This window comes from Mobula hypostoma, chromosome 3, assembly GCF_963921235.1.
Source record: "Mobula hypostoma chromosome 3, sMobHyp1.1, whole genome shotgun sequence".
Lineage (NCBI taxonomy): Eukaryota > Metazoa > Chordata > Chondrichthyes > Myliobatiformes > Myliobatidae > Mobula > Mobula hypostoma.
Window position 1 is genome coordinate 68,959,140 of NC_086099.1, and position 214,848 is coordinate 69,173,987.

A 214,848-nucleotide genomic window follows, 5' to 3' on the forward strand; every position below is an offset into this window, starting at 1 on the left:
TCACGAGAATTCCAGCAGAACATCTGTGGCTCAGCCATGCAACAACGTGAGATGTAACATCCTCAAAACTAAGACCCCGCCATTACTGCTAATCGGGCGTCCGCTTAAATAATACAAGTAACACAGATTTCCCTAGTCTTTCAAAATAAACTTAGCAAGTTTTAACAGAAAGCACCAGGAGACCATTAAAAAGAGCTAGTTACTTCAGAAAAAAAAACACAAGGAACTCCAAATGATTAAGGATTCTAAATGATTAACTTTTTCTGAGCAATAAAGTAGTTTAAGATATAGGGAAGGCTAAGTGTTCAGTGTGTATAGTAAGATGTATGTAGTGATCTGCAGCAGTTTGATTGTGAAACTTTACTGTGATTGATTTTTAAACAACATTATTTCTGAGCCTTATACTGCTAGGAATAACTGGTTCTTCTTTGAGTGAACGATGTCTATTTTTATTTCAGATCAACATGATTAAGAGCCTCACTAATGAATAATTTTAATCTTTAAACCAATGAGTTTGACGCTAAAAAATAATGTTTGTAGAAAAGAATATTTTACCAAAATGAGCAAATGATATTAGCAATTGGTTTTAGGATTTACTCAAAATTGTATCAAGCTGTATTGAAGTAATCCTTAATTTAGCAATCACATACAAGAGAAAACCTATAAATGCTGGAAATCCGAGTAATACACACAAAATGCTGGAGGAACTCAGCAGGCCACGCAGCATCTATGGAAAAAAGTACAGTCAACATTTTGGGCCGAAACCCTTTGGCAGGACTGGAGAAAAAAATGCTGAGGAGTAGATTTAACAGGTGGGGGGAAGAGTGAGGGAAACTCCTTTGATAGGTGAAACCTGAAGAGGAAGGAATGAAGTAAAGAGCTGGTAAATTGATTGGTGAAACAGACAGAAGGCCATGGAAGGAAGGAAAAAAAAAGGGGGAGGAGCATCAGTGGAAGGTGATGGGCGGAAATAAGGTTAGGGAGGAAAAAGGGAATGGGAAATAGGGAAGGGGGTGCGGGGGGCATTACTGGAAGTTTGAGAAATTAACATTCATGCTACCAGGTTGGAGGCTACCCAAACGGGGTGTAAGGTGTTGCTCCTCCAACCTGAATGTGGCCTCATCACGATAGTGGAGGAGGCCATGGATAGATATATTGGAATGGGAATGCGAAGTGGAATTAAAATGGGTGGCCAGTGAGGAAGTTTTGGAGAATTATGTACCGGATGTGGAGGCTGGTGGGGTGGTAGGTGTGGACAAAAGGTCCTCACAAAAGGCCAAGAGGTGAGGAGACCTTATATCCCATTTGGGTAGCCTCCAACCTGATGGCACGAACATTGATTTCTCAAACTTCTGGTAATGCCCCCACCCACCCACGCCTTCGCCATTTCCCATCCCTGTTTCCCTCTCTCACCTTAACTCTTTGCCCAACCATCACCTTCCTCTGGTGCTCCTCCCGCCTTTTTCTTTCTTCCATGGCCTTCTGTCTCTTTCTCCAATCAACTTCCCAGCTCTTTACTTCATCCCTCCCCCTCCAGGTTTCACCTATCACCTGGGGTTTCTCTCTCCCCTCCCCCCCCCCACCTTTTAAATCTACTTTCAGCTTTTTTTCTCCAGTCCTGCCAAAGGGTTTCGGCCCGGAGCATTGTCTGTACTCTTTTCCATAGATGCTGCCTGGCCCGCAGAGTTCCTCCAGCATTTTGTGTGTGTTGCTTAATTTAGCAATACTTTTGTTGTATTGTTCAATTTCGTCTTTACTTGTTGCTTGTCTTTGCATGTATTAAGTAACTAACTTTAATCTCTTACTCATGTCTAAATGGTGGTTTAACAACAATTATCTGCACCAATTAGCATTCCATTCACTTTGCAAGATATTAAAATAAACATCTCTGAAATTATTGTGGAATGAAATTTACCCAACACCATTTATGCAAACTACTAGCATATACAGTATATGTGGAGAGTCTGCAGGGAGATGGATTAAGCATCTGGCAGATGGTAATGTGAGGTTACCCACTTTCTAAGGAAAGTAGAAGCTTAGGTTATCATTTAAATGATGAAAGATTGTAGCATGCTGTGAAGCAGAGGGGCATAGGAGCCCTTGTGCATAAATTGCAAAAGTTTGGTTTATGGGTGAACAGATTATCAAGAAGGCAAATGGAATGGTGGACTTGTTAATCAACCATGATCTTATTGAATGGTGAAACAGATTCCATGGGTCAGATGGCCTACTCCTGCATCTTGTGGTTTTATTTTCTTATACAGTATATAATTATTATATAATGTATGGACTGCAGTTGATATCATCAACGTGGATTTTCACGTATTTGATGAAGCCCCACTTGAAGGACTTGTTAGCAAAATTGAAACCTATGGAATGATTGAGTGATAGAGCTGTACAGTACAGAAATGGATCTTCAGACCAAACAGTCCATGCTGGCCTAGCCCTCCACACTAATCCCATTTACCTGCATCAGGTTTGTATCCTTATGTGCTTTGTCTATCCAAGTGCCTACAGTATACAAATGTCTCTTAAACAATTGACTGTATTTGACTTCACTACCTTCTCTGTCAATGTGTTAAACATGCTTTCTCTCAAACCTCTTTAAAATCTCCTTATTCACAACTTAAGTACATGCTGTCTTGGATTTGATACTCCTAGCATGAAATTTTAAAAAAAGTAACAGCAATTAAAAATGCAAACAACAGGAATTCTGCAGATGCTGGAAATTCAAGCAACACACATAAAAGTTGCTGGTGAACGCAGCAGGCCAGGCAGCATCTCTAGGAAGAGGTGCAGTCGACGTTTCAGGCCAAGACCCTTCGTCAGGACTAACTGAAGGAAGAGTGAGTAAGGGATTTGAAAGTTGGAGGGGCAGGGGGAGATCCAAAATGATAGGAGAAGATAGGAGGGGGAGGGATGGAGCCAAGAGCTGGACAGGTGATAGGCAAAAGGGATACGAGAGGATCATGGGACAGGAGGTCCGGGAAGAAAGACAGGGGGGGGGGGACCCAGAGTATGGGCAAGGGGTATATTCAGAGGGACAGAGGGAGAAAAAGGAGAGTAAGAGAAAGAATGTATAAAAATAAGAAACGTCGACTGCACCTCTTCCTAGAGATGCTGCCTGGCCTGCTGCGTTCACCAGCAACTTTTCTGTGTGTAGCCATTAAAAATGGCTTATGGCAGAAAACAAAGTAAGTTGATATTTTTCAGTCTGTAGTTTGATGAACACTGGAGTTCCCCAGGGATTGGTGTTTAGGATCTCTGAATTTTATGTAACTAGGTTATTCTGTATGCAAGGTAAAAGTTCAAAATTTCCAAACGACACCCAACTTGGAAGCTTGGTAAACAGCAAAGCAGAGGACAAAGAGAATGAGAAGACAGGTGGAAGATGGAACTTAATACAATAGAATGGGAAGTGTGGCTGCAAATTGTATTTATAACTTGCAAAGATGTTGCTACACAATAGGAAAGTTTTAAGATGTACAATATGACACAGAACATTCATTTTTTATATCTCTTCATTAACATACTCTTTATTTTTGTGACCCTGATTACTATTTCTCATTCTAAATTAAAATAAAATGCTTGGAATCCTATTAATCTAAAATAATTGCAGAAAATGCCAGGTAAAATGAGCAGTTTGATCCACATCTGTGGAACGAACAGCAAAATTTAGTATTTCAGAACTAAGAAAGGACGCCAAGACCTCAGTTTTGCTTCTGCCTCCACAGATGCTGACTGACCAAAGCATTTTAGCACTTGTCCTGTTACATCCCAGTCACAATGTAGCTTTCAAAGCACATGGGTGTGTAGAGGTTGCGACCCATTCAAAGCAGCCTCAGATTGTTGATAAAATTGAAAATGAAAATATAATGAAAAGGTCAAAAGCTTTAAGTTCCTTGGGGTCAATATCACAAATGACCGGACTTGGTCCAACCAAGCAGAGTCCACTGCCAAGAAGGCCCACCAATGCCATTACTTCCTGAGAAAACTAAAGAAATTTGGCCTGCCCCCTAAAACCCTCACTAATTTTTATAGATGCACCGTAGAAAGCATTCTTCTAGGGTGCATCACAACCTGGTGTGGAAGTTGTCCTGTCCAAGACCGAAAGAAGCTGCAGAAGATCGTGAACACGGCACAGCACATTACACAAACCAATCTTCCGTCCGTGTACTCACTTTACACCGCACGGTGTCGGAGCAGTGCTGCCAGGATAATCAAAGACACGACCCACCTAGCCAACAGACTTTTCGTCCCCTTCCCTCCAGGAGAAGGTTCAGGAGCTTGAAGACTTGTACGGCCAGATTTGGGAACAACTTCTTTCCCACTGTGATAAGACTGCTGAACGGATCCTGACCCGGATCTGGGCCGTACCTTCCAAATATCCAGACCTGCCTCTCGGTTTTCTTTGCACTACCTTACTTCCCATTTCTCTATTTTCTATTTATGATTTATAATTTAAATTTGTAATATTTACTAATTTTAACTATTTTTAATGTTTAATATTTGTAATCCAGGGAGCGGGAAGCACAGAATCAAATATTGCTGTGATGATTGTATGTTCTCGTACCAATTGCTTGGCGACAATAAAGTATAAAAGTAAATTGTGTTACAATAATATTGTAGAAATACAGTATGAAGGTTAATATCAACAGGAAAATAATCCCAAACATTTTATTTGGCAAGTCTATTTAAAAACAAGATGCTCATAGTGCTGGTCATCCCCACCTTGTAAGCTGTCAAGGAACCCGTCATCCTTACAGAATTCTCCAACCCTGGCCCCAAATTAGAGATACATAATGAAAGTTGGTCATAGGGATTTTACTTGGGGGAAAATTTAAACACAAAATGCAAAAAAAAAACAACTGACAGCATTTTATTTTCTTTTTGGTCTCTCAATATGATTGAGCATTAACATTTGGATGTCAATACACACAAAATGCCGGAGGAAGTCGGCAGGTCTGGGAGTATTTATTGAGGTAAATAAATAGCCAACATTCAGACTGAACCCCTTCATCAGGAAGGGGACAGACGCCAGAATAAGAAGGTGGGGGAGGTGGGGGGGGATGAGTGCGAGCTATCAGGAGATAGGTGAAGGGGATTCTGGGTTCTGCCCTCTTCTTCTCCAGTCCTGAAGGTCTCGGTTGGAAAAGTCGATTGTTTATTTCCCTCCATCGATGCTGTGAGTCCCTCCAGCATTTTGTGTGTGTTGCTCAAGATTTCATTACACTGGCTCGAGGTCACCGTGCGCTAACCCCTTGAACTCCTTCTGTTACTACCTTTTTGCCATGAACCCCGATCCTCCAATCCTATCCCCTTCCTTGATAACAGCTCCCCACAGAACGACTCACAGACGAAAACCTCCGCTACGCGGCGCCCTGAAATGTCTGTGCGCACGTCCTCGGACTGAAGAGGGCCTGAAGAAGGAGGAACTCGCCTGTGATTGCCAACGCAAACACAATGACAGCGCACCGACTGCGAACTGAATTTCTTTATAATTTTAGTTACGGCGGACCAATAATTAAAATAATAAATAAAAATTGACAAAATCTGTTGCTTCCATGCACGAGTCTAGTCTCCAAGTTTAAAGTTGGCCTTAGCTGTTAAGTAATGGCAGCGGCTCACTTTAATGTAAAAGGTTAACGTGAAAGATAAACATCTCGTAGGAACGCGCCTCAATTTGGGACTATTTTTAAATTTCATTGACATGGAGCACGGAATAGGCCCTTCCGGCCCAGTAAACCCAATTCTAATCCTAGCCTAATCACGGACAATCTACAATCATCAGTTAACCTACCACAATGGGGGTTGCGTTGCAGAATATCCCGATACGCACGAGTGTTTTAAGAACACACACCGTAAAGTGAGAGTCGCAGTTTATAACTTCACCATGGCTATTTCCGTAAAACGTTTAATTACAGCGATTAATTGTCAGTTTTTATAAGGATCCTATAATCTTGCCTTTTCAATGAAGGCACCGATGTAGAATGCATTTTAAACCACGGAACCTTGTCCTTCCAGTTTAAAAAATGCGCACGTATATGATGACAGCCAGAATCGAAACACTCAGATCGTGTGGGCGGGACTGCTGTGCTTAGCAACCCGAGAATTTGCGAGCGATTTATTTCCTGATAAGAGTCTGTGCTGCATCGTTGTTGGAGATTTCCAAGCGGCAGGGGCTTGTCTCATCTTGTCCGAGCTGTTTAAATAACGTGATCAGCTTCTCTTCTCAGCTGCCGAGACTTTGTTTATAAATTGCAATCTTTAAATGTTACCTTCTTTTGGCGTATAACGTTCTTGACAAATAGGAGAAGGTTGTTCAACTTCAAAAAAGCCGCACTTTTAGAGAAGTGCTGTATTTTATCCTGCACATTCCTGGAGCCCGTGGCTAACAGCGCGTTTTAAATTAAAAATAAAAACTACTGAAATGTGCATCGTTCTCAATGATTTTCCTTACACTAACTTAATAATTCACATTCATTTAGTTGCTCGAATGACCCGCTTTAATATCCAAATTCAAAACTTATCTATAGTTTCTTAGAATAGAGGTGGGGTGAACAGTTTTTACACAAATAGGAATAGTGATTTGAACTTTAAAACAACGCTAATGTTAATTCATTTCAAGGCCGCATTAATATCACTGGCGCTTCCTGATTCACTGAGATTCCGAATCACTTCCTCCTTCCCGGGATAGGTTTTCGGTTTTAGTTCTTTTACATAATATAGATGTAAATTGGTGACAAATTAGTGATTTGTCTCTGGAGAAACACTGTCATCGAGGCAGCGGCGGGTATCTACCACCAGTGAGTTCGGTCGCAGGTACAGATCTTAAACCTTATTTTAAACCACTTATGTTAAAATAGTTCCAGTACCAAACTCGAGAATTAAACTTGTTTGTTAAGTTTAGAACTAATATTGATCACATCGAGAGATTTTTCTCAGAACTAAATTTGGATTTCGTTTGGAGAGTGATGAAATACGTGTAAATATTAGTGTCGGAGTCGAACATCATTTCGCAATCAGTTTGTACTCCATAGCAAACAGAAACTTGTGAACTTGTTTGTCACAAGTGATTTTCTTTTTTATATAACAGTCACTATTATCGAGTACGTAATGAAGGTGTCAAGCGAATCATAAGATTGCTGAAGATTTTCCGCTTTTTGTATTGCCGTCCAAATAAATTAAAAATGAAGGTTGGTAATTGATGGGTATTGATGACACATTTATCTTTATAGCATAGTTAATAGGTCGTAAACTTCTCATGAGTACAGTGTTTTTTAAGTATTATTACTTTTACCTGGAATAAAGCGAAGACGCTAGAAGTAGCCCGGAGGCGTTATAAGACATTGGTCAGACCGCACTTGGAATATGGTTAGCAGTTGTGGGCCCTTATCTAGGAAAGGATTTCATCCATCGAGATACACCGTGGAACAGTCCTTCAACTTATTCCGCCCAGCAACCCCCGATTTAACCCTGGCCCAATCACTGGACGATTTACAATGACGAATTATTTGACTAACTGGTATATCTTTGGACTGTGGGAGGAAACCGGAGCACCCAGAGGAAACCCACGCTGTCACGGACAGAAGGTCCAAACTCCTTACGGGCTGCGGCATGAAATGAACCCAGGTCACTGGCACTGTAAAGCATATGCTAACCACTACGTTACCGTGCTGCTAATGTGCTGGCATTGGAGAGGGTGCAGAGGAGGTTTACGAGAATGATCCCAGGAATGGAAGGATTAGTGTAGAAGAAGCATTTGATGCTTCTGAGCCTGCACTCGCTGGAGTTTAGAAGAATGATAAGGGATCTTATTGAAACATTACTTATATTGCAAGGGCTGGGTAGAGCACACATGGAGAGGATGTTTCCTGTAGTCGGAGAGACGAGGACTAGAGGGCACACCCTCAGAATACAAGGAATTTCTTTAGTCGTTGGATGGTGAATCTGTGGAATTCATTGCCACTGAGTGCTGACAGCCAAATCATTGGGTATATTTAAAGCGGAAGTTAATAGGTTCTTGATTAGTAAGGATGTCAAAGATTACGGAGAGAATGGGGTTGGGAGGGATAATAAATCAGCCATGAATGAATGGCGGAGCAGTGTCAATTGGCCAAGTGGCCTAATTCTGCTCCTATGTCTTATGGTCTAATACATAATGCAAATTGTTCAAGGGTGAGATCATAGGTTTGTGCAAGAGAATGGAAAATAGCTAGGGGAATGGGATTGAAAATCATTGGAAGTGCAGGTCAGACAGCATTTTTGGAAAGAGACAGAATTAACTTTTCAGGTTAGAGACCTATTGTGAGAGGGGGTGGAAATGGTGTATAATTAAATTGGGAGTCCAAAGACCCCAAGGACTGAATGGCAAATGCTTTTGATCAATTAATTGCATAATGTTACTGATAATATGATACTGGACAGAGTACAATATAAAGTAGGATGGAAGCTGGATTAATGTGCCATGATTTTAAAACGCAAATCATACGTGGAGGAAGTTTCACTCAGGGTGGAGTCTGTTTTGGTGATTGTTTTTGAGTGATATTATGACTACTGAGACATGATCTGAGCACATAAAAAACAAGAGTAGTCGATCATCAGACCATGTTCCACCATTCCTTTAAGATAATGGCTTATCCAGTCTTGATCTCAACACCACTTTACTGCTCTATTCTCCTTGCCCTTTGACTCATTTGTAATTCAAATTGTTATTATCCTCTGTCTAGAATTTATTCAATAACTTCCACCTCACACAAATAGAGAATTCTAAAGATTCTTGAGAGAGAAAAAAAACCCCTCATCTCCATTTTGAAACAATGCCCCTGGTTCTACGTTAGTGGGTGGCACAGTGTTGGGCTGTCGCCAGTGACCAAGGTTTCATCTTGACCTTGTGTGTTGTCTTTGTAGAGTTCACATGTTCTTCTGTGACCACGTGTGTTTTTAACCACTTTCCTCCCACATCTCATATAGATGTTGGTAGGTTAATTGGCTACTGTAAACAACCCCTGAATACAAGTTATTAGCAGGAGAATTTAATGGGTGTCTGAGACAGAATTTTTAAAAATTACAGTACAACAGGGAAATAAGTAGAGGGGGGGATAGGCATATGATAAGTAGGAGAGGAGCAGTCCAGGGTAGCATGGCAACGTAGCAGTTAGTATAGCACTGTTACCATGCCAGTGACAGTTTCAATTCAATCTGCCAAATATAGATTCTCTTTCATAAAATTACGTTGACCCTTCTGTGTATGATTTTTCTAAGAATGGTTGATAATCCATCAGCAGTCAGTCATGCACCTAATGACGTTGCAGATGACCAGCATACACATCTACCCTGACTGGTGTAATTTGGTGCTTTTGAGTGCAATCTCTGACTTTTGATGAACATTGCACAGAACAATTTGAAGCACATCACTGAGGAATTTATAATAAAGCATCAATGGAAGGGTGTGTTGTATTGATGCCCTGCATACCGCATCTGGCGGTGTCAGTTTTCAATGAATAGAATACAGGAGACTTCATCAGCAGAACTTTACATCACTTTGGTTACCTTTCTGTACTAACCACAACTGAGCTGCAACTTGGTGATTATACATCTCTTCATCACCCTATATTATGCCTTGACATTACACCACTAATGCATCTAATTCAATTGGGTATCGAGACAGACGATCATCGTGTGCTTCACAGTATTTTCTTTGTCCATCATTGTAGCCTTTTATACAATTAATCCGTGGCTGTTATAAGAAATGTTGCTCAATATCTGATGCATTTCTGGATGATCATGTGGTGATGGTACAGCAGTTGTGAGGTCCAAATACAATGGAAACTGCATGATTTGGTGTGCAAACTGCCATTGCAATATTTTTGTTGTGTTTGTAATCAATTTCACAATTTTTGCAGGGAAATCCATTGGGCATCAATCACATGCAACACCTACTTAGCACATTAAGAAAATGACAAGTTTCTAGACTTTGAATTTTAAATTACACCACAGAATGGTGGGATGATGATGAGCTCTGTTCACTAGTATCTAATAATCAAAGGTTTGGGATGATTTCAAACTGTGGAACTGGAGCTTGAAACAATTAACTGTAAAATGATTATTGTATATTGAATATCATCTATGTTGAATGCTAAGAATTTTCAAACTGAAATGTAAAATGTTGCAATCATAAGAAAAAAGTTACTCCGGGACATGGTCCATGAAGGCACTGGAGTGGCTTCATCGCTTCATGAGTCCATTTTGTTAAGTGGATGAGAATTTACCTCCATATACTGCAAGCAAATAAAACAACAAAATGTAGACTGTTAACGCTTCTAACCATGAAGCTGAAATGTACAGCCTTGCTTTGACTGGGATGAAATGAGGGTACTTAACAATAAAAGTAGCACTAGTGATAATTGCAGTGCCCCACCTGGGTGGTCAGACACCAGGTATGGTGTATGATTAATGAATACTGTAGATAAGGTGAGTTTTTCCATTTGCAGAGATTTATTTATTTTACTTAGAGATTCAGCGCAGCCTGTGCTGCCCAATCACACCTATGTGTCCAATTAATATATGAACCCATATCTCTTTGGAATGGAACTGGAGCACCTGGAAGAAACCCATGCAGTCACAAGGAGAACATACAAGATCCTGACTGACAGCAGTTAAATGAACCTGTGTCACTGGCATTGTAATAGCTTTACACTAACCACTGCACTACTGTGTTGCCATTAAGGCCTGAACAGATTTACCACAGCCTATTGTGTTGACAATGACTTTAAGTAATTTCTGAGAAAAGGATTAATTTTAAAATTGGCATGACTTTTTTTTAGATATTTATAAACAAAGCAATCTGAAACTATGAACACTTTAGATTTGTCACCTAAATACTACTAAGCAAGTCTAGAAGAAAGCCATTTTAGATTAATAATGGAAAAGGAAATGGGATGATGCATGATTGTGACATTTATTTCTACAGTTCATTCAGTAAATATTTAAAACAGTTGTGCAATCCTTTATCCAATTGCAACATGACAGACTTGGTAAAACATTTCACAACTGCCTCATTATTGCTGATACTTTCTCTTCAACATCCTTGAATTTTCTGAACTATGACTGCTGCAAATGGAGAAAGAACATTCAGAATGATATTTATAATCTCCACTCTATGCATTGGATGTATGCATACGGACTGAGAAAAACAACAGATGTGTACTAGCTCATTTGTACCATATGCTTGACCTGTCTGACGCATCCTGCATCATCTGTGAAAGAGTCTGTGGCTCCTATATTGGCCTTATCAGTCACCAAGGAACCCATAACGTTGGAAATGAGCCAAGTCATTCGCATTTCCAAGGAATTGTCTAGAAAAAAAAGATGGTTTCTCTGCTATTTCCCTGAGGAAAAGGTTAGTGACAGTCTTCAGCCAGCTAAGATCACAAAAAATCTACTGTACAAGAGGTAATTAGGAATGGAAAACTGAAGTACAGATGGCAATTTCTGCAAGCTCTTAGCAGGTTAGGGGGTTTTAATGGAGAGAGAATAAAATTTTCATTTAATTTCAGGTGAATGCTTTTTCAACAGTACTGTGAACAGTTGGAAAAGGTGATAAGGGTAAGAGAGAGGAAAAGGGAAAGTCTGTGATAGAGGGGACAGATGATGATTTAAATGGACTGAGAATACAAAGAGATAGAGGGTGGCAATTGAGAAAAGTAAAGAAATATAACTCTAAAGGAGAGATAAGTTGAAGAAGCAGAATCATTGTTTGAATTTGCCAAAAGAAGATATTGAAAATCTGAAATAAAAGCAAAAAGGCTCAAGCTCATATATTTCAGTTTCTGAAATCATTGAAATGAATTGTCTGAAAGGCTATAACGTGGCCAGTTGGAAGATGAGATGCTGTTCCAACAGATTATATTCAGCTCATTAGCACTGTGTTAGAGGCTAAAGACAGAGAGGTTAGAGTGAGAGTGGGATGTAAAATAAAAGTGACGGAATAGGGAAAGGTTATCCTAAACCGAACTACTTCACCAGACATCTACCCTGTCTAGATAATTATCATTAATGAATCCAGTATATTTCAAGAAAAACAAGTAAATTGCTGTTTCATTTGAGAGGAATATTTGGAATCCTGAATAGTTACAAGGGATGAGATAGAAGTATAAGGTTGCATTTTCGCAACTCTGTTGGAGTGATAGAACACTTCAGCATAGAAACAGGCCCTTTGGCCCATCTAGCCTGTGCCAAACCATTAACCTGTTAGTACCATCAACAGGAGTGAATATTGGTGGAGATGGAGAAGTAAACCAATGTGTCCCAGAAGGAACAATTTCATTGGAATGTTACAAGGGAAGGAGAAATTTGATGGGTGGCAAATGAACATTCCAAATAATGGTTTTCAAATTGATTAGTTTCACTTTCCACAGAATATTTCAGTTCATTATTGGTTAGTATCACACAACCTACCGAGTATGACTTTGGACTGTGGGTGGAAGCCAGAACACCCGAGCATTCCACAGGGAGGACGCATAGACTCCTTACAGATTGCGCTGGAATTGAACCCCGAACTCCGATGCCCCCAGCTGTATAAGTGTCACGCTAACCACTCTGCTACTGTGGAACCCTTGGAGATACTTCATATTTCTTCATCAACAGGTATACTTTGTTAAAAGAAGTAGATTTGATATAATTTTTTAAATGGTGCAGGCAATTTTGCTGTCAGTTATAACATATCTAATTTGTGACCTGTTCACAACAATTCTTAAAAAAAAAGCAAGTGTTCAAAAGGATGTAGAATTACAATAAGAATAAATCAAAAGTTCGGATTTGCATGCCTTCTCATTAGCTCTGATACTTTGTTTTTAAGTCACAAGCTACTTCAATATTTACAAAGTGAACTATTTTGTTAAAGAACATTGTGTCCTGGACAGTGAGTAAAGATATGGTATTTGAATGGCTAACTGGCTTCTAAACATAATTGTGGCTGGTTTCATGATAGTGCTCGGATAAAAAAGTATGTGTGTGTGAAAAAATTTATATATGTGTGTGTGTATATATATGTATGTATATAAAATTCTATATGAAGGTAACAGAGGAAACAAAGGAGAACAATGTGGCATAATTTCAGAAATTAATCACCTTGTACATTTTTGAGTATTCTTTATTTATGAAACATTAAGCATTTTGAGTCAGAGGAATACAGAAAGTGTTAACTAATTTGGAAAGCCATTATCACTTTCAGTGGTATTTATTGACATTTAGATAGCACTCTGAGGAAGTGGTGACAACAGGTGTCAATAGAAAAGAAAACCTCTGACTGGGGTTTGGGGGGGTGGGGTGCAGGGTTATATAACTAATTCACACATAGGTCACTACTTTCAGCATTATATATTTTCATTGTATTGTTAATTACTGCCAAATTCGTAAGCTGCAACCTTTGATCCACTTTCTGTCATTAAATAATTATCACATTCTGAGAAGACAACAGGGAAATGAAACCTATATTCAGGTAAATCAAGATCAAACAACGCACATAAAAGTTGCTGGTGAACGCAGCAGGCCAGGCAGCATCTCTAGGAAGAGGTACAGTCGACGTTTCGGGCCAAGACCCTTCGTCAGGACTAACGAGATCAAAAATGCCCAGTCTACTTTTCTGGTGGGCGGGACTGGGACTGGGACTGAGACTAGAAATGTGCACAAAACTAGTTAAAATGGGTACGTTTCTGAGGAATGCACGCTAAAAAGACAGGGTACATGGCGTCTAACTGCGACGAAGGTACTCTCAAGACCATAAAGAATGATACCATTAAGAAAGTCTTTGACTACAAGTACCTCGGGTCAAGAATGATGAGTTTGGAGAAGGACATAAAGATACGGAAGGCGCTGGCCTGGAGGGCTATGAATGACATGAAGGAAATCTGGGAGTCAAACCTGACCAGAGGGCTTAAAAAGAGGATCTTCATAGCAGTCATAGGGTCCATTCTCACATACGGATGTGAGACGTGGACACTCACCAAGACTATGCGAAAGTCTCTAGATGGTTGCTATACACAAATGCTCCAGATGGCTCTTGACATGAGTTGGCAACAGCACATGACGAACATCGAGCTCTATGATGACCTACCGAAGCTCACCAGTAAAATCGAGGTGAGAAGACTGCAACTAGCGGGCACTGTCTACGCCACTCTGAGCTACCTGCCAGCCTAGTCATCATATGGGAGCCCAAACATGGGAGGATGAACCCTGGGCACCCTCCCAAGACTGTGGTCAACACGCTCCTAGAAGACAGCGGTGCGGCTAATGTAGATGAACTGAACACACTGATGAGGGAGAGGGAGAAGTGGAGAGTCCATCATCGTGCCGGACGACGGCCCCCTAGGCCTGAGTCGACGTAGTAGTAGTAGTAGCAGTAGCATGCTAATTTTGGAAGTTTATACATAAAACAAATCGAATACCCATCTCACATAAACACTTGGCAGCTACTTGTGTCCTTATTGCTGTATCATTTGTTGGGGAGCAGCATGGAACACTGAATACAGACGAGCATATCTTTCAGAGGCCTGAAGTAGATCCAGACCTTGAGGAAGGATTTTATTAATTGAGGATATTGTAAGTCCAAGTTGTTCCATGTAATGTGACTCCATATTAGCATTTTCACTGATCTATGATCCTTCATTTCTTTTAGACACATAACAAGCAGCAACAGACCCAATCAGATGCAACATTATAAGATCAATAATGTTATTTTCAACAGTTATAAAATTAAAAAGTCAATTGCTAAGCAGCGGTTTTGAATGTAGTCAGTAGCATAATTTTTAAAAATGTGATCAGAAATCTTTTGCCTGGTCCTTGTGGGTTAATGTGAAAAATATAATGTTTCTTAATTTCAAAACATTGCAAAAGATTTCACAGCCAACTGTGGAGCCTTTGAAAAGTGATCAATTTCTACCCAATAACAACAAATGAGATCATGACAAATAACACACATCAAAGTTGCTGGTGAACGCAGCAGGCCAGGCATTGCTTGAATTTCCAGCATCTGCAGAATTCCTCGTGTTTGTAATGACAAATAATATCATTTCGTAATATTGTTTCAGCGATATTTCAGATGTTCAGATCTTCCTTGATCTTTCTTGCTCGTGTAAAAGACAATAAGTACATAAAGGCAATCTAATTTGTCCGCATTTATCCCATCAACTGTCCTATTAGGTCATATTAAAACACAAACAACAGGAATTCTGCAGATGCTGGAAATTCAAGCAACACACATCAAAGTTGCTGGTGAACGCAGCAGGCCAAGCAGCATCTATAGGAAGAGGCGCAGTTGACGTTTCAGGCCGAGACCCTTCGTCAGGACTAACTGAAGGAAGAGTGAGTAAGGGATTTGAAAGCTGGAGGGGGAGGGGGAGATGCAAAATGATAGGAGAAGACAGGAGGGGGAGGGATAGAGCCGAGAGCTGGTCAGGTGATAGGCAAAAGGGGATACGAGAGGATCATGGGACAGGAGGTCCGGGAAGAAAGACGGGGGGGGGGTGACCCAGAGGATGGGCAAGAGGTATATTCAGAGGGACAGAGGGAGAAAAAGGAGAGTGAGAGAAAGAATGTGTGCATAAAAATGAGTAATCCCTCCCCCCCCTCTGCATTCCGCAGCGATCGCTCCCTACACAACTCCCTTGTCCATTCGTCCCCCCCATCCCTCCCCACTGATCTCCCTCCTGGCACTTATCCGTGTAAGCGGAACAAGTGCTACACATGCCCTTACACTTCCTCCCTCACCACCATTCAGGGCCCCAAACAGTCCTTCCAGGTGAGGCATCACTTCACCTGTGAGTCGACTGGGGTGATATACTGCGTCCGGTGCTCCCGATGTGGCCTTTTATATATTGGTGAGACCCGACGCAGACTGGGAGACCGCTTTGCTGAACGTCTACGCTCTGTCCGCCAGAGAAAGCAGGATCTCCCAGTGGCCACACATTTTAATTCCATGTCCCATTCCCATTCTGACATGTCTATCCACGGCCTCATCTACTGTAAAGATGAAGCCACACTCAGGTTGGAGGAACAACACCTTATATTCCGTCTGGGTAGCCTCCAACCTGATGGCATGAACATCGACTTCTCTAACTTCCGCTAAGGCCCCACCTCCCCCTCGTACCCCATCTGTTACTCATTTTTATGCACACATTCTTTCTCTCACTCTCCTTTTTCTCCCTCTGTCCCTCTGAATATACCTCTTGCCCATCCTCTGGGTCACCCCCTCCCCCCTTGTCTTTCTTCCCGGACCTCGTATCCCCTCTTGCCAATCACCTGTCCAGCTCTCGGCTCTATCCCTCCCCCTCCTGTCTTCTCCTATCATTTTGCATCTCCCCCTCCCCCTCCAGCTTTCAAATCCCTTACTCACTCTTCCTTCAGTTAGTCCTGACGAAGGGTCTCGGCCTGAAACGTCGACTGCGCCTCTTCCTATATATGCTGCTTGGCCTGCTGCGTTCACCAGCAACTTTGATGTGTATATTAAAACACAATTGTGTTTAAAGTTACTGATCATTGATCTGCCATGTTCTGCATTGTCCTAAATGCTCATTTTGTTCATTAATAAACCCCAGTTTCTCAATATAATAGAGGTGCTGCTTAAATATTATTATTATATTGAAGTCACTCTCCTAAGTTATTTTGTTCTTTTAACGAAAAAATTCTTAATGAATATAGAAACCTGGCATAACATTCACTAAGACTGAAGTTTAGTTATTTGCTTACTGCCTATTACCCCGCTGGTATTTAGGGCAGCAATGAAGGTCCTCTATCTCTCTCTGTCCTTGTCCATCTTCTCTATGTGCCCCAGGTGTGGTGCAGGGTCCTCATTTCTGCCACCAGGGTACAGTGCCAGGCTGTCTTTGATCTCCCACATTTTCTCTGCCCTCGGGGGTCCAATGAAGTGCTGCCTTGATGTCGGACTCTCTTCTCATTATGTGCCCAATCCATCTCCATTGTTTCCTCATGATAATTGTGGCCATGGCCTCTTGATGACGCTGAAGGAGTAGAGTGTGTTTGGAGATCTTTCTTGGCCAGAAAATATGGAGGATCTTCCGGAGGCTTATGGTGTGGAATGACAACAGCATGGCAAGGTCGCTCACTGTCACGTATCAGCATTCTGACAGAGTGTGGACACAACACAGCTCTGGTACAGCTTCACCTTGGTGTGGATGCTGTAAGTGGTTAAGCCCCATATGTTGCTCATTGACCTGAAGACTTTTCCCACTTTGTTGCGTCTGGACTGGGTGTCAAATGATGTTTTCCAGGTAGGTGAATCTGCCGGTGCTGGGTAGGTCGACGCTGGAGGAAAGCACTACATGAGGGTCATGGTTTCAGTCTTTATCTGGCTGACTCTGAGTCCAACCTGTCCACCAAAGGACATAGGTGCTAAGTTTTCTCTTGCATGCGCTGGTATATATGTTACTGTAATACAAGGTCATCCACAAAGTCATCGAAAGTAGAGAATAGAGTCTACCTAATGCTCATCTGCTTATCTTTCATTGTTTGCCTGTAAACGGAGTCAATCACAGGTTAAACAATGTCACTGACATCAAGCAGCCTTGCCTGATTGCTGTCTTGACTTCAAAGCTCAAATTGGAGCTCACTTTGGATAAACTGGACAATTTTGGAAGGAATCATGTATGACCTGAGAATTTGTCAGATGCTCTCCCTGGGGATGCTATCAAGAGTCAAGTTTATATGTGATTTAACATGACACAGTCAAAGTTGAGTTTATTGTCCTATGCACAAGTACGTGCAAGTACAGGTGAAATAAAAAATACATAGCTGCAGCAGCATCACAGATGCATTACATCAGATACACAATATTCACACAATAAACACAAATTAAAGATAAAGCAGAGACAATTTTTTCAAGAAAGAACACGATGGAACAGAATAAAAACTCCCACTAGAATGCAGTGCAAAATGGTTATAGTGCTAATAAGCTGATAATTTGTGCAAATAATCATTTAATACAAAAAGATTGTGGAGATCTATTGTTGCACGTCACATTTTATCATTCACTGAGAGACTGTATATTGTTCTTGTGTATTTAATATATCAATAATGTTTGAGTAATATTGTAAATATATTGTTTGATTGAGTATTCTTGTTCATTTAAATAATTCATTATGGTTATATGTATGACGCTCCTGACTGGCATACATCATTGCTCCACCGCATCATATGTGCGTGCCTCGCTTAAAGTAAAAATGAAGTGAAAGACTTACTGTGTTTTATATTTTGGACTTACAAAGCATAACAGTGATGATCAGGAAGTTTTAAACAAGTGCAAGATGACCTACCTGTTGAAGTGCAGCAAAATGTTTGAGTTAAAATTGCAGTGAGAAACTGTCGAGTAAAAAAGAACAGCACAGCACATGCTTCTTGGGGAAGAGAAGATGATTGAGTTTAATAAAAGGCAGGAAACAGTCAAATTCATGGGTTCATAAACAGAGAACCAGGTGATAATAATCATAAATTAAAAAAGCAGAAATAGCTAGCTACATTGAGAAGATAGGTGCATTTGATCGCACAAGAAATAACTAATTTTGTATATTGAATGTATTGAGCAGTATTTTAAAGCAAATGAAATAGTCAATGAGAAATAAATACTAATTTTGCATTGGATTTAAAGCCATAAAGTTTGCTTAGACTGCTCCAACCAAACCAGCAAGAATGAGTTTTGCTGATATCATGAAAGTAATGCAGAAACATTTAGAACCAAAATCATTGTTGATTCCAGAATGATTTAGGTTTCATAAGTGAAATCAAAAGGAAGGGGATTCCATTTCAGCGTATGTGGCTGAATTGAAGAGATTGTCTGAGCATTGTCAGTTCGGTAATGGACTTAATGATGCACTGAGAGATCGTTTAGTTGTGGAATCTTATAAGAAAACATTCAAAAACAGCTGCCAACTGAGGCACAACTTAAATTTAAAAGATCATTTGAAGTAGCTGTTTCAATAGAAACCTCAGACAGAGATGCAATTGTGTTGCAGTCGGGAATGAAAGTTAGCGTGAACAAAATTGCAACATCTAAACTGAAACCGGCCTGGCCGAACAAATTGTGTTACCATTGTGGCAGGGCTCACCTACACCAGACCAAAAAAGAAAGGAGTCAATAGAGATACGAAAACAGAGGATTCATCAGATGATATTGTCAATACTCTCGTGAACTAAATGGCCCTTCTCATGATCAAGATGTACATCCTAGAAAGAAGAAAAAGGAATAGAAAGAGGAAGATGACATAAGTGGTAGGAAATGGAAGAGGATAAAAGAGATCCAATTTCTTGAGAAAGTAACGAATTCAGGGATATTCACAAGAGACTAGAAGAAGAAAAATGAAGGAGAGAAAAAGAAAGACAAGTTGAAAAGGAGTGAAGAGATAGAAAGAACATAAACGAGAAAGAGAAAAGCATGAAAGAGAGAAGGAACATGAGAAAGAAAAAGTCTAGGAACAGAATGTGAGCAGGATCGGGTCTGTGAGCGAGACCATGATAGGGACCATGAAAGAACCAAGGGTAAGGAAAGGGATCAAGTGTGGGACAAAGAGAGAAAGAAGCTAGGACTGGGAAAGAAGCAAGGATCCAAGTAGATCCAGAGAAAAACCGATAAAAGAAGAAAGGAGTCTAGAGCTGTCAGAACCACTTCCTGCAGTCTCAGAGTTCTGAGACTCTGAGAACCCCACTCCTACAATCACCATGGAGGAGGCCCCCAAACCTGAGAGTGTTTTCACAACCACAAGTCTCACCTACCAAGCAGGATGACCACTCTTATCAGGAAAGATGTTATCCCACAAGATTAAGAAATCATCCACCGGAATTAAATCCTTAACACCCAATGGGACAATTTAAAATTTACTATGCTGTGGATGTCTATGTAGTAGTTGCATTATATAGTGTACTGTATATATAGTTTACGTATGTACTATATATACTCTAGTTGAGATGAGATGCATTCTCTATTGAGTTAGTCTATAGCTAAGCAGGGAGGAGTGATGTATATTTAATATATCAGTAATATTTGAGTAATATTGTAAATCTATTGTTTGATCAAGGATTCTTGTTCAATTAAATAATTAATTATGGTTTTATACATATATGGTGCATGAATGTCAAATGTGTGTGTCATATGTGTGCGCCATGTAAAAGTGAAATTTTTCCTTGCTTAGCTTACACATTATGGACTCCTTTTAATTAATTTTACGTTTTGGAGTTCCAAAACACAACATTTCTGTCTGTGAATCAGTGTACTCTTTTGCGGAAAATACATTTCAGGTTCAGTTCGATTTATTTATTATTTCTCCACTTACCTGCACTCAAAGGAAGCTAGTGTTAAACATTGAAGGGTTACTTTAGTCTTACACCTGCCCGTATTAAAAAAGAACCTCCTTTTATTTAGCACTTTCCACATCTTCAATACGTGTTGTTATGCAGGTACATCAGATAGATTATACACAGTGTTATTACCTCCTCCCCTGCAGATTGTAATGAGGTAAGTATGCAGGTAATATTTTACTACAAAAAAGATTGGTGCTGCTGTGCAAGTGATATAAGGTGGTCAAGCTATGGTGAGATATCCCTAATTCTTCCTAGAATAGTACCAGGAGATCTCCCTCAGTACTCTATAGCTTAGCTAACATCGATTTTTTTGTCTTGAATAAAACTGCATCACCAAATTTTATAGAAAGTCCATGGTTTTGTTCACATGCCAATGATGTTACATTATTTGCATCCATAATAATGGATCTTTCACTCAACACATTTAAACTAATGAAAAGTAGGGGATAGGATAGAGTTCTAAAATTAACACAACAGAAGTTCATTATGAGCTACTTTAAAATGATTTAGAAGTGTAGTCTCTCTACACTTTTAAGGAATTGTTCAGTATATCTTGGGTTACTGAAGATCAGTAATTTCCATAGTTCTTTGAATGCAGTTTTAAAAAGCAAGTTTCTTATATAATAGTCTGCTTTTCAGTTTGTAATTACCTTTTTGTAACACATCCCTAGCATATATAGCTCGAATGCCTCCCTCAGATAGTACTGGATGTTGTTTTACATACTCTACTGTGATGCATGATGTTAGAGTTTGACATTTTTCCAGTTAAGTAGTTTCTCTGAGTTGGTTTCTTCTGATTACTATTATTCAGCTAAATTTATCAATGTGTGACAAATGCATACTTATCTTTTCCATCAACACCTTCAAATTATTCAACTAATTTCCGTTGTAATATGATGGGTATTTTTAAGCTGAGATCCTTCCTTGCTTAGCTTACAATGACAAATTAGAAATCTTTGAACACACTAATTGTGATTTTTGATCTGTCTTTGCAATGGGCTCCAGCAAGAGATAATATTGTTGTAACATTATTGACATTATTTCCCAGCAAAGCTTCCACCTGTTTGTGTTGATGAAGTTTACCCAAATTCACTTCAACCTGCTTCATGTTTACCAGCTGTCAAGAAGGAAAATAGTTAACAGTGATGAAATATACGACACCCAGTGTCCAAAGGCTGACACAGTATATCTCTGAACTGTTGATTTAATCAAAATAGTATGGTCCCTTCATTCCTCAATAATAATTCAAGAAATCCAAAACAAAGGCAATTTATCACCAAAATTAGCTGTCAATAGAGGGGGTACATTTCTGGTTTGCGTAATTTCTGGCCCAGGATCCGCAAAAAGTGCAACCTTTATTATTGGTGTAAATCTATATCACTAAACTGACATGGAGAGGTCTGTTGCTTTGAATAGAGACCTTGATATGACCCAGATGTGGTAAGAGTAAATAATTCATGAGTCATTGTTGAGTTTCTTTGAATAGGAATCAGTGGCCAATAGCATCATGACATTTACAGTAATCTGGCAAGAAGTTTCTGTTGGGAGTGTCCCACGGGGAAAGGCAAGAAGCTAAGTGAAAAGAAGAAATGAGAAAGGAATTTGAAAAGATATTCTAGGTGTGGGTTTCCAGTTCTTAGGCTGGAGATCATTGATTACACACTACCCCTTTGAGTTTTTTCCCCACTCTTTCCTCTGCATCCATTTCTCTCAACTTGTCAACTGGCTTACATGAAGTTGATAACTTCATAGATGTTTTCTTGATTTTGGCAGATTAGTGATGTTATTAATAAAAGGATATTATGGGGAAGGAGACCATTCTGTAAAATTTCAAAGTTCAATGTAAATTTATTACCGAAATATGTTACCATATACTACCTTGAGAGTCATTTTCTTGCAGGCATTTACAAGAAAAAAGAAATACAATGGAATTTTACAAAAAAGCACTATACATAAAGATTGATAAGCAACCAATGTATGAAAGAAGACAAACCGTTCAAATAAAAATAAAACTGAAAACATGATCTGTAAAGAGTGCTTGAAAGTGAGTCTGTAGGAATTAGTTCAGAATAGTGGTGAATGAAGTTATCCATGTGGGTTCAGAAGCCCAATGTTTGCAGGGTAATAACTCCTCCTGAAATCAGGGTGTGGGCCTAAGACTTCGGTTCCCCCTACCCAGTGGTTGTAGTGAGAAGAGGGTGGTGGGGGCCTTTGATGATGGATGCTGCTTTCTGTTGCAGCACTTGTATGAAATGGACTCAGTGTGGGATGGGCTTTGCTTGTGATGGACTGGCCTGTATCCACCACTTTCTGTAGCTCTTTCCATTCCTGAGAATTGGTAATTCCTTACCAAGCTGTTGTGCAAACAGTTCGGATACTCTCTACTGTGCAGCTACATGAGATCTACATAAACTACTTTGTGATGACACTGCATGTACTGGTCCTATGTCCGATCCTCTGAGATGTTAATGCAACTCCATTCCCCTAACGATGATTGGCACCCAAGGAACAACCTTTGGGTACAATTGGATATGTTTTAAAAAGCACCTGAGGAACAACCTATTTTTATGCAGTAAGTGGTGGATTATGGAATCAGCTGCCAGAGGAAGCCGTAGAGGTGGATAAAATTACAATGGTTCAAAGACATTTGGACAGGTACATGGACAAGAAAGGTTTAGAGGGACATGGCCAAATGCAGGCAAATGTAACTTGGGTGGCATGGATGAGTTAGACCAAGGGTCTTGTTTTCATGCTGTATAACTCATGACTCTATGATTACTTTCTAGTGTTCAACTATTTTCTCACTCTCAGCCCATACCACGGACTTTGAATATCTGTCAGTTCTACTTTGCTCTGCCTCCACAGCAATTTAGTTGAGATTCATGATAGTCTTAGTGAAAAATTTCCTTCTTATGTCTGTCTTAAATGAGCATCCTTTTATTTGGAGTCTGCATTCCCCAGTTCTAGATACTCTCAGGACACAACCTGTCAATGTTCCTCAAAGTCTTATGGTTCTCATGAGTATAGGGTCAAGCGAACATGTTAGCAGTTTGTTGCAGGTTGCTAGGTTGAGGGTGGGGCAAGAGCTTGTCAAAGTTGTCAAGGCTTCATAATAGTTTACAAATGTTCCTGGTGGTCAAGCACCTACTTTTTTGGGAGGGACAATATGTCATCAGTCACCTTTGGAGTTACGAACCACAGCCACTTGACCAATTAACATAATAGTCTTAATTAAGTGTTTTTTTAAAAGAAAAAGCACAGTTGAACCATGTTGTGAATGTTGTTTAAATGCACGAGATCATGATAGGCTGGTTCACCATGTTAAGAACATTAGAACAGATGGATATGGTTTTATGTCGAAAGGATATTTATGGAAAAATACATGTATTTATTGAGAACACTCTATTAATTGGAGCTAGGGCTTGTGGCAAACAGTCTATTGTTTTATAGTCAAGTTACTCAGAAAATAATTAACTGCATTAGGTGGGAACACAAAAAATAGGAAGCCACCATCGAACTGGGAAAACAGATGCCCATTGTACGGACTGGGCAAGGTGTGAGTTAGTGCCTCAAGATTGAAAAGGTTGGGGAGAAGGCTAGAGACTGAGTCTAGGGAAAACCGATAGACTTGGGGGAAAGGGGCATGACTAAGATCAGGGCTCAGTGAGACAGGCTAGAGTCAGGGGCTGGCAAATATCTAGATGTTATATGTAAGAAAGACTACTATGCCCCACCCACTCATGCTCAATGGCTTAGTGATATTATGTCCTGCTTAGACCTTGAAAAGATTCATTATTCACTTCTTAATTTGGACATAAAGTTTCATAAGGTGTGGGGACCTTTTCTTGAATACTTTCATAACTCCTCTTTAGATTAAGTTTATCCTTTTTTTTGTACCACAATCCCTTACTTTCAGCTTTTTTTCCTGTAAGTTTTACGGTTTTTTGTTGTGAATTACATTATAGTTTTGGTAGGCAGCATTATATTTTCTTTTTTCATATATATTTACAGCTCTGTGGGGTTGAATGCTCCGATTAATTTCTCTTTTATATATAGAAAAGGTTGGCCTGGGGTTTTATAGTGGGAGGGTGGTGAGGTCATTAATCTTATATCATTTTATTTTGGGTGTTTTTTCCGTATTGTTATGAATTATATATTGGACATCCGCCCCGTGACAGGTCTTGTTTTTCATCCTGCAGGGTGCCTAGCCATCCTTCTCACCAGGCAAGCCTGGTGGGGGAGCCAGTTTAGTCGCCGACCACCCAACCATGCGACAGGTAGTACTGGGTTACATGATACCAGTAGCACTCAGACGAGTGACCTGATGAATGGGTGGATCAAAGGGCGGATGAACCTTCTCGTAGAGTCACCGACCATCTAGCGAACACATGCCCTGAAGCGCGGAGAGGGCATCCCTTGCGTTGAAGCTTGGTCTGGCCATTTACTGCAACAGAACTTCCCCCAGCCGGCTTGGACCCCACAATGCTGCTGGATCCTGGAGGGGATGTCGAGAGAGTGGGTCTGGACCTGTGCAACGCCCTACACACCTAAAATCCATTCACGCACGCACTGTTCCTTGAAAGGAACTATCATCATCCTATGGGATGGATAGCCAATGAGATATATTGGACATGTTTGTTTTGCACTGTATAAATCTCCATTTTGTTGATGGGGTTTTTCTGTCACTATATTGTAGAAACGCATTAAAAAAATTTTTTTAACGACTACATATCATGTTTGGGGAAGGAGGATATTGATGACTGCAAGGGGGAAGCTGGTAGTCTAAACCAGAAATTGGTGCTTAGGTAGTTTGGGGAGGTGAGCTGGATTTCTGATGGCTCGCAAAAGATTAACTTGAAGTTCTATATGACAAGCCAAATATTCCTTCTTCATTATGAGCGATCAATTGGTCATTGCAGTTTGTCAAGGGGAGTTTCTGAATGTACTTGAGAACGTTCTCTGTCCATTTGGTAACTTCTTCCAATGATAGAGCTCCATATAGTTCGTTTTGAGAGCCTTGGTTTAGATGTGTGAGTGATGCAACCTGCCCATTGGAACTGACTGATCCTGAATACTGGAGATGTCAGCCTGAAATTGAACAGTGATTCATTTAGTGGATTTGGGATAGGTGACTCCTGTGGATAGTCCATGTTTCCAAAGCATATAGAAGACCAGGAGACATTCTATCAGTAGACCATAAATTTTATGATAGTTTAAGGTTTTGATCGTAATACTCTTGTCATCAGCCAAGTAAAGGCTGTGCTAGCGCACTGAAGGATTTCATCATCAGTATGCGCCTTTGTTGAGATATGAATCCCAGCATATGGAAGTGGTTCACGTTTTCCTGCACTTTTATTGTCAAAGTTCAATGTTGTACGGCCACAACGTTGGTAAAGGACCTGTGTTTAGTGGATATAAGAATATGGCCCATTTTCCCTTATGCTTCAATGAATATGTCAAAGGAGATTTGGCATCTCAAGCATTTTGGTTGAGAAGTTGCAGAACCTGGCCCTCTGTACCTCCCTCTGCAATTGGATCCTCGACTTCCTAGCCGGAAGATCACAGTCTGTGTGGATTGGTGATAATATCTCCTCCTCGCTGACGATCAACACTAGCGCACTCAAGAGTGTGTGCTTAGCCCACTGCTCTACTCTCTTTATACACATGACTGTGTGGCTAGGCATAGCTCAAATACCATCTATAAATTTGCTGACGATACAACCATTGTTGGTAGAATCTCAGATGGTGATGAGAGGGCGTACAGGAGTGAGATATGCCAACTGGTAGAATGGTGCCACAGCAACAACCTGGCACTCAACGCCTGTAAGACGAAAGAGCTGATTGTGGACTTCAGGAAGGTTAAGACAAAGGAACACATACCAATCCACATAGAGGGATCAGAAGTGGAGAGAGTGAGCAGCTTTAAGTTCCTGGGTGTCAAGATCTCTGAGAATCTAACCGGTCCCAACATATCAATGTAGTTATAAAGAGGCAAGACGGCGGCTATACTTTATTAGGAGTTTGAAGAGATTTGGCAGCATGTGCCAGCTCACAAGATCATGTTCAAAGTGGATCAGAGTCAGGCTTCATATTTTGTTAATATTAAATTTCCCTGCTTCATCTCCAGCCTGCCCTGACTGTTGAAGTTACATTCATGCTTCTCAAAGTTCCTTTGAATTGTTTTTTTTTGTGTATTACTGGATCTGAGAAACAGCTAATTGATAAGGATAACCCAAAAAAAGTTACTCTCAGCAAGTTCTGCCACCTTCAAAGAGATTCCACCACCAGACACATCTTCCCTCTTTTCCCCTTTCAGCATTTCACAGGTTCTATTCTCTTTGTGATCCCCCGGTCCACTCTTCCATTCCCACCGACTACTCTTCTTTACAGCACTTTCCTTTGCAAAGAAAAGCAAAGCAACATCTATCCTTCCACATCCTACCTTCCCACCATTCTGGATCTTTCCAGCTGAAACCGCGATTCACTCAAACCTCTTCCAGTGTTCGCAGCATGGGGTCCACTACCCTGCAGAAGCCAAGTACAGATTAGGTAACTGCTCTGTGAAGCACCCATGTTCAGTCTGCAGAGTCAACCCTGATTTCTTGTTTGCTTACTACTTTAATTCTCTGCTCCAGTCCCAGTCTGGCCTATCCGCCTGTAGTCTCCTGCAGTGTCACACTGAAGTTCAATGGGAACTTGAAGAAGAGTACCTCATCTTCCACCTAAGCACCTTGTAGATTTCAGGATTCAGTACAGAATTCTACCACTTCAAGTAACTTAATTTCTTTGTCTGCATCTGTCATTGGCTCAGTTTGTTTTTTTTTCTCTGTTTTTTCTGTGGAAGAAAGGATATGCCCTGTTTGACCTGCTAGGCATTTCATTCCTTTAGTTATGTCCTCACCCCCAGCTGATGCCACTTAGTCATAGACCAGATGACCTTTTTTTACAGTTTATTCCCATGGAGTCATCTCACCCTTCCTGACTACCCCCCCATCTCCGCCCAGTAGCCCAAGAACTTCGTTTCTCTCCATCCCAGATCTGAAGAGAGATCTTTGGCCTGAAATGTTAACTCTGTTCCTGTTCCCACAGATGCAGCCTGAACTGCAGCATGTTTTTCTGTACTTATAAAATGAATTCATTGTTATGTTAAATGTCATTGTTGTTACTATGAGACTACTGGATAATTTTCTTGTTTTATTTTGTCGATATTAGATAGGGCATTCATCCTTGGTGGCATTTTTCAATGTGCGGAGCTAAAACTGATTTTTGTTCACTTCTTTAGGCTTAAATTGTTTGTCTGCAAACTAAGCTGAATCAAAACAAGGAGGAGCAATAAAGGGTGATTGCACTTCACTCATAATGTTAAGCACACCCTTAGAGAAGGAAACAGTTTTAATGAAGGAAGTAGTTTTTAAGCATGTTTTTTGCTATGTGCCTACTCTCACTTCCTCCCATAGTCATTCCATAAATTTCTAAATATCACATGTTGAGGAACTAAGCTAATGGTACGTGCAATGACAAGCTGAGATCGGTGACCTGGAATTAGCACTGAGAGCTCTCTGTTATATTCATATGAAAATTGGATCTTTTCACTCCGCTTTGAGTTTGTGTATTCAAGGTATGTGTGATTTTGTTTCAAAGCAAATCATTATCACCCCATTTGGAACAACACACAAAGTACTGGAGGAACTGCATTGCGTACTTCTGCCTAATGCTGCCTGACCCTCTGAGTTCCTCCAGTGCTTTGTGTGTTGCTCCAGATCCCAGCACCTGCAGTCTCTCATTTCTTCACTACATTTCGATATTGCATGATCTACTGAGAGTTGTTTAAAAGAACAATGCCTTGGTCTCTCTATATGTTTCTGCTTGTTACTGTGTACACTCACATATGCAGGGTAATAAAGGGTTTGCATTTGCACTGATTGAAAGCCCAACTTTGGAATGCAAATAATCAATCATTGTTTTATATAATGGAGCAATTTTAGCCAGATTAACATCCTGTTTCTAGACAATCCCTTGGACTTGCTTCCAGTAAGGTTTTGCAAGCTCTTGGGAGTCTGACCAAGTCAATGAACGTCCCACGAACGAGACAGCTGTGGGTAGTTTGGGAGGCTCTGGACATCTTCTGCTGTTTTTTTAAATTTGCTGGGCTTCCTTATACTCAGAAGTGGAGACTTGTGGTTCACAGTGCTATCCCACATGCTTTGTCATCATTTCAAGTAGGCACAGTCAGCAGAGATGCTACATTATTTTTAAGAAGCTTTATGATTATCTTTGTTTATGTTTTTCTGGAAATCTTTTGCTGTGTTCGAGCTTCAGATTCAGATTTATTCATCACATGCACGCCATAACATACAGTGAAATGTGTCATTTGCATTAACAACCAACACACTCAAGGATGTGCTGGGGGCAGCCCACAAATATTGCCATACATTCCAGCCCCAACATAGATGCCCACATTTGTTCAGAGTCTAAAGAACGCACTGCAAGCAATGTCAGCAGAAGATATTACACTGGGATTGAATCAGAAGCTCACCAATTTCCAGCAGAACACAATAAATCAGACCCGTACAAGCAGCAAAGCAACAACGGCACAAGAAGTCCCATTTTCCTCTTTCCTACTAACTAGCCCTCCCATGCACAAACACAGTCTCTAACCCCAGTGGACTTCAGCTTCCAGTGGGCCTGCTGATTCACAGACATTGGGCCTTCAACTTCCTCAGCGGACTCACAACTATTTGTAGACTCAAGGCCATTGGGCCTCGACTTCTGGACTTCCGATTGCCCTATGGGCTTCAATCTTTGATGTCAATTCCAAGGATGACAATGGGTGAGGACCCTGAACTCTAGGCAAACTCAGGGCATGCTGATGACAGGACCCTGAAGACTAGGCCTTGAACTTTGGTCTTGCCAATTCGCATACTGGCTCTTGTACCTCCTGGCACATGAGATCCCAGAAGCAACTGATGACTTGCTGACCTGGGTGGTGCACTAGCCTTCATCCTCCCTGGTTGGCCAGCTGACATTCAATCATGAATGTCCTTCATCTCACACCCACTTTGATGGTGCTTGATGGTCTAGATTCTGGCCTGATTTCTAACTTCTTCACATCCCTAATCCATAACCTCATCCAAAACAGATTGCCTTTTCTGGAATCAGAAATCTGGTTTCCAGACATCCCACCCTACAAAAACTCGTTTCAGGGAGGTAGCACCATCAATTTGCGGGAGACTCCTGGAACTTCCGGGAGAGGTGGGATGTCTGTTATTTGAAGCAAAGGAGAGGAGGCGTGACTTTGTAAAACTTCTTTGAAGACTTCATTCCTTGAAATGTTGGAGACTGGGGGTGGGGACCATCATAGAGTAGCTCCTTAGCAGCTAACCAGCTAGTTTAAATAATGTTAACTATGCTAATGAACAAATGACACCTGTTAAACTCACCTAAACATGTTTTTTACAGTCTTAACTCAGAAAAGTCACTGTTGCAAACAGTGCAGCGAGCAACACTGTCATTATTTTTGACCCCTATTAGGCAGGGGTACACTTTAGTGTAGTCTGGGGTGACGTACGTTTTATATTTTCTTTGTTTGGAACACTGCCATGGCATGCGCTCTCACTCTCTCACTCTCTCTCCTCTCGTCATCACTCTCGCTCTCGCTTTCTTGCTCTCAAAAAAATTGATTTCCGGGATATTGTATATAATTTGCGGGCATCAGGGAGTCACTATTAATAATTGGGAGACTCCCAGAACTTCCAGGACAGGTGGGATGTCTGGGTTTCGAGCTTGAGAATGATATGGCCCTCACATTAGAGCATTTCTGAGTAAAGCAACTTCTCCTTTTTTCAGTTTTAAATGACCTGCCTCTCGGACACTTCAATTCAGATTGAGACTCCTTAGCTAAGAAAAGCATTCTATCTTTGTCTATCTCGTGAAGTCCTCTAAGATTTTTGTATTTTGAAATGAAATTATCTCAATTCCTTCATCTCTAGAGAAGAGAGACCTGGTCAACATAATATCCCATAAATAGGCAAGAACTTCCCCTGCAGAACTAGAATATCTAGGAATTCTACACCAGCTTCTCTCTAAAGCAAATATATCCTTTTAAACACAAGAAGACTAGAGTTGTACACAATACTCTGGGTATGCTCTAAGGTAGTGTTTCCCAGCCTTTATAGTTCAATACCCCCCTAAAGCACTTTCATACTTGCCAACACCCCCCTAAAGTACCTTCATACTTGCCAACACCCCGCTAAAACTCCTTCATAATTGCCAACACCCCTCTTAGGCACAATATACTTTCTGGCACCCCCACAGTGTAAAAACATGTCTACCATATGCTAACATGAGAAAAATGATTCAGCTTTAAATTTTTATTTGTCTTTAAATCTAGCTTACACAGTACCTGTGCACTGTACAGCAGCTTATGTGGTCCTTGAGTTTGATGGTTTTTAGCAAGAGTTGAAATATCTGGTTCAAGTTGTGACAGCAAAAGCCTTAAGTCCCTATGCGTAACATGTCTAAGTGCATTCTGATTTTTCTGAGTATGTGTTTCATTGTACTGAAGCCTCTTTCAGAAAGGTAAGGGGATGGAATTGCAATGAAGAGCAGTTTGGCTCTTCTCCAAAGGTCAGGAAACTTTGTATGGCACTGTAGCAACATACCACAAAAGCTGACATTTTTGAAGAGCACTTTTTCCTTCTTCCTCATTCTGAATCTTGATCATTTCTTCTTGAAAGTTCTTGTCATATTCCTCCACCTGGCAAAGAAATGGTTTAATTACCCAGAGTGGAATTTCCAGATCATTCAAGTCCTTGAATTGATTCTGAAAAACTTTCTTCAGTGACTGCAGGTGTAAGCAGTACTCTTGTAAATTACCATTTGTGAAACAGAGTGCCATATTTTCCATGCAAGGCAACTGTGAGAACATTCTTTTCCCAATGTTTTGCTTATATATTTCCAATTTTCTGATAAAAGTGGACACTGCCCTTTTTGCCTGGATTAATTTGAAATTCTAACCCTGCAGTTTCATATTTAAAATGTTCATTTTATCATCTTGATCAGCTAGGTATGCCACATCTCCATGTAGATGTTTAATCTTGTTTCCCAAGTTCTTGTTGACTTTGAACAAAAATTCAACCACAGTGTCAAAAAAAAATCAAAGAGATGTTTTAAGCAGCAGCCTTTTGACAGCCAATGCACTTCAGTGTGAGGAGCAAGTGTTTGAACTCTTCATCGTTATCTTGGCATAACTGGCAAAATATTCTGCCATTTAATGGACGAGCTTTAATTTTGTTGATAGCAGATATTACAAGAGTCATGCTTGAAAAAAGTTGCTGGCTGAGGTTTTTGGCTGTGAGATGTTGATGATGGATTGCAAACAGACTTGGAATTTCTTTTTTCATAAATGCCACTAATCCAGCGTGGCGGCCTATGGTGGTCGGTCTATTGCATAAGAAATCATGTTCCTAACTGGAATACTTTTATCCTCAATATACATTTTGAGCTCATCGTAGATTGATTCTCCGTTGATATTTGTTTTTAACTTTTTACAAAAGAGAATCCCTTCATAAACTTGCAGGAAGGCAAATGCAATGTTAGCATTCATTTCAAGAGGTCTAGAATACAAGAGCAAGGATGTGATACTGAGGCTTTATAAGGCGCTGGTGAGGTCTCACCTTGAGTATTGCGTTTTGGGACCCTCATCTTAGAAAAAAATGTGCTGGCATTGTAGAGGGTCCACAGGAAGTTCACAAGGATGATTCCAGGAATGAAAGGGTTATCGTATGAGGAACGTTTGATGGCTCTGGGTCTGTACTCGCTGGAATTCAGAAGGATGAGGGGGGATCTCTTTGAAACCTTTTGAATGTTGAAAGGCCTAGACAGAGTAGATGTGGAAAGGATGTTTTCCTTGGTGGGAGAGTCTAGGACAAGAGGGCGTAGCCTCAGGACAGAGGGGTGCCATTTCAAAACAGAGATGCAGAGAAATTCTTTAGCCAAAGGGTGGTGAATTTGTGGAATTTTATTACCACATGAAGTTGTGGAGGCCAAGTCCTTGGGTGTATTTAAGGCTAAGATTGCTAGGTTCTTGATTGGACATGGCATCAAAGGTTATCGGGAGAAAGTCACGAACTGGAGTTGAGGAGGAGACAGAAAAAAAGGATCAGCCATGATTGAATGGCAGAGCAGACTCAATGGGCCTAATTCTGCTCCTATGTCTTATGGTCTCATGGTCTTCATAAATTTTTCTGTTTCTGATAAACCATACATATGCCATTAGCAACACCTTGCTGTCTTGCACAGTTGATTCATCCAGTTGTATCCCAAATTTTTTATTTTTGAATATCGACTATGCATAGAGCTACAATGTCTTCATTCCTTTCATCAATACAATGAGCTACAGAGTTATCACTCAGAAGAATTGATTTCAAGACACTGGTATCCATTTTAAGACAATGGTGAGCACTTCTGACACAGCAGGCATTATTAATCTTTCACCAGTTGTATGAGATTTTCCATACTTTGCTGCCATTTTGGAAATGTTGTAAGAAGTAATGGGACCACTATCAAGGTCATGTTTAGCTTTATTGGCAAATGACTCGAGTGTGCAATGCTTCTCAAATGCTTCTTTCAACTTCTGGAAATGAGTAATACCATAAGAAGCCTTTTCAGGGTGTCTTTTATGGAAGTGTTCCTGCAATCTTGATGGTTACGTGGCTTCATTAGATAGTATAGAATTACAAATAAGATATATGGGGCATTGCTGATCTGACAGGAATGGAATAAAACCACATTCCAGGTATGTAACATTGTATTAATGCTCTTTCTGTAGTTTCTGTTTCTTAGCAGGATTAGAATTCAAGGCTTCACTGCCTTCAAACTCAGAGATCATGCTGTATGAATTTATCCAATTAATGGGTATGAATTAAAATAAAAGATTAGCACCAAGTGGGAATACCTATTGTACGGTGATGATAGCAGTGAATTGACAGGGATGCAAAGATGGTAGTGGCATGCAAAAGAATGACAAGGCGAAGATGAAGATGATCACAACGGTGAAAATTACGTTGACAAGGATTCAGATTGAAATCTGAATGTTAGTCGGGATAGAGCTGGTGCTCGGCAAGCTACCTTTATATTAATGATGAATCGCATAAGGTCTCTCAATGGCCAAAGTTGGTTCTTGATCACACATAGGAAGCCATGGTCACTTTGAACACCTCGAGAGGTATCCTTGGGGTTGGCAGGTTCACTGATTGGCGCTATTTCATCGTTTGGTGCTGGCCAGCGCTGTATCGTTGTGCAACCTTTTTTCCATAGATCTGTAGAGAAAGTTGAGAGGGTGTACTTGACTTTGCAACTGTTAAACCTTGTGCCGCAAATCAAGGGGAACTGTTGGGCACCCTGGTTGCTAATTTATGCATCCCCAGTAATGTCTATTTGGTTGTTAAGGTTGGATGAGATTGCTGAGTTTCAGATGCGTTGTGACGACGGGTGCTTACTGTCTGCAGAGCTATGGTTCTTCCTGAGTTCCAGTGCCTTATCCTTATTTTTTGGAAGTGCTTGCTCTACTACTAGTCGGTCAGGTCTTGTCCCTCAAGTTAGGGTGTTGCTCAGCTTCCACCCCCCCAAGAAACTTGAACCCTCCCCCCCTCCCGATGCCTTCTATTTTGGACACGTAACCTCCGCCTAAGGCATCTATATTGCAGTAAGGCTGTTTTACTCTTGTAAAGACCCCCAAACATCCTGATTACCATCTGCATCTTTGTTAGCTTTCAGGACACTTTGTGTATTAACATTTACCAGGCTCTCAACATTTCTGGTGTTTCAGTCAGTAGACAACCTTGTATTTTGCACATTGTACTTCACCTGTTATTTTGTTGCTCACTTACTTTGTCTGTATACTGTTGAATGTGTCATTATTCAGATTTTCATGTTCATGTCAACAGTAAATTTGAAAATGTTATATTTGGTGCCCTTAGCTAAATTGTAAACACGGTGGGAGAGTGTAAACTTCATTGGATGAGGACTAACCAATCAGGAAGGACAGACTACAGGGGCATAAATACAACTGGTCTAGATATGCCCGGGCATCTTTCCTGAAGCAGATGGCAGAAGTAGTCAACAAAATGTCAGTTATAAGCAATATCTGTGCCCGGCTGAAAGCCCGAGAAGAGTTTATTTGTCATAAATCCAAATGTCCAATATTCTTGCTTGCTCTTCATTCATTCTACGTGATACATCCTGAAAGAACTTCAATAGGCTAGTCAAACATACCTTCCCTTTTATGAATCTATATTGACTCTGCCCAATCATGTTATTATTTTCTGAGTACCTTGATGTAATGTTCTTTATTATAGGTTCCAGCATTTTCCCAACTATGTAAATTATATAGTTGATTATCAGATTAGATAGTTCCCTATTTTCTCTCTCCTTTCGTTAAATAGTTGGATTACATTTGCTACCCTCCAATCTATATTTCAGAATCTGTAACATTTTGGAAAATGATACCTAGGGCTTCTACCATCTTCATAGCCACCTCTTTCAAAACACTGAGATATGACTAATTAAGTCTTGTGGATTTATCAGTTTTCAGGCTCGTTAATTTCTGTGGTAGTCTTTTTTTAGATTATACTAATTTATGTAACTTCCTCATTTTCATTGAACCCTTGGTTCTCCAGTATTTCTGGGATTTTTTTTGTCTTATTTAAAGACAGGCACAGAACATGTGTTAATTCCTCTTCCATTTCCTTATTTCCCATAAAATCTATCCTACATTTTTATCTACTAGGGACCTATATTAAGTCCCACTTCTCCTTTTCAGAGCATCTCTCTAGCTTATTCTCCTACACTATTTTCCATTTCTTATTCAGTTCTTTGAATTCCCTTTTTTAATGGGTCCTTTTGAGGTTTCTTTGTTTTGTGACTGTCTGTAAGGAAGCAAAGCTCAAGAATGTATAATGTATACATTGATAGTAAATGTATGTTGCACTTTGAACTTCGAAATCCTTTGCTGAATAATAAACCATTCCCAACCTGCAGGTTTTTTTTGCTTTTTTTCAAGCAATTATTTTTTAGATATTTGCTTTAATTTCTCTTGTCATCTATGTTTGGACCACTCTTGTATGCTTGTGCCTTGAAGAAATGCATGGTTGTTGTCAGTCTTGTTTTGTTTGTTTAAAAGCTAGCCATTGCCTGTTGCTTCAGAAGCACACAGGAGGAAAGCCTCAGAAACTTAGCATACCATGAGCTTTGTGCTACATATTAGTTCCTCAAACGCCCTTTTCCCCAAAGAGGAAGATTCTTGCTTGTTAGACTGCAGCAGGAAATATAAGTACAGTGAAACTCCATTAATCCAGACGGCTCATGACGTTGGTGGTATAGAGTAGCAGATTTTCCATGCTACCAGATGTTCGCAATTTTTTGATGTCACACAGTGGAATAATTATTTTTCAGGTGAACTTTACTATTGTTTATTGGTGTATCATTACCACATGTACCAAGATGCAGTTGAAAGCTTGTTTTCCATACTGTTCATACAGATAAAGTCATTACACAGTGCATTGAGGTAGGGCAGGTAAAATGAGTAACTATGCAGAATGAAGTGTAAAAGCTACAGAGGAAGTGCAGTACAGGTAAACAATAATGTGCAAGATCATAATGAGGTAGACTGTGAGGTTAAAAGTCATCTTATCATGCAAGCGACCCATTTCAGAGTCTAATAACAGCTGGATAGAAGCTGTCCTTGAGCCTGGTGGTATAAGCTTTCCTGCTTTTGTATCTTCTGCCTGTTGGATGGAGTTTCTGTCCTGTTCTGACCTGTGTCTGTAACTCTCTGTGGTCACATGTGGAGCAGTTGTGATACTAAACCATAATGCATCCACATAGAATACTTCCCGTGGTGCATTGATAAAAATTGGTAAGGGATTCAGCAGAAATTCTGCAGAATCTCTCATATTTATGATTGGTAAGGGTTGATGGGGACATGTCAAATTTCTTCATCCTTCTGAAGAAATAGAGGCATAGGTGAGATTTCTTGGCCTTGTCATTAATGTGGTTAGACCAGAACAGGCCGTTGATGATGTTCACACCGAGGAAGTTGAAGCTATCTACCCTCTCAACGTCAACACTGTTGAAGTAGACAGGAACATATGCACCCCTCTCCTTCTTGAAGTCAATGACCAACTCTTTCGTTTGCTGACATTGTGAGGGAAAGGATGTTATCATGACACAATGTCACAAACTTGGCAAGTTTAAAAGGTCAAATGAGGCCCTGGAAAGTTTACACCTAGATTAAGTTTTAAGGCAGTGCAGTGAACAAATCCAGGTTAGTAGAAAGAGAGTGTGGGTATTAGGGCCCCAGTGACCAAAGCTGAAACACAGGAACCAGGTGAGTGAAATGGAGTCCCATTGAGTCAGATGGGTTCTAGTTAATAGTGAATTATCAGAGTTTCACTGCATGCAGGTTTGTGATGACTGCAGGCTTGTCATTGGCTGCATATGCCTGGATTTCTGGATGCCGCATGTCTAAGATATACCAGAATTAAACAAATTCCAATCCATTAATGTCCAGTGGTTGTGTACTGTGAAATGGAGAATTCTGCAGAATGGCTTGGTCATAGTAATTTTATAGCACCCTGTTGTGCCATTTTATATTTGAGGGTGTCTACTAGATGACAAAAAACTACCTGCTGCTAGCAGGGCTATAACTCTGATATGGAATCTATGCACATATGAGCAGCATATATTTACAAAAACCCATACAGTCCCACATAATGTGTTGTGTGCTGGAGAATCTTACCTTTGTTAGAGCACGCACCTTGTCATTGACTGCTTGGAGGAGGAGGGAGAATACCCCTCTATGGCAAGTTGCTGATCAACAATCCGTTTGTCAGTAGAAATAAACTCAATTTCCCATTCAGCAACTGTACCACAGCTTTGACTGGCTTAATTGGGAAGGAGGTACCCTTAGGTCCCGTGCCTCAGGGTGCAGGAACAGTTATTAGCCTTCAACTATCCTGAACCACAGTGGATAACTTCACTCACTCCAACCCTGAACTGATTCCACAGCCTAGGGACTTACTTTCAAGATCTCTATAACTCATGTTCGCAATATTATTTGTTCATCAGGCGGCACAGTAGGTGGTGGTTAGCATAATGCTTTACAGTTCTAACAAACCTGGTTCAATTCCCGCAGCTGCCTATAATGAGATTGTATGTTCTCCCCATGACTGTGTGGGTTTCCAGGTTCTCTGGTTTCCTCCCACAGTCCAAAGAGGTACTAGTTGCTACGTTAATTGGTCATTATCAATGGTCCCATAATTAGGCTAGGGTTAAGTCAGGGATTACTGGCTGTCGTGGCTCGAAGGGCTGGAAGAGCCTATTCCATGCTGTATATCAATAAAAATAAAATAATTATTATCATTTGTTTTTCTTTTTATAGTTGCAACATTTGTCGGCTTTTGCACTTTGGTTGTTTGTCCATCTTTCTGTGTAGTTTCTCATTGATTCTATTGTGTTTCTTTGTGATTCTATTGTTACTGTGAATGCCCACAAGAAAATTAATCGCATGGTAGTATGTGGTCACATGTACGTACATTGATAATAAATTTACTTTGAAATTTGAACTTTGATATCCTTCCAAAATATACAACACAAAATTTGTAAATGGCAAATTACATAAAACTGAGAAGATCACTGGGGTCTCTCTTCCTGTCATTACAGACATTTACACCACACGTTGCATCCGCAAAGCAAACAGCATTATGAAGGACCCCATGCACCCCTCATACAAACTCTTCTCCCTCCTGCCATCTGGCAAAAGGCACCGAAGCATTCGGGCTCTCACAACCGGACTACGTAACAGTTTCTTCCCCCAGGCCATCAGACTCCTCAATACCCAGAGCCTGGACTGACACCAACCTACTGCCCTCTACTGTGCCTATTGTCTTGTTTATTATTTATTGTAATGCCTGCACTGTTTTGTGCACTTTATGCAGTCCTGGGTAGGTCTGTAGTCTAGTGTAGTTTTTGTGTTGTTTTACATAGTTCAGTGTAGTTTTTGTACTGTTCATGTAGCACCACGGTCCTGAAAAACATTGTCTCGCTTTTACTGTGTACTGTACCAGCAGTTATGGTCGAAATGACAGTAAAAAGTGATTCGACTCGAAAATGCCAGTCAATCACAACACTTCCGTAGTACCTTAGTGTCAATTTTCCATGTTTTTGCTCATCTGAGTGTTGCTATAAAAATGGCAGCAGCCTGACTAATGAAGATGTATTCTGCAGATAAACCTGGATGATATCCTTGTGCAAGTTTGGGCCTAGGGCCAGTGGTTTTGAATGACACATCTTAGTTAAGGCTGCAGCACTCTTTGCGGGATAGGTAATATGAAAGACCAAATAGCTGTGGTGTTCTTCTGTCAATACAAACGTCGTCATTCTGACAGAGAGATCAACAGATTTTGAGAAGCCAAAGCCACACTGTGGGATAATGCCTCAACACTGTTAGCAATCTACTGGATAAAGGTTATTGGGTGACTGAGACACCTGGAATCAGATTTTCTAAAGGTGCCATTCTGCAAACCCCTTTGAATGCATGTGTTCCTAATTTCTTGGCAGCAGTTTGCAGTTACATGGCATGTTTCAATAGACTGTCTTCTGCTTGTGTTGCAAAGGCAACTGAAGCATCAGCCATCAGATACTGCATTACGGTTGGTCCACAAGTGTGTCCATTATATTCGGCAAGAGGGGGGAATTGTGTAATGGATCTGCATGATCTGGTTTTTAGGATCGATTAAATTGCTACATGCACATTCTGAGATGTTGTTATGAGACTTGTGTTGGTGAGGAACATAGATGAATGTCAGGTTTGAGACCTAATTGATTGAAACTGTGGCAAGTGAGAGATGGATATATCATGTAAAATGCAGTTGTGTAGACTAGCAATGATAGGCACTTAAAGGTATATTCATTCCCCTTGTATTGCCTATCACTCTGCTTCCAATGGAGCATTTAAAGCTCTCGCAGTCTGATGTTAAATGATTATTATGTCTTTCTTCACACCAGAATAAATGTCATAATGATGCCAAGCATCTGTTGAAGCCAAATTGCACATCCCTTTAAGAGATGCAGTGCGACCTAGCTTTAAATTGGAGCCACTTGCATTACTGGCCCTCTGATGAATTCTGCATCACCCAACCTCATAACAATGGCATTGGCTGTAGATGGCACAATACTGGCATTCTGCCTGCGTCAGAAATAATGTGTGCTCATGAATCATCTGTTTCTGGAAGCTAGAAAATTACGTTTTGAAAATTTAACCAAGTTCTGAATACTGATTCATTTGGTTATGCCAATACAAGCAAGTGGCACAGGCTGGATGGCCTCCTATAATTCTTTTGTTCCTTGATTCTATGTGTGATTTTACTTGCTCACCATATACAGTTTCATATTGATTACTATTTTTTTTTAATTTTATTTTTATTTGGATAAGGAATTCACAATTATCATGTACTTTTCTCACACATATAACCTTTTCCATTTTTTTATATGTATAAAACTACAATTATTTATACATTCTTAAGTACGCATTGAGATGATATAAAAGGAAAATAAACATTTAAATAGATAATTATGTACTGTGGTAAATCTAACCTATTAGGCTAAGTAATGAAATTAGTTGTTAAGAAAAATGGTAATAATAGTTTCCATACAACCCTTCTGGACCATTTCCACTGGTCCAAAATGTTGCATACAAGCCTGTATACCAACCATTGTAGGTGTTTATATCCCAATTTGTTCGTGCTTGTTCCTGCCCGCAGACATAATTATCCAATTGGTTACTATTTCATGACAGAAAGAAGAATGCTGTAAATGTATGCCCATAGGATGATTTCTTCATCAATTCTAGGTTTTAAGTTTATCTCATCTTTTGTGATTTCATTTTCTTATTGAAGAATAATTCTGCTGGATGTCTTAAAGTACAGATTTCTGGTAAAAGTTGCATCTAACTTGAGCTTACAGCACACTCAATGCCTCCTGGGTTCTTGTACTGCACATTAAATGGAAATTGAAGCACAGTAGTGCTTAATGATCACTCATTGATAGCCTTGTATTTTTTTCTTAAAGATAAAACTTCCTTTCACTTTTTCTTTCTGGATTCTTAGCTTGGTTGAGTTTGATGATGAAACATATCAACTGCTGGCTGAGAAGTAACTTGGATACACTCCAATTTGCCTACTGGCACAACAGGTCAACAGCAGATGCCATTGCATTGGCTCTTCACTCAACCCTGGAACATCACGACAGCAAAGGTGCATACATCAGGATGCTCTTTATTGAATACAGCTTGGTATTCAATACTATCGTCCCTTCAAAACTAATCAGTAAGCTTCAGCACCTTAACCTCAATACTTCCTTGTGTAATTGGATCCTCGATTTCCTCACTTCAGACACCATTCAGGTCAGATTGGCAACAACATCTCCTTCACAATCTCCATCAGCAAGGCTGTGTGCTTGGCCACTGCTCCACTCGCTTTACGCTTATGACTGTGCGGCTAAGCACAGCTCCAATGCCATATTTAAGTTTGCTGATGTCACCACTGTCGTAGGCTGAATCGAAGGTGGTGATGAGTCAGCATATAGGAAGGAGATTGAAAACCTGGCTGAGTGGTGCCACAACAACAACCTCTTACTGAATGTCAGCAAGACCAGGGAGTTGATTATTGACTTCAGGAGGAGGAAACTGGAGGACTATGAGCCGGTCCTTATCAGGGAATCAGAGGTGGAGAGGGTTAGCAATTTTAAATTCAATAGTTCCATTTAATATCAGAAAATGTATACAATATCCAACCTAAAATTCTTGTTCTTTGCAGACATCCACAAAAACAGAAGAGTGCCCAAAATAATGAGTGACAGTGAAAACGTTAGAAACCCAAAGCCCCCCCTACTCCCCCCACAAGCAGTAGCAAAGCAATGACCAACCCCCTCCCCCCACTTATTTTGGCAAAAAAAGAATCAGCAATCTCCACCCTCCAAGCAAAAAATAGTAAAGCTCCCAAGGCCATGATCAGCAGTACAGAAAATCTAATCCACCCAACCAATTCGACATACCACAGGCTTTCTCTCTCCCTAATAAAGGGACACTCAGCAAGATGGGAGACATAAACAAAATGACTTGCTGTTTTACTGTGTTAGAACCTGCTGCATCGCTTCTTTTTTCCAAGTTCTGCAACTCGAGAATCAGCAACAATCTCACCCCCACCAATGTGAGAGAGAGAGAGAGAGAGATGACATTCCATTTTCTCCTACGTTTCAAATGCTTCAGTCGGCAGCACCGACATAGAATCTCCAGGACTGCCAAGCTTTGCAACCCTGAAGGTGCGCCTGACTTCTAGGTTGCGTTTTGGGATGTCAGGAAACGACTGCTCGGTAAGCCCTGGGAATCGGCCCCATCACTGCAAAGAACCAAAGTTTGAGTGTAGCTTTAGGTCAGGGTCTTCGACAGAACTCCATCCACCTTGAAAAGGAAAAAGAGAGGCATTAAAAGTAGAAATTAAACAGATAAGCTCAAAAAAGTAGCTGTCTGGTGCCATCATAACTCTGTCATTTCCTCAGGGTTATCATTTCAGAGGACTGTCCTAAGCCCAGCTCAGAAGTGTAAACATGAAGAAAGCATGGCAGCGCCTCTACTTCCCAAGGAGTTTGTGCAAATTTTTTATGACATCTAAAATTTTAACCAACTTCTATAGATGTGTGGTGGAGAGTATATTGACTGGCTGCATTACAGCCTGACATGGAAACACCAATGCTCATGAATGGAAAATCCTACAAGACATAGTGGATACGGACCAATCCATCACGGGTAAAGCCCTTCCCACCATTCAGCACACCCACGTGGAGCATTGTCACAGGAAAGCAGCATCCATCATCAGGGATCCCCACCATCCTAGTCACGCTCTCTTCCCATTGCTGCGATCGGGAAGAGGGTACAGGAGCCTCAGGACTCAAACCACCAGGTTCAGGAACAGTTATTAGCCCCTAACCATCAGGCTGTTGAACTAGAGGCGATAACTTCACTCAATTTCACTTGCCCCAAAACTGAACTGTTTCTACAATCTATGAACTCACTTTCAAGAATTCTTCATCTCACGTTCTCAATATTTATTGCCTGCTTATTTATTTATCTATCTATTTATTTATTTATTTATCTATCTATCTACCTACCTATTCATTTGTCCATTTATTTATTTGCTTATTATTTCTTTTTTTTTGTGTTTGCACAGTTTGTTGTCTTTTGCACACTGGTTGTCCACCCTGTTGGTACGGTCTTTCATTGATTCTATTATGAATTCTATTATGATTCTATTATGGTATTTGGATTTATTGAGTATGCCCGCAAGAAGATGAATCTCAGGGTTGTATGGGGTGACATGTATGTACTTTGATAATAAATTTACTTTGAACTTTGAACTTTGCTCAAGGTACCATTAGTAAAACATTAACATGGATCATGAGCTCAATCAAGTTATCTGACCTCTGGAAACATCAAGGAAAAGCATATACTGTAAAATTCACGTGCACGCACTCCCAGCAGAGTTTACTCCAGAATGATCAGGAACAGGAATTCTGGTTCAAATTACAAACCCAAATGTGATTGCCAGAGCGAAATCATTACCCAGCTGAGATGTAGCTCATCGGCTTTAGCCATCCATCAATGTAACTAAACACTGAGTGCAGCCCAGAATCCTGTCCTCCTGTGCATATTGAGATGCTATGTCTAAAGGCTAATTTATACTTGTGCATATGGGCTACGCTGCAGGCCTGATTTATACCTTTGCATAGCCCTACGCCGTAGCGAGCATGCATAGTTGTGTCTGCGTCGCTCTGCAATTCACCGCCAAAACACTAGTTGGCAATGAGGTTTCTATGCCACTGTGTTGAGTTTCTTCGTGAGAGACATGGACGAGGAAATGCATTTCAAATATTTTCGGGTGTCGGCAGGTAGATTTGACGATTTGGTTCATCGTCTCCAACTGTTTATTTCGCATCAGTGTACAGACATGGCGGAGAAAAGCAACTGGAAATGTGTAAGAGGAAATGCGATGCTACCAAACGGACCAATCACAGTTGTTGCAGTCTGCGTCGCTGCGACACGTGACTTACATTTTTGGGGAGGTGCACGTCACCCTACGATGTATGGTATGGCATAGGGTACGCAGTACCTACAGCGTACATTTGACACAGAAGTATAAATTGGGCTTAAGAGTGGCAGTGGCTGCTGGAAGCAGCAACCTATTGACAATGACTCTAATTGTAATCCCACTAATACTATGTCATTTGTGCCCTACCATTGCCAGCTAATTAAGTCTACTTCACCTACATGGAGGCACCAGAGACTGCAGATGCTGAAATGTGGAACAAAAAGTTAATTACTTGAGGATCTCAGCAGGTCTGGCAGCATCTGCAGAGGGAAGTAGATAGTTGATATTTCAGGTCTAGACTTTCTATCTGGACTCTACCGGCACCAAGATATGCAAGTCAAAGCTATATCCTTTAGGCCCAAGCCTGTAATGTTAACCTCCTCCTCTGCAAAATGTCCTTGACCATTTTGCCTCCATGCCTATCAATGGCAAGAATTTGTGAGGTTTCTTTATCATAGAATCACTTTCTATTCCATACTTTGGACTCTGAAAGAGCTGTTTCCAGTCCTGTCATGCCATCTTTCTCCAGAAAGGGAGGTCTTACAATCAAAGACATCCTTGGTTCTACTTTCTTATTCTTTCTCCTTATCATAGAAAATAGACAATAGACAATAGGCAATAGGTGCAGAAGTAGACCATTCGGCCCTTCGAGCCTGCACCACCATTCTGAGATCATGGCTGATCATCTACTATCAATACCCAGTTCCTGCCTTGTCCCCATAACCCTTGATTCCCCTATCCATAAGATACCTATCTAGCTCCTTCTCCTCTTTCCTTCTTGAAAGTATCCAGAGAATTGGTCTCCACTGCCTTCTGAGGCAGCACGTTCCACACCTCCACAACTCTCTGGGAGAAGAAGTTCCTCCTCAACTCTGTCCTAAATGACCTACCCCTTATTCTTAAACCATGCCCTCTGGTACTGGACTCTCCCAGCATCTGGAACATATTTCCTGCCTCTATCTTGTCCAATCCCTTAATAATCTTATATGTCTCAATCAGATCCCCCCTCGATCTCCTTAATTCCAGCGTGACTTCATAGACAAATCAAAAGTTCTCTCTGACCAAGTGATTATGGAGGTGAAATCAATGTGCTCTTGCCTGCACTCTTCTCTTAAAGTTCATATCGCCACCGGATTGCATTTCTTTGCTATCCCAAAGAAGAAAGCATAAGAGTGCAGTTTTGTTGAGGAGGGTGGAGGGAATGGAAGAAGTGGATGCTTACAACATCTGCAGCCTAAGTTAGAAGAGGATCAAAGCTCAGGGAGAAGTAGGATGTGAGACTGAATATTATACAAGAATATTATCATTTTCCATTGTTCTAACTCAAACACTAGTCACTCCCACTTCAATAATAGTAAGAACCAGCGCCTAACGAAAGCGGGATGTTGCATCTTCACCTCACTTTATTGTTTGTGCCCACAATTATTTGCCATCAGAGAAAGAGAAATATATGTAATCATGAATGCCATCAACATGTTTTTGTTAGCTGTCATATTTACTAGCTGGTGGTGTGTGCAAGTTTTGAATTGTCAATTTGATGTCTACCGCATTGTTAAGTGTATGAGGTTTCACTGGAGTTTTAGTATTTCCCTCATTGCCCTCATTGACCACCTGAAAATCTGCAAAATCATCCACAACCCAAGTGAGTGCTTAAGAAGAAGGATGTTTTGTATAAGTCCAGATGAAACTGTAGGTCACTGAATTCATTCAGCAATGCTTGAGAGTTGGGGTTCAATTGGTGGGAAGTTATGCTTAATAACTGAAATCACTAATTTTGATTGTATGTCAGATCACTATTCTTTGTGTGGAACTGCAATCAGGTCTTCAGTATTTGAACCCTAGCATTTGCTTCTATGACCATCTTCTTCTGCTACCTTTGAGAAATGTATCTGCAGTGTCTCCTGGCTTTTGGAAGATCTTTGTGTCTTAACTTCTCCACTTTTTAAACCAAGATCTTTTAGTGAAATATTGGAAAACCAAGGAGCCAGCTCTCTCATGTTTGTTGTATCAGTAAATTCCTGTCAGGTCACCTTCAGATGTACATAGAATACCTGTCAGCACTGGCTCTAGCCATAGCAGGCCTGACTTTTAAGAGGGGCAGGTTAGCTTTAATTTGTGCAAGGTGGTTTAAACTGGTGCAGGTCATCTATGAAATCCATCCCTTGAAGAGAAGATAAGCAAATCAACAGCATGCCTATTGCCTACTGGAGAAAGCAACAGCCTAAACTAGCAGATGACTTTGGTGCTCTGCCTCAGTCAGAATTAATTCAGGAAAAGTAATTGCATATTGTAATCTCTGTCAGTTTTTGAGATAACCTGTTCGTCGGACCCTAGTACCTTGTTTTTCTGCTGAGCCTTTCGGACGTAAATGCTGATGTTATTTAATTTCAGACCTCAACTATTCCTTCTGTTTTCTTCAGATTAGTTGTGATTTAACCGAGAACAGCTTGTGAATGAGTCACAGGCTCTTTATCAGTGCAGAGAGTCGACGATCTGATTTGAGCACTTGGTATGAATCTGTCGTAATTTTTTTTATCATAATTGATGGAACTTGAATTTTCAAATTTATTTCATATTTGGTGCAGTTACAGCCCAGTATTTTCTTTTCTTTCTCCCCTTCCATACTGCAATTTGAGAGGGAGAAGTATAAGTCACATGTACCTGTATCACAATGGAATAAAGGGAATTACAGAGGCCTGAGAGAGGAGCTTGCCCAAGTGGATTGGAGGAAAATATGGGCAGGGATGACCGCAGAGCAGAGATGGCTGAAGTTTCTAGCAATAGTTCACAAGGTGCAGGACATATACACCCCACAGAGGAAGAAGTTCTCAAATGGCAGGTCTAAGCAACCATGGCTGACAAGGGAAGGTAAGGACTGCATAAAAGCTAAGGAAAGGGCATATAAGGTAACGAAAGTGAGTGGGAAGTTGGATGATTGGGAAGCTTTTAAAATCCAACAAAAGGCAACTAAAAAAGCTATAAGAAGGGAAAAGATTAAATATGAGTGCAAACTATCCAATAATATAAAGCAGGATACCAAAAGTTTTTTCAGTTATATAAATAGTAAAAGGGAAGTAAGAGTTGATATTGGACCACTGGAAAATGATTCTGGTGAGGTAGTAATGAAGGACAAAGAAATGGCAGATGAATTTAATGGGTACTTTGTATCAGTCTTCACTTTGGAAGACACCAGCAGTGTGCCAGAGGTCCGTGAGTGTCGGGGAGCAGGAGTGAGTGCCACTGCTATTACAAAGGAAAAAGTGTTGGCAAACTAAAACGTCTTAAGGTGGATAAGTTAACTGGCCCAGATGAACTACATCCCAGAATCCTGAGGGAGGTTGCTGAAGAGATAACAGATGCATTGATCATGATCTTTCAAGAATCACTTGATTCTGGCATGGTCTCGGAGGACTGGAAGATTGCAAATGTCACACCACTCTTTAAGAAGGAAGGAAGGCAAAAGAAAGGAAATTATAGGCCAGTTAGCCTAACCTTAGTGGTTTGGGAAAGTGTTGGAGTCTGTTATTAAGGATGAGGTTTTGGGGTCCTTGGGGGTCTAATGTTAAAATAAGTCAAAGTCAACATAGTTTCTGTAAAGGGGAATTTTGCCCGAAAAATTTGTTAGAGTTCTTCGAGGATGTAACAAGCAGGGTGGACAAAAGAGAGGCAGTAGATGTCATTTAATTGGATTTTCAGAAGGCATTTGATAAAGTGCCCCACATGAGACTGCTTAGCAAGATAAAATCCTATGGTGTTACAGGAAAGATGCTGGCATGGCTAGAGGAATGGTTGACAGGCAGGAGGCAGCAAGTGAGAATAAAAGGAGCCTTTTCTGGCTGGCTGCCATTGACTAGTGGTGTTCCTCAGGGGTCAGTATTGGGACTGTTACTTTTCACGTTGTCAGAGACCTGGATAATGGAATTGATGGCTTTGTGGCAAAGTTTGTAGATGATAAGAAGATAGTTGGAGGGATAGATAGTGTTGAGGAAGCAATGTGATTGCAGTAGGACTTAGACAAATTGGAAGAATGGGCTAAAAAGTGGCAGATGGAATATAGTGTTGCGAAATGTATGATAATGCATTTTGTTAAAAGGAACAATAGTGCGGACCATTATCTAAATGGGGAGAAGGTTCAAACATTAGAGGTGCAGATAGACTTAGGCGTCCTCATGCAAGACTCCCAGAAGGTTAATTTACAGGTTGTGTCTGTGGTAAAGAAGGCAAATGCAATGTTGGCATTTATTTCAAAAGGAATAGAATATAAAAGCAAGAAGATAATGCTATGGCTTTATAAAACACTCATCAGGCCGCACTTGGAGTATTATCAACAGTTTTTGGCCCCATATTTCAGAAAGAATGTGTTGTTATTGGAGAGAGTCCAGAGGATTTAATGTGGAAGTGGGCAAATTCATGGCAGATGCAATTTAATGTGGATAAATGTGAGGTTATCCACTTTGGTGGCAAAAACAGGAAAACAGATTATTATCTGAATGGTGACCGATTAGAAAAAGGGGAGGTGCAACGAGACCTGGGTGTTATTATACACTAGTCATTGAAAGTGGGCATGCAGGTACAGCAGGCGGTGAAAAAGGCGAATGGTATGCTGGCATTCCTAGCAAGAGGATTCGAGTACAGGAGCAGGGAAGTACTACTGCAGTTGTATAAGGCCTTGGTGACACCACACCTGGAGTATTGTGTGCAGTTTTGGTCCCCTAATCCGAGGAAAGACATTCTTGCCATAGAGGGAGTACAAAGAAAGTTCACCAGATTGATTCCTGGGATGGCAGGACTTTCATATGATGAAAGACTGGATCGACTAGGCTTATACTCTCTGGAATTTAGAAGATTGAGGGGGGATCTTATTGAAACGTATAAAATCCTAAAGGGATTGGACAGACTAGATGCAGGGGAAGTCCAAAACGAGGGGTCACAGATTAAGGATAAAGGGGAGATGAGGAAAAACTTCTTCACAAGGAAAGTGCTGAATCTGTGGAATTCTCTGCCTCAGGAAACAGTTGAGGCCAGTTCATTGGCTATATTTAAGAGGGAGTTAGATATGGCCCTTGTGACTAAAGGGATCAGGGGGTATGGAGAGAAGGCAGGTACAGGGTTCTGAGTTGGATGATTAGCCATGATCATACTGAATGGCGGTGCAGGCTCGAAGGGCCGAATGCCCTACTCCTGCACCTATTTTCTATGTTTCTAGGAGGTTCACAAGGATGATTCTGGGAATGAAGGGGTTAACATATGAGGTCCGCTTGCAGCTTTGGACCTGTCCTCACTAGAACTTAGAAGAATGTGTGGGCATCTCATTGATAACTACCAAATGATGAAGGGACTAGATAGAGTGGATGTGGAGAGGATGTTTCCGCTGGTGGTAGTAACCAAAACCAGTGTGCACAGCCTCAAAACTGAAGGGTGACCTTTTAGAACAGAGGTAAGGAGGAATTTTTAGCCAGAGAATAGTGAATCTGTGGAATGCTCTGCCACAGACTGCGGTGGAGTCCAAGTCCGTGGGTATATTTAAGGTAGAAGTTGATATGTTCCTGATCGGTCAAGGCATTAGAAGATATGACGAGAAGGCAGGTGTATGAGGTTGAGTGGGATCCAGGATTGGCCATGATGGAATGGCAGAGCAGACTCGATGGGCTGAATGGGCTAATTCTGCTCTTACTTCTTATGGTCTTATAGTGTTTTTCATGGCATCCTTATGATTTTTCCATGTTCCCAAGGTTTATAATTTGTTATTAAGTATATATATTTTTAACCTAGATTTGCATAAAATATGGAGATTGCCCTTTAAAAGAAGAAATAGTAAAGGCCTAATTATATCTGGGCCAGCTGGTGGTATAGAGGCATCAGCAATGGACTTCAAGGGGAATGGTCATGTGTTTGAATCCGGCTGGGTCCCAACCTGGGCAGCAACAGTATCTGTGCAGAAAAAGGCCTGGCAACCTACTTCTGTACCTTGCCACAAAAACCTATGGAGAATTATGCTATCTATAGGGTCGCCATGAGTTGACAATGACTCAATGGCACTCAACAACAACAATTATATATGACTGCCACAAACACAAATAGCTTCCCTCTGTTCTATACAAGAGCGTGATTACAAAGTTATCTTATTAAACCCAATAAACAGATGACCAGCCTCTAGCATTATTTGTATTCTTCAATTTACAAATTTTCACCATAACACCAATGACACTTTGAGAAACATCTGTTTATTTTAGGTCCCTCTTTTCCCACTATAAAGAGTAGTAGTCAACTCTACTCATTGCAGTACATTATAAGATACCATAGCAACACACACAAAATGTTGGAGGAACTGAGCAGGTCAGGCAGCATTTATGGAAATGAATAAACAGTTGACCTTTCGGGCCGAGACCCTTCTTCAGGACTGAAAAGGAAGGGGCAAGACACCAGAATACAAAGGTGGGGGGAGTGGAAGGAACGAGCTAGAAGGTGATAGATGAAACCAGGTGGGTGGGAAAGGTAAAGGGCTGGTGAAGAAGGAATCTGGTAGTAGAGGAGAGTGGACCATAGAAGAAAGTGAAGGAAGACGGCACCTGGGGAAAGATGATAGGCAGGTAGGAGAGATAAAAGGCCAGAGTGGGGAATAGAAGAGGGGAGGGGGAGAGGGCAAAACTTACCAGAAGCAGCATTCAATATTCATGCCAGCAGGTTGGAAACTACCCAGACGGAATATAGGTGTTGCTTTCACACCCTGATGGTTGCCTCATCTTGGCGTAAGAGAAGGGCATGGACCAACATGTTGGAATGGGAATGGGAACTAAAATATCTTGCCACCAGGAAATTCCACTTTTGACGGATGGAGCAGAGGTACTTAACAAAGCAGTCACCTAATTTATGATGGATCTCACCAATGTAGAGGAGGCTGCATTGGGAGCACTGGACACAATAGACACCCCAGCAGATCCGCAGGTGAAGTGTTGCCTTATCTGGAAGGACTGTTTGATGCCTTGAATGGAGGTGAGGGAGGTGAATGGACAGGTGTGGCACTTGGGTGGCTTGCAGGGAGAAGAGCCAGGAGGGAGTTTGGTGGGGTGGGATGAATGGACAAGTGAACAATGGAGGGAACGATCCCTGCGGAAGACACTTCCACTTTCAAACTTTTGCTGACTGAAATGCTTCAGTTATGCAATCCTTTTGTAAATTGGGTTATATAATTTCACAATAGAATAACATCCAGAAATTAGTTCATATTTTCACATTAAAATCTTCATGGGTATAAACAGACTGAGCAATGTAAACATTTGTTGTGTTTTGTGGATGAAACAATTATAATTTTAAAGATTTTAATATATTTTGTTTACTTAGTTTAATCTGTACTGGTTGTGGTCATAGATGTTTCCGAAGAGTACAATACAGTTAAGGTTCAGCATTTCTGTGGAAAGAAGGACATGAAACTGACATATTCCCATTCAAAAAGGCCTAATACATGTCTCCATTTTCTTTTAAATAACCCACACCTGCAGACCAAGTGTTTCTTTAATGGCTGACCTATATTGCAAAAGTTGCTGTGTAGTTCCTGGCAATGTCATCTAACTTCAAAAGCACGAAGCCCTCTTCAGAACATAACTTCCACAATGAAAGTGATAGACATTTATCTGAAAAGGCTTTTGAGGACTTGCAAGATTAAATTCCATGCAGCTCATAAGGCTGTTCTGTGAAAAAAAATCTTTTGTAAGAAGTACAAGGACACTTTCTATAGAGAAGGCATAGGAATGAATCTCATTTGCATACATACAGGGGTGCTCACTCTTGAGAGGCTGGTAATCAATATAGGTTTCCCCTGCCCATGTTTGACCTGATATCCTGAGACCTCAACATTATCAACATTGCTCATTCCCTAGACTTCTCCATCCTGACACAGTACCACTGTTCCACAAACTTTGATGGGTGCATCATGCCAGTGCATGGGACATCTCTCCATGGTATGACTTTGCAAGCAACAATGTTGGTGACACTATTATCCTAACTTGCTGTGATATGATTTACATTGGGACTACAGCATGCTAGCTGCAAGAAACAAAAAGGCAGACTCAATTTCCACACACTTGGTGTTTGCAATGAATATCATCCAGGAAACAGAACATTGATTAATATTTCAACTCCGTCCTGTGGCACTGAAGCCATTTGTAACCTTTCCACTATTGGCCCATCAAAGATCAGCCATTTTGCTGTGCATCAGTTATTGTGCCTGTGATATTTGAGATTTATATAGTTTTAGATTTATATCTATTACCTACTGCAGGAATCTTAAGTTTTTAACGTAAGAAATATTATGTATTTATTATACTATTCTTATACCATGGGCACTATAGCTTTATAAAACTATTTTCATTAATTTTCTCACTTTGATAATTTGTAATAGCACCAAGTATCATCATGTGCTGACACATTGTGGGGTTTTAGAAAGTCTTGGCAGTAGACTCAACAACAAGCATTTATGTACTAAACACAAGAAATTCTGCAGATGATGGAAATCCAAAGCAACATACCCAAGATGCTGGAGGAATTCAGCAGGTCAGGCAGCATCTATGGAAATGAACAAACAGTCAACATTTCATGTCGAGACCCTCCTTCAGGACTGGAAAGGAAGGGGTGAGACACCAGAATAGAGGTGGAGAAGGTGCAGAAGGATAGCAACAAGGTGATAGGTGAAGGCAGGTGAGTAGAAGAGTTAAAGGGACTGGAGATGAAGGAATCTGACAGGAGAGGAGAGTGGAGCATAGGAGAAAGGGAAGAAGCAGGGCAAGGTGACAGGCAGGTGAGAGGAGGTAACAGGCCAAAGTGGTGAATAGAAGAAGAGGGGAGGGGGAGGGGAAAATTTTAGTGGAAGAAGAAATCGATATTCATGCAATCAGGTTGGAGGTTACACAGATGGAATACAACAGGATACTCAGGTGTTGCTCCTCCACCCTGAGGGTGGCCTCATCTTGGCACAAGAGGAGGCCCTGGACCAATGTGTCAGAATGGGAATTAAAATGTTGGCCACCAGGAAGTTCCACTTTTCGCAGGTGGAGCGGGGGTGCTTGATGAAGCGGTCTCCCAATTTGCAATGGGTTTCATCAGTGCAGAGGAAGGCACATTGGGAGCACCAGCTACAATAGGTGACTCCAGCAGATTTGCAGGTGAAGTGTTGCCTCACCTGTTTGGGACCCTGGGTGGAGGTGAGAGAGGAGGTGAATGAATAGGTGTAGCACTTTGTGTGCTTGCAGGGATAAGTGTCAGGAGGGAGATTAGTGAGGAGGGACAAATGGACAAGGGAATCGCAGAGGGAGCGATCCCTGCAGAAAGAGGAGATGTGGGAGGGATGTAGGTAAAGATGTGTTTTGTGATAGGATTCCTATTGCGGTAGTTCTAGAGAATGATATGCTGGCTGCAGAGGCTCATGGGCTGCTAGGTACGTAATGTTTTCAACATTGTAAATTATCTCAAGGCACACCATGTGCATTTTGAAGCAAAATTAGCCAATGGTGAAAAGATAGGTCAAAGATATAGACTATTTTGTAGGAAAAAGAGGTATGAGGAAGGAGCTCAAGAGCTTATGATGTTGGCAGCTGAAAACATGACTGCTATAACCAGAGGTATTAAATACTTGGAGATGATGAAGAACCCAGAATAGGAGAACTGCAGAAATCTGAATCTTTGTAAAGCTCGGAGAGATTGTAGCTGTTTGGAGGGACTAGACTATGGAGAGATTTGAAAGCAAATATTTTTCAAATGAATTGTTCCATAATCAGAAACCAATACAGCACTGGAGTCATAGTGTCATAGAATACTAGAGCACAGAAAGAGGCCCTTCACCTCATCTAGTCCATGCCAAGTTGTTTTTCTGCCTAGCGCCATCAACCTGAACCTGGACTATAACCCTCTAATCCTCCCATCCATGTACTTATCCAAACTTCTCTTAAAAGTTGCAATCAAACCCAACTCCACCACTTCTACTGGATGCATGTCCCACACTCGCACCACCTCAGATTCCCCTTATATATTTCACATTTCACTCTTAACCCATGGTACCTACTTCTAGCTTCACCCAATTTCAGTGGAAAAAAGCTTGCTTGCATTTACTCTATCTATATCCCTCCTCATATAATATATCTCTATCAAATCACCCCTCCTCTCCTGCACACCAGGGGAAAAAAGTCCTGGTCCTCAAATCCCAATAATGTAAATTTTCTTTGTTCTGTTTCAATCTTTTTGATATCGTTCCTGTAGGTAGGTGACCGGATCTGCACACAGTACTCCAAATTTGGACACATCAACATCTTATACAAATTCAACATAACATCTCAACTCTTGTACTCAGTAATTTGATTTATGAATGCCATTGTGTCACGACCCTATCCACCTCTGACACTACTGTCAAGGAATTAGAGGATCTGTATTCCCAAAACCCTTTATTCTACCACACAACTCATTGCCCTAGCAGTCACATATGTATCCTATTCTGGTCTGTCCTCCCAAAGTGCAATACCTCGCACTTGTTTGCATTAAATTCCATCTTCCAATTTTCAGTCCATTTTCCAACTGGTCCAGGTCCCACTGCAAACTTTGATAGCCTTTCTGGCTGTCTATTATGCCCCACACCTTGGTGTCATCCACGTATTTACTAATCCTGTTTATCACATCATCATCCAAATCATGAATATAGATGGCAAACAACAATGGACCCAGCACCGACCCCCGTGGCACATCACTCTAGTCCTATAGTCAAAGAGACAACCATCTACTGTCACTTTCTGGCTCCTCCCACTGAGTCAATGTTGAATCCACTTTACATCTTCATCCTGAATGCCAAGCAACTGGACCATCTGGACCTGCTTCCTATGTGGGACTTTGTCAAAGGCCTTGCTAAAGTCCATGTAAATGTCATTTACTGCCTTCATTCATCAACTTTCTTGGCAACCTCCTTGAAAAACTCTATACAATTGATTAAGCATAACCTACCACGCACAAAACCATGCTAACTATTTCTAATCAGGCCCTGTCCATCCATATACTTACTATATATCCTGTCTGTTAAAATACCTTCCAATAATTTATACATTGCTGATGTCAAGTTCACTGGCCTAAAATTTCCCAGCTTATTCTTAGAGTCATTCCTGAACAAGGAAGCAACATTAGTTATACTCCAGTCCTCTAGCACCTCGACCATGGTTAAGGACGTTCTAAATACCTCTGCCAGCGCCACTGCAATTTTTTCGCTGGCCTCTCACAAGGTCTGAGGGGACACCTTGTCAGGTCCTAGGGACTTACCCAACCTAACTTGCCTCAAGGCAGCAAGTACCTCCTCTTGAGACTACTAGACAGGTATATGGAGGAATTTAAGGTGGGGGGTTATATGGGAAGCAGGGTTTAAGGGCCAGTACAACATTGTGGGCCGAAGGGCCTGTACTGTGCTGTACTATTCTACGTTCTATGTTCTGAAATCCAGACAAGGTCCATATTCTCACTACTGTTTTGCTCTAGTCTTATAGACTCTGTGCCCATCTGCTGAATAAATACAGATGCAAAACATCCATTTAAAATGTCCTCACCCTCTTTCAGCTCCATGCATAGAGAACCTTGCTGATCTTCAAGTGGACCAATTTCGTCCCTTGCTATTGTTTTACTCTTATTATATCAGTGAAACCACTTGTGATTCTCCTTCACCTTGTCTACCAGAGCAATCTCTTGCCTTCTTTTAGCCCTCCTGATTTCCTTCTTAAGTGTTTTTTTGCATTTCTCATACTCCTCAAGCGCCTCATTTGCTCCTTGCTGCCTGTTGCTTTGCACTTCCTTCCTCATCTTAACCAAGGCCTTAATACTCCTAAAAATAAAGATTCCCTAGACTTGTTATCATTGCCTTTTATTCTAACGGCAACATACAAAGTCTTTAATCTCAATACTTAATTTTGAAAGACCTCCCACCTACCAAGCATGCCTTTGCTAGAAAACAACCTGTCCCAATCCCCACAAAGTGCTGGAGGAACTCAGCAGGCCAGGCAGCATCTATGGAAAAAGGTACAGTCAACCCAATTTAATTCACCTATGCTCCATCTGCCCGTGGCCACCCATTTTAATTCCACTTACCACCCCCATTCCGATATGTCTATCCATTGCCTTCTCTACTGTCATGATGAGACCATACTCACGTTGGAGAAAAACACCTTATATTCTGTCTGGGTAGCCTCCAACCTGATGGCTTGAACATCGATTTCTCAAACTTCCGGTAATGCCCCCCACCCCACCCCCAACTTCTTCACCATTCCCTCCCCTTTTCCCTCTCTCACCTTATCTCCTTCCCTGCCCATCGCCTCCCTCTGGCGCTCCTCCCCCCTCTTCTTTCTTCCACGGCCTTCTGTCCTCTCCTATCAAATTCCCCCTTCTCCAGCCCTGTATCTCTTTCACTAATCAACTTCCCAGCTCTTTACTTCATCCATCCCCCTTTCGGTTTCACTTATCCCTTTGTGTTTCCCTCTCCCCTTCCCCCACCTTTTAAGTCCACTCCTCATCTTCTTTTCTCCAGTCCCGCTGAAGGGTCTCGGCCTGAAGTGTTGACTTGTACTTTTTTCCATAGACGCTGCCTGGCCTGCTGAGTTCTTCCAGCATTTTGTGTGTGTTGCCTGGATTTCCAGCATCTGCAGATTTTCTCTTGCCTGCCCATTCCACAACTGGCAGAACCTTTCTGATGCCATCAAGATTTTCCTTTTTCCAATTTAGAATCTCGACCTGCGGATCAGTCCTATACTTCTCCATAATTATCTTGAAACTAATGGAATTATGATCACTAGATACAGTATTAGAGTGTACCGTTACCCACACTTTTGTCACCTGCTCTGTCTTGTTTCGTAATAGGAATAGAGTTGTGGATGAATTTGGAAGTGCGAGTTAGGACATAGGCAGCTGTGTTTTAAACTGCTTTGTCAAGCATCTCTGCTCCATCCATATCAAGTGGAATTTCCCGATGGACAACCATTTAAATTCCTATCCCCATTTCCGTTCTGACATGTCAGTCCACGACCTCCTCTTCTGCCACTCTCAGGGTGGAGGAGCAACATCTCATATTCTGCCTCCAACTTCCAACTTGATGGCATGAACATAAATTTCTCCTTCCGGTATTGTTTTCCTCCCCGCTGCCTTCTTCTATTTCCCACTCTGGCCTCTTACCTCTTCTCAATTGCTTACCACCTCCCTGTGATGCCCCTCCTCCTTCTCTTTCTCCCATGGTCCACTCTCCTCTCTTATTAATAGAGTATATCTGGCGCTTTCTGTTTCTCTTTCGTAATTATAACATCAGTTTTTTTTTCCTTATGTAGAATGAGGTGTTGTTGAAGTACCTATGTCCAGAGGCAACAAAGACATGAATAAGAGTTTTTAGTAATCAGGTGAGTTGAGGGAGCAGCATAGTGATATTATGGAATTGTGTTCTGGTCTTATTCATGACATTGTTTCAGACATTTATAAGACAGAGAGATAGAATCTTGGCTTGGAGCAGAATTTGTAAGTGTGACCAAAGAAAAATGATACTTCAATACTTGAGTAAATTTCTTCTCCTCAATTATTGCATATTGGGCACATTAAGTGGCTATAAGGCATAGTGGAGGGGTTAAAAGAGGCTATGATAATTCACAGGAAATTTTTCTCAATATACATTTGGAATCTGACTCTGCTTTTCAAGGATGTCCTTAAAGGACAACAGAGTCAAAGGAATGCCCAGGAATAATAATGAACAGATCTTGGTAAAGTGGCAGTTGTACATCCAGGTCGCCTCGGACTACATGGGACTTGTGAAGCAGAAGTGTTTCCCTCACATCTGCAATGGATTGTGAGGACTGCTGAGATAATCATCAGGGTCTCTGTCTCTCCCCCTTATACAGGACATACACCAGGAGCCCTACATTCGCAGAGCCCTCAGCTTTGTCAACGACTCCTCCCATCGATCCCACAACCTCTTTGACCTCCTACCATCAGGTAGAAGGTATAAGAACAAGGACTGTTAGGCGGGGTAACAGCTTCTTCTCCCAGGCTGTGAGACTTCTGAAAAGCCTGCTACCATTATTTATGATTCCAGTAACAGTAATACTATAGTACTTTGTATGCACTTTATGTCAACTTGTACACCTGCAGAATACTTTTTTAACTATTAATATTATTGTGTTAATATCATTTTATGTTCTGTAAGTGATTTATATACCGTGTATTGCACCTTGGATCCCAAGGAATGTTGTTTCATTTAGCCGTATGTATACTTATGACTGAATGGTAATAAACGTGAACTTGAACTTTAACGTGAAGAATGAATACTTGTGGTGGGTGAAGTCACAGGTGGCATTTGTGTGGTGTGCATCAGTAGTTACATAGCATACTGTCCTGACCATCTGGCAGAATGCCTCATCACCAGATCTTACCAGAAGGCTCCATGAACTTGCTGGGCTGGCATGGAATGTCACTCCCACTGTGCACTGCTCCCCCCTCGAGAAGTTGGTAGTGACGATGAGATGGTCTCTCACCTCTTTGTGGACTGTCGCTTTGAGATGAGGGTGTGGAGAAGGATGTAAGGGACTGTGTCATGGTTCATCCCGAGCAGCTGCGTGACAGAGAGCTCCCCGGGCAGAAAGCTGTTCCCAGGGAAAGACGTCAAGTGCTGCTGCAAGATAATCATCTCAGTGAAAGAGACGCTTTGGCCTACCAGCACTTCAAAACATCTGTAGAGGAATACTGCTGACTGGCACATTCCATGCACTGAAGCAAGGTGAAGCTTCCGCAAGGGTTCTCTGGGGAAAGACCACAGAATAGGCTTCTTCTACTACCAGAGAGAAGGGTCCGTGTTGGGTGAGGAAGCCCCTCAGTTATTGAAGTGGTGTACCACCGCAGGGAGCCACAATGCTATCGATTTTAAGAAATGTAATTGAACACTACTTAACACCTTGTCCATGAATGTAATTATGAAAAGGCATTATGATTTATTCTTGTAAATATTTTTTATTTTGACTACAGCTTATTTTCATATAGAGAATCAATAGTTATATGGTTTTATATTATAGGAAACATACAGTAAATTGAAACCTAACCTTGTAGCAACAATCCCTTTATGGGCATTTAGACAAGGTTCCGCCTTTGAGCAAACCATTCTTGCTGTGTGTTTGCTCCCTTAACTGCATATGCTGAGAGTAATAAGATTTTCAGGCATAGTCCTAGATCCAATTACTTTTTGCCAGTATGGCAGTGATGCTTTTGCAGCTTAGAATGAGCATGGGCTTCCTGCTTGGTAAACTGGAAGGTTCACGTTCAAAAAGTTAGCAGAGAATTGACATTGCTCATTAATGAATTTTAATAGAGTGGGATGAGATCTCTTGGAAATGTGCAGACCTATTACCAGCAATACATTATAGATGTAGAGCTGATGTTTCCCTTGTCTGTGATGCTTAGAACCTGGGCTCACTGTACAAGACTGAAATGAATTTTCTTCACTGAGAAAGTAATATTCTTCAGAATTCTCTACCCTAGAGGGCTTTAGAATCTCAGTCACTGAGTACATTCAATCCATGTTTCTATATAATTGGGGGAATCAGACTGTATTTGATTGGTGCGATAAAGTGGCATGAAGTATGTAAAATAATCTCTCGTAATAATACAGAATCCTGCGACACAATTGATGGGCCAAGTACCTCATTCCTGCTTCAATTTTTTGTGACAAATCTCTAATCCACCATTTGTCAGTTTACCCCAAAGACGTTTGTAGGATCATATTGAGTATAAATGATGACAGCACTTTGCCCTGTGGCAAGAGGGCCTACATTTCCCATGTACTTCTTTGACTGTAAAGTGCTTTGGGCAGTGCAGTGGTTTTGAAAAGCAATTTGTAATGAAAATTGATTTTTGTTCAATTGCTGAAAGCTTTGTTACTATTGATCCAGGTAATCAGAAGAATAGAAAGTGTAAGCCCACAAAAAAACCCAGAGCGATGATACAAGGGACAAAGGAAGAAACTTTGGGGATCAAAAAATTCTAAATCAGAATGTTATGGAGATACAGAAGCAATGTTAAGTTGGATACAGAGCTGAATTCTGGGCAAGCCCTGTATGAGATTTATTTGGTGGCGTGACTGGTACTGAACTTATATAACCAATAAGAATATTCTATTCAGAAGCATTGTTTCCTTCCTCTCCTATTTGTTGTGGTCCCAAAACTACTTGAAATCTAAGCCTGCTTATGTATCACAAAGTAAATAGGGATTTTAAAATATGCCTCTTTTTTTATTGGATTATCAAATTTCTGTTCCAAACGGTTTGATCGGAAGCAACAAAGTAGATTCTGATTGGATAGTGCAGTTTACTATAAACTTCAATTCAATTTGACATAATGCTTAGCCCTTCCTGAGGTAGGTTCTGTGAAACAGAAGGCGGGAACAATCTGTTCCTAGGTTTTTTAATTTGCTTACGTAGACAGGTCAAAACAAGAAAGATACTGGGAACACATTACTTTTCCTTTTGCTAGTTCAATTTTCTCATCTCAGTAATTTCTCGGCACTTGACTGAAAAAAGGGGTAAGAATTCTTGTCACCTGTTTTTGCCACCTGTTCACAACCGGTGTGTTGTTATGAATACATCAGAAAGGTCATGGGTCTCTCCTAGCGATGTACCTTGCTACTTTCAGCATTTTGCCCCAGGTAAGTGAGCTCAGCAATTTTCTGCTGAAAATTCTTGTCAGTCAAGTTAACATAACACGTCACCTTTCTCTTTTAAAAATTCAGCTAAGCTGAGTTCCGACAGTATTCAAGGTAAGATGTCCCTACGTTTTTTATATATAGTTAAGTTAGTTAGTTATTAAATTATTGGCTGGAACTAAACGATTTCTTCAAGAATTTTCAGTATGTTAGTGCTAACAGGTGCATTCTTAAATCTGCATTTTTTTTCTTTGCATTGTGGTTAAGTCTGTGTGTATTCTCCGCCTACAGCACACCATTGTAACTCCGGAGTTTTCTCAGAGTAACAGGTTGCCTTTGTCATTCTGGCCTACCATGATTAATAAACACTTAATGCCCAGAGTTTCTTGTACAATTGATCTTTTTTAAGTCTTTATAAGCATGAGAAAAGGTAGATATCTGTGCTCCTACCTCAAATGGAATGTTAGGCTGGCTTTAAGCCAATAAGGGCTTAGTGAACAGGATAAAATTTCATTTTAGGTTTACGGGAAGTTGCCAGTGTTGCAGCAAAATTCTGGTTTGGTGACTTTAGGGGAAGGGCATTACGAGACAAAAACTTGTTTGAGAAGAAAGGAAACCAGAAGAGCAAAAGGATGAAACTAAACAAATTGCGAGTTTAAACTCACAATCTTAGTTTGGGCTACCAAAAAAAAGCTGTCAGCTTTTTGCTGAACAGCCATAAGTGGGCTGAAAACAAGCTTTAAGGGAATAATGCCTCATACTCTAAGACTAGCTAGGATTTTTTCCTCAGAGTGCTGGAGTTTCTGAGCTCTATTTAGCTCCTATGGAATGTGCAGCTTAGGTCAGTGAGAGTCAGGTATTTTAGATTAACTGAGTCTAATTGTGAGTTTCCCAAAGCTTGGTTACATTTTTGATGGTCTCAGTGTCGTTTTGAAAAAGTTTACACACACGAAGAAGGAAGATAGAAAAAATTAACTGTAATAAATAGCAATAGAAGGAGTTTCTGGCCACTCCTTGCTGAGATAGATTATGAAAATGTGAGTATGCTGCCAGACCCTTTGCACTTCCCACTAAGCACGATGAAGAAACAAGCAATTACCATCTGAGGCCTTAAATCTAAAAGGAGGTAGGTCAAGATTCTTGCTTATTATTTCTCTTCTTTATGTTTTGTTTTCAGTAATCAATGCCATGGTCATTTTTTTACACAAATACATTTGTAGAGGTTTAAAACTCACTCTAAATTAAAGCACCACATCCTACACCAGAGGCTTTGTAGAAATGGAAAACTATTTCAAAAATAACTTTTTGACTTAAAAATATTAGTTTTGTTGTCTACATGGGAATTAATGAGCAACTGCTGTGTTTCACAGTTTTTATATACAGTATCGGTAAACAAGCCCATATGGTGCAGTTACTGAGCAAGCAAGGTAAAGATTAGATCACATCAAGGCTGATGGGAGGAAAAAGTGAACAGCTCTACAGTTGGGAATCTTAGAGGTTTTAGTGATAGTAATCATGATCCTGTATTTAACCATAGATAACAGTGTACAATCCAGAAATCAAATACCTAGGTATAAATAATCTAATGATAACAAAGCTTTTAAAAAAAGGAATTAACAAATAAATAAGAAAGATTACTTTAAAAGGCCTTAAAGGATAACCTTAGTATTATGAGGTTTGTTTGAAGAACTTATAAGGTATTTCAGGACCAGAGGCTGTTTGCCACAGCAATCTGGATAGACCATGCTAGAGCACCAGATTTCTTTGCACCTTATTACAACAAAGTAACAGTGTACACTGAGTAAGTAATAGTGCAAATAGTCTATTTGACAAACAATTGTCTCAGCCTGAACCCCTCAATTCATTCTTACTTTACCTGAATAGCATCATTTAGTGAGAGATCAAATAATGTCAGAAAATTTAATCTGAACAGAAAAGGCTGAAAATAAGATCCATTTACACTGGGGTCTCATCAAGAATGTTAACATTTCAGATGGGACAATTCTCAGAACTGTCATAAAATAATTATTTTCTACAGAAACTAAAACTGAACTTCCATCATGTTTCTTGGCCCTTTTGCTGTAAAGATGCAGTCTAATTTTTAGATATCGTTTTAAATTACCTTTCGCCACCTTCACTAAAGATGGGAATAAGGCATTTCATCAAAGCTCAGCTGGGACATTGGAGTGCAACTTAAATGTGGACAGCTTTGGCAAAACTTTACTCCGGTGATTCCCTGGGGCATGTTCTGAAAAATTGGATAGATGCTTACAATGTTGCTGAAAATAATCGGTGTTAATGGGACTGAAGGAACCCATTAACTAAAACCATTCAATTCTCTAGAATAACATTTTGTTTTTGATTATAATTAGATTTTACATCAGAGCACAATAAAGTAGTGATGCAAGTTTGGAAGAAGGGAGGCCAAATACTTCCTTAAAGGCCATTTCCTGGCCCACGAGGACACTGTTGAATATTGTGGAGCTGGCACCTCTTTTCACCACCAGATTTCACAATTGCTAGGAAACTCCTGTCGTAGCATTGAATTGAAGTTGAACTCCCAGTTGTATTTAAATTTCTGAGTTCAGTGTCCTGGCTCACCCAATGTGACAACACAGGAGCCTCAACATGCACAGCTATAAAAAGACGGATTGCTTGTGAGCATATTGGGAGAGTATTCCACGTATTTAATACTTTAACTTCCCTTAATATCTTTTGAAATCTCTCTTCGGGGGAAGAGTGAGGCTAATTATTCTTTAATTTCCTTATGCCATGAATAACCTGTTTTGTCAACGATATAAAACTCAAATATCTGCCGCAATTAAAAAGTGGAATGATGTTGAAAAGCAAAACGGAAGCCAGTAGCAACGAAAATTCTAAAACACCCACAGGACACTAAGGGTATACTTTCTGACTCATTAATCTGTGACTTCAACAAATTTATTCTGAGCATTGTAAAGCAACAGTGGTGGTTAGCTAAAATACATCAATTTGTATTTAGGCCCTAAATCGGGTGACTTCACCTGCCACCTCAAGAATACTTCAAAATAAACACAGAGAAATTAATTTGATGTACTAAATATTCATCAGTACCTTCTTATATTCATCATCATGTTTACTTTTACAGATACAAATGCATAATTTAAAACCAAAATATATTCCTAAGAAATATTGACAATGGGGAACTAAAGTGGCATGTTGAAAGAAGTGATTTTCCAAAATTCCTATTTGGAAATATTCCCTTTTACTTCTTAAAAGAAAGGTGTATACTGTTGCCTCTCTCATCCACAGCAAGCTTCCACTATCTAATACATATGACACTAAAATGTGGAAGGAGTTATCAAAAAAGTAGAAATTAACATATAGAAATGACCATTTAAGAATATCTTTTTTTGGAAATTGTTTCCTTATTATGAATGAAAAGGAAAAGAAATTCATCCACCTTTCAGCAGAATCTTTGCAGTTATATGAGGTAATAGTACCAAGTTATTAGCAAATTCTAACTACTATTGATCGCAAGCTGCTACCTGGGGAGAAGAACGGGAAGGAAATGTCTGTTTAATGGGACGCATTAATGGGACACATGGAGCATACAGTGCATGGTAGATCTTGTCCAGAAATGAATAATCTGTTGATGCTATTGAGTTTGATTGCTGAGATACTGGAGAGCAAAAGCAAGCAATGAAATCAAACCATGAGGTGTGGGAAGGGAGATCATTTCCAGTTCTAATTTATGCCATTGGCCAGGTTGTACAGATTGGAACAACGATTAATTTATTTGGAGCTTTGTTGCAAGACCAGCCAATGCGAGCCCAGTGAACTAATAGGGTAATTGCATGTGTTTTTGTATAGTGTGCCACCCAGAATCAGTCAATCATAATGAGCGGATGCAAGTTAGATTTCTTTTATGTTTCAGGCCAGTCTTAGGTGAGCAACTTGCATGACGGCTTGCCTGCATTTATTCAAGAACTGCCATTTCATACAATTCTGGTAGGGGCAATTTGACTATTTTGCATAAATAAGACAATAGGATGCTGGTATGAAAATAGCACTTTAACTGGGGATCAATGTGAATGAGGTTTTTAATAAAAGAGACTAATTAGTTTTTTCATTCTGGCTGGCATTGTGGGAGAGCCGAAGTAATGGAATAGAATCTTGACATTCTGTCAGGGAGATAGTAGCATTCGTGCTTAAGTTTTGATTTTCTTCTCAAGAGGTCTAATTTTGACAGAGCAAATTACAGCAAATTCTTTGTTGCAATTTTCCTCTCAGCAATGATTGCTTTGTGATTGGTCAGTGAGACAAACATTGAAATTTTAGTAGGCTTTTGGTAATTTACACTGTTTCATGTCCTCCTATGGTCTTAGTAATAATGGATCGTTCAGAGGCTTTATTGTCCTTCCATGCCTCGCTTCTGTGAGTGAGCCGATATTTAAACAATACCATGTTGAATTGCACACTCAAACTTCTATCTGGCGACAGTCGTGTTATAGCCATTTATGAGTTCATATTCTACTGCAAAATAGTAGAAATGTTACTATGATTACAAAATATCTCTTCAGACAGATGGTGCCTTTTTAACAAATCTGAAGTGCAACTCCTTCCACATAGTAATTCCTTCCCACTCAGTTAAGTCAGTATTCATATTTCATTTTGTCAGTTGAATAACTAATTCATAGAAGAGAAGGGAGAGACAAGGAAGTAAAATTATAATTAACTTCTCAAGTTTCTATGCGACTGTAAATTTTTTTATGAACAAAAACATTACTTGGTGTACCTGAACCCTGCCAAAATGAGGCACGTCTTCTCTTGGGCTCAAGAAAATAACATGGCTTTTGTAAGTCCGACAAATGAGAGATTTAGAAAGCACAAGGAAGTTGAAGGTGCAAAATCTTCTCCTAACAGGTGCTCACAAGACACCCTAAAGCTTTGGCATTTTATCTGTTGAAAACAGTCTTGACCTCTTAGTTTTCGTTTGTCAGTGACCTCAATACTTTAGATTATCACTTTCACGAAGACTGTGCTGTGTTATTTTCATATTTGAAAAGTTCAAACGGTAGAACAACAATAACCTACCACTTCAAAAAGGGACAAATCCTATTGTTTATTTAGTGAAATGTATTTGGCTTTGGGAACCTGATCTTGGTTAAAATTAAAATGTTGGTTAATTTTTTGGGTTAGATGAATTTGCTTCAAAATAAGTATGTGATCCAACTAAAATATCCTCCACTGTCATTCATTCCTCTTTTCATCCTGTATATTTTCTGTCGCATTCTGAAGTGTAGCTTCAAAGGACAACCTCTGACATCTTTAACAACTGGCCATTTTTCACATAAGGAAACCAGTAATCACCAACACTTTCTGATTTGGATATTTTAAATGACTAAACCTCAACTGTCACCAGATAGGTCCATTCCAAAGGGAGGTCACTATATGACTCCAGGCACAATAAGCTTACTGCTACTTTCTCTGTTCTGTGGGCACAGTTTCAAATGAGAAGGGCCTTATCTTTGGGACTAAGAAAGGAGAAACAAGCTTCTGATCACTATCCGTGGACCCAGACGGTGTATATGTGAATCTGAAATAAAATTACAAAATGAGAGAAATACTCAGTAGATAGATAGAAAGAGGGACTGTTTCAGGACAATAATCTCTTAATGCTTCAAGGCATGATCTTTCATCAAAACTTATTAAAGATCATGGACTTGAAATGTTAACTCTGTTTCTCTTTTTGTGGGTTCTACTTGACCAAATGAATATTTCACCAGTTTTCAGCTTGCAGAGGTAATAAATCCACATCATCACACTGTTTTAAATGCAGCAGAAGTTAGTTATCATTAGTGGAATAAAATTCATTCAAGGGCATTGACTGATGTTAGGCAAGGAGACTTTTCATTGTTATGGTACAGAGTCACAGCAAAGGTGTTCAATAGAAGCAGGATTCAGTTAAAGTTAAGAATTTCACTTTAAAAGGCTGTTTACCAATTTTCTTTGGTCCCGTATTTGAATCAAGCTAATAGAGCAAAAATACTTCATGTTAAAATTGAATACCAGTGGTGAACAATTGCTCAGTTATTTGACAAAGGTAGAACAGTCACATGTATAATTAAAGGCAGAGGAATGCCTACAGAAATCCAGTACCAACATGTTTCATGAACAACTGAACATCAGATGACTTAATAAAACTGAATCGTTTATTACGTTCAGAAACATTCCATTTATCCCATTCAGTCTATTTCCAGCATTAATGGAGCATTTGAACCTTTTCCAATCTATCAATATAAACTTTAGTTCAAGGCTTCCCTTAAATGTTTTGACACTATTTGCTTCAACCACAGTATGGGCAATCAAGTTCTCATATCCATGATCTCTAGTACAGTAATGATATTCTCCACAAGTAGAAAATATCATTACTAAATGATCTGTTCATATTCTCTATCAAAGCTTTTCATTATTTAAAAATCTATATTAGTCAATCTTCTTTTGTCATAGGTAAAGTTGTCCAGTGTGTTTATATTTTTTTTCCTGATTGTATCATCATTATTAATTTTCCGTGTCTCCATCCACTGCTTCTATATCCATGTTATAATATGGTGAACAGAAATGTATGCTGTACTTTTAGTGTAATGCAACCAAATTCTGATTCGGGTTCAACATCACTGCACCACTTTTCAATAATGTCCTTTTGGAAATAAGCTCTAGACTTTGGTTTTCTTGTTTTATGTTTTACAAATCTATATCAAAAACTTGCAGTGATTGGTGCTCCTGAGTCCCTTTGTTCCTCTCCCCCCCACCTACGTAATTCAATGTGGAGGCAGCAAACCAGTGGTAGAGTGACTGAATCTCAATCTTAACAATTTGCTGGGCAAGTTTATCAGCCTAGAAACTGGATCCTGTAGTGCTGATTATTTCAATGTGAAAGCACTTTATCCAAAGTGAAACTTGATAACAAAAATTTTTGAAATGTTCAAGGTTCAAAGTAAATTTATGATCAAAACACATTTATGTCACCATATACCACCCTGAGATTCATTTTCTAGTAGGCATATTCAGTAAATCTAAGAACCATATTGAATCAATGAGAGATCACACCCAATAGGGCAGAAAAACAACCAATGTGCAAAAAGCAACAAACTGTGCAAATATGAAAGAAAAAGGAAATAATATTAATAAATAAATAAACAATAAATAGCGAGAACATGAGGTGAAGAGTCCTTGACAGTAAGTCCATTGTTTGTGAGAACAGTCCAATTACAGGACAAGTGAAGTTGAGTGAAGTTATCTCCAATGATTCAAAGAGCCTGATGGTTGACAGGTAAAAACTGTTCGTCAGCCTGGTGGTATGAGTCTTGACACTCTTGTACCTTGTTCCAAATGGCAACAGTGAGAAGAGATCATGATCCGGGTGGTGGGGGGTCCCTGATAATGGATGCTACTTTCCTGCAACAGCGCTCCATGTAGATATGCTCAATGGTAGGGAGGGCTTTACCCATAATGGATAGGGCCGTATCCAGTACTTTTTGTAGGATTTTCCATTCAAGGACATTGATGTTTCTACACCAGGCTATGATGCAACAAATCAATATACTCTCCACCACACACCTCTAAAGTTTGTCAAAGTTATTAACCCTCAACCATCAGGCTCTTGAATTAGTGCAGATTACTTCATTGAACTTCACTTGCCCCATTACTGAACTGTTCCCATAACCAATGGGCTCACTTTCAAGGACTTTTCATCTCATGTTCTTGATATTTATTGCTTATTTATTTATTTTCTTCACACTTCATTTTTTTTTTGTACATTGGTTGGTTGTCCATCCTGTTAGGTATCGTCTTTCATTGATTCTGTTATTGTTCCTGGATTTACTGAGTATGCCTGCAAGAAAATGAATCTCAGGGTTGTATATGGTGATACATATGTACTTTCATAATTAAATTACTTTGAACTTTGAAGTTTTAGATGTCATGCTGAATGTCCACAAACTTCTAAGGAAGTAGAGGTGCTGCGGTGCTTTCTTTGTAATTGCAATTATGTGCTGGGCCCAGGACTGATCCTCTGAGGAATTTAAAGTTGCTTCTCCTCTCCACTTCTGATCCCTTGGTGAGGGCTGGCTGATGGACCTCTGGTTTGCTCCTCCTGAAGTTAATAAGCAGTTCCTCGTTCACTCCAGAAATTTGATCTGCTCTTCGCAGTAAGTTTCACTTACATGTCTCCATGATTTTAGAACCTGGCCCAAATCAGATGATGTTATTACAGGTTCAGTAAGCATTGTCAGGGAAATTGGTCCACATTATTTTAGACAGTGACTGTTGTTTGTCATGTTCAGAACAGCTATGCCAATGCATCAGGTGATTGGGATCATTTCTAACCCACAAATAATCAATCACCCCCACCCCTCCTACCCTGTATCACCCTCTGACTCCACCCTCTAGCTGTAGCTCATCATTACCAAATGCCCAACTCCTCAACCACTGATCCCTAAAATTCACACAATGCTCTAAACTCCTAATCACTGATTTCCTGAACGCCCTGAGTTTATAGGCACTGCTATTCTCTGATCATTGACCCTGCCAATACTCCTTCCTGATACCCTGAACTCCGCAGTGGATGTCCACATTTGTAACTTCACCAGAACAGGGCACCAATCACTGGTCAGCCAAACAAAACACCCTCCCTGGTCCTGATTTGGCATCAATTCTAACAGCTTCATGCTACCCTAACAGACCCCAAAATGTGATCTATTGCAGTGCCAACACCAACCCTCACCAACTCCAGCCTTGATCTTTGAATTGGTTACCATCAGTTTAATCAGGAGTCTGGAGGTGAATAGTGCTGGTACCTTATAGTCCTGCAAGCCTTGAAGCTAGGAACCAAAGATGGCTTTAATTTCCTTCCTCTACAACCCCACCTCTGCAAATCTTTTCCATGTCAAAATCTGAAGAGCTGTTAAGTAATGAGATCCAGTGGAATCCGCTATATCGATCTTCAGAAAGTGTTTATTTTTTACTTTAAGTAAATTAAATTGCCACATTAGTAACCTAAATCACATTGTATGACTTCATACTTATTCTGTAATCCAAAAATATTTCCCATAGTATGCTTACTGGAAATGAAGAAAATACTTTTTTTGAATTACAGAATAGTAGGAGTATTATTTTCAGTCCCAGCAGGGCTATATTATCAGATCTTTAGCATCTAATCTAGCAGTTTGATTTGTAAAGAGTGAGAGTTGTGAATGGGAGTGGTCCGTGGTGCTGAACGAAAGATAAATATTAGGTTACAACTGTAAAGCATTCCTAAGTTACAAACGTTTGTAGTTGGTGGTTTTAACAGCATAACAGCATTATAGGATAATTGTGGTGTTTAAATAAACAACATACAGGTCTACTTCAATAGGAAAGTAACCAAGGATTATTTAAGGCCAAATCCTTTACAGTGATACCTATCCACCCATCACAAATAATTATTCTCATTCATCTTCAGTGATATTGGTGTCAACCTGTTTGATACCAGGAAAATGTGTATCTACTACGTTTTACAGGATATAGTCATCCCTAATTTGGATTTGTGAAGATGGTGGGCTAAGGACAATTAGTGTATCTTTAGTGTCAATGGGTTTTGGAAACTGTTACCTACAAGATAGAAATATCCTTTGTGTCAGCTACATCTAAATCCTGGAATTCTGTAGTGTCTTTACCAGATGGACTGTAGTGATTCAGGAAGACAATTCATCACCAAATTCTCAATGGTAGTTGGGGATGAGCAACAAATGCTGACCTTGCCAGTGAAAGATCTTCTCGCTTGTAAAAAAAAACTTCCCATTCAATAAGCTATCACTATCCAATATTCTTTCCAACTATTGTTTTATCCACTTTTTCTTTGAATTATGAGGACCAATGTCTACTGTTCCATCCATTTTCTGAGATTTCAATGCTGAAGATAATAATGGCATCTTGCACTACAAATGCCTTTATCATTTTTTTCTGCTTTCCCTCCCGTTAGATACTTCATTCCCTTCAACTGTACTCCATTTCATTTCTTTGATGCTGCTCTCTTCTGGTCCTGATGCTGCATCAACCTCTTGTAAAGACTGCTTAAATTGCTTGAGATGACTTGATCTCTAATTGTAAGATGAATTCAGGATTAGGGTTAGGGTCAGTCACCTGAACTGTCAATGTGCTACCTTCTGAAAGTAACAAGCAGAAACATGGAACAATCATACCAAGTACAGTACCACTACCATTCTGTTTCTTTCATTATTCGCAAGCCATTGTCACATTCTCCAATTATCTGCCTGATACAAAAGAGCAGGAATAACAAGATCAAATCCACCGTCTCCCACCCACATGTCTATTTTCATAACCTTCTCTCTGCTGTCTTCCTTTAACGTTGCCTCAAGTTGTGGGCTGTGGAGTCAATGGTTACCAAACTGATTTCAATTAGTCCATTTCATGTCAAAGGTATACAAACACCCACAAAAACAGAGGAGTGCCCCAAAGAATGAATGACAGTTAAATGTTAGAACCCCAAACCCCTCCCAACTCCCCCCTCCCATGCATAAGCAGCCACAAAGCAACGACCACCCCTCCCCCACCAGCAAAAAACATCGGCACCCCCCCTCCCACTGAGCACTCAAGCGTGCAGCAAGGGATTAATAAAGACACAGACTTGCAGTACCCCGACGACTACTCGTTCACCCGGTAATTCGACATACCACAGATGCTCTATCTCCCTAATAAGGGAAAAAGAGGTGTCTCCGTTTCACAGTGAGAGGGGAAACATACAAAACAACTCGCTGATTTACGGTGTTAAAGGTCTGTTGCGTCACTTTTTCCGAGCTCTGTGCCCCAAGAACTCAGGTCTCTGGCACACAGCCAGCAGCCAGCTCACTGCTTTCAATCTTCCATCTCCCACAACACATCAGGCAGTGGCACTGACCTCAAGTCCGCCCGCCTCCAGAGCCACGAAAATCCGGCACCCTGAGGGTGCGCTAGTCTTCCAGGCTGCGTCTCTGGCATATTGAAAAGCAACTGGTCATGAGCCCCTGAGAGCAGGTCCCATTTCTGTAAAGAACCGAAATCAGCGTGTAACTCCAGGTCAGGGTCTTCCAAAGAACCCTGAAAAGGAAATAAAAGAGATATCAAAGATGGAAATAGAGCTGTTTCTGAAGATGCAAGCAAAGGAGCTGCTGTTAGACTCCATTGTCCTAAGCTCCAAATATCTACCAATTATTTTGAAGTCAAAACTATTTATGTTTGTTTGCCTTGTGTTTAGGCAACAAAATTATTTTTAATCGAATCACACTTTCACATGGGGCTATGATATATATGTATATATGATCCAAAAACAAGTGTCTAGAAGTTCCAAAGAATCTAGAATTGTATAGTCTCATAAAAACGTTGCACTCAAACCCAGTCCATTGACTTCGAAAGAATAGTTTTCAAAGTCAAAATCAAACTTATTGCCATTGCTTTGGTACCTATATGCACAGGTGAAATGAAAAACTTAGTTGCAGCAGCATCACAGATGTATAGCATCACAAGAAAAATGTAAATTAAACACATTATTCACATTTACAGTATATCTATACAGCATGATCCACTTAGCACCCCTGACCAAGGATAACATGCTAGGTGAACATTTTTTAAGGCTTTTATCCATTTTTTTAAAACATTAAAATTTTTGAATAATTTTTAAAATTGAACCACTCTCAGTTATCAGTCAGAATTTTTAAAAACATGTTTTGACAGTGCTAATGAAAGGTTCATTTAAAGAGCAAGTTAGTGTCCTTTTGAGTTGGCAGCTTTTGTTAATTTATTGAAGTTGTTTTTGTTGTTTTGGGAGTGGGAGCATTTCAGTGAGTCCAGCAGGTTGTATTCTGATGATGTCACCAGTATCCTGTTTAGCAGGAAATGTGCTATTCAGCTTATAACCGTGAACACAATACCTAGATAAAAAGGTCTGCATCGCTGATCACCATTAATTCATTTTCAAAACCGTTGGCATACAGTATGTAAAAGCCAAAATTGTACAAAGATCTCACAAACATGTATTGTTCATGTAATTTTATGAGGCAGAAAGCAAGTAAGAATATAAATATGAATACTTTAAAATCCTGATAGTTAATTTGAAAATGTACTGATCAATATAGTACTACTCCACAGGAATCAAAAGTATTTTTGGTCATCAGAGTTTGATCATCTCAGGTGAATTGGCTCGAAGATTTTACAATTATTTTACCACTTTTGGGTAGGAGATAAAGAATAGTAATTTCAACTCCAAATGACTGTCAGTTTTGATCAGGAGCATCACTCCTACTTCTATTGGTTTTAGTCCAACTCCATAGATTGGAGAGATTCTGCAGAGTCATTTGAGCAGAATTATGTGCTGTTGGTGGAGTCTATGATAATATGTTAAACTCAAAGTCCTACCTAATGCTATGGCAGAATGTTGTAAAATGGTCAGAGATTTGTCCTCAGTACTCTGGTTAGTTCTTCCACCACCATCACTGAAACAGATATTTTGCTTGCCTAATTCATTGCTGATTCGAGTCAAATAGAATACAACGCATCATCCCGCTGAGTTCACGCTGACCAACGAGCAACCTCTTCCACTAATTCTGTCCTAACTCATTTTATTCTCCCCACATTTTCATCAATTTCCCCACAGATTCTACCACTCCTCTATACACTAGGAGCAATTTACATTGACCAATTAACATACCAACCCACGCATTTTTGGGATATAGAAGGATACTAGAGTACTTGGAGAAAACCCATGAGGTTTAAGAGAGAATATGCAAACTCCAAATAGACAGCACCAGAAGTCAGGATTGAATCTAAAGTGAAATAGTAACCATACCATTGTGCCACTCTACCACCTCAATTATGCAACTTTGTAGGCAAATTGGCAACCACATTTACACCTTGCAACAGTGACTTTACTTCAAAAGTGCTCTTTTAACTTTAAAGCTTATCTGGAAATCTGAGTTGTCGAAAGCTTTTTATAATTACTAGTTCTTTTTGTTACAGAGCTTTGTTGTAAATAAACATGTAGGAATATCGAGTGAGGGCTCAACTAATCTAAGAGTATAAAGACCTCACATACAAAATGGTCAGGTATGCAAAATAACTAGACCCACACAGGGATATGGGAAGTGGAGGAAGTGAAGTGGGGATATTTAATTGTTGTGTTATTCAAACCTGTGTAAGTAAGCATGTTTAGGAATCAGAATCAGGGTTTATTATCACTGACATATGTTGTGAATTTTTTTGTTTTACAGCAGCAGTACAGTGCAATACACAAAAATTATTAAAAGTTACAGTAAGAAATAGATAGTGAAAAAGAAAGCAAAACAGTGAGGTAGTGTTCATGTGTTCATGGACCGTTTAAAATCGGATGGTAGAAGGGAAGAAGCTGTTCCTAAAACTTTAAGCGCGAGTTTTCAGGTTCCTGATGGTAGCAATGAGAGGAGGGCGTGTCCTAGGTGGCAGGGGTCCTTAATAATAAATGCTGCCTTTTTGAGGCACCATCTTTCGAATATTTCCTTGATGATGGGGCTGGCTGGGTTTACAACAGTCTGCAGTTTTTTTTCGATCCTGCATTGGCGCCTCCAGAACAGGCAATGATGTAACCAGTCAGAATGCTGCCAGAGATCTGTAGAAACTTTGTAGAGTATCTAACGACATGTCAAATCTCCTCAGACTCCTTATGAAATATAGCTGCTGCCATGCCTTTTTTGTAATTGCACCAATATATTGGACCCGGGATAGATCTTCAGAGATGTGGGTACCCACAAGCTTGAAATTGGTTACCCTTTCTACTGCTGACTCTTTAATAAAGACTGCTGGGTGTTTTCCCAACTTCCCCGTGCTGAAGGCCACAATCAATTCCTTTGTTCAACTGACATTGAGTGCAAGCTTGTTGTTGCGACACAACTCAACCAGCCCATCTATCTTACTCCTGTACACCACCTTAATAACGTTTGAGATTCTGCCGACAACAGTTCATTTATTGTTTATTTATTTAGGGATACAATGTGGAACAAGCCATTCAAGCCCTTTGAGCCATGCCTCTGCAGTCACATAAAATCCTCAATTAACCCTAACCTAATCACAGGCAATTTACAATGACCAATTAACCTCCCTGGTTTGTCTTTGGACGGTGTGGAAGGAAAATGGAGCGGAGAAAATCCACGCTTTCCATGGGGAGGACGTACAGAAACTCCTTACAGAGGATGCTGGGATTGCAGTTGTGTCACTGGCAAATTTATTGGTGACATTTGAGCTTTGCGCAGCCACACAGTCATGGTGTCGAGAGAGAAGAGCAGTGAGCTAAACATGCATCCTTGAGGTGCACTGGTGTTGATTGTCAGCGAGAAGGAGATGTTATTTCTAATCCGCACAGACTGTGGTCTCCCACCAAGGAGGTAATCATCCAGATGCAGAGACCCAGATTTTGAATCTTGTTGATCACTACTGAGGGATGGTGGTGCTGAATGTTGAACAGGAGCCTGACAAAGATATTGCTGTTGTTCAAGGCTGAGTGGAGAGCCTGTGAGACTGCATCCACTGTAGACCTATTGTAGCAGGAGGCAAATAGCAGTGGGTCCAGGTTTTGCTTAGGCAGGAGTTAATTCTATCCACGACTAACCATTTCAAAGCACCTCATCACAGTATATGCGAGAGCTACTGGACAATAGTCATTGAGACAACTTACCCTGGTCTTCTTGGGCACCGGTATGACTGATACCGCTTTGAAGCAGGTGACTGCAGCAGTGAGAGATTGAAGGTTGCCTTGAGCACTCCAGCCAGTCGGATGTTGGTTGGCACAGTTTTTCAGTACCCTGCCATTTACACCATTGGGCCTTGACGCCTTGCAGGAGTTCACCCTTTTAAAACGTGTTGTGATGTCAGCCTCTGAGTCGCATATTACTGGGTCAGAAGATGCTTCAGGGATTCACGCAGCTATAGCTACATTCTCTCTTTCAAAGTGTGCATAAAAGACATTCATAAAAGGTCTAGAAAGATAATAAGATAATTTTATAGTATTTCTCAGTCGTTTAAAACAACAGTCTGCATGAAGAGTGTAAGTCTGACAATTTCTAGGTATGACGGAGAAGAAATAAAAAGATGAGCGACAGAGAAGGGCGAACTGTGAACAGAATGACACCAATATCCATGCAACAAGGGAGACAGAATCACAATGTATACTTCTACTTAGTTGGGAATAATGACTTTCTCAGCTTTGGTAATCTTGTAATGGTGGAATGATCCTGTTTTACTGTCAGCAACCAGTATCTGTGCCAACACTAAGGTGTATCCAGATATCACCTCCAATTTGTTCTGTTTCAAGCTATAGGTGACATGAAATGCATATTACAAGCATCGCTACATTTAAATTGTTCATAAATCACTTTGTGATAAACTCAGGGTATGGTAGATCCCATAGAAAAGCGTGCCTTTTTGATCAACCCATTAGTGAATTTTGTCAAGCAGATTGGATGCTCTCTTTGGAAAGGTGAGCCATGAAAAGTGAACAGAGTCAGAGTCAGAATTATACAGCACAGAACACAGTCCCTTCAGTCCAACAATTCCATGCTGACTAAGTTGCCAAACTGAGCTGGTCCCATTTGTCTGCATTTGGCCTATTATCCTATCCATGTACTTGTCACTTAAATCTTTGCAGATAGTCATAGTCATAGTCATAGTCATACTTTATTGATCCTGGGGGAAATTGGTTTTCATTACAGTTGCACCATAAATAATAAATAGTAATAGAACCATAAATAGTTAAATAGTAATATGTAAATTACGCCAGTAAATTATGAAATAAGTCCAGGACCAGCCTATTGGCTCAGGGTGTCTGACCCTCCAAGGGAGGAGTTGTAAAGTTTGATGGCCACAGGCAGGAATGACTTCCTATGACGCTCTATGCTGCATCTCGGAGGAATGAGTCTCTGGCTGAATGTACTCCTGTGCCCACCCAGTACATTATGTAGTGGATGGGAGACATTGACCAAGATGGCATGCAACTTAGACAGCATCCTCTTTTCAGACACCACCGTGAGAGAGTCCAGTTCCATCCCCACAACATCACTGGCCTTACGAATGAGTTTGTTGATTCTGTTGGTGTCTGCTACCCTCAGCCTGCTCCCCCAGCACACAACAGCAAACATGATAGCACTGGCCACCACAGACTTGTAGAACATCCTCAACATCGTCTGGCAGATGGTAAAGGACCTCAGTCTCCTCAGGAAATAGAGACGGCTCTGACCCTTCTTGTAGACAGCCTCAGTGTTCTTTGACCAGTCCAGTTTATTGTCAATTCGTATCCCCAGGTATTTGTAATCCTTCACCATGTCCACACTGACCCCCTGGGTGGAAACAGGGGTCACCGGTGCCTTAGCCCTCCTCAGATCTACGACCAGCTCCTTAGTCTTTTCCACATTAAGCTGCAGATAACTCTGCTCACACCATGTGACAAAGTTTCCTACCGTAGCCCTGTACTCAGCCTCATCTCCCTTGCTGATGCATCCAACTATGGCAGAGTCATCCGAAAACTTCTGAAGATGACAAGACTCTGTGCAGTAGTTGAAGTCCGAGGTGTAAACTGCGTGTTTCCCCTCCAGGCAAGGAATAATTAACAGCACATACCTTCAACAGGGCACATTCCTATGATATCCTGCAGCCTTCCTCAATGGGAAGGTCATCCTTGTAATAAATGCCCAGGCCATACTCTGAAAACCATGCATGTGCAAATGTTACCTGGGAGGATGGAAAGATGTCGCCACCCTGCGACAGACCACAGTGTAGACCCCGATAACTGTTTGACATCAAGGACTGCAGGCTACCCACAAAGCTCTCTCTTTGGTATCCACACCCCTCTACAGTTGCAAAGGCTACCTGTTCAACTGTGCTGCAACTGTGGTCATGAAACAATCATGCTGGACCATCCATCAAAGAGTAGCGGAAGAAGAATATTAAATTTTATTTCATTTAGTTGCATTGATCAGGCCACACTCTGAAATGCCTACTGCTCTCATGGTTATGTGTCGAGATGCCTGAATTATACCGTTTTAATTCACTGTTGAGCGTGTACAGATCCTAGACAAAGAGCAGTGGAAAGACATTCCAATGAGGAGAAGATGGAAGGAGAGGAACACGAAGTGAGTGTGTAGTGTGAGGGACCTGAGAGAAGGCAGTCATTAAGCTATTTCAATGAAATTGAAACACCAAAATAACACTCTCCCCTTATCTATATATTCTTAAAGTCAACCAATTTCATGAGATCTACAGCTGTATATTTTAAAAGAACAGCCATCTTTGATGAATCCTGTACAAAATGCTTGTTATAAATAGTCATAGTCATAGTCAAGCAACACACATCAAAGTTGCTGGTGAACGCAGCAGGCCAAGCAGCATCTATAGGAAGAGGCGCAGTCGACGTTTCAGGCCGAGACCCTTCGTCAGGACTAACTGAAGGAAGAGTGAGTAAGGGATAATAGTCATACTTTGTTGATCCCGGGGGAAATTGGTTTTTGTTACAGTTGCACCATAAATAATTAAATAGTAATAAAACCATAAATAGTTAAATAGTAATATGTAAATTATGCCAGGAAATAAGTCCAGGACCAGCCTATTGGCTCAGGGTGTCTGACCCTCCAAGGGAGGAGTTGTAAAGTTTGATGGCCACAGGCAGGAATGACTTCCTATGACGCTCTGTGTTGCATCTCGGTGGAATGAGTCTCTGGCTGAATGTACTCCTGTGCCCAACCAGTACATTATGTAGTGGATGGGAGACATTGTCCAAGATGGCATGCAACTTGGACAACATCCTCTTTTCAGAAACCACCGTCAGACAGTCCAGTTCCATCCCCACAACATCACTGGCCTTACGAATGAGTTTGTTGATTCTGTTGGTGTCTGCTACCCTCAGCCTGCTCCCCCAGCACACAACAGCAAACATGATAGCACTGGCCACCACAGACTCGTAGAACATCCTCAGCATCGTCCGGCAGATGTTAAAGGACCTCAGTCTCTTCAGGAAATAGAGACGGCTCTGACCCTTCTTGTAGACAGCCTTAGTGTTCTTTGACCAGTCCAGTTTATTGTCAATTTGTATCCCCAGGTATTTGTAATCCTCCACCATGTCCACACTGACCCCCTGGATGGAAACAGGGGTCACCGGTACCTTAGCTCTCCTCAGGTCTACCACCAGCTCCTTAGTCTTTTTCACATTAAGCTGCAGATAATTCTGCTCACACCATGTGACAAAGTCTCCTACCGTAGCCCTGTACTCAGCCTCATCTCCCTTGCTGATGCATCCAACTATGGCAGAGTCATCCGAAAACTTCTGAAGATGACAAGACTCTGTGCAGTAATTGAAGGATTGATTTTTATTAAGTTAGTATGTTACTGAAATAGATAATACTCCAAGCTTCAGTGCTGTTTTGTTATTGTGCTGCTGTGTTTTGAGCATTGCTGGTGTCCAGTTAAGAAGAGACCACTAGAGATATGTGAGGTTCGGTTCCTCAAGCAACGCAGTCAATATTTCTGTAGTTTGGTAGTGAAACAATTCCCTCAGAGTAAAGCTGACACTGAATTCAGAATTTGTAATGATTTTCCACAGAACTTTTCTGATGTTGAAAATGATCTCATGGTGCAAAAACTCCAGCCTGCTTTCTTTCACTTTAAGAGATTACCTGTTTGATGTTCCATCTTCCCCTTATTGGTATGCTATCCATTAACGTGACGAAACGTCACAGCTTCTCATTGTGTGATAATGATGTTCAGCCACCAAAATGGTTCATACTTCTCAAATAGTGTCAATTCAGAGCCCAAAACAAAACTCAAACCCTAAAGGCATAATCAACACTTTATAATGAAAGATAATCCCCTTTGATATCTCTTGGTCAAAAATCTATACTCATCATTTCACTTATTGAGTCTTTAGTGTGATTTTTGAAACTACCAAAGCTCTCCTATTTTCCCAGTTTTGTTACTTCAAGCTCCTCCTTGCTACTACTGCTAAATGGCACAAGTACAAGCAAATCTTCATGCCAGCCAGTTTTTCTGGAATTTTGCAAGCCCTAGCAAACAACAGTGTTAAGAATATAGAGGTACTGCCGTACATAGCTCAAGGTGTGAGGACTCCGGCCACTTATAGTTTGTCTTAGAACAGCCATCCGCTTCATATTCAAATTAGTTAAACATTATAGCAAACATTATGTTGCCACGCAACAATATGTTTAACAAGGTAACCTTTCTGCATTTATAATCAGTAAAATAGTTAGTTTTGACAATTGACAGGAAGTAGATGTTTATAGATTCGTATTTTTAAGGTCCATTCTATACTTTAGTGTCTTTCAATAAAATAAATTGAGTTTCTAAGCAGAGGTTAAAGTGCAAGTCAATGTTGGAATTTGAAATAATCATGAAAAGATAACACTTTATATTTTATAATTGCAGCAAAAGCAAATTGTGCTCCACTTTAATTCAGCGGGAATGGCATTTTCAGTAAGGGTATTAACTTTTAATTGCTGCCAAAACTGAACAAGTAAATGTTGTCCCACTTATAATGCATTGCAAAGGTGGAATTTAGTGAAATTTTAGCTAATCTTTTGATCCCTGTCACACCATAGAACTATGCAGTAATACAGCGTGGAATTTCTTTCAGACTGAGAACTTGTACTCTGGTTGGATTGTGAACTGTGGTTACATAAATCTCTATGTAAGGCTGATTTAAGTAATGTTAACAGAGATTCCTGTCATTGCACAGCACCTGCTATTTGCCCATCTGTGTATCTAAACATGTGGTTTGAGCTGACTTTCGTGCTCTTTGGTGTTCTTGCTAAGTCGGCTCTTCTTTAGGTGGTAATTCCAAAACATTATTGTTCGTCATATTTGAAAGACTTGTCATCTTTATCAACAGGCAATATAGTGAGTTTAAGATAAAATACCATTCTATTGTCCTCCCAGCAATTTGTTTAGGAGTATAACTATTTTTAAGGCAAATAAAAGACTTAAGATGGCAGCACACTTGGATGCAGCAGCATCTACAGAGGCCATTATAGGTCATAAAGAGGATTATTCGAGAAGGAGTAAGGTAGGGGTCCTAGGATAGGGTAGGGGAAGAGTATTGAGTTCAGAGCAGAGAGGCATTGATAAACTATGCTTGATTTTCTTAACATTTTTATTATTCATTTAAACAAGTTATGGCAGGAAAATAGAATGAAATTTAATCGATCTTGTTAAATATATTTGAAATATAGACATTAGGCATTAAAAGTATTATATCTCTGCAGAGACGGTAGTTATTCACTTACTGTGGAGTTCATGAAATGAATTATAATAGATTATTCCTTAAACCTGTTGAATGTGAAAGAACTTGGAAATCAACATAAACAAAGCTTTAATTTCAGATCACCATTACCTCCTGTGTTTCCTCCCCTTTATCTCCTTTTATTGACTTTGGGTCCTCCTATCTTCATTCTCTTTCCATAGACCCCAATCCCCATTGCCATTTATGTCTCCATTCCCATCTCGGTTTCATCTTCTTATTACCCATGTCCTGTGGACCCCCCCCCCCACTTTGCTCTTTGGGTTCCATCTGCTCTTTATCTGTTGCCTAATGGTTCCCTTTATCTCTTTCCTTATTCATTTGATTCTATTACTGGAAACTTACGAGTTCCTGCTTATCATTCTCTAGCCTTTGTCTCCACCTACACCCTCCCTTTCATCCACAATGCTCTATCTGAGTTTTCTTTTTTGTCCTGTCTGATTTCAGTTCCACTTATCAACCCATACCCCCCACCTCTATCTCCCGACTCAATCCCTCCCCTTCATCCAACCCCTCCACATCTGATTCCATCTGCCTGTCATCTTTCACCACTCCTCAACAAACCTGTCACCCACTGGCACCTGTCTCATCCTTCTCCTCTCCCCTTTATACTGGCTATCTTCCATCTCCTGGTGCAAAGTCTCAATCTGAAATGTTAGCAATCCTATCTCACCCCACCCCCAATGCTACTCAATCTTGCAATGTTTTTCTTTTAATTGTGTTCTTTTTTGTATAATGTTGCATTATCTATGTTTAATTAATTTTTTTTCTTGCAAATGTTGTGTTTCTGAAGCTATGCATCAATGCAGCTGCTGCAAGTGTGTTTTTCATTACACCTGTGCATACATGGCAATAAACTGAGCTTTGATTTTGACCCACGTGAGATACTCCAGTCATTTCTTTCTCCTGCTTTAAATTATAGGATACTGAATGGGTAAAATTGCAGACTTATCTTAACAAAAAAAAAATCGCCTTAAAAACGGAACAGAGTCAGTTTGAAAAATATCAACCAATCTTTAGTTTAAAGCAACTGCCCTGGGAATTCAATTGAATTGAATGGGACTATACTGTAATAGTAATTAATGAAACAGTGCTCCATGACACTGATGTATAAATTCTCCTTTTTTCTATTTTTCCATTTGTCTTATGTTTTCAGAAATTCTGGCAGATTTATTTAGTAAAAGCATATCTTGATTTATTTTGTTCTCCTCTTATGATCTGAGAGCATTGCATGTCATTGAATTAACTTTATTACTTACATCCTTTAAATACATGAGGAGTAAAAATCTTTACGTTATGTCTCCGTTCAAATGTGCAATGTGCAATTATAGTAATTTATAATGAATAGTACGTACAACAGGATAGTCAATATAACATAGAAATACAGTAGCGTCGGCATGAATTAAACAGTCTGATGGCCTGGTGGAAGAAGCTGTCCCGGAGCTTGTTGGTCCTGGCTTTTATGCTGCGGTAAAGTTTCCTGGATGGTAGCAGCTGGAACAGTTTGTGGTTGGGGTTACTCGCGTCCCCAATGATCCTTTGGGCCACTTTTACACACCTGTCTCTGTAAATGTCCTGAATAGTGGGATGTTCACATCTACAGATGCATTGGGCTGTCCGCACCACTCTCCGCAGAGTCCTGTGATTGAGGGAGGTACAGTTTCCATACCAGGCAGTGATGCAGCCAGTCAGGATGCTCTCAATCATGCCCCCATAGAAAGTTCTTAGAATTTGGGGTGCCATACCAAACTTCTTCAACCGTCTGAGGTGAAAGAGGCACTGTTGTGCCTTTTTCACCACCCCAGATCCATTGATGTCAATAGGGGTTAGCCTGTCTCCATTTCTCCTGTAGTCTGCAACCAGCTCCTTTGTTTCTTTGTTTTTGTGACATTGAGGGAAAGGTTGGTTTCTTGACACACTGAAACAATACACACACAAACACACACACACACACACAATATACATATATATGTGTGTGTGTGTGTGTTTGTGTGTGTGTGTGTGTATATGTGTGTGTGTGTGTGTGTGCTAGCATAGTGAAAATGGACCAACTGGTCTCTTTCTGAGCTATGTCATTCTGATTTTAGGATAATGCCTACAGTCTGAAAGAAAAGCCTCAGTTAATGTCCTATCTTGTAAACCAGTCTGGAACAGCGTTTCTTCAAAAATTACAGACGCTACTCATTTTTTAAAAATCAGAATATCATGGAGTTTTCCAGTCACTTAATAATGTTCAAAAAGCTAAAAGTGCTCTAAGAACTGACCACGGCAGGAATGACCACTTCTACACACACACACACACACACACAATATGTGGAAAAAGATTACAAAAGTTTGTGGGAGTTACTACTCATCATGTTGTTTTCTGCATTATGCCATATGTTGCAAATTTAACAAGTCACATCCTTAATATTGTATATTGAACAGCTCATGGATAAATCTTTCTCAGAATTTACAACATCAGACAGAATGGGAGGATGAATAGTTATGGTAGGCTCCTCCTGCCATTGACACAGGGCTTCTGTGACGTCAGTGAGTTTCTCAATGCCATTATGAAAGATTCTTTACTTTCAGCTGTTCTGAGCGGATGTTCTCAGGATTCATAAGACCATAAGATATAGGAGCAGGATTAGGCCATTTGGTCAATTTCATCCTGGCTAATCCATTTCCCTCTCAGCCATTGCATTCTCCCCATATCCCTTCATGCCCTGACTATCCAACAATCTATCAACCTCTGGCTTAAATATACTCAGTGGCTTGGCCTCCACAGCTGCCTGTGGCAATGAATTCCACAGATTCACCACTCTCTGTTTAAAGAAATTCCTTCTCAGTTCTGTTCTGAATGGTCTTCCCTCTATTCTGAGGCTGTGTCCTCTGGTCTTAGGCTGCCCTACCTTAGGCAACATCCTCTCCATATCTACTCTATCGAGATCTTTCAACATTTGATAGCTTTCAATAAGGTTCCTCCCACCCCCCCCCACCACCACCACACACACACAATCTTCTGAATTCCCATGAGTAGAGGCCCAGAGTCATCAAACACTCTTCATATGACAAGGCTTTCAATCCCAGGATTATTTTCATGAACCTCCTTTGAACTCTGTCTAATGTCAGCTCAGCCTTGCTTAGATAAGAGGCACAAAACTGCTCACAATACTCCAAGTGAGGCTTCAGCGGTACATTATAAAGCCTTGATATTACATCCTTGCTTTTATATTCTAGTCCTCTCAAAATTAATGCCAACATCAAATTTTCCTTCCTCAGCATCAATTCAACCTGCAAATTAACCTTTAGGGAATCCTGTATGAGGACTTCCAAGTCCCTTTGCACCTCTGTTCTTTGAATTTTTCTCCCCATTTAGAAAATAGTCTATGATTGAATTTCTTCTACCAAAGTACGTGACCATACACTATATTCCATCTGGCACTTCTTTACCCATTCCCCTAACCTATCTAAGTCCCTCTGTAGCCTCTCTGCTTCCTCAAAACTACTGACCCCCTCCACATATTTTCATATAATCCGCAAACTTAGCAACAAAGCCATCAATTCTGTCATCAAAATCATTGACATATAAATGTAAACAGAAGCACTCCCAACAGAGACTCCCATGGAACACCATTTGTCAATGGCAGCCAACCATAAAAGGCTCCCTTTATTCCCACGCTTTTCCTCCAGCCTATCAGCCAATGCTCTATCCATGCAGGTATCTTTACTGTAATACCATGAGCACAACATGATGAGCATCCTTATGTGTGGCACCTAGTCAAAGGCCTTCTGTAAATCCAAGTACACAACATCCAATGATTCTCCTTTATCTGTCCTGCTTGCTATTTCTTCAAAGAATTCCAACAAATTTGTCAGGCAAGATTTTCCCTTGAGGAAACCATGCTGATTATAGCCTATTTTATCATGTGCCTTCAACTACCCCCAAACCACATCCTTACCAATTGACTCCAACATCTTCCCAACCACTGAGGTCAGACTAACCGGCCTGTAATTTCCTTTCTTCTGCCTCTCTCCCTTCTTGAAGAGTGGAGTGTCATTTGCAATTTTCCAGTCCTCCAGAATCAAGTGATTCTTGAAAGATCATTACTAATGCCTCCACAATTTCTTCACCCACCTCTTTCAGAATCCTGGGGTGTAGACCATCTGGTCCAGGTGACTTATTTATCTTCAGACCTTCCAGTTTCCCAAAACCTTTCCTTAGGAATGGCAACTTCATTCACTTCTGCCCCTTGACACTTTTGAACTTCCAGCATACTGCTAGTGTCTTGCACAGCAAAACTGATGCAAAATGCATCCACTGTTTCCTTGTCCCCCATTAATCCCTCTCCAGTATCATTTTCTAATGATCCTATATCTACTCTCTCCTCTCTTTTACATCTTGTATATCTTAAGAAACTTTGGTGCCTTCTTTAATATTATTATATTAATAATATTATTTGCCAGCTTATCCTTGTATTCCATCTTTACCTTCTTTATGACATTTTTAGTTGCCTTCTGTTGGTTTTGAAAAACTTCCCAATCTTCTATCTTCCCATTAATTTTTGTTGTATTACATGCTCTCCCTTTGGCTTTTATGTTGGCTTTGACTTCTCTTGTCAGCCACGGTTGTGTCATCCTGTCTTTAGAATACTCATTAGGGATATATCTATCCTGAGCCTTCTGAATTGCTCCCAGGAATTCCAGCCCTTTCTGTTCTGCCATCATCCTTGCTAGTATTCCCTTCCATTCAATTTTGGTCAGCTCCTCACTCTTCTGTAATTCCCTTTCCTCCTCTGTAATACTGATACATTTGACTTCTCGTTCCCAAATTGCAGGACAAATTCTATCATATTATGGTCACTGACCCCTGAGGATTCCTTTTCCTTAAGCTCACTAATCAATTCTAGTTCATTGCACAACACACAATCCAGAATAGATGATCCCCTTGTGAGTTCAACCATGAACTGCTCTAAAAAGCCATCTCATAGCCATTCAAAAAATTTCCCATATTGGGATCCAGCACCAACCTAATTTTCCCAATCTACCTACATGTTGAAGTCACCCATGCTATTGCCCTTTTGCCATCTATCTCTCATTGTAATTTGTAGACCACATATTTTCTTCTGTTTTGGGGCCTGTATATAACTCCCATGTGTCTTTTTACCCTTGTAGTTCCTTAGCTCTACCCACAATGACGCTACACATTCTGATCCTATGTCACCTCTTTCTAATGATTTGATTTAATTTTTTACCAACAGAGCCATCCAACCTTTCGGCCTACCTGCCTGTCCTTGGATGTTAAGCTCCTCAGTAAAATCGGGGGATGTTGCATTTATTGAAAGTTTGAGCACACTCTTGCATCTTCTTCCCTGAATGCTTGGTACTCTCTTCTCATGAGAGCTTGAAACAGGGTGTCTGTTTCGGGAGTCTGTTGTTGGGTATGTGAACAAAGTGGCCTGCTAACACAGCTGACTGAGTGCAAGTAGGGCCTCTGTGGTGGGGATATTGGCCTGCAAGAGGATACCGTTTCACTTGTTCTTCCTGTGAATCTAATGATTTTATGGAGTCAGTGTTGATATATTTCCTGTATCTTGTGTTGTACAGGTCCCAGTAGCTCAGAGCACTGGTTACACTGTGGCTTGGTAGACCAAGAACTTTTTAATTCTACATCTGAGATCCTGATTTGTAAATATATTTTTTTCTCAATTGACCAAGGCACATTGGTGAGAATTCAAAGGTTCAGAAGTTAATTTATTAACAAAATATGTATACAATATACAACTCTGAGATTCTTCTTCCCCAGGCAGCCATGAAACGAAAAAAATCATGGAAGCCAGTTCAAAGAGAAATAGCAAACCCACTCCTCTGCACAAAAAGAGAATGGCAACACAAACATCAATCTCTCAAAGCCCCCTCCCCCTGTTCAAAACACATCAGCACCTAAACCCCCCAACCCCGCAACCCTGCACAAACAACTAACATAAAGACAACAAGAACATTGACCCCAAATCCCCTCACAAAATGCAACATGAACATCAGCCCCCAGATCCCCTCCCCCCGCACAATAAAGCAACAAGAAAGTACGACAAACAATGAGAAAGTGTAGATTTTGTCATCATTAAGAAGTAGTTGCCAAGGTAATGAAAGTTGTACTGTTTTCCAAGGTGTCAATCAGAATTGATAATATAAATTTGGCCAGCTCCATATATCATAATTTATCTTGCGCATACAATGCAGCAGGGGACTGGACATGCACATGTGATATGCAGTTAGCTCCTTTGCATCTCAGAAGTTAGACTTTGGAGAATATGTATGAACCTTCAATTAATCTCTTCAGCAAGAAGTGTGACAATCAATTTCAAAACTGACATGAACTCTTTTAACTGGCATTTCCTGTCAAGCTAGTTAACTAATTCCTTGAGATGGGAAACTGCACCTCATCAGTCCTGTGATGAGCACTTCTGCAAGGTATGCTATTGTGAGCACAATTCTAGATTAATGCAAGCATATAAGCTACTCAATTCAACAAAGCAGCTTAGAACTGCAACTTAATGTTTTTTTTGTTTTAGTCCTTAGCAGCTTTATGTTAAAAGGGAACCTAGCTCAATTTCTTCTTGTTTTGCATAGGATTGCAGTTCACTGAAGGTCCTGCAGATGGTTACTTCATGGAAACAGTGATATGGTATTGTAATGTGAGATCATGAGCTTTAAGTCATCTCTTTCTGTACTTGGTAGGATGTGGAAACCAGTCTCACTATTGTGCAACTTTATTGGTGAAATGCAAAGTGAAAACTGCTTTCATTGTGCTTTCAGACCTCCTGCTGCACTCATGTATTTTAATTTGGATTCAACCCTAACTATATTTAGAACAAACATTTGCTTACTTTGACGTCCATTCAGTGATGCTGAAGGTCCTGGTGGGTAGAAGAGAGAATTGACAGCAGGAACTCATTTATACTAAGTAGTTTATTTAATCATTCAATTACTGTTAGTATTCTGTTTGTTAAGAATTATGCCGGGTCAATCCTTGTGTACCATACTGGCTTTCTTCACTTAGCTCTCAGTAGGTAGTGAGACTTCACCCGAGTGGGCATTCATTGTCCTGGACAGTAAGTGGCATTAAACTATTCAGCTTAGTGAGTGTCACACACTGATTTTGCACTGTTTTAATATCTATATGCATGCTTTTAATAATTTGGCTCCTAATTCAAGGTTGCTAAATCTAAAGTAGGAAGCCCCTTTCTTCCATTGGACTACTGAGAATGGCCAATTTGTGGATTACACAAAGGTCCACAATGCTCTTTATACATTGATAACAATGATCTCTCCAAAATATTCTGCTTACATTTAATTCAACACTCAGTAACTTCTTTGGAACATTAATCCTTAAAGGTCAACTCTTCTTTAGCCTAACTTCTTTTAGAAATTAATGGCATGAATGGAGAAAATTTGGTCCTTTGTATCCATGCTGCCATTTAGGTTGTTTCTTGCTCCCAGTATTTGGTCCATTGCAATGTGGGTTATGGTTCTTCAAGTGCCCATTCAAGTACATTGAAAAATGTTGAGAATTTCAGCTTCCAGTATCTTACGGGCACAGTTTTTATACTGAACTGAAATAGCAACATATGGATTAATCAAGATCAATAAAATGAACGACATAGTCCAGATACTTATTAATGAAGATCTGTTTATTTGGCAATGTCGATTTGTTGGCATTGTTTGTTATTTTCCAACAGTAGCTAAAAATAATACTTTAGTCAAAGTTTTCAATCTGGGGACCTACAATTAAATTGCAGCAATGCAAAAAAAGTGGTTTTTAGGTTGCTGACTTTTACTGATATGGCTTGGCTTACATCTGTTTAATAGAATTATCAAACATCAGCAGAGTTTCCTCCAACGCACAATAACTAATTGTAAATTCGAACCACCACATCAGACCTTGAAATATGGTTGCATTCTCTGATTAATCTGGGTAAACTTGCTCAACATCATAACATGGTGGTAATTTAGCATCCAAGGCTTGAAAGTGACACACACTCACAGGAAACTGTTCCAAAATATTGTATGCCCACAAATAAAAGAAAGCACCGTGAAAGCATGTTAGATATAAACAAGTTTAAGTAATATTGTGACTCTTCACGATGACATATTCCTGATTGTTTATGGAAATTATTTAGCTTAGAAATGAAGACAGTATACTGGAGGGCAAAGGAGTAAAGAATGGTTTCCCCTTCTGAAAAATTCATGCTTTGCTCTCGTTTTAAACAAGTACATTGCCAGTGTTAACATTATGAATACAGATACTTCTTCTGACAGTGCAACTCCTCTTTGTACCAAATTCTACTCTTGCCATCCATGAAGTTACTCTTAAAAAATCTTTCTAAAAGGGCACTACCTACATGAAAAAAATATTTGGCAAACCATTTTTTGTTTGTTGGCAAACACACACTGTGATGACATAAATATGTTGAAATGTGCCATCATGTGATTTGCACGGGACACCACTGTGAACAAATTGCTGTACTCTCTCCAGAATTAAACTTACCATGGCAATTTTCATGAAGATGCAACACCAAAACATTACAGGTTTTTTTTTAGCATTTATACCAATAAATTCAATTTTGCATCCATACTAGCCAAAGGAGGAACTTAAAAATTTCAGTTAATCTTATAAAATTCTAAAATGAGGATATCTTTATACCAAACAGAAAACTCCAGGTCTGAATACTGTTGTTAATATTTCTGCTCATTAACACAGTTCACTTTTATACTTACTGCACTGAGTTTGCGACAAGATTATAATTAAATCTTCAGTTGTATTCCTAAGTAGTTTGAAACTGTATGTCCTATGGTTGATTGTACATTTGTAGTGCTGGAAGATTTAATGCATTCAGCAGCAGAGGGAGTTACATACAGTACATGTATTTGTGATAACTAATGCAGATAATGTTTGATCCATCTCAGGACTACCAAGTGCAGAAATTTTGTAAATTCCTATTGACCATCCACTGCCCTCATTCTCACACTCGTGAGGCAGTTAATAAGCAATCTTGCAGATAACATTTGCAAATTACAAACCTATTACAATTTTTTGAGGAAATTACAAGTAGGCTAGACAAGGGAGATGCAGTGGATGTTGTATATTTGGATTTTCAGAAGGCCTTTGACAAGGTGCCACACATGAGGCTACTTAACAAGATAAGAGCCCATGGAATTACAGGAAAGTTACATACATGGATAGAGCATTGGCTGATTGGCAGGAAACAGAGAGCGGGAATAAAGGGATCCTATTCTGGTTGGCTGCCGGTTACCAGTGGTGTTCCACAGGGATCAGAGTTGGGGCCGCTTCTTTTTACATTGTACATCAAAGATTTGAATTATGAAATAGATGGCTTTGTGGCTAAGGTTGCTGACGATACGAAGATAGGTGGAGGGGCCGGTAGTGCTGAGGAAACGGAGAGTCTGCAGAGAGACTTGGATAGATTGGAAGAATGGGCAGAGAAGTGGCAAATGAAGTACAATGTTAGAAAGTGTATGGTTATGCACTTTGGCAGAAAAAATAAAAGGGCAGACTATTATTTAAATGGGGAAAGAATTCAAAGTTCTGAGATGCAACGGGACTTGGGAGTCCTCGTACAGGATTCCCTTAAAGTTAACCTCCAGGTTGAGTCAGTAGTGAAGAAGGCAAATGCAATGTTGGCATTCATTTCTAGAGGAATAGAGTATAGGAGCAGGGATGTGATGTTGAGGCTCTATAAGGCGCTGGGTGAGACCTCACTTGGAGTACTGTGGGCAGTTTTGGTCTCCTTATTTAAGAAAGGATGTGCTGACTTTGGAGAGGGTACAGAGAAGATTCACTAGTATGATTCCGGGAATGAGAGCTTAACATATGAGGAACGTTTGTCCGCTCTTGGACTATATTCCTTGGAGTTTAGAAGAATGAGGGGAGACCTCATAGAAACATTTCGAATGTTAAAAGGCATGGACAGAGTGGATGTGGCAAAGTTGTTTCCCATGATGGGGGAGTCTAGTACGAGAAGGCATGACTTATGGATTGAAGGGCGCCCTTTCAGAACAGAAATGCGAAGAAATTTTTTTAGTCAGAGGGTGGTGAATCTATGGAATTTGTTGCCACGGGCAGCAGTGGAGGCCAAGTCATTGGGTGTATTTAAGGCAGAGATTGATAGGTATCTGAGTAGCCAGGGCATCAAAGGTTATGGTGAGAAGGCGGGGCAGTGGGACTAAATAGGACAAAATGGATCAGCTCATGATAAAATGGCGGAGCAGACTAGATGGGCCGAATGGCCTACTTCTGCTCCTTTGTCTTATGGTCTTATAATTTTGTAGTATCTTTCAGATACAGCATCGATACGAATTGGCACTGACATTTTAACAGAAGCAAAGTAATGTGTGAAATGTTCAGCTAAACTTTTACACTACCTCTTAGTCTGGGCAGGTTAGATATGATGTACTATATTTTATAGGACTAAATAAAAACAAAGTGATTCCATCAGATATCTCAAACAGTCCTACTGATATAAAATAATCAACATTAGTTTTGCTATATTAAATGCTGTTTACCATTGATGCTATGTTGATTGTATTACAACTTTAGCCTAGGATGTAAGATTTTCTGGTAATAACATTTCTTCATCTCTAGTTTCTCTCTCTGTTAATAATCTGACATTAAAGACTAAATTAGCTCAGATAAATCTCCCGTTTTATTGATCAGAGAGCAAAACAGGAAAGGGTAGCCGGGGGATGTTGCTTACAGGTAAAAGAACATGGAGATGATATGAGGCAGAGAAGCAACTGAGAAATGAAAACAAGCAGTTGTAGTGATAAAAACTATCTTCAGACAAGTATAGAAAGTGAATAAGTCAATAGATGTGGAGCAGAATTTGCTGCAAGAATAAAAGATTGTGGTTTTAAAGTGATGTGCATCCTGCTGAGGGCCTCACTGCTCAGTGGTGTTCAGGTCTGGAAATGAGAGGTCTAGGTATGACCTTCAGAAAGCCACCTCACGTGCAAAGTGGCAATTCTGGACCAAACTGGAATCACAGAAGGGTGCTTGACAGCTGCGGCACAGCCTGATGCTATCACCTTCTGCAAAGTAAAACCGACATATGTGAAAGAAGAACGCAAACACGAGGAAATCTGCAGATGCTGGAATTTCAAGGCACACACATCAAAGTTGCTGGTGAACGCAGCAGGCCAGCCAGCAGCTCCGGGAAGAGGTACAGTCAACGTTTCAGGCCAAGACCCTTCGTCAGGACTCTTTTTTCAGTTAGTCCTAACGAAGGGTCTCGGCCCGAAATGTCGACTGTACCTCTTCCTAGAGATGCTGCCTGGCCTGCTACGTTCACCAGCAACTTTTAGATATGTGAAACAAGGTTTTGTTCCCAGATGAGCTCAATGCCTTTGACCAACAGAATGTGGAGACACCTTCACAAACTCCCACAGCCCGTGTTGACCCTGCAAAATCAGTATCTGAGGCTGACATGAGAAAATCCTTCAAGAGGGTGAACCTTTGGAAAGCATCTGGCCCAGACAGGGAACTTGGCTGACTACTGAAGACCCGGGCTGGTCAACTGGCTAGAGTGTTCACTGAGATCTTTAACCACTCACTTCGGCAGTCTGAGGTACCCACCCGCTTCGAGCAGGCTTCAGTTATACTGGTGCCCAAGAAGAAAAGGTAACCTACCTCAATGACTATTTTCCAATCACACCTACATCCACTGTGAGTAACTGCTTTGAGAGGTTGATGATGAAACACATCAACTCCTGTTCCAATTTGCCTAATGTCACAACAGCAGATGCCATTTCACTGGCTCTTCACTCAACCCTGAAACATCTGGACAGTGAAGATGCATACATGACGATGTTCTTCATTCACTACAGCTCGGCTTTCAGTACTATCATCCGTTCAAAGCTAATCAATAAGCTCCCAGAACTTGGTCTCAATACCTCCTTGTGCAATTGGTTCCTTGATATCCTTACTTGTGGACCCCAGTCAGTTCGGATTTACCACAACATCTCCTTCACAATCAGTATCAGCACAGGTACACAAGGCAGTGTGCTTAGCTCCCTGCTCTGCTTGCTTTATACCTATGCCCGTGAGGCTAAGCACAGCTCCATTGTCACACTTAAGTTTTCTGTTGTTGGCCAAATCAAAGGTAATGACAAGTCAGCATATAGGAGGCAGATTGAAAATCCAGCAGAGTAGTGCCACAACAACCTCTCACGCAATGTCAGCAAGGCGAAAGAGTTGACTATTAACTTCAGGAGAAGTAAACCAGATGTCAATGAGCCAGTCCTCATCAGGAAATCAGAGTTCGAGAGGGTCAGCAACATTAAATTCCCCAGCGTTATCATTTAAGAGGATCTGTTCTGGGTTGGCATGTAACTGCCATTACAAAGCACAGCAATTACATGCCAACCCAGAACAGATCCTCTTAAATGATAACACTACTTTCTTAGAAGTTTGCAAAAATTTGGCGTGTCATTTAACGCTTTGACAAACTTCTATAATGCGCAGTGGAGAGTATACTGACTGGTTGCAACACGACCTGGTATGGAAACTCCAATGCCCTTGAATGGAAAAGCCTGTGGTCGACATCTTGTGAATAGGCCACAAAACTATTTACTTCACTTCTTTTACTTTTTTTTCATCCTGAATGTGCTTCTGGAACTGTCAGAGCCTGTGATTTGCAGTTTGGAGAGCGTTTGGATGATCCAGAGTTTTGCTGTCTCTGCGAGGATTCTGGGAGGAGGCATACATGAGCCTCAAGGCAAGGAGATTGCGGGACAGGGCGTGAGCCAATGTTTGACTCCTTTTCGCAGATTAAAGCTTCCATTGTTTGCCGATTAAAGCGACAAGGGAGATTGAAACAGCGAGGCAAATGTGGAGGGTGAGCACTGACTGCTGGTGGGATCACTCTGCTACTGAGGAGGGCCTGTTGCTGTGCTTGAAGGATGTTACCAAGATTATCTGCGTTTATGGATATGGATTTGGTCTATGGACTTTTTTCAATCATATAGTTTTTTATATTCTGTGTTTTCGCAACGTCTTTCTAGTTTTTTTTTGGCGAGGGTGAATAGGAGGCCAATATTCTTGTGGTTTTTTGTGCAGGGGAGGGGGTTTGGGTGTCGATGTTCTTGTGGCATTTTGTGCAGGAAAATGGGGATTTGGAGGCCGATTTTTCTCGTTGCATTCCATGCGAGGGATGGTGGGGGGGAGTTGGGGTTTGATTACCAGGTTGTGTTCTTTTTTTCTTGGTTTCATGGTTACCTGGAGAATAATCTTAGTTGTATACTTTGATAATAAATGAACCTTTGAAAAGCTTACAAAAAGTAGTGGATACAGCTTATTCCATCACGGGTAAAGTCCTTCCCACCATTGAGCACATCTATAAGGATTGTTGTCGCAGGAAAGCAGCATCTATTATCAAGGACCCCACCATCCAGGCCATACTCTCTTCTCACTGCTGCCATCAGGAAGGAAGCACAGGAGCCTTAGGCTGAGGAACAGTTATTACCCCTTAATCATCAGGCTATTGAAACAAACTTCACTCACCCCAATACTGAACTGTTTCCAGACCCATGGAATCATTTTCAAAGATGTTTCATTTCATGTTCTCAATTATTTATATTTATTATCATATTTGTTTTTGTTCTTTTTGTATTTGCACAGTTTGTTGTCTTTAGCAAATTGGCCATTTACTGTGTGTGGCTTTCCACTGATTCTACTGAGTTTCTTTCTATTTACTGTGAATGCCTGCAAGGAAATGAATCTCAAGGTTGTTATGGTGATCTATATGTATGTACTTTGACAATAAATTTACTTTGAACTTTGAAAGAGTTGGGTATCATCATTTTTGTAGTTAAACTGTCAGTATGTTTGGAAAGTTTTGCTAAGGGACGGCGTGTAGATGGGAAACAGTAGGAGTCCAAGGAGAGATCCTTGGGGAATCCTGGAAGTATCCATAATAGCACAAAAGAGAATCTGCTGTAGCAAGCAAATGTAACATTTGGAAAAGTAGTATTTCATTAAAAGTGGATTTACTATGGACCTTAGACTATCATTGCAAAGTTAATCAAGTTGACTTCAGTGAGACTTATCTCATGTTCCCCCTTGTGTGACTTCGTACTTACGCTAAATAAGCAAGTGAAAGTCAACAGAAGAAAAGCTGAATTGTGTCACAGAATCGAGCTGAAAGGTAGCAGAGTTTGGTGTCGTGTGAGAACTTGTTTTGAGAATGAAACAGCACATTTTAAACCTCTAAACATATCCTTCCCTTTACACTGGGCATCCCATCTAAAATGCAAACATGAGAAAACCTGCAGATGTTGGAAATCCAAAGCAAAACACACACAAGGCTGGAGGAACTCAGCAGGTCAGGTAGCATCTATCGAAATAAACAAACCATTGACGTTTTGGGCTGAAATCCTTCATCAGAACTGGGGGGAAAAAAGATGAGAAATCAGAGCAAGAAGATGAGGGTGTGGGTGGAGATGAGAAAGAAGCACAAGGTGACAGATGAAAGTGGGGGCAGGGAGGGGGTGAAGTAAAGAGCTGGGAAGTTCATTGGTGAAAGAGATACAGGGCTGGAGGACAAGATAGAAGAACATGGAAGAAAGGGAAAGGAACAGAGCTTTAGAGGGAGGTGATGGGTGGGTAAGAAGATAAGAAAGAGAGGGAAACAGGAATAGGGAGTGGTGAAGGGGGGGGGGGCAATTACCAGAAGCTTGAGAAATCAATGTTCATGCCATCGGGTTGGAGGCTACCCAGACAGAATGTAAGGTGTTGCTCCTCCAACCTGAGTGTGGCCTCATTGCGGCAGTAGAGGAGGCCATGGACTGACATGTCAGAATGGGAATGGGAAGTGGAAGTGGAATTGAAATTGAAATGGGTGGCTAGCAGGAGATCCCGCTTTTTCTGGCAGACGGACCATAAGGTGCTCGATGAAGGGGTTTCGCAATCTATGTTGGGTCTCATTAATATACTAGGACACATCTTAAGCACCAGACATTGTATATGACCCCAACAGACTCACAGGTGAAGTGTCACCTCACCCAGGAGGACTGTCTGGGGCTCTGAATGGTAGTGAGGAAGGTATAGGGGCAGGGGTGGTACTTGTTCCACTTGCAAGGATAAGTACCAGGAGGGAGATCAGTGGGGAGGGTTGAATGGACAAGGGAGTTGCGTAGGGAGGGACCCCTGCAGAAAGTGGAAAAAGGAGGGAGGGAAAGATGTGCTTGGTGGTGGGACCCCATTGGAGATGGTGAAAGTTATGGAGAATTATGTGCATTTAAAATGCAACCTTTGCTGTCATTAAATCCAAATTTGGAATGATTAGATTATGTATTTATTAATTGACTTTGTCCACTTTTAAATGTTATGGAACTTAGAAGGAACAAAGTCTTAACAAATTACTGGGAGTGGTTCCCAGACCTTTTTCCATTCCCAGTTTCAGCATTAGATCTCAAGATTTTATTACTTTGGAACCTTGAACATAGGTACAGTGGATAAAGGTCAAACTAAGCCTTATTTTGCACATTACATAGTTATTTGCATTTTTTTAAATCAGGAGGCAATAATTACTGTTAGAAGGAAATTGAAATTTGAGATTTAAATCATAGACAGTATTATGTTAAAATAATTATTTTAAATCCTGTAATGATTTTGTGTCTTTTATTTTAATTTACTGGATGTAAGTAAAGTTCTTGATTCATCATTGATGTTGTATTTACTGATTTCAAATAGTCCTACGTTCCACAGATTAGTTCTTAAAGTGTGGCAATCACAACCCAATGGTATTATCATTTTAGAAAATGAAATTACAAACTGAAATTAGTAGACAATTTGGAACTCTGTTGCAAAGTCAAAAAAAAGTAGGGAGCAACAATGATATTCTGAAGGCTGAAGCCTGCCTGTTTCATAAGATTCATTTTTTAGGCCAATTGGTGTTCAGCTGGACACAGGCAGAATGTGAATCACAATTGAAATGCACTTAGGGCTGGAGAGAATTTTGATTTCATAGAAGTCCTGGTCAGTACCCTAGAAGGCAGAATCGGAATAGTCCACATAATCATCACGTCTGTAATACCTGACTTCTCTCCACAAGCCCTCCCAGTCTCTCTCACATCATTCTCTCTGCCTGTTACCCTCAGGGTTTGTTTATCATTGGTACCCTTTGGAATTTGTTTAAGTGAACCTCACTAATCAAAATTGATAAGACTTTCTCCTGGGCAGTAAGACTTACTACTGGGCAGTAGTCTGCCTACCCACCAGACACAACCTCAAATGAACAAAATCTCCTTTGTGCATAGATTTTAAAAGCATATTAGGAATGCTGATACACTGGTGCATGTTTAGACTCCAAATGAGCAATGTTTTTCTAAATGTCACTAATTGTGTGTTAAGGGAATGACATTCTGCTCCTTGCAGAATATTGTTAAAGTGAGAAAATGTGAAGTTGCTTTACAACAGATCTGTAACAGAGTTTGACCAGACCTCCTTCATTGATTAAGTCTCTAATGCTGCCATGTATGTGGCAGCAAATAATACATGGACTATTAAACTACAATTTACACTCCATTATGTATTGAATTTTACTAGAATAGCTTTAATTCTAAAGTTTGAAAGATCTGACATTGTTGCTTTCTCTCACTCAGCCATTAAGGGAGCAACTAAATGATTTGAAATTTTAATACTATTTTGGAATTTCTGACAATAATTTGAGATTTACACACCCACCAACAATAGTCTGTGATTTTGTAGAGCACTTGAAAGACTTAAAGCATCAAAGTGTTTTGTAAGAACATTATTTCAGAAAGTCTGACCCAGTCTATGATAGAGAGAACTGCAGTGCTGAATGATATTAGAGATAAGGGCCATAGTCTTTGGAGAGAAAGAACTGAAGGCAAGAACTTTAAAATCAAAGTGTCAATTCATTGGGAAAGAGTAGACAGTCAATGTTTTGGACCAAGACCCTTTTAAGAATCTCAACCCAAAACATCAACTGTTTACTTTTTTTCCCCCCCATAGCAACTGCCTGGCCTGCTGATTTGTATGTTGATTTGGATTTCCAGCATCTGCAGATTTCCTCATGTTTGCTAATTTATTGGGAGCTAATGTGGATCAGCAAGCACAGGAATGATAGATGGATTGAAATAAGAAGCAGAGTATTAGATAACTTAGTTTATATGACTGATGGAATGAAAGGTTGGCAAGAGTCAAATCCTGAAAAAAATGGATGAGGGTGTGGCTACATGATAAGGATGGTGAAGAGTTAAGTGATGTTATGGAGTAGAAATTGGCAATCTTAATGGATAATGTGCTCTGAAGTTTACCCAATGGTCAAAAGTAGAAGTAAGATTGCCAATCAGGCTGAAATATTGTCAGGGAAGGGAATGGAATCAATGGCTGGAAATGGAGTTTGTTAATGGGACCAAGACAATGAGTCCTCAGTCTTTCAGATATTTAGTTGGGAGAAATTTTTGGTCATCCTGATAGGGAGTGTGGCAGTGCCAAGGAAGCTGGTTACAAGATGTTTGGTGTTGTCAGTGAGCATTCAAAAACTGGTGCTGCATTTCAGTAGTATATAGATAATAATATAATAATAAACTGAATCACTAATTGATCCATTTGTAATCACCTTGCAGATCAAAAAATTAAGAATCCCAGCAGATGCAAGGTTCCCCCCCCCCCAAAATCCTTTATTCCCCAAAGACCATTGAGTTTGCTCCCCATTCCATCATGGCTAATTTATTATCCCTCTCAACCCCAGCCTCCTGCCTTCTCCCAGTAACCTTTGACACTGACTAATCAAGAGCCTATCAACCTCCACTTTAAATATACTCAATGATTTAGCCTTCACAGCCATCCATGGCAATGAGTGCCACAGATTCACCACACTGTGGCTAAAGAAATTCCTCCTCATTCTATTCTAAATGGACAACCCACTACTGAGGCTGTCCTCTGGTACCAGACTCACCTACTATAGGAAACAGCATCTTCATATCACTATCTCAGCCTTTCAATATTCAATAGGTTTCAATGAAATCCCCCATCATTCCTCTAAAGTCCAGTGAGTATAGGCCCAGAGCCATCAAATGCTCCTCATTAACACTTTTATTCCCAGGATCATTCTTGGGAACCTCCTCTGGACCCTTCCCAATGCCAGTACTTTTCTTAGATAAAGGAGCCCAAAACTGCTCAACTTTACCAATGCCTTATAAAGCCTCAGAATTACATCCATGCTTTTAGTATTCTAGTCCTCCCAAAAGGGATCTTAACATTGTATTTGTCTTCCTTATCACAGACTCAACCTGCAAGTTAACCTTCATGGAATGCTGCATGAGAACTCCCAAGTCCCTTTGGACCTTTGCTCTTTGAATTGTTCTCCCCATTTAAAAAAGTCTACCCCTTTATTCCTTCTACCAAAAGTGCTTGACCATACACCTCCCAACACTGCCATTTCTTTCCCCATTCTCCCAACTTGTTTAAATTCTTCTGCAGACTCCTTGCTTCCTCAACACTACCTGCCCCTCCACTTATCTTCATCTGCAAGTTTGGGCACAAGGTCATCAATTCTATCATCCATATTGCTGGTATACAACTTAAAGTGCTCCAAATACAGGCACTTGTGGAACACCAGAAGCCAACCAGAAAAGGCTCCTTTTATTCCCACTGTCTCCTGCCAATCAGCCAATATTCTCTCTATGCTAGTATCTTTCCTGTAATGTCATGGTCTCTTAACTTGTTAAGCAGTCTCATGTGCAGCACCTTGTCAATGGACTTCTGAAAATCCAAGTAAATAATATCCACTAACTGTCTATCCTACCTGTTGTTTCTTCAGGGAAATGTCCACTTAAGTAAATCATGCTGATTTTGGCCTATTTTATTATGTGCCTCCAAGTACCCTGAAACCTCACTTTGAATAAAGTAACAAGGTTTAATTCTGAAGAAACAACAGCTATAAATTACAAACTTATTTTGATGTAATCTATCTTCACTACCACCAAAAATGTTGTTAGTGAAGCAGGATTATTTTAAAAAGCAATTTTAATGCAAAGAACATCAGCAAATTTATGTAACATTGGTCTGCCACAACTTAGTATTTCATTCATATGCACTGAGTGACATCATTTCAGCTCAGCATGTGGAACTACTATGAAGCCAACATGCATTTATTTAGATGCAAGTATTTTTATAGAACACAGGTATTACTCTCTACAGATGGACATCAAGACCCATACTATGAACACCTGAGCATCTATTCAATTCACCACCATCAGGGTGGAGGAGAAAGTGGGAGAAAAATATTCATCTAATACTTTATCTTTCTGGTCATTCTTTATGTCAATTATACTTTAGACCTTATCACCTGAAAGTATCAACTCCTGATAACTAGAAGGAATGCAAGTACCAAATACCTTTACATGTTTGTACAATTCCTCATTTGCAATCCTAGCCACTGAACATCAGTTAGACTTGAAACCTGAATACAGTCACATCTGACCATGTCTTTATCTAAGATGGAATAGTTTCAGAGTCAGAAAGAGAACAGGGCCCTCTGGCCACTGAGTCCATTGTTGTTGTTCCTTTCCATGCTCTGGGGCACATCAGACAACAACCTTGCTGTTTCTTTAGAATCTTTGTCAGTTTACAAGGCTGAGTTACTAGCTCAACCGTCAACCCAGTACAGAGGGAAAGCATACAAGCCACCAGCCAGATTTGAACCTACAACCACTCACCTCAAAGCCCAGTGCAGATGTCACTACACCACCAGCCAGCTGAGTCTATGCCAACCATCCAGTTACATTAATCATTCATACATTACCATACATTCCAGACTCACATCCCAACCCAGGAGTGGAGTCTGAAAGTGATGACAGACTCACTATGAAGTAACAGAGATTAGACATGAGAATACCAACAGAGCCTCAGAGGAACAACTACACAGAGTGCTAAAGCAACACTACAAAACAAATCATTCTCTCTACCATAATCACACCTTTAAATAATCATTGAATGTGGGAAACACATGCCAGTCACAATTAACTTGACCAGATTAAACCGAAAGCACAAGGACTTAACGGCTCTAGTTAAGATAACTATTAGTAAAAACAGGTGCTCAAGAACCCTGGCAGCTCAACACTCTACGGCAGGCCACAAAGGTCATGACAGTACCTCTCCCCCTCGGGCTGACACCTGACAGCCCAGGGAGCTCTCGAAGCAGGTCTGAAAAACACAAGGTAGACCTGGAGCTCAAGGCAACACAGGAAAATCCAGAACACTCGCAATGCTCCCAAGGCAGATCTGAACAACACTAGGCAGACCTGGACTGGGGGCAAGGCTGAAAAATATGGAACAAATCTGGTGCTCTCAAGGGCGGGTCTGAAAAATGCGTAACAGACCTGATACTCAAGGTAGCACCTGGACTCAGGAGCATAGCAAGTAACTCAGAAACAAAGCATAAAATGAGAGACCTTATGAACCTTGTTGACCCAGAGGTCCTTGGAAAAAATCTTGAAAATAGACTGGAGAAACTCGGAACCTCCACAGGGTCCATAGTTAGCGGAGTTATTCTGTCACATTATGCTCTTGGAGGACCAGACCCAGCTGTGGAGGAATGGCAGGCTTTCTCTGTCACAGAGGTCGCCGGCACCAGGAACTGCGGACAGCAGACTCGTGGCTCGACCCAGGATTGACCTGATTAAACTGAAAGCACGAGGGCTTAACGACTCTAGTTAAGATGGCGATTAAACAGAGGTGCTCAAGGAGCCTAGAAGCTCAATGTTCTATGACAGGCCGCAGAGGCTGCAGGGCTCATGACACAGGGAGTGTGCACATGAGCTCACTGATGCCTTCACAGACATCTTCAACACTGCACTCATCCAGGCTCAAAAGGTTCAAAGGTTCATATTATTATCAAAGTATGTATGCAGAATGCAACTCTGAGATTTGTCTTCTCCAGATGGCCATAAAATAGAGAAAAATCTTAGAAGTAGTTAAAAGAAAAGACATCATTTCCAATCCCACCCCCCACACACACATAAAAAGAAAAAAGAAACAAAAACTCACTAACCCAAAACCCCCCAAACCCTCCTTCATAACAGATTGCTCACACGGAGAAACAGCAACAAGAACATCAAATCCCAAACTCCCTGCCCACCAACTGGCAACAAGAAAGAACGGGTGAAAACACAAAACAAAACATAGAATGGAAAGGGGCTAATATGAACTATAGTTAGTTTGAACTACAGTCTCAGAATTTTGATAATATCTCTGAGAGCAGCAGGAATAGCAATGTTCGAACCCAACAGCCTTACTGAGGGGAGCGACTGGGATCCAATAACCCTCCGAGGGAAGTGACTCAAACTCAGTAGCCCTTCTGAGGAAAGCGACTCGAATCCGAAGTCACTCCAGCATCTGCAGATTTTCTCTTGTTTGTGATTAGTCCACTACATTTTTAGGCTTTTCCAATTAAGGGCACTAATATTTCCATATCAGGTCATGATGTAGCCAGTAAATATACCCTCCACCATACATCTATAAAAATTTGTCAACGTTTTAGATGACGTGCTGAATCTTCACAAATTTCTAAGAAAGTAGAGGCAATGCTATACTTTCTTCAAAATGGCACTTATGTTAAGGTCTTAGGACAGATCCTCTGAAATGATAACATCATGGAATTTAAATTTGCTGACTCTCTCCACCTCTGATGCCTCAATGAGTACTGGCTCATGGACCTCCAGTTTCCACCTCCTGAGATCAATAATCATCTCCTTAGTCTTGCTGACCTTGAGTGGGAGGTTGTTGTTGTGGCACCTCTCAGCCAGATTTTCAATCTCCCTCCTATGTGCTGATTTGCCACCACCTTTGATATGGTCAATGACAGTGGTGTCATCAACGAACTTAAATATGGCATTGGAGCTGTGCTTAGCCTCACAGTCATAAGTATAAAGCGAGTAGATCAAGGGGCTAAGCACACTGCCTTGTGGTGCACCTGTGCTGATGGAGATTGTGGAGGAGATGTTGCCATTCTGAACTGACTGGGGTCTACAAGGAAATTGAGGATCCAATTGCACGAGGTGGTATTGAGGCAAGATCTTCAAACTTATTGATTAGTTTTGAGTGGATGATAGTATTGAATGCTGAGCTGTAGTCAGTGAAGAACATCTTGATGTATGCATCTTCACTGTTCAGATATTCCAGGGTTGAGTGAAGACCCAATGTAATGGCATCTGCTGTAGGAATGGATCCAAATCACTTCTCAGGTAGGAGATGATATGCTTCATCTCCTACCTGAGAAGTGAAGCATATAACAAAATTCCAGACGGAAATAGGTTAAGATAGCTTGGGTGACAAGGAACATGTATACTGACCATTTAGTGGGGCACTTTTAAAGAAAAAGGATGAAATTGGAATATTGGCACAATAGTGGGATACAACGAGAGGCACTTCTGTTTATTGTCAATGTTTATAAATGCCACTCGTTTACTCTGTGCTCTTGTTAATAAAAGCAACTTTCCCACATGCCATCGTCATCATTTTAATTTTCCTATGCCACTACCTTTAAAGATTCTTGCATTTGTACAAGAAGTCACTCTGTTCTTCAATAATGAAATCTCAGTAAGCCCCGTCATTCCTTTCTTATGTGGTTCCACTTAACACCTTCCTTACTTAGCAGATTCCAGCATCTGCATCCTCTTGTTTTCACGTCACCTGCTAGCCTCTATCTCTACCTCTGCCCTTCTTTCCCCCACCTGGCTCCATCTACCTCACTTTGTTCGCTCTTTCCTTATCGATCTCTATCTATCAACTACTGTCTCCTGACTCTACCCTCTCCATTTCCCACATAGCTCCATCAGCCCATCATCTCCCTCCTGGTATAGTTCTATCAATTGCCTGGCAGACTCTGCCTTGCCACTCCCTTTCACCTCTTTTTACTAACTATCTCTCCTGTTTTGTACGATCTTGACCCAATACATCAGCTGTCACCTTTGCTTCCATAATCTTTGTTTTGGCCCATTGAGTTCCTCCAACAATTTGTTGGTTTTTGCTCCAGACTGCAGCAACCACCTTCACTTCTGCCAAAATTCCATCTGTTGTTGCTCTGTCTTACCATCTGATCCAACATCAGCATGTAGCCTATGAAAGGTTGATGTTCATCCAGTTTTATATGTTGTAGCTACACCTACAATGTTCATGTTATCTGCAAAGTTATTAAATGTCCCTGCTACATTGATGTCCAGATCATCAATGTGTTTAACCAATATTGACCTCTATGTTACATCAATGGTCACAGACTTCTAATCATGAAAACAACCCTCCACCATCTCCAATCACAAACGAGAAAATCTGTAGATGCTGGAAATCCGAGCAACACACACGAAATGCTGGAGGAACTCAGCAAGCCAGGCAGCATCCATGGAAAAGAGTACAGTTGACATTTCAGGCTGAGATCCTTCAGCAGTACTGGACAAAAAAGATGAATAGATTTAAAAGGTGTTGGGAAGGGAGAAAGAAACACAAGATGGTAGGTCAAACTAGGAGGGTGAGGGATGAAGTAAAGAGCTAGGAAGCTGATTCTACCATGGCCTTCTGTCCTGTCCTATCAGACTCCCCCTTCTCCAGCACTGTATCTCTTTCACCAATCAACATCAACTGTACTTTGTTCCAGAGATGTTGCCTGGCCAGTTGAGTTCCTCCAGCATTTTGTGTGTGTGGCCTCCACCATCTCGCACAGCCTCCCATTATCATCTCAGTTTTTGGTTTTAATTTTTCAACTTGCTGTAGATTTTGTGGGCCCTAACCTTTTGAATCAGCCTTCTAGATGCAATTTTGTTAAAACTCTTACTAAAATCCAAACACCCACATAAAATCCACATCAACCATAGCATTCTTATCAAATGATTGTTTCTTCTGAAATTTCTATCAAGTCGTTCAGACCGGGTCTTCCCTTATCAAAATTGTGCTATCTTTGATAAACCTGCTTGCCCAAATGCAAGTTAATCCTGTTCTTCAGATTTTTTCCAATAACTTCTATTCACTTACATTAGAACCACAGGCCTCTAATTACCTGGCTTGTCCTTGCTGCCCCCACATTTGCTGTCCTTTTGTCATCTGAAACCTTAATCTGCAGCTGTAAAAATTTTTTAAAAATCTCTGTCAAAGTTATAGCAAGCTTTGCACATTCTTAATTCTGATCATGGCAAGAAAACACAAAATTTCAATGATTTTTTTTATATATATATCAGTATCACAAATGATGTTCGCCTTTAGAATTTGAGAATTTTTTCCTGAGAATTGGCAAAGATGATCTGTTGTAAGATGTTGAACAATGACTGATTAAAAAAATTATTAACATGTTCAAATCATGCTGGAGTTTATTCACTTTAGAATGATTTTGGGTACAAAACGTGTCATGCTGAAGTATTCTACTGTTCCTGACCAACTATTTTTGGAAGTAAGGTAAGAAGAGGCAAATATTAATGTAAATTTACCAGTTAAATCAAACTTCCAATCAATTACTAGGTAAAGTTTCCCTTACTCTATGCAATAGTTTAAATATTTTAATACAAAATCCATTTAAAATTATTTATTTATATACAGCACAGAATAGGCCCTTCCGGCCCTTTCTAAGCTGTGCTGCTCAGCAACCTCCAACTTAACGTTAAGCTAATTGCAATGACCAATTAACCTACCAACCTGTACGTCTTTGGGCTGTTGGAGGAAACTGGAACACCCAGAGGAAACCCACACAGAGAACGTACAAACTCCTGATAGACGGTGGCGGGAATGAATTTGATAGAGTTTAAATTAGGTACAGAGCAACGGAAGAAAGACATTCAGTTGTTGCTTGAACGTAATGCGTAATAGATTTAAGTTCAGTTAGTCTTTGTTTCTCAAAAGTACTTTTCTTTAAGAGAAGTTATAAGCAAAATACATTCCACCAATTATTTTGCTTTCATTTGACTCCAGGAAGATGATGTCTGCATTTCTGCTGTGACATTGATAAGAAAGTGAATATCTTGGTGTCTGTGCTGGCAGGACTCTTGAAGTGGAATGGTTTATGATAAAAAAAAAACCATCAATTTTAATATGGTTGACTGGCTCAGACCTTCATCTTACTGAATGCTATGGCAGGTGCACAGTGCGTACATTTTGTACTGGAAATCTCTAGCTTACAAAGATATTTGCATACTTTTGTTCTGCCTGCATCATGTTTCAACTGCATTTAGACTAATTGCCTCAGCCATTTCAAATCATGTTCTTTCTACTTGGGCAAGGGACTAAATCTACAATTCACTTCCTTAATTATCATCTACTTAACATACCTTCCTCAATGTAGTTTTAACCAAATAACATCTACAGTGTATTATTTATGTTTTAAAAACATGTTTTCATTATTGGTTTTGTTATAAAGTCATGACAATTCAAATATTAAAACCATTACAACTTTTGAAATGGTTAGCTCATGTTGAGTGGCATTAAAAGAGTTCTGGGTTCAAACTATGCTATTCCGGGCACAGTACATTATGTTCTGTGAATCTTCTTGTATTTAACTATATGTTATTAACTTCCAGCATTTGTGGACCCAGTGCATATACATCTGTCAAAAATGGATATAATGGTGAATTTAGAAGTTTTAGAATCAGTGCACATTTCACATCTATCATTAAAATATAGCAAGAGGGAATTTCTTTGGATTAATCATCTGAAAGTTTTCTGGAGAACATGGCTTTAAGCCACAACAGCAATGAGCACAGCAGGAAATTGAATACATTTGTTACTGTACAGTATAAGTTTCTAAGGCAATCTTGAAAGATATAGCCTTCACCATTAACAATAACCACCTCAGCAATTGTACTTATGTGCATGTTATGCTGCTAAGATGTCCCAAACAGTTAGCAGGAACATAATCAGGCAAAATTAGGCACTGACCTATTAGGGTAAACCTTACACCAAGATTCACCCAGATCTGCTGGCAGGGAGCTGAATTATTCCTAAATCAGCAGAGTGCCAGTCCCATGATTCCACATGGAATCTAATAGAGCAATGACAACTTTGGCAGATTTTCTGCTCTCAGTTGAGATATTGATCAACTAAGCTTCCAAGTGGGTAGGCTTGATACAAGTGTGATGATCCCATTAAGATGATTATGAGCAATTGGTGCTAAATGAAATATAAACAGTTTTAATCATATTAGAAGTTCTAAATATTTATATGTATTTAATATATTGTTTTAAATAATTTACATCTTTTTCATCAACATTCACTGGGGATAGGTTTGATGTCTGGTGATTCTAGATACTGAATCCTGTGAGTGATACTGGCTACCTTCAATGAGACAGCTCCTATGATTCAATCTGCCATGCAAAGACTACCAAACTGCACAGCACGAGAACAAGCAGTAATCTCAAGGCACTGGAAGGTCTGACTCACCAAGACGGATGGCCAAATATGCCACAAAGTCACAAGCCCAGAATTTCTTTTGTATAGTGCAACATTTTGGAGTGAAATGCAGTATGTCCTCTGATTTCCCCCCCCCTGTAATTCATCATCCTCTCTTTTGGGATCTGTTGCTGTGATTAACCTATAACTCTTTGCTTTCTGTTTCATAGCCTATATGCTATCCATCCTACCACCACAAGTTTTCTCCTTAGTCATCATGTGATAACTTATTAACATCCTTAGGATAATCCAAATACATCACATTGACCATGTTAACCTTGCCCATTCATTTTGTTACCTTTTCAATGTTTTTCTCCTCTGTATCTAACTGTTGGTCTTTAATATTATTGTTACTTTGACATTTATGTTTTACATTCGGTCGCAGATATTCCCCTTTTCACTCCAACCTAAATCACATGCATTTTTCTCCAATATTCATGAGGAGCTCTTGACCTGAAACATTGATTTTGCTTCTGTCTCATTGGAAGTTGCCTGACCAGATGAGTACTTCCATCATTTTTCATTTTTCTTACAGATTTCCAGTAGCTGTACATTTCTCTCCAATTAGTTGAAAACAAATTACTTAGCACAAAACATGAATGTATTTTATAATCATAATCATCTTATAATCTTGAAGAAATAAGGAAGAACCTTGTCATATGCTGCACAATAAAAAATTACATCTTTTACCTGATATGAATTTAGATACTGGGTCAAACAAATATTTCAAGACTATGATTAAAGGATTTTTCTTGGCAATATTAAGAAGGGATTTGGGGTACCAAGGCAAGTTAAACAGAACTGTTGGAACAGGTTAGGCATGAATGTGTAGTAGAGCAATTGCAAGGGATAAATGGATTACCCCTGTTTGAGCCTTACCTTCAGCAACACACAAAAAATGCTGGAGAAACTCAGCAGGCCAGGCTGAGCTTCTACAGAAAAGAGTAAAAAGTCAATATTTCAGGCTGAGACCCTTCATCAGGACTGGAAAGGAAGAGGAGAAGTCAGGTCTTTGCAAAGTCTCCTCGAGGGAAGACTACCCTGAAGAAGTTTAAATTTTCATTGACTCTTACATAGATGCTGCCTGGCCTGTTGAGTTCCTCCAACATTTTGCGCACGTTGCTTTAGATTTCCAGCATCTGCAGATTCTCTCGTGTTTGTAAATCTTTTTCTCTTCATATTAAAAGTGCGTAAACCAGGAGCTTTGAAACATTTGACTTTAGGGGATGATTCACTGAGCTGGTATGAGGACTGAAACCCTTTAGTTCTAAGAAAAACAGAAAGGAATAAGAGGTCTGCTAAAACTCTCCAAATTAGGGAGGAGTTTTGATAAGGCTAGTTGGGGAAAATTGATATCACTGCGGGCAAATTGATAACCAAATGGCATGAATTTAAGCTGAAAATTATTAGAACAAAAAGGATCATTCAGAGACTATCCTTACTGGCAGTATCTTTCAAATAATACACACAGTTTAATGTAGCAAAACATCTGAAGCTACTGTACTTTACCAAGGTAACAGTAAACAAAATTAATGTTGAGCTATGCGGAGAGATTTTTTTTAAAGAGTATCTGTCCACAAACTCACTCCTCCCAATCTCTGCGGATATTCTCACCTAGACAGCCGAACCTCTTTCAATAGTGTTTCATTCGGCTGGCAAGATTCTAAACGATGGAGTTCGGTCGCTTGGTTTCTCATTCCTCAAAACCTACTTGTTTCATCAAGTGCTTGTAATTGTCCCTAATATATTTTTATTTTGCTCAGCATTAATGTTTGTTTTCCTGTCATTAACCCATTGATGGGCATATACATACTTTATTGAGGGTGCTTCCCCTCGTAGTGGAAGCCAATGTGTTTTACTCGACAGCCAGATGAATGTGAAGTTTAGCAGTCTTCCCTTTGCCGAAATGTACACTCTGTGGAAGACACAATCAACAGTTACATTGTCACAAACCATGACCTTAAAACAACTGGGCATGTGAAAACTTACTGTTTCAAAACAGAACGGACTGCAGAAATCTCCCTGCGATATAAGCAGTGCAGTTGCTACAAAACAAAAATGGAATTTGTGGTTGTTATTGTGGAACTGCTTCCTGAATTGGTCAGACAGCAAACTGATCACCAGACATGTTTAGAAAGGGAAATATCAAAAGCTGAGAGATGGAAAAGGAAGCAAAGCAAACAGGAGAATGGTTGAAGCCGAGCAAAGCAGGGCAGGAGGCACATCTGTAAGAAAGAGAGCTGACAGGAAGACTAGCTGGAATTCTGCACTGCCAGCAATTGCTTGATTTACCAGCACTTCCTTGATTTACCAACTGCTGGATTTAATGGTGGAACTGCTGCTTAACAAGTGACTGTGAAAAGATTAAACTTCATGCCTTAAATGTCATTTCTCATATTTTACCTACATCCGCAAAGGGCCATGTGCAGAGGTAATCATTTTCTTTGCTATACACAGTGGCAGCATTAACAGAATAAAGGAGGCTGTAAGCAAAGTAATACTTTTAAGAGATTTTAGGCTGTTTGGGAATAGAGGTGACCATTCAAACTACATTCAGGTCAAAAAGAAATGAGGGAAGATAAAATTTGTCAATAATTTTACCCAAAACATTGAAGTGACATCTTGTTATGTAATTGCAAGGACTTGAATGTAAAGGTTGTCAAACAGGTGAATTTCATTATCAAAGAAAAATTCATGCAAGGTAACATTTGGATATTCCTGTGTTTGATGTGTTCACTAAAAAACTGAGCAAATTTTATACAGGTGAGACTTAAGCTGATTTGTTTGTTCCAACCAGTTAAGTACACCAAGTACAATTACTCGTTTATTTGGAGCTATACTGATGTATCAGACAAAGCCAGGGTTAAACATACTTAGTAAAAAGGGACAACGATGTTCAAAACTGGACTTCTTTTCTCCATTGGAATTGTCTTTAATCAATTTTCTGTATTTCACAGTGTCCTGCGCTGAGGTACAGTTCCATAGAAGCTAGTTGTCTTTGGTAACATCTCAAATATCATCATGGTAGAACCAGTTGTCTAGTAGATATGTCAGATAGCTCAATGCAAAGGAGTTTTATCATTGTAAATCTTCCATAGTTGGTGATCTGCACCTTGGTCCTCTGTGTGCGTGACATGGAAGTTTCTGAACATGTGCAGTGATGTCCAAAGATGTAAATGACAGATGTAGATGCAAGTAGCATGGGTCACTCACACAGAAGCAGGACTTCACTAAAATAATTATGAAAACTGCTCTGGCAACCCGCCAAGGATGCGTGCTCCGCCCACAGCCGTTCCCGCTGCTGACAAATGACTATACAGCTAGATCCAGCTCAAACCAAATCAAGTTTGATGATGAATGAACAGTGGCTGGTATCATCAACAATGATGAGGTAGAGCGGATAGTGTGAGCATAACAACTTGGTTATCAACATGGCCAAATCTAGAGATGATTGTCGGCTTTTTGGAGGTGCAGGCTGACCACTGCTTACTGCACCGAAACTGCTCCTCCACAGAGAGTTAGAAGCACCTAGCTTCTGTGAGAGCTTCTGTGAGGATCTCAACGGGACCCTCAACACCAACTCTTTAGCCAAGAAAGCAGAGTGGTATCTCCATTTCTGAGGAGATTTGGGTGAGTGAGGCTCACAACTGCACATACTCCTCACCCCCCACACACTCTAATCAATTTTTACAGGAACACCATTGAGAGTAGCCTGACAAGATGAATCACTGTATGGTATGGAGATTGCAAGGCATCAGATCACAAGACCCTACAGAAGATTCTGTGGACTGCTGAGGGTATCATTGGGGTCCCTGTTGCACCCATCAGGAGCACTGCATATGCAGGGCGTTTAGCATTATCAAGGATTCCTCCCATTTGTCCCACATTCTCTTTGACCCCCCTACCATGGCAGGAGGTACTGTACCATTAGAACAAGGACTGTTAGGAGGGGAAACAGCTTCATCCCCCAAGCGGTGAAACTACTGAACTCCCTGCCACCACCCAGGTATGAAGTGCCGGTAGTGTTATACTTCTTAACTTGAGTCGAAAATGAATCTTATGCTAAATGTCAGTCTTCTGGAATACATGTTATTATTTGTGGTAGTGTTACTTTTGTGTTGTGTGTGAGTTGTATTTACTGTGTTGTGCACCTTGGTCCAGAGGAATGCTGTTTCTCTTGAACTTGATGTTAGAGACCTGAAGCAAAAACAAAGAAACATAGAGTAAGTCAAAGCTGAGGAGGGAAAAGGTTATGTTAATACTTAAGTTACAAAATCTTCAATAGAACCAGCATGGTCTGGACATGAAAACTTATAATGTATTTGTTTCCTCCATAGATTGTGCTTTATCTGCTGAGTACTTAAAAGTGTTGTATGTTTTTGTTTAATATTTTGATGTGTTATGTTAAACTGTTTCCATATCACACAGTCACGGAATGATACCGTAGAGAAGGAGGTCATTTGGCCCATTGTGCCTGCCCTGGTTCATAAAAGGAACTTTTAATAGTTGCACTCCATGTCCCTAATTCCATTAAATGTTCATCAATTAACATTTTAATGTATAATTGAATCAGTTTCATTTACCCTTTTAGACTTGCGCCACAAAATGCATTATTAGCTTTTCCTCGGGTTGTTCCTGTCTCCTTTGCCAATAACCTGTAGAAAAAACACTCCACGGCATTTTGTACTTGTTCCATAAGCGAATTTCCCAGGCTCATTTTCTTTCAGCTGCTCTACTGCAGCCCTGCCTCCATCATAAGGTCAGAAGGCAGTTGTTTACTGATGACTGCACAGTGTTCAATTCCACTTGTAGCCATTCCCTAGATAATAAAACAGTTCATATCAGGAAACAAAGTCAACATTCAAGCACAAGTTAATAAATAGCAAGTAAAATGTATTTCATACAAATGCAAGGCAATCCATCCACAACAAGAGTCTGCTCATATCCCTTTTGACCAGAAATATGACTAAAGTTGCCACACGTATAATGCTGTGCATGAAAGAAGCCCAGAGACTGAGTGTCTGAGGCAAATTACCTTTCACTCGAAACCCTGAAGCTTACTCACCATCTACGAGCCACAGGTTAGGGGTACTTTGCAACACTCTCCATTGGCTTGAATGGGTGCTCTTCCAGTGCTACTCAGAGTTCTGCCACCTGCTAAAACAAGAGCTATGTCCAGAAGGGAGCACCACAGTCTCCAAATTCACTCTCAAGGTGCAGTCACTGAAGGACCTATGGCAGGTATATCACCACTCCTTCATGTCACTGGGACCAAACCTGGAAGTTCCATGTGCAACACCTTCATAATAAGGAAGGGAGCAGCTTAAGAAGGTAGGTTAGGGCCATCTTCTCAAACTAAGCGAGTTTGGCTATGTGTCCTGGATAAGGGATGGGGCAGGAAAATAATGGTGTTGTAGAGAATCACCCATAAACCTGGTCAAAGGGAGAGCTTACTCACTGTGCTCAATGGTTCACTCTACTAATAGTTCTTTAAGTTTTTTTAAAATACCAAACGTCCTGCTGTAATGAGAAAAAAAGTTTCTACACCAGAATTTCTCAAAATGTTTTGTCCCCTTTTTCCTCCGCCAACGATTCCCTTGACCTTTAACAGCCTGTGTTTTCTGTTTTTGAAATGTCAAGTTGTTATTTTGTTTAACCAGAATGGCTGGAAATGTTCTCAGCAAAGGTGATAAACGTTAAGCTGAAGTCGTTAGGGAGTAAGTTTACCCAGCACGAGAAGCAGGTGGGGAATGATCTTTGCCCCAATCCTGCCACCACTATTTCAATTAACCTCAAAAAGAATGCTAAGGAGCCACCCATTCTTGTTGAAGATCAGCTGATTAGAAATAATGCAGAACCACACGTAACAGAGAGACAGAAATCCCCAGCAGTTACACACCCTAAAGATACTGAATCTTCATCTCCTGATATTATGCGAATTCTGTAACTTTCAAAGTGGAGCAGACTTCCTCCCAGCTTTAGTCAAAAATTAGCAGAGAATTTTCTCTGGAAAAATGCCCCATTTATAATCTACTCCAACACTGGTAATAAGTACTTTCCTATACTTTAATCTTCTACCAATGATTATTTCATACAAATAGTGGAGGATCTCAGCAGGTCAAGCCACACCCATGAAAAGGAATAAAGACGATGGTTTGGGCCAAGACCCTCGGCCTGAAGCACCTTTTATTCCTTTTAATAGATATTTCCTGAACTGCAGAGTTTCTGCAGCATTTTGTGTGTCTTACTCGAGATTCCAGTATCTTGTGTTGTGACTATTTCATTCCATGTCACAATGTTTTCTCTTCCCCTTTTCCTGTTATGAAGGCAACCCTAAAATTATGCCACAGAAGACAAGTATTTAACCCTTCCTGTGAATACTAGTGAAAGAGGATCATTTTAGGTTACTCCCAACACCGAGCACACAGTCCATTTGCCTGCAAGTAATAGCACTTCCAGCTACTTCTTAAATGTGATGAATGTTCTGCCTATCACACCCGCAGCCCCCGTTTCAGACTAGTCTTTATGTGAAGAAACAGTTGTCAGCTCTCTCCTGTATAAGTAATCATGCTAGCAATTAACTTATGTCTCTGCCTTCTGGTTATTAACCACTTTGCCAGGAAACTGTGTCCTTTCTATTTGCCCTCTTTCAACATTTCATTATTTTACTCACCTCAGTTAAATCTCCCTGCCATTTTCAATGTGCCAAGAGAAAAGTCTCAGCTTAGCGAGGGTCCCTAATCGCTGTAAATATCCTGAACTGCACGTTTTTGTGTTACCTCCTGTGTACCTTTTCTAATACTATCACATCCCTTCTGCGGTGAATGACTAGAACAGTACTCCAGTAATTTTATACAGATCTTACAAGAATTCCCTTCTTTTATATTCAGCTTCAGCTGATGGAGGTAAGTATCCCACATGCCTTCTTAACCCCCTTATCCATCTGTGCCATTTCAAATAAGAATCTTGGGGTATGCACCCCAAAGTCAAGAACAATTTAAGCAAAATGTAGAAAAAATGCTGGGAATTTGAAAGGAAACCAAAATTGGCAAACCAGAGAGGATTGAAGAGGAGAACACATGTCATACTTTTTTTGCTGCTCCCCAACCTGCACATGGCAAAATTCAGATTGCAAATTGAAAGAGAAGAATGGTAAAGGACAATTTTTTTTCTTGTTTCTCAGTTGTTGGTGGGTTTGCAAAGGTGAGGAAGATTAAACCTTGTCAGGCCTGCACAGACAGGCACCTCCCAGTCGCCACCCATCCAACAGGAATCACCCACCACTTGTCTCCGGTGCATCGCCTTCAGTCTACTTAAACCCAGCTCTCATCCACAGACCATGTTCACCCATCGAACCAACCAGTCTCAACCAGTTGCTCCTAGACTTAATTTACCTTGTCGGGTTAAGTGTCTATTCTCTCTTGTTTTGTGACTCATCCTGGCTTGTAATTTTGTAGTTTATTATTAAAGTTACCCCTCACTGCTAAATCGTATCTGCTGCTCTGCATTTGGGTGAAGCCTCCTCTACATTTCTTGACAAACTTCCCAACATCTGCGTTAACCGGGGCCGTCCAGCAAGCACAGGAACGAGACAGTCACCTCTGATAGATTTGGACCAAACTTTCAGAAGTGACCAGTTCATTCATGTATATCCTTCTGTTCTGAAGCCTGATCCTATCATTGTTATTTCATTAGTATGTGGTTTTGCTAACAGGTGTTTCTCTTGTGAGTCAGAGGTTGATCATAAGGGATTCGATACTTCCCCTCACCGGGATATTTGCAGTGTTGGGTTGGTCCTAAATGCTGACTTCTGAGATGCAAAATTATTAAGCCCTGCCTTCAAACTGAGGTGGGAACTAACAGCTATTGAAAATGTCAGCAATTTGGAAACACTGTGAATGCCTGGCATTCACAAACACTCAAAAATGTAAAAATCTGTTGAAAACTAGTACGATCAATTAATTAAGACATTGCTAAAACATTTTTAAACAACATTTTAAAATGCTATTAAAATATGAGGAAATACTTGAAATCTATTAAGTACTTTTAAGTTAGCTCAATTAAGTTGAGGAATGTAGATCATCTAGGCCTCTTAAATCTCGCTCAGAGCTGTTTCACATCCATTGTAATGTCAAGTTCTGCAGATAACTGCCATGAAAACTGCAGGAAGATGGTGCTTCAGCGCTGGTCTCCATGACGAGTCCCATGAGGCCTTGCTTGGCTAGCAGTGAGAGGGGCTCTTCCTGACAGATCTTCCCTGCAGCATCAGGTTCTCACTTCTAATGCATGCTGTCTTCAGGACAGCGGTGATGAGGACGAGACGATCACCTGCCTATTTGTGGAAAGTGAATTTGCAAAGAAGATCTAGACCAGGATGCAAAGGTCCTTTATATGGTTCAACCAAGGCAGGTGCATAACAGAAAACTCTCTGCGCCAAAACAAACATCAAATGATGCTGGAATATTGGTGAAAGATACTCTTTGTTCTGCCAGAAACTTGTTGGTCTTCCAATACAATCGGATGTTGGGAAGGAGAATGCTACCAACCTGCACACCTGGGCCACAGGAATACATGCAGTGAAGCTTGGTGAAACCAGTGTGGGAGGGACTGAATTTAAGGTCCTCTGTGACTAGATAATGAGGGGTTCAGTCCTGTGTAGAAGTCTTTCAAATGTTTGTCTGGTATCCACATAAAATGCTGGAGAAACTCCACAGGTTAGGCAGCATCTGTGGAAAGAAATGAACAATTGATATTTCGCGTGCAGCCCTTCATCAGTTTCGATCCTGACCCCCTTCTCTCCATAGATGCTGCCTGACCTGCTCAGCTCCTCTGTTTTGTGTGTTACTCCAGATACCAGCATCTGCAGTCTCTTGTGTCTCCCGAGAAGGGCACATTAGCAGCAATGGTGCTCTGTACTCACCAATGTGCTAACACTGCAAACGTATAGAACTGATAACACTACAAATGTGTAGTCTGAATGACACTGTGAATATAAAAAATGCTATGGACTGTTTTTGTATTTATGAATGTCAGGCTTAATTTAAAAATTAAACAAAAAATCCAGTTTCGGAGCACAATGTATATGACAGTAACCATGGTTACTCAGAAAGTTTGGGGCTTTAGTGTTCATGTGAGTGATCGTATACAATGCTTCAGATTATCATTTTGACCTTCCTGACTTTTAAAAAACAATACACTCTGTGCACCATTGGAATAGAATGACCCATGATGTCCTCAAGTTGAAAATAGTGGATAGTTAATTGTAGATGTGATAATAGCATCAGTAATTAGACAGATCCATCATTCTGTACTGGAGGTGAATCCCAGAGGAAGAAGGAAAAGAACATTTCAGAAGCATTCAGCATTATCAAAGCAGATGTAATGGAGACAGATGAAATGGCAGCAATTCTTGCAGGAAGCAAGGTGGAAAAAATAATAATCTAGGTGTTCCTGAGCTGGGGGGTGCGGGGGGGCTTATAGGAGCTATAATTGAAAGTCTATGTCCAGAGGTAAAGAAAGTAAAACATAAAAACTTGGAATTTGATTGCATAAAGGTAAAGAAAGGGTAGGAATCTGAAGCAAGATTAATCACATCTCCACGATCAAAGTAAATGATGCTTTGAAAAAATAGGTCAGGGAAGAAACCCGAGTATGCCCAGAGGAAGCACTGAAGCACATGAGGCTACAGAGTCTGGAATCGGGAGCAAAAGAAAGCTGCAGAAGGAAATCAGCAGGTCGGGCAACATCTGTAGAGGGAAATGAGTGTTGACATTTTGGATTGAAACCCTTCATCTGGATTGAAATATAAACAGGAGGTAGCCGGCATAAAGAGGTGAGAGGGAGGGGTGGGGCATGAGCTGGCAAGTGTGGGTGGGTCCAGGTGAGGAGCAGATGGAGACAGATGGCAGGAGGAAGTGCGGAGATGGTGACAGAGCCTGAGAGGTGATAGGTAAAGGCAACAACGTCCTGCAGATGATGGAACCTCATGAGAAAGGAAGGTGAAGAGGAAGCAAATGAAGAAGGTTTGGGGAGCAGATGGGAACAGTGTAGAGGAGCTGTGTGTGGCTGATGGACAGATAGAGTACATGGGTGGAGGGAAAAGAAACTGGGAGAGAGAGGGCTGGAGGTGGCAGCAGCTTGGAAAGAAGGGTGTGTAAGAGAGGGCCTGGGTAAACCAGATGGAAAGAGAAGGGGACAGAGGGGGAGTGGGTTGCTTGGAACTGGAGAATTCGTTGTTCATGCTGTCAGTTTGCAGACTACCAGGTGCTTTTCTTCGAGTTTGAGTTTGGCCACATCTTGGAAGTGGAGGAGACTGTGGTCAGATGGGTTGGTGTGGAAGGGGAATTAAAATAGTTCACTGTCGAGAGCTCCAGATGGTCATGGCAGACCGAGTGCAGGTGCTTGGCAAATCATTTAGCTAGATAAAACTTGCTCTCAGCAATATACAAGAGGCCATATCAAGTGCATCACATGTAATATACACTAGGGGAGGTGCATGTGAATCTCTCACTTGCAAGGTCTATTTAGGTCCCTGGACGGACATGAGAGAGGAAGTCTAGGGAGAGGTGCTATACTTCTACGGATGCCTGGCGAAGGGGAGAGATGGGTGGGGAGGGGTGAGTGAACCAGGAAGTCCTATAGAGAGTATTTCCTGCAGAAAATGATGAGAAGGGGAACATGTGGCCGGTGCTGTGATCACATTGTAGCTGGCAGAAAGAACGATGTGCCACGTACATAAGCTAGTTGGGTGAGAGGTAATGACCAAGGGAATTTTGTTCTGTAAGTGGAAGGTGGCGGGGGTAGGGGGGCAGGTGGATAGAGGCAGGGTGAAAGCTGAAGTGAAGGAAATGGGCAAGTGTAGGTGAGGGCTCCATCAAGCGCAGAGGTGGTGGGGGGGCATTGGTAGGGAAGTCACATTTTCTGAGAAAGTCGGGCATCTTGGTGCAAATGAGGAACAGACAAAGAAACCAAAAGAAAGGGGTGGCGTCCTTACAAGAGAACAAGTGGCAAGAAGGTGTAGTTCTAGGTGGCTATAATAAGAATCAATGTACCCACCAAAAGATGAAGCAACACACATAAAGTGCTGGAGGAACTCAGCAAGTCAGGCAGCAGCGATGGAGAGGAGTACAACCATCAGTCAAGACCGTTTAGCAGGACTGGAAAGGTGGGGGGGGGGAGCCAGAATAAGAAGGTGGGGAGAAGGGAAGCAGTACAAGTTGACAAGCAATAGATGAAACCAAGTGAGGGGCAAGGTGGAAAAGATAAAGGGCTGAAGCAGCAGCTTAACTAGAACCAATATGGATTCCACAATGAAATCTTTCAGCTGGAAGAAGTCTGTGGATGGAGTTAGAGAAAAAGTTGTTTCAAGTGAGAGATAAATGGATGAAGGCAGAATGAGATTCTGACAAACGTGGACTGGTTGAGCTGCTATTGCAGGAATGAAGCAGAGTCCTCAAGCAAACAATTTCATAGACTGACCACACTGTTCAACCAGGCTTCCATCTTCATATGACATCTGTCACAGAAACCTCCTTATTTAACATTGCCTGCCTTAATTCCCACCTCAGCTCACTTTCATTACTTTCATTTAAAACCTTCTTAAATACTATTAAAGCTCCAGACAGGAGCAGAGAATCTATGGCATAATGCTCAAGAGTGCAGCACAAAAATTTTGTTGCTGCCCCTCGACTCTCTAACCCCCATCCATAATAATAAAAAAAAATTATGATTATCTTTACTGCCAAATGAAGCAGCAAATGACTTTTTACAACCCAAGAGCAAGAAATATCTTACACCAGCTAGAAGGTTGCGAGAACACATGATTTTGAATGATACGTTTTGATGTCCTTCCTCATAGACCTGGTGTGCACATCAGTTATTTGGATAGTAACAGGTACAATTACAACACTATTTGGAACTGATATTCATTTTCAATTGTCTTTTTAAAAGATTAATATTAATAACTTTTGAACAGGTTTGCTAAAATACTTCATTTATTTCAATCTATCTCTATTATACTTTTACTAATAGTAAAACAGTGCATACAGGTGAGTACACAAGACTTATCCTATTTCCTTAAATAAAAGGTCATAATTGTTGTTACTAATTCAATAATCGGTGATAATCTGGGCTCCAAGTTACATGAGAGATTTTTTTTGAAAGATTATCTTCAGTTCATACACATGCTCTCAAAAAGGTTCACCATTCCTGCCCTAGGGACTTGTTTTCTAATTGACTGGTCTCCCTATTCCGCTATTCATAACCAAAAAAGCTGCAACCTAATTTACATTATCCATTCACCTCTCCCTGTGTATGTTTTATTCTCTAGTCCCTAAACTCACTTGCCGTCTTAACATTACTGAGATAACCTCTGGAATTCCTTGTCCTCCTTAGAAGGACTCCTTAAAATTTATTACTTTGACAAAATTTTTGGTGATTACTGTCAATTTTGGCCAATTACTCTCCTTTGAAAAGCCTTGAAATCTTTTCCTATGTTTTGAGGCTATATTCAAGACCGTTATGGATAGCGATGAAAAGGAAACTTTTTTTCCCTTTCCGATCTGTTACTTTCTTGTTACAGAGAGAACATAATCATATCACAAATTTTCCAGTTTAGGATTTCTGCTTTGTCTTTACCCAAAACAAGATGTTCTGCCATTGACAAAGAAAATGAACCATACAGTTGTCAGTCTTACCTTTGCCCTTCTGATGCAGAAGATATCTTGTCAGCAGCCATAAGGGTATAGAAAAGTTTAGCCAGGTTGTACTCTTAGCTGCCACTCGTTCAAGATGAGAACTTAAAATCTTGTATAAATTCAGTTAAACAAGATTGACAGCGAATGGGTATTCATGAAGTTCTGATTATTGGTACTGTATGTCTGCTATGTTCTATATTAGAAGCTTAAAGAAATTACAAAAGTGGCTGCAATGTATTTCTTGCCAAATTATTCATAGTTATAAAGTAACTCCTCTGATATCTTTAAGCTCTGTATACTTTTTCAGACTCTTGTCAACAGAGCAATTCAGCTACTAGGGCATATCTCAAGGACATCTGATCATAAATCAAAAAATTATAAACCAGATGATTTTAACCCTACCTGAACTTGTTTGCAAGACCATAATATTAGTGCATGTATATCTTGAGAAATGCACCTTAAAATTGAGATTGAACAATCGGAAGTGGGCAGGAGAAGATCAAAACACTAATTCTGGAATTTCAGACTATATTAGGAAGAATTATTGACAAATCTGGGTTTGTTTTCTTTGAGGAAACAATATTTTTAAGTATTATTGATTCAGTTACTTTAAGTTATGAAAAGGAGAGATAATGTAAGAGCAAAAATTGTTCTATTGTGCTGATAAAACCATAAGGCACCAGGGCAACACTAGACCAGAGATGGGTTCATTTCATTTCACATTGAGAAGTAAGTATCCATGTTAAATTCCCACTGGAAATATATAATGCAGAGTTGATTAACTGTTTTGAAAATGAGTGGATATGCACTCATTAATTAGTGACGACTGAAACATGAAGACAAGACAAGTTCTGAAGAAGAGAAATTTCCTAGTCTTCAGAACCATTATTTCAGTTTCTCTTTTCTTAGATGCTGCCTGACCAGTATTTTCTCTTTTTATTTCAGATTTCCTGCACTTGTAGGTTGTTTTGATATTTAGACAAGGGAAGTTGTAGATTCTATCCCTGGTTAGTGATCTTAGACCAAACTGCAATAGCGTGCTTAACATTGCCTCAGCAGCCCAGGGTGTTCTGCTTCCTTATCTTTAACCAGGCGTCAAACCACATGATGAGAGCATCATGTGAAGACCAGATTAGTCCTATCTGTGCAAGCTCAGTAACTAGCCATCATTGCTCAAACTTGTTCATATCTGACGCTGCAAAAAAAAATCAAGTGAGGAGATGAGGAAGACAAAAATATTGATTGAAAAATTGAACTAATAATTAGAAGGGGGCTAATGTGAACAAGTTTGAGAAATACCAGGTATTAATGGACCAAGGACTCCATCCAAAATTACCACTCATGGTTTTCCATGTTTATATCTACTCAATCTAGTTGCAAAGAGCAGATCTTGCTGGGCTGAGGTACCCCGAAGTGTCCAGCAACAAGGCAAAAGGATCCGTCTCTAAAACATACCGACCACATCCTCCCTTCAGGTTTCCTGCTTGTCTTTGCTTCTTAATTTTTAATAACTTCAAATGTATCAGACTTCAGAGGCATTCTCAAATGATTAAAGTGAAGTAAAATGAATGTATTTTTAAATAAGTAGTAATATTAACTAAAAGCACTTTAAATTTGTAATTAAAACATTAAACTAAGGCAAAATAAATTTAAAATAACTTATCCTCCAGGTTGCCTCCTAATCTAAAGCCTAACAATTTTAATTGGTATCAATGGGACCTCAGATCCTGAGAATTCTGAGCTGGTGCGGGAGCTGGGAATCAATCACCAATATCATGATTGGGATTCCCAGCAAGAGTGGGCTGTGCCGTTGAATTACATGTCAGGTAAGTAGTAGAGCATTCCAAATTCAGCAAGTCCTTGACTCCTACATTTGACACAAGTGTTGGACTTCCAGAACCTATTACTGTGAAAGCAGGTGAACACTGATGGTTCTCTTAGGAATTGCCAGCAAAGGCCACCAAGATCCAGGTTGTTGTAAAAAAAATGGATATCATAAAATATTAATATATTTCAACTTTTAGTATACATTCTGAAGCTTTCATCTGGACTTTGTAATATATGAATTAGGAGCAAGAGTATTCATGCTTATTCTGCCAATTAATAAAATCATAGCTGATCTACCCGTAGCTTCGAGAAGACTGATGACTGCAGTCTTTACAGATAACTTTGCAATCAGGTAGAATTTTGAGTAGCAATGTGGAAGTGGCTTATCATACTAAAATTTCAATCTGGCCTCTTCCTGTACCATGTTTTGTTCATCTCATCAAACTACTTTATCAGTTCTTATCTGTCTTAATGTGTGTATCTTCATGATCTATAGCCTCACAGCAGAAGCATTTATGATTTCTCAGGGAATTATTGATGCAGGATTTGTTTGCATACAACAAAATGGTGCTGCTTATGGTTGTTCTTTAGAGTTACAGAGTGGAATGTAAATGCATGTTCAGCCTATCACAAATGCACCCAAAGGACCATGCCTGAGATGTATGAGCAAATCCTATGTGTTAGCTCTTGCAATTGCAAGTCACCCACTGCAGTTAACTGAAACTCCTCAAGTCAAATACGGGAACATATATTGTATTGGAGCTGTGTGTGTTAAATGAACAAACAGGGTACCCAAATGTCATATAACTCATATAGCTATTATGAATCCTGGATTTTCTTAAGTTCATTCTAGAGGAATTATAAATCCACAAGATATAGGAGCAGAATTCAGCCATTTGGCCCATCGAGTCTGCTCCACCACTTCATCATGGCTGATTCATTTTCTTTCTCAACCCCATTCTTCTGCCTTCTCCCTGTAACCTTTCATGTCCTGACTGATCGAGAACCTACCTACCTCAACCTGAAATACACCCAATGACCTGACCTCCACAGCCATCTGTGGCAAAGAATTCCACAGATTTACCACCCACTGGCTAAAGAAATACTTCCTCATCTCTGTTCTAAATGGACATCGCTCTATTATGAGGCTGTGCCCTCTGATCCTAGACTCCCCTACTATAGGAAACATCCTCTCCACATCCACTCTATCTAGGCCTTTCAGCATTCTTCTAAATTCCAGCAAGTACCGGCCCAGGGCCATCAAACACTCCTCGTACAATAACACTTTCAATCTCAGGATTATTATCACGAACCTCCTTTGAACTCTCTCTAACGTCAGCATATCCTTTCTTAGAAAAGGAGCCCAAAACTGCTCACAATACTCTGACTGAGGCCTTACCAAATCTTAAGCATTACATCTTTGCTTTTATATTCTAGTCCTGATGGAATGAAAGCTAACGCCTTCCCCACCACTGCCTCAACTTGCAAGTTAACCTGTAGGGAATCGTGCACAAGAACCCCTAAGTCCCTTTGCACCCTTTTTGAACTTTCTGCCCGTTTAGAAAATAGACTATGCTTTTATTTCCTCTACCAAACTACATAACTACACACTTCCCTACACCATATTCCATCTGCCACTTCTTTGCCCGTTCTCCCAATCTGTCTAAGTCCTTCTATAGCCTCCCTGCTTACACAATACAACCTGCCATTCTTCTTATTGTCTGCAAACTGGGCCACAAATCCTTCAACTTTGTCATCCAAATCATTGCCATATAACGTAAAAAGAAGTGGTCCCAACACCAACTCCTGTGGAACACCACTAGTCATTGGCAGCTAACCAAAAAAGGCTTCCCAGTCTTTGCCTCCTGCCAATCAGCCAATCCTCTATCCATGCTAGTATCTTAAGAACCCATGGTATTGCAGGAAAGATACTAGCATGGACGGAGGATTGGCTGATTGGCAGCCTCGTGTATGGCTCCTTGTCAAAGGCCTTCTGAAAATCTAAATATCCAACATCCACTGATTCTCCTTTTCTATCCTGCTTATTATTTCCTCAACAAATTCCAACAGATTTGTCAGGCAAAATTTTTCCTTAAGGAAACTATGCCGACTTTTCTCATTTTGTCATGTGTCTCCAAGTCCTCTGAGACCTCATCCTTTGCAATCAACTGCAACGCCTTCCCAATCACTAGAGTCAGGCTATAATTTCCTTTCTTTGGCCTCCCTCTCTTCTTGAAGAGTGGAGTGATGTTTGTAGTTCTCCAGTCCTCCAGAATCATGCCAGAATCTAATGTTTCTTGAAAATAATTATGTCATTTGGTAACTGCAGCAATATGCCTATTCAAAATTAGAAAGGAGACGTGGGCCTGGATTTGAATTCAAAGCATAAATGTGGTTTATGGAGTCTCAGACATCCCACCTCTCCCGGAAGTTCCGGGAGTCTCCCGCAAATTAATAGTGGCTCCCTGATGCCCGCAAATTATATACAATGTCCCGGAAATTGATTTTTTTGAGAGCGAGCGTGAGAGAACGCGCGAGAGAGAGTGAGAGAGCGAGCGCAACAGCAAGAAAGCAAGCGCAAGAGAGCGAGAGAGTGCAAGAGAGACAGCGAGAAAGCAAGCGCGAGTGAGAGAGCGCAAGAGCGAGCGAGAGCAAGAGCAAGAAAGCAAGCGCGCGAGAGCGAGCGCGAGTAAGAGTGACCACGAGAGAGAAAGTGCGAGAACGCGCAAGAGAGAGCGAGAGCAAAAGCAAGAAAGCAAGCGCAAGAGAGCGACCACGAGAGAGCGCAAGAGCGAGCAAGAAAGCAAACGCGAGTGAGAGTGACCACGAGCGAGAGAGCGCGCGCGATAGAGAGAGAGCAAGAGCAAAAGCGAGAGAGTTCCAAAAAAAGTCAGAGTGGCAGAGTGTTCCAAAAAAAATATAAAACATATGTCACCCCAGGCTACACTAAAGTGTACCCCTGCCTAATAGGGGTCAAAAATAACGACAGTGTTGCTCACCGCACTGTTTGCAACAGTGACTGTTCTATTGCCCATGGTGGGTTAAGACTGTAAAAGACGTATTGAAGTGAGTTTAACAGGTGTCATTCATTCATTAGCATAGCTAACGTTATTTAAACTAGCTGGCTGGCTGCTAAGGGCTACTCTATTGCAGACATCCCACCTCTCCCGGAAGTCTCCTGCAAATTGATGATGCTACCTCCCTGAAATGAGTTTTTGCAGGGTGGGATGCCTGGAGTCTGCAGCAGACTGTAAATGGATATGACGCCACTTGGATCTACTTACCATTATCTTGATTTTGGTACATAGAACATAGAAAATCTACAGCACATTACAGGCCCTTCGGCCCACAATGTTGTGCCGACCAAGTAACCTACTCTAGAAGCTGCCTAGAATTTACCTACCGCATAGCTCTCTATTTTTCTATGCTCCATGTACCTATCTAAGAGTCTCTTAAAAGACCCTATTGTATCCGTATGTTTGCCATAGTAAAGATGCACTGCCAACCATGTTAGAATTTGGAATCCATTCTCACTTTGAAAAGGCTGGGCATTTGCTGAAATGTTTTGCTATGTCTCTGCTAAGCATTATATTTTTATGAAATTAAAGTTATCTCTGGGTATTTAGTGCTGTAGTGTTCAGCTAATAATTCGAGAAATCATCCACTGCAGATGTTGGAAATCCAAAATAAAGCAGGCACTGCTGGATAAATCTACAAGGCCAGGCAGTGTTTTGTGGACAGGACTGGCAAGCTAAAGTTTTTGTTATGGACACTTTGAGAGCTGTAATGTATTCATTTACACTTTGTAAAAGAGAACAAAGGAAAAAGGGATAAAACATGTGCACACTATTCTAGTTTACTTCCAAAAGATGCTGGAGGAACTCTAGGAAGCATCTATGGAGAGGAATAAGGAGGCAAGGTTTTGGGCTGAGGCCCTTCATCAGTCCTGCTGCCTGATCTGCTGTGTTCCTCCGGCAGTTTGTGTGTGTTACTCCTGATTTCTAACATTGGCAAAATCTCTTGTATTTCTAATTTAATTCCTACGTTTTCTTTCTTAACCTTGTGCACTCCCTTACACCACTTTTTTCAATCTTTTTCATTTTACTTTTATCTTCTACATTCCCTAGTCTTTCATCTTCTTTTACTTTCTGTTCCCTTGCAAGAGAATTTTTCACAGCCTGGCTGACTGCCAGTGTGGGGTGCCACAGTTGAGTCATCTTTTTGCATTGCCTTGTGCAGTAAGAAAAATTGACAATGGGTTGCTAACTCTTGGGCCTCAAGGACTCTTGTGAACGTTTGGGGCAAGTCTGGCACTGAACTTAACAAGGCTCTTTTGGGATGAGATCTAATCATGAGTTTTTATCAGCTTCCATTGTAAACTGGAAGATGCTCAAGAGTTTGGGTTGGTGTGTTTATTAGATTTGTTTGAAATGTAAATAAAGGTTCACCATGTGATAATCGATGTATAATATCATGGAACTTTGTTGATTGCAGTAAAAGTAATTGGCCAATGAATTGTACATGGGGTTGACGGAGTTAGGGAGTTAGTGGTTGATAGGGTATATCATATTACAGAAATAATATAGGTCAGAGCTCCCAAATTTGATTAGCATTAGAGGTAAGTGTTTCAGTCCATGTCAGGAGTAAGATATCTTATTGACTGTAAACCTGTTTCAGATAAAGTAATTGCTGCAGTGGTACTGCAAATGTAGCTGTCTCAGAGCTACCAAGTCAGTGTGATTCTGATATCTGGTGCTGCCGATGTGAAGTTTACTTGTTCTCTCGGTGTTCACTTGGGTTTCCTCTGGGTGCTTTGTTTTCCTCCTACGTTTGAAAGGCTTCTGTATATTAACCCTAGTGCAAATGGCTAATGGGGGAAGTGAAGGCCAGAGGGTTAACAGGAATGTGAAGGAGAATAGATTACAAGGAAATACGTGGGGAATTGGCAGTCAAGAGAAAATCTGCAGAGGCTGGAAATCCGAGCAACACGCACAAAACGCTGGAGGAACTCAGCAGGCCAGACAGCATCTGTGGAAAAAAGTACAGTCGACATTTCAGGCTGAGACCCTTTGGCAGGACTGTTGGGGAATAGGCAGAGATCGGATTGCACTGTAAATCTCCATAAACTGAACCTGCAGTATGGCCTCCTGTATGATTAAGAAATACAAAATAAAAATGGCCAGTAACATGCAATGATTCTATAAAATGCACTGAAATAGGGGCAATACCTCATAATCAATGTACAATTGGAACATTTGGGCTCAGCTCTCAACTCAAAAAAAAACGCCAGGCAATTTTTGGGAAGAGGTGGAATACAATAGAAACAGTTCGATCCATTTTATTCACAAACTACACTCTGAAACACCAAGACCTAGACATTCACTCCACACCATGCAACGTTTTTATGCACAAAACAACTGAATGCAAGTACAAATATTGATCACAAAATGTAATCAATAAGTCCAGAAAGTGCCAAATATGAAGCTGACATACATCATGCTCTGTGTGAATGACGTGACTTTGCATAGAGAACAGTGCAGAAATGGCAGTGACACCAACCTGAATAGAATGGAAGGCTGAAGGCAGTCCAGTCCACTCAGCCTGAAACGTTGATTGTACTCTTTTCTGTAGATACTACCTGGCCTGTTGATCTCTCCCAGCTTGTTGTGTGTGCCGGCTGATATTGTTGTCATAGCAATAGATCACAGTGTGGTACTCAGCAATGCCAGGAGGCTTGAACAGAAGGAATCAGGCCTGCTCAAGTGTTATTAAAAGTCTAGTCTTTACCTGAGCTGTTGCTGGGAAGGATGACTATAAAGCTTCTCCAGTGGACAAGATGATTTCAGGTCAGGCATCTTCCATTTAATGATTTTTTACCAAAATATACTTTATTCAAAAATAAAATTATGTACAATAAACCATTCAATGTCTGTCAATCCTTCACAGATGTTTCCATTATGGTCTACACATGTCCACACTTTTGGCCACCCACGTGGCACTCCGTTGGTTCACCTTTCCACACCGATGTTGAGGGGTATATTCCGCGCCACCCGACCCCTCCCACTCCCGCGGGAGAAGAAACCTAAACTGTGGCCCTTCCCCACCGGGCCCTTGTGGTGGCTGTACCAAGTTTCAGCGCGTCCCTCCTGAGGAGTGAGGAGGAGTCTGTGACCCACCTCTTTGCACACTGCAAGTTCGCAGAGGAGGTGTGGAGGAGGATGGACGGGCTAGTGTCACGTTTCATCCCCAGCAGCTGCGTAACAGAAGACTCTCTGATCTATGGGCTGTTCCCGGGGACACACATGGAGACCAACATCTGGTGCTGCTGGCAGATTACCAACTCGGTGAAGGATGCTCTTTGTCGACCCGAAACTTGATGATCTACCAGCACATGGAGATGTCTGTGGGAGAATGCTGCCGACCGTTCCATGTAATGAAGTCTTCTTACTTTGAGGGAAGTGCCCTAATGGTCAGCACTGGTGCAGCATGTCCACTTCCACCAACATGATTCCTGGTGTTCCATCAGAAACAGAGGGAGCTCACTCCATTCTCTGTCCTCCCAATCCTTGCTTAGCCCACTGCTCAAGGCCCATTACTTTGAGTAACTGTCTTCCATTGAAACACCCTGTTTTAAGAGATCTTACAACGGTAGGAACTCATGGATGTAAATTTGTGCTTCTTGCACTTCACTGAAGATCCTAATTCATACTTTAGAATGCAATAAATCCCTCCCTATAGCTACCCGGTAAATGGTCCACTGTGTACGCCATTTTTCTGTCGGGCTGTACTATTTCTAGCCTCTACTGGCCTTCTCATTTTCATTTTACCTAACAGATTATTGCAAACACTGTTATAAATGTAGGATCCTTCTCCCAAATAGTTTAAGATGTAATCCCAGTTCAGTAAGTGAACTCTGACAGTCGAGAATTTTTCTATTTACATTTTCTATTTCTATCTCAATTGCATGCTTGTTTGGTTCCAGTTCTGCAGCGCCTGCTTCTGAATGGCTTTCATAATATTGTGCAATGGCCCACTTATTTCCTCCTGATGTTTCTTGGGAAACAAGGATATGGTGATTTACTGGTTATGCTCTACAAGCAAGTTTTGTAAGAATATAAGAACATAAGAAATAGAAGCAGGAGTAGGCCATCTGGCCCGTCGAGTCTGTTCTGCTATTCAATAAGATCATGGACTCATCTCCACCTACCTGCTTTTTCTCCATAATGCTTAATTCCCCTGCTATGCAAAATTCTATCCAACCTTGTCTTAAATATATTTACTGATGTAGTCTCCACTGGGCAGAGAATTCCACAGATTCACCATTCTCTGGGAAAAGCAGTTCCTCCTCATCTCCATCCTAAATCTACTCCCCCGAATCTTGAGGCTAGGCTCACCTACCGATCGAATCGACTTTCCTGCCTCTATCTTATCTACCCCTTTCATAATTTTATATGTTTCTATAAGATCTCCTCTCACTCTTCTGAATTCCAGCGAATACAGTCCCAGGTGACTCAATTTCTTCTCGTAGTCTAACCCCCTCATCTCTGGATCAACCTGGAAAACCTCCTTTGCACCGCCTCCAAAGCCTGTTTTGGTCTGCATCTTTAGGGCTTTAGTTTTAGCATCAGTAACAGCTCTGCTGATAGTTATTGAATTCCTCCCTTCTTTTGCCCTGCAGGGCTGTATATTTGCTTTTCTTTCCTATTTCCATTTTAATTGTCTTCAGGATCCAACTCTGCTTTGAATCTTTTGTTTCTGCCATCCTATCCGGAAGTTTATTTAAAATTTTTACCATTCTGCAAAAAAATTCTTCCCAGTAATCTATTGTAGCTGTATCTTTCTTTGTTGATTGAGATGGATTCTGCTTTCCTTATTTACTTTGATGTAGTTTACTGAGTTTTATGTAATTTGCTTCATTATTACCGTTTGTACATTTAGATGCTGTTAAGAAACTCCTTCCTCTCTTAACCATTTTCCCTATTTGCTGTATTGTGTTAAACTTTATTTAATGTTTCCTTTGACTCATTCCCAATTTGTGTGAATTGGTGCTAGTTTAGACAACTCCCACCCCAGGGCCTGGTTTAATCATGATGATTCAGATGTATGCTAATATAACCTGATAGTGGATTTCTGACTTAATTCTTGTTGTATTCTCTCCCTCCTCCCTTCCCCTGGGCTGCCCAGCCTCCATAATTTAAATAGTGAGCCTATGCCTGATTTAGTTAAACCATGACAACTGATTCAGGCTTCTTTGGGATTTTTTTATATAAATACACAATGAACTTCTAAATGTGATCATTTTCCACATCTCAATCATAAAGTCTCTTCATATGGCTGTAATCAGTGATTGATGGCCGAAGGCTAATAAGAGAGCACCTCCCCTTTTTTACATTTAGGTAAACAGACTAGTACCAATGAAATTTAGTTGCCAGTGCTGACTGATTAAGGTTTCACTGTGTAGTCTTGAAGAGAGTGATCCAGCTTGCACAGATTTCCAAGAGTGTATGTTTTCCCTACCCAGGTATGACCTTTCCATTTACTGCATTTTGAGGTGGTACTTTCATGGTCATCATCAGTATCTGATTAATTCAACGCAGAGTTTCACGTACCTAATGTAATCTTATTGTTGGGGTGCACTGCATTGCAGGCCACGGATATGAGAAAAGGTACTTTGACTTTCTTCTTATTTCCTCCTTACAATAAAAAGATCTAAAAAGAGTGTAAAGGATTCGTATCTTATGGAGATGATATTTAAATTCTGCTTTAATGCTGAGGAAGGAGATTCAACTGATTTGGAATGAATGAACATCACTTTTTAATTATCTATATAAAAAAAAGCTTTCTGCAATAGATGGTAACTCTACTTTTTTGTGGTACAAGGTTTAAAACATTCAACTTGTTGACAAGTTTTGGAGAACTAAAAAAAATCACAATCTGCAAGAAAATCACTTTATTTTTACCTCCATTTTAACTGCACCACCTAATAAACACCTCTTATTTTACTCCTTTCCATGTCTTTGTTAAACCTGTCAAATAATCATGATTCATTTACTCTGGTTAATTTGCAAACAACAGTTGCTTTAGCCAAGTAAAATTTTAATGATGAAAGACATTTGTTGCTTTTATACCTTACCCGCTGAGGAGTAAATAATTTTCAGAAACAAATTCTTAGTATGTTATGCAGTAAGTTGGAAAGATCTAGTTAATAAAGTAAAAATCTCCAATGTTTGTCCTGGTTATGAAATACTTAGCAAACATTTCACTGTAAAGACTAAAGTATACTTGTTTGAGCTAAATCATGGCACCATATGCTTGACTAACTGTATATATTAGCCATGGTCTTCAATTTTCTGTTTTTCTAAGCTTGTACGTTCCTTAATCTTGTAAAGGAGATTTAGTGATAAAATCTTACCTATATCAATGTCAGTTAGCATATTTACGCAGGTATTTTTAGACTGATGTTTTGGTTTTTAATTTCCCATAAAAATTTGACAAAGTGCTCTTCAACAGTGCTGTGCTTGGCAGTGCACTGTCAGCATACGCCATGATGATTTTTTTTCCCTTTCCCCTCTTTGTGCACCTTGCACTCTGTGAAGCTGTTTGCTCTGAGGGTGGGACATGAGAGTTGTTTTGTGTCTGGTGAAATATTAACTAAAGGCAATCAACCATGAGTCTGAAGGGCATTCCATTGCCGTGCTGGGTTGTGAGAGGAAGATACACCTTGCTGAAGGTAAAGATTCTACTTTATTGCCAATATATAAATGCTTTCTTTATATACATTTACTTATGGTTGTCAATTTTTAAAATTAGCTTTTTAGAAAGTGAGGTAGTAAGATCACAAAAAGGAACTTAATCATGTTTAAACATTTGTAATTGAATGTATTATATTCTATGATGTGATCATTGGCAATGTAACTCTTCCCCATGTAACTTATTCTGGATTTTCCAATTGAATACTTAGCGGTCCAGTTTGATACAGTAAAGTATTGTTTGGCCATTTATATTTTGTTGATAATTCTGGTGACTATGAAAATTATATTACAATTAATCCTCTTGTGTTGTACGGACTGTCTTGGTAGTGAGGCTCCTTCCAGCTCAAGCAGCTTATTTTCCTAATTTTCATTATTTTTGCTGCTCTCAGTTGAAGGCGCAGATTCATGGTCAACTGACGTTCCACAATTCGCAGTGGCACAGTTGTGCCTCAGTCATGCAGTAGTTCTCAGGCTCTGCAGAGTGTTGGCAGGCCATTTAGCTGTGAGGTACTGCAGCTGATAGCAGGGAGAAATAATTACACACCAGCAAAAGGCAGAATTTGTTATTTTTCTTTCCTCCTGTTTCAACAGTACTTACTAAAAACAACCTGATTCACTGGCTGATCAGACAGCTACATTGCACTGAGAAGTTCCTGGTCTACAGGATTTCTTGGTTAAATAATTCTTAAACTGTAGAGTGACAGACACTACAAATAAGATGTAATATTATGAGAAAGATTGTCTACAGAAGCAAAGACTAATGCCAGGAAGAGGAAACCAGAAAATTACTTGTAGTGAATACATGTTCATTGCTGCCTTGTGCATATTAGACATCATCAAATACCAGTGAGCCTTGCTCTCTCCCACACCGCCGGTCAGTAGCCAGTGAGCCTTGTTCCCACACCACCGGTCAATAGCCAGTGAGCCTTGCTCTCTCCCACACCACCGGTCAATAGCCAGTGAGCCTTGCTCTTTCCCACACCAGCAGTCAATAGCCAGTGAGCCTTGTTCCCTCCCACACCGCCGGTCAATAGCCGGTGAGCCTTGTTCCCTCCCACACCGCCGGTCAATAGCCAGTGAGCCTTGCTCTCTCCCACACCACCGGTCAATAGCCAGTGAGCCTTGCTCTCTCCCACACCAGCAGTCAATAGCCAGTGAGCCTTGTTCCCTCCCACACCGCCGGTCAATAGCCGGTGAGCCTTGTTCCCTCCCACACCGCCGGTCAATAGCCAGTGAGCCTTGTTCCCTCCCACACCACCGGTCAATAGCCAGTGAGTCTTGTTCCCTCCCACACCGCCGGTCAATAGCCAGTGAGCCTTGTTCCCTCCCACACCGCCGGTCAATAGCCAGTGAGCCTTGTTCCCTTCCACACCGCCGGTCAATAGCCAGTGAGCCTTGTTCCCTCCCACACCGCCGGTCAATAGCCAGTGAGCCTTGTTCCCTCCCACACCACCGGTCAATAGCCAGTGAGCCTTGTTCCCTCCCACACCAGCAGTCAATAGCCAGTGAGCCTTGTTCCCTCCCACACCGCCAGTCAATAGCCAGTGAGCCTTGCTCTCTCCCACACCAGCAGTCAATAGCCAGTGAGCCTTGTTCCCTCCCACACCGCCGGTCAATAGCCAGTGAGCCTTGCTCTCTCCCACACCGCCAGTCAATAGCCAGTGAGCCTTGTTCCCTCCCACACTGCCGGTGAATAGCCAGTGAACCTTGTTCCCTCCCACACCGCCAGTCAATAGCCAGTGAGCCTTGTTCCCTCCCACACCGCCGGTCAATAGCCAGTGAGCCTTGTTCTCTCCCACACCACCGGTCAATAGCCAGTGAGCCTTGTTCCCACACCGCCACCAGCAAATATAAGGAGATGAAAATGACTGAAATTAGGATATTTAATGCCAGAACAGAAAAACAGAACTGTTACAGCACAGCAGGAGCCATCAGTTTTTGTAGAAAAATTCAGTCCGTTCCATTCTCCACTGTGCCATGGAAATTTTTGCCTTCAAATATCATAATAACCCCAAACATGCACACTGAATAGTTTTTAAGAAATACAAAGGGGAATATAATGGTATCTATAATCAAACCATGTTGGTCAAAGTTCAGATAATAATTGTAAACCACCTGAACTTTGTTCCCAAAATTATCTAAAATTGCCAGTGAGATTACTGCCAAATAATCACCCCCGATAAACAGAGAATTTTACTTTTACGTTGACCTGACATTTTGACTCTGGTCACCTCTTAAGTCCACGTTTTGGTCTACTAAAATTTGCAAAGGGTTAATTCACACAAATATAGCTGAGGTGAATATTTTGCATTTTAGAGTGAGGAGGTAAGAACATTTTAAAAATCCTAAATCTTGTGAGTACCACTATGATTGTAACTAAACCTCATCAAGTAAGGTGGCTGGATGCTTGTGCAAAGATGACTATTAATACTATTATGGATGCTTTTAAGGATTTTTTTAGGTTTGGTAGTAAACCTATGATATACGTATATAGAGGACACACTTAGAACAGAGATGAGGAGGAATTTCTTAAGCCAGTGAGTGGTGTATCTGTGTAATTCGTTGCCACAGACAGCTGTGGAGACCAAGTCAATGGGTATATTTAAAGCAAAGATAGGTTCTTGGTTTGTGCAGGTGTCAAAGGTCACAGGGAGAAGGCAGGAGAAAGAGATTGAGAGGTATAATAAATCAACCATGGTGGAATGGTGGGATAGACTTGTTGGTCTGAATGGCCTAATTCTGCTCCAACGCAACTAAAATTTCAGTTTCTCTTATGGCAGACTGGACACTTAAATTGCTTATAAATTCCTTCTATTTTAAGGCTTTTCTGAACATGGTATCACAGGCCTTTTGGTACCAATGAAACCACACGACAGCAGATTCTCCATCTTACTAAAGGAGGGAATGAAGGTGGAAAAAGGAAATACTTTCAATTTCACTTTATAATGTGTCCTGTATACTATAAGGACTTCACTTAGATATTCATCTTCGTGTGTGAGACTGGACAATGCACACCAGTGTCCACAATGCAACTTTCCATGATCCAAATTTTTGGCTTTTGCTGCAAATGTGTAGTGACTGCAGCAGAAGAGCATGCTTTAGAAATTCATTTACAATTACAATGAAACACAGCTATGCTGTTGAAAATCAAATTATAGTCGTAATTTTTGCGCACATTTCTTGATGTTGTTTACTTCCCAGCAATTGGGTGGATTTTCGTTATTCCTAGCACTCTTTCAGGTGTAAAACTCCTCCAAATGATGTCAGAGAGATTTCCCACCTCATTTGGCTAAATATCACAGAACAGGCAGATTTTCACTATTATTGCCTTATTTTTGTTGAAAATGTGCTATTTAAGTGCCAGATATCAAACTGCATACATTGTCCTCGTTGTGATTTCTTGAGACCTCGAATATAGGCTCATATGCATGCCTTGGAAATTAGTATCATACTCAGCTTCCTAGGCTTAAGATCATTCCAGGCTACTGCTGATGCCACTGTCTTGGAATCCTAGAGTAATGGAGCCCTCAAAACAGGCCATTCAGCCCAAAATGCCCCTGCTGACCTCTGGACCTGCATTAGTCCCCATCTTCCTGCATTTTGCCTATCGCCTCCAATGTCTAGGTGACTAAAGTGCTCTAAAATGCATGGACTCCAATACTGCACTTGCCCATACAGAGACTTCCTCACAATTTCCTGCCAGGAGCATCTGTCTATACCCCTAACAGGTTGCCTCAGCCTCCTGGACAGGAACCATGCTTCCCGAGCACAGTGCACTTCAACATCTTTAGAGACTCTGGGATCACCCTCCTGTCCCCTACCATCATTACAGCATCCAGTCATTCAGGCATAACAAACTCCATTAGATACAAAGGTATTGCATGTATTGTGACTTGTCCCTTTGGGAGTCTGCTATAAAAATCCCATCAGCCATGCTACATACTAAAACTGTAAGAACTTTCAACACCTCTATGGGAAGTGCCATGCTGAAACCAGCAATGTCAGTTTCAATGCAATGTTACACAGTGGAACCCAACCAATACATTCTTTGAACTTTGCTAGTGAAGATTTTGCTCTGTGACCTTCACACACAGCAATAGGATTACCTACAAACCTGTTCTAGTATCAACAAAATTGCATGGACCATGATGCTTGTCTCACCGTCATGCAAATAGTCTACCAGGAACTCCATCCATTTAATTTAATTTTTCAATTTAAAGTTTTACAAACATTTTCCTAGCCTTTCAAGGATTTAGCTAGCAAACCTACAGCCAATCAATAATTTGTCCTTGACCAGTTCTTTGCTTTGGCTTGTTAATTTTATGCTTCCTGCTAAAAGTTGAACCAAAATGTTTCATAAGATTACCTGAAGTTCCTGTTTTTGAAGTTGTGTCAAATGGAATGTTTTTTAGTTATTTTTGATGTGAACTGCACTACCATCAAGAAATTTGTTGTTTGATTCTCAAACAAGAACAGGGAAGAATTATTCTACTTGCAAAGAATTCAGTGCTTGAGACATAAAACCTTTATACGAAGTGACTTTTAAGTTAGCAAAATTTGCGTCACACTGATAGCATATGAATGCGTTTGGAGTATATTCAAGGCTTTCACCTTTCACCTGATAAACTGTTTCTATAACTAACAGTTCTGCAGTCATTATTCCAATTTTAAGCAAAAATGTTAAGATGATTCAGCTATTAAATGAACCACAACATTAATTTGTAAAGTTGGTTTAGCAAAAAAGAAATACCCCAAAATTTCTTCCAGCATGAACTGTACAATGAGAATTTTTGTTTTCTACTGATATGGTTCCCATATGTAAATTTCTAATGAAGTTCATGGATTTCAAGTCAAAGAAGTTTCATTTGTAAGTAATTTTGAACTTGGTAGTTTCTCTTTCCAACAAGTACAAAGGGTGTGAAATGTAACATTGGTATATTTTATGCAGAGTCCAAATTTAATTATTACTTGAACATGGGTTGATTAATATATGGGAAATTATCTTACTTACATTTGCATGTAGATGTCCTGGGTTTCATAGGCATGGTATCAATTTTGCCAGAGAAAGGTATGAAAGCACCATTTCACTGAGACATCTACCACCCCCACAGCTGCTGGTAGATCTAATGCTTTATTCTGATCCTTTATGCCAATGCCAGACCTTCAATCCTAGATAAGAATCTGGGTTAAATGGAAAGTTCATGGGCACTCTTGGAACCTTAACAAAAAGATATGTAGTCAAAGCGGTCGTAAAACTATTAGTGATCTTGGTGAAAATTACCATTTTATACATCCGATTGTCTCCTGGTGATTATGTTACAAGTTTATCATAGTAGTAAAAAGACTTCAATTTATTGGAACGTTATTAGTTAGCAAAATCTGTTTTTAAGACTTATGAATAACTTATTATATATTCAAAAGTGGTGCATAATGTTTCTGCTGTATTTTGAATATGTGGCACATCTACTGTATACTTCCGATGCCATTATTTCCTCATCACTGTTTACCTTCCTGTGTAGTTTTTTAGATCTCTAATGCTAGCAATCCCCAGCCAGCAATATACCTTGTTTTTGAAATCTACAAACTCCATATCAAAATGGGAATCTGTAAATACACAAGAGTTTGCATTTAGTGAAATGCAAAACCTCCTCTCTGTATATTCTTTGTAGAATGTAATATTCAAGTACCCCTTGAAAGTCAAAAAGCCTATAGATGCTGAAATTAATTTAAAAACAGAAGGTGCTGGAAATAATCAGCAGGTTCAGCTGCATCTACAGGAAGAGAAACTTTTCAGGCCTTTTCAAGTCTCTTTTTCACAAACATAGCCTATCCTGCTGAGATGTTTCCAACATTTTTGGTTTTTATTCAAGTACCTTTGTTTCTGCATTTTTTTTCTTAGTTTTTTTTCATACTTTATAACCTCTCTCCAATTTCAGGAGTTTGTTGTACTCCTTTGCTCTCTGCATTCAATTGTCATATTCCACCTGGCATCTTTTTTTTAAACATGCACTCTTTTTTTTCAAACATGCACTCCATCTTGAGTCATTGTCATTCTCCAGCCAAGGAAAATCCTCAAAATGACCAACCAGCCATAGTCAAATTGGAGTTGCACCCACCTATCCTGTAATGCAAAGGAGCCAATTGCATTACAGGAGAGGTGGAACAAAGAGTATCCTCTCTGACTCTACAACAGTTTTTCCTTTTGAGCCTTAGTATACGGAGACAGTTTCTGTATTTTAATTCCTCCTTTCTGACATGATGGTTTACCTGATTTAGATTTGTGGGGGTGAAATCAAACTATAGTGCATTGGCAAATGAATGGAAAGAAAATGTTAGTTGCGGTATCTTCCAATCACTCCTTTGCTTAAAGCTAAAATTCCCTGACTTTCACTATAAAATGCCCATCTTACCCATATATATAATCATATTAGAGCAGCTTAATCCTGGGCACCTCGACCATAGAGTGCATCAATGGCCCTGAGAACAAAGACTGAGAGCAAATTAAAGGTCTAGGTGTAATTTAAATTGTGACAGCCAAATACGTGCCTTGATAATGTATGCCAATTGAATTGCGTATATTTCGGCTATCATAAAATCGGACAGCCCAGTAGTTGCCTGACCACTCACCCTGGCAGTTATGAATCATGTGAGCTGGACTGTTTCTGTGGAAAGATTTGCACTGCTTTTACGCTTGATCCCACAAAACTATTGACAGTATGCCTTCTCATTCTCGTCAGCGTAATACATACAGTGTAAATATATTTTCTGTATTCTGCAGGATAAAACTGTGAGCTTTTTATCCTGGTCGGATACTAGTTCAAATAAAGTAGGTAAGGCTCTGTGGAGCAACTTAACATGGAAAGCACCCCATTTAAAGGGTATAAGTTATTCAACCCCTTGGCCAGACGATGGTCAGACTGCTGAGTTCAGTGTTCCAAGCCAGCAATACACTTTTACCATTGCTGGTAGGAATAAACCACAGCCCAACAAGGAAGTAGCTCCCTGAACTTTGTACTGACTTTGCAGTCACATGCACTGTGACAGCTCCATTACAACTTGGGAGTAACTCCTGATGCCTGACAGTAAGAAAGATTGGGGAAAGTTCACTGGAAGAGTTAGTCTTTGTGTTTTTAGGGACTGATAATGGTGTATTACTTTGGAAGGTTTCATCTGCTGCCCATCTCCTTCCTCATGGTTCAGCCATCACCCTTTATTCTCACTGAACTAGTGTGGCTCTCCTCTGACAACATCTTGCTTTTAATATTTTCATCATTCTTTTGAAACTTGTTACTTATCTTTGCCCCTCCCTGTTTCTCGGCAGCCGCACCTTCAGTTGCTTAGCTCTAAAGTGTGCAGTTCCCTTCCTAAATCTCCCTTTTTTTCCTCAAAATCTACATAATTGACAGTACTTTTTAACCTAATATCTTCAATCCCATATGCATTGTTTGATTATTGTACCTTGGAATATTCTATTTTATCTAAGGAGCAATAAAATGCTAATGTTGTAGTACACTGGTAAACAAGTGTTTTTTCATTTCACCGTGCCTTGCACACAAGAGAAAATCTCTGCTATTTATATGGCAGTGTACTTTGACATGAATTATGGAACAGTTCTTGTGATGCAACCTGGTTAGTGATAAGTCATTTTTATCTTCATTGCAGTTAGTCATTATCAGCCTGAGCACTGAAAAGTTCACTCGTTCCAATTCAAACTGGTGTGTGTACACACACGCAATTGTACATGCTTTTGTGCACATATGAAGTACACATGCTTGATCCCATGTACACATACGAATCCTTACATTTAATCAAATTGAAAGTCTTGCCAAAAGTTTGTTGATACTTGTAATAGGAGTGAGGGCAGGGCAATAAAGTATTGAGAACTCTTTTGTCCAAAGTCCCATATAGCTACCCTGAATGCATTCTACACCTCCTTCGTTTAAGCACCTAGGCCATTTGCAATGCCACTCTAAATATTAATCTTAATATTAGGTTCAGTGCTCAAAATCAACAATCAAAACTCAATTAACTATCATATTACCCTTCATAGCACATTGTACATTGTGCATCCCCCACTTTATAAAAGAGTCTCCTTTAGGGAAGTTTTTTAAAATCTGTAAGTTATTGCATTTTTTTTTCAAAACATAAGATGCCTCCATCAAGTCAAGTCACTTTTTATTGTCATTTCAACCATAACTGCTGGTACAGTACACAGTAAAAATGAGACAACATTTTTCAGGACCATGGTGCGACATGAAGCAATACAAAAACTACACTGAACTACATAAAACAACACAAAAACGACACCAGACTACAGACCTATCTGGGACTGCATAAAGTGCACAAAACAGTGCAGACATTACAATAAATAATAAACAAGACAATAGGCACAGTAGAGGGTAGTAGGTTGGTGTCAGTCCAGGTTCTGGGAATTGAGGAGTCTGATGGCTTGGGGGAAGAAACTGTTACATAGTCTGGTCGCGAGAGCCCAAATGCTTCGGTGCCTTTTGCCAGATGGCAGGAGGGAGAAGAGTTTGTATGAGGGGTGTGTGGGGTCCTTCATAATGCTGTTTGCTTTGTGGGTGCAGCGTGTAGTGTAAATGTCTCTAATGGCGGGAAGAGAGACCCCGATGATCTTCTCAGCTGACCTCACTATCCGCTGCAAGGTCTTGCGATCCGAGACGGTGCAATTTCCGAACCAGTCAGTGATGCAGCTGCTCAGGATGCTCTCGATACAACCTCTGTAGAATGTGGTGAGGATGGGGGGGGGGTGGGAGATGGACTTTTCTCAGCCTTCGCAGAAAGTAGAGACGCTGCTGGGCTTTCTTTGCTATGGAGCTGGTGTTGAGGGACCAGGTGAGATTCTCTGCCAGGTGAACACTAAGAAATTTGGTGCTCTTAACGATCTCTATGGAGGAGTCGTCGATGTTCAGCGGAGAGTGGTCGCTCTGTGTCCATGAGGGGAACATCCCCTCAGCACCCACCCTGTCAATTCCCCTTGCATGTTTTAATAAGACCACCTCTTGTACATCTAAACTGCAAGGATCGTGACCCTAACTGACTCAAGCTTTCTTCATATATCAACTCATTTGTTCCAGAAGTCAACGGTGAACCTTCTCTGCACTGCCTCCAGTGCACGTGTACCTGTCTTTAAATAGGGAAAGCAAAACTGTACCCGATACTGCAGGAGCAGACTGACCAGCACACTGTAGAACAGCATCTAAACTCCTCTACTTTTATACTCCAAACCAGGCAATAAAGGCCAACATCCTATTTGCCATCCTGATTCCATCTGTACCTGCAAACTAACATGGTGTGCTACAACCCACAGATCCCTTTATATCACCACGTTTTCCTCACCCCGAAGTGGCTTGCATTTTATAGCCTCTTTTTTAAAAAAAAAATGATTAGAACTGTTTCAGGTATGGAATCTTCTCTAGAACTCAGAACTATATAACGTACATATTATAGGCAGAATATATGTATTTGGTGAGAACATTATGGCTCAGCCACACTCCAGCAGTCGGTTACACCTAAGTGACGAGCTAGCTGCAGTCAGTGTTAAGCCTCAAAACATGTGTTAGAACAAACCAGGTGAAGAGCACATAACAAAATTCCGGGAAGGAAATTGAGAACAATTTGCTTAATTTGTTTCAAATAAAAGAATTAATTCCACGTTCAACTGGTTGCAAGCAATAAATAGGTTAACGAACTGAAACTCCCGGAGTTGATATTCATTGACAGCCCCACCCAACCACTGACGTGTTTCACTTAGTCACGTATTCTTTCAAAAACTACCGTAAGTACATCAGTTTCTTGGCATTAATCCACTTTCTGGAAGTTTCTCAGCAAACTTATGCCAGTGGAGCTTCTGTTGACAATTTTAACTGAAAGATAGACAAGTAGATGATCAATATCAGCCAGAGTGCATTTCCACTAAAGTCACATTTGACCTTCTGTCCTACACGGATTGAACTTTGGTTCTTGTTGTTTGGGCTTAGCTGTCATTTTAACTGTGGGGCCCAAGGAAGAAAGCTGTTGAAAGTTGTTGTTTTCCTGTCGTTAATGCAGTGGAAAGAGAAATCTAAAGACAAAAGTCTTAGAGATACTTCTATCAATCCTTGAATATAGAACAGTACAGCACAGGCCCTTCAGCCCACAATGTTGTGCTGACCTAATACAACAATCAATCTAACCCTTCCCTCCTACAAAGCCTATAATCCTCCATTTTTCTTAAATCCCTAAGTTAAATGTCCCAGTTGTATTAGCCTCCACCACTAATCCTGGCAATGGATTCCAGGCATCCACCACTTTTTGTGTAAAAATACCTTCCTCTGACATTGGTATTGGTCACTACTGCCCTGAAGGAAAGGTGCTGGCAGTCCACTCAGTCTGTGCCTCCCATTATCAAAGAGCCTCTCACCCTCTGTCATTCCAAAGTGCTGGAAAGAGTAGATGTTTCCCTCCTGAACTGCAAAAGGAAAGTTAGCCCTCTATTTCCCTGGGGTCTCCCTACCTTATTGAGCAAAACTCACCTCCAGATGGGCATTATTCCTTCTCTCACCCCAAACTGCACTGTATTCCAGCATCAGAGTTTTCCTCTCAATGGCTTCAACAGGATTCTGGCAAGAGTTATGCCAATGACGGCCAGAAGTATAGATTTAACAGGCTTGGCAATGTTGAAATGAGCAATATTTATGGCACACTTTGGCTGCTTCTTGCCTTTTCCTGTTCTGAACTAAATTCATGGCTGCTTTGTGTTAATCAAAATATTTCTTCTTAAGCACCAACAGTTTAATCAAGGACAGATGGCATGCAGCTTCCTGTGTAGCTAGGTCATAAAGACCAGGTACGCCTCTATTTGATCTCTGGTCTGTGTTGACTCAGTATGAACAGCAGAGATGTTCCAGGGCTTCAAAGTGTATTAACAAAAATCAGAGCTAGTGCAATGCCTGATCAATTCTGCAGAAATATCCAGATGTTGTCCAAGAATGTGATCAAGTTTGTTCTTGATATTTCCACTTTTATTGAGCGAAACCACAGACGAGCACACAAATAAAGGATAGTTAGCAATCATGCAACTGAGCTATGGAACAGAGGAGGCATCTTAAGAGGAAAATGGCAGCATGTGGGAGGAGCAAACAATATTTATAAATGAAACATGTCAGGTGTTTTAGTAACAATAAGAACCTGTAACACACATCATTAAGATATCTCCGAGCATCTGAACTACAAAGAAAATACAATGACTACCCACATAGATGTAGAGAAAGGTGCTAGTTCAAGGAGCCAGGAGTGCTTGTTGCACTGAGCAGGTTTTAAAATTTTATTCATGGAATGAAAGTAGAATGATTTGAGTAAGATGGAGCTCCAAAGGTTAGGAGTGTGTTGGTCAAATGAGAAACCACTACTGACAGAATTAGGGTCGAATAGTTAAGATTGGAAGCATAAGGCAGGATAACACAGACTGAAGGGTTAGTCCAGATTGTAGAACAATGACGATATGGACCAAATAAGAGAACAGTCAAGAAGACCGCACGTTTCCATTTGCTGACTTAACCTAAGATGGAATCTGGAACAATGAGGACAGTTGTGTAGAGACGTTGTTATAAACCAACAAACATAGAAGTCACAACAACATACATCAAAGTTGCTGGTGAACGCAGCAGGCCAAGCAGCATCTATAGGAAGAGGTGCAGTCGACGTTTCAGGACGAAGGGTCTCGGCCTGAAACGTCGACTGCACCTCTTCCTATAGATGCTGCTTGGCCTGCTGCGTTCACCAGCAACTTTGATGTATGTTGCTTGAATTTCCAGCATCTGCAGAATTCCTGTTGTTTGCGTTTAAAAACATAGAAGTCAGTTTGTTAGGGTGAGCTGCTTCAACGACCATCACCCTGTGACACTCATATCTACTGTGATGAAGTGCTTTGGGAGGTTGGTCATTACTAGAATCAGCTCCTGTCTAAGGAAGGACCTGGATCTGCTGCGATTTGCCTATCGTCACAATAGGTCTACAGCAGATGCAATCTCACTGGCTCTCCACTCGGCCTTGGATCACCTGGGCGATAGTAATGCCTGTGTCAAGCTGCTATTTACTTCCAACACAACCATACCGTCAGTCCTAATCAACAAGCTCCAAACCCTAGGCCTCTGTACATCCCTCTGCAACTGGATCCTTGACTTTCACCGGGAGACCACAGTCTGTGTGGATCAGAAATAACATCTTCTCTTCACTGACAATCAACACTGGCACACCTCAGAGATGCGTACTTTGCCTACTGCTCTACTCTTTCTACGCCCACAATTGTGTGGCTAGGCACAATTCAACTGCCATCTATAAATTTGCTGATGACACACCTGTGGTTGGCAAAACTTCAGATGGTAACGAGGAGGTGGACAGGAGCAAGACAGGTTGGCTGGTCACGTAGTGCCACAGCAACAAGCTTGCACTCTAGGTTGGTAAAGTCAAGGAATAGATTGCGGACTTTAGGAAGGGAACATCCTCATCGAGGGATCAGAAGTGGACATGGTGAAAGTGTCACATTTCTGGGTGCCAGCTCTGAGGATCTATCCTGGGCCTAACATATTGATGCAATTACAAAGAAGGCATGACAGTGGCTATAGAGTTTGAGGAGATTTGGTATGTCACCAAAGACGCTCACAAATTTCTACAGATATACCATAGACAGCATTCAAACTGGTTTCCTCACCTTTTGATATGGAGAGGCTACTGAACAGGATTGGAAAAAGCTTCAGAAAGCTCAAGAAAGCTTGCACCATTCACATCCCTCTTTACATCGATGGCAGAGCAGTGAAAACTGCGAGTGGTTTCAGACTCCTGGGAGTGCACATCGCACACAACCTCTCATGGTCCCAGAACACATCCTACACAGTCATGAAAGCTCACCAATGCCTCTACTTTCTGAAGAGGCTGAAAAGAGCTGGGCTATGGACATCTATATTCCTGACCTTCCACGGATGTGCTGTAGACAGCATCATAACATGCTGCACCAGTGCTTGGTACGGAAACTGCACTGTGGTGGATAGAAAGGCTCTACGATAGGTAGTGAAAACTGCCCAGTGTATCACCAGCCCTTTCCCATCCAACATCAAGGTCATATATACAGAAAGGTGCTGGATAATCATGAAGGATCCCACCCACCATGCGCATGGACTGTTTGTCTCACTCTAATCATGGCGGAAATTACGTAGCATCCACACCAGGACCACCAGACTCAAAAATAAGCAACACACATCAAAGTTGCTGGTGAATGCAGCAGGCCAGGCAGCATCTGTAGGAAGAAGTGCAGTCACAGATGCTGCCTGGCCTGCTGCGTTCACCAGCAACTTTGATGTGTGTTGCTTGAATTTCCAGCATCTGCAGTATTCCTGTTGTTTGAGACTCAAAAATAGTTTATTTCCCCAATCAATAGGCTGCTCAACACCTCCACCTACTAATTTACCCCTCGACATCCCCACCACCACTATTTCATCATTTCCTTCAGTGACCTTATGTACAAGACACTCAATCTATTTGTATAAGATATCTTATGTATTTATATTTATTGTGTTTATGTTCTTTATCTTTTTGTGTTTATGTTCTTTATCTTATTGTGTTTTTTGAGCTGCATTGGATCTGAAATAACAATTATTTTATTCTCCTTTACACTTGTGTACTGGAAATGACATTAAACAATCTTGAATCTTAAATATTGAACCTTGAACTAACCATTCTGCAGCTTCCAGTCTGTTCAGCTATTGCTCTGGAACCTAGAAAACTAAGAGACTCCCTCATCTAGGCTGTTGCCCAGCAACATTCCCATTTTACTTCCAAGGTATGCTTGACTTTTATTCTCCACTCCTAACTATCTCCCTATCTCTTCCAACCTCATCAGCAGCAAAGGCAAGAAACTCAAAATACCTTTGTCACAAAGATTGAAGTCTTTCAGTCAGCTGGCTTTTCCTTCTTTCTCAATTCCACTAGGCCAGATTATTGAAGTATTTTACAACTCTATATCCAAACCTAAATGTTCTTTAATTCTTATCCTGTCTCTTTTCATCCTATCTCTCAACTCACATTTCCAGGCAAATATTGTCCTAAGTTCACAAACAGAAGAAAATCTGCACATGCTGGAAATCCAAGCAACACACAGGTCCTGATGAAGTGTCTTGGCCTAAAAAGTTAACCGTTTAATCATTCTATAGGTGCTGCTTGACCTACTGAGTTCCTCCAGGATTTTGTGTGTTGCTTTAATGTCCTAAGCTATCAACCCTATTTCCACTAAATAGTTGCAGCTCTCTCAACCCTTGTATTTTAATGAACTAGTCAGAACATAATTTCCTATGCTGTGGAGTAGAAATCTCTTCCAACTCAAACTGAGATTACTAAAGCCAATAACTTGCCAACCCATAGCCATTGGCCCCGTTCTCTTCATACTTCTCCTGCAACACTTTATTAAAATTCTCACTCTCATTATGAAATCTCTTCATCATTCAGCTATCCCATCATTCTAAACCCTGGCAGCTCAAGAACCCTTCAGAAACTTGTGCATGTTTAGCTCAGTCCTCCTGATTGTCACAACTGTTACTTATGCTCCCATTGGTGGCTCTGTCACTTTCAGACAAAGCTGAAATTCTTTTCCTAACGTCTCAGTCTCTCTTTCCTCCATCAAGTTTCCCTCTTCAGCTTGACTTAGTCATCTGCCTGAATGGGTTTGTGTAAATTTCCTTTTTGATAATAGTCCTGAGATGCACCAAAACAACAAGTTGTGGTTGTATTAGTCCTTTTTCAGTGATATTTTATCAGGGAGGTGAAACAGAAAAGTGTGTGCAAATTATATTTAAAGGAAGTAATAATAATAAGTTGATGTTGCAATAGAATATTGAGAATTCTGGAAGCCTTTTCAATGCCTAAGACATCAACTCTTTGTATTCTCAGGTTTTACCAGGTCTGAGAGTAAGTAGCCATGAGAATAGCAGGAAAAACATAGTCAGGAGTTAGCAGCAGGTGACAGTGCAATTGATTACCTGACTCCATATTAATAGTGATTTGAACTGGTTCTGCAAGTGGTGGTTTCTATCTCAATGGTACCTACTGCAAATCTCAGCGGTATAATGTTTGAGCCAGGAGATGGAGCCATGTTTAAAACCACAGATAAAAGTTATCTTCCCCCTGCCTCAGAGCTCGAGGTTTTCTGGTATCAAAAGCCACAAAATTGCATATGGTTCACTATGTTGCCTCAAACAGTATGGTATCTATGTTTCAGGGTCTGCAAATATCTGTCCAGTGATTGTTGTTGGTATGTATTACTTCCCTGTTCAACTCCACCATTGTCAAAATGCCTTCAGCTACAAGACTTTTGAACTTCCACCCAAAGCTTCTCTGCTCTCAGTCCACTTTTAATACTCACTTACTCATTTTTCTCCTTTAAACTGTCACCTGCTTATCATATTTCATGCTTCTGTAAAGTGCTTTAAAGACTCTGCACCAAATATAAATTGCTATAATCGGAATGCTTCTGAGGAAACTTCCAAAATTAAGATTAATCGGCCATTCACAGGTCCAAGAGGTGCTCAGCTGCTTCATAGAAGAGAAATTTCTTTCTCCACTATCTAAGCGCTGTTCATTTCCATTGGTAGATGCGAGTCTAAACCAACTAGGTGATGAGAACTAAGTACTCATTGTAAAGTCTGGCATCTCAGAACATGACTTCCTCCTTTTCCAAGCATATTATACTATGTGTGAAGGATTCCCAAAGGAACATTAATGGATGTCCATAGGACTGCCATGGGCAAGATAACTCGCAGGATATAATGAAAATATTTTGAGCAATTATAAGTCAGCAGAAAAAGTTTAAAAGGGATGCAGTGCTCTCTCTCCCCATATTAGTTTTGTATTCCTTCCGTTATCTCCAGAGTATGTATTACAGCCTAAAAACTTTGATATCTGTGCCATATAATTGTAATTAATGTTGAAAGTTCCAAGATGGCAGGAAAGTAAGTGTGTGTGTGTGTGTGTCTGTGTGTCTGTGTGTATTTCAAGGGGAATAGGATATAGGATATAAAAGCAAGGAGATAATGCTGAGCAGTAGTTAAGCTGCACTTGGAGTATCATCAACAGTTTTGGGCCCCATATCTCAGAAAGGATGTGTTGTCATTGGAGAGAGTTCAGAGGAGGTTCATGAGGGTTGACATATGAGGAGCGTTTGGCAACTGTACTCACTGGAATTTAGAAGAATGTGGGGGGTGGGGAATCTCATTGAAACCTACCGAATGTTGAATGGACTAGATAGGGTGAATGTGGAGAGGATGTTTCCTGTGGTGAGGGGTATCCAGAACTAGAGGGCACATAGCCTCAAATTGAGGGATGACAGAGGTAAGGAGGAATTTTAGCCAGAGAGCAGAAAATCTGTGGAATGCTCCGCCACAGGCTGTGGTGGAGGCCAAGAACATGTGTATATTTAAGGTGGAAGTTAATCATTTCCTGATCAGTCAGGGCATCAAAGGATATGGGGAGAAGGCAGGTGTATCGGGTTGAGTGGGATATGCAATCAGCCATGATCGAGTGGCAGAGCAGACTCGATGGGCTGAATGGCCTATTTCTGCTCCTATGTCTTATGGTCTTATGGTACTCTCCTCAGCAAACGTCCCTGGTACTGAGGTGCTGATTATTGGTTTGCAATAGTGAATAATGTCTAATTTGCATATGAACTTCCTATTTTATTTCTACCAAAGAGTACTATGTGCAGATGAAAGGTGCTGTCTTTTGATCTGCCCATTGCACAGCAGGGAGATTTCAGTCTATTTTGTTAGATCTGTTCTTTACACGTTTCATCAAATTACTTGTCAAAAATATTTGGATTATATAAACATTACATGCTCAATATAGTCTAGATTCGGTTTACAAATTAGCCATTTGAATCTTCTGCACTATCGAGCATAGTATGTCTACAGAATGAATATCACCTTCTTTGTTACCAGCCCTCACGCACACACTTTCCCCTGCACCCTGTCACTCGACCACTGCCTAGAAACAGATCTCCAAATTCAGTCAACACTATACAGTACGACCGAGTTGTACTGTGTGCCTATTATTCTACCTGATCCATATTAGGAAGCAGTTCCAATATGATTTTACCTATTCCATAACATCATTAATTGCATTTCTACTTCATGATTAAATTTATTCCCTCCTATCTTCCTCCTGGTATCATTCCTAAACATTAAAATTACCTCTCCTCCTTCCCTAATTACATTGATGTTTATAAAACAAATCTGCACAGACATAGACGTAGAGTAATACCGCACAGACTGGTCCAACTGATCCACGCCAAGCACAGCATCCTCCCTGCTGCTCCCATTTGGCCCATAAACCTCCAGGCCCCTCCCCTCCATGTACCCGTTCAGCTACCTCTTAAATGCTGCATTGTACCAGCCTCAGCCACTTGCTCTGGCAGGTTATACCAGGTACTCTATTCTCTCTGATGTTACCTCTCAGAAGTCTTTTAATTACATGCCCTCTTATTAGTGCCTTTTAATTTTGATACTGCCCAATACTGGGGGAAAGACTTTAACTATGCACCTTATCCATACCCCTCATGATTTTATAAGCTCCTATGAGGTCACCCCGTATCCTATTTGATTTCCAGAAGTAAAGATCCAGTGTGGCCAACCACTTTATACAATTGAGTCCCTATAGTCCAGGCAGCATCCTGATAAATCTCTTCAGCTTGCCAATGCCTTTCCTGTAACAGGGTGACCAAAACTGTACACAATGCACCAGGTACAATTTCAACAACAACTTGTATAACTGCAATGTAACCCCCATACTCCTAAACTCAGTGCCCTAAATGATAAACACGAGCATGCTTAACACCTTCTTCACCACCTGTCTCCTTGCGTGGCTGCTTTCATCCAATCTGTGCATTTATACTCTCAGATCCCTCTGTTCCACAACACTTGACACTTGTCTACCATGGTTTACTGTTCAAAATGCATCACCTCAATCTTATCTAACTAGTAATCCATTGGTCATTCCTCAGCCCTTCTCCAAAACAGATCAATTCATTGTAACCTGCTTCACTATCAACAAAACCCCCTAGTCTAGTATAATTTCACCATGTACATTCATATCCAAGGCATTAAATTATTTATGTTATTTATTATAAATAGAGGTCCCAGCACTGACCCTTAGGGCTTCCAATTAGTCACAGGCCTTCAGTCAAAGAAGTGAACTTCAACCATAACCCTCAACCAATTCTGAATCGACTTCTAGCTCCCCCTGAATCCCATGTGATCTAATCTTCCAGATCAGTGAGACCTTGTCAATGGCCTTACTAGAGTCCATATAAATAGCATCCACTGCCCTACTCTCATCAATCCCCTTAGTTATTTCTTTGAAAAACTCCAAAATATTCATCAGATATGGCCTCCCACATATAAATCCATGCTGCTTAGACTCGATTATCCAAGTGATGGTAGATCTTGTCTCTTAGAATTCCCTCCAGTAACTTCCCTACAAATGAAGTTGGACTCACCACCCTGGCTTCTCCTTACTGTCCTTCTTGAACAATGGAATAACATTAGCCATCCTCCAGTCTTCTTGAACGTCACCAGTAGATAACGATGAAGGAGATATCTCCATGATTTATTCCCTAATGTCCAGGGATGCACTTGGTCAGGCCTTGGGGATTTCCCTACCTTAATGTACTCCAAGGCTGCAAACGCCTTCTTCCTCATAGTATGCATACGTTCAAGACCTTACTACTTATTAACCTTATCTAAATAAACACCAAGGAGAAAAAGACATTAAAAATCTCGCCCTTCTCCTGCAGCTGCACACGTAGGTGGCCCTGATGGCTTCTAAGAGGACTTGGTCTCTTCCTAGTCACACGTTTACCCTTAAAGTAAAGAACCTCTTGATATTATCTTTAATCCTGCCTACCAAATCCCTCTCCCTTCAAAACATTATAGTTATTTGTTGTTCAAGTTCAAGTTTATTGTCAAACAACCGTGCACATGTATATAGCTAAATGTACCAATGTTCTTCAGAAGCCAAGGTACATAACGCAGTACATGTATCACATACAGCACATAAAGTAATATTGACAGATAAAGTAATCTGTAGATGTACAAGGTGACATAAAGTGCATGTATGTTGCATAGTTAAATATACAATGGCAATACTCTTACTGGCTTTGTCATAAATAATGTGTGGTGGGTGGTAGCAGGGTGTTCAGAAGTCTCACAGCATTTGGGGGGATGGTATAAACTATCCGTCCTTGTTCTTATACTGCGGGACCTTCTGCCTGGCAGTTAGAAGGTGAAAGGGCTTGTGGGATAGATGAGAGGGGCCCTTGACAATGCTGAGGGCTCTGCGAACACAGAGCTTCTGGTGTATGCCCTGGATGGGTGGAGGGGGGGGTGGTTGGTAGAGAAAGACCCCAATGATTCTTTCAGCTGTCCTCACAATCCATTCCAGGGTCTTGTGGTCAGATGCTTTTCAGTTCCTGTACCAGACGGTGATACAGCTGGTCAGGAAACTCTCAATGTGGTGAGAATGGGGATGTGGAACCTCGTTTGCCTCTGTCTTCTCAGGTAGTAGAGGCACTGCTGTGCTTTCTTGACTAAAGACATGGTGTTGAGGGACCAGGTGAGATCATCTGTGATGTGCATCCTGACACTCTCCACAGAGGAACCATTGATGTTCAGTAGGGGTGGTCAGCTTGTACCTTCTTGAGTTCAAAATCATCTCTTCAGTCTTATTCATGTTGAGATTCAAGTTGTTTTTGTTCACACCAGCCCATAAGCTACTCCACCTCCTCCCTGTATGCTGACTTATCATTGTTGCTGACGAGGACAATCACTGTTGTGTCATCAGCAAATGTAATGATGTGATTGTAGTTGGATCTAGCAGTACAGTTGTGTGTCAGCAGAGCGAACAGCCGTGAGCTAAGCACGCAACTCTGGGGGCTGCTGCTGCTCAGCGTGATGGAGCTGGAGATGTTGCTGCCAGCAAGGATTTTCTGAGGTCTCTCTGTCAAGAAGTGTTACAAAGCCTCCAAGGGAGGGAATTTGTTGAATGCCTATGAGATGGCTTTTTAGAGCAGCTTGTGGTGACCTTACTCAGGGAAAGGCTAATAGATTGGGTGTAGTGTAATAACCCAGATTTTATCCAGGAGCTTAAGCTAAAAGGGCCCTTACGAGGCTGTGATCATAATATGATTGGAATTCGTACTGCAATTTGAGAGGGAGAAGCACAAGTCAAATGTATTAGTTTCGCAATAGAATACAGGGAATTACAGAGGGATGAGAGAGGAGCTTGCCTAGGGGGATTGGAGGAGGATACTGGCAGGTATGACGGCAGAGCAGAGGTGGCTGAAGTTTCAGGGAATAGTTTACAAAGCACAGGACAGGTATGTCCCACATAAAAAGAAGTTCTAAAATGATGGGGTATGCAACCATGGCTGACAAGAGAAGTTAAGGACTGCATAAAAGCCAAGGAAAGGATATATAATGTAACAAAAGTGAGTAGGAAGTTGGATGAACAGGAAGTTTTTAAAATCCAACAAAAGGCAACTTTAAAAAAAACCCATAAGAAGGGAAAAGATGAAATACGAGGACAAACTAGCCAATAATATTCAGCAGGATACTAAAAATATTTTCAGTTATGTAAAGAATAAAGGGGAGGTGAGAGTTGACATTGGACCACTGGAAAATGATGCTCCTGCCGTAATAATGGGGAACAAAGAAATGATGGATGAACTTAATAAGTACTTTGTGTCAGTCTTCACTGTGGAAGACACTAGCAGTGTGCCAGAGGTCTGTGAGTGTCAGGGAGCAGGAGTGAGTGCCATTGCTATTACAAAGGAAACAGTGCTAGGCAAACTCAAAGGCCTTCATGTGGATAAGTCACCTGGACCAGATGGACTACATCCCAAAGTTCTGAAGAAGGTTGCTGAAGAGATAGCAGATGCATTGGTTATGATCTTTCAAGAATCACTTAATTCTGGCATGGTCCCAGAGGACTGGAAAATTGCAAATGTTACTCCACCCTTTAAGAAGGGAGGAAGACAAAAGAAAGGAAATTATAGACCATTTAGCCTAACCTCTGTGGTTGGAAAAGTGTTGGACATTATTAAGGGTGAGGTTTCAGGGTACTAGGAGACTAATGATAAAACAAGCCAAAATTAGCATTGTTCCTATAAAGGGAAATTCTGCCAGACAAATCTATTAGATTTCTTTGAAGAAGTAACAAGCAGGGTGGACAAAGGAAAGTCAGTGGATGTCATTTACTTGGTTTTTCAGAAGACATTGATAAGGTGCCACACATGAGGCTGCTTAACAAGATAAAATCCCATGACATTGCAGAAACAATACTGGCATGGATAGAGAAATGGCTGTCAGGCAGGAGGCAATGAGGGGGAATAAAAGAGGGCCCTTTCTACTTGGCTGCCAGTGACTAGTGATGTTCCTCAGGGGTCAGTATTGGGACCACTACTTTTCACATTGTTTGTCAATGATTTGGATAATGGAATTGATAGATTTGTGGCAAAGTTTGCAGATGATACAAAGATAGGTGGAGGGGTAGGTAGTGCTGAGAAAGCAATGCGATTGCAGAAGGACTTAGAGAAATTGGAAGAATGGACAAAAAAGTGGCAGATGGAATACATTATGATAATGCATTTTGGTAAAAGGAACAAAAGTTCAGACTATTACCTTAATGGGGAGAAAATTCAAACATCAGAGGTGCAAAGTGACTTGGAAGTCCTCATGCAAGAATCCTACAGGTTGAGTCTATAGTAAAGAAGGCAAATGCAATGTTGGCATTCATGTCAAGAGGAAAAGAATATAAAAATAAGGAGATAATACAGAGGCTTTATAAGACGCCATTCAGGCTGTACTTGGACTATTGTCAACAGTTTTGGGCCCTATATCTCAGAAAGGATGTGTTGGCATTGGAGAGAGTCCAGAGGAGGTTCTCAAGAATGATTCAGAGAATGAAGGGGTTAACATATAATGAGCGCTGGCAGTTTTGGGCCAGTACTCACTGAATTTAGAAGAATGCGGTGGGATTTCACTGAAACCTACCAAATGTTGAAAAGACTAGATAGGTGATTGTGGAGAGGATGTTTCCTATGGTGAGGGTATCCTTAACTAGAGGGGGCACAGCCTCAGAATTGAGGGGTGACTCTTTAAAACAGAGGTAAGGAGGAATTTTTTTAGGCAGAGAGTAGTGAATCTGTGGAATGCTCTGCCACATAGTGTGGTGGAGGCCAAGACTGTGGTATATTTAAAGCAAAAATTTATAGTTTATGTGCTTGGTCAGGGTATCAAGGGTTATGACGAGAGGTCAGGTGTATGGAGTTGAGTGGATCCAGGATCAGCCATGATGGAATGGGACAGCAGACTCAATGGGCTGAATGGCCTAATTCTGCTCCTGTGTCTTATGGTCTAAGTCCAATATCCTGTTACAGAGAGAGGTGTTAAGACCCAACAAGGACAGTTTACTAACCATTTTCCAAGGAATGATCATATTCAATGCCAAAATGAAGTCAATGAACAGCATTCTGACTTGGGAGGCACCATTCTCCACGTGAGACAGAGCTGAGTAGAGGGCAGAGGCTATTGCGTCATCGGTGGACCGATTCAGGAGATATGCAAACTGGTAGGTGCCCAAAATAGTGGGAAGGCAGGATTTAATGTAGTTCACGACCAGCTGCTCAAAGCATTTCATTATTATTGATGTCAGTGCCAGTGGACAGTAGTCACTAAGGCAGGTTACCATTTTGGACACTGGTATTGTAGTTAAATGACTTGGACTAACAGTTCAAAGCATTGGAGAAGTAGCATCAGTGCTCTCTCTGCTAAATTATCTAAATCTATGCATTCCTGACACCATACTTCTGAAGCATACACTATAGAGCTCATGGCATTGGATTACTTGGAGGACAGAGAAAACAATTCAATGATGTTTTGCAAACCTCTTTTTAAAATAGTGCAACAGCCTTATTAGTTCATGGGAATTTCTGGAAACAGAGGAGAATCCAGGAAAGCACTAAATACCTGAAGTCACTTCAGCAAACCAAGTGACTATGGTGAAAAGAGCACGCCAGATCACTAAGAATCCATCCACCCTATCGCATAGCACCTGCTCTATTAGAGTCTGCAGATACCACACCGGCCCCATCAGCCAACTAAGAACCATGAAACTAGAGGAGGAATATACCATCCTCGGTCCCGGGATTGCATAAGAACAAATAGTTAAGTATTTTTGATAATATGGCTTTACGGATGCTTGAGGTGTATAGAAGTCTTTAATGACCAGCTTAGATGTGATGCATAATTTGGTATTCCAAACAATTGGTATATAATGTTTGGGCTGAACAAAGTTTAGCAAAATGGGTAGAACAAAAAGCCAGGTGTTATCTATACACATACCCACTAAACCAGAAAGACAAACAAACTGACAGGTCCAGCAAGATTCCAGAATGTTCTGAATTTTTTGAATGTTGTTCCTACAATCCTTTCCTTTATTTAAGCAAATGTTGCTCTTCCAAAGTGGGATGGCCTTTATTATTTTATTAAAGGATAGGTTACTTAAAGCATCTTCTTCAAATAAGGATCCCATTTTAATAACATGATCTGCAGTGCCCGCATAGTTCATTTTTAAATATTGCTTTCAAACGAAGTGCAACAGTGTGCCTTACTCCATTGTATCTGTGTCGTCAACTCGAATGACTGTCAAACAAAAATGCATAACTTTTACATGCAAAGAAGAACTGCAATGGAACAAGTTTCTTTGTGGGATTGAGTACATTGAAGGAACATTAGAAAGAGCTGACTGAACATGAAGTATCACATGATTTACATAATTCAACAATTTTAAAAATTTGTCAGTGCGTTACCAACAAAGTTCTAAAAGCAATTCCCTCTAAAGTCTTCCCAAGTATTTTTCACTGTAAGTCTCTATTCTTCTATTAGCTTAAAGGTACTGAGACTCTTTTCCACTGTGGTTCTTATTGGCATCTGAGATTGCTTCTTTCAATTCTAACTTGCAATTACTTTTCACAAAGCACTCCAGCGTGAGGTGAAAACTGCCCAGCAGATTATCGGCACCCAATTGCCCACCATTGAGAACATCTACCATAAATGCTGCCTGGGCAGGGCGAAAAGCATTATCAAGGATGCATCTCACCCTAACCATGGACTTTTTACTCTCCTCCCGTCCGGTAGGCGCTATAGGAGCCTCCACTCCTGCACCAGCAGGCATAGGAAGAGCTTCTTCCCTGAGACTGTGACCCTGCTGAACCTCACATCACAGCGCTAAGCAGTATTGCATCCGTATTGTACTGTCTCAGCACTTTTATATTTGTGTGCTGTAGCACTTTTTATTCACAGTTATTTTGTAAATAACACTATTCTTTGTATTTCTGGTCAGACGCTAACTGCATTTCATTGGCTTTGTATCTGTACTCGGCACAATGACAATAAAGTTGAATCTAATCTAATCTAATCTATAAATTTCAAAGTACATTTATTATCAAAGTATGTATGCAGTATACAACCCTGAGATTTTACTTCCCGCAGGCAGCCTCAAAACAAAGGAACACCACCATTTCTGAGCCTCACTGTGCCTGGTGGAAAGAACGTGACTTGGAGCACACTTAATGTTTTCATACAAACTTCTTCAGTGTTAGTGGTAAACACAATCATTTGTTATAGATCGGAGATCCAGGTCAATATCTCTATTTTTCTCTCTCTGCATTTTATTCCCTTTGCAATGTCCAAGCTTAAGATTGTAGTTTGACTCGTACATTTTCACATTCAATGCACTGGCATATGGACCGAGGCACCGTCTGATTCAACGGTAAAGGCTGATTTATACTTGTGCGTCAAATGTACGCTGCAGGTACGGCGTAGGCCACGTACCCTACGCTGTACTCTACACCAACCCTATGCCATAGTGTAATGCGCACCTCTCCCAAAATGTAACTGTGTCGCAGCAACGCAGACCGAACAACTGTGATTGGTCCGCTTGGTAGCATCGTATTTCCTCCTATGCTGCAATGGCTTCCCATTGGGCAACTGAAGGGCAGGGAAGGAACTCTGGCTGCAATGCTTTACATGAAGCTTTGCAGACCTCCGAAATTATGGAGGACCCTGTGCTTGACGTCAGTTCGTAGTTAGCTGCTACAGCCTGTTGACTTCCACCTGAAGCTAAAGCTCGAATGGTGATTGCCAGTCTCTGAGTATACTGTGCGTACACTGATGCAAAATAAATGGTTGGAGACGATGAACTAAATCATCAAATCTACCTGCTAACATCCAAAAATATTTGAAATGCATTTCCCCATCCATGTCTCTCAGTGGCCAGACAAGCACAGAAAATTCACCCTCCTTCAGTTTCAGTCGCCATTGTTTGAAGTTTGAGTTTCTTCGTGTTGAGTTTCAACGCGAAGCATAGAAACACCATCACCAACTAGCGTTTTGGTGGTGAATTGCACAGCGATGCAGACACACCAACGCACAAGTATAAATGCTCACAACAGCGTAGCCCACTTGCGTAGGCTGCGGCGCAAGCTAGCATGCACAAGTATAAATCAGCCTTAAGAAAAACACAAAATGAATGGAACATACAAGTACATGGTGTCAGATTGTTCAAAGAGAATGGCAACCTATTCACCTATGAGGGCACATTAGCTACCGTCTATTTCAATACCTGCTTCTCAGCTGAGAATGCCACCATTTGTGAAGCCTTTCTCATGTAGTTCTCTCATCCACAGGGCTTCTTAAGTTTAGCTCCCTTGCTTTTTTTTAAACTACTTTCTTATTCTATCAAGACACCTTCGATGAATTATGCACATGTAATCCTAGAGTTCTCTTTCGTAATTAGGCCTTCTAGATTACATTGCCTCTTATTCATGTAAAGTCTGAAACTATGTATTTCTCAATGTGAAATTTACTTGCCATGTGCCTGCCTATTCCATTACCACGTCTATAACTCCTTTAAGTCATTACTTTCCCCGTGGTTTTCCATGTCTCCAATTTTAATAAGATCCAAAGATTATGAAGTGGTATATAAATGAATGTAAAGGTCCTAATACTGGAATTTGGGAAACATCACTCTATGGTCCTTTCCAGGATAAGAAGCAGCCTCTCACTACAACATACATCAAAGTTGCTGGTGAACGCAGCAGGCCAAGCAGCATCTATAGGAAGAGGTGCAGTCGATGTTTCAGGCCGAGACCCTTCGTCAGGACTAACTGAAGGAAGAGTGAGTAAGGGATTTGAAAGCTGGAGGGGGAGGGGGAGATGCAAAATGATAGGAGAAGACAGGAGGGGGAGGGATAGAGCCGAGAGCTGGACAGGTGATAGGCAAAAGGGGATACGAGAGGATCATGGGACAGGAGGTCCGGGAAGAAAGACAAGGGGGGGGGTGACCCAGAGGATGGGCAAGAGGTATATTCAGAGGGACAGAGGGAGAAAAAGGAGAGTGAGAGAAAGAATGTGTGCATAAAAATGAGTAACAGATGGGCTACGAGGGGGAGGTGGGGCCTTAGCGGAAGTTAGAGAAGTCAATGTTCATGCCATCAGGTTGGAGGCTACCCAGACGGAATATAAGGTGTTGTTCCTCCAACCTGAGTGTGGCTTCATCTTTACAGTAGATGAGGCCGTGGATAGACATGTCAGAATGGGAATGGGACGTGGAATTAAAATGTGTAGCCACTGGGAGATCCTGCTTTCTCTGGCGGACAGAGCGTAGATGTTCAGCAAAGTGGTCTCCCAGTCTGCGTCGGGTCTCACCAATATATAAAAGGCCACATCGGGAGCACCGGACGCAGTATATCACCCCAGTCGACTCACAGGTGAAGTGATGCCTCACCTGGAAGGACTGTTTGGGGCCCTGAATGGTGGTAAGGGAGGAAGTGTAAGGGCATGTGTAGCACTTGTTCCGCTTACACGGATAAGTGCCAGGAGGGAGATCAGTGGGGAGGGATGGGGGGGACAAATGGACAAGGGAGTTGTGTAGGGAGCGATCCCTGCAGAATGCTCTGTCTACGCTCTGTCCGCCAGAGAAAGCAGGATCTCCTAGTGGCCACACATTTTAATTCCACGTCCCATTCCCATTCTGATATGTCTATCCACGGCCTCCTCTACTGTAAAGATGAAGCCACACTCAGGTTGGAGGAACAACACCTTATATTCCGTCTGGGTAGCCTCCAACCTGATGGCATGAACATTGACTTCTCTAACTTCCGCTAAGGCCCCACCTCCCCCTCGTACCCCATCTGTTACTCATTTTTATGCACACATTCTTTCTCTCACTCTCCTTTTTCTCCCTCTGTCCCTCTGAATATACCTCTTGCCCATCCTCTGGGTCACCCCCCCCCCTTGTCTTTCTTCCCGGACCTCCTGTCCCATGATCCTCTCGTATCCCCTTTTGCCTATCACCTGTCCAGCTCTCGGCTCTATCCCTCCCCCTCCTGTCTTCTCCTATCATTTTGCATCTCCCCCTCCCCCTCCAGCTTTCAAATCCCTTACTCACTCTTCCTTCAGTTCGTCCTGACGAAGGGTCTCGGCCTGAAACGTCGACTGCACCTCTTCCTATAGATGCTGCTTGGCCTGCTGCGTTCACCAGCAACTTTGATGTATGTTGCTTGAATTTCCAGCATCTGCAGAATTCCTGTTGTTAGCCTCTCACTACCATTGTTTCCTGAATATTTCCACAATTTTTTTCTCTTATTGAGATGCTGTTTAGATACTCTTGATGGAGACAATTGCTCTTAATATTTTTCTTCAGATCTTAGCCGAGAGATTTAATGTGCTTCCACAATTCAAGCAGGCAGCAACACCCATTGGAAGGGCAACAGTGAGGGTCTGGGCTGCACAGCCAGTGAATGTTCCTACCATTGAAGGAATAGGTAGGAAATGTTGCCCAAGGTTCCCCACAATTCATCCATTTCACATGACACAACCCAGTGGAGAACAGAATTGTCGAATCAGCAGTCATGGTTATACATTACTTCAAAGTTCAGCATATTGAGTCAGATCTGATCACGTTGTCCACAACATAGTAGCCAGGCCTTCTGTGGGAGTCTAAACATGTGACAATGTTATTGAATAAGTAAAAAAGAAGCATCTTCTGCTATTTTGTCATGTTGATTTACAAATACAATGTATCAATATTTAAAAAGTCTGCAGACTGGAGCAAAGTTGATGAAGTTGCTTTGTACTCGTTTCAAGGAATGGTAACACTATTTTCTATAATGTGTTGTCTTTAAAGCTGCAAGCAGTTCATTTCAGTTACATTAGTTGTGGGCATATAAGCATCGAAAGAGAAGCTTTAAGGGGTTCGACTAATACTTGAAGTGCCAAATGACAGCAGAGAGCAAATTAACTTGGAACTTTGTCATTTTTATGTTTATCATTGATTTACAGTCCTCTAATATTTTGTGGTATGTTTTCTAGTTTCACATTCTGAGCGAGCTGTATTTTGCTTTGACTACTGTATTCTCCAAATTGCATACTGAAAATTTTACCATTCAGATTTCAGAAATCCTTTGTGCAAGTGTCTTCTACTACTCAGGCAGGGAGAGAAATATGCACCAGTATTCACTTTGGAAAGGATCAATGGATGAATATATTAGGAGTTATTTATATTATTGTAATTCTTGAAGGGTGTTAATCTATAATAAATCAGTAGTGATAACTTGCTACTTCTCTGAAACTGTGCTATAATATGCTGGGTTTCCCAGAGCAACAATGTCACTCAGAAAAGTTGCTATATCCAATGGAGTTATTGCTTTCCAAGAGAGAGAAGGGAAATTGGCTCATGCCACATTGCCATAACAATCTGCTAATGGAAAGAGAAGGAAGGGAAAGCATCTTCAAAAATAATAGAAAAACTCATCACAAAATGAATAATATTTTGCATCTGGATAAAAATGTTCACCAATCTGCCTAAACTTACATATTTCATTAGAAGAGAAAATGGGATACATAATCAAATCCATTATCACATGAGCAAATCTGAGTGATTTCTCTTTTTTCACCAGGAAATGCTTATTGGCGTTCTGTAAACTACTGGAGCTCCTGACTAAGGCTTGATGTAATAATGTGTATTAGAGAAAAATGAACATTTCTTTTCTGGCTAACGTCGGGCTGTAAATGTATGATTTTAAACTTATGAACTGATGAGGAAAGCACCCGATTATCTTATTAGGCCAATTGCTAATGTTGGAGATTGGTGAAGGCAATTATGTCACATGGTTATTCCAGGATGCGACTAGTAATATTGATGGTGTTTCATAGTTAGTGGTTCACCAATACTGAAAAAGGACCAACATTCTCTCTATCCTAAACATGGAGCATTGGAGAGACCTTAGGCTTCCTTTGTACTTGATTTTTTCCCCCAGTTTACAAAGTGGTCATGCTGCCAGATAATTCACCATTGGCCAACTAAATCGTCAAATTATTAAATTACTTCATTATTGTCACATGTGCCAAGGTATAATGAAAAACTTTTGTTTTGCCATGCACACAGATCATTTCACCTCATCAGTATATCAGTACAAGGGGAAAGCAATTACAGAATGCAGAATATAGCGTTACAGTTACAGAGAAAGTGCAGTGCAAGAAAAGAAAATTATTAGTAATTAGCGTGTCAGAATTTAAAAGTGTGGAATGAATATAACAAAAGAAATGAATAAATTTGCAGCGAGCAGCTTGCAATGAGTTGCTGCAGTCTGGTACCATCTTGCATCTCTAGAATAATTGTTCCACTTTCTGGACTTTTTCAAATGAGCTCTGCAATTCACTGTCTCGAATGCCTACACATTTGTTATTTTGCATTACACGCTGCAAGTTTTTTTATGCAAAGGACAAGCTTCTTGCCATTTGAGGCGGATGTTGTGGAAGAAGGGAGCATAAAGAAGAAGAGCAAAAGGGGAATTGATCACTAGTCCACCTTAGGGCCATAGCTTTCAGAAAACAACTTTAATGTAAATGGATTCCATATAAGCAACTCCTTCTCTTCCTTCCCAAAAAAGTTGTCCTGACATCTTTGTATCTGTTGACATGGATAGAAAACTGGTTGGCAGATAGAAAGCAAAGGGTAGCAATGAATGGGTGTTTCTCGGAATGGCAGGTGGTGACTAGTGGGGTGCCACAGGGCTCGGTATTGGGACAACAACTGTTTACGATTTACGTCAATGATTTAGAGGAAGGCATTGTGAATAACATCAGCAAGTTTGCTGATGATACTAAGCTGGGTGGCAGTGTGAGATGTGATGAGGATGTTAGGAGAATTCAAGGTGACTTGGATAGGCTGGGTGAGTGGGCAGAAACTTGGCAGATGGCGTTTAATGTGAATAAGTGTGAGGTTATTCACTTTGGGAGCAAGAACAGGAAGGCAGATTATTATCTGAACGGTGTGGGGTTAAGTAAGGGAGAAATACAAAGAGATCTAGGAGCACTTGTTCATCAGTCTCTGAAGGTGAATGAGCAAGTGCAGCAGGCAGTGAAGAAGGCTAATGGAATGTTGGCCTTTATTACAAAGGGAATTGAGTACAAGAGCAAGGAAATCCTTTTGCATTTGTACGGGGCCCTGGTGAGACCACACCTGGAGTATTGCGTGCAGTTTTGGTCTCCAGGGTTAAGGAAGGACATTCTGGCTGTGGAGGAGGTGCAGCATAGGTTCACTAGGTTCATTCCTGGGATGTCCGGACTGTCTTATGCAGAGAGGTTAGAGAGACTGGGCTTGTACACGCTGGAATTAAGGAGATTGAGGGGGGATCTGATTGAGACATATAAAATTATTAAGGGATTGGACAAGATAGAGGCAGGAAATATGTTCCAGATGCTGGGAGAGTGCAGTACCGGAGGGCATGGTTTAAGAATAAGGGGTAGGTCATTTAGGACAGAGTTGAGGAGGAACAACTTCTCCCAGAGAGTTGTGGATCTGTGGAACGCTCTACCTCAGAAGGCAGTGGAGGCCAATTCTCTGGATGCTTTCAAGAAGGAGCTAGATAGGTATCTTATGGATAGGGGAATCAAGGGTTATGGGGACAAGGCAGGAACCGGGTATTGATAGTAGATGATCAGCCATGATCTCAGAATGGCGGTGCAGGCTCGAAGGGCCGAATGGTCTACTTCTGCACCTATTGTCTATTGTCTTTACCACCAACATCTGAAGACTCATGTAACAATGTAAGTTTGACTACAGTTACAAAGACTAAAGACAGTCAAGAACTTTATTTGAATAATTCCATTCATATTTGCACACCATTTTGCTATAGAAGAAATATTCTTGAGCAAACCATTTGGTGGCTGCTGTTCAATCTGCTCAATTGCTCATGCTGGTGCTGCTGTGAAATTGCTTCCTATGGAAGATGGAAAACTGAGAGATTGTCTACTGACAGTAGAATCTCAGCCGGGCCCAGCCAGTCTGACCCTGCCAGCAGTATGGCGCTGAAAATTACTTTGCTAAAGGAGTGTCTCAGCACACTTTATGAAGGCTGAGTACTAAAGCAATGCAATGCTCTGAGGATCTATTTTTACTACAGGTTCACAGAGTCAAGTTGACAACTGCCAAAGATTCAATGGTAGCATACAAGCTGACATGGAAACTAAAAGAGCTTTATGCCAGAGAAGGCATTGTCACAGGCCTTACTGCTGTGTCTGTGGTGGCTATCAATGCTCCATTTTGAAGAATAGTCTTTGATATGAGTTAAATCTGAATGTCTCCATGCTCTAAGCCCATGACGCTTGCTGACCAGATCATTTGTGTGATTAGTATTTCATGGTGTTTTATCTAATCTCTTTGTAGCAGGATTAAGATTCAATCTCAAATTCTCTGACCTGGTACTAGTGCATTTCTATCCTCCTGTCCTGGTTCCTACTGTTATTCACCACATGATAATCTCTCCTCTAATTCTGTACAGTTTTACTATTAAACCAATTTGAGTGTAGAGTTTAAGATATAGTCATAAAGGTTACAACGATTGCTTAATTAGTATACAGCAGAGTAGTGGTTAGGTTCAAAGTTCAAAGTAACTAGATACAAAGATATGAGTTCAAATTTCACCATTGCAACTAAAATGCAAGCAATTAAATAAATCTGAAATCAAATATAAAGCAATAACAGTAACCAGGAAAATAATGTTGCAAAAACCTGTCTGGTTCACTAATTTCCTTCAATGGTGGAAGTCTTCTGCCCATGTTTTATCTGACGCTGGGGCCCTTTTTAATGGCCTTCACTGTTCAGGCATATTTAGGGATTGGCGTTAAATTCTGGCATTACCTGCGATGCCCACATACTGTGAACAAATAAAAATATGAAAATGAACAGAATGTTTAGCAGTTTAGAGATGTTTGTCCTTTGTAACTCTTTCTGGAGACTAAATTCAGAAAGACAAAGTTTTATGCACAAAGGTAATAAGGCTAGGTCATGTAATTTACAGTGTATTATACTCCTACAGAAGTTTATAATCTAACAGTGCAGCAGCTCAGCTATTTTGCAATGGACTATTTGCATTGTAAATTTTATAAGGTTTAGTCAGTAGAGCAATTGACACTTGTTTCTCTGATAAGAATCAAACATAAGCCCAAACATTGAAATGGTCAGTGTACATCAAAGTGAGAAATTCTATTTGTTGTTAAATAAATATGGGCTCAGATTAGTTGCCGTTACCATTTGAAATGCGCTTCTTGGTTTTTTTAATATATTGTCAATGAATCTAACCATATAAAATTATTTTGCACCTTCAGTTAAAGGTGACATGCGGAATGCGGCTCTGTGCATTCTGGAGATCTAAGTGGTAAATTTCCCTAAAAGATATTGTTAAAGAGTAGTTTGGAATTATGGAATGACTTGCTCCCATTTTTCAGGATAATGACATTTACCTGGATCCACTGGGTGTCCTCACTTCTAATAGTAGAACTGATGTATCTATTATTAGAAATCACACAGTGGGGGTCTGGACATGATGTACTGCTGACCAAAATCACAGGAATGAAAAGTATCACTTTTAATTGGTACCCTTGAGGAAGAGAGAAACTAACAAATATGAGAGACACAGGCAACTCTCCCTCTATTTCCCTTATAACTCTCCCAGCAATTTCCCTTGTATTTTACATTCTAAATGTTGTGTGTGTGCTAGACCTTTTTTACAATGATTTTCCATCATCACCCATCCTTGGAGAAATTCATTGCAATAATATACAAAATGATAAATGCTACAAATGGCTTATCTTTTTAACAGGGAATATTAAATAAAATTGAATCTAAACTTGAAATAATGAAGGAGGAGTTTGTTATAAGGTTTGAGCAACTGCTGAAAAGGAAGAGCCACTAAATATAGACTTAATCCATGTTTAAAATCAATAGAATAAACAGATATCTATCTTTATCATTTATGCTTCAATGTACTATAGGAGTGCAATAAAGATTATTTCTCACAACATATTTTCATGAAGCCATTGTCATTTTGATAGGAATAAATTAAAATGCGTGTCTGAATGCTTGACAATAATTGCACAATCCATTGAACCAAATTGACACTGAAGGCTACACTTGGGTTGTGTGGTGATCTTCACAAGAGTAGGATTTATTCACAAAGAAGGCCTCAGCTCTCTAACACTTAAAATAGTTGAGCTGTAACATTCTTGGTCTCTAGACTTGAATTTCATTTGTGTATGCATACATTTATATTCACTCCTAATAGTGTGATATCATTTGTTTGCTGAAGTCTTCTTAAAAGCTGAATTTTAGTTCCTGGAATAGTGTTGTGGCCAGTGGTACATGCATTGCAATAGTTTCAGCCAACATGCAGCAAGAGTTGATCTCTAGACTTCCCTTCAAGAAGCACACTCTCAGACTTCTGCTTGCAAATGTAATAGCCCTCTAACTTTAGCACAACAGCAACAAGCTCCATTCATATGATAGGCTCAGCTAGCATCAGATTATACCTTTAAGGCTTCTGTTAACGACGAATGTTGTGAATCACTACCATTGACAAAGAACAAGCAGGTTGGAAAAGGTTAAGTTGTTTATCATATTTTGTGTATAATTTACCTTTCTAAATAATTTCTATTAACAGTTATCACTGGGTATGTTATTCTCATCGTCTCAGATGCTTTTAACAATTGTTCTTGTTTGATTCATCCTCCTCAAGCCACAGTGCTTTACAGCTTTAGTTTAGACAAATAAGAAAATGTTAGAATTATGAGCACAAGGGGTTCTGTAGATGCTGGAAATCCAGAGCAATGCACACAAAATGCTGCAGGAATTCAGCAGGTCAGGCAGCATCTATGGAAATAAATCAACAGTTGACATTTCGGGCTGAGACCCTTAATTAGGACTGGAAAGAAATAAATATATCCTACCACCAACCATATCTTTACCTCCTCTCCTCTCTCTGCTTTCAGCAGGGATCGCTCTCTCCATGATTCCTTTGTCCATTTGTTCCTCCCCACTAATCTTCCTCCTAGCATTTATCCCTTCAAGAGATAGAAATTCTACACCTGCCCATTCACCTCCTCCCCTCACCTCCACTTAGGGCCCCAAACAGTCCCTCCAGGTGAAGCAGCACTTCACCAATGAATCTCTTGGCATCATCTACTGTATCCAGTGTTTGCAATTCGGCCTCCTCTACATCGGTAAAACCCAATGTAAATTGGGTGACCTTCGCTCCATCCAAAATATGTAGCATTTCCCAATGGCCAAACATCTTACTTTCCATCCCCATTCCTGTTCCAACATGCTGGTCCATGGCCTCCCCTTCTGCCACAATGAGACCACTCTCAAGTTGGAGGAGCAACACCTCATATTCCAGCTAGGTAACCTCTAGCCTGATGGCATAAAAATAAATTTCTGATATTTTTTTCCCTTCTCTCTTCCTTCTTACTCTAGTCCCCACCCTGGCCTCTGCCCTCTTGCCTCTTTTTCTCACCTGCCTATCACCTCCCCAGTGTCCCTCCTCCTTCCCTTTCTCCCATGGTCCATTCTCCTGTCCAATCAGATTCCTTCTCCAGCCCTTTGTATTTTCCACCTATCACCTCCCAGCTTCTTCCTCATTCTCCCTCCCATCCAGCTGGCTTCACCTATCACCTTCTAGCTTATCCCCCTTACCCCCTTGTCCCCCAACCTTCTAACTCTGACATCTTCCCCCTTCCTTTGCAGTCCTGATTAAGGGTCTCGGCCCGAAACATTGACTGTCGATTCATTTCCATAGATGCTGCCTGAACTGCTGAGTTCTTCCAGCTTTTTGTGTGTGATGTTAGAATTTTGAATGGTTTTGACTGACTTTTTTTACATGTAGAAAATCATAATGAGAAGGTGACAGTGTAAACAGGCACACAAAATCCAAAGTGAAATTCAGGATGAGTTTTTTTTCCTCTCACCAAAGAGAGTGTTGAAAATGTGGAACACATTACTACAGGGGGAGGTTGAACTGAATACTTCACAGGTGTATATAAGAATGCTAAACAAGAGTATGTGAGAGAAAGGAATAAACAGTTACTCATGCCTGTAACACACATAAAAGTTGCTGGTGAACGCAGCAGGCCAGGCAACATCTCTAGAAAGAGGTACAGTCGATGTTTTGGGCCCAGACCCTTCGTCAGGACTAACGGAAAGAAGAGCTAGTAAGAGACTTGAAAGCGGGAGGGGGAGGGGGAGATCCAAAATGATATGAGAAGTCAGGAGGGGGAGGGATGGAGCCAAGAGCTGGACAGGTGATAGGCAAAAGGGATATGAGAGGATCATGGGACAGGAGGTCCGGGAAGAAAGACAAGGGGGGGGGTGACCCAGAGGATGGGCAAGAGGTATATTCAGAGGGACAGAGGGCGAAAAAGGAGAGAGAGAGAAAAAGAATGTGTGTATATAAATAAATAATGGATGGAGTACGAGGGGGAGGTGGGGCATTAGCGGAAGTTGGAGAAGTCGATGTTCATGCCATCAGGTTGGAGGCTACCCAGACGGAATATAAGGTGTTGTTCCTCCAACCTGAGTGTGGCTTCATCTTTACAGTAGAGGAGGCCGTGGATAGACATATCAGAATGGGAATGGGACGTGGAATTAAAATGTGTGGCCACTGGGAGATCCTGCTTTCTCTGGCAGACAGAGTGTAGGTGTTCAGCGAAATGATCTCCCAGTCTGCATCGGATCTCGCCAATATATAGAAGGCCGCATCGGGAGCACCGGACACAGTATATCACCCCAGCTGACTCACAGGTGAAGTGTCGCCTCATGCCTGTCCTGAGGTTGGAGGACTGTCAGTGTAGTGGGTGGGCGGGAGGAAAGGGCTTGTTCTGCTGTCATGGTTTCTGTGTTTTTCTGCCGAGCATTGTGGGCATGCTATGTTGGTACTGGAATGTGTGGCAACACTTGTGTGCTGCTCCCAGCACATACTTGGGTTGTGCTGGTTGTTGACACAATCCACACATTTTGCTGTGTGTTTCAATGTCCCTGTAATAAATGATTGAATCTGAATCAGTCCACTGAAATACAAAAGAATTAAGTGGAACATAAATGCTGACAGAGGCTAACTGGTCTGAATAGCCTGATTTTCCTCAATTTTCTTCAGTAATTTCCTTACCATTGACCTAAGGCATTTGAGGGTTAGGCCAAGACTGTGTGTACCACCAGTGTACTAAACTATAATTAAATATTTGCTAAGAGATGGCAATGGTAAAATAATAGGACTGACTTTCCTTCCTTGGACAACACTTTTTCTCTCAACATGGTCCCAGGGAGCAGATTTCAGTTGGGAGGCTGGACTCCAGCTTGACACGTGGTCCAGAGCTACTTAAGACTGTGTTTCTCGAAAGGTCTTGGCAGATTGTGAGGCTCCAGACTCACTGGTTGCCATGGCTACCAATGAAATAAAATATTTGTGAATGCCAACGTTTGGAAATACCATGGTAGCATCAAAAATTCTAAAACCTTTAAAATTACTTTTCAAAAATTGTTAAAAAATAAAACACAATTAAATGCATTTAGCTGACTGATTTAAACCAGATGTGTCAATACAAAAAGTGTCAGAGTTCAAGTTAATTTCAAGTTAACTTCTTCAAGTTAATTTCATTTGGGCCATTGTCCATGAACTAGGTTAACCCAACATAGTAGATGAATTTACTAGTTTTCTAAGCAGAGAATCTGTCCCTTTGATGTTAAGTAAAAAATGCATTGAGAATATGATCATTCTGAAAGAGATTACAGAACACTGCCTCGCTCGGTTAAATTTAATCAGTATTGCTAAAGGAGACACTGGTGTGACCTTCAAGAACATGCGAAATAAGCTTGCTAGAGAAATAACCAGCAGCTTCCAGAAATAATCAGTCTGTTGATCAGTCACCTGACCAAGGTTTTGCGTTCCGCATTTGATGTGATGTTCTCAGTGACCACAGAAATAATTCATGATTACAATGCTCTAAACTTGTTTTCGGTATTCTCTCAAACACCAGTGTCATGTAGGCTCCAAAGTGAAAAATCTGGATCATAGATTCCAACTCTTTTTTTCTACCATCTCACTGTATAAATAATTCTGAAAGGAATTCTTAATCTAAGGGGCTCCACCTCATGAAAAGATCACTTGGATCTAGCTGAATACAATGAACCACATTTACTCATTCAAGGAGGAGCAAATTCCATGCACGTGTTGTTAAACATAGGATCCTGAATTTATTGAACACTGAATTTGTCAGTTTGCTCATAGCTCAAAAGTCTTTAACATTTAAACTGACACAGATTTTGAGGCTGGTTAGACCTCAATCAGGATTGTGGTCCCATTGTCTTCAATAGGCAACTTAGGATAATGGTTAAGAAAGTAAAGGGGACCTTGTAAATTCAGTATTTATAATTAATTTTAATTGCTAACTTAATTTTTAATAGTCTTAAATGTCTTGGAATATCAGAGAAAACCTGAAAAGTTCACTGGGTTTCTCAGCTAGTTGTCAAAGCTTTCAGGAATCTTTGGGGATTGGCTATTAGAAACTCCATAAGGGATAGGGTGTGCAGGTGGGATTTGGGATAGAGCGATTTATGAGCTGGGTTTCTGGCTGCAGCTTATTGTGGGCAGGGCCATAATGAGTTCCACTGTATAACAGATTACCCTGAGAGCAGCAGAGGCTCAGCAGGCTGTGCTGACTCCTGTACCATGGACGCTAAATGAAATAAGTTGGAGGGGAAAACAGAAAATATAAAATGATTTACCAGTGACTCATCTCTGAAATTTAGTATTTTTTGTGAAATCACTGCAATCTCCAGGGTGTGTGTAATTAGAAACACTTTCTCCCTCACTCACTCACCTACATCTCTCACTGACTCAGCTCAATCTAGGAACCTCTCAAGTTCACAGTTGTGTACCTGTGTCCAACAGCAATGAGAGGAGGACCCAAGGGTGAGATCGCAAAGAATCTTACAGCCCAATGTGTCTGTAACAACACTTTATGGAGTTCTGAAATTGCATTTTGGGCAGGCAAGAGACTTGAAGCCATCAGGGCTACTCCAGTGTGACAGACCCTTGCTCAGTAGTAACAGTCCCCAGAGTATACAGCTGAATGTGGACCTGAATATAAACTTGGGCCTAGAATAAAGGATCTGGCTTGACTCTTTCCCCGGTGCTAGACCCTGTGTGTTTCCTCTTCTGGGCATAGCAACCTGGTTGTTGAACCTAATGTTGAATAGGCTCCAGAATGTGAGCCCAATGCTGGCAAGACCTTGAGCACCTGGATCTACATCAGCCGTGTTCAAGCATCGAAGCTCAATATTGGGTTTGTTGCAGAGCATCTGGCAGACTGCAGGGAGATTTGTTTTACCTCTGCTCTCCAGCTGCAGCTTTCAAGGCCATCCTCCCAGTTACTGTGTATAGAGAGGGTTTACATCTCAGCTTAAACTGGTTGCTACTTTTAAAGAATTGTGGCTATCTCAAGGATTCATTGTCCAGACTCCTAAAATGTATTGCTTTCATGGGAAGGTTGTTGTCCTATACCAATGGCATATGGGCAGACAGCTTTTCTTTCATTAACTGTAGATTCAAGATATTTGGCAGTTACTACTCAGACCATTCTGCAGGAATCCAGAATGATCAGAGCCAGCAAGACTGACCCCTTCAGCATCCAGACCAGATAAGGCACATACCACTTCGGCCAACCATTCAAAACAATCTACCAAGTAGTCTCAGCTCTCTTACTCTGTCTCCCTTTTATTCCCAGTTAGAGCTATTAATCTATTATTAGATTAATAGTTACAACATGATTATAAATAAAAGCTTGGTTCAGCATGATAATTAATTATTGTTCCATATGACAGTGCAGAGTTCCCCAAACGAGTCTAAATTGTAACCAACTAGGTTTTTAAGTACCGTATTTGTTTAAGCCTGGAAGCAATAACAGTGAATGGTTTTCCAGCTTATTTAGTTCTTTGCGACCCATTGAACTGTAGGGGCATTGTGAACTGTATCTCAATCAATACGTAGGGACATCTTGGACCTGATTCAGCTCTTGGTTCCCTAAAAAGGTGTGTTATTTGCTTTACCTAAGTGCTCCTGCAATCTGGTTTACTGTCACTATGTACAAACTGCTTTGACTCATAAATCATTCTTTTGCCATTCCTACCCACCACTGCATTCAGTTTACAAATGGGAACAATTTGTTTTCTCTCTAACTTTTGTTCGTGGAGCTACACAGAAATGAACCCATTGATTCTGCAAAAGAGGTTTTTGCCACAGCATTGTAGCTTCTCAATTTGGGACGACACAGGAAGATGTATTCATTTCACAACAGGGTGCACTGATACAGAAATGAAGGTAGGAAAGCAAGGTTTAAGTAGATGAGGATACCAATAATATTTATTAATGATAAGAATCACATCTTTTAAAATTCCTTCCTACTGGATTCTTCCAAACTGTTGGCTTGCTTTGTGTATATTAGGGAGAGTTTGTTTGCATATGATTAAGTTTCTCCCTGGTCAATTCCTTTGTTAAATTGATTCTAAAAAAATTATATAGTTGTGAAAACGTCAAAATTTCATTTCTCTTTCTCATTCCTCAAGGTTTGATTTGATGTGTTCTGATATCCATTAGTTAAAAATTTGGGCTACCACCAACTTTCAAATAAATTTAGGCAGCAGGTAGTTCACTGTAGTTTGAAACCTGCCCCACCCACTAACTTTTTTTTTTCAGTTGTCCTCAGCGAATGACTTCCCAGGAATTTAAGTAACTGGGGACAATAAATAGGCACAAGAACAGTACAATAGAGTTGAACAGTTCTCGTAATCTCGACGAAGAGCTGTTCTTTGGCTGAGACATTAGTGGTAACCCAGTTAACCCCGCGAAAAGTAAAGGTACAGCAGCCTTTCTCTTTACTAATGTAACCTTTTAAGGTAAATGAAGTGAAAGCTTTGCTGTTAGTTTATTTACAGTAATCATTTTCCTTCAATGTCATATTCTCCCAAGGTTAATAATGATTCAGTCTTTTAGGTAAAGAACACTTTGAGCAAGTTGAAGTTTGTTGCTGTTCTCTGACTTTCAGTGAAAATAAGCAGGAAAATTTGTCCACTTATTTATTTTGTTTGTTTTTCCTTGGATTTTTAATGTGTTTGAACAAAAGGTCTGGTGTCCATAATCTAAACAAATCTGCTGATTCATTAATTTTATGTGGGTGAGATTGAATTGTACAGATCTAGACTTTTGGAGATAACTGAAACTACGTTAGTATTACTAATTACAACTCGCACAAAATGCTGGAGCAACTCAGCAAGTCAAGCAGCAACTAAGCACTGTTCTTTTTGAGTTAACTTTTAATGCTGAGCAAATGTCAGCCTTCTTAATGTTCAGTATATTATAACTTGTAATTTTTCAAAACATAGTTTGAGAATATTCAAGGTCAAGTTCAAGTTCCAGTTCAAGTTTAATTGTTATTTGACCATACACATGAATACAGCCAAATGAAACTGTGTTTCTCTGGGACCAAGGCACAAAACACAGAACCAATAGTGACACACACCACATAGACCACACATACAGTATAGGTACAGTGTAAGAAAATGTTTCGATAGTGTTTACAGTGAGTTTTATTTATAATATCCTTTATATTTTCTGTAATCAAGTAGTTTCTTTATTCAAAATCTCCAGTTCAAGGTGAATACTAAATTCATGTAAAAATGTGAAGCTATCTTGTCACTCTTACTATTTTATGGATGAAGAAAACAACAGGGTTAATGTGGCATTATTATTTAATAAAGTTAGGTCCTTGAGACCATTCTGTTCATTTTATCCTTTAAATTATTAACTTCACCAAGACATCATGAGCATTTTTACCCAGTAGTAAATCTGATTGCCTAATTTTTCATTTATTTCCAGAGTTCCAAAGGGCTAGAGCTGCTCCAAAGATCAGGGGTTAGGTACAAGTTGTTTCATTTGTATCTCTACTGTGCAGATACAACAGTATTTATAGATATAACTGTTGCATCATTTTCTCCAGATTAGGGCTTTCAGCAATAGAAGACTTTGATTAGTGCAAGTCAGTCAGTGGTACCACTGGTTAATCAGTAACCTGATGTTGCCTCAGGTTTCCTTGGTGCTAGGCACTTATTAGATTGAGGTCAACTGTCACTGAAAAGAGTTACTAGCTCTTTTAGGTGTGTGACATCTAACTAAAAGTTTAATAATTGTTCAACATTGCCAAAACATAATTGTGACTGTATCCCAAACACATCCAAAAAATGTTGATCATATGCAAGAATTAGATATATGGCCTCTACAAGAAATGCATAACTGCTGATATTTAGTCTGGCAATGTAGTGGTTAATACAACATTTAACAGCACCAGTAATCGCCAGTAATTTGGGGTTCAACTCCCATCACTGTCTTTAAGGAGTTTGTATGTTCTCCCCATGACAGCATGGGTTTCCTCTCATATAAGATGTACGGGTTAGGGTTATAGTTATGCAAGTGGCAATCTCCATGTCATTGCAATTTCCTTGTATTCCACCTTGCTCTTTTTGACATTTATATTAAATTTGAGTTCATTATTTACTGTCATTCCTTCCATTGGAAACTGTTTCTCTGGGCCTGGTTCTAATCTCTGCTGCTTTTCATTTAAATACTTTTATTAAATTGCACCTTAAACTTGTCTGTTGTAAGGGGAATAATTCTAGCTTGTCTAGACTCTCCACAATTTTAAGGTACGTTTTTCTTATATCTGGTACCACCCTGGTAAATGTGTTCTCCCCGTGGAACGCGTGGGGTTTCTACAGGTGCTCCAGTTTCCTTTCACAGTTCAAAGACATAGCAGTAGGTTAATTGATCATTGCAACTTGTCCTGTGATTAGGTTAGGGTTAATTGGGTTCACTGCGGGGGGGGGGGGGTGTTGCAAAGAGTGTGTACAGGAAGACCCAGGTAGGTCAGAAGGAGAGAGAAAGAGACAGAAAGGGAGTACATTAGCCGAAAATAGAGAACTCAGTATTAATGCAGTATCCTACCCAGGCAGAAAATGAGGTGCTGTTCTTCGCTTCTGGTCCTGATCATTTCTTCCACTGCATGCCATTCCTTAGTGAAATTTTCAAAATTTATTTCATTGGGTTCTATAGTGTATCACTAATATCCCTCTTGAGCACCTGGCTCAACTCTTCATTGTCTCCATGTTATCAGATGGCTTGCCCAACCTGACTCTCACAACGTACAATTTCCATTTGTTAAGCCCTGTCTAACTAATCTAACCAATACCATCTGCCTGCACTTTGTCATTATCCCTATATCTCCCTGTCTATTCATATGTCAGTCCAAACTCTGATATCCTATCTGCTTCCATCTCCTCCCCTTGGTCATGCATTTCAGGCAAGTACCATTCTCCATGTTAAAAAAAAGACTTGCCTCACATATCTCACCTCATTTAAAATTTTCCTGTCTCACACTAAACCGATGCTCTCCAGTTCTCCCACCCTGGGACAAGGCACAAGATTCTGCAGATGCTGGAAATCTTGAGAAGCACACACAAAATTCTGGAGGGACTCTGCAAGTCAGGTAGCACCTATGGAGGGGAATAAACATTTGATGTTTTGGGCCAAAACCTTTCATTAGCACTGGTATGAAAGTGGGAAGAAGACAGATTAAGAAAGTGGGGGTGGGGAAGGAGTACAATTAGGTAAGATAGGTGATGGCATGAACATCAATTTCTCTAACTTTTGTTAATTACCTGTCCTCCTTCTCTCTCTTTCCATCCCCATTTCTGGTTACCCGCACCCTTTCTCTTCTCACCTGCCCATTATCTCCCTCTGGTTACTCTCCTCCATCCTTTTATTTCATAGTCCACTATCCTCTCTTATGAGGTTCTTCTTCAATCCTTTACCTCTTCCAATTATCATTGCCCAGCTTCTTACTTCATCCCTCCTCCCTCACCCACCTACCATTTCCCCCTCACCTGGTCTTACCTATCACCTGCCAGCTTGTACTCTTTCCCTCATCCCCCTCATCTTTTTAGTTTAGCTTCTACCCGCTTCCTGTCCAGTCTCATTCAGTCAACTGTTTATTCTCCTGCACAGATGCTGCCTGACTTGCTGGGAGAAACACAGTATATACCTTATCTGTGACATACATGATTGTAAATAGTTCTATCAGGTTGCCCCTCAGCTTTGATACTCCAGAGAAAATAATTTAAATTTGTACATCCTCTCTCTATAGCTAATACACTCCATTCCAGGCAACATTGCAGTGAACCTCTCCTGCACCTTCTCCAAAGCCTCCACATCTCTTCTCTCATATGGTGACAATAACCCAAATGTGACCTAACCAAATGTGACTTCCCAACTTTTATACTGAATGGCCCAACCAAGGAAGGCAATCAAAGACAATAAGCCTTTCTTTAAAATGACCCTACCCACTTACGTGGCCCTTTCAAGGAGCTGTGGGCTTGTACCTCAAGATCACTAGAGCAATATACCAGCGGGTCTTGCCAATTGCTGTATGCTTCCCTCATCTATATGACTTCTCAAATTGCAACACCTCGTGCTTCTTTTGAAACTTTATCTGCAATGACTCCACCAAATTTCCAGTTATATCCTTTAACAAACTTCTTCACTATCCACAACTCCAGTTTTGATGTCATCTGCACACCTACTAATCAGACCAGATATACATACATCAGACCATTTATGTACATGACAAACAACACACTTCAGCACAGATCCTTGCAAAACAACACTGAGAAGCACCCCTGCACCACTACCATATGTCATTTATGACCAAGCCAATTTTGTATCCAGTTTACCAACTCACAATGGATCCCATTTGACTTAATCTTGTGGACCAGTCCTGTTGCCTGCTCAATTTCATAATTCTCATGTTCACTTCCTTTTATGTCCTAGCCTGTAGCCGCATAACCTTTCAATAACCTAACAATGTTTAAAGGACTTCTGTATCCCCAAGTGGTACAATCCCTGGTAAGGCAGGAATGACCTATTCTGAGAGTTCAGTTTAAAGACAACTATTTTAGAATTTTGAATAATTATGGAATATCTATTTTCCTTTGAGGTACAGCTGACAGTATTGCAAAGACTCTTTGGATACTACCTCAGCCATATCTAACATTCAGCATTTCCCCTCACTAAGCTTTTTACTTTAGAGACCTATGTTTAGGGGCTCTAAGATATAATGTCGTTCAAGACAATACCAAATTAATGTTTTTCTTTAATTTTAGTTCTGTACCAAATTTATTATTTCCCTTTTCATACTGGCTTTCTGTAACACACACTAAGGAAATTGGAGTAATTAATCTCTTCTAATTTATTAAAACTTTTAATTGAATGAAATTACAAACAGGTGTTAGTAAATCACTTTGGCAAAGGGACTGGAAACTCAGATTTCGGTAAAGAATATAATATTCTCCTCATGAACATCAACATATAACAGATAAAAGACAAACTGAAATATCCCAGCAGGATATTGAAATATATATTCTTTCCAACATTGGTAGTAGTTGTAAATCAAGCTTTTTAGAAGGTGGTTGATGACTAAACTTGCAGAAGTTTAACTATCAACCATGAATTGTGTGCTTTTCAATTTTCTAATGCAGCAAATACCATTTACTCAAGTAATCCATCATCACTTCTAATTCAGCAGTTCTGTCAAAGTGTTACATCTACAACATTTCCTGTACTTTGAACTGTAACATTAAGGGCACTTAATAATGTTCCTGCAGAAATAGGAACAGTGCAGTTTATATGTGGATGTAAGGGATACCATTCATCACTTAAAACTTAATGAAAACATTATTTGAATTTTCCTGTAAATAAGAAAGACTAATGTGATGGCGAATTCTGCTCACTGTAGATGGAAAATTTGTGTCCCAGGGCACTTGCATGCAGTGTTTTCCCCTTAAAATGAACTCCTACAGAACCTAAATACATTTTTTTTAAAAAACTACATTTGTCTTATCAAAGCTTGCTATCATTCTACTTGTTTTGCTTCACCTGAAGATGCACTTTCTCTGGTGTGACCCTCCACTATCTCCTCGTTAAACAAAAACAGTCATTATTCACACATGAGCCTTGATGATGGCCAGATTTTATTCTTAAATTGTGCTATTGGACACAAATTTCCGTAATGTATTTCCGTGAGCAACCAAGAAAGAGATTATTTAACTCTGCTATTGAGTCACGCAGGATAATTGGAGCAGATATAGGACATTTGGCCCAAATAGTCCATGGTACACCTGAACCCTTTCTGCTCTTTCCTCCAGCTCTGAACACTTGGTTATCCCTGATTTTAATCTCTCCACCATTGGAGGCTGTGCCTTCAGTTGTCAGGGTCCTCAGCTATAGAATTCCCTCCTTCAACCTCAATACTTCTCGACTTCACCTCGGGATGCTCCTTCAAACCTAACTTTTTAGTCACCTGCCTACTATCTCCAATGGGCTCAGGATGAAATTATGTTTGTAACAAATGCTGTGAAGCGCCTTTGGATATTTTACTGTTGTAGAAACACAGGGTGTTGTTGGTACTATATTGCTGTTGTTAATTCCGCATGGATCAGAGTTTTGGATCTTCCTAATCTTTGTTCCTTAAGAGTTCACTGGATTATCGAGATAAATGAACCAATTATAATAAATAATACACAGATCATTCAAAATCCATGCCACAGATTTTTATTAAAGCAAATTACTAAGGGTAGAAATGTGCAGGGAATAGATGTGTTGCACAATCATTCTGGTAATTGGGCTGCTGTATGGAAAACACTCTTTCCTATTAACTCAAGTGCACCCAATTTGGAGGGCATGTGTCCTTTAATATTCAAGGGTGCAAGTGAAAGTGCCAGGAAACTTCACTATATGCACAGATTTTATGATTTATTTCCTGACCAAATTGTTCTTGTCAATATCCTTTCTTACACAATTCTGCAAGCAGAAAATGGTAAGGTTGTGAGGTGTTTTATACTGTACCCCCTTAATAAGCTGATTATGTATTTGACCCTTGGAGTCATGTGCATTGCCTGAGTTACAATTTAAAATATTTTTTTTTCCCTTTTATTGGAAACAAAACCAATAGTGACTGGTACACACTGACTGTTGTTTGAACTTCCTTTGTTTTAATGTGAAGTTGATAAAGCTTCACTTCCAAAGGAGACCTTTATAATAATGCTTAATTCCTGTTTTACGGATAAAAGAGTGATCCCAAATTCCCAGATGATTTATCACAACTTTGTGTTGTGATTTTGGTGTGAGTCAGTAGAACTGCATACACGTGATATTATCCCAGAGCCTCCACTAATCTCCCACTAACTTAACAGCAGGAAACTGAAAATCTCAATGGGATTTTGAGATTTATTTGTTTCATAACCAATATTCATTTTAATAGTGAAATAATTAAGCAGGTTAAAAGGTAATGGTAATATCTTGCAAAAAAAATTGCAAGATTTTTTTTGCATCTTCTAGTTGATCTCCACGGTGATGCTTACAGGTAGTCTGGGTTAAGGAGCACTACTCCAATAACTGCTAATCAGTGCCTTTCAATTATAGAACATAGAACATAGAACAGTACAGCACAAAAACAGGCCTTTTGGTCCACCATGTTGTACCAAACCAAATAAAATATTATTAATCAAATGGCCAACTAAACTAATCTCTTTTGCCTACATAATGTCCACATCATTTCATTTCCCTCATGTTCATGTGCCTATCTAAATGTCTTTTAAAAATCCCCAATGTATCTGCCTCTACCAGGCAGCACATTTCAGGTACCCAGTACTCTCTGTGTAAAGAAAAAAAATTGCCCCTCGCATCTCCTTTGAAATTACCCCCCGTCACTGTAAATACATGCACTCTGGTATTAGGGAAAAAGATGCTGTCTGTCCACCCTATTTATGCCTCTCATAATCTTATAAACATCAACCCAATCTCCCCTCAGCCTCTGCTGCTCCAAAGAAAGGAACCCAAGGTATCGCTGTCAGGTAAAATGAAGTGACAGGACTAATGTTAAGTCAATTAAGGGGCATTCATTGTGGAACTGTAAATGTAAATAAACCTCCACTCCCTGATTAAGGAGAGATTGAGTGAATCAAACATACTAAAACAGTGGGGAATGTTGGTATACTTTATCATGAGAGTTTTAGTCCTTTGAATTGTGAAAGCTTACATGATTTTTATGTGCTAAATGCAAGACAGTGATGTGAGTTTGCTGAGAGTCTGATGTTATGGACAAGTAACCCACTTTTAACACAGGCCTATTTTTCACTCTTTTAACTGATAAGAAGGGGGCATGAGAAGGCCTTGGTGAGTAGGGTAAAGGAAAACCCCAACGTATTCTTCAATTATGTGAAGAACAAAAGGATGACAGGGATGAAGATAGGACCGATTAGAGATAAAGGTGGGAAGATGTGTCTGGAGGCTGTGGAAGTGAGCGAGGTCCTCAATGAATACTTCTCTTCGGTATTCACCAATGAGAGGGAACTTGATGACGGTGAGGACAATATGAGTGAAGTTGATGTTCTGGAGCATGTTGATATTAAGGGAGAGGAGGTGTTGGAGTTGTTAAAATACGTTAGGACAGATAAGTCCCCGGGGCCTTACGGAATATTCCCCAGGCTGCTTCACGAGGTGAGGGAAGAGATTGCCGAGCCTCTGGCTAGGATCTTTCTGTCCTCGGGAATGGTACCTGAGGATTGGAGGGAGGTGAATGTTGTCCCCTTGTTCAAAAAAGGTAGTAGGGATAGTTCAGGTAATTATAGACCAGTAAGCCTTATGTCTGTGGTAGGAAAGCTATTGCAAAAGATTCTTAGAGATAGGAGCTATGGGCATTTAGAGAATCATGGTCTGATCAGGGACAGTCAGCATGGCTTTGTGAAGGGCAGATCGTGTCTAACAAGCCTGATAGAGTTCTTTGAGGAGGTGACCAGGCATATAGATGAGGGTAATGCAGTGAATGTGATCTACATGGATTTTAGTAAGGCATTTGACAAGGTTCCACACAGTAGGCTTATTCAGAAATTCAGAAGGTATGGGATCCAGGGAAGCTTGGCCAGGTAGATACAGAATTGGCTTGCCTGCAGAAGGCAGAGGGTCGTGGTGGAGGGAGTACATTCGGATTGGAGGGTTGTGACTAGTGGTGTCCCACAAGGAGCGGTTCTGGGACCTCTACTTTTCGTGATTTTTATTAGTGACCTGGATGTGGGGGGTAGAAGGGTGGGTTCGCAAGTTTGCAGACAACACACAGGTTGGTGGTGTTGTGGATAGTGTAGAGGATTGTTGAAGATTGCAGAGCCACATTGATAGGATGCAGAAGTGGGCTGAGAAGTGGCAGATGGAATTCAACCTGGAGAAATGTGAGGTGGTACACTTTGGAAGGACGAACTCCAAGGCAGGGTACAAAATAAATGGCAGGATACTTGGAAGTGTGGAGGAGCAGAGGGATCTGGGGGTACATGTTCACAGATCCTTGAAAGTTGCCTCACAGGTAGATAGGGTAGTTAAGAAAGCTTATGGCGTGTTAGCTTTCATAAGTCGAGGGATAGAGTTTAAGAGTCGCGAGGTAATGATGCAGCTCTATAAAACTCTGGTTAGGCCACACTTGGAGTACCGTGTCCAGTTCTGGTCGCCTCAGTATAGGAAGGATGTGGAAGCATTGGAAAGGGTACAGAGGAGATTTACCAGGATGCTGCCTGGTTTAGAGAGTATGCATTATGATCAGAGATTAAGGGAGCTAGGGCTTTACTCTCTGGAGAGAAGGAGAATGAGAGGAGACATGATAGAGGTATACAAGATATTAAGAAGAATAGATAGAGTGGACAGCCAGCACCTCTTCCCCAGGGCACCACTGCTCAATACAAGAGGATATGGCTTTAAGGTAAGTGGTGGGAAGTTCAAGGCGGATATTAGAGGAAGGTTCTTTGACTCAGAGTGGTTGTTGCGTGGAATGCACTGCCTGAGTCAGTGGTGGAGTCAGATACACTAGTGTATTTAAGAGACTACTAGACAGGTATATGGAGGAATTTAAGGTGGGGGGTTATATGGGAGGCAGGGGTTAAGGGTCAGCACAACATTGTGGGCCGAAGGGCCTGTACTGTGCTGTACTGTTCTATGTTCTAAAGTATCAGAAAAAGACTAGGAATTTTGACAAGGCTTTTTACCCCCAGTTACCACAAATGTTGATTTTTTTTTATGCACACTGATTTGTGAATCAATGTCCAATTAAGAAAACTTGACTATCATCTGTGTGCTCAATAAATGGTTCATTTGCAAGTAGACTAGGATTTGAAGTTTGAAGTAAAAGCTGGGCTGCTCTCACCCCAATGACATAAAGTCAGAAAGAAACTTCTGAAGTCTGCACATGAGCATTAGAAACAGAAATCCAAAATATGCAGAGATGTACTGTCTTCTTCTCCAGGCTAATCGGACAAAATCAGTGATCTGTTAAGAATTTTAGATGTTGATCAAAAAAAAAAGTGAAACATGAGTTTTTAATTTTGGCCTAAACCATGGGTCAACAACATTTGCTCAACAACTTTTCCAGTTTTAATTATTTAATTTCATATTTCAAAATTCCATACATTTTAACTTTCTATCTTGTATTTTAATCCTATTTGTGTATTCCTATCATTTTATGTTTGAAAAATATTTTTTTTAAATTACATAAGTTTTTTTTATTTGTTCACTGTCTTGATATTTCGACATTGTTTCTCAGCTTGCTTTATAGCCATACTGCTGCTACTGATCTCTTAAAACTAGGTGTGACAACAGACTGCATCAGAAACTTGAAACCCATACCACAGAGAGCATTCCATGCTTGAGCATACATTTTTTAATGTCAGCCACAAGTGCCGTTATTTAGCTTCTGACAGGAAAATCGCCGTGGTAAGTTGTAAAAGTGTATGTTGTAATAGTGAGTACTCTTCCAAAGTATTGTAAAGTGTTGTAGGATGCCCTTGGGTCAACAGTAGATGGTAATTAAACCCATTTTTCAATCTTTGTCTCTGTTAGAATTTTTTCGTCCAAAGACTTTGCACATCAGCTGTTTTGTGAATTTAATAACTGTGCTACCTTAGTAGATGTTTATCTAAACTATTCAAAATCCCAGAATTCAGCAGGAGCTTGCATTGGGTTATCTGCTATTAGGCCTCTCAGAACACGACAAATTGAGTAGAGCAGAATTGAGCTGAAGAGTTTCAACCCACAAATCTGATCACTAATCAGAGATTTCGGATGTGGGAACACAGACGTTGTCATTTCATAAGATTTCAGTGATTAAAGTAACCACCAACGTTCACTGATTGGCCTTGTGTAAATAGAGGATTCCATAACTTGATCAATGTACCTCTTGTACAAGAAAAAAATTCAGATTTAGAAGTCAATCCACTAGGTCAGAATCTTAAATGCTTTAAGATCTACAGGATTTCAAAACTGTGTGAAGTACATCACCTGAGTTATTTCAGACTTTGAACAAATAAGGGAAAGAACTTTATTCACGCCCATCCGGTGTATTGACAGATGTTTCATTGGGTGACTTGTACTTTGAAGAAATGTACAATGTAGAGGAGACTATTTTACCATTATGTCAATCCCAATCAAATGATCACTCAATCCTAACCTTCATTTGGCTGCCAATTACCTATTATGGGGGTTTAAAACATTCCCCTTGTCTGCACAAGTTTTTGTAAAAATGGAAATAGGATGCAATTGACAAATAGTATGTTTTCCAACTTTGAGGGTAATATTTAAGAAAAATTTATTTGATACACCTTGTGCTATTTATTCATAAACAGAAGGATAGAGTACAGTGATGTATGAAAGGTGCCCTTTATATAATGCAAACAAAATTGAACCTACAGATATATAGTCATTTAGTCGTTGCCAGCTTAAGTTGGAGATATTCTTGAAGGCTTAATCATGTGATGTTCCCATCACATGACATTTAATCACATGGTATCCAACCACATGATATCAGTGAATGAGATTCTAATTGCCAAATAGAGGTTAAGTCCTCTGAGGTTAAATTTTGATGCAGCTTTATGCTAGGAGTTACTGTGTGAAAAGTTATGAGAACTGGGAGACCAACTTTGAGCAGGTGAACAATGAATGGCTGGAAGGATTTAGAAAGGGCAATTGGCAGAGTGTGGAGCTAGGTTTGTGAGAGGAAATTTTTGATTGCATTGAAATTGCACATGTGTTAACACTTGTGACTTAATATAATTAATAGTGTTGCAATAACTCATTGTTAATACATTGGTATGTGTATATAAAGAACCAGGTGTTAGATGATAATATCCTATATGTATTAGTTGTATCTATAGTATGTCACCTTTTTAATGTGTTTTAAAACTATAAGAAACCCCTTTCCAGCATAAAGGGCATTCAGGCTCCCCAGCACGTAACATGTTTTGATGGGTTCCATCTACCTCTATGTAATGGTGCCAGTTCTAAACTGGCAGGCTGCGTCGCATAAGGAGATGGTGATGTATGCTCATCTATTAATAGGTATTTGATTTTTATGAACCACCTCTCATAAATCTAAGCAACTGATCTTGGCTGCTGATGGTATTTGTTTTCTTTCATTCTATTCATATTTTCAAGATTTTCTCCACTGTAATTAATATAGCTGAGATAGCTTAACTATCTCTATTGTGAAAACTTAGGCTTGTGTGTTACTTATAAAATTGGAACTACTTATTATTGAGATTCATTTGCTGGAATGCTTGTCAGCCACATGACTTGAAAATTCCCAAATACCGTGAAGTCCAGCAAACAGCTGGGCAATCAGCAATCATTTATATTGAGCAGTGGAAGATGCAGTCATGTGCTTATATTATCTGAAAACCTTCAAGTTTTTTAAATCAGAAGATTCTCTCACTTGTCCCATCATTGTCACTCTTAAATCAATACTGTCTTCACCAATGCAGAGTTTCTAGGATAAACATTAATAGCTGCCCAAGTATAGTTAAGTACAGAGTGGATTTCCTGACGGCAATATTATGTGTTACAGTTCATCTATTTTTCTATATGAACTGCAGTATGCATTTGTTTTACAGAGCTGTATTACTGATCTCTGGTTAGCTATAAGCATGTGACTGAAAAGCTCACGTACTGCACAGAAAAGTTATTAAAACTGTTCTTCTCCATAATTTCTTTTGTGAGCTATTGTGTATGCTTCAAGAACACAGTATTACTCCATCCCAACAACACATCTCGCTTCCGCCCCTCCTTCCCGCGACCCCCCCGCAAACTCTGTAGGACAAGATATGTGCTTTATATTAAGTAAAGTAGAAAACATACAGATCTGAAAAATGTACTGTATATGCAACTCAGTGCCCATAGAGCCTTTAATTTGCCTGTATGATAAAGTTTGCTTTTAATCTTTTGACACTGCATTAAACATCAGTGTAGTAAGTGGTTGACATATCGAATTTGGTGTTATTCAGCCTCCTGAGTTTCAAGCCAGATTGCTCAGCATACGAAACAAACTATCAAGATTTACTGTTGGTTTCCAGTGTTGCTAATGCAATATGGATTGTGTGGCTTTCAGCTATAGTTTCATTCATAAAGGTTTTAAAACCACCAGTGCATTGAACTAATTATAGGGAACTATATTGGCTGTATATGCATAGAGAATAAAGTATTTGCTTTAAACGAATAATTTGATTTGGGTAACTGAGAACACAAGTGTTTACTTCTGAACTACATAATACTCAGAATAATCACTTTAACACATTTTCTGTGTTTTGTTTGACCTTCCATCCAAAATATCACAAGGATTTTATTTCTTTAGAAGGGCACACCTCTCCTTAGCATTGGTACTTCCCACTTTTAAAACCAAGTTTGCGTCATATTACAGACAAGGTTTAAAATGGCCAAGCTCCTCAGATGACATTGGCGCTGTAATGGTGACAAATCCATCAGCAGTTGCTATCTAATTAAAGCTGGCCTCAGCTTCACATACCCACATTTGCAATTAAATACAGTAATCGAGAAGTTGTAGTTAATGCCCTGCATCTATGCACAGTTAGTGATTTGATGTGTTTTAAGAACTTGTTATAAAACCATCAAAAGGTGTAGTTGAGGTTTTGACAGTGTCATTAATCATAATTCTTGCTGAGCAACTTTGTGTCAGTTTCTTTACACTTAAAAATCCACGATTATTAAAAAACTGACATTTTGCTGAGAACTGGTGGTAGTTCCACACCAAATTGCTGGCATTTCTCAGTGTGGGCACCATTATGTTTTGGCGCTCCAATGAACAAGCAAGTCACTTTCTGTGTATGTTAGAGAGTGTGTTCATAGATCCTGTGGCTTATTAGACCTGCCATTAAACATGGGAGCCCACTGATTTCAATGAAGATTGTAAGATTGCTATAAAGAAAGACAAAGCAAATTCCTTTTAATTAACTTGAGCCCTGTTTAATAATAATGTATGTATTTTAGTTGATTATAGTTTTCTGTTTTCAATTTATGCTTTTTACTATTTCACTTTTAAGTCTTTAAGTGTTTTGTAATGTCAGAGACAGATGTATTTAAAAATGTTGACGGGTGGAAATAGTAATTTTGCTTTCTGTCAAAGACCTTGAGTATTACACACTGCGTGTTCCAGCCCAGCCACATTTTCCCATTGTATTGTTTGAGGCCCTTCCTACCTCCCAGTCCCTTGCTGCTTGATTTTAAAACCCCCTGAACTGGCAAGGTTGACCTATTGGATTTGGCTGAGGCAAATTCAGTGAAGATGTAGCTGAGGGTAACAGGTCCATGTCAGTAAATAGCTCAGCCAGTGTTTGATATTTGATATTTCAGCTTCCACATTAATTCTTTGTCTTCATCTCTTTTCCATTTTTTTAAAGTAACATTAAAATTATAATATGTGCTTTGAGATCTGTGAGAATTAGTCTGCTGGGCCGGTCAGCATCATTTTATTTACTGCTTGATGCTGCTGATCTCACAGATTCCACCAGATTCAAAGTCATATTAGGATAGAGGGAAGTGATGCGCAGGATGTACTAATTCTTTTGGGTTACCTTTTACTTGCACTGATCAATAAAGTCCATACCTTCATTGCTAATTGCATAATCCCTTATTGATAAAGTAATGCCAATAATTTCTTGTATTTTCAATGAAATAACTATTCGGTCAGAATATCAGCATGCTCATCGGACTAGCACAAAGCTCAATTTGAAAGTGTTGAAGTATGTTTTCATGTTTTATTGCCATATAGATAAAGTGTAACATAGATCAATACTGCCTCTTATTTTCATCCACAGAAGTTAGTGAATATGTAAATCAGACACTGCAAAATGAGAAGCCGATCTCCTCTGCCTAATTGATACATCAAAATCAAAATTTCTTCTCTGTCCAGATTTAATCAGAAGTTATGCCACATTATGTTCCACAGACATTTTGCATCACTGCACTTGTTCCCTTAACAGAGCACAGCACAAAGCATTTATGTCCTCTTCCTGTTATGGTTGCTCATTGGCTGAGGGCCAGTGTTGTATTAGGCCACTTAAAATTTCAGAAAGGTGAAATGCAAACACAGCATTCGCCTCCTTTAGCTAAGAATGTTTCTCTTCACTTTATTTTGATACAGAGACATGCACGTGCTATTTTAAAAATATCATTGTGCTGACAGTGCCTGAAAGAAAAACAGAGGTAGAGTGTGGTAATTTCTAAAATCAATAAAGCAAGTTACCATGTAGGAAGAGCTAAGCAACTAGTCCAATTCCACTACGTATTTGCTCTCACCATTCAGTTGCTGTATATATCACTTTAATTCTGACTAATTGGTTGCTACATTCCTCTGCATTTCAGCAGTGACCTCATTGAGACCTTGAGGTTGCTGGAGCTGCTTTACAAGGGCAGGTTTTTTATTCAATGTCACAAAGCCAACTGAAGTTTCCTCTCTTCCCTTTTCAGGTCTGAGCACAATTTGAATGGTTTAGACAGAATGACAGCTGAAGATTCCAATACCATGATGAGCACAGATTCCTGTAACACGTCTTCAACTAAAGCCATTGAAGGGGTTGCCGGTGCCCCTAATGAGTCTACTCTTCTTGCACTAATCGAACGTACCGGCTACACGATGGTCCAAGAGAATGGCCAACGTAAATACGGTGGCCCTCCTCCAGGATGGGAAGGGCATCCTCCTCCACGTGGCTGCGAGGTTTTTATTGGGAAAATTCCTCGTGATGTTTATGAAGATGAGCTGGTTCCCATTTTTGAGTCGGTGGGGCGAATGTATGAAATGCGGTTGATGATGGACTTTGATGGCAAAAATCGTGGCTATGCCTTTGTCATGTTCACAGCCAAGCACGAGGCCAAAAGGGCAGTCAGGGAGCTCAATAATTACGAGATTCGTCCGGGAAGGTTGCTTGGTGTTTGCAGCAGTGTGGACAACTGCAGACTTTTCATTGGGGGCATTCCGAAAATGAAAAAAAGAGAAGAGATTTTAGAAGAGATTTCTAAAGTAACAGAAGGCGTGTTAGATGTGATTGTCTATGCCAGTGCAGCTGACAAGATGAAAAACAGAGGATTTGCGTTTGTCGAGTATGAAAGCCACCGAGCTGCTGCCATGGCGCGGAGAAAGCTGATGCCTGGAAGAATCCAGCTGTGGGGTCATCAGATCGCCGTTGACTGGGCTGAGCCAGAGATTGACGTCGATGAAGATGTGATGGAAACTGTAAAAATTCTGTACGTGAGAAATCTAATGATTGAAACCATGGAAGACACAATAAAAAAAGTGTTTAGCCAGTTCAACCCTGGATGTGTAGAACGAGTGAAGAAAATTCGTGATTATGCTTTCGTTCATTTTACCACAAGGGATGACGCTGTTCATGCCATGGAGAAACTGAATGGAACTGAACTTGAAGGTTCCCACATTGAGGTGACCCTCGCCAAGCCTGTAGACAAAGAGCAGTATAATCGTTACCAGAAGGCAGCAAAAGGTGGACCAACAGAATCCCCTCAAGCAAACATCATATACTCCTGTGATCCCTACACACTAGCTTACTATGGGTATCCCTACAACACTTTGATTGGTCCCAACAGAGAATATTTTGCCAAAGGTCAGTAAAATGCTAAGATCTGAAGACATTTCAATATTTTACAAAGGATGTTGCTTCTGTATGTGTGTTTTATTTTCCTTCACAACCATAGGTGTTGCTATGAAGACTAGAATTTATTGCCCATCCGTGTCTGTTCTTGCTTCGGTAGTGCTGAGCTGTCTTTTGAGCCATTGGTGGACATGTGATGAATGCAGTGATCTTTGGGGAAAGGGGAAGAATTCATGATGCCTGTCCTGGAGACGGTAGAGTTGCTGTCCTTGTCCTTCAAGGTGTGAGAAGCTGTGTGTTTGGCAGGATCCCTGGTAAAGTTATTGCCGTTCCTGATTAGCAGACTCCACTCCCCAAATTCAGGCATTCGTTCACTCTTAACAGTCATGCACCAGGACGGCAGTGTGTCCTGTCTTGGAGGAGATGGAACTGTGCACCAATGGCTGAGGGAATAATTATTTCAAGTGACTGAATACATTGCCAGTCAAGCAGGCTGCCTTGTCCTGATTAGTATTCGGTACTCATTTTCTTGAAGGGTTCTGTGTATAGTACAGGCTTTGAGTGAGTTACCAAGTGAATCACTTGCACAGAATATTCAGCCTGTGATCTCAGTAGTTTTGTAATTGCAGTTCTGCTGCAACTGCAGATTTCTTTTTCTCCCAGTTACTAAAAATGAAAATGGAGAACTATATTTTTGTTGTCAAGAAAACTGGGCTCTATTGAACTAATGAAAATACACCTCTGCATTCCCAAGTAGAGTTTGTTATCTCAATGGTGTTTCTAAAGGGCATTGTTTTGGATCTGAATGTTTAAAATGTGTTATGGAAATGTGTATTTAATTTTCTCTTCTAATTTTAAACTATCTTATTAGAATTGTGTGACAGTGTCATTCATAATTATTTTCTCAAATTCTCTTTACAATGGAGTTTTTTGAATACACTTTAAGTTCCTATCATAAATCTTTCAGTAGAGCAAACATTTTGTTTCTTTCTAATGTCTGCCATTTCCTTATTTTCTATCACATCATACCATGCCTCTGTACTTAATGGACTTGCTTCCATTCCACTTCATTGTTCTCTTAACAGTTGCAAATTTTTATTATTAGCTTTGGTTGCATTTTTGAAGTTATTTTCATATTATTATTTTGTATCTCTTAATATTGTTCTTGTATTAATTTGTGCTTGTAGACCACAGGAACTGATCTTTACCTTACAATTTTATTAGTCCTTTTGGCTTGAAGTTAGTTCTTGCCTTATTTGTTGACAATGGTTACTAAACCACACAAATGGAATTTTCGTTTTTTTCAATGGATATATACTGGATTTTTACTCTTTTTTTCTGCTTTTGGTTCTGGTAACAAAGTTGTCTGATTTGTATTGTGTGTAATGAAATCTTGTATCTTAATGAAGGGTCTCAGCCTGAAATGTTGACTGTTTATTCATTTCTATACCTGACCTGGCATTCACAGTAATTACAAGAAATATAATAGAATCAATGAAGGACTGTACCCAACAGGACAGAGAAACTATCAATGTGCAAAAGACATCAAACTGTGTAAATACAAAAAGAAAAATAAAATGAGCAATAAATATTGAGAACATGAAATGAGGATTCCTTGAAAGAGAGTTCATAGGTTGTGGGATCAGTTCACTGTTAGGGTGAGTGAGATTATCCCCTTTTGTTCAAAAGCCTGATAGTTGAGGGGTAACAACTGTTCTTGAACCTGGTGGTGTGGGTCCTGAAGCTCCTGTATCTCCCTCCTGATGACAGTAGTGTGAAGAGGGAATGGTCTGGATGGTGGAGATTCTTGATGATGAATGCTGCTTCTCTGTGACTGCACTCTATGTAGATGTGCTCAATGGTGGGAGGGCTTTACCCATGTTGGACTGGGCTGTATCCACTACTTTTTGTAGGTTTTTCCTCTCAAGGGCATTGGTGTTTCCATACCGGGCTGTGATGCAAACACACATCTACAGAGGTTTGTCAAAGTTTTAGTTGACGTGCCAATCTTTGTAAGCTTCTGAGAAAGTTGAGGCACTGCCCTGCTTCCTTTGTAATGACACTTGCGTGCTAGACCCAGGACGGATCCTCTGAAATGATAACACTGAGGAATTTAAAGTTGCTGATCCTCTCCACCTCTGACTCCCCCAGGAAAGACTGGCTCATGGACCTAAGGTTTCCTCCTGAAGTCAATAAGGAGTTCATTGTTCTTGCTGACATTGTCAGAGGTAGTTGTTCTAGCACCACTCAGCCAGATTTTCAGTCTCCCTCCTATACGCTGATCCATCCCCACCTTTGATTTGGCCACCAGTAGTGGTGCTGTCAGCAAACTTAAAATAATGGCATTGGAGCTGTGTTTAACCTCACAATCATAAGCATATGAAGCAAGTAGAGCAGGAGCTAAGCACACAGCCTTGTGGTACACCTGGGCTGATGGAGATTGTGGAGATGTTGTTGCTAATCTGAACTGGCTGGGGTCTACAAGTGAGGAAATGGAGGATCCAGTTACACAAAGAGGTATTGAGGCCAAAATCTTCAAACTTATTGATTAGATTTGAGGAGACAATAGTATTGAATGTCAAGCTGTAGTCAATGAAGAGCATCCTGATGTATACATCTTTGCTATCTAGATGTTCCAGGTTTGAAATGGCATCTGCTGTTGACCGGTTGTGATTGTAGGCAGATTGGAGGAGATCTAAGTCACTTCTCAGGCAGGAGTTGATGTTTCATCAACTTCTCAAAGTGCATGGAAGTGTTACTAGATAATAGTTACTGAGGCAGGCTACCATGTTCTTCCTGAGCACCAGTATAATTGAAGCCTCAGACAGCTGAAGCACAAGGTTAAGGGTTGGTAAACTCTCCAACCAACTGATCAGCACAGGTCTTTGGTACTTGGCCAGGCGCCCCATCTGAGCTGCATGCTTTTGCTGGGTTTACCTTCCTAAAGGATGCTGTCATGTCGGCATCAAAGACTGAAATCACCGGGTCATCAGGAGGTGTGGGAGTTTGTGAAGGTTCCCTCATGTTTTGACGGTCAAAACAAGTGTAAAAGACATTGAGCTCATCTATGGCGAAGTCTTGTCGTCACCTATGTTGCTTAGTTCACTTTGTTGGAGGTGATAGCATCCAAGCCTTGCCACAGCTGTTGAACATCCTTCGCTGATTCAATTTTGGACCGGAATTGCCACTTTGCATGTGAGATAGCATTACTCTGGATTCCCAGCATCTGCGGAATCTCTTGTGTCTGTGATTATACTGAAGATTACTCTTTATCGTAAAACATTAGTTTGTGACCTTCTGTTATCCTCTCAAATTCACCATACCTGAGAGAATAAAGAAAAGTCACCTGTTCTGCGTGCTATTTGTAATATGTTTCCTTACAGGCAGATTGTTAACCACCTCTTGTTAACATTAGCATCCCTAAATTGTATCAATTCTAAAACACATATCCCAGAAGACTGACTTGAACACTTGTATAAAAATTGTCTTTCCATCTTGATTGGTTCTGCCTGTTCCAATCTATGTTTAAAGATAATATAATTAGAAGCATTTTGCTATTTGTTTCTCTGATCCCTGTGTTTATGATCCACCACAATACCTTTGATATTTTCTTTCGTATTTTCATTGAATGGATGTGGGCTTCACCTGCTGAGCCAACGTTTAATTTCCCATCCCTGGATGCTCTTGATGAAGTGGTGGTGAGCTGAATCTCTGAGATATGGGTGATACCTGCTGTTAGGAGGAGTTCCGGGATTTGACCCGGCGATGGTGAAATATTTCCACAGGTCAGGCTAGTGTGCGGCTTGCAGTTGCTGGTGCTCCCGTGCTTTGGCTGCCCTCGTCCTTCTAGCTTGCGGAGATTGGGGGTTTGGTAGGTGCCGTCCAAGGAGTCCTGGTGAGTTGTTGCGGTGCATCCTACAGACGGCACAAACTGCTGCCGCTGTGTCCGTGGTGGAGTACGTGAATGGCTGTGCAGAGAATGCCTATCAAGTGGACTGCCACTTGCTGTAAAAACGTTGTGCTGCTTGATCTCCATTCATCCAGGCAAGTAGAGGCACTCTATCACACTCGTACTGGAACTGTCTGTTACCCTTGTTGAAAGCCATTCATTTGTACACTGGTAATTGTATTTTATTTTGTGTTACCACCTTTCAGCTTTCCTGTTCTTTGATGATCTTGTGCCCTGGAATGCTCATCTCACAGTAACATTTTTGTTATCAAGTCTCTGTAACCCTTTAAGCTGAAACTGTCCTACAAGCCACTTGCTTTATGACTAATGATTTGTGGTTTAACATACAGAAAACAGGGATAACCGTCTGTTCTTGGCCCCTTATTTCTTGTATCAGACATTTTTGTTACTGAAACTGTTTCTATACCCATGGTTCAATACCAGGAGTTTTGGGTTCAGTTGCACAGTTGTTGAAGTGAAATCTCCTCTAACATCTGAGCAAATTGTGAAATAGAATTTGAAATTTTCAGCTCGGTGCAAATTATTTCTGCATTAGTTCGGCACCTGCAGCAGTTTAAAATATATCTGTGCTTAAAATAACCCACAATCAAAAGGACGGGTTACACTTAAATCCTAGGGGGACCAATATCCTGGCAGGGAGATTAGCGGGGGCTACTGAGGTGACTTTAAACTAGAATGGTTGGGGGGTGGGAATCAAATTAAAGCGGCTAGGTGTGAGGAGGTTAGTTCACAACAGAGGGATGGGAACCAGTGCAGAGAGACAGAGGGGTGTAAAGTGAGCGTAGAAGCAAAAAGTACAAAGGGGAAAAGTAAAAGTGGCAGGCCGACAAATCCAGGGCAAGCATTAAAAAGGGCTAAGAGAGTTGTAAAAGAGCGCCTGAAGGCTTTATGTGTCAATGCAAGGAGCATTCGTAATAAGGTGGATGAATTGAAAGTGCAGATTGTTATTAATGATTATGATATAGTTGGGATCACAGAGACATGGCTCCAGGGTGACCAGGGATGGGAGCTCAACGTTCAGGGATATTCAATATTCAGGAGGGATAGACATGAAGGAAGGGGAGGTGGGGTGGCGTTGCTGGTTAAAAAAGAGATTAACGCAATAGAAAGGAAGGACATAAGCCGGGAAGATGTGGAATCGATATGGGTAGAGCTGCGTAACACTAAGGGGCAGAAGACGCTGGTGGGAGTTGTGTACAGGCCAGCTAACAGTAGTAGTGAGGTCGGAGATGGTATTAAACAGGAAATTAGAAATGTGTGCAATAAAGGAACAGCAGTTATAATGGGTGACTTCAATCTACATGTAGACTGGGTGAACCAAATTGGTAAAGGTGCTGAGGAAGAGGATTTCTTGGAATGTATGCGGGATGGTTTTTTGAACCAACATGTCGAGGAACCGACTAGAGAGCAGGCTATTCTGGACTGGGTTTTGAGCAATGAGGAAGGGTTAATTAGCGATCTTGTTGTGAGAGGCCCCTTGGGTAAGAGTGACCATAATATGGTGGAATTCTTCATTAACATGGAGAGTGACGTAGTTAATTCAGAAACAAAGGTTCTGAACTTAAAGAGGGGTAACTTTGAAGGTATGAGACGTGAATTAGCTAAGATAGACTGGCAAATGACACTTAAAGGATTGACGGTGGATATGCAATGGCAGGCATTTAAAGGTTGCATGGATGAACTACAACAATTGTTCATCCCAGTTTGGCAAAAGAATAAATCAAGGAAGGTAGTGCACCCGTGGCTGACAAGAGAAATTAGGGATAGTATCAATTCCAAAGAAGTAGCATACAAATTAGCCAGAGAAAGTGGCTCACCTGAGGACTGGGAGAAATTCAGAGTTCAGCAGAGGAGGACAAAGGGCTTAATTAGGAAGGGGAAAAAAGATTATGAGAGAAAACTGGCAGAGAACATAAAAACGGACTGTAAAAGCTTTTATAGGTATGTAAAAAGGAAAAGACTGATAAAGACAAATGTAGGTCCCCTGCAAACAGAAACAGGTGAATTGATTATGGGGAGCAAGGACATGGCAGACCAATTGAATAATTACTTTGGTTCTGTCTTCACTAAGGAGGACATAAATAATCTTCCAGAAATAGTAAGGGACAGAGGGTCCAATGAGATGGAGGAACTGAGCGAAATACATGTTAGTAGGGAAGTGGTGTTAGGTAAATTGAAGGGATTGAAGGCAGATAAATCCCCAGGGCCAGATGGTCTGCATCCCAGAGTGCTTAAGGAAGTGGCCCAAGAAATAGTGGATGCATTAGTGATAATTTTTCAAAACTCGTTAGATTCTGGACTAGTTCCTGAGGATTGGAGGGTGGCTAATGTAACCCCACTTTTTAAAAAAGGAGGGAGAGAGAAACCGGGGAATTATAGGCCGGTTAGCCTAACGTCGGTGGTGGGGAAACTGCTGGAGTCAGTTATCAAGGATGTGATAACAGCACATTTGGAAAGCGGTGAAATGATCGGACAAAGTCAGCATGGATTTGTGAAAGGAAAATCATGTCTGACGAATCTCATAGAATTTTTTGAGGATGTAACTAGTAGAGTGGATAGGGGAGAACCAGTGGATGTGGTATATTTGGATTTTCAAAAGGCTTTTGACAAGGTCCCACACAGGAGATTAGTGTGCAAACTTAAAGCACACGGTATTGGGGGTAAGGTATTGGTGTGGGTGGAGAATTGGTTAGCAGACAGGAAGCAAAGAGTGGGAATAAACGGGACCTTTTCAGAATGGCAGGCGGTGACTAGTGGGGTACCGCAAGGCTCAGTGCTGGGACCCCAGTTGTTTACAATATATATTAATGACTTGGATGAGGGAATTAAATGCAGCATCTCCAAGTTTGCGGATGACACAAAGCTGGGTGGCAGTGTTAGCAGTGAGGAGGATGCTAAGAGGATGCAGGGTGACTTGGATAGGTTTGGTGAGTGGGCAAACTCATGGCAGATGCAATTTAATGTGGATAAATGTGAAGTTATCCACTTTGGTGGCAAAAATAGGAAAACAGATTATTATCTGAATGGTGGCTGATTAGGAAAAGGGGAGGTGCAACGAGACCTGGGTGTCATTATACACCAGTCATTGAAAGTGGGCATGCAGGTACAGCAGGCGGTGAAAAAGGCGAACGGTATGCTGGCATTTATAGCAAGAGGATTCGAGTACAGGAGCAGGGAGGTACTACTGCAGTTGTACAAGGCCTTGGTGAGACCACACCTGGAGTATTGTGTGCAGTTTTGGTCCCCTAATCTGAGGAAAGACATCTTTGCCATAGAGGGAGTACAAAGAAGGTTCACCAGATTGATTCCTGGGATGGCAGGTCTTTCATATGAAGAAAGACTGGATGAACTGGGCTTGTACTTGTTGGAATTTAGAAGATTGAGGGGGGATCTGATTGAAACGTATAAGATCCTAAAGGGATTGGACAGGCTAGATGCGGGAAGATTGTTCCCGATGTTGGGGAGGTCTAGAACGAGGGGCCACCGTTTGAGGATAGAGGGGAAGCCTTTTAGGACCGAGGTTAGGAAAAACTTCTTCACACAGAGAGTGGTGAATCTGTGGAATTCTCTGCCACAGCAAACTGTTGAGGCCAGTTCATTAGCTATGTTTAAAAGGAAGTTAGATATGGCCCTTGTGGCTACAGGGGTCAGGGGGTATGGAGGGAAGGCTGGGTTCTGAGTTGGATGATCAGCCATGATCATAATAAATGGTGGTGCAGGCTCGAAGGGCCGAATGGCCTACTCCTGCACCTATTTTCTATGTTTCTATATGTTTCTAAAATATTGTGGGATTCTTAGTCATCCATTTCTAATATCCCTTGAATGTTGTGGCACACTGTCTTCTTGAACTACTGCAGTTGTGATGAAAGTGCTCCCATAATTTAGTTAGGTAGGAAGTCCTGACTGAAGATGCTATTTTCAGTCAATATTATCCTAGACATTAGAAAGGATGTTGGATGTAGTGATTTTTCTTTGAGCTGTTGTTCCTCACTGGTTTGGCTAGTGCTGTTGATGAAACCTTGTAAAGCTGCAGCTGTACTTGTAGAGATGGTCCATACGGGACATGGTGGTGGACAGTGAGTGGATTGCTGAAGTGAAGAGCTGCCAGCTGATTACTTTCATTGATGGCTCGGTAGGTTTTCTCAGCTTCAGGTGTGTCTGTGTGTCCTACAGATGCTGTAAATCTGAAGCAAAGATGGAAAATGCTGGAAAGATGACCATGGAATGATAAACTGATAATATTTCAGGTCAAATTCCCTACAGAGGTTTTCAGTATTTATTTATAAGACTGGTCCTATTAAGTTACTGGTCAGAGAAAACTCACAGGATATTGATGGTAGGGACTTGGTAGTACTGTTGTTGAATATCATGGATGAGTGTTTGGACTTCTTCCATTTTACTAAAAGGAATCTCTAATTGTCCTTAAAAGTTTTTAAGCGGAAACTTTTTCAGTGAAAGGCAACAGGAATGTTTTCAAAGGCTTTGATTTTACTTTTAAGGTCAAACATATAGAAACATAGAAAACATGCAGCTCAATACAAGCTCTTCAGCCCACAAAGCTGTGCCGAACATGTCCCTACCTTAGAACTACCTGGGCTTTACCCATAGCCCTCTATTTTTCTAAGCTCCATGTAGCCATCCAGGAGTCTTTTAAAAGATCCTATTGTTTCCGCCTCCACCACTGCCGCCAGCAGCCCATTCCACACACCCACCACTCTGCATTTATATTAAGAAAAATTTTTACCCATAACATCTCCTCTGTACCTACTTCCAAGCACCTTAAAACTATGGCCTCTTGTGCTAGCCATTTCAGCCCTGGGAAAAGCCTCTGACTATCCACACGATCAATGCCTCTCATCATCTTATACACCTCTATCAGGTCACCTCTCATCCTCCATCGCTCCAAGGAGAAAAGGCCGAGTTCACTCAACCTATTCCCACAAGGCATGCTCCCCAATCCAGGCAACATCCTTGTAAATCTCCTCTGCACCCTTTCTATGGTTCCCAAGCTGCCAACTATCCTGTTCAAAGTCAACTATACAATAATTCTGGATATTGTAGAAAATTATTTTCAAAAACGTAAATTGCACTTCCCTAGAAATAATTTTACCAGAAGGGCTTTGGTTCACTTAGGAGCCCTCCTTTCTTGAGCAGTAAATTCAGACCTATTCATAAATCCCATAAATTAAAGTACAGTTGACTCTGCTCCTTTGAACCACTCTTTAAAATTTGTATCATTTTTCATCATCTGTTAAGCCAAATTGTACTGGCTGGCAGTTTCCTTTGGAACCAATGATTTTAACTTTTGCAAATAAAAGTGAAAGTAGTGTTTTAATATTTTTAATTTATTTGAATATTTTTAAAGTATATCAGATAAAATCGTGGTAGTGGAGCTTCAGGATAAACCTGTGATCCACTTGCTGCTCAGGAGCCCAGTCCACTTCGCTGGGCCATTGTCAGATGAGGTAGATGAGAGGCATGATTGGTGATGGACAGCTTGTCTGGTCTTCCACACCCAGCAAAAGTAAATACTGGGGCCGAAGGGTAAGGTGATGGGATAGTAAACTAGATCCATGACAATGTAGCTCTTGCAACCTATTTCCAAGGTTCTGGTTTGAAAGGTAAATTTTAAAAACTAATTGCACAGGTTTAGGGGAGATTCTGCTCAGTGATTTGCAAATAAGTTTTAATGAAGGTAGTGGAAAAATGTTTTCAGAAATGGATGCAATTTCCACTGTAATTAGTGATTTTTTTTTTGCCAAACTTTTACTGAAATATTTAAAACTCTTAGCCTGACATTCTATGGTATGGCAATTCCTGCAGTCTAGCATGTTTAGAATCTACTGTAGACCTGTACTAATCCACAAATTCTAAGATCTAAAGTTAACTAAGATCTATACTAATCAGTCACTAATTAACCTACAAGTGCAAATTTCGCATTCTCACCATCAGCGATCCCAACTTACAGAAACTTCATGGAACCCTAACATGACAGGTCCCAAATGTGCTGGATTAGAGAGTTTTGACCTGTAGTACTTTTCAACATGTTTGTTTCAATTACTATTTTACTGCTTCCGGGATCTTTCCTGTACTTTGAGTTTATCTTGTGTTGTTTTTGACTCTTTATTTTTTGTTTGTTATGTTTTTATAAATTAAATCCTTGTTTCCTTTCCTTGGAATTGACTTGTGGAAAGGCAACTGGGTAATTTGTCCCAGTGCAGTACCATTTTTGTCATTTTTGGTTTTTGTCATATTAGCACAATGCTTTTCACTTACTTAGTGCTTTCTACAACCCTTTAACATATCAGTGCCTTTGATCTCACTGGCTGAGATGCAATCTGTGCCCTCCTTTCACTTGCTGCTAATTTCCCATGAAGAGTGCTGTGCACCTAATATTTAAGTGAAATTTTGAGAAATCACTTGAGAAATATGTATTATATTTTGATGTTTGAATGGGGAAAAAATGCAGCAAGGAATGGTGAGTAAAATATGCAGCCCAGCATGTGGAGATGGTCAAGTAAAAATACAGGCTGTAAACAGAAAAGTTCAAAGTTGATAGAGTGAGTACTGGGTGATGATTTTAAAGAAAACAGAAAAAGCTGGTTACATCGGAAAGATTGGGTTTGATTACACATTGGCTCGTGTATACTGAGCTATTGGAACAGTATTTTGAAGCAAATTAAATAGTCCATGAGAAGCAACTGCCAATTTTGTGAAGTGGTTTGGGTTTAAAGGTACACTGTTTGCTTTGAGGTTTGACTGCTCCAAACAAACAATCAGAAATGAGCTTTCAGGGTATCATCAAAGTAATGCAGGAACATTTAAAACCAAAACCATTGCTGACTGCTGAACAATTTAGATTTCATAAGCCGGATCAAAAAGAAGGAGAGTCCATTTCAGCTTACACGGCTGAATTGAAAAGATTGAGCATTCTCAGGTTGGAATGATGCACAAAGAGATCATTTAGTTGGTGGAATCTTGAAAGAAAACCTTCAAAAACTGGTTGTAACTGAAGCACAATTTAAAAGAGCAGTTGAAATTGCTGTTTCAATGGAAACTGAAGACAGACACAATTGAGCTGCAATCAGGAATGAGAGTGAGTGTGAACAAAATTGCAACATCTAAACAGAAACCGGCCTCGCTGAGTAAATTGTTACTGTTGTGTCAGGGGTTCACATTCACCAAACAAATGCAGGTTTAAAGATGAAACTTGCAGAAAATGCAACAGAGTAGGACACATACAAAGAGCATGTTGGGTAGGTAAAAGTAAATGGATTGCACAGAGAAGAGAAAAAGCTGAAAAGTCAGTTGAAGTTTCAAAAAGACCATTAATCTGCACTCTGTTGGTGAAAAATCTGATAACGATGAGACTGGTGCAGGAGTGAGTACCCTTGAGATTTACAATGTGAAAACTAACGATAGACCAGCTATACGGCTTGCACCAGAAGCGAACGGCAAATTAATTAAAATGGAATTGGACACTGGTTCGGCTGTTTCAGACATCCCACAAAATAAGTTTGAATGGAATTTCAAAGATAATAAACTGAAGCCTGGAGATATCCAACTAGAACTTGTACTGGAGAAAAGATGACTCCTATTGAATGACATCTGTGAAAGTGAAAGGCAACAAACGAGTCACATTGAGCCTGTATGTGGTAGAAACAGGAGGATCGGCATTGTGGGATTGTGACTGACTGAGACAACTACAACTTGATTGGAGATCCATCCATAATCTGCATGCCACAGCCTTGCCAATTCAGAAAAGATGCTGGATGATGCCACGATTGTCTCCATGCTAAACACCATGAACTGTTGACCAACAGAGGGTAAACAGGTGTTGGTGCCAACCTCTCTGCCTCTACTTCGAAAGTGTATTGGACCAAGGGCCATACTGCTCAGAGGAAATGTGCAAGTGACTAAAGCAGTCGTCGAACTACAACTGTGTTCATAGGCAACATATCTGAGAAACCACCTTCTGATATGTTAATCATACAGTTACTTGCGAAATGTGGCTTGGTTTTAAGCTGGAAGATTGTTCAAGAAGCTTCGGGAAAGTTGCAAACATCCAGCTTTGAGTATAAAGAGCCAGAATCTACTGTATGCATTAAGGTTATTGCATGGACTTCAAGTGGAAAATTTTTTTAAAAAACTGCTTGTAAAAGTAGATGCAAAGACCAGTGCCCAGCTAGATAAATGGAAGGCCAAAAAGAAAGGAGTCGATGGGGATATGAAGAAAAAGGATTTGTCAGATGTTGTGGATGCAGAAACCTAGAGGACAGATCAGATCATAAAGGAGCAATAGAAAGATTAATAAGAGAATATTCCAGTGAACTAAATGCATCTTCCCAGGATTAAGAAGCACAGCCTAGAAGAAGAAAAAGATGGCTATTGCTATCAGAACCATTTCCTGCAGTCTGATTCAACTCCTACAACCACCACGAAGGAGGTCCCAGAACCTGAGATTATTTCACAACTACAAGCAGTGATTTTTTTTCTCCCCCCCCCCACCCCTCCCAGTCAGGAAAGACATTAACCCACAAAAGTAGAAATCGTCCAGTGATTAAATCTTTCGGCCTGAATAGGACAATTTTAATATATATATATACATATACATACACACACAATGCTGTGGATGTCTATATATAGTAGTTGTATTATATAATACGGTGTATATAGTTGAGATACATTTGCTATTGAGTTGGAGTTTATAACTAAGCAGGGAGGAGAGTTATGTATTTAATATTTCAGTTATATTTGAGTAATCGTGTGTGTATATATAATTGCTCATTTAAATAATTGAGTTTGTAAAAATACGTTACATGCATATGTCATCACGCTACCACATGATATGTGGGCACCTTGCTTAAAGTAAAACTCAGTTAGACCCTCTTTTTGGACTCCTGTGTCTTTCTTTGAATAATTTAATGTTTGAAGTTACAAAACATGAAGTGGAATCACTTTATGACACAAATCTAACCGTATTTACTTTCCTGATCTGATCATTCAAATGCCAATATGCATGGTGCCTTGCTTTAATAATTAGAGTTACACTCAAAGTTCTCTCAATTTAGCTATTTATCTGCTCCTCATGTATTGGTACTTTCTTGTATCATTGGCCCCGATGTGATTACAACAGCTAGTTCCTTCCACTACCTCTTCAAAGTTCATTTTCAGTATTTCCTGCGCTGTTCAATTTTCTCCTTTTCTTTCTTCTTCTCACCATCATCCACTTATTTATCTTACCACTCCATCGTAGATGCTTCCCTGTTTCTGAAGAATTGCCTAATATGGGTGAGATTTTCCTTTATCATCAAGGGACCAGTTGTCCATAGACACATTTCTACAAACCATGTTGAGTCTCCCAAACTTGAACACTTGGGAGGGATTTTTGGTTTTAGATTGCTGTATAGTGCAGGTTTCAGTTGATCAGGAATGTCTAATGCATTCTACAAGATGGATTCAAGAGCATAAAGACTAAGCTTTGGGAGAGGGCAAGGAACCTTTACAAGAAGTTGCATTTGACAAACCAGCAAGGAGGAGACTGCGTTAAGCAACTTTAAACCGTTTCATCTCAGTTTACTGAAATGTGTATTTAAACCAGCAAAAGAAATTAATTTATCTTTACCTTCCAGAGTTTAATTAGATAATTTAAAAATAAGTATATAAATCTGTTGTTATTCAGGTTCTTGGGTGTCAATAAATATTGCAGTATTAAAATGGGGGAAAGAAGTCAACATTTTAATCAGATTGAAAATTACAAATTATTCCTAATTGCCCTGAACAATTAGTGAATACTTGAAGTCTTAGTTAACAAGGAAACATTGTAATAATGCTCCAGATTCTCAAGCATTGTTACAAAAAAATCTATTAGTTAAATAGCCAAAGAAAGCATCAAATAAACTTCTGTTCTGGACCAAATGTAAATTACACATTTAAAATGTGTCTATGGCAAGGACAACTTGAGTTTTACAATGTCAGACATTAAGGTCAATCAGAGAGAACAAAGCCATGCCCGTGCAGTTATCACTGACATACTAAAATGTGCTTTGAGACAAATTTCCGTGGTTGATTTAAGGACATTCATTGAAGGATGTGCATTAAAGGACAATATATAACTAATGCAACATCAAAATGTTTTTTTTACCATATAGCACATCAAAATTTTGCCTCTTTTTAAAAAAAACATACAAAATGGCAATAAACATTTGTAAGTCCCATTTTCAATGGGAACATTAACCAAAGCCACAATCTTGTCATTGCCAAGGACATGTGTGATGGTGAAAAATTTGCCCTGTTTATCTTATTGAATATTAAATTGCAGTATTTTAAGCATCACACACAAAATACTGTAGGAACTTGGCAGGTAAAGAAGCATGTTTTTAAATGCATTCTACTGCAGGTAGAGTAAATGTCTCAGTTGTTAAATTCTATTTCAGCTCCTCCAGTTACTTTCATGCTGAAGGGTTTCGGCCTGAAATGTCGGCTGTACTTTTTTCCAAAGATGCTGCCTGGCCTGCTGAGCTCCTCCAGCATTTTGTGTGTGTTGCTCGGATTTCCAGCATCTGCAGATTTTCTCGTTTGTCACTTGTAGATGCCATTCGTCCCTCCCCACTGATCTCCCTCCTGGACACATCTTTCCCTCCCCACTTTCTGCTTTCTGCAGGGATCGTCCCCTATGTGACTCCCTCGTCCATTCGTCCTTCCTCACTGATCTCCCTCCTGGCACTTACCCTTGCAAGTGGAACAAGTGCTTCACCCGCCCCTACGCCACCTCCCTCACTACCATTCAGAGCCCCAAACTGTCCTTCCAGGTGAGGCAGCACTGCACCCATGTGTCTGTTGGCATCATATACTGTGTTCGGTGCTCCCAATGTAGCCTCTTGTATATCAGTGAGACCATTTCACCGAACATCTACGCTCTGTCCATCAGAACAAGCAAGATCTCCCAGTGGCCACCCATTTTAATTCCACCTCCCATTCCCATTCCAATATATTCATCCATGGCCTCCTCTGCTGTCGGGATCAGGCCACACTTAGGTTGGGGGAACAACACCTTGTATTCCGTTTTGGTAGCCTCCAACCTGATGGGATGAGTATTGATTTCTCAAACTTACAGTAACGCCTCCAACCCACTCCCCCTCACCATTTCTCATCTCCCTGCCCCCTCATGTTATCTCCTTGCCTGCCCATCACCTCCCTCTGGTGCTCCCCCTACCCTCCACTTTCTTTTCTTCCATGGCCTTCTGTCTCTTTCACCAATCAACTTCCTAGCACTTTGCTTCATCCCTCCCACTCCAAGTTTCACCAATTGCCTGGCATTTCTCCCTCCCCTCCTGACATCTTTCAAATCTACTCCTCAGCCTTTTTTTCTCCCGTCCTGCCAAAGGGTTTCAGCCTGAAACGTCGACTGTACTTTTTTCCATAGATGCTGTCTGGCCTGCTGAGTTATTACAAGTGACAGTAACTTTCAAACTAATTTGAGGTACTTCATTGAAAACAACTTAGTTTAATATAGTCTGTGGTATTTTAGCATAAATATTAATTTTAAACCAGGAGCATGAAATGGTCCTAACTCATCATTACAAATGGTAAATTTTCAGCTGCTAGGTCTTTGCCCAAGGTTGTGCAACGCTGTTGCCTGGGACTAGTCCACTTCTTTTTTTTTTAATTCATTCAGTTTTAGTACAAGAACTCAAACTAATTTCCCTATTTGTATCTGGTGCTTCCCCAGTCCCTACTTATTGTTTATCAATTGTACTTGCTGTATCGTAATATCAACATAAATGTCAATTCTCAGATGTGAGCTAGTAACACCCAGCTGTGTATTGCAGTTACGTCTGTTGTGCCATCACACTCTCTAAATTGTCAGACTGCTTATCGAACACTTACTATGATTAAAATAGGAACTTTTACAACTTAATTGAGTAGACCAGAAGTTCTCAATCTACCCCAGTTGAGGTTTTGTTTGCATTTAAAATTACAAATTCCGTTTCTTAGCCACAGATCAACTTTCTCCCATCAAAACTGAATAAGAGTGCTGGTAATCCTGGTGCCATAGTTGGGTTCAGGATAAGCTTTGAATTGTATATCCAAGGTCTCATTAAGACTGGCTATTTCCACCTCCATAACAGATGCAGACTTCATTGCTCCTCAAATGGGTGGTGGAACCATTATCTACTTCAGTTAGCCTTTTGCTTTGACAGTTCAGTACTCGTCTGACTGGCTGGCTTACTATTAAAACAATTATTTGAAAATTCCTCACTTTTTAAAAAATCTTTCCCTATGGCTGTGTAATATCTTCCAGCCCTGTATTCCTCCTATAAAACTGTATTTAAGATCTGGGCCCTTATCCACCGACTTAATAGAACATGGAACTTGGAAATCTACAGCACATTACAGGCCCTTCAGCCCACAATGTTGTGCCAACCATGTAACCTACTCTAGAAGCTGCCTAGAATTTCCTTAGCACAGAGCCCTCTATTTTTCTAAGCTCCATGTATCTATCTAAGAGGCTCTTAAAAGACCCTATTGTATCAGTTTCCACCACCGGTAATCTCTCATTGGTAACTTTGCCTTCAGTTTTTCAATCCCTCAACTTTGGAATTATGTTCTGAAACCATACTGCCTCTATATCTTTTCTCCTTTTAACCAAGCTTCTGGGTGTCTCCCTGAATGTCTGTCATGAATCAGCATCAAATTTCATTTGCTAATCTTTTGCAAAGTATCTTGGGATATTTTGCTATGTTGTTGCTATACAGATGGAGAATGCTTGTGTTCAAAATATGTCCGTAATCTGTTACTACGTTGTTTTAAATCAAAAACACCAATTATGACACACTTGCAAATAATCGCCTGTGCAAATACCTTCTGGAATCTGCCGATGAAATGCTGTCTTGGAATGTATCTTTTAAAATTGGTTCTTTCTTTTTTTTTTAAAGCAGGCGCTGTGCGTGGAAGAGGTAGAGGGGCAGCTGGCAACAGAGCAGCGGGACCTCGGGGATCGTACCTGGGCGGATATTCTGCAGGCAGAGGTATTTACAGCAGATATCATGAAGGGAAGGCCAAGCAACAGGACAAAGCGTATGAACTGATACCCAGCTTAGATCTGGCCACAGTCAGTCCAGTCGCTATGAAACCTGGTGCAGGTTAGTAAAGGAAATGTTTTGCTAAACATTTACCTTAACAGTTGGAGAGACAAAAGTGGAAATAAATAGCCGATATTTTAGGATTTTAAGATATTCCTCTAGGGCAGGTGTTCCCAAGCTGTGGTCCATGGGGCCCTTTGGTTAATGATAGGGGTCCATGGCATACGAAAGGTTGGGAACTGCTGCTCTAGGATAATGTATAATCCCAATTAACAGTGAAAAGCTAGCAATTTTTGTGTCACTATTGAAGTCCCATGGATTTCAAGTCATTTATTTTATCAAGGAATCTCATGGCCACCAATGATATGCATTACACGAGGTTATAAATAGCTTACCATGAATTGTTTTATATACTTACCAGAGATTTGGGTTACAAACTGGTAATGCTACTGAAGTTTTAACATTACCATAGATTGTAGTTGTAGATTGGATTGATAATGTTCCAGAACTGCACCAAAGCAAATAACTTAAAATGATAACATGATGTCCGTAAACATGGAAGAAATAGTGACTTCTTAGCATGACAGATCTTTATAACCCAGATCAAAGTGATCTGGCGTGCTAGCTATGCTACTAGACTTAAAGTATTCACTGTTTTAGCTTTTTTTAAAAAAAAATTAGGTACTCCAAGCTGTTTAATCCTTTCTTTTTAAGCATTCACTTCTCTTTTAAATGTGATTCTGTATTTTGTTTCAACAACTGTTTCTGGTAGAGCAACGCTTGTTTTATTAGCCCCCAGGTGGAAAAGAAAAACCTACTAAAACTCCAGTGTGCAGTCTGCTCAAGTCTTTCTGGGATGCATCCTCTAATTACCAAGCTTGCTGACCCATGAAGTCATTTCATTGTTCCCCATTTATCTCCTTAAAATACATCATATTTTTGAATGCACCTCAGTGGATCTCGTAATCTTAACTACTTTACCTTATTTAGACCCAATGGGCTCTTAGTCTATTTCAGTACACTGGGAATGTTGGGGAAATTCTGCATATTGGGGAAATTATGGAAACTTTCAGCAATAATAGGCAAAGTCAAAGCCATGTCTATTAATAGAAACTTTAAGTCTTACAAAGTACCCTTTCCTCATGTGAGAGCATTCTGTGACCTTATTATCAGCACAGGGAATGTTCTTCCCTCTTTCTTGTTTAGTTAGTTTGTCTTTGTACTCTACTCTTTAAAAAATCTACAAACTTGTAAGTTTTTCCTTTTCTGGTCCTTTTTAGTTTTATTACTTTCCATATAGAGTTTGCTGACTCTTAATTTTCATCCTAAAATGTATCCCCCTGTATTATGTTACATGATGTTTGTTTTAGTCAACATCACATCTACCAATATTCTCTATATTTATATAACAAGTTTTATATTGTTAACTCTAACAGATTACATATACTGAAGAGAATTGGTCCCAATGTTTCATCACTTCATTTCAAATAAAACATTGCCATTCTTTTTTTCAGTCCCTAGATCAATATCCCTTTCAATAACAGTGTGGGAGCCTGTACACCTTTCTCTTGCTATTTGTTTTGCCTTTGTCCAATTGAAATCTACGTCTTCCTACTGTATCGGACTCATCTATTTAGCAGAGGATCCCATCATCTTTGCCTTCACACATACTCTTAAAAGTCAAATTCCCATGAATATTTTTCCCAGCTTGATATCTTTGTAGCCATGTCTCCATAATGGCTGTTAAATCCAACCTGTTCTTTTCCATTGTGCTTTTACTTCACTGATCTTTGTTCAATGCATTTATTTATAGAGCTCTTTTAACTACTTTTCCTTGCATTACCTTACTTTCATTCTATTTCCTCCTCAGTCCCTGCTTTTTCTTTCTACTTTTCTGTATCATTTCTATTCCCCGCCCCCCATCTTCTCCACTACCCGCTTGGATACCCATCCCCCTACCATACCACTCTAATTTCTCCCCAGCATTTCCCCACAAGGATATCAGTCCTGGCCTCAGCTGGGTCTAACCAGCTTGTATGGATCCTTCCACAGCACCAGCCCCAATGGCTTGGGAATCCAACTTCCAGCTCCTTATACCATCCCTTGTGCCATTTGGCCTTTTCTATCCTTCTCTTTCAGCTTTTTCCACCATCATTCTGGGATTACTACTTTTTGAGGTCAACCATTTAATTTTCATCTCCCTAGAGTCTGTTTGCAGGATTTTGATCTTTTTACCCAGATATTGTATTGATATGTACAATGACTGTTAGCTCTTTTCCTTCCCTACTCTATCCCTATTAAACTTCTGGAATTTCCTACAGCCACTTTGTGATGTCTTTATTTCTTGTAATAACAAGGCAGAGTACATCTTGGAGTCATATTTTGTGGTTGCAGAAATACTATTTGTCCCCCTTAACATTTGAATCCCCAATCATTATAGCTCTCCCATTCTTTCTTCCTCTTCTGTTCAGCCAAGCCACCCATGGTGCACAGATTTTGCTCTTGTTGTGTTCCCCTGAGAAGCAGAACAGTATCCAAAATGGTTCATTAATCTACCTGGAGGGTAGGTAAACCATGTGCTAAAAGTGCATTTGAGTCATAATAGCTATGGGAGTCTGATCCCACGTCCTTCTAGAAAATCTCCTTATCGCTACTAAAAAGTGGCTATAAAATTGTAAGCTGTCGTAAAGCACTGCGGTTGATGGTGCAAAATCATCTTGACCATTTTATCTCTTCCTGCCACACCACTAGGCTTCTGTGGGATTAACTTTGATCATTTCAAACTTGACCATTCCCTCTTTTCAGCTATTGTACATGTTGAATCATTTTCCATTATGCCTGCAACATCTCTGCTACTTCTTGCATGACCACTTTTTATCCCCCCACTAATCTTGGGAAACATCTCCCTGGACCCGTACATGTGAGTAACTGCAGCCAGAAGAAATTAAACAATTGAAAGTTTCCCCAATAATACCTTGTGATTCTATTGTAAACAATGATCAATTATGACGTGGTGGTGAATTGTGATGTAAATGAAGGGAAAACTATCTATTGCTGCCCAAATTTGAAATGAATTTTATTTCCATCCAACTTTTTAAGTTTTTGAATATTCTGTATGCTATTAAAATTTCACTGTATTCTTTTAAAAATCAGTTTTCTGAATTGTATGCCATGAAGTTGTATTTAATCTTTTCATGTGTTATAATAATATTATAACCAGTAATTTTAATTAAAATTGGTATTTTATCCGATTTCAGTGGCCATTCCTTCCATTGGAACCCAATATCCAGTGTTTCAGGCAGCTCCAGGCACCAAGTTAATGGAAGAAAACAAAATGCATCCAATGGAGCACGTTCTTAATCCTATTGCTGTCCAGACTGATCCGAATGGAGCACCCATCATTCCATCAGTTTCCACTCCTCCACCTTTTCAGGTTAAAAAAAAAAGTTATTTTTCCTTGTAAGAGTGAAATGTTAATCTTTACTTTCTCTGCAATAATTGCAGTTATGTTCTCCTGATTAGTAATTGGATATGATTTGATTAGCCATAAATAGTCACCCTAGAATGATTGGTGGGCTAAGATTGGGAACTATCACTACAGGATTCCTACTTCTGATTGGTGTCAGTGGCCCTTACTTTAGACAAATAACAAGGCTGGACTGGCCGTGACTATCTTGATCTGGCCCACTGATGCTGATTGTTTGGATAAGAAGTCAAAGTTGGTCAGCTTTCTGGGAACAGTACTACGAGATAAATTAGGACAGGAGAAAATCAGATTGGGAAAAATATTATTGCATAAAGCAATAATTTACATGTTGAAGCACAGATAATTTTAGAATTAAAAATAAATTATTTAAAATGCTGGAATACTGAGTAGGCTGGGCAGCCTCTGTCTGCCCCAAATATTGCCTAACTGGCTAGCATTTTCCTTTTTGTTTGTTTCGGATTTAGAACTTCAGTATTTTATCTTTTTATATTAGAATCTAACTACTCCAGAAATACTGAGTTTGGTCTAGCCACAATTTGTTATCCACAATTTTAAATTGTGACTGATTTAATTGTTGCAATGCCTTAATGTTTTCTTTCTTTGCAGACTCGCCCGATAACTCCGGTGTATGCAATGGCTTCCAACATTCAACGAATTCCCGCCACTGGTTTCTATGGGGCAAGTTATGTTCCAATTGCAGCTCCTGCTTCTGCTGCTACCATGGCAACACTGCAAAAGAACGCGGCCACTGCTGCAGCAGTAGCAGCTTATGGAGGATATGCGACTTATGTACCACAGGCATTCCCTGCAGCCACCTTTCAAGTTCCTTTACATGATTTCTACCAAACCTATTAGGATTTTATAAACAAAGACTTTATAATAGTGAAGGAATACACTGGTATTTATGAAGAAAAAAGCCAACATGGTTCATTGTGAAAGATTCTAATTTGAGACTTAAACTTCATACCAAAAACTATGTGAAAGACCGAAATGTTTTTTAAAAATCTTATTTGTTACTAAATTTTGAAAGTGTTTTAAATGTTTTTTGAGGGTTAAGAACCTTTCAGTAGAAACCATTCTATGCATCCTATGAAAACACTTTATTTGAAATTGTCTTGTCTTAAGTAAATATAAAATCTTCCGTCCATAAGGTTTGAACTCTTTGAATGTGGACAGTTAGAAACTAAAGGTTAATACATGTAGGTATGGGTTTTTACACACTATACTATGAGGTTTTGTGTGATTTGTTCACTCCAGTTATTTATCCTGTTGGTGCCTTCAAGAAAAACTCAGCCTTAATTGAATCACATATCTGTAGATCCTCATAAATGTAGTAATCAACATACACGATATATATCCTAGCAGAGGCCTGGTGTGGCCAAGAATTGTGCACAGTGCTATTTAAAAAAAACTTGAGTTGTTCCTTTAGTGAGCAGCACCATTTTCTTTTCTTAGTACATTGGGTACAATTGATCTAGGAAGTACAATATTAAAAAATTTGGATTGTTGAGCACAAAGCCAGAATGTTGCTTTCATTTGCTTTCATAATTCGGGCTCTTTCAGGGACTGAATTTCACCAGCTTCACTGAGTATTTGCAGTGCTGACCATCACGGGATTAGGTATGCAGATTTAGATGGGACGGCTGAGGAGGAAAGTATCTAGAATTATGTTTGTCTCTTGAGGCAAGGTGTGCATTATTTTAAAGGAGGAAGAAAAGCAAGGGAAATAAATATCCACAGTAGTAGGATAAGACTTTTTGATGCTGGATAGTCATTTAAGTACGTACACAGGACAGTAAGTAGAAGATAACCGTTCAGATGAATGCTCAACCTAGTGGAAGCAAGGCTTAATTATCTTTTGCAATGCTCTTTTTGTTTTTGCTCTAAGCTCAGCTGAAGTGCTGAGTTTTTGTTAGGACAAGGAATGAAATAAGCCTTGTCAGCATGAAGTTCTATTATAATAACTTCTTATCATGTTAAAGAAAATTTATAGCTGGTCTGTGGTGATAAAGTAGTTATGGGTACTAATGTATTTTGGTTATGTAACAAATTAGATATATGTGTGAGTGTGTACATATTATGTTTTAATATAAGTTTATGAGCAGAAGTCTTTTATGGTGCAGCAACACATGGTATGTGGTTTGCCACAGAGTTTTACCAATTTCTTTCAATGCTGTTGAAGAAGCAAAAGAAATCTTTTATTATTATGGTAGGAACTAAATGTATTTTTTGCAGTGTTTCAGTGGCCTGTAAAGGAGACTTTTATATAAAAAAAAGTCATGTTGAAACATGTGATATTCACTAAAACCTGCATAATGTGACCATACTCTTTGGGCCGACCAAAGGAAACTGTTGATGATTAATAATATGCAGTTGAGCTACGTTCATTGTTTTTTGACCTGGGGAAAAGTTATTTGGTTAAAATTATGTAGATTATTATGGGTTTTTTTTAAAATAACAACAGATTTGCCTCTTCACACTTTCAACTGCTTCTAGAATAGAAGCTGTCATGCACCGTAAGTACATATTGATAATCTCCCAGAAACACTAATTACTATTGAGAGCCACATTATAGATTGTTCGGTTTTAATGCTTCACATTCCACATTACCTTCTCACTCAGAGTACCTTAAGTAAATTGAGATAAGAAAGGCAGCTGTTGCATTTGTCAACACTGCCTCAATGCTTTAAACCCAAAAGCTAATTGAGCAATCTTGTGCCTCTCGCTTAAAACCAAATGAGGTATCTTTATTTTTTATAAAGCAAAATCTCAATATTCGGAGGTCACGTTTAATTTTCCATTTCTTAGTACAAGTCACTGTTCTTGCCATTCTTAGTCTCACCGGAAATGCCACTTTTTATAATTCATGAATTATTATACACTGGAATATGCACCCCTATGTCACAGCATTGTTGTTCCTTGGCATAACTTTTTAAAGTGGAGTCCAGTTCACTACTTCTGTAATTCTAATTCCTAATGTTGTGTCTATGATATTCACTTTAGCATGTTAGATCTGGTAAGAACTAAGCAAGGCGTCAACTTGGAAGAGTCTATTTTCATCTGCACTAATAGGACGATTAAAGAGGCAAAAAATGTCCCCTTTTGGTTAGACTTGAAACATAAGATTAAAGTTGAACAATTTCAAATACGCAGGGTGAGGAAGCTTCCCTTCAACACTCCAACAGTAAGCAAACACTCCCTTTCTTAGTGGCTATCTTCAATGATGCTGTTGAATGTCAAGGGGATTTTTAAGATCTGAGCAACATTTTCTTTTTCATGTAGCCTCGTGCCCCAAATTAAAATTATAAATTATTGCTTATTAAAATATTACCCAAAGTATCAAGAAAACTTTTATCAGGCTAATATATTCTTACTGCTGCCCAACTTACCATCATGGATTTAATATGTCAAATTCTTCAGTCACATTTTCTGCAGGCTTTTAGGTATTGTGTTTAAAATCAAGATTTAATAATGTTGCCAACAAAATAGATACTGCTGCTAGAAAATGCCTCTTTTAGTTGAAGTGCCTTGTTCTTAGAAGAAATATTGGGTAAGACCACTAATCAAAGTACAAAGAAAGTTGTTCTGTTTTGAAAATGTATATTAACTTAAAAAAGAGGGGGCTGTGGTCAGATCTTGTGATTTGTTTTATTCCAAAATACTTTTATTTGACTGAATAGTTCCTAATAGCCCAGTGAAAAGAATGTAGATGTATTTAAAAGGAATATTTAACTTTCAAGATGCATTCAAGACCCAATTAGAAGTGGGAGAGTACTTTGGAAGAAAAACAAAGGGTTTCAAGTAACTGTGTCAAGTAGTAAAAGCTTAAATGTATTTTTTATTTGCTCTTTTGTTTTTGGTCTGCACAAACAAGGACCCAACAGTGATCTTACAAGGCCAAAGAATTGAGTGACAGCTTTTGGCAGGGACCTGTAAAAGGCTAAGTTGGGATCCAGACGTGCCACTTTCTTGCAGCCATTTTATTCAAACAGCATTTCTTAGTTCAAAATGTTGGTCTGGTGCATATAAAAGAACAAGGTATATATAGACAAAAGTCTTTTAAAACTAATGTGCCTTATTAGCAAACAAAAGCATTACCATTCGGTGTTTGAACTGTTTTCTATTTACCTTGTGTTTTAAAAGCTTAAGCTTAGTCTGTTGCATTTATATTCTAAAGCAGTAGTCAATAAAGCATTATGAACCCTGTTTTGGTTTGGCTTGGTTCTTTTGTAATATAAATTTTGGCAATTAAATAGATTCTCTATTGATTTCAGAATTCTCTTAGACATTTGTTGCCCCTAGAAGGAGAGGTGGAATACTATGGGAAAAGATGAGATTAAAATGTTTGAGCTGTTACCACAAACATTTCTTTTGTAAAATCAGAATTTGGCAGTAATTTGTTTTAATTGTGAAGATCATAAAAATCATTAGAATTAGTTAAGTTTTCATGTACTCTTATTCTTAGAAAATATACGATTGAAAGTTTGGCATATAGATTGATTTTTCATAATGAAGTTTGAGCCAAATCCAGTACCACTAAATATGTGATCCATGGATGAAGTTACCTTAAGACATGCTTGCATGGTATCTCCTCCACTTATGGGATTCGTGTTCTGCGACTTCTGGCTGACTGGAAGACACTGGATTTGTTTGCTGATGAATGTATGAGCACTTAACTGACTTTCAAGATGATTCCCTCAATCATCTTTGCTTAAGCTTGCCTGCCAGCTTTCAATAGGCATGCCAATGGGCACAACTGTAGCAAGCTTCAAGTGAGTGGTCATGTGGAAACAGCAAAATTAGTAGCCCTGGTCCCTGTCTGGGATTTATTTGGGGACGAAAATCTTGGATGAGATGGTGCCTACCAACATGTCCAAAAACTTTCAGGCGTTAGTTTGTAGACAGGAAACAAGCATTCAGTTTTCACTTATCACAACGTTCCAGGATACGAACTAGCCTTTAATGGATTTTAACTCTAGTCATCTTTGAATCATTATAATATGGACAATGTAGTTCTCAATTTGCATCCAGAAATGTCTCTGGTATATCCATAAAAAGTTGTCTAGTTCCATTTGTGGATAAATATCTTTTTTTGCTAAAGAAATGTTTTTGACAGGGTCACTCCTTCCTTTCAGTTCTCCACCTTCTTGATGCTTGCTGGAGAACTGCTGTCAGCGAAGCAAATGGTGCAAGATTGAAACCAGGAAAAGGCAAGCTGCGTGTGGAGAACTGACAGGTGATGCAGTTGCTGGTGTTCATCAGTGAGGCCTAATCATAGGCACTCTAGTTTGGGAATACGTTAGTTGTATCACTGCCTTTGCATACCTTCCTGTGGCAATGAACTTCTACCTCCTGATGAAGCAAGAGTGACTTAAATCCAGGATGTCCATCCAATCATTCACACGGTGTCTCTGGTAGCAAAATCCTTCAAGTAGGCAAGAATTCTTTGTGTTGAAATGACAAAAAAGGCCACAAGAATAATATTTATTAAAGCTTATTAGAGATTCATATTCCTTTCTTTAATGAGTACAAGGTATTTTGACAACCAGATTTCTTCTTCTATCCAGATATCTAATCATTCACAATGAACTGCAAAGTTTCTTCCCATCTACACAATGGTCATTGGCTTTATTAAACTGATCTGTTCAGATGTTGAAATATGCTAAATTTTCTAGCAGTATTAGTCAGTTGCTTAAATTAGTTTCTACATAAGGGAGGCAATGTTTATGAAAAATTATAAGACAGTGGTTTCAATGTTTAAATAATAAATTGCAAATCATTCTTAAGTGATGATTGAATTTGTATTTGTAGCCTGTTCAGAAAATATAATAAAAACAAAGTTCACTGGGGAAAAGTAGCAAATCTCAAAACCACTTTCAGCTTTTAACTATATCAACTTTTAAAACTATTTTTACATGATATGTAGGTGTCACCAGAAAAGCAAGTATTTGTCTAACATCCTCATTTGCCTTTGGGGGAAAAAAACTGCTGCGTTTCTTTATCCTGCTGTTGCGATGGATGTGTTGAAGTTGCTGTTAGCTTAATGTCTATGGTTCAAACAGTGACAAGGAAATGAAGTATACATAATCAACTCAAGAACGCATGGGGAATTTCAAAATATTCCACCGTGCCTACTTCCCATTCTGTTCGGTTATAGCACTCATGGATTTAGGAAGCCTTAAAGTTGATGCAAGGCATCTTGTAGACAGTAAACACTGCAGTCACTTTTCAGCTATGGTGGAGAGAGTAAAGGGGTTAAGTAATGGAGGAATGCGTCAACCTTTCTGAACTATGTCTTGGATAGAGGGTTTTATTTAAACTCCCACCTTGTGACTGGTAAGGCACTGGAGGGTCAGTTAGTCAACCACTGAGCCATACCATAGAATGCAGTCACACAGTGCAAAAGCTGATCCAGTCTGTGCCAAGCATCCAGCATTAAAGGAAATTCTTGCCTAATAAATATTGGA

The 214,848-nt window shown here is 40.3% G+C and overlaps 1 protein-coding gene across 10 annotated transcripts; it reads left to right on the plus strand.

Moving 5' to 3' along the window:
- Nucleotides 1-6,702: 6,702 nt before the first annotated feature.
- Nucleotides 6,703-212,582, plus strand: rbm47 (RNA binding motif protein 47). 10 transcript variants are annotated; one of them, XM_063043265.1, is made up of 5 exons: nt 6,703-6,822; nt 186,704-187,851; nt 204,748-204,954; nt 208,152-208,327; nt 208,988-212,582. In XM_063043265.1, the coding sequence occupies exons 2-5, from the start codon at nt 186,735-186,737 to the stop codon at nt 209,234-209,236; spliced, it is 1,749 nt and encodes a 582-aa protein (XP_062899335.1). In that variant the 5' UTR covers nt 6,703-6,822; nt 186,704-186,734; the 3' UTR covers nt 209,237-212,582. The 10 variants fall into 10 exon arrangements, with proteins under 10 accessions (XP_062899335.1, XP_062899332.1, XP_062899333.1 ...); XM_063043262.1 differs by lacking the exon at nt 6,703-6,822 and adding an exon at nt 60,065-60,252; XM_063043263.1 differs by lacking the exon at nt 6,703-6,822 and adding an exon at nt 61,251-61,375.
- Nucleotides 212,583-214,848: the final 2,266 nt, after the last annotated feature.

Excerpts from the sequence above, each read along its gene's own strand:
- rbm47 (XM_063043258.1), top strand. The coding sequence starts at position 64,190 with ATGACGGCTTGCCTGCATTTATTCAAGAACTGCCATTTCATACAATTC. Across the intron at positions 204,955-208,151 it reads CGCTATGAAACCTGGTGCAG|TGGCCATTCCTTCCATTGGA; the intron begins GTTAGTAAAGGA and ends ATCCGATTTCAG. Across the intron at positions 208,328-208,987 it reads CCACTCCTCCACCTTTTCAG|ACTCGCCCGATAACTCCGGT; the intron begins GTTAAAAAAAAA and ends CTTTCTTTGCAG.